This window comes from Tachypleus tridentatus, chromosome 1, assembly GCF_004210375.1.
Source record: "Tachypleus tridentatus isolate NWPU-2018 chromosome 1, ASM421037v1, whole genome shotgun sequence".
NCBI lineage: Eukaryota > Metazoa > Arthropoda > Merostomata > Xiphosura > Limulidae > Tachypleus > Tachypleus tridentatus.
Genome location: NC_134825.1, coordinates 137,393,516 through 137,640,548, shown reverse-complemented (window position 1 = coordinate 137,640,548; position 247,033 = coordinate 137,393,516). Strand labels below are relative to the sequence as shown.

General features: G+C 31.7%; 1 protein-coding gene across 2 annotated transcripts; it reads right to left on the bottom strand.

Moving 5' to 3' along the window:
* Positions 1-3,501: 3,501 nt before the first annotated feature.
* Positions 3,502-243,911, bottom strand: tho2 (THO complex subunit 2-like protein). 2 transcript variants are annotated; one of them, XM_076454283.1, is made up of 40 exons: positions 243,770-243,911; positions 227,092-227,135; positions 208,670-208,761; positions 204,221-204,272; positions 201,431-201,504; positions 195,536-195,657; positions 186,058-186,191; positions 181,413-181,573; positions 178,139-178,234; positions 169,952-170,089; positions 165,956-166,125; positions 165,498-165,687; positions 156,969-157,114; positions 155,760-155,861; positions 155,028-155,112; positions 143,583-143,676; positions 142,132-142,212; positions 133,341-133,437; positions 132,547-132,664; positions 124,638-124,817; positions 119,767-119,931; positions 119,618-119,680; positions 114,311-114,405; positions 110,878-111,004; positions 107,558-107,699; positions 107,189-107,346; positions 105,825-105,953; positions 103,397-103,528; positions 101,631-101,699; positions 76,851-76,966; positions 75,759-75,837; positions 72,271-72,352; positions 68,502-68,607; positions 66,042-66,310; positions 60,310-60,347; positions 24,854-25,030; positions 18,853-18,910; positions 12,822-12,865; positions 7,622-7,689; positions 3,502-3,627 (listed from the first exon to the last, which is right to left on the bottom strand). In XM_076454283.1, the coding sequence occupies exons 1-40, from the start codon at positions 243,835-243,837 to the stop codon at positions 3,588-3,590; spliced, it is 4,401 nt and encodes a 1,466-aa protein (XP_076310398.1). In that variant the 5' UTR covers positions 243,838-243,911; the 3' UTR covers positions 3,502-3,587. The 2 variants fall into 2 exon arrangements, with proteins under 2 accessions (XP_076310398.1, XP_076310399.1); XM_076454284.1 differs by lacking the exons at positions 3,502-3,627; positions 7,622-7,689; positions 12,822-12,865; positions 18,853-18,910; positions 24,854-25,030 and adding an exon at positions 53,881-54,502.
* Positions 243,912-247,033: the final 3,122 nt, after the last annotated feature.

Sequence of the window (247,033 nt, the reverse complement as noted above, 5' to 3'; positions counted from 1 at the left end):
GAATACTTTCAGCCGTGGGTAAACTATAATGTATGGTTAATCCCTCTATTTGTTGTTAAAGAATAGCCTAAGATTTGGCAGTGGTGGTGTTGACAAGCTGCCTGCCCTATAGTAGCTTTAGGCAAAATTCTAAACAGACTAAACCGTTTTTACTAAGTCTATGATTATAATAGTAAAAACAATCTATTTACTTTTTTAATCTCATTTTTAAAACTTAAAATTCTTGGAAGATTTTATTATCTTTTCTTGTTGTTTAGATCTCAAATTTAAGAAAACTGCAGTCTGTTTTCTTCTTTGTACGAGTTATAACGTACAACTACAATTCCTTGGGTTTTTGCAGTTTGTGGTATAAAACAGGTGTACTTATTACAATTGAATTTAATATATCCAAGTCTCTGTTTTACGTTTTTGTGACTCGAGAAATGTTTCCATTGATTTTTCTATATCTGCGAAAACAGTAATATTTTTATCATTTCTATTTGAAGTTAAACACACACACCATACAAAGGGCTGTCGGTACTCTACCTGCCACGGGTATTGAAACCCGGTTTCTAGCGTTGCAAGAACACAGACATGCCGGTGTGCCACTGGAGGGCTGATACTATAACACTATAGCACATAACTCCGTTACCTCTTTAGTTTCCAATTAAAAATATTTTCTCGTCACAGCCGAGATTAATTTCCCTGTATATTCCTCTCGTGCCTTATTTTACCTTTTCTGTGTATTTAGTAGCTACCGTCCACGAAAACGCCAGGAACTTTCTTTTGCTTCTACATACCTTAAAGAAATGGACAATAACAATACTACTCACATTAACCACTCTGTAACCTTTGTTTCACTTTTTAACGTTCCTGGAAGTATTTCATTGCATATGTACATCAAATTTAGTGAAATGCTCGGAACGTTTTTCTTTCTATACATGTTAAACAAGTATAGGTCTCTTTAAGATGCTTAGTATCGTATCCCAAGTTTGCTGAAACACCACCTACTTTTCTTTTGTTTGTCAATTACATTACTTCTCTTTCTTCAAGTTAGTTTCCTATCTTCACTTATTCTAGTAAATAAAACATTTACTTCATTACAATTCAGTTCAATTTTTCGATACATCTTTTACATTTAAAGATTTAGACGCGATTCGTTTGTATTTTTTATTTAAAATTAATCACAAAAACAGCAACAGCATGCAACGTTTTTCATTTTCTTCGTTGTTATAGGTAGCTGATGTCATAACTACTGTTTTTCCACTTTACGTCTTTCGTCATTCTAACATGCAAAACGTTCTGTTGGTAATAACCGAATTTAATATCTGCAGTTTCAGTTTTGACACAAGTCTTGATGATATTTACGTTGCCTTTCTCATGTTATATCTCTGTTATCAGTATAGACGTACTGACTAATGATATATTCAAAATATCTCTATAGTTTTATATCTCAAACCTCTTGTACGTGCTTTTGTCTTTATAAGTCGATTATGACACTACTGTTTGTACTTCACGTTACTTTGGTTTGTTCTGATTTCGTGTAAAGTTATGTTAGGGCTGTCTGCGTCAGCCGTCCCTAATTTACCTGCGAAAGATTAGATGAAAGGCAGCTAGTGACCACCACCCACTATTTTACCAACAAATAGTGGGAATGACTAACATTATATCGCAACTACGACTGAAAGGGTGAGGATGTTTGGTAGGGCGGGAGTTTGAATCCGCGACCTTCAGATTGCGAGTCAAGTGTCCTAACCACCAGGCTATGCCGGACCCACGTTATTGCGATGTCTGGTTTAAAATAACTTGTTTCCTTTTAACCTCTGTATGCGTTTTCTTATAGTAAAGCCACATCAGCTATCTTTTGTGTCTACCAAGGATAATCTAACCGCTGATTTTAGTATTGTAAATAAGAAGGCCTACCACTGTTCCACGAGGGACTAATCTTTGTTTCATTATTCGGTTGTTTTTGTTTTTTTTAAAGTTCATTCACGATATATTTTACACACAACTTTAAAATTATTAGATACAAAATAAATAATATCTGGTAATTTAAACACCTGCAAGGAGAGATCGTAAAAAGTAAGCAAACATATCTGCATAGCCTTAAAAGTTAATAGTAAAAGTTTTAAAGTGTTGTTTCAACTGAATATTTACTGTTAAAGTAATTTTGGCCCGAATTTTTTGTGCAGTTGCTTGTGATTTCTATTATGAACCACAATAGTGATTCATGATTAACAAGTTTTGATGATTAATTTTGTTTAACATTACATTCCAGCTTCTCATTTTAATATTTGTTTCATGGTACGAGAGCAACAAGTATTTTAATTGGCAAGTAGCCGCCAATTCAAAGATTTGAGTAATCCAAATTCTCATCCCAAAAGAAAATTTAATAAATGTGCAGAATGGTCTAGATTTTAAACCAAAAGAACGGTTACCCGTTTTATTTCTATTTAGTAATTAAACTGCTAATAGCCAATGTCATATAACCTGCAAAAATTAAAACTGAAAAGTTAATATCTTAAATAGTGATTAAAATACTAACAGCTAATTGTACATTGTCATAACACTTATCATAGAAAACGTTTTAAATCACACTTAAAAGGTCAACAATTTGGTGTATTAGGATAATAGTTTAATATCTGTAATGGTGGGCTTTGAAGTGGCTGCAAGAAGTGATATGCTGAGAATTTTATCACATATTAATATAAATTGATGTTACTTTTATGTAGCACAAAATATTTATTGTAAAGTTCAGACATGTGGTATACAAAAGTGTTACAAGACAGACAAGTATTTTAACATCAGAATTAAAATGATTACTGGTCTTGCATTTGTATCAATAAACTATGTTTGAAGAAGCCTTTGATAGACTAGCAGAAAACTTAGGGCAATAAGCCACTAAAGTACTAAATTATTCTGAAGACATTTTGGCAAGTCTGGTTGATGAAACTGGAGGGGACAAGTCTTTGTTCTTGAAACAGGGAATATGTATAATGATATCATTACTCCGTTACCTATAAATAATGTTCAAGTATAAAATTTTACAATAAAACATACATGTTGATTTGTATTGTAAGTGTGGTTCAATGATTCAGTTCACTTACATTAAAATTTTAAAGAATATACATGAATTTGGAACTCATTTGTAATACTGTTTTTTTTTTTTTTTTTCTACAATCAAAACTAATTTGGTGCATATGATCTATCTAGTGAAAGGTTAACTATAAAAAGGTGGCAGTTGTTTCACTGGCATTTGTCTACTGGGAGTTGTCCTGCTCCCCAACTTCCCATTTTGAAAAGAAAAGTTCAAGTGCATGTGTGTTAAAGATGTAGAAGTTGAGTAAATGTCACAAAAGTATTCACAAATTTAAATTAATTGTGATTACCATATGGTGAAATAAAACAGAATCAAAACCCCATACATACATCCCAAGGTTTTCTGTTAATTACCTACTTTTTGATAATGAATATAAAGTTTTCATTATATTGTATGTTGAGAATGCAAGAAAAAAACAAATATTATATTGAAAATCTTTACTGATAAAAAAAATGGACAAAGAACATGCTAATTAAAACTTCTGGTGGAAGGATAACATCCCCTATCTTCATGTTCTTTTCTTCTGTGATCCAGAAGAGCTACGATGGGTATTTCATGTTAAGGATTCCATCATAACACAAATAAACATATATAATAATTTTCCTAATCAGAAAGACAGGCTTGGATTCATTTTTAAAAGTAGCAATGTCATTAATTTTTTTCAAATTACAATTATTTATACTTGTTTAAAGAATTCAGTACTGAGCCATGAAATTTTAAACACTGCATTCTCAAAATATAACAGGCCTAATATTGAAGACTCATGATAAGTATAATTAATTATAAACAAGGTTTGCTAGTCTGGAAAAGGTATTCCAACAATAAAAATTGCTAATTTCTTAAATTAACCACTTATAAATATTTTATTGGTGAGGCATATTTTTATGCAAGTTTCTTTTTATCTTACATTATTCTGTCACATCACTTATGTACTTTTCCAAAGTTATTGTTATAGATAGAAAAATGGGAAGAAACTATGAAAACTAGACCGGAAACTATTCTTCTGAAACAATTAAGATAAGTGGTTAAACAGTGAGATAAAGCAATTTCTCTAAAGCAAAACCTGGAAAATCAATATTTAACACAAGCCCAAGTAACTGTAAAAGTAAATATCTGCAAGACAACTAGCTAATATGTTTTCAGTAGTTGTAGGTTGAAGAGGTTATTGTAAGATCTATGGTAATATGATGAAAATGTCTCTGACTGTTGTATTTTGAATCTTCAACACTTCATGTAATGTACTAGTGTCCCATATTTTTTAAAGGGTTGAAGTTATACGAGGAGGACAATGCTGAACTTTTATATTTTAGGTTAAATCAAGTATTCTCTGTCTGATATTATTTTTGTTAAAAGTAGGAAAGGATTTATGAGTTCTGTAGATAAATTCAAAGGAAAAATAAATTGAACAACTAAATTTTCAGGTAGGTAAACAAAAATTAAATCTTTTGATAAAGAGTTTCTTACATCATTCATTTAAGATCACTGAAATGAAAAACAAACTTATCAGGATACACATCACTAGAATTAGTCTGCTAAGCCTGAAAATCTGGTTGTTTTAAATGAGGAAACAGTTTTCAGTAGAAATAGAGATGGTTAAGTCAATCCCTGAAATATATTCTCATGTTAAAGACTGGCTTTAACAAATCATAATCATACCACTGTGACAAATCAGTTGCAAAACTTTTCACTTGGTGGTATGTATATGCTGAGTTGAATTTGTTTTGTACACTTGAAAAGCTTGATTTAATACACAGAAAAGTCTCTACTGACATTCAGATGTTAACAGCACATGAACAACACAAAATTCTCAACTCCAAAAATACACATTACGAATTCTTTACCAAAGAAGCCATTTCCATTTTCAGATATGACCCTAAACTAAATAATGGTATCAACTTTTCCCATTTGTCATCAATGTAGTAAATTCTGGATTCTCAGCATTTTCATTTGATATGTATTATTATTTTAAAGATACAATGTTTATATTTATATTTAAGCCTTTCTTTTATAACAGTCTCTCTCAACAGTGTTATTTATTAAACAAATGTATACCACATGTTTTATCATACATTCCATTATACTGTTACAGTTTAAATCTGTTCTTTCTAAACATCTGACTGAATACAAAAACACATTCCATGTTAATGTTGTTTTCTGTAGTTCAAATATTAAGAATTATTTTTTTTGAGATATTACTACTGATGATGGAATTTAAGGAAATTGTGAAACATCCATACTAAAGATGTTTTTTTTATAAAAATACAAATTATTCCAAACTTCCTTAACTTCCAGATCGCAAACCAAAATATCTAAGTCTTTTCTACTTATCACTATTGTAAAAAAAATCCATACTGGTTAGTAAAAGTGAAAACAAAATATTTTTGCAGAAACAGTTAACAATTAAACATACTATAGCCAGTCTTGAACTTAGAAAAACATTTCATTGATTGAACATCATCGTCTCATCAACCTGAATGCCAATGCCACACTTGGAAATAAGCAGAATGACAAGATCAACAGATCTAGTGACATAAATTGTGATATGGTCATTTTTACTTTAAATGATCTTAAGTTCTGTTAAAAAGGTAAAATCCTTCATCAAAGTAAAGTTTTTCTCTACAAACTCATGAATATAATATCAAGTTACTTTCTTCTTTTGAATGTACTACAAAACTCTTAAACCCCTCTTAGTTTTGACAAAAAAAAGAATCATAAGCTTACTTTTAAAAGCTCCAAACTTCAAGATATTTAAAAATATTAAAGTCATCTCTGACACCACTTTCACAAAATTTCATCTTACAGGTTCCTGCCTCTTGTATAACTTAGCAAAAATGCATAAAAGGAGTTTAACCCTCAAACTATTCTAACTACTCTCAGTTCCCAGACCTATTTAATTTCCTAAATATCTTGTATCTAAAATAAACTATCTTAACTAAGAATGAGTTTAATGTTAAATGACACACTTTCCTTTGCTCAAGAAATGCAAACCAATTTGTTTCAGTTAGCTATCATGTTGTCCTTATTTACTAACATATCATTTGAGGAAACAATTCAAATAATTTGTAAACCAAAAAAGCCCTAGCTCTAACTTAAAAAAAAAAGAAGAGGAACCTTTAAACTTGGCCCTGAAGGACAATCAGTTCATATTTTATGGTCAACTTTATGATTATAGGGTGAAGATCTTATCACTCCTAGTTCAGACTTTGTGCAAATATTTTACTTTGTCATCATGAAGAGCAGTGCCTGAATAAATGTCCTTCTATCACAAATCAGTACTGTATAGACTATGCAATGATGATGATATTCTCTTTTTTCATGACACTGATAATGCCAAAATTTCTAAAATACTTAAACTTGTAATATCCATGTATAAACTTTACATGTGGTATGGAAGAAAACAGAAGTTAGATTACATAGACATCAGTGAAAACAAAATAACCAATCCCTTTACCACATCTTTCTACTGGCTTATGCTCTCATCTTGACAGTTTCATACCATATTATTTAAAGTATACCCTTGTTCTAAATCTCTTAAACAGAAGATATAATAATCATTCTACTTCAAGCTTTACTTTGAAGTTTCCAAATTCATAAAATATGATAAAGTAATGCCTATCATATTAATTTCTTAAACTTTCTAACACAAATATTTTTAATATATAAAACAGAAACTATACACATGAACCAAACTAATCACATGTTCTTATCACTTCTTTGAATAGCAAAGTTTTAAATTCAAATAATAAATTCTGAAAAGAACCAAGTCATATTACCCACAAAGTTAGCTATATTAATATTTAAATTAACAATTATAATTGAAAACATTGTTTGGAACCAAAAACAGTACCCATTCCTATGTGCAGTTCATAAACACACTAATAACAGATGTAAAACAAACCATTAAAATAAATCTATTCTAATCAGCAAATCATAAAACAGAAATTCATTAAACCATAATGATGAATACATAACCATTAAATTAATAATGGAAAAATCAATTTTTTTTTTTACAAACGTGATAAATTTTATCAAAATTTCAAAGCAATATTTTTGAAAAATATAAAATCTAGCCTAAACTAGAACTTAAATAAGAAAAAGCAAGTGCATATATTCTTGAAGAAAAGTTTTATAAAACATTGAAAAAATGACAATAGTGAAAATGTAACATAAAAACAAGGTGAAAGTGTGTACTGAGAACAATTTTAGTTATTTATAACATATATTGCTATGCACAGGTGGAGCTATAAAACCCTACCTAAAATGAAGTCAAATGACCAATATAATAAACACAAAAACAGAATGTTGAAAAGACTATCAGTTGGATGGCATAAATATGAAAAAATAATCAAGACATTCCAAAAAACATACTGATATTTACAGTAAGTGATAATGTAAAGGATATTGTTTCTAAAAAATCAAGACATTTCAAAGACCATACTGATATTTACAGTAAGTGATAATGTAAAGGATATTGTTTCTAAAAAATCAAGACATTTCAAAGAACATACTGATATTTACAGTAAGTGATAATGTAAAGGATATTGTTTCCTTTCTTCTCGTTCCGACTTTCGATCCTTCACTTTTTCATTTGTTGGTTGTGAATTATCATTCTGGAAATTTAATAAACTGTTAGAAATTCATATTAGTTTATCTGTCTCAGTGATACTGATATGTAATAAGATCTTCAAATATTAAACTACTGTCATCATTTGAGTAAACTAAACAAAGTGATAAAATATCTGGTATATTTTCAGGAAACCAGAAAATTATATTTAAAAAAAAATTAATTATGACTGGTTTTAACCCAAAATATAAAATAAAAAGTAAAATATTTGAATGGTTTAATGTACAAGATAAATATAACAATAATATATAATGACCTAATATATATAATCTGGTGATAATGCTAAATGATCTGTTTTCAACTGATAATCACACTTAACTAATTTGTGTAAAACACATATTTAATTGTACGTGCCAAATAAACAGCTCATATAATGCTTAAGTCTTTCTTGAACATACAGAAAAAAAAATTTCAATAAAAGTGATTTTTCTAAAGAATTGTTCTGAACTCCTGAAACCTTCATTGAGAGTCTGGTACAAAAGTGTTTTTAATGCTATGTATAAAGTACTTAACTCCACCTACCAGTTTTTTTCTTTTGCATAACCTCTTAAATGAATATAAAGTGTTTTCAATAAAACTTTATTTTTATCTCTGTACTAGCTGCAGTATTGATCGGGAAGTTCCAAATTACTTGTTTTAACAAGTCATTTGGAACATCTTCTTTTACTTTTATGGTTTTATTGCCACAATTTGTACCAATGAGCAGTAATTTTATGTATTTTTTTAAAAAATCACAGCAGGAGCCCATTACTTGTTTCCTGTTAAACTAAATTAAACAGCATGTTAATGTTATATTTCACACAAGTAAGAGTATCTTCACACATTTTATTGTATTACATTTTGCTACTTCTGTTAAAAAAACAAACTAAAAATTTATATAAAATACAAGAATTTCTAGTGTTCATAGTGTATTTGATCTGTTTGCACTTGACTAAAGATGACTTCCCTCCTGAGCCTCATAAGTTTGGTATCAAAAGATAAAAATAATGCAATTTTTACACATGCATTTCAGAACATAAAATATACATAAAGCATTACAAAACATTTCTGAACATACACTAATTTGTGTGAAATATAACAAGTTAGTGTTATATTTCATACAACTAAGTGTATCTTAAGATATTATACTACTAGGCTACACTAAGAAGTTTATCTTTACATTAAAAAAGCAATAAGTAAAAAATATACATAAAAAACAAGGATTTCTAGTGTTCGCAGAGTGTAGTTGAACTGTTTGCATTTGAGCAAAGATAACTGATTTTCTCTCCTTAGCCTCACACATTTGAGTGTCTAGAGATAATAATGCAATTTCACATATGCTTTTCAGAACACAAAATACACACAAAGCATTATAAAAAATGTCCCAAAACAACTACAGCTGATCCAACTTTCTAAGTAAACTATAAACAGGATAGCAAATTTCATTTCGTTCAAAACACAAAATCTCATGAACATAAACCAGATAGCTTTCTTAAATGAAGAACAATGGCAAGTAGTATTGCAAGATTTATAAGGAGAAGAACCTGCTTTTTATGTTGGTTATATACACATTTATCAACCATATAAAGCTGATTAGCAAATAATCTCAAAAGTCAGAGAGAAGGAGGGAAGGGGTTTTTCTGGTGGGTTTGAGAAATTTATTGATATGTCTGCAAATAAAAAAGGTAGGAGGTTCAAATTTTAGAATCTTCATTATAGTTACGTATCATTGGTGTTACAAACTGGTCCTGAAGTGGAGAAACTGGAGCTAAGACTTCACGTGACACATACATATAAAGGTTGAAGTTTCTTAAAATACTCCCTTTTGTATGTGAAATATTAAAACAAAGATAATATACAAATTTGGATTTGAAACTACCATGTTTTCATGTCAATTTACTGACATACATTTATAATAAAGCAAATTAATTTAATTTTCTTTGCAACACTGTAAAAGGCCATAACGTGCACTCTGACACAGTCATATGGAAAGCATTAACAGGGCTATGTTCAAACAAAACATCTTTCAGCACCTTGTGGCTGAATGTCATGATAAGTTCACACTATTTAATGATAAGTGGTCTGTGAATGCCATGAACCTAGAAGTTATTCTGTTACTGTTTTATGCAAATAAGAAGTACCAGAATTAATGTAACAAAACATACTAACAACTTTTTGGATTTTATTCATTCCAAGTTGAATTATTATCCAACCATTAAGAAAGGAATAAATACTTTAACTATTCTACCAAACAACTGAAAACATTTCCAGAGTAGTCAGAATAAAAGAGACTTGTGACTAGTAGCTAACTTTCCCCACATTCCATATTTACAACCATTTAGACTTTAAAACCTGTCTTTTGCAATTATGGGAATTCATGGTCATTATAATATACAATCCCAGTTATCCAAAATAATAATTTCAAGTTAAAAAAAATACAATAAATTGAAAAGATGTTAGTAGGTTTGAATACTGCTGAAACATTTGTGTAATTAACTTAGTCTAATCTTAAGTATCGATAAAAATAAACATAGCACAAACTACACAAAAATCATAATTAATGTCTGTTTTGACAGATTGACTATGGTAAAACCTGTCTAAGCCAGAAACTGCATTAAGTGGAAACCTGTACAAGCCAAAAATATCAAAATTTTACAGTATTATCTTAAGATTTCTCTCATAAAAGGCCCTCTACATGGTGGAACCTGTGTAATGCAAACAGAAAACTATCTTTCACCTACCTCATCTATCAACAAGTAGGATTAGAACCAGAGTAAGGTGGAGAAAATGTTTTTGATTACATATCACATTCTTATTTAATTAATAATTTCTTGAAAAACTAATAAATTCTTATTCAATTAATAATTTGTTTAAATATATTCTGTTCTTTTTCTGCCGTCATTATTCCAGAGGTCGCTAATCGAAAAAACGATTGACCATACTTTTGGTTGCATTTGCTGATGGAAAACTAGAGAGAATGGGTAATGAGTAAAAGCAAAAATCTGCACTGTTTCAAAATTTAAGGAAGAATCAACTTCCTGTGGAATGAAAAATGAATAATAAAGTGTGAATGACAAGATCTATATTTGAGAAATTTTTAAACAAATTAAACAAAAGAATGGAACGAGAAAATAGGAATATTCTACTTTTCCTGGGTAATGCAGCTTGTCACCCAAAAGTTTAACTTTCAAATGTTTGTTTAGTCTTTCTACCTCCATGAGCAACATCAGTTCTACAGCAACTACATAATGGAATTACAGTGTGTAAAACTGAAATACAGAAAACTGATGCTTCAGCATATTATTGCAAGCATAGACGACTGTAAGAGAGCATCCGAAATGACCATGAAAATTAACATGATGGCCACAATTACACTTTTAAGTCATTCAATCAAATGTGTTAAAGATGAATGCATAATAAAGTGCTTTTAAAACTGTGGATTTATTCTTGATAATGGTGGAGATTATGGAGGAGTTGTTTGTCATGATGATTCTAATGAAATCCAAACTCTGATTGAGAAGATTGGTGTAGATGATTCTGTGATTGTGGAAAGTTTTGTGAACATTGATAAGAATGTTTTAACAGAAACTGATGAAACTGATTTAAAACCTATGATAGAATCACAAGATAGTAACAGTGTGAGAGATTCAGAAAATGAACAAAATGGATAGAATAGTGAGGAAATGGAAATTCGTACTTCATCACAACAATTAAGTTATATTAACACTATCAAATTGTATGCAAAAATAATGGGGTAAAATAAACTTCATGAAAAGGCCATAGAAATGGCATTCTCTTTTAACTGCATGAGAAACCCCCATAAACAAAAACAAAAAACACTTGAAATTGGACACTTTTTTCAAATAAATTTGATTAAGATTTTGTGTAGTTGAGTATATTTTGAATGTCTATTTTTTATTCTAATAAATATAGCATAAACAGCACAATAATTTTATTTGCAAACATCTTACTTCTCTTGAGTCAAGCAAGTATTATGTTCTGCTCAAAAAATGTACATAATTAAAGAAATGCATGTTTACTGTCTAAGCTGAAAAACCAGCTTAAGCTGGAAATTTTACTCTGTGCAATTCTGCCTCAGACAGGTTTTACTGTATTATATAATTATTTCAATACTGATGTTTGTTGCAGTTAAATATATATTTAGAAATGCATGCAACTAAAACTGTTAAGTGGGTACTGCAAAATTCCCATCTATTTACTAAAGTTGTAGAAGATTCTAGAGTATAAAAATTAACAATGTAGAGGTGTATGTAAATACCAGTACTGTTGTTTTAGCTGAAATTTCTAGAATCTAGTCTAATGCTTAAAATATGTAACCACAGCAAGGCACCAAAAAACAGTATGTATTATTGGTTTACTTTAAACCACAGAAGCTATAACCACTTATTAATCAAGAACATTGGTTTTTGACCAGGAATGTTTTATAGATTTTGAACATTACAGATCATTTAACTTCAGCAGGTTACCATCAGATGTTAGCACTTTTATGAAAACATTAATACAATTTCAGAAGTGAAAAACTCACATTTGATAAGCAAAGAGCTAACTAGGCCCCAATTAAGTGAAATGCACCTATATCAACTACTTAATTCATATCATGAATCCTCAATAGGATACTAAGAAAGTTCCAAATTGAATAGAAGACTCAATATTGTTTGCAAGTTTGTAAAACTTCTGTATATAAATCATTATTTATAATAACCATTATTATAAGCTGCATTACTGTTTCCATACTAAAATATACTTGTATTAGAAAGAAAACTGTGTATCAATCAATGTTGGCAAACATCATAAATTTGATACATAATTATTACATAATAAATCAAATACAACATTTAAGTAACTTCTAAAATTTAAATTACAATTTAACTCAGTTTCAGGCTACTTTAAATTATATGTAATATAATAAATTGGAGGCCTGACTCAGATAAATTATAATATGTAACACTGTTTCCAGTTATCTTAGCTATTGGTTACTCTATGTGTTGGTCAAAATTAGGATTTTAACAAATGTACTTTGTGTATACAAAAATATGTTGATTAGAAAAAGCACAAGTAACATAATATTATTTTCAAAATATGAAGGTTAAAATTACTAAAAAAAATCACAGTTGTTACCTTTTTTTGTTTTTCTTTAACTTCAAATTCACCATTTTGTTTTCCTAAAAATAAAAAAAGTAATAACAATCTAAGTCTTAGAATTAGAGTAACATTCTAAGAATATTTTCCTACCAAATAAATGTATTGATGTTAATGTATTCATATGATCTATAAATACGGTGAAATGTAAATTTAATCAAGTAGATACACCAGCATGTAAGAATAATAAACAGCTTATCTTATCTTGTAAGAGATTATTCTGTTCAAAGGAGTACCTCATTTTCAGAGTTGTAGAAAATTATATGAATAAGAATCTCCAATTAAGTAAAGGACACAAATTCACAAACAGTATAAATCTGAATATCCATATACATTGGAGTTCAACACAGCTCTTTCTTACAGATGATTAAAAACAGTACCATAATAAATATAAAAAATTAAAATTATTTGCACAACCTTATACAAACACACACATATTTTCATATAAAAAGTAATATATCATGATTCAGTTTTAAAGAAAAAGAAATCAGTTAAAGGCAATAAATTAAATAAACTTATGGTATTACATGTTAGATGAAATTGCAATAATTTAAATTGTATAAAAGTTTTGTTTATGAAAAAATATTACTTTAAAGAAAGGCACTTTGTAACTAATTCTCCTGTTTCTCTTCTATAAAATGTATTCATTGCTTAAAAACATTTTATATGCTGTTTCACATACTCATTGTCTGGAATTTCTCCACATTTTTTAAACTCATTTTTAAAGGGAAACTTTTTTTTTCAGTTCACTAATTGCTTCTTCTGCATCTTTGGAAATTCAGTTCTTGGTGGTTTGAAATTTTTTTCTGGGTGTTATACTTTTCATGCTTTTATCACTTTGAATTTGCTAAACCTTTGTATCTTATTTTGTAACGAAAAAAACATTTTGTAACTTGTCTCTAGCACTTTCAATGTCTTATGTTTCTCTAGAAATTTTAAAAATGGATTTTTAACTGATAGTAAATCATAGCTGATACTTGTTAGATAAGTTATCTGTCTTGCACTTCTATGTATCTTTGAAAAAGATTTATAGAAAGAAAACATTTTTGTAGGTTTTATCTCTTGATAGATCATTTGTCTTATAGTCTTGTAGTCCCCAAAGGCATAGAATAATCATCACTGCCACTAGCAGCATTCTAACCAAGCAGAGAACAACTGAATGTGGACAGAATCTACTGCAAGTACAAAGAGGGTGGTATGAAGGGGTTAGGACCCTCAAAGGCAAACTATAAATAAGTTTGAAACCAATAATATGGTAGATCAAGAACTGTGCAAAAAATGCTCAAGGCATATAGCTGCATCATACAACCCAAATATGGAAATGTACTGCATACAGTTGGATTCATTAAGCCTACAAGTTTTTTTTAAACGGGAAATAGGATGATACCAATTGATAAAAACAATTACTACAATTGGTACTTCACAGTCTCTACAATCTGTGGCACTCCATTATCTCCAAAACTTCTAACAGCTGGATGATAAAGTATTAAAAAGGAACTACACAAAGTAAGGGAGCATTTTTATTGGGTCTATGATCTGTAAAGAATTAATGTAAATCCTGTCAACTATGCTGTGAGAGTAAATGTCCATGAAAGAAACAGTATGAACAACTACAGCAGTATTGTATTACAGCACTGCTTGAAAGTTGCTTAGTCCTCTACCACAGAGTAACAGTGAAATCACATGCATTATGATTGTAATGGATTATCTGTTTTTATGAAATGGCCAAAGAATATACTCTTCCTTACCAAGAAGAAGAAACACTAGTAAGGTAACTTAATGAATTTGTCTCATGGTCTGATGTGTTTATGGAGCTCCACTCATATCAGATAGAAATGTTATTCAACCTTCTTCGTAGAAATGAGTCAGACCCTTGAAATAATAATAAAAAAAAGACCAAAACAAAAGCTCTTCATCCACCTCCTGACAGTATGGAAGATTGGAAAAATCCTACACTGTTAAGTCAACTAATGACTCATGCACATAAAAAAAAAGTCTGACATCTCTCACTCCTACTTTGGAGTTACTGAGCATGAAGTTACTGCCATCTTTGATGTTCCCAAGTGAACTCTTAGAGTGCCATCAGCTCTTTTATAATGACATTTAAAAGACAGTAATTCAGCAGTCATAAATAAAACAAGTACAGAGATTATGGAACACCATCAATATCATACACAAATTTACCCACAAAAGAATAAAATCAGTTAGTGATATAAAGAAAGGTTGCTATGATGTGAGTGTTAATAAACCTGAATTTCACCAACAAGTAATGGTATAACTGTACCATCCATGCCAAAAGAAATGATAAACCCCTAAAAGCAGGTGTTGGAAAGTGTCATATGTTGTACTAAAATGAACCAATGACACTGTTTACACAACTGTGAGGACAGAAGATCCAAGCCAAAGGTCACCCACTGTAATTGTTTTTGGAAGTAAGGTGGGAATAACAGCCAACAAGGTAATTCAGAGAGGAAATAGTCTGCAAAAAATCAACATACTGTGGAGCCCAGGTTTCATGTTGAGACAACTTTGAGAGATTCAATAAGTATTCAGCCACAAGTGAATCTGCTTGACCACCTGCCCAGGGACAGTTGGTTAAGTGACAGAACAACCAGTGAGAATAACAGACTTAGTGAATAAGACATTTCATACAGTATTTTATTTTTGCATTAGGGCTGCTTAAGAGACTTCCCAATCAAGGAAGGAATCAATGTTGTAAACTATCTTTTCAATGTTTCAGTTGTTTGAAAGAAGTAGTTAGTAATATGATGTAACAATCAAAAAATTTGCAAAATATCTAGAAACAAGGATACAGCTGTAAATGTGAGTAGACATGTAATTGAGTAATAGTGAATGAGGTAACTATATATATGTACAGAGAGTACATATTTCACAATGCACAAATATGCACAAAGTGCATATTTCAAGATTTCATTCAAAATGTAACTAAACTTATTATCAAGGTAAGTCAACATGTCTGACACCAAGTCATATGTAATATTAACATTTTAAATCATTTTAATTTCTTAATATTTAATATTTTAATCAACATTTAATTTTTGATTTTATGTATCACGAGATGTTTCACTCCAAATTGTTCATTTTATACTTTCTTTCTCCCTCTCTATGAACATCTAATATTGGAACAAATTAAACACTTATAACATAAATACTCCTAAGTCATAATGTAAACTTATCACCCCATGCTTCTTGTTTTTTCTGAAATATAAAAAAGTCAATAATTTTCTCTGATATTTGTTGTTGGATTATTTATAGCCAAAAGAAAGAAAATACTCTAATTTAATTAATTCTTTAGGAGGCTAGTTTGTTCATGCAACAGACTTGGAAATACCTTTATTGTTTTTAATTTGTATCAATCAACTAACAGATTTTTTTAAATCCATTAATAACTTAGTTAGAAAGCCAGTTAAATTATAGTAGTTTCAGAATATTATATTTCTGTATGATAATATTTTGATATATGCACATTTAAATTAATAAGTTATATTTTGCAATGCTAAGATTATTAAAAGAAAGTAAACTTGCAGTGTTTCACTCTTTCAACATGGGTTCAACCTATATGTCCAACCACATGACCTTTTTGTATTTGTTTCAATGAAGAAGATATAAGTACATAAAATAAAATATTGATAATTTCTTTATAAAAGTATTAGTTATATAGTATAATATTTTTCATAAATTAACACTTTTCACATTAGCTCAGTCAATTTGACCAATCTTATAATCAGAAAGTAATCATTACAATTTCCATACTACAACTTTTTATACAATAAGTATCTTCAAAAAATTTGGAAACCTTTCAGAGACATTACAAATCTTTTGTGGAAAAAGAATAATAATCTGATATTAAGTATTTTTCTAAAAAAATTGTCCATGAAAATATGGAGTTTTAAAGTGCTGACTGCTTCAAGTACAAAGTGGTTCTTCATGTTAATGTTAAAAATACTTCTCTTTATCTATATCTAAAATATTCAAATTGTATTTGTGTAATCTATAAAAACTCCAAAATATATATCAAACAGTTTTTTCCCCTTAAAGTTTATAGTCTGTTATTTTTCTACCCTGATTCTATATGAACATTGCTGATTTGACCAATCTTGTAACCACAAAAAGAAGATATGAAATAAATTTAAATTATCCTTTTTTTCTTTCTAGGATGATACAGATTGTAACCAAAACTATAAATGTTTATTTCTAAACATCTTAAAGCTCACATCAGTGTACATCAGTTTCTACTTAATTTTATATTTTTTATTGCTCTTTGAACAGTATCTAAGTAATAATCATGCCACATACTTTGTAAATCACTCGATAAATGTGTAGCTCACGTTACCTTATGGAATAATGTAATGCACAAGTTGTGAAGAATTATTACTTTTCATTACTCACCTAATCTAACCTAATAAGGTGCTAATTTTTGTATTTTATAATTATTTTTATGACAATAAGTAAAGAATATACATGAAAAACATGTAGAGATTTTTGTACAGTTATGTGTACTCATCCCTATGATATTTCTGCACTTTTTGGTATTGCCATCCCTACATCATACTTTATTTTTGAAAAACAAATGTATTACTTCATTCCCTTCCTCTTTTTAAAGCAACTTCATTAAAGTAGGTTGATAAGTGAAGGTTCCAATTTTCTATCTAATAACTCTGAAACCAAAGAAAGTTGAGGTCTATAATAAATGCATTTTTTCTGAGCAATGATTTTTATAGTGATTTACATTTAATTTTGTACTTTTGTGATGAGTGGTATATAAGAAAGGGATCATGAAATTCTAAAAAAAAATGTGTCAGTGTGTGTCACACTTGGATAATTCAGATTTTTTAAAAATATTGCCTTGTAGAATTAAAGAATCCACATTTTACAACTTCACTTAAACTCACTGCATTTGTAACAATCAACTCCACCACATGAAGGGTTATATCAATTAATAGAAAAGACATAATACACATCACAACTGCTAGGCTCAGTCCTACTGAGAATATGATGAAAGGAAATCACTATATGATGAATTGTTTTGATAATTAAGAAACTGGTGTTTTTAAATGAATACAATAATAATGTGTACACATCTGTCAAATGCATAAATTATATACTTGATCTCCTTGAATAATAATTTGGATTATTCTTCTATTTTACTGAAATTGTTGTGGAAGATATGTTTCTGCAGGGAAAAGTCACACACAGTTGTTATATAAGAACAATTTGTGCTGCCATCTAGCAATCAGAAATATAGCTGTTATTTATGAAACATGGAAATAGTATATGCTTAACAATTGAACTCACTACTGAGAAGTAGTTTTCCTTTTTATTATTTCCCCAGAAAAATGTGTGGTGGAAAACAGAATAATATTACTGTTGTAAAATTTGTAAGCACTTGATAATGGTAATTAAGTACTTAAATGAGGTTACAATTCAACTTTTAGCAGTTATTTATAAAGATCATAGTGTAATAAAATGAATGTGGTGGCCATTATTTTTTTGCCAATCTCCACATAATAATAATAATAAGTTTTATTCAATTTCATACATCAGTGAAGAATAGTAAATTAATTAGTGAAGGGAGATTGAGGATTGCTTAAAATATTTCCTTTAAGAATACAAAGTTAAAACTTACATAATATTAAAATCTGATTTATAAACTTGACATCAAAATGTAGTTAATTCGCATACATTCGTAATAGTTTAATTAAATTTTTGATATAGCTCTGTAAAATATCATAATGTGCACTCTGATCTAACCATAATTAGAGGAATGAATTTACCGATACATGAAAACTGATAAAACTAAATCTTTGGTCAGAGATGCAAGCAACCATTACTTTTCAAAAGCACATTCTTAGATAACTTTAAATGTTAGACTGCATACTTGAGATACTACTAATACTCAGTTATAATTTGCATAATAAATTTAAATGATGCATAGCTGATTGTAACTTATCACATTAAAAGAACTAAATACAACACATTATAAAATTACCAGAATCATCTTCCTTTCTGCGTTTGAATTCACCTCCCTGATCTTCTGTTTGTTCATGCTGGTTAAGATATATAGAAAGAGAGAGATTAAATCATTAAAATCTTCAGATACTGACTATATTAAGTAAGAGAATAAAATTATCAAGTGTAAAATTAATGGACTGAAAAATATACTTACTCCGTTTACTTGTTTAGGGTAAGAAAAACCACTAACAAATTTATCCACTAGTAATAACCAATAAATGCAAGAGACAAGAAGATGCAACTACTCTACAACACAACCAATTCCACATGCAGAAAGTTTATTAGCTTAAAACTATATCAAAAACTAGACTTCTGACCAAAGAGATTCCTGATAGGTAATAGTAATAAACAGGGGACAAGATCTGTGTTGGGTTAATTCTTATCATCACTAGATTTTATGTACAAGTACAGACATTAAGTAAACAAAAACACAGCCAAAAACTTGTTGTTGCATAATAGTTTTTTAGAATAAATCATGTAACTTAACACAAGTATGCTTGTACCAAGAAGACACTGCAACTAAATCGAAAAGAAATAACATTGTTTAAACTTCAATACAAATACTTACAAAACCATAATCCCCTCCTTATTTAACAAACAGATCAATCAATTTCCATCTTTTTTTTATGCAATTTGTTCTTTTAAGAAGAACGGGCAGTTGAAACATTCATGAATGTTTTTTGTCTGTCCATTATTGGCATCTCAATTGTTGATGGAGATTTTATTTACAATATGAAAAAATAAAAAAAACATTTCATTTAGAAAAAATAATAAACTTCAGATAATTATGAAAAAACTATTTTCTTTTAATCATGTGTGTGTGTGTGTGTGTACACACACACACACATAGTAAAACCTGTCTAAGCCAGAAATTGCATAAGGCAGAAACCTGTACAAGTCAGAAATATCAAAATTTTACAGTATTATCTTAAGATTTCTGTCATAAAAGGCCTCTACATGGTGGAACCAGTGTAATGCAGAGAGAAAACTATCTTTCACCTACCTCATCTATCAACAAGTAGAATTACAACCTGAGTAGGGTGGAAAAAATGTTTTTGATTGCATATTGATTTCTTAATTAATTATTTCTTTAAATATTAATAAATTCTTATTTAATTAATAATTTTTAAAATATTAATAACTTGTCAAACATTTTGTTACAGTACGTATTGGCTAAATATATTCTGTTCTTTTTTCTGCAGTCATTATTTTTACAGTTAAATTAAAGAAAAGAATGGAACAAGAAAATAGGAACATTCTACTTTTCCTAGATAATAAAACTTGTCATCCAAAAGTTCAACTTTCAAATGTTCATTCAGTCTTTCTACCTCCATGTACGTCAGTTCTACAGCCACTAGATAATGGAATTATATAGTGCATAAAATTGAAATACAGAAAACTAATGCTTCAGCATATTATTGCAAACATGGATGACTGTAAGAGAGCATCTGAAATGACCATGAAAATTGACATGTCAGATGCAATTGCATTTTTAAGTCATTCAATGAAATGCGTAAAAGATGAATGCATAATAAAGTGCTTTCGAAACTGTGGATTTATTCTTGATAATGGCGGAGACTGTGGAGAAGTTGTTTGTTATGACAATTATAGTGAAATCAAAACTTTGATTGAGAAGACTTATGCAGATGATTCTGTGAACGTGAAAAGTTTTGTTAACGTTGACAAGAATGTTTTAACAGAAACTGATGAAACTCGTTTAAAATCTGTAATAGAATTGCAAGATGATAAGTGTGAGAAATTCAGAGGATGAGCAAAATATAAAAGATACTTCCTACTTCATTGCAAGTGTTAAGTTATATTAATTCTATCAAATTTGAGCAAAAATGAAGGAGGAAAATGAACTTTTGAACTTCATGAAAAGCCACAGAATTAGCATTCTCTTTTAACCTCATGAGAAAACCCATTAAAAAAATGAAACAGTTGAAATTGGACACTTTCTTCAAATAAATTTGATTAAGATTTTATGTATATGTATATTTGAATGTTTTTTGTTTTCATTCTAAAAAATATAGCATAAACAGCACAATAACTTTATTTGCAAATGTCTTCCCTTGAGTCAAGCAAGTATAACATTTCGCTCAAAAATTATGTATAATTAAGGAATTGCATGTTCACTATGTCTAAGCCAGAAAACCTGGTTAGACTGGACATTTTACTCAGTCCCGTGCAATTCTGCCTTAGATAGGTTTTACTATACATAGGCCTTCTTTACTTCAAGGGCTAATTGATAATAAGCAGAAAGTTTAAGACGAAAAGCTGGTGAAGTGATCACTAGTGACATCCTATTGAAGTTTTCTATACTTCATATAAATACTGTATTTCATGGATTAGTCACCTTGGTGCAGATGCCTTTGCATGGTGAAAGGACCTCCCAGAGAAGTTTATGTCTTTTCAATGAAACTCCTCTAGGATCTGAACATCCACCCATGGGTTTGCTGTGCATGTTGACCTGTAAAGGGGAGAAAAGAATCCTGGTGGTTTGGGAAAGTGGTCAACCTAAACACAACTTTGGCCTTGAATCCCTATAAATAGGTGACCTAAGGGTACTTAAGCCTTCCCATTTTCTCATTTTGACATTCACCTTTCAACATACCCTATGGTCAATGAAGGTGGGTTACTTACTTTCTAAGATTCAGCCTTAAATCCCTGGCCTTCTCTGATGTTTCCAATTCCAGTGGTTTGGTCAGTCTCCATAGATTTTTGTGCTGTGCTCATTGTGGTGGCAAAGACCATGATGGGAGATCTATATGATCAGGAGCCTCACTGAATCAACTGTAATGGCTCCCAACCTTCCTATTCCTATTCTTGTCCCAAGAGGATCAAGAAAAAGAGAGATAAAGTGCTTGAGAACATACCCTATCCTGGAAGCTCTTGACTTCCATGCTGACAAACACATAATGCTGCTACCCTCCACTTAACACACTGATTGGAATGCAGATTGACCTTTCTGTGCCTCCTGAAGTCTTTCTCCTCTTATCTTCAGAGTTTCTTGTCTTCTGTTAAAAAAACAAACAAACAAGTTGATAGGTCCATGTCAAATCCTGACTCTGTCCATACATCTAGTTTATGGTGGCTGCTCAGGTACCTCTCCATTAGCCCCAAGGTGTAAAAATCTTATAAGGTTTCCCCAGCAGTTACTAGACTCACAATTTTCTGACAGAGATCTGCCTATTCAAACTCAGGGCCAATAGACCTCTTTCTTTTAAAGAGAAGCAACATGGCACAAACTGAAGGACTATCCAACCCCCATTTCCTACTACATAACGATGGCCACACTGATACAGTGGAACTGCTGAGGCTTACATTCCAAATTAGATAACATTAAGCCCCTGATTGATTCATACAATCCAGTCTCTCTCTCCTTACAGAAAACTTTTCACCATCTTGCCAAATGCCACCACCCTTCGGCAGTCTTTCCTCTACAAAAAAGACAGGTGGTGTGATGGTTGAACCCATGGTAGTGTGGCTTTGCTGGTTGCCCAGTATATGCTCTCCACATCTATGCTACACACCACTCCACTTGAGGCTGTGACAATTCATCTTTCTTTGGGTTGTACCATCACCATTTGTTCCATTTACTTCAGTTCAGAAGAGGCTCACAATAAGACAAACCCAGATGTTCTTTTAGATGAGATGCCATCTCCCATTCTCCTTTTTGGTGATTTTAACGAACACAGCCCCCTTTGGGACAATGCTGAAATTGATGGAAGGTATTATTCTGTGGAGCACATGCTCTCATATCATAATCTATCTTTATTCAATGATGGCTCTTTTATTTACTTTTATGCACCTAGTCAGTCATTTAATGCTATAAATCTAAATCTGCTCACCTTCCCTCTATTCTCATTTTTCTTCAAGTGTAAAAAGTGACCCACATGGCAGCAATAATTTTTCCATCATCTTGTGGGAAACTGGTCTGTGGTCAATGCCACTGACCCATGTGCCAGGGTAGAAGTTTAACCACTATTGGAATTTGATCCTGCCATCTATTTAGGACTGCATGGAAGCAATGACTGACTGTATAGTCCAGACAGCTGCTCATTCTGTTCCTGTGACCTCAACTCATTTCCCATGGTATCCACATGCATATTGGAGTCCAGCCTGCCCAGAAACCTAGAAGACTAAAAAGAATCCTGAGAGACCTTCCAATGGTTTTCTAACTGCATTGTTTATTAGTGGGCCTGTATCCATGCTCAGCAGGTCAGGTGTCAAAGCCAGAAGGAATCTTCAATTAAGCTCACCTCCAGCACATCTAGTTCCATCAGCTCCAAAGTTGTGTGGGACGAGATTCAGAAGGTCAGTGGATTTTACACATCCCAACCCAATTCAACCTTTCAATCTGCTAATAGCTTTTCATTGATTTGGTAGAAGATCAGACAGACCTAAAAATATTCATTACGAAATGCTATGTCCTTTACCTTCTGGTCCTCTTTCTATCCTTCTGGTTGTTTTTAACTAGATTTGACAGTAGGATGTCTTTCCTGATGCTTGCTAGGCTATTATACTACCCTTTTTTAAGACTAGGAAGGATCCCAAGATTCCAAGAAACTATCAACCATTTTGACAAGCTGTCTGTTTAAAGTCTTGAAGAGGATGGTTAATGCTCATCTCATTTGGTTCTTAGAATCAAACAGCCTCCTCTCACCCACCAAGTATAGGTTCCGACAACACACTACCATTGACCAACTGATTCAACTTGAAACATTGATCAGGGAAGCCTTTCTCAAGTTCCATCTTTTTCAAACTTAAGAAGGCTTATGACACAACATGGAGATGTGGAATTTTATATGACCTCTGCTCATATGGACTGTGCAGCCATTTGACCATTTTTATTCAGAATTTTTTACTCGACAGGCAATTCCACATCTGTGAAGATTCTACGTTTTTTCATTCATTCCCATAGGTGTGCAGAATGCTATTGAAATTCATGGAAATGTCAAAAACCTTTTGGCCAACATTTCTTCAGAGAAAACAAAAAGTGTAACTACTTTTTAAACAGGCCAGCTTACTTCACATCTCTTAAAAATATTCAAATCCTTGATTTGGAAGTTTATTCTTTAAAAATCATAATTAATTTAATTTTCATGTAAGATGTCAATTTACCAAGTTTTGGAATTCTTGTTCTTCACATGTCGTGTTGGAAACCTTTCTATAATCCCAAAACTTTAAATGCACAATTAGTTTCAAAACACAGCTATGTTCAATTAACATTTTTTCTATTTTTAAGATGTGACATTTCTTCAATGGAATGGTCCTTTCAGATTACCTAAACATAAATTCAAGTGCATGGAGAAATAACAAATCAGTTAATTTCTCCCTCAGTATTCATTTGTACTTGTAGGCCTAACTGCACAAAAAATATTTCAACAGTAATTTTGAAACTAAGGCAAGTATGCCTAACTCACAAATAAATTTACAGAATTTCCACCCTAACAGACATGATAAATCTTATTTTTAACACTAATCTGTGAACGTTTCTAACAGGAAACTCATAAACTCATTGAATAACTCACTGAAGTATCATTAGTTTTACTTATTATTTACTCATATAATGTACTCTCATCTCTAAATATTAGACAAAGGTTCTCAATTATTATACCATCTTGGTTAGTAGCCTCCTTTAGAAAACAAGTAACTTATAACATTGAAAATACAGTTTACTACATTGACATAGAAGTGTCTAAATTTCCACTGTCTCCCAAAGATTTCACCTCCCTGCTGATTTTGTTTTGAAATAACATGTAGTTGGTTTCATCATACATTTTTTTTCTCTGCTTAATATTTGTTTTGCAGAATATCTTTCATCTTAAAATGCTCAATAGAATAAATACCTTAAATATTATTTCTTCTTACTAGAAATTATCGAACAAAATACTAATTAACCTATTCAAAACTGTATTATGGTTTCAAATATTCTACGATTAAGTTTGTAACAAAAATACAGTTAATTCACATACTCGTTTCCTATGTCCTTTTTTGTCCTTGCTTTTTGAGTATGGGTTTTCTGGTTGCCAGTCTTCCTGATACTGTGATTTCTCTCCTCCAGATCTTTCCCTGCTACTACTACGGTCTTTCTCACACACATCTGTATCTGATTCACCCTGGTCTCGTAATCTATCATCCAGTTTTGGACTCTACAAGAACAACATATTACAATATCTACTGATATAAAACCGCGCTTAGACTCAAGCGTAGTTTACTGGTCTCTAACAAATTACACTATAAGTTTAAGTACATGATTGTTTCCTATAAAATTAATGTTTCTTACTTACATTTTGATATATGTTCTCATGTCAGTTATTTTTATATTTCTATAAAAATAACAAAGTATCTAATCCTCTATAATGAAGCATACAAAAATAAACATGTAAGAATATGCTTTAATGTCCACTCATGAAACATCTACTTCACATGAACATTTCATGGTATCTCATCTGTTTATGTGAGGCAAACTTATTTCATTACTACCTTACAGCAAAAACAACTGAAGAAATTTTAGAAAAAAATAAATGTTATAATGATTATAAATGTTAGAAGATAAAAAAAATATTTTTTAAAAGCATTTAAACATTTGGATCCATTTTGTATTTTTATAGCTAATTTGTTGTGGCTTCAATAATACCACATATCACAGTGTCTACCATATATTACCTTATGACAAAACAAAACAAAAGACAGTATGCCAAGATACCTAATAACAAACAAACATCTTATAGTGTGTGTATGTATGTGTATATACATACAGGATTGAGCTCTTAGAATCATAGCATTTAAAAGATGTTATGTAAATACACCTTCATATTTTTAAAAGTATGTTTAAAAATATCCCTATCCTGTTATATCAATACCTACAGAATATAATTTAAAAAATATATATTTTAATCACTGCAAAAATGTGTAGACCTTGCAAAATTCAAGTGTATGAACATTTTAAAAATACAAACCATCTACACAAGAGGCAAACCTTCATATTTTCTGCAGATATTTTTTTACTAAAAATATATTCTTTAATTTCTCAGTCTAGAACACTAAGATATTTTATGAATGATGTTACCTTACTTATGGCATCTTATGTTCTTTAACATAATGTTCAGCAATACCACTATTGGTGCTGGGGTTTTGTATGCAATATACATGATCAAATATAGTTTGTACAGGTCAGCACAATTCTCCTATATTCACACAAGATCATCTGTCACAGGACACTTCATAAACAATGTTACTGATCATGTAGATCTGTAAGCTATACATTTATTTTTTTACATGTGCTCTTTTTTTTTCAAATGCTGAGTTTGTTATTATGGGATTTAGGGAGATGTCTGGATTTTACAGTTGTTTAAATGCAAGTCTGAAGTTCTTACTATTCTCATTAGTTTTCTGGCAATATTATTTATATATAGTATCACATAAGTAACTTGTGCTTTAAATTTTTGTTTCTTATTACCATGGTTCAGGAGAACTTGTGCTTCTTCCTATCAAAATCTTTATAATGTTTTGCATAAATTCATGTGGGTAAACAGTTTTTTCATAACAAATCTTTTCTAACCTCCTCACATACTTATCCTTTACAACAAACTTCATAAATCTTACGGTGATAACTAATAACTTCTTTTACAGCATGGTGATGATGCAAGTTAAAATGCAAAAAAAAACCTTTAATAGATGGCTTGCTAAAATTACAAGAAATGATTTTCCCACCCTTAACATGAATGACAGTATTTAAAAATGGTACTTTTGTGGTGGTATGGCATAAATAAGTGTAAATTTTATGAATGAGTGGACTATGTTTACAGATATTAAGTGACACAAAATTACTGTTTTACACCCCAAATTTAGTATCTATGGATATGTATCAGATTCATAGACTAATATTCCCTCTTGTTTCCAAGAAATCAGTGCTTCCAGTTCACATATATGCATAAATACTACAAGCAAGGCCTGCTGATTTTAAATTTTCCTTTAATTTAGTTTATAAATGTCCCCATTAAATCTTTCATATTCATTACTTAATACAAACCTAAGAACTCATTCTAAACAATCAGTTTAAGTATTGAATTTGTAAGTAATCTTTATTTTCTCTCGTCATGGTTATAACACAACCTATAGCTTCTTCAGCTCAAACATTGAAATACAATCAATCTACATTCATCATAAAGAGAGCAGAATTACCACTAGAGATATGAAACTCATTATGTAACTATTCAAGTGATATGTTCTGTTTATATGAGCAGGAACTAAGTCCATTAATAGATGAAACAGTCTAACCAAAACCAATGATATATATAACAGTGAAATACCAAGTTAAAAAAATACACTCCAGAGATAAAACAACACCAGGTGGGATGCTGTGGTAAGGATCGAAGTTTTGAAGTATATAGTAAAGGCAGTTGCAAATGCCAGAGGTGTAGAGGAGACTCCGTGTATAACTTCTGAGCTGGTGAAATGCAGAAAGCCCCGGTGCAGAGCCGAAGTCCCTGATGATGAATGGAGTCCAGCATCTTCAAGGCCAAGGTCCTAGCAGAGCCGTAGACCAGTAATTCAAAGCATAGTTTCAATCAATTAAGAGCATGATATATCTTTAGCATAGAATGTTGATCTGCTCCCCAAGTTGTGAAAAAGAGAATATGGAGAATGTTCAGTGGTCTTGTACAATTCACCTGTAACTGCTTCATGTGTGGTACAAACGTCAGCTTATGGTTAAAGATAAGCCAAGAGAACTTTGTCTCAGGGACCACAGGTAGCACAACTTCACCAATAAGGAGTTCAGGATCAGGGTAAATACCCCATTGAAGGCAAAAGTGCATGCAAACAGTTTTAGAGAGAGAGCAGTTAAAACCATTTGCTGTTGTCCACTTTAGTAAATGATTGAGGGCAGTCTGTAGCTGTAGCTCTGGAGATCCTTCCCAGGCTTAGAGAAAGGCAAGACAATAGCCTGGTGCGAGGCATTAGGAAAAACATTCTCCTGCCAGATTCGGTTAAAAACAATCAGAAGAATAACAAGATACAGATGGAGCAGCATCTCATTGTATACATAATCAGGTCTGACCAGTGTACTGTTACACCAATGAAAGGCCAATCTAAGTTCCACAAGTATAAAGGGGCAATAAAAGTCATAGAGACAATCAGCTTGAAAGGAAAGAGGTGATTGCTCTCCCCGAGTCTTAATAGCTACAAAGGTGGAGGATGAAGCAAAAGCATTAGATACTCGGCAAAAGCTTTCACCTAGAGTATTGGCAATGCTCTGGGTATCAGCTACTTCCCGACCATCAGAGAGCAAAATCGAGAGAAGGACAAAATTATATCGCCTACTGACCTCTCAAATCTTGTCCCATATGACTTTAGAACTGATGATATAAGAGATGCTGGTTGTGAACTTATGGCTTCAAAGTCTTACTAGGTGCATGAAAATAAGTGCAAGGATCAATGTTGAAAAGAGAAAGGTTGTGATCAGAGACCATACGCTCTACAGAGCAACCCCTCCCATCAATATAAGTACCTCCCCAGAGTGGACTATGTCCATTAAAGTCTCCAGGATTAAAAAGGAAGATGGCAACCATTCAATGAGAGCATCAAGGTCTAATTGATCACATGGCTCTTTGGAAGACAGGTAAAGAGAACTAAGAGTGAAGGTAAGACCAAAGAAAATACAAATGGCTCCAGCGTCTAAGGGTGTGTCGAGTGGCAAAGACAGGGTGGGCTCATGCTGATCAACCAACAGTGCCAACCCTCCATGCACTCATCCATCACACAGCCTGTAATTTCTGTACAAAGAAAACTGCTGAAAGATGACTGTATCGGAAGGTTTCAGAAATATTTTCTGTAAGAAAAGGCATACAAGATGGTAGGAAGCAATCAGTGCTTTGATGTCATCCAGATTAGAATGTAAACCTTGTCACCTCCATTTTATCAAAGTGGCCACTTTTATTTATGTGTAGATTGGTTGATTTGGTATTTTATGGCACAAAACAACCAGGATAACTGCACCAAACATTTGGTAGAAAGTTAAAAACATAAAGTTAGTAAAATCAATAAAAGGGAATTAAGGTAAAATAAAAAAAGAAAAAGAGTTTTAAAAAAACAAATACCATTAAAACCAATTTTTACATCTAGTACACAGTAGTAACAGAAAAAAACTACAGTAATACAAGTTGTAAAGGACTTTCTGTAGAATAACTGTAATCATCATAACTTGCCAGGAAGACTAACAGGTAAGCTCAAAAACTGCCATTAGTCACCTAGAGTTGGCCTTTCCAATCATGGTTCTGAGTTATTTGACATTATAGTCATTTTCAGAAAGTAAAATCATAAAAGTTTTAAAAGACTTGTTGCAAAATTTTAATTATTATAACTTCCCAGGATAACTAATGGGTAAGTTCAAACATCAGCATTAGACAACTGAAGTTGGCCTTTCCAATGTTGGTTCTGAGTTATTTCACAGCCATTTCCTAATTTCAAATCTAACTGGATGTACATTGATTCTTAAAAGGGAATTACATTAAAAAACGTTTAGCATATAAATTAAAAAAACAACAACTTAAATAGCATTAAAAATTAATGGCCATTAAAAAACTAAAAACATTTCCAAGGTGGACAGTATCACCCTCACCAAATAACACTGTCTAATGTGACAGATAAACAATGGGACAGAACATGTTTAAAATTGTGCTGTCATTGAGAGTTGTAATGATGACAAGACATTAAAATGTGGCTTATTGTGACCTGAGTGTTACACAGACAACACATTGGTGCATCAGTTCCAGATAAAAGAAAACAATGTGTTAAAGAACTGTGACCAATTTGTAGTCTAGTAAGAGCAACGTCCTCTTTCCGACCCTTACAGTAGCAAGACGTCTAAAGTCCAATAGAGAGTTTTATTTGGAAAAGCTTGTTTTCATGTTGCTCACTCCAATTTGACTGCCAACTGGCACGGAGCTGAGCCTTGAATACAGGACCATAGTCCATGTATGGAACAGGCACAGCAGTGATGATGCTAGAGCAGATAGATTTAGCTGTGGTGTTGGCGAGCTTGTTCCTGCAAATACCAACATGGCCTAGTATCCAGAAAAACTGGATAGAAGTAGGTGTTAAAAAGAAATGGGCTAGTCAATTTTGAATATTGGCGAGAACAGGGTGTGAACTAACATGAAGTGATTCCAGGGCCAGTAGAGACCTAAAAGAGTCAGTATAAATAGTGCAATTTGAGTACTGCTTAGTTTCTATGTGATCCAGGGAAAAAGAATTAGCATACAGTTCAGTAGTGAACACAGAAGCTGTAGAGGGGATTCTGCACACAACCACCAAACTGCAACAAACCATGGCAGAGCTCACATAGTCACCTGATTTCAAACAATCTGAAAAATAGGGATGAAAGCAAGGTCAAAAGATGTTCAGCAAATAATTGACAGAATTTCTAATTGGGAGTGTCTGCTTTTCTTAGATGACTTAAAAATAGGTCACATTTGGGAACTGAAAGAAGCCATGGTAGGATGAGCTACCAGTGGATACAGCAATGTTATCCAAAGACAGACCCAATTCATCCAACTCTGTCTGGATATGAAGGCCAAAAGCTGCAATGGCAGATTGTCTGTTCTGAAAAAGTGTGGCCCACCAAGGAAGGAAAACACAACCTCAGGTGGAATGCTTTAGTAATGAACAAAGTTTCAAAGCATATGTTACAGACAGTTGCAAACAGTGGAGGTGCAAAGAAGATTCATGAGACTCTATGTATAAGTTTTGAGTTAGGGAAGTGTAGAAAGCCCTAGGACAAAGCCAAAGTCCTTGATGATGAATGGGGTCCAGCATCTTTAAGGTTGAGTGATCCATAGTCAAGTTTCGATTGAATTAGAGCATGATATATCTTTAGCATAGAATGTCAATCCCCTCCCAAATGGTGGAAGAAAGGACACAGAGGATGTTCAATGCTCTTGTACATTTGACCAATACCTGCTTGATGTGTGGTATAAAGGTCAACTTACAGTCAAAGATAAGCCTCAAGAACTTTGTCTCAGGGACCACAAAAGCAACACAACTTCACCAATACGGAGTTCAGGATCAGGGTGAATACCTCATTAGAGGCAAAAGTGCATGCACACAGTTTTAGAAAGAGGGCAGTTAAAACTGTTTGCTGTTGTCCACTTCAGTAAATGATTGAGGGCAGTCTGTAGCTGCTGCTCAGTATACCTCATGATTGATGACTGACATGAGATGTAAAAGTCATCAAAATAGAGCCCATTTGCAACAGCAAGAGGGAGTTGTTTAGTGAGGGCACTAATCTTTTTACTGAAAAGTGTGATACTAAAAACGCAACCAAGGGACTCCACGTTTCTGTAGAAGAAAACAGGAAAATGTCAAACCAACAAAAATTTGGAATCACCTAGCTATAAAAAATTTTCAATGAAAATGGGCAAATGGCCACATAACCCAGAAATATGGAGGTCTGGCAAAATTTCATACTTCTATGTTGTATCAAAAGCCTTCTAAATGTCAAAGAATACTGATACAAGATGTTGTCATTTCAGAACGGCTTCTCTGATTGATGTTTCAAGTCAAATCAGTTGGTCACAGTGGAGCGCTGTCATCAGAACCCACACTGGGTATGGGAGAGGAGGTTGTTTGATTTGAGGAACCAAACAAGACAAGCACTAACCATTATATCTAAGGTCTTACGGAGACAGCTCATCAAAGCAATTGGACGGTAGTTTGAAGGACAATAGCCTGGCACCAAACATCAGGAAAAACATTCTCCTACCAGATCCAGTTAAAAACAATTAGAAGAATAGCAAAAGAAGCAAAAGATAGATGAAGCAACATTTCATAATGTATATCATCAGGTCCAACCAATGCACTGCCAGACCAGTGAAAGGCCAGTTTGAGTTCCACCAGTAAGAAGGGATGATTATAGTCATAAAGACAATCAGCTCGAAAGGAAAAAGGTGATCACTCAGGCCAAGTCTTGATAGCTAAGAAGGTGGACAAAGAAGCAGAAGTGCTAGATAACTGGTGAAAGCTTTCACCTAGATTATTGGCAATGCTCAGGGTATCAAATAATTCCTGGCCATCAGGGAGCAAGATCAAGAGAGGTGCAGAATTATATTTCCCACTGATTTTTCAAATCTTGTCCCATATGACTTTGGAACTGGTGGTAGAAGATATGCTAGTCATGAACTTAATCCAAGATTCCTTCTGGCTCTTTGTCTTACCCACTGAGCAAATGCACAGGCCTGTTGGAAAGCAGTGCAGTGCAAAAGTGTGGGATACCTATAAAAAGTATTCCAGGCCCATTTTTGAGCCTTCCATGCCTTGTGGCAGGCAGTATTCCACCATGGATGAGGATATCATGTCAAGGTTTCAGGAATACACTGAACAGCTGCCAGTATAATACAGTCAGTTAGCGCTGCCACACAGTCATCTATTGATGGCTTACAGACGATGGCAGGATCATGTTCTACGAGAGCAGTGAAAGTAAGCCAGTTTGCTTGATCTAGCTTCCAGTTGAATAAGTGGGTCTGGCGGCATCGACCATGGCCAGTTTCTCTCAAAATTATTGGAAAATAATCACTGCCTCCTAGATTATTGTCAATCCTCCATGAAATGTACGAGAATAGTGCAGGGGAGCAAACTGACAGATCAGTAGCAGTAAAGGACTGACTAGGTGCATGAAAATAAGTAGAAGAAATGCTATTGAAAAGAGAAAGGTTGTGATCAGAGAGCATACGCTCTACAAAGCAACCCCTAACATCCATATCAGCACTTCCCAAGTGGGGATGATGTCCATTACAGTCCCCTAGGATTAAAAAGGGACACTGCAACTGTTCAATGAAAGCATCAAGGTCTGACTGATCCTAGGTCTCTCCAGGTGACAGGTAGAGAGAACAAACAGTGATGGAATGACCCAAGGAAACATGGATGGCTAAGGCCTCCAACGGAGTGTCAAGTGGCAAAGACAGGGTAGGTGCATGTTGATCAACTAACAGTGCCACCCTTCCATGCACTTGTCCATCACACAGCCTGTCATATCTATGCAAAGAAAATTGCTGAAAGGTGACTGTATTGGCAGATTTCAGTAATGTTTTCTGAAAGGAAAGACATGCAGGATGGTAGGAAGCAATGTGTTTTGATGTCATCCATATTAGAACATAAACCTCAACATGGATCCTGACCTAGGTTCAATGGGCAGGTCTTTGCTGTTGGAAGAGGATTCCAGCAACTGGACATGAACAAATGATTGTTTTGCATCTTGGGGTGGGAGAAGATAATGTAACTGAGGAAATGACCATAAACAGAACCAAAGGAAGTGGATCTTGGGATTTGCCAGAATGTATGTTAGGGACACAGATGGGTGTTGAAGTTGATTCATCAACATTTTTAACCATAGAGAAAAAAAACACTTTTCATTTGGTTTGAGAATGATTCTTTTGAAAGCACGGAAAGATCTGTTTGCATTCCACTGTAGTAATGGAATGAAGTGCAACAGCATACATCCAAAATGAAGTGGTGGACAGCAACTTTTGAGCCTCGAAGTAAATAATGTTTTGAATCATTTCAAAAGCACCTCTTTTCCTTCCAACTATTTAGGCCAAAACGAAATTAGGATGGGTAAGATCCATTGGAGTTCACACAACAAGGGTTCATTTCACACTTGTAGGCATAATGCTCCTTGCCACCGTAACGAGCACACCTCAAGGAACCATGACAAGACGTCTTTAAGTGAAAGAACTGCTGTCAGTGGAAATATCTGAGGGTTTGGAATGTATGGCCATACCTTGCAATTAAAATAACCTCCCTTGATGGTGACAGGTGGATGCAATGATGTAAATGTTAAAATGAGGGCATTGGTCAGCATCATAATTCCATCTTTCGAGTGGAGATGCGCCTCACTGCCAAAACTCCTTGGGAGAAGAAACCAGTGAGAATCTCTGACTCGGGGATATTCTTCAAATCCCTCTCAACAATAACTCCTCGTGATGAATTCAAAGTAACAGGAGGAATAAGCTCAATGGGTATATCCTCAATTGCCTTTGAATGGAAGAGGAGTTCACCGTGTTTAGATGTGAATGTTTCCACCAATGTATCACCAGAGTGAAGCTTTTTGACTGACTTTGGAGAGTCAGCAAGTCCCTCTCATCCCTTTTGAATAATAAAAAAAAGACATTTGCCCTGAAGGTTTGTCTAAAACAGAATGTAATGTAAGAAAATGAGGTACAGGTGTTACAGATGTTGAAGACTGCTGCTCTAAATCTTCAAGATGTAGTTTTTTACCTATGGAGTATTTTTACACTAGTTTGTTTAATTTTTTATTTGGAGGGTCCATAATAAAAAAAAAGAATGTTTCTGCACCCACTAACCCCATCCCACCATAGAGCACTATGAGGGGATGCACTACAATGTCAAACAAGGATACTACAGCAATGGCAGGGCTTTGTGAGCACTATACCCAAACACCAGCAACAGACACAAAATATCCATAATACCTATTAAGAACATCCAACATTGATACTTGATTGACCCTAGCCCAAGTGGACCACCTGACTGACCCTAGGGGGGCCACCTAATGCCATCCATCTACAGGAATTCAAGGCCAAAATGGTGTGTTAGGATTTGACCCTCAACCACCATGATCCTCTCCTCCCCTTCACGGGTCACATGGCAAAAGCTTGGGTGAATGTTCAGATCCCAGAGGAGGTAAACTAAAAAAACAGAGCCTTTCCTGGGAGGTCCCCTCACCATGTACAGAAATCCATACCAAGGGGTATGATAATGTCTTAAGTCATCTTTATTCAACATAAAACACCATTCAGACCATAATCTGACTTAATATCTTAAGGAATAAAGTGAACACAGCAATTGTTATCAATTACTGGCAGAAATTATGAGATGAATGAACTACTTCAAATATTTTGTATCTTGTAGAACCTATGCCATGCCATATTCAGGCTATCATTTCAATCAAAAGTAGTAAAACCAGTGGCCAGTTAACCTACAGTCAACCTATAGCTACAAATACCAGCTATGGATCATTCTGGTCACATTAAATAAAGAAACAGCATTTGCATGGACCTCTCCCACAATTAATTCCACATATGAAAATACTTGTGGCTGCAACCATATCATAAACCACATAACAGAGCAATGCCATTTTTACCTTTACAACTTATAGAAAAAGCATTGGATTGTAAGGAGAAAAAAGCTTAAGAATGGCATCACTATGAATTAAGGTTACTCCTATAAAATTTTTTTAAAATGGTGAATAATGAGCTATTCATCTTGTTTACAATGTTGATACTCTAACCATAATAAATTTTAGTAACTTACCACTCAAACTGCCTTTCATATTACCGCTAGCTCACTCAGCTGGTTAGAAAAACAGTTAAAAACCAAAAATAATTACACAAAATAGAAAATTAATTTAAACAGCATATGCTTACATACCCTCTAACTCTCAAGAATTGTAAATTTCAAACAGGTTCAAATCTAGACAATGAATGAAACAATCAGAACAGTTGGGGACAAATGCTATTCCTTGGGTAGGATGTTGTATTGTACTTGTAAAGAAAAATTGCAAACTAACTTGTGTCTGCAAGAGGTGAGTAGTATCATACACAGAGATGCATATCCTCAATCACAGATTTACTTTACCTTGTCTAGCTTTGTATATTCTTTTGCCTTTGACCAAAAGATACATTACTTACAAACAATTATAGACAAAGAATGCTTGGTAGAGACAGCCCATAGGAACTCTTCCAATCTTTAGTTTTTCCCATTATGGCTATAAATTAGTTTAAAAACTTTGGGAAGATTTATGTTGGGTAATCTAGATGGAACACAAAAAATAGTGTTTATCTTGATGACATAATATCCCATGCAGTCACCTCCAAAACCAAGAACCACATAGGGGTAGAAATACACCACCTACTAAACCTTACAGGTAACAAAAGCAAAAGTATAACTATCAGAGTGATAGGTGCTCAAGCCCTTGGAACCTACATCCTTAACACCTTTCATTGTCTGTAACCAGCTATTCGAAGGTGACTATTTAATATCTCAAGGTTAACATTCTAGTCACTACAAGAAAAGAGCCATAGCTGTTAAGGTTCAAGAATATACTAGAATACCTACATTAATATTTCAAACGAACATAAACCATCCTTCCACCCCCTATAAAAATCTGTTATAAACTAACAAAATATTTTTAGTTGTGCATATACACCTTTTTTTAATCTTCTTATAAAAACTGTAGATTTATTATACTTTTTGCTGGATTATAATGGAACACTTTCATTAGAATGAGAAAGACCATAAATTTTAAATGAAAAATTCCTTCTGTTATAAAACATATAACCCAAACCATTATCAACTATTTTAAAATCTAAATCAGTTCAAGATATTGTAGTATTATTCATTTGTAAACTTTAAAAGACAATTGTAATCATTAATTTCAGAATTATTTCCACTACTTATATCATTGGTATATTTGTATGTTAAAGCATATAAACCAGGATTGGAGGTGTTTTCTACTAATTTTTTTTTATTTTTATAAAAATAAAGACTGGCAATTCAGGTAGAACATTTTGCATCCAACAGGATACTTACTGTATGTTTATAAACTTGATTCCCAAAGACAATAAAGTCATTGTAAATACAAAAATGTAACAAATATAAATATTTATAATAAATAAATTACAAAAAAGTTCTATTAATAAGTTTAAAACATACACAAATTCAATTAAAGGAATTGTTGTAGACAGAGTAGTAAAAACAAAAGTTTAAACTAGGTTAGCTAACTTATTGAAACATTTAAGTGTATATAAAATAGACAGACTATTCCATATAATTCAGAAAATATATTTATTACTATTATTATTTTTACTTTTACAAAACAAAAGTGTAGGTAATTCATCTAGTATGTTGCTGGTTGTTTAATAACTGTTTTGAAAGAAATAGAAATAAGTGTAAATTGAAAAGTTAATTTTATGAATTGAGGTATAATACATACAAGAAAAACAAAACATAAATGCTATATATGTACATAAAATCAAACATTTCAACTGTTAACTCTTTTACTTTATGGCATAATTTGTGTACAAGCTCATTGATTTCATAATATTTTTCCAGACTTCTGAAAAGCAAAATACTTTTGCCCCCTCTTTTATTTAGGTAAAGATTTGAAGACATTAGTATCAAATATTAATTTAATATTAGTGTAAATGAACAAAGAAAAGAAACTTTTAAAAGTAGGGAATATTCTCTTTATGAAAACAGTGTAAGGTAAATTTCCTGCTCAAATTTCTGAGCCACTGAACATATAGCATAAAAAATTGGAACAATTCTCAAGCTTAATATAAAAAAAGCTTTAAATTATGGTGCCTGAAATATAGTTTATTATTACTGAATGATAGATCTTATTCATATGAAATGAAGAGCAACTTCATATATCAGTCATCATAGAACCTTTAGGTGGTAGTAAATAAAGTTGTGGTTGGTCATCATGATAGAAAAATAGTTTACTAATAATATCTAAACAGTCAAAGCAAATACAAGATAAAATGAACAGCTCACAAGCTTTGTAATATTTTATATGCAAAAACGGCTCGTTTGGGTTGAGAAAATATTTTACGTAGAAGAGCGAACAACGTTTCGACCTTCTTTGGTCATTGTCAGGTTCACAAAGAAAGAAGGTAACCGACTGGAAGCTGACCACATGTTAGGAAGGGATTGTGTAACTGAGTGTTGGAATGTAGAGGGCAGTGTTAGATGTTTGAATATATAATTTTATTTTATTATATTTTTATGACACAAGTCGAAACACAAGCAATTAACACAGCATTACATCCACCACTATACTGGTACAGATATGTAGATGACACGATTGCGGGATTCAGATCTACAGAACACACACTTAATTTTTTCAATCACATTAACTCTATACATTCCAACATTAACTTCACATGTGAACAGGAAGAAAGCAATCAAATATCATTTCTTAACCTCAAAATTACAAGAACTGACACACAATTCAAAACAGAAATCCACCAAAAAATCACCCATACTGGACTATACATTCCTTGAGACTCAGCACATGAAACAAAACAAAAACTCAACATACTAAGAAACCAAAAAAACACAGCCATAAAACTATGCTCACCAGATAAAATTAACGATGAAGTAGACAAAATAAAACAATACTTCATCAGCATCAATAAGTTTCCTCCATAAACCGTAGAAAACATCATATGCACACCCAGACAGAAAGCAAAATCAACCAACAAAAGTAAAGATATCTCATGATTCAAAAAATCACGAAACCATATACTGCTGCATACCATATATTCCCGACATCAGCAAACAAATAATGAACATTTGGCAAAAACTAGTAAAAAATATGACATTCAGTTAATACCAAATTTATTCAAAACCAGGCACAAAACTACAGTCTATACTATGTAAAACTACACTTACAAACACAACACCAACATTATTTATAAAATACAATGTAATAACTGCCACAACTTCTATATTGAGAAACAAGTAGAAAATGAAAACCAGATTCAAAGAACATAAAAGTCACCTTCACACGTTTTGAACACTGCAAGTCAAATAAACACAACATAACAATAGAAAACACTCAAATACTAAATAAAAAAACAAACATAAACAAACGCAAAATTAAAGAAGCCTTACTTATACAACTTAAACCCAAAATAAACCAATATAAAAGAACACCTTTATACCTATATTAAATATAATAAAATAAAATTATATATTCAAACATCTAATACTGCCCTCTACATTCCAACACTCAGTTACACAACCCCTTTCTAAAATGTGGTCAGCTTCTGGTCAGCTACCTTTTTTCTTAGTGAACCTGACGATGACTGAAGGTCAAAACATTGTTCGCTCTTCTACGTAAAATATTTTCTCAACCCAAATGAGTTGTTTTTGCATATATATTTCTCTACAAGTGGGTTTTCTTGACATCACTGATTTGTAATATTTTATAGTCAATTCCTCAAGATTGCAGCAAGGGACAAGTGTCCATGTCTGTTCATAGCTATGAAAATCTTTCAGTATGTTTTCTATATTTTCTGGAGTACAAGTTTTAATTGTCTGTTAAAAATGATTTACAGTAAATGCCACTTAATAGGAATTTCAAATAATATTTGTAAGCCTATAGGGAGGGTGACCACACTTCCAAGTTTAAAAAAAAAACAGATCAGCCAAGCCCTCATACCAAATTTGAAAATAGTGATTATAAATTACAAATAATCTATCTTTTTAAATTTACTTTAAATTTATTGAACTGTTCCACAATATTTTCAACTACATTAAAATTATAATTGCTTTTAAAATAATTTCAAAAAAAATTAAATGTTAGATAAATGGATTTATTTTTTTGAAGAATGAATAGAACACAGTTCTCTTTTTTTCATGAAACAGTCATAAACTTCAATACATGAGTGTGTAAAGTGTGTTTTGGCCATGAGCACTGCTTTGATTGTATCCAGTTTCAGAAAGACAGTGATCTGGGTTTTTTTTCACCACTATCACATAAAAATTTCAAGAGTTTGGCAGCAGGAAGGTATATTTTATGACAATAAGCAGGTAGAGAAGGCCTATTATATTCATGACTTGACATGACTGACAGTTTGATATCTTTAACATTAAACCAAAACATTTTTGGGATAAATTATCAAAAAACAGGAATGCACTGTCAAAACCAGGACATCTGGTCATTCTATTAAATGGTTATCTTGAATTAGTAAAGATGACTGTTTGTAATATATATATGAAATATTTAAAATAAATGTATTGTGTGAAAAAATTCATTATTATTTAACAATCATAACCAGCGGATAGTTCAAAGATAAATACGTTATTGGCATTTTGTGAGTTCATTAACAGAATGAGTCTATCATTTAGCCTACCTATCCTTCTGATCTAAGTTCACATACCAGTGATTAAGATTTGAGAACAAAAACATTTGTGCTCCTCATTTTGTTTCAAGGAATCCAAATGATCATGCTTCTGCATGCTATAACTACTTACAAAACATTTATTCATGTTACTCATATTTTTCTTGAATATTTACATTGATAAACCCATAATAATTTAAAACATTTTTGTCTTAAAACAACTCCAGATTTTCACACAGACTCCTGTGCTGCACAACTTCAGAGAGATTTCCAAGGTAGCCTACCAAAATAAACAAGTATGAAGCTACTAATAAAGCAGGAATCTAGAGAATGACAAATTTGTGATGGAAAACTGATGTCCATGAAGTTAAACACATTTTCATAACAGCAAATGGGCCATTGTATAGACCAACTACGAACTAAACAAAATTAAAGGTGATATATGTCTAGAGAATGTAATGAAAGTATGGTACATGGTATGTTGTAATGCATTTTAATTATACTGAATTACTAAAACTTGGGCAGATGGTTTGTAACAAATCTTAAGTTCCAAACTTCTAAAGTTGGATAAAGTAGAAAGTACAGTCAGCTAGTACTCAACTTAATGACCCCAAATCCCTATCAAACTTCGATTGGGACACAGATGGGATAATAATCTTGTCACCAGAAAACTTGAATATAAGCACTTATTCCAGGTTAGAGGATGTTTAGATAAAACAATTCTCAGTGTGTCATATTAATAATGAACAAAATCATTCAAAAATGTCATTTACCTTAATCATCAAACTTGTGTACCATTTTCTATAACAATATTACAGGATAGCTCATAAATATAATATAATTAAAATCCAAGAACATGCATAATGTTTCTTTAATCATGTGTATCAAATGTAGATAAAATGGACTCCAAAATTCATAGTCAGAACCAGGTAGACATACAGGTGTTAACTGATGGCACCACTTTGTAATAAAATACACTGATGTATGCCTAGAAGAAAGCTTGGTAGCCATTATAGTTTTAAATTCAGAATTTTGCAGCTTAGCATATTATTCTTTGAATCTAGAACCACATAATAACTTCATAATATATTTTAATATTTAAGAATGTTTCCATTTTTACAGAATTTTCCAAAAGTTTCTAACAAAATTTTTATATTGTCAGCAGTCCTTTGGCTTTAAGATTAACACAATATATCTAAACAATGTATTCAGTTTTAAAGTTTCAATACCTTTTAATTTTTAGATCTGATATTTCTTATTCATAAAGAAATAAAGTAAACTTAGTTTTTTATGTATCATTATCTAAATATCTATTTTTAGGCTCACAGAATTGCAGCTAAGTTTGATGTTCATGAAAAAGTTCAACATGAAGATGGTCAATCCTTACATCTGTCAGTTTATTCACTTCTGCATCATCAAGCTGAAAGTTTCTGTGCAAGAATGTTCAAGCCAATCTATCTGTTAGGTTTTGGCAGGCAACCCCTCTTAAGAATTCATATCATCAATGCTCAGAGAATGAATGTCTGTTTTAATGATCATGGATAACTATGGAGAATATACCACTACATAATCTGAAAAATCCTTGAATGAAATGTTTACAAGCACAATCCAAGTTTAAAGATTTAGTCTGCTGCAAGCAATAGGTGGTTTCTGTGGCATGTGATGGAACAGCTGTCAACATAAGTGTTCACAAATGAATTGTTGAGAAAAATGCTAGATGGTGAAGACCCTGGCTTCTAAATATTCATTATATTTTAATAAGGTTTGGGTTGCTTATAAAGAATAGCATTTTGAACAAAAAAAAAATAAATGAGGGCATCAAAACACTTATGGTCACAATGTGCTATAACACTGCACAACAAAGTTTTTGATTCTTAAACACTGTTGGGTGTTCCTTATAGATTTTTGGCTGCTGATCACAAAAATAACATCCAAGTTTGCCCATCATGTACCATTTCATTGAAATCTTAAGTTTCACCAGGACATTGCTACAACGGAAAAACGATATCAGGGCAATTAAAATCCATCAATGCTAACTGACTACTGTTGGACACTGCAATGTGATGCACTGGACATTGAATACAAACAAAAATCAGGAGCAAAACACTTTTAATTATGTCAAACTTAATAGCGTATTAGAAACATAAATGCAATTAAATACGTTATTGCCTGTAAACAGTTAATTGTCTATTTCTCAGAGTCCTATGTGATGAAGCAAAACCAAAACTATATTTGTGCATACCCATCAGGTACTTGTCACAATAAGCAAAATCTTTTCATGAAGCAAAACTTTCAAAAAAATTGTTGTGCAGTGTAATATGAAATTATCAGGAAGGTCTCAGTAACATGAGTGATTACTGGGGTACATATTTATAAATTTCTCAAAGTGCATGGCACTAGGTTTGTAGTTCGCTGCAGGAAGAGATATCTGTGTTGGTACACAACTGGCTTCAAAGAAAACGATCACCACTAGATAGTCGTTCATGACTGCAGTACAACCAGATGCTAATCATTTTTTGCTACTGACACTTCACAAGTTAATTAAGGCTGAGTTAAACAACTGGCTTCAAAGAAAACGATCACCACTAGATAGTCGTTCATGACTGCAGTACAACCAGATGCTAATCATATTTGCTACTGACAATGATAGAGATGATCAAGGCTGAGTTAAACAACTGGCTTCAAAGAAAACGATCACCACTAGATAGTCGTTCATGACTGCAGTACAACCAGATGCTAATCATTTTTTGCTACTGACACTTCACAAGTTAATTAAAAGGAAAAGAAGAGAAAAGTCTTGTGACTAACATTTTACCAAATAACAAGAGCAATGGAATAAATAAGGGAAGAAGCTGTCCCAAGCATTATTAAATGTCTTTATAGCTCTTTCAAATTGTTCAAACAAATATTGTAATACATGCAGTGGATTAAGCCAAGTAGCAAAGCAATGCAACTGATGTCAACAGGGCTGTGTTGCTATGAAGTACTCTGGTACAGCATTTCAACCCTGTGTTGGTAAGTGCTGAGCTTAAAGTAAATTGCATCAAGTATGAATGGAAAGATTTGCAAATTACTCTTAAAACATTTGTAAGAGAGCATTAGGAACAAGGGATATATGGAGAAACCAAAGACAATATGGAAAGAAAGAGTTTATTAACTTCTACATGCTCAAACAACTCACTGTGTTCAGAAAATCACACTGAATACTTGTCAAATTTTGACAATTGAAAGAAAAAGAGATTTGCAATCTGTGTTTTCTTTTGATATGTTTGCACTGTTCCAAAAATATGTCAAAAGTTATAAATAAATTATGCAATGCATTTATTACAATAAAAGCAACAAAACTTTAAAAGGTTTCAAACATTATGTGGGTTTTTATAACCTTTTGTTGCTGTGATAAACCGTTATACATTAAGTTTAACATTTATAACTGCTGTCTCATTTGACAGTTATACCAATATGAAAATACCATAAAATTTAATCAAAAAAATTAATGAAAACTATTAAGCAAGAATTTAGGGAATAAATATATTTACTTAAACTGGAACAATGTTTGGCATTCTTCAGTTTATCATCTACTAGCTGAATTTTAAAATAGTCTACCAGGAGAAGTCAGGAGCTCAACTTACTGCTACTCTGACATGCACATATTTTTTAAAATATGGAATAAGAAGAATACTTAAATTTCTAGAATTTATTGAAGTAAACAAGATTTACAGAAACTTCAAGTGTATATTTACAAGAGTATTTTGGAACCAAAAACTTTTGATTTGCTTTAAATTTTCAACAACAGAACTTCATTCAGACTTTGACTAATAAATAGTTTACAAAGAAGTGGTAAGCCTCTAAATTTATTGCTGATCTATCAGAAAGCTTCTAGCTGTGGGATTGATAAAAAGTCCTTTTTCAGGTTTTAAAAGGTATAAAAAATAATGTAACTGATTGAAATTAAATTTGGATGAGTGGTACTAATAATATTGTATGAACACAATGTGAGAGCATTATTACATAATTATTGCTAAGAAACACAAGATTTATAAATTCTATATTCTATAAAGCTCATATAATGGCATGAAACAGTACAAAAACTAAGCTTTAATATGTATACTGAATAAATATTCTAAACAAATTTATTGTATACATACATATTTATTTATTCTAAATGTACTTGTACATCATTACAAACTTTATACAACATATTGATTCATACCTTGAATTTTCTTACTTAAATATGGTGAAGGACTGACTGTCCATCAATCTCAAATCTAGAGACCAAATAATCACTGTTGTTTTCTACGTTGACATTCCTCTGCAAAAATCCACTCATTTACGAGTGAAGTTAATTTTTCTATCCTCTGATATAGTGAATGTATCTTTTAAGGAAGTTTGTTTTTTGAGCCGTTGTTGTGTTGTTAAATTGCTTTATATACTTGGTGGTTTAATTTATGATCATGTTGATTGATGGTAGTATGGGGTGAAAGTATGTACCTGTTATGTTTATTTTCTTCACAGAACATTTATAGTTAAATTTGGCAAAATGCTTAAGAACTTACAAATATACTGAACTTATTAGAAAAATTATTTCATTTTAATAAGTTTATCCCTAAGAACAGGTGGTTGTTTCTTATACTGAAATTCACATGCCCTAGCTTTGCAAAACAATAAGTAATCTCCACCACTTGTGGTGAATATCTGATTGTATACCAATTTATAACCTAAAGTTGCTATCAAAATAAACTTTTGAGATAAGCAATGGATCTGAGAATGAATAACAATCATGGTTTCAACATTCTTTTTGATAGCTATACAGAAGTTTATTTAAAATCAGCAGAACATGGTGATATTAATTCTCAAACTGTAGCCTATCAAACATTAGATATAAATTGAAGACAAAACAAAATACAGCAACACATTTAGATAAAAAAAATTACAACCTGAATTATTTGCTTCAAAAATGTAACTAAACCATTATAAAAAGTAGAACTCACAATATACCAGACACTTCACCAACTCCCTGAATGAATTAATCATCATACAAATGTGGGAGAAGTGAAATTATAATTACCATAGCTCATAAGAGCTAATGATGATGAAAAAGAAAACTGTGATAGCAAATGGTTAACCATAAGAACTCACACCTCTGAAAAGCAATTAATCAATATCTACCCAATATTTTACATTAAAATGTTATTTTCTAAAATTGCTATACACTGAAAAGATGTTATTTCAGGATTTAAGAATTTAATCTAGTCAAATTATATCTAACACAAGAAAATATTAAACTACTATTCTGCTACAAGCAGAAATTTAAGAGAATGGTAAGACAATGTTGGTCACATCAGTTTAGGTAATGATGAAGTAATCAAGCAATGTCTGTAATAACAAAATAATCTCTTCAATTACAACCTCTAGTTTTGTCACTTTATCTAACTCAGGTTTCAGTGCTTTCAGAAAAGCACTGCTTTTCCAGAATAATAGTTTTATACAAGTTTCATTGTTTCAAACTTCCATATTTTTGTTTGTACTTAATAATTTCTATTTCAATTTTCATCTTTATTTTAATTTCATAAGATAAACAAAGCAATATTTCCTGTTCATAAAATCTTTACACATAAAACCTATACATTATTTTGTGTCAGAAGTGTAAGCTCTTTGAAGATAAATTTAAAATTCAATCACCAATAGAGGATATGCTTGATAATTGTAAAAAGTATTTATTTAGCATTACACACAATGACTGATCCCACAGGAATTACAAAATTACAAAAAAGTTAAACATCATGTTTACAGACTTCACACAATTAATATTTAATATGTTTGACACTGTATTCAGTATTCTATTTTAAAAAATCAATAATACAACTGACTTTAGAAATCTTGATTATCATGAACCACAATAGTGGTTCATAACAGATATCCATGAGATTCTTTATTAATATCTAATATTGTTCCACTAGCCTACAGCAAAAATGGATATGACTATTGTAAAATAACACAAGCAATATTACTAAATGCATCATTGCATATTGTGTAAGGTAGTTTTAAATTTCTTTGATTACCTAGCAAATAGCAGTGGCTGTATAACCCATGATACATGGAGTCTTATAATCTATTATATGCAAATGTACATAGCTATATGCAGGCCATGGATGTAACTTGTTCATATAGTAGGCATGAAACATGTATCACAGAGATTATAAACTTATTGTTGCAATTGTATTGATGTTGCATTTATTTACATATAGGGCTCCTGCCCCTCAAGCAGCCAACAGAATCACTTTTTTTTTTTACCATTACATGATCAGCTTCATAGATGTTGCACAAACATCTACACTGGCTCCCACAATAGAAATATTTATGCCATAATATAAAAGATAGCACCAAGTTCAGTTTCATGCATCACGTTGGCAATAACAGTGATGGCTGATGGTAAACATCAATTATAGCCAACACTACATAATTGAGAATAATAAAGATACTGCAGCCATCCTTGACACTGACTATAAAAGGGGCAAGAATCATGCAAGCAGGAGACTATAAAAATTATGGCAGTTCTAAGCAAAAGTGAGGCAGACATTTTGTAGCTATATATTTTATCTAGAAAATATTTAGTTTTAGATAAAGCATATAACAGAAACAGACAGAGTTTAGGGTCATCACAGTCAAATAGGGCTGTAGAAGTGCCATTACTCAAACTCCAATGGACAGAATAAAAGTGTATTAATATAATCAATTCATAATTTTTAATTAACATATTTTGGACCTTTTAGAGCATGCAGAATGTTACTCTAAGAGACATTCTGGCCAGCTGCAGCAAACTCATGACTGGCCTTACCAGTGGGCCGGCACAGATGAGGAAGAGGAATGGGAAAATATAACTATAAGAAATACTAAAAATGCTTATTTGTATACATATGTTATTATATTATGATTGTTTTATTTGCATTGAATATATATGGATGTATCTAAACTTGAAAAATTCATATGGTTATCCACACACACACACACCTAAAGAAATTAAGAACTATAAAGCATGCATGTCTATAAGAATAAATATAAACACTAGCAAATTTGTGTTGCATGTAGATGGATGTATAAAACTCGTATGGTTACAACATCTAGTCCATGCACCAATTCCAGTATAGTTCAGTAGTCACTCTATATAGCTATGGGGTGTAAATGTAGTAGCTATATGTATTTTAAAGGTATATACATAACATTACATACAATGTTTGATCCCACAGAGATTATACATAAAGTACCAATAACAATGATATAATGAGCAACAGTCATCTAATCAACATGAAGCCAATTCACAGGTTGCCACACTTTCCCAAGAGAGCATGATACAACAGCTATGTATTTCATTAAACTAAACTGTTTACATTAGAACTGTATTGTTATTACAGAGATTTAGATTCATGATGGACATGCAAAACTAAAGAAACAAAACAAAATTATTCACAATTGTTAATTCAAAAAAGGGAAATATAGATCATCAAAAAATACAAAGCAAAACTGGAAGCTTAAAGAAGAAATGCAATAACAAAAAACAAACAAACTTATGGTTGGTGACATTGTGTTTATGTATTTCCTCCAGCCACACATCCTTATTTTGACTCTCCTAAACGATACACAGCTTTTATACATGAAGTCAAAACATGGAGTTTTAAATATATATAATATCAACACTAATTCTCAAACCTTAAGCTTGTTTAATTTTTTGTGATTACCTTTTCACTTTAAGCTACTTATCTTCCTTCTGTAATTTTTGACAATCCCTATTCCCCATTTTTAAATGAACAATTTTTAGAAAACATAAATGAATATCACAATAATGCATGATTATTCAAAATTCAGTGTTAAGTGATTAGAAGATCCATTATGGTACTTCGAAAATGAAATACAAAACATAAAAGGTATATTAAGATTGCTGTAACTGATGTTGGATTACGTTCAAACATAAATTACACTACTTTTAAACTACAAAAAAAGTTTATTATTGTACTAACTAATGTAACTTGAAATGGTTTAAGTAGCCATTTCTGATCAAGTCCATGTCATACATTTCTACAACTGTTGGTGCCCACAAATTTTTTTTCTTATCTTTTGATATATTAATTTATACTTTTTATATAATGACAAGTAGCAGTTAATTATCTCAACAATAGGATTCTTTCAACAATAAGCTGTCCAGCATAGCATGTCAACACATTATAGATTTAATTAAAATAATTTAAATCATTTGAAACTTTATACAGATAGTTATGGTTTGGTTTTACTGAAATGCTCCTGAAGAAGCTATAAAGTAAAATGTTGAGTGTCCAATTAAAGAAAAATATCAAATATCAAAAATATCTGGTTTATTTACGATAATAAAAATGTCTTAATAGGATATACTTAAATTACAATGCTTCTAAGCTCAATCACAGGTTTACTAAAGAATATACATAAAATTATTGCAACTTTTATAAAAGGTCAACTGAATATTACATAACATTATTTTACTTTTTCCTTTGTAAAGATTAACTTAGATCTTCCAAAATATTTTGGTAACCAATAACCTATGTGTGAGGTCAGTTATGAAATACAAAACATTCATAAAATGCCTTCTAACCTGTGTAAAGCAAGAGACCAATTAAAGAGAAAAAAATCAAGAAAAGATGGCACAAGCACTACTGTGCCCCCTACCTCTTTAAGATAATCTTTGAAAAAAAAAATTGAATCATATATAAAGGTTAATCATGTTATGCCAGTACTGATTTTAGCAGTAATACCTACAGTTAATTTTTGCATGAGAAGTTAACAAGAGGATATACAGACACTATGGTATCAAGTCTTCCATAAAAGGTTGAACAGATTGAATACAAACACTACAATACATTCATTTCTATAAGAAATGAACCAACAGGTGCAAAAACATAATTCCTTTACTTATGTGTGAAAAGCCAAGTAAAGAGTGCACAGTTATTATAGAACTTCTGTGCTTTGTCAGAATAAAGATAAAGGGTAAATGAACATTTCATACTTCCAATCTCTAACAGAAGTTATCTATATTTAGGTCTATCTCTCACTTTAAGAAAGGGTAGTCAAAGGGAATAAGAAAGCATATAGCACTTCAAATGTCTTAGAGGTACAAACAGGATGCCAAAGCCTATGAAAGGCAAACTAAAAGGATGAATAATAGATATGGCATCTCTTACATTTCAGAAAAAAGTAAAACTATTATAAGTACATTATTTAAATTTAACAGCATAACAACATTATGGTATCACTAGTATTTGTTTAAGGGTAACTACAAGATGTACAAACATTATACCTTTAACATTTGTCAGAGAAGATTCCAACTAAAGTGTGAATAAATATTACACCTATAACACATAAAAAACAAAATAAAAAAGTGTGTATATGGCAATACTTAAAAAAAAACATTAGCAAAAATGTCACAACTGTACAAACTGAAATGCACTATTCATACTATATCACATGGAGAAGCGTGTGAAAACCGTTGTATTGTTGAAATAATAGTCTTTACTGACGCACAAAGAGCATGCAAAAAATGTCATTAGATAGCTACTTTCACAAAATGTCGTCTTCGAGCAAAGTTTATTAGTTGCTCTTGGTGATACTTTATAATTAACATGACTGAAATTGTTTTTAAACTTATTTTTAGAGTAAATATCCACCACTTCAACCACCATAAAAACACACTATTTCTAATTCTATAAGAAATAAGCTTGATCTTGCAAATCTTGAATATCACATGAACAAAAAAGGGATTTCTTAATGTTTGTTTTCTGTCATAAAGTAAAAATGTACATCTAATACAGGGATTAAACTACAAAATATACCATTAAAGCATCAGCAGGCATATATGTTATACTAGTAATGATTTTAGCAGTAATTCCTACAATTAAATTTTTGCATGATAAGCTGAGCAACTCAGGTCAGGAAAAATCCTATAATGAATCATTTTGATCTTACAAGGCTGCGTTTTAAAAATGATAATGTTCTGAGAGACAGAACCTACTGGTACATTTTAGCTGTTACATACTCTACACTAATGTTTAAAAAAACAACTTAAAGCCAGCCATTATCATTTATATATCTATCAAGCTTTTTCTTAAACTCGTTTAAATTTCCTTCCTCTACAATGTTTGAAAACAACCAATTCCAAAAGCCAACAAACATGCTAGAAAATAAAATTATGTTGGCTGAAGATAACTCCTATCCTGCCAAAATTTATACTTGTGTCCCCTGGTCCAACTGTTCTCACTGTTAAATATGGAAGATGATGATGAATCAACACTACTAATTCTGTTTACAATCTTGTACACCTTAATCAGATCCCTTCTAGCTCTTATTTTTTTATCAAAATAAAACAATTTGTGATACTTCAGCTTCTCATATGACAACCCCTCCATCCCAGGCACCATTCTAGTAACACTTTTCTGAACCATTTCCAACAATTCAATGTATTTCCTAAGATAGGAAGCCCAAATTTTAACACAGTATTTGAAATGTGGCCTAACCAGTGACCTGTACAAAGAAATTATAACCTCTTTAGATCTGTATACAATACATCTGTAGGTACAACCTAAAATCCTATTTGCCATAACAACAGCAACAGCACACTGCTTGGATGGCTTTAAAAACTGGCTGAATATTACACCAAGATCCCTTTCTTTCATGACACTTAAGACTGTTCTCATTTAAATTATACTTACAATTCAAATTATGATAACCTATAAAAATTATCATACATTTATTATTCCTAAAACCCATCTTTTACTGATTTGTACAACTCAATGAATAATCTAAATCCTTTTATAAAACAGCAGCATCTTCTTTACAGCTAGTAATAATGAAGACCTTAATATCTTCTGCAAAGTTTAATCACTTTCCTGGAACAACATTCCAGGTAGATTCAGTGCCGAGTAGATGATAGAGAAGTTTCTCGAACTTAAAAGAATTTTCAAGAACTTTCTGGAATGTTGTAGAACTTACAAGAATTTTCTAGAACTTTCCATAGTGATATATATACAGGGGCTCACCACTCACTACCTGAGTGAACACAGACCTATCTGATTTTATCAGAGATAGCATCAAAAAGCTGCAAGCATTCTCCAGATGCATTCTGCTATGTACGTGGCCAATTTATCTAGACAAAAGTGAATACGTACTCTGTGACAGCATCTGCTAAAATATGTGAAGCCTACAAGAAATATATTTCGGCATGCCTGTCAGGGATCAAGACAAACCCTGGGCACCTCATTTTACCTGTGAGCACTGTAAAAAAACTCTAGAAGGTAAGATGAACAATTTTTGCTTGCTTGAAAGTATGATTTTATATTATACAAATTTTAGACCTTTTAAAATCCAAGTATATTTTTTTTTTTTAATCTCAAATAGTATAGAAAAAATATCACATATAAAATGTTTTGCATGAACCTTTTCCACATTAGTTGTAACTTAAATAAATTTATTCTTCATAATAACAATTTCATTTGTTCTTTTGAAGGATGGTACAGAAGGGAAAAAAGAGCCATGAAGTTTGCTATTTCAAGAATTTGGCATAAACCCACCAACCACTCAAGCAATTGCTACTTTTGCATGGTGGACCCTTCCAAATGTCAGGCTGGCAAGAATGCATCTGTTATCATGTATCCATACCTTCCATCACCCATTGCTCCAGTGCCACACTACCCTGAGCTTTCTGTACCAACTCCACCAGAAAGAAAGCAGCCATCCTCAGAAGAGAGCAACAAATCAGAAGAGGAGGTAGACATTGAAGATCCAGATTACAATTTCAGATGGGCAGCTGGTGAGAGAAACCCAAACTACCCCAACCAAAGAGGCCTCAATGAGTTGATGAAAGATCTTGGTCCAACAAAGTCAAATGCCGAGACTATATTTGGGGGCTGATACGTGAAAGTGATTTACATTACAGTCGCAAATCTAAAAAAACTACTCACTTCTAAACATTTTTGTTCATTTTTGTATAGCTTTAGTATAAATACGTGTAAATCTTGATTTATATGTTGTTTTATTCAGACCTTATGTGAATAAAATTGTGCAAATTTAACCATTTTTACATAAAAAATAGGATAATTTCTAAATTTCATTATCCAGGTCACAAAAGCAAAGTTTGAAGGAAATAATGGCCATTTTCTGTACTTTTACAACATAAGCAATTAAGAAATAACACATGCTATCCAGGAACAAAATTTGTTACATAGTGTAATTGTCTCTCTCTTTTTTTTCAAATTCCATGCAGGCAAATTCAATTATTTTAGAAGACTCTATGAAAAGACAAATTATTCTTTTCTGTTTCTTTTATTACAATACAAGCTGTGATACCTTCACTTTAGAAACTGCCACTGTATGCTTTTTATGGCTAAACTGACAATCATGTAGTCTAATTTCACTTTTACTTTCTTAGCTTGATTACACACACACAGAGCTTAACTAAAGTCTAGAACTCTATATAAACCACAACACATAATAATATAACAATACTCAATTAATGCAACAAGAAAAATTGGGAAGGTTTGAGTAATATGACATTAATTCACAACAGTTGAACTGTGCAATAAATGATTCATAAACAGTTGCATAACACATACACAGAGCTCAACTAAAGTCTAGAACTTTCTATAAACCACAATACATAATAATATAACAATACTCAATTAATGCAACAAGAAAAATTGGGAAGGTTTGAGTAATGACATAAAATCCCCACAACAGTTGAACTATGCAATAAATGATTCATAAACAGTTGTATAACTAAATTAGCAATAATTCTCTTTTTTAAAAGTTACTTACTTTAACATTCCCACAATATCAACTAAATACTCCTATCATAATAAATTTCAATAAAACAGTTATGAATATCTAATAAACCATAACTAGACAAGTCCCTGATTTGTTTTATGTCCAATCTCTGTCACCAAAGTGTCTCTGGTTTGATTTCCATTGTGTGTTAAATACAACGACTGAAAGTTATACAATGAAAAATTCATGCAATGTAATTTCATCAAACATTTTAAAAACAAGGAGATGCAGTTTTTATTATTAACACAAAAATGGATTGTAACAGCATTTTTTATAGATTCTTTAATAGAGGCTTTCACAATTATGTATATAAATATAGCAGCTGAAATGGAAGAAAACTGAATAAGTGTGTAACTATGTTGTGCAAAATTGAAAATTAATTTAAGTTTGATATTAATATATCATAAAATTTTTTACTTTATGACGGATTATGTTTAATCTGTGGTGCTTCAGAGATCAGTTTATAAAAAACAAGATCAGGATATCAATTATTGAAGTAACAACTAGATAAAGAACAATGACAGATAATGTTTTTCTTTCTTCCCAATTTTTTTTGTCATTAATAACCTCATTAGATGCTAATTCAAACTTTGCTCTGATGAAGTTAATAATTGACTCACTTAACTGATTAAGTACTTACGTCTTGAAATTCAGAGCCAAGAGTATATATATGTATATAAAAGTGAGCCTACTTCATTGTTCTTTTCCCCCCCTCTTTCTCATAAAAAAATTTTTAAAACAAAGTAGCCCATACACAACACCAAATCCTTTCCAGTTTAAACACCACAATAACTGAACCAGCTAACTGTGGGTGATGCAAGGAAAAAAATGAATAAAAAAGGGCTCTTTTATCCATCAATCTTTGGCAAAGATCCTAAAAGACAGTACCCCACACACATTGGTAAACAACTTGTAGTTATTATATAAAAATTTTAGTAATCAAGGCTGCTAACTGTGGTTAATTAAAACCAAAAGTCTATGAAATGGATATTTGACTATTTCAGGGAATTTTTTATCCCAATTATTGGGCAAATATTCTAAAACAAAATCCATGTACAATATTTGGCAGTTTCCAGTTAACACACCAAAGATTATAGTAATTGACTGAACTAATTTTGGTGGTGGATGTCAATATACACAAAGATAATGGATCATCTCTGTTGTCAGATATAGCAGTTGAAGTGAAGATACCATGCAACTCTTTACAAATATTGATCAAACAAGTAACATCACTGTGACTCTACACATAGGTTTATTTCATGGTTCACAAAAGTTATTACAGAATGTTACATTCTGGTAACATTATTTCAATCCAGCAAACACAAAACATTCCCATAACATTCTTTAACTATTTTTTTTCAAAACATTTTGGAAATTTGTACAATTTTATTTTAGAATATGTTGTATTATAGTCCAGTTCAAACCATCAATGTTTCTGTGATCATGTCTAGCTAAAGCATTTCAAAAACATATAATGCAAAATATTTTGCTTTTAAACATTTAAGTTAATTTAGCATACTAAAGATACACAAAAGTTCATGGTCATCTGTTTATATATACTTAAGCAAATATGGAAACGCAAAACTTGTAGAAATTCTGTATCAAGCTGATTGTATCTTTATATATAACACATGCTCTGGGAGAATCTAGAATATTAAGTTTCCACAACTCAATACACAAAATATATAGATGACAGATCTTCATCCCCTCAATTTTCCCCCTGCTGACAAGATGTTCTTCCCCTTTCCCCCAGGTCCATGCATCACCAGAAGTCAGCCTAGAATATTTGCAGAGCTGACATCACCCACAGATAGTCAGTATTCAATACACCAGGAAAAGTGTGATGTTCAAATAACAAAGCTGAAATATTATATGCCTGCATTAACCACTGCAATTTCTATGCAGTATATATTTATCATAAAATAACAAGTTAAAAACAGATCCTTAAAGGTATTTGGGATCATGTTTTTTTCATGATATGATATGCCTATTTCAACACATTTTAGGTCATCTCTAATTCCTGTAAGTTCTCTTCTGCTAGTATTATTAGCAGCCCACTACCAGAACATTTATTTCTGGCTGGCACCATTTTATGACCATTTAAATATTGAACTATTCAGCCTAAAATATATGCCAGACATTTTCAAGGTTCAAAATATTCAATTGCTATAAATATGATTGTGTGTGTGTGTGTGTGTGTGTGTGTGTGTGTGTGTACTATTAATCTATATTCCTTTGTTTCTTTTAATAGAAGTTGCTAAGAAAAACCCATGCCACAGCTAACACAAGAGATAGATGCTGCAGATAAGATCCATTAAACACTGAAAATGGTTTCTCACCAAGAGAAGCAGTTAAAGGTAATTTAATTGGCTCATTTTTATTATGAAAGCAATATTAATTAATTTGCAATTATATTCAATAAAATATACTATACATTGATACTGCTGCTTTCTTTTTCAACCTGCCTAATTTGCTATTCTTGTTCAATTTGCAACAAATTGCTGGATGCAAAATATAATGCCAAAGTATTGTAATTTGCTAACACAAATGATAATATATTAAAAATTACTATTTCTGGTAATTATAGATATTGTTTTAATTTGTTGTTGTTGTTTTTTCAGGCACATCTGACTAAAGTTAGGCAGAGAACAACTAGAGAGAATACTGGGGGACATAAACACCAGAAATATAATGAAGGTATTAATTGATGACTGTATTATATGGAATATAAAAAATGAAACTATCACAAAAAACTTGGTATCATTTTTCATGCAAAGTCCCTGGTTATATTTTGGTTAATTCAGTGTAACATAGTGACATTAGTAAATAACTTTTTCTGTTAACCCAAAAAATTTCCAAGTTATGTTACTAGTGGTCACAGGCAATGTTCTTGTCAGGTTAAATTGTTTGTTGGGTATGTAAATGCTTAAGTTTGTGTGAAAATAAACACATTTTTACAAATGTGTTTAATTTGAAGTGACTTAACAGTTACAGAATATAACAAGAAATACTGAGAATGAAACAAATTCCTATGTACTGCTTTCCCAAAGGTTTTATGATCAAAGCCGACATGAAAAGGGTAACAAAATACATTGAAAGGTTAAGAATAAAGTAAAATCTTTAAAACTTTTTACACATTACAGTTTTCTCTATTCAGATTTATACAAAAATTTATGACAGAACTTCATGACTTCACCCAGGCTTTTTAAAGACTACTATTAGTCTTCAAGGCTTTTTCATGTTAACTGTTATCATTAGCATGAAAAGTAACAACTAAATAATGAACTTGAAAATTGAAACAAGCATCAAATAAGAATTAATGTTATAGTAGTTTAAACAAAGGTACTCATAATACTTATTGCAAAACATTTCATCTTACATCAAACACCTTCTGTAGATATTTCCCAAATATGAGTCTTAAAAATAAAATATTCCTATTGCTTCATTTGCTGTTTACTGAATATATTTTGGTTTGCCAAGAAAAAGCAGTGAAATAAATGGGTTACATGGGTTGTGTCAGGTATGTTCAGTATGAAAAACTCTCAGTGAAGAGATGTGAGGAATGAATGTCCTATATTCTCTAGAATATTAAGTAGCTCAAGCTCTTTAGAAATAACAGAATTATTACAGAAAATAAAAGTCATATTCATTAATTCATTTCTACTTAAATATTTAATACAACATGTAAATGATGGTATTATTGAAGGATTTTATTTTTTCATCTCTTATTGAATGACTGATAAACTTTATTATAATCATTAACTATAAAAGATTTATTAATTCTGCCAACCTGTTTGTTTGGTTATAATAAGCCCTTTAGAGTTTGTGATTTTTTTATAACTTTGGTTACACAGTTTAATTCAAGTTTTATAACACTGCTTCATAGTTTAAAAAACCAAAAAAATTAACAAAGCATTGTTTTAGCTATGCCTTACATTTATGTATGAAATTAGGCAACAAATAAGCCTGCTATTACTAACATCCTCACCAGCATTTAAAGAGGTTTAAGTGGTGAATAATTTTTTGTATTTTAACACTATCTATTTGACCTTAAAACATAAAGAAAAATATTTATTACTGCCAAATAAGTTTTATTCTTTATAATAAACAGTCAAAAGAGGGTTTAAAATTTGTGTTGGAATGTCTGCACTTTTTTAATTCCTGACCTAGAATAGAGTGAAAAGGTTCAAGAGTGCTATCTGACTCCCTTTCAGAGTTCTCATGTACTTTTGTTCATGAAAACATTTCATTTTTCTACATAGCTTCTACAAAATATTAAAGAATTGGTTTGAGATTAATGAAATAAGTGAAGAGCATGTGCATTTTGGAGGTACAAATTTGTTTTAGCTAAATTCTATAATTTTTGTTAGTCATTCAACAATGATTTCACATCATTTCTGACATGTTTTTATATTAGTAACATATTTTTTTTACTATGTTCTATTAGTTAATCATATTTTTGCACTTAGCAATAATATGACAGCAGCATATGATGGCAATATCACACAATGCCATGGGTAGGCTAACTATAAATGACTAGAACAGTCATGTGGTAACAATAGCTAATTTCAAATGTTCTATGGCTGCCAACTAGTTGGAAGAATTAGATTGAAAAGTTTACATTACAACACTTGTTATAAAATGAAGACTTTTGTTAAAGATTTTAAAGAAAACTTCAATTTAACATTTTCATGGCTTTTAAATTCAATGTTTTAAGGTTCAGTTCTGTGCAAACCCTGGCAATAAAATAATGAACAGATTATATTCATAAGCAATCTAACAATAAAATATAATGAGAAGTTTATGTTGATCAAAAATTAACTGTAAAATTATGATTATCCATGATAAACTTACAATGGAAATGAAATACTGTTTAAGTACTAACAGTAAAAGATATGGATGCATTCACCTACTTGAAAGGTACAAAGGCTGTTACATGTCTCCAACACATCTACCTCCAACTTAAACTAATTAAAGTCCAAAAGAATGAAGAATCTGGATAACATTGGTGATAAAAAAAACTTTTCCATGAAAATGACTACTGGTCTTGGGATTTCCATAAGGTATATTGGTCAACTATTTCCAATAAATTAACAAACAAAAATTACTAGTTATCTTGTGACATGTTTCACGCTAGCATTGACTCTTTGCTTCTAGTTACGTTTCTATCTTGTGAAGAAACAAGTCATCATGTTATACTTCTATAAGAACTTGTATGTTGTCACCTTCATTCTTTCAGATATTCTCACAAAACATCTCAGCACACTAAAACTCTAGCCTGTAAAGCTTGTCTCCAATAAAATGCTGCAGTCTTATTTTCACTTTTCCAAGATATTCTAATAGTTCTCAATCCACGATAAGTGGGAAAAAAAAAAGTTATACCTTATTCCAACAAAGAATGTATGCCATCATCATTCCACTCAACACTTAACAATTATTGGATCAAGATAAAAAATATATTTCTCATAGGTTACACTTCTATAAAGTCTTGGCACAGTTACCATCACTCGTATATATTAATATTACTGAGAGACATCTTGGTAAGTCAAAACTGTGGTTTTTTGTTTTTCATTTCAATATAAACTGTACATTATCCATGTTCTTCCAGCCATTCTTCGGAGACAACTGAAAAAACTTGAAATTTCATATAAGGTTATAATTCTGTTTACCCTGTTTCTTCTTGCCTTCATTTCTTAAGCCATCTGGATAGACATTTATAGAAATCTGAATTTCTACTAGGTTAATCTCCTACAATGCTATTACACTGCTATCTTCATTTCTACATCTTGATAAAAGTATTGATGAGCATCTGGTAAGTTAAGAATATTGACTGTCTTGTTTTACATCACAAAACACCAAACACTGTCCTTGAAATTTTTAAGGTTAAGCTTCCATACAGACTAAATGTCTTCTTTATTCATACAAATATTCTTATGTACATCTTGATAAGTTACGAAAATGGAGTCTTGTTTTACATCATTAAGCACTGTATGCTGTCCTTCAAATTCTTCCAAAATTGATGTTGTGTCAGGTTATCCTTTCATACAGACTGATGTTATCATCCAGCTTTTCTATTCTTGTGGTTGTATTAGCAAATTGAAAATGTAGACTATCCTTTTTCTTCAATAAACACTGTACTCTGTTATCTTCATTCTTCCATATATTCCTAATGAATATCTTGTTAACTTGAAAATATTAATTTTTAAAATTAACTTCTTTAAAGACTGTAAATTATCTTCACTTTTATTTGTATTCTAGATGATAATTTCGATAAGTTGAAAATTTAATCAATTTGGCTATATTTCAATAAAGGTAAAATATGGTTGGCCAGTACTTCGTAGATTACTTTGGCAGACAAATACATTTCCAAAGTGAAACACAGCTGCTCTGATAATACTAATAAACAGAAGAGTATTTGTATGGTGATTTTTCTTTTTGGTTGCCTGTGCATGATAATTTTAAGCATTCAATTAATTTTTCTGATAAAACTTGTCACCTTGCACCTTGAATTTTATTAACTACTGTTCTAAGGTAGAACTAAATACTTCAGTTCAACAGTAAGCTTTAGAGGTCTAAATAAATGCAGCTTAAATGCTATTGATATAAATAAAACAGAGCCGATTCAATTTGTACTTGCTAAAGATCAATCTTCAATAATTTTCTGTTAACTGCAACTGATGTAGAAACTTGACAACTTAAAACTTGTCCAATGGCTGACACAGATCAAATTTGATCAATTCAACTTACATCTGTAGAAAGTGCTGAATAAATGGAGACAATTATTCTTCAACCTGATGCAGTTGTGAATGACGCTTCAACAAATGAAATGGTGAACACGTTCTGTTGTAAAAATAACTCATTCATCAAGTCTATATCTTCAGATATATTGGTCCTTCCTCTACTTATTTCAAATCTCTGGTTACAGCATGCATGATTGATCACTATCTCTTGGTCTATTGTTCAATCTAACTTCAACAAAAATCATTTTATATTTTAGTATCTGTGAACAAATCTATTGTGACACTAATATATAAACACACGTAATTCCAGTACAAGTTTTTCACATCCTACAGTGTATGCATCAATGCAAGAAGACATTTTCTTTCTCATTTGCAGTTGAACACTATTTTTAAACACCATATGGACTGTTAATAAAACCTCAAGTTTCATTTTTGGACAATGAAGCAACCACCTGAACTTCTGTAATTCAACATAAACCTTATGTAAGTAATCTTCTTATTAAAGCTGATATCAAAATTTATAATTTTCTTTCATTGTTGCTCTAAGTAAAATAAATACTTGAAATTCCAGCTGAAAATGTATAAATACTCTACAGATAATGAAGACTGACCTTTACTACTTGCAGCTCCTAAAGTAGCCAATGTAATTTGAACATTACTTTCCCCAGTGCTCTCATACATCAATAATAGGCCACTTTGATTTTTATTGCATTGAATATGCATATAAAATAGCACATGCATATTTTTGTTCAGCAGCAATGAATGTAGGAAAACTTGATATAAATTATTTTCCACTTGCAGCTGTTTTACATCAATCTTGGAAAGAAAGATGTTACTGAAGACAAATGTAGTCATAAATCCATGAAAGATGATGTCACAGATAGGTCAACATCAAATGGAACAGGATCAGGAGGAACCAATACTAACCTTTGAATGAGAATTGTCCACCCGTCGTCTCTTGTTATCTGTAAAATAAAATCACACATTTTGTTACAATACAACAAATATAAACATAATTACAAGACATAAAATTTGATTATTGTGTTTTGAAAGAAAGAAGAAGAGTATACCACACTAAATGTGAAACTTTAAGTTTTGAAAAAAAAAGAAGAAGATATAAAGGTAAAACTATCTGAAAATAATCACTGTAATGTGTTCAATTCTAAGTATACTTTGTATTCCAAATGAAGCATTTTAAGGCATTTTGGGCATTTCAATTCAAGTATTGAGCAATTATATGTGTTATGTGTGAAGAAAATTCACAGAAATACAAATAAGGGTTACATTATAACAGTGATTGCCTAAAAAAGAGAGATGCATTGAGAAACATTCCTGTTTGTCTGTTTATGCTAACTACAAGCAATGCTATCAAGCTCATGAGAAGAGTAACAAAAGCCTCATTAAAGAGACAGAATTGAGATTGTTCACAACAGACTGATATCATTGCAGCATGGGAGAAACTGCCAAAAAAGGATGCAAATCAGGACTCTGATGTAGGAACAATGTCAAGAATGTGATAATAGATACAAGTGAGAAGGCTACCAATTTACTAGCTTTTACCTGTAACCAATGAAGAAGCAGTTTTGTTTTTATTGTTGATTGATAAACAATCAAGGAAAAGTGACCAATTAAGTGTCAGAACTTATGGGTAGTTGTGTATACTATTTGGAAGATTATAAGAATACCAGAAAGAGTTTGTATAAAAACTCGTGTCTGAAACTCAAAAATCAGTTCTCATGAAGTCAAAGTAAGTTCTTCTTGAGCTCAAAGGAACCTCATCCTGAGCTGAAGTAAATTCTAGCCATCTCCTCCATCTTAATTTTTGAAAAACAGTTGTAACTACCCTAATGATAAGTTTACTACATGTTTCTCGCCTAAACCCTCTAAGTAATTTATTGCCATTATTCCTAAGATTGGATAACATGGTTAACTTACAGTTGAGTTGATGTTATGGAAAGTATTCTTAAATAATGTTTTGCTGGTTTATACTAAAAGGGTTTAGAGTTTTTGTTAGTTTAATTAAAGTATTCAACACATGGTATTTTAAAAGCATATCAAAAGTGCTTATTTGTGTGAATCTTAGCCTCAAAGTTTGATTCTTTACTTTAACTGTAAATACCTCAAGTTAGTGCTTGTGTGTTCTGCTCATACACTGTATTCCCCAATTAATATAAATAAAGGGTGTAACTGGTGGAATTAGTCAAAATTCCAATGACTAAGCCTATCCAACCAGCCCATCTGTTACACAAGAATAAATTAATGCTATACCTTCTACAACTAGACCTACCCACATGGTAATCTTTTGAATTTTGAAAGTCCAATACAAACATTTTAAACAGCCACCAGAATTATGACAAGAAGGTAAGGAACAAATGAAATAGACAAACCCTTTCCTCAACTTGAAGAAGTATGAAAAGCAAAACCCATATTTCAATTGATGAGATTTGGTATGCCATATTTAACTTGAGGAAAAGGAACTTGAATTTCATTAGTTACAACTGTAAAATAAAGTATAATGATGCAAATAATTTATTATTTCATGATGATTTAAGATTTTGGAGGATTTTGAAGAGTCTGGGATTGCTAAGAAAGGAATGCAGTGTGGGATGTAAAGAAACACTGGTCTAAAAGCTCAAATGAATATATATAAAGGTCCTGTAACATCACCTTTATATCTTTTTTCAAGTATCTATAGGTAGTCAATAAGACCACCTTATACAGGGAAATAACAGAAGATGTGAAACCCTTGTCAAAGAGCTGGGTCAAAACCGAGCTATGATTGGCAAGTCTGGATGAAGTAGTTCAATCCCCTCGCAATACCACAATGCACTACTGTTGATATGTATGCCATCTCCATTAATAAATGCCCACAGTGAGATAATGCAGAGACAGGCATGAGGAAACCTTATAAGTTAAACCCTGACATCGTGAGAAGAGCCATATAACTTTCACATATGATGCTTGAGTTTCCAGATAGATGGGTGTAAGATGTAGGATCATAACTGACTCAACAAAGATGGTCAAAATGGAAATGGATGAGGTTGGCACTTCTAAAGGTACCACAAAAGCAGAAACCAAGTATCAGATTAATACTACATCTTCTACAACAAGGTTTACCCACATGGTAATCTATTTGTCAGAATGTGACAAGGGTTAGAATGAGCACTGAAAGGACTCTGGGTAATAGATGAATAAATGGGTAGGCATTCAGTTGCAGTCCAGCCCTGACTGAATGTATCTAGTGCCAATAACCAAGGATGGGGTACCACAGACCAAAATGCTAGTAGTTGAGTGTTCCAATAAGTAGCAAATGCATCAATCATCAGTGTCCTGAACTGAGAGCAAATCCAATAGACCCTCAATTAAATATCCATTCCATTGGAAGAATTTGGTTGGATTGAGACAGTATGCCACTAAATTCATCACTACCAGAACACCACAAGCTAGTAGAATGAAATGATGGAAGAGAGCTGGCTACAAAAACCCAAGGTTCAAAAACAGAACTGAACAGAAAAAGAGAACTGAACCTTGTATTTCTTGACGTGAAATGTAAGACACAACAAAGAAATCATGAGAGAGAAGTGTAATGACTTTGCCCCTGATTAATTTAAAACCTTGAAGCATCACCCTTTGGAAGGAAGCCTTGTCATCCATCCATAGGCCCTGGAAATCCTAACTGCTGAGATATGCATCCCATTCAAAGTAAGGCATCCATGAAAAGGTGAATCTCTGGACGAGTGGAAGCAGAGGAGCATCTATTGTAATACTGTTCCAATCTAACTACCACTTGAGATTGAAGATATTGATTCTAAATAAGGTGACTTTGATATCCAGTGGATTGCATGTACACTCACCCCAAAGAAATAAGGGATATGAGTGATGTCTGCATTCCCAAAAGAGAAAGAACCACCTGCATGGAACAAGGAACTTAAGTATGTGTTGTTGGACTGCTTATTTCATAGCATGGAGCCAGATGGAAATGGGTCAAAACAAACTAAGATAAGCATTTATAGAGACATCCAAGAAGATGATACATTGTGTTGGAGGGAGAACAGATTTCTTGGCTCTGATAAGGAATCCTGACTTGCTTGCCTTAGAAAACAGAAGCTGGGTGTGATTTTCAGTTAACTAACAAGACAAAAAAGACACCCTAACAGTTAAGTAACAGCTGTTGTAAAAGAAATAAACATGTTTTAAAATAAACAATTCACAACTGTGAAGTTATCATTTTAATATGACAATATCTCTTGTGACATTCATAAAGCATGCTGGAGACAGCCAAATCTTGATTCAACTGAAAAAATCAAAGAATCAGTCAACTCAAAAACAGTTTGGCATCTGATGAAAGTTAAGCATGTGTCACCACACATTTTTAAAAACTGAAATATTGATGCTTTTATCCATTGTCTTGCAGATGAACTATGCTAAGAAACAACTTAATCTATTTATTTAAAAAACAACTAATCCTACATTTTTCATTGATATAATAATACTCCTAACAAACTGTATGAAACATTTCAGTTGTTGTTTTACAAATACACATCTTGCAAGTCAAACACAATTTTAAGAAAAAAATAAACTTGATAACCTGCAAATACACAAAATAATTATACCAAGATAATTTTTCAGTGATGTCGAGAAAACCCACTTGTAGAGAAATATATATGCAAAAACGGCTCGTTTGGGTTGAGAAAATATTTTACATGGAAGAACGTCGAAACGTTGTTTGCCCTTCCATGTAAAAGATAATTTTTGTGACATAATAGAATATAAGTAAAATATCAAATGCAATATTTATTTTTAAAATGAGATCAACTGTTCACAGACCTAAATTGATATCATATATTGTAACACTCGATGACAGAAAACATTTGACTAATTACTTAAATTTAAGGGTATGATCAATTAATTTAAAATCAGACAAAAATCTTTAGAAAGTTTCAATAGCTCTTTTTCTCTTTTACATCACTGGTAGTTTGGTATGTAAGTAATTAATTCAACCTGTACAGTCAATACTCTGTATTAAACAATTTATGATTATTGTAATTCTGAATTTACTTGTTGTACCTTCATATCTTTTCTACACTTTTAGGAAACCTGAAAAGTATATTTTTACACAAAATCACATTTCTTTAACGACACATTTAAACAAAAGGTTTTACTATGAACTAACAAAGTCAGTCTGACTCAGAATAGTCTGAGTGCAAAGGATTTAACATTAAGGATAAAATACAGTTTTTATACTTCATTATTTTATTTATAACTTTCTAAATGAATATCAATTTTTTTTGGCAGTAAAACTACACTTCAGTCCTCATTTTATGCACCATAACACAAACTGTAGGTAAATCATCTGCAGCAAAATATCAAATATAATAAAACATATTTTTTTTTCTAGTATGACTGCAGACTGCAATAAAAAATTAAAATTAATATCCTAAGAAGCCTCAGGCTTGTAAGAGTTACATATCCACTTTTATTTTTCTTTTATTGCTTTTTAAGATGTGTATAATTACCAAACTAGCAAAACAAAACAAAAATCACCCAAAGAAAGAAAAGCTCAAGTTATAATAAGACAAACTTATCAAAATGCATAACCCATATGCAGCACACATTATAGCTATAAATCAAAACTATATACTTTTTGTCTTCAAATCTAGATAAAAGTTAACCCTAGATTTTGATAGGGTTGTTGTTAGTATGCATTTTTTATTTCAAATATGTAGTTTATAACACAGTAATTACAATAAGAAAAAGGAATACAATATCCTATAACTGCTATAATTGAAATTTTATGTAATTCAGTTAATTTAATTCTCTTTTTCTTGATGTGTACTGGAAAATAGTACAATGAATAGGTGCACTGAATAATTTAAACATTTTCATCAGAAAGTTAAAGCCTTATACAAAAATCAGTAACTTAAAATCATCTCTTTTTATTGGTTATAAATAACCCAACAATAAATGTCAGAGGTAATTACTGACATTTGTACAAAAACAGAATGTGCTAAGAGGGGTATGGCAGTGGATTTCATTTTCCTGCACATTTCTCATTAACATATAGGTGTGATCTAACCTGTTGGGCAAACTGGGCAATTGTCCAAGACCACACACATGATAAGGCCACTGATGTTATGCTTTTTAATCTACTTCTGAGTTTTCTTATCATTATGGAGCCCCATTCCATGAATTCTGCCTGGGGATGCAGAATGACCAAACCTATCCCTACTCATTCAAACAAGATGATTCGAGGCTACAAATTCATATTTTAGCTCAAGATATTTATAGTGTAATTGTGAGGTTTGTGGGAAACATAAAACTTCATACAAAGCAAAAAGATAATCTAAAACTAATATAATAATAAATGTTTAATTATTAATTATATTTTCATACCACGTTTATTTACTTAAAGTGTTAATAAAGTTCATTAAATGAATGGGACTCTGTAATATGTCATTACTTTTAACTCTAACCTTACAAGTGGAAATAGGATTAATGATTACTTCATTTTCTGGAGTTAATTAGGCTACAGAAAGGAAAAGTTTCTTAATATTTACAAGTAAAGCAAGATATTAAACCTTATTGAAATGTACTAATCAAGAAAAGTAAGACTTCTTTTCATAGAAAACAAATGCAAAAAAATTAGAATATGTACATACCTCTGTCACTCTCAGTAGAATCTACATTTCGACGTGTGGTGTAACTTCCAGGAGAAATTTTTTTATTATCTCTCGGCTGGAATTCACTATCATCCTTCTTGTCTCTCTTACTAACTGACTCTACAGTATCTTCACTCTCAACTTTCCCAATGTTTTTTGAAGAGGTTCTTTTTTCATCCTTTCCTTTTGAAGTCTGGGCATTTAAAAATACTTTTTTCCCTTCTTTCCCTATGCAGACATCTTGATTAGAACCTTCTCTCATCTGGACTCTGTGAGTATAAGAACAATGACTTATTAAACAGTTGGACCAAGATTATTTTCTTACTGAATGCAACAATGTTAAAATATGTAAACTGATAGAACAAGATATGTCACCTCTTTCACAAAACATGTCCTTTTCTGTGCAAGTCCCTATTGTTAAATTCAAAATTTATTTTAATACCTTTATTATCAACCATGTATGTGAATGAAATTCTTTTTCATATTTTTTTAAAAATGGTTATTTCAGATAATGCTTAAGTAAAATGATGTTGAAAAATAAAAATATATCTTCACTCACAGGAAAATACATGTTATACTTTCCAAAAGAACTGGAACTTCGAGTCTGAAAAGAACTTTGTGCAACACCTGGTTTAATAAACAGGCATGTCAGAAACACAAGGATCCATGTATGGTTGCCCTTAATTTAGTATAACTAGCCAGACAGAAGGCAGCTAACCAACATCATCCCCTGCTAAAATATCATCTTCTAGCATTTTGTAGTTAATAACAGAATTGTATATTGAGTCCCATAATTTTCATTGAATGGTCCAACACTTTATTACCCACCAGGCCATGCCAAGCCCAGTTTATTAAAGAATAATCCATTACTTTGCCTAGTAGAGTTGACTAGAAACTAATTTTCTCTAAAGCAAATTTATAAAATTGAAGAAATGCTCTTATCTGTCAACACTTCCATTTCTTGCTGAAGAAATGAATTAGCTTTTTTAGCAAGCAACTAGAATCAAGTTTTATAATGTGCATGTGGCATGCATATATCAAATCTTAAAATATAGTCCAAATATATTAAGAAAAACACAGAAATAAAAATAACTCTCAAAAACCTATTAAGTTATAAGCAGTGTACAAACCACATAACAGAATTTATAAAATTGTGGAAATAGTCCATTTCATGATACACACACACATATATATATATAAAAACAGAGATATGCAATGTTAAAATTATAAAGAATGCTTGAAATAAAAACTGCATTGTACATGAAAAATACATTACCTGCATTAACCTTTTTGTAATGGGCTCAGTATAATTAGCATGTGTTAAGTATTTCTCTGTAACTTTTGATACCATATGTGTATATTCACAAAATTTGGTAGACTTTTAAGTAAAGATTTCAATTTTTTCATTCATAAAAAATCAGATTTATAAATGAAATATTTTTCTAAAGATTTGTTTGTCAACATTGAGTCTGTTTCGTTACTAGTCTGAGTGCAAAGTGATTTTATTTTATGATTAAGGAAACATTTCTTAATCTAAAATACTATTTGGGTAATTTCTAAAACCTCATAAATACATTTCAAACATTTGTTCTCACTAAGACTTTACATTTTATGTTACTTTCTATACCCTAACTATGTGGTGTTTTTTTTAGGATTTATATATACAGTTGGCCAAAAATTAATAAATAACTATAATTTTAGTAAGCTTAGAAACTAAGTTGTATATAGGCTTTAAAAAATACAAAACTTTAAGCAGACTAAAGACACAACCTACTGTACTGAAATCTTGCTTTAAAAAAAAACACAAAACACATGGTAGCCTTTGCACAGATTCAAATGGCTATTCACATTATATATTGAAGTTAGTGTACACAAGGGACAGTTTTCAAAAACAAAGTGGTGAATGGAGCCACTGTGTTTGATTCAGTGTGTAGATCATATTTCAACAACATAAAAAGATAAAGATCTTATTTTAGATTCTAGCTTGTTAATATTGGTAATTTGTATGAAACTACATACTCAGTATTTATCATATTAAACAGTGCTGCATTCAATATACAAAGTGACTCATTATATTTAGGTGTGTTATGCTTATGGTACAGGACTGCAATTTTGCAATCCTAGTTATACAATGTCAAATTTCAAAATTTTTATAGCTTGCACATAATATGACAATACATTGAAATTTTCGTTATAGCTTTTAAGGTTTCTTTTAAATAAAGGAAAATAACTGAGATGATATACAACTCTGAACTATAAGGCATATGATAATTTCCTTAAATAACATTGCTAGTAAAGTGATTTAATTCACTTTTCAATGTAACATAATAACATCCACAGAAAGTTTAAAAAGTGCATCACTGTCAAAAGGGTTAAAAATATGTATAATACGTAGAAGATGAATGTAAGAGTAACACAATCAAAATGATTTTTGAATAAACGACATTTAGAACAAATCACCTTTCTGAATCTTTTTTATTTCCTGTTGGACTACTGGTGGTACTTCTAGATAAAACTTGGGTTTTGGAGAAATCGGACTTCAAAAGATCTTTTTCCTGAGCTCCTTCTATTTCAAATAACGATAAAATGTAGAACTACGCTAAGTGGTCAAAATATTCTATTGAGATTTACAGTTATAAGTAATACCTGAAGAATTACAACATTATATGATAATTTCTATCAGTAAAAAAACAAATAATGAATAATGGTCACAATTAACAGCACAGACAAATCTTAATGTAGTTCAAATGAACTAAATTTCTTGTTAAAATCTATTTTTCATATTATATATTATGTTCATGATTGAGATATGAAATTAAATAATACAATTATCAAATGTGATACACAAATAACTAGAAACAACCTCAGCTAAAAACATGACAAAAAGCCACAATAACTCTAAATTACATAGTGAGTTAGATGAGATTATGAAATAAAGACGACCAAGAAATAACAAAATCCTTAATCAATATGAAAACCAAACTACATATACCATATGTTTCACTTGAAAAGGAGATAATTTATCTGTACTTTCATAATCTAAGGATTAAAATGAAAAACTTAAATCACTTCCACTAAAAATAAAAACATACTTTAGTGTACAAAATACTGACGCATACAAAATACAAAACATTATAAAACTATTATAATTTAATTGGCTTCTTAACTAAGCTATAAATACAATTGGTTTGTTTTGAATTTTGCACAAAGCTACATGAGGGCTACCTGTGCTAACTGTCCCTAAAATAGCAGTTTATGACTAGAGGGAAGGCAGCTAGTCATCACCACCCACCACCAACTCTTGGGCTACTCTTTTACCAATGAATAGTAAAATTAACTGTCATATTATAACACACCCACAAGTGAAATGGTAAGCATGTTTGGTGTGACAGGAATTCAAACCTGCGACCCAAAGATTACAAGTTTAGTACCTTAACCACCTGACCATGCTGGGCCAGCTATAAATACAGTACATTTATTGATACTCCACTGTCATGATATAAAAGTGTGTTTAATGTAGGTAAAATTAATTAATTTTTTTATAAGTTAATATTTAATGATTGTGTAGTTTTCTTATGATAAGAGAGTTGAAAGCAGAGAATTATTGGAATTTTTGTTTATCTTTCATCAGTGATTAGGCTATCTAACACCACTTAAAATTTAATGATGTCAAAAGTACAGATTTCTAGAATGCAAGCAGACAGTTAAGTGATAAATATATAAATAGTATGAAATAAGCAGGAAGAGCAAACAAAGATGTGAAAGTCAGAGGAAGTAGAAATTTAGCCAAAGAAAAGTTAAACATAAAGTTAACTGCTGAAAGAGAAAAGGCCTAGCAATTAATATTTGAGTAAAACTAACAGATAAAAAAAAATGTTCTAAAATAACTGAACCAGCTTGAGTGCACTTCAACAAAAGGAACAAATGATTTCTGAAGTATGAAGATTTGACAAATACTGAATGAGTTGTATACAACTGTGATAACTCATGCTATAATTACAAGTTAATTATACATCATGTACTAATGACATAGAAATAAAGGTAGTTCAACTTTCCAACTGAAATTCTGAAGCAACTGAATAAGCCTAAGTTGACTTTTGGTAAGAAAAGAACTACAGTGTTTATGATATGCCTATGTTCTCTGTAACGTAAAGAATTTTTGTACATACATTTAACTTGTTTTGAATGTATTATCTTAAAACAAGCAGAGTGCATGTTCACTTATTTTTTGAATTTATTATCAACAAGTCACAGACACTTACTACAAAAGAATCATCAACCCAACACCCATATTATTCAATCTACTTACTAAATATTATATATCTATATAATATTTAAAATAATAAAGCCTTCTTCATTTTGACATCCATACACATTATTTTTTAATAAAATTATTTCTAAAGTTTTTCCTCAAGAGTGTGTGTGTTCTAAATTTACTTGTATCTAACTTGACAAGTTAGTGGGTTTGTATTTTATATTCTGAATTGTCAATATTTATAGTTTCAGTTTTTGACTGATCGGCTTCTCTATCAACTTTAGGAAGGGAATAGAGAAAATCAGAATTAAGAGAATCTGACAGAAAAGGCATCATGTAGCACATATTCAAAGATGTTAAAAATCTATTTAAATATTTCCTTTTGAAACTGGGCAGTTAAAACTGATATAATATATAACTTTGAATTAAAAACTATGTTTTCATGCCATGTTTATTTGACATACAGTGATAACAAAGTTGTTTAAACCTATTGATATGGGTAAGTAAAAGTTAATTCAAAAATTTTATTTCTGTGTACAGTTATATTCAAAATTTAAAAACTGCTTCATTGTCACTGTATATCAATAAATTTGGCATCAAACCACAGTTAATAAATCAAAATCTTAATATAAATTTTAGTTTCTTAATTTCAAAATGAAATATTTGAATAAATTATTAATCTCCCTTTGTATGAATAGCATATCTATTTGCTTTGACTTGCCCATTTTCTGTTTTTTTACTATTTCTCTATTATGTCCCAAGTTTATCAGCAATTATTTCTTGTAGTACAGCTATTAGTAATGTTCAGTCTACCTTTTATAACCTTTAATCTTCTTTGTTTATGAAGATATAAACACTTTGATATCACATCTTCTCTTTAACAAATTGCCAATAATTCTCTCTGATATTTACCATTGCATAAATGTATAGCCAACAGAAAGACAGTTTTAGCTTGCTGAATGACATATTACATCCTTGTTCTCAGGAAAGATTTAGTCATTTTGCCTACAAATTCAATGTTGTTATTGCACATTCAAACTGAACAACTAAGGATATTATTAAAGGCATTTATTCCTTTAATACTTAGAAACCCAATTAAATTACAATTATAAAACAGTGTTTGTTTTGTGGAGGTTACTGCTTTGTTATTTGTCATAAATTATGTCATTCAATAGTGTAATTCTACCTATGCATTCACCACGACTTACAACTTGTATCTTGGGATTACTATCTAGATATAGTACGAGACCCAGTAAAACAATACAATTAAATAAAAACAGATCCAATATGTTACTGGTCTTACGCTTTTAGTAATAACTAATTTTAAGTTACAATATGGTTATTTTGTTTGATTTTTTTATGGGGGTTAGAAGTTTGGTCAAGTTGATTGACTCTATACAATTTAGGATAGAGAATAGGTTTTAGAAGTTTGTACAAATAAAATATGAAAACCGTAAGATGAAAAAGCTTTTAATATTAACATGAAAATCATCTTGCACTGGAATTAGTCAGAGTCTAAGTCACACACAAACACATTTTTTACAATAACAGTTAATTCAAAAATTATTTCTGTGTACAAAAGACTTGTAATGTTTGCTAAAAGCATTCAACATTTTATGAAAATGACTTTATGCATTAAAAGTTATATTACAGATACTTTTGTGATTACCTTGTTTTGCATTGTAGTTACAAGATCAGTCATGTTTATTGAGTGCATATCAACAGTGTAAAAGAGTCATTACTATATTGTCTACAAGGATTTATAATTGTGTAAAGTATATATATTCCATTCTATTTACTACAACTGAATTTTTAGACAATTTAAAAAAAACAAAAACAACAAACACTTAAAGCATAACGCCTGATAATTATTAGACTTGCATTTCTGTTATACAAAAGCATTTGCTTTAACAAGAATGACAAATTAAGAACCAAATTAGGTAAATAATGAGAAAAATAAATTAGATTACAAACCAGACTTCAAGAGATCCTTATCCTTTACACAAGTGGGACCAGCTGTTTTCACACCAGTTTCATTTTTAAGTGATGTCCTTCCCTTTGAAGGAAAAACAAACAGAATTTTAATATTTTTTAACAATGAGTATGTTTGTTGGTGAGCAGGGTTCAGCAATTATTATAAAGTGAAACCTCACTAATATTCTGGAAATTTCATTATAAATAACTCTCAATGTATGTATCTAATAACATTTAAAAATTTAAAATATACATGAATCATATGTTTGGTCAAATGTTTAACAAACACTCCATCTATTGAGTTAAATTAAGGTTTCTCTATTTTAGTTTTTTAAACATCAGTGTCATTCATGAAATTGTTCTCAATGAGAAGACATCATATAAGTTAAGATTAGGTAATGAAAACTTGTATAGTTTAGAGACAAGTTAAATGAATAACAAGGAAAAAATTTATTAAAACATTGACATTGTAACAAGTGTATAATATTTGAAGAAGGTTTTTGTCTTCATCAAATTTATGTAGTGTACCTATTCAGAGAAATGTGCATTACAAAGCAAACAAGACTGCTTAAGGCTTAATAAAGGTATTTTCTTTTATGGTTTCTTTTTTTTAATAAACATTCTAAAGCTTTAATGATTTGCAATGTTTGAAAGCATCATATTCTTCATTATGTTTACCAAATAAAACAATATAATCAAACAAGTTTAGTGAGTATGATAAACAATTTAAAAACATTGTCATAACTCAGTTTACAAAAATAAATTTAAACCAGCTACTTGATTATATCTTTTAGAAAAAAATTAGCTCAAATCATGAGAGTTAAACATGCTTTTACTAATCATCACTATTTGATTTACAGAAGATTGGTGTGGAATTACTCCATATTTAAAAAATAAACAGACACTGTCAACAACAGTAATTTATCCATCAAGTAGGAAGTGTATCTAATACCACACAAAGCCTATTTTCTATACAATAAAAGTTAATAGTGTTCATTTATAAAAACTTTGTATATCTCACTGTGAATAATATGTATCAACTTCTTGCTGATAAAGATAGATCACTTATAAATATAAAACTCAGCTTAGTGTAAAATGTGTCTCCATCTTTATTTTTTTAGACATTTTGTTCACCTTATGATGTGCATTTTCCTTGTGACTGTTCATGTGGAGTGTTTCAGACTTTCCAAAGGAATTCACAAATTTTCAAAGTCAAATTCTCTGTATATACCAAAATAATGGCTAATAAGCAAATAGTTTCTTAATTCTTAGGGAAAAAAAAAGAATCATGATGCCAGTGAAATGGAAGATAAATGGGAGAAAAAACATACAAGTTCATCCTTTACAGGGACTTTAAGGTCATATCTTGAAGTTCATCATGTCAAACTATAGAACTTTGCACACCACTGTGAATACAAATTAAATGCAGTTATAAGATACCAGAAAAGGCCCTGATCAGAGGGGACCTTCAACAGGCCTACAACAAACACAATCAAACATGCAGTGCTTTTTGATCATTAATAGAAGAAAAAACAGACCATGATTAAAGAACATATATAATGACAGTATGTTTTGCACTTTTTGCCAAAATTAAACAAGACTGCAATTTAGCAGAGATGTTTAGAATCAAACAGGGGGGTAAGAGGATTCAACTTAAGAGTACTGAAAGTCAAGAAGCCACACTGGAACACAGGATTTAGTAAGTGTAAAGCTATCATCCAAAGTATTTCAGGAAGTTGATGGTTTAATTATGAAACAACAAGAAATAAACAAGGATGCAATGATTAAAGCTTTCTAGTGTCTATATTATTTTTATGCAAGAATATGACTCCTCACATCACAAAGTTTTGAAATGTTACTTGATCTAGGAAAGTGGTTGATCAAGGAAAACATTTGCAAGGAAAATAGTGCAACATACATCACAAGTATCACCAAAGAATTTCTAAAATGCCTGAATGAAGTCACAAAAATGGGCATATTAAATGAAATAAAAGTGTCAGCTTTTTGCTAATGTTTGATGAAACAACTGTTTTGTAACTGAACAAATGGTTATTCCTGTAATATTCATCATAAAGAGAGGAGCATAATGACATCAAGGCAAATGGTTTGTTCATTTTATGAAAAAATTTTAATTTACAGCTTCAATTCTGCTCATCTGCAATGCTCTAGTAACAATCAATAGGCCAAGTGAAACATTTTAGAAATCAGATATTGACTTTATCAATCAAAATTACTCCAACAGCTACATCATTATCTTTAAAGAGAAGAAGAAAATGGACATGACAAGAGCAATAGAGTACTGATCAAATAAAACCAATAGAACCCTGATTAATCACAAAAATCATTTCCAAAAGAATATGGAACAGTTCAGCAAGAACAAAACAATGGCATTCACTGACAAGTTTGTAGAAAACATAGATGTGAAATTCAGTGACTTAGATATTATGGCTGCTTGATTCCATGCTTAATCCTTCAAACTACATAAATTACCCCTATCTATGTACTTCAGTCTACATTGTATGAATTGAACATTTTGCTCTCCCGCAGGAGTAAACCCTTGTGGAATTATAAGTTCTTTTTTGCAATACACCAAAGCAGATGAAACCAGCCACTGTAAACCATAATGGATGTTGAATAATAAGCTCACTGCAAAAACAGGCACATACAGTAACATGCTCTGTCAACTATTAACCTTTGCCAGAATATACAGGTAAAACCAATCTACCCACGCCACAAACAGTGGGTGATTCCTCACATATGCAATTAGAAATGGCATCAGAAACACAATGGAAGAGGGCTAACTTGACTGTCTCATGTGCATTATACTACTAAAACTCCCCAACAGAATCATTCCCATGAACAAAAGCCATGAAGCACTGAATAGAAACAAGAGATAAAATACAAAGTGAAGATGATGTAAAGGTAGGATATTTTGTATTCACATTGTTACAACATACACATTAAAATTATAAAAATGAAAATAATAATCCTTCCTTTTTCCTGGCCAAGCAGTGGAGAACAGTATGATGACAGTAGCTACAAGTGCCATGCATCAATGGGCTTAGGCAACATTTTATTAACAACCACTCAAATCATCTTATCTGCAACCTTGTACTACTGTATGGCATAAAATATGAATATTTTTCTAATAATACCATTTCAATATTAAACACAGTACAATAAAAGGAAAACAGGAAACAAATAGTATAATTCTTACAGTAAATACAGCTATATTATACACTATGTTTGGAAACTGAACCAAAAACAAAAAGAATATCTACATGTAAGTACCTCTGCCTTAAGCTATTTCATTCTATCATTATAATCCAATTGCTTGATGCAAAACAAAAATGTCAAAATATAAGTAAATAAGCCCAATCTGAATTATAAATTATAAACAGCTCATAAAATTAAAAAGTGAATAACTACAAAATGTATGAAATTAATTATAAACAAGTAGTTTCTTAATAATAACATTCATTACCTACCCCATCTTTATGTTCCATAAGGTGAAATTCATGTTCAAGAATTAGACTGTTTTTCTTGGCTTTCATCTGTCCTGAATAACTGTCAAAAATATAAGAGTTGGTTTACTCCTTTTTAATATTTACTAAATTCCAAATCATAACATATCAAAAGAATGAACACAAATAACACAGACATTAAGTATTATGCATTTTGACAAAATATCCTTTTAATTTTTGTACCTAATATCTACATACCTCATAATTGGGTTTTGGACATTCTAAAAATTAATGTTCAGGTTTTTACTTTTAAATATTTCTTTATACCTTAATTGCTACTTTAAATATAAAACTAAGATTTTAAAATGCAAGATCATTGAAAACGCATACACAAATGAAAAATTAATCTATTTACTTTAATAAATACTAAAATAATAAATTATTTCATAAAATAGAACATGTTTTAATAACAAATAACAGACCTCTGGAGATTAAATAACTCAGCTAAAATAATTACATTGCAGATGCTCTTTATGTGCTGTGAGCTTAAAAACTTTATGCAAGCATGAAAATATACAAGCAGTTCACTTTTGCTACATGTGGAAAAGTAATAACTCAATACAAATAATCTAATCATCCAGATACACAATCTAGATAAAAGTAACCATCTGTGCTGTTTAAAAAGTTCAATACCCTAGGTTTAGAAGGTGACTGCTAAACTAGAACCCTAGTGCTGCATTCAATATACCACATGCCTCACTAAAATATTTTATTTAGATGTGTTCTTTTAATATTTACTTTTGAATTAAGAAATTAGCTCATATATAGTATTAAAATGTGAGTTATAATCTACATTTTAATTTCACAGTTAATGACATAAATTCAAAAATAATAGTTCAATAAAATTTTGAATGCAAGCAAACAAATGCAATGACATAGCCTTTGACCCACACAATTAAGAGCTGCAGAGAACATAAATTAATAATTTAATATCACATTATCAAAATTATACTTAACAGATAATACAAGAATAACCTAATGTTCTGGATTTGTTTTGGTTTTTTTTGTACAGCAAATTATTTTTAGTAAAAGTTTTGAATAAAATAATATTCATACCCTGTAGCAATGGCATAGAGATCGGGTCTTTTTTCCTTTTCATCTTCACGGATTTTTTCAATTCTACGTTCTAGAGCTAAACCAAGATTGGTAATGACAGGGAAATATGGCAAGATCTATTTAAAAAGTATAACATATATTTTAATAAGTTTCACTAAAAAATAAAACATCATACTTAACTTTATTGTATATCCTAACAGCATAAATAACCACACTTTGCCTTTTTTTTTCTTCTCCAGATGAAACCTCATATCAGATTTTAACATCTCTACATAAATATTATATACAAGGCTCTCAAGTTTGCAAGTAACAGATAGTAAAAGTACTTTGATATGTGGAAAATAATATAAAGTTAACAAATGCATGCTAGCACACAAAAGACAAAAAATGTAATAATATTAACAGTGTAAATGATACGCCACATCATAGTTGGTAACAATCTAAGACAGCCAAACTCAGACGTTTACTGCCAGATAAACAATGATATCACCAATGATTTTTTAATCATTGTCTATTTAATAGTTAATACAAACACTCAAATTTTTACTGCAAGATGTTGTATGGTATTTTCTTTATAAGGAATTTCAATATACTATTCAAAGACTTCAGTGGAGCAAGTTTATTTTCAAAATGTTGTGTCCCCAGTAGGAATAACTTAGACTTCATAGGGGACTTATCTCTATGTTTTATACAATTATCTGTGTTGTCACAACCATAAAAAAAACATAAAACACACTGAAGCATAATTCTTAATTTAATTTGTAGGAAAGTTTTCACAAGTTACAAGCAAACTTCATCTTAGTCAGTTCTTTGTGTTTATCTCCTTGTGCATGTTTCAAATACTGCTGTTAACCATTATTATTATTATTATAAGCCTCTCTCTTTTGACAAATACCACAGAAACACTAAAGTTAGTCATTTGACAGTGGCTGACATCAAAATGAAAGTTTATGACCATCATGCAGTATTTAAAATTACATTTAGTTTGGTAACTATATATTTGTTACATTCACATCTAATTTAATATATACCTTTTATTGTTGTGAAATTTTTTTATCTTTAGTGTAAGGAAGTATTGTTTCAATTCTATTAAACAGCTTAAAATGGGGAAAAAAATTGTTTTCTAAATACACTGGCAACTATACTAGTTTTACAATTTACATATGTTAATATCATTGTATTATTTCATTTCACATCATTGATACGTAATAAAAAGAAGGTCGTTTGTCTACTGGGCAAACACTTCAGAAAAAATATCACTCAACACAGTGAAATGAAACAATTTTAAATGATCCAAACACATTAAGCAAGTTTGATATAAGAGAATTTACTGAAATTTTATGTTGTAAATTTAAAGAATAATTTGTTAAATAAAGATGAAGGGTTAGCTGGCATTAGAGTTGAAATTATAGCTAGTATGATCATTTTTGTATAAAATCTGCTGTTCAATAGATTTATACTTGTGATGAAGGTAGCAAAAGTTCCTAAAACATGTAGCTCTTTCTAATTTTTTAAATTATATTGTATAATATGAACATTGTTTCCCTATATTTTTAAATAAAGTTTATTTGCATAATATTGCCCTATTTATAACTATGGTGCATGATGGCACAATGATGGTTGTCATAATGTGATAAGCAGCTTTGATTTCAACATCAGTTTTTATTTGTAAAGTATTTTACACAGACAACACTTAATGCACAATTAATTTCCTATGAAAATTAATATTACACTAAAATACAATTTTGGTAGGTTTTCTCAAGTTATCTGGATCTAAAATATGCATCTGCAGTTATTCAGAATCATAAGCTTATCACCTTGTGAAACACATTCAAACATTTCTGCATATTACTTTCATTACAACTTTACACTTACCTTACTTTGCAATAATTTAGCTTTGGTTTGTTTCCCAGACTGCTATGAGCACCTTTTATATAATTTTTCTTTACTACAGGTTTTATTTTTATGTTTCTGAGAGTTTGTTTTTAAATTCACAAAACCTTGTAACACACCAAATATTGACAACTGTTTCATACTTTGTACCTTATTATAGATACCATTATTTTACTATTTTATTATTGTTTACTTTACTTGTAGCTTTATTAAATCAGGTTTTATACATGTAGTTTTATTAAAGTTACATCTGTGTAACTTTGTTTGACTACAAAATTTTCAAGATAGAATAGAGTTTATCAATTAACACAAATGGTATGCACAAAAATGACAATCAGGTAAATTAGAGCAGAGAGCATGAAAACTATCATATGTTTTGCAGGTAACCACTCTTTATTTATTAAAACTATCAGGTTTAGCTATTCAAGGACATGACTGACAGAGATGTGAACATTCTCACATATGAAAATCACACAGCATGCATCTAAAGCTTCTGCAAGTAGTAACCACATCAAGAAGTCTAACTTAGCAAAAGCTGGTGTATATGCTTCCACTTGAGAACTGGAAATGTACTGAGCTAGAAGAACCTTTGATCATCCTTCAGTTATTCTTGATTAGGATGGAAGTTATGTTCTTTCTGAAGTTACTTATCAGAAAGCTGACAACACAATGTGCTCATCTTACAAAATAAAATATTTCTCTGAAGAAACCAAAAAGTTATAACTTATGTAAACCATCATATTCTTAAACATTATGCTATCTTAAGTTAATAATGAGGGCAGTTACGACTATATGCATTTTAACAAAAAGTTTTGTGTTTCATGTTGAGTTAAACCAAAAATAAGGTTAAACAGTAGTAAAAAACTCCCCCCATAAAAAATAAAAGAAACTTAAAAAACCTCAAAAAGGTTGGAAAGTAGCAAACACCAGGAGGTCTGCTTTACCTTTTAAACATTTGACTGTGATAATTTTTCTCAACTAAAGACCAAGAATATTTAAGCACATAATGCTTGAACAATGCTTGGTATGTTTTTTATTGTCCTGTTTCAAATTAGCCATTTAGTTTTTTTTTCTTTCTAGAATCCCCTTTTATTTCATATCTAAGATTCCCTATTTATTTATTCTTTATTGCTGAAATTTTACCTAAGTCTTCTACCAAGTGATAGTTTCTAATCAAGTAATAATTGCATATGAATCATGGTATAAATTATTAACATTCACTTGCTTTAAGTCCTTTGCCTCACATAACCTACTTAAAATTTTATTACATATCCATGGTATTTCAATAGTTGCCTATGATCTTGTGGTCTTCCCACACATATAGATATTCTACAGATTAATAGTATCAGCTCTGACTGACTTGCACAAGCTGAGGAAAAACTAGACAAGTTTTTCTAGTATAACCAAAATTCAAGACAACCACTTCTCTCTAACTGCTGAAAGACCTATGACAGGAAAATTCTGAATAAGAGTAAAACAATCAGTAATACTGTAAATACCAGATAATGTTAACTTTCCCCAGAGTGCAGTTTTCATCCATTACATTTGGTTACTGCATCAGTAAAAATAGGATATTCATTCACATATTTCTAATGTTACTAAAGCATATAAAGGCAAAATTCTAATACATTTTCTGACATCATCTACTGTGAAGAAATTCATACACATTGCAGGTATCACATGTATGGATAGTAATAAATTTTGAAAGTTTTAATGAACAAGAGATTTCCATCTTCCTAAACCAAAAAGAAACACCTGATAACTATTATCCACAATCTTGTATTTCTGGATTTTATCTTAGTTGAACCATACACATCAAAATTTGTTATAGTGATTCTCTCTCCTTTGCCTGATTATAACTAGTTAGTTGATTACATACTAACATTATTACATGATTTCATACCCCTGGGCTTTGCCTGAGACAGATTACTTATTAAGCATTGTGTCATGATACAAAAGACTGTTTAGGATAGATTTTAGTTTATTTTGTGAATGAATATTTTAGTTTTTTTATTATAAGAGAGTTAAAAGCAGATGATTATTGGAAGTTGTCATTGTAATACATTAATGTAGAGAATATAGAGTACAGATGATTTAGTAATAAACATATAAACAGTAGGAAATGAGCAGGAAACAGCACACAAAGACAACAGAAGAGACTAAAGTTACAGGCAAGAAAAAGTTTGAAGGTAACTTTGGTAGAAGTGATAGGCCTAACAGTATAATATGTTTGAGTGAGAATAACAGTAGAAAAGGAGAAAAAGAAAGAAAGAAAAATTTATTCCATTAAAGCATAGTTTTAAAGTAACTGAATCAGCCAGAGTGTGCTTTGACAAAAGGAACAGATATTTTATAAGAAAGATTACAAAACAATTATTGTACAAGCAACATACCATTGCATTAATCCATACCAACTGTAAGTGAATTATACATAGAATATTAATGCAATAAAAAGAGAAAAAGGTAATTCGCTCTGCCAACTGAAATTCTAAAACAATCAAATAAGTCTAAGTAGACTTTTCATACAAAGAGAACTATATAGTGTTTATGATATGCATTTAATATCTGTTGTTGTACACGTGTTTAACTAATTCTGAATAAATACTTTATTTTAAAAACAATCTGAATGAGTACCATTAGTTGACTTTTGAATTTATCACCAACAAATCCTTACTGTAGAATAATCTTGAGCCCACCAATGCAACCTATATTTATATATTTATTTGTACTTACTTTACTACTGCCCAAAAAGTAAGTTCCTCACACAATGAACTTTAATTAAAATCACCTGATTATTCAGGTTTACTCCAAATCATTTACTATTTTATATGACATTGCCAACATATATTGATAGTTTATCCAAAATTTCCTTAAATCAGCTATAAGCTGACCTTTCATAAAAAATGCCTATCTTTCTTTTAAAATTTGGCCTGAAATATTCTATAATATGGTTTTGGCTGCTATAGTGTAACCTATTGTTCTGGCTTTGTTTACAACTAAAATTTTAATGTACATAGACCAAAATTATCTGTCTCTTACTCTCTACCCAAGAGCATCTGCTTGTAGTTTTATCCCGAGAGTACCTGTTTACTTCTTTAGTTGTATAGCTTTACTATATATGATTTAAACACTGACATTTGCTACTAGCTACTGAAATTAATGCTTCTTAGATTTTGCTGAAATTATTCTACCTATCGAATGTGCCAGCAATCATCTGTTTAATCACTTTTGGTTAAGGTCCATGACCCCCTTATTTAATGTTACAGTTTCTTTGTAGTGAAGAACAAATGTACACAGTGAGCTATCTGTGTTGTGAACCATGGGTATCAAAACACTTACTCCTGTACTTTATCTAGCAAATTTAATGTAAGATCATATAAAGTACAAGAAATAACTGAGGAAATGATGACAAAAAGTATAATATGCAAATATTATTGAGAATGCTTACCCTTTATCAATTGAAAATGAACTCTACCAGAATACAGTCATGAGCTGATAGTTTTAAACTGTGGTGGTTATCACACATTGATAAAGTATCACACTAGATTAAAACCTATCAAAACATGAATAATCACACTATGCCCAACAGTAGTATTCTAGATCTAGTGATAACTGCAAGGATTGAAATATCATACGACAACATGTAGAAATCCAAGTTTTAACTGGTCAAGAATGCTTTATGCAAGAAATGCATAAGACTCCAGATGGTCTCAATGGATGAGTAACCACTTGTAAACCACTACTGAAAAGAGATAACCAACACAACGGAATTACATAAGCACTGTCCTACAAATAATGGGATGAACAAAGCTGAAGACATGAGTTCTCTAAAGATAAATCCAAGTTAGAATTATTTAGAAACAATCAATCAATGACAATTATTCTCAGCTGTACAGAAGAAAACAGAATAAAAGTCAACATACAGGATCAGTGCAAGTTTGGGATTGCATTTTCCAGCCAACAGTTTGTGATCCACACAAGGGTGATGGTACAGCATGTAACAACAAGTACAAGTTCGTTCTGATCGATCACACACGTTCTTCAGGAATGTGGTTCATTAGGCGAGAATTCATATACAAGACAATAATCCTAAGTATTTAAAATATGTAGTGGTATATCTTGATGGTACAGAGGCCAATGAAACACACAAAACCACAGGTTTACCTTTAACAAGAACATTTTTGTAGCTATAAAGGTTTGTGTAAAACCTCTCAAAAGAGTACGAGGCAACCAAATAATTTAGTTGAATTATGGAAAGTAATACAGAAATATAAAACAATATTTCACTACTTCTCATTGGTAAACTGTAAGGCAGAAGGAAAACAACACATCTAATGTTGTGTGTAAAGCAGAAAACTCCCATTCAAAAGTATAATAAACTGAATAACTTTCTTTACTATTATAGTTTTTATGAAAATATATTATATTATTAACAAATTCTCCATCTTGCTGCAATTACTAATTGCTTCTGACTTGCATGTGTATTATTTGTATGTTTCCAAACTTATTCCAATTAGCATACACACTTAGTTTTCCTAAATTTTAATACATTTTGGTTTTGCTAAAATTCCTTAGTGTTCTAGATTTACTAGGAGTTAACTAATTTAATGAATCTACCTATCTTCTGCAGATTACATAAGATAACCTTTTTTCTGAGCTTTCAACAAAAATGATCTATCTCCTTGCAGCTATCAAAATTCAGCTTTAGTTGACCTTCGTTGAAAATCCCTTATTTTAAATAAGAATACTCCCTTTTCCTTGAATTTAATTTCACATCACTAATTTTGTAAGTCCTGCTCAACATCCCTTATCTACTGAAATTAATGCTTCTTAGATTTTGCTGAAAATACTTTACCATAGACTAGTAATCTCAATAATTTTGGCTTTACATGTGACAATCTATATATTGAATTCTGCCCGAGTTCAATTTTCTATCGAGCTTTCCTTTATATCTGCTACTTACAAACATGAAATTATACATGCAATAACATATTTCTGTAATCAATTATCTAATGCAACTTACATAAAAACACATACCTTTGTATTATGCTAGAAATTCATCATATACTATGATTTTCATGAATTTTTTTATCTTTTTATTATACTTTACTTGAGTGCTTCAGATCATATAATCATGAATTTATGCTTGAGATCTTACATTTTTTTTTATCATCTGCACAATGCCTCCCATTTTTGGGGCATGGCCAGAGATACCCTCTCTATCAATTTTCCCATGTGATCACTTAATAACTTTTGCATAATCTTCCCTATCTACCAAAATTTGTGATTCACCTAAAATTACTTATTAATATTGCCTTAAGACAGTCTATTTATTGGACTTTACCAGAAATTTAGTATCTAACAGCCATTACCATTTGCATTTTGCCTATGATTCCCTGTACACTGTGGTTTTTGCCTTACAAATCTAGAACTTTTCATTACCAAGTTGTTTTGAAATATTTCAAATATATTTCCAGATAGATACATACATGCTAAAAGAAAGTAAAACCACTACTAACATTCTTTTATAGTTATGACAGAATCAATACAAACATCAGTAAAATAACATTCCTACAAATGTCATCAAAACATATGTCAAAAAACAGTACACCTTTTCACTGAGCAAAGATTAAAGGCAAAAACAATATAAACTTAACAAAATAGAAGAACTGCATACACTAATAAAAAAGAATGCACACACACAAATTGGGAATTAGTTGTAAATCCTTGAATTAAAAATAATTAATATAATTAATTTTAATCAATATATTTGGATATACTGTATGATAAGTGTGAATAATTTATACAAATCTAGTATTTAAAAGCTCCTAAATATTGAATGTTTCTTTTTTCAGTTAAACTTCATACTTTATCTGTTATTTTCTTCACCCCATCTATACATGAACTTGATTGATTTTAACAACCTTGTAATCATTATAAAAAAAATTAATCTGAATTACTCTTTTTACATTCAAAAATGACTGTAACAGTAAACTATATTTATTTATCCTAAATAGCTTAAAGCTTCTAATAGCATACATCTGTTTACACTTTATTTTATTGTTTTATTGCCCTTCGAACTGTATGAACAAATAATTCTGTGTCACAAATTGTAAATCACTTGACAAATGCATAGTTCAAGTTGCCATTTGGAATGATGTAACACCCAAGATAGTTGTAATCATACCTTGGGCAGAATTTTTTTTTCACTATCTTACCTAACACATCACTAATATTGGCATAAAAGACGATTAAAAAATGCATATCAGAAACAACTATAGTACTTGCCTTTGAACTCTTGTTTTGTTGCTGTCTGCTGCTGAAAAATTTAAGCTTACTTTTCCTATAATAATTATATTAATACACTAAATATTATTTACTTGAATAATGAATCTAAGAATACAAAACACAAAAAGTAAGCAATGTCATAACTATCAAAATGTTTGTAGCAATGAGAGCCACTGAAAATTCAACTAAGCTTGTCCATGTATTTCCTACAGGAATAACTTTTGAAGTGAAAATGAAACAATTTTCTGAACAGAAAGTAATGTAATGTAATATGCCATTTGGTAGTTTAAATTTCAGCTTTCTAATGATTATAAGTAATACAGTATTTAATATCAGAAACAAACTATTGGCAATTTGTGAAAGCAAGCATGTAACAAGTTGGCATGGCAAGTGGGCTTGATTATCTCATTCATGACTCTGTAAACAAGCAGAACTTATAAAAATTACGTTTTCCCTGAGTAATGTGTGTAATTCACGTTAAATTCAGTACTTTTTGGAGGGATGATAAACTAGGAGAAGGAAGACCTAGAAAACAAATGCTACAATTTTCATACTACAATAAATTATTCTTTTTAATTTTATAAGGAATTGTTAGGACCTAGAAATTTATATAATATAAAAACTTGATTTATTTACACAGTTTTGATGCCAAGTTTCTTCACATATAATGAAAATAAAATAACTTAATTAGATTTCCAATGAAACTATGTAAAATAATGTAATGTGTGCACTTTTCACAATGGAAAGGGCTGGTTATTAATTACAATAAATAAAGGACATAAAAACATATTAAACTGAGATGTGTGTGTGTGTGTGTGTGTGTGTGAAAACGTTTGGTTTTCTGCTACTTGGTAAGCTACTTTGCTCAATATTTAAGTAATACTAACAAGTTCTCTTTCTTGAATTTAAACATTATTTAGCCAATGTTTACAACCAAGACACCAATTAAACAACAAAACTAAAAGCAAAAATTAATCCTATATAAACTATAACCTTGTTAGTTGACTACTTAGAGCAGGTTAAAACTAAACCTGTCAGAAATATTTTTTCTCTAAAATTTTTCTGCTGGTTAAAAAAACAATCAATGTTATAGTATTTTTAGTAATTTCATAGAATTTTCTTCACATCAATAATAAGACATCAATTTACCAGCAACAAAATGTTTCAGTTCATTACATACTTGATGAAAACAGTATACTCCAAAATTGGTATAACACTGAAAACTAAATATGAAATACTGCATTGCCTATGCTACAAAAAATATCGTAGAAATACAGTATATTTAATACATTCCCAAAATAATATGGTATCTATTTCAGACCAAAGCATTGTTTTGTGTAGAAATTGTCACCATTTAATACGGTAATGGCCATGCTCCTTCACAGATTCAAAGACAGATAAATATGGGTTAAATTCTAAACAATAAAATAATGGAAAAATACAACTACTGCTACAATCCAAGTATCACTTGTTACCGAAGGCAAATTAATTTTCCTTCCTGTAGAAATAAAATTAAGATTAATGGATTTTGGGCATAGTGGACTGTATAATGTATAAAACTGTCACTATGTCATGTTTGCCTATTACAGCAATACTTACAAATAAGCCTAGCAACTATAGTTTCATCATGAAAAAAAATATAAAACAGCAAACTTATGTAATACACCACTTACCAAGGATGGTTGGCCCAGCATGGCCAGGTGGGTTAAGGTATTCGACTCATAATCTGAGGGTCAAGGGTTCAGATCCCTGTCATATCAAACATGCTCGCTCTTTCAGCCGTGGGGGCATTAAAATGTGATAGTCAATCCCACTATTCTTTGGTAAAAAGAGTAGCCCAAGAATTGGTGGTGGGTGATAATGACTAGCTGCCTTCCCTCTAGTTTTACATTGCTAAATTAGGAATGGCTAGTGCCGATAGCACTTGAGTAGTTTTGCACAAAATTCAAAAGACAAACAAACCATTAACGATTATTTGTTTAGTATAAAGATACACACTAGTCTATCTGCATTCTGTTTGCCAGTGGAAAGTGACTACAAAATTTACTCTTTAATCTATTTTAATTCTATCTATGTACCATATAGTTTCACATATAAAGTTTCAATTTGCATGATTATATTAACTGTAAACATAAAACCCCATTACTATATTTGGCTTATTAATACCTGTTATGTTTAATAATGTAATGCAAAAACAATCTTTAGTAATTTTAACTGTTTTACAAAGTACATTATATGTTTGTTAATACACTAGCAGAGTATATACTTGGAATTTCAAAATAATAAACTTTTTAATGAATTGATCAGTGATAAAAAAAAGAGTCTACTTCTTATAAGCTCCACATTTCCCAAAACAATGGATTGTAGCACCAGTATTAGCTTTCTTAAAAATGATTGCTTACCTGTGTTCTTGATTTATTTAAAGTATATATATAGTAAGTTACTGTCCTTTATTTCCTTTGTGTAATAAACATCTGATATATAATACTATTTTATTTCTTTTCAATGGATGTGTCTTATTTTCTCAAAAATGTTGAGTGTAGAGATTCACCCACCTCTCCTAATTTTTTTTAATTTTTCCATTGGTAATATTTACTTCCTGCTTTGAACACCTATATAAAATATATGATGTCATGATCCAATTACTACTACCAAAAGTACCAAAGTTGGTATCAGGAATCAAAAGTAACATTTCTGGAAGGGGCCAGTTTTTCTATCTAACATCACATTTATCTCCCTCCATTATTAAACACCTTGTCTCAGTTGCTTTAATTAAATTCTATTCATAATTCTCACCAACTATCATCCATACTCTTTCAGAATTAGCTTATGAAAATATTAAGCTAAAGTTAAAAGTGTAAAAGAAGCTTATGAACAAACAGCAAAAAAACATTCTACAGAAGAAGTCAGTTATTTCTGAGGTATATACCAGTTAGCATTTAAAACAATGAATCAGATCCATATCTGTGTTCTAAATTTTACAAATGATCTACAATTGTTATGTGTACATGAAATATCATAGGCTGATATCTATTAAGCTTCAGTCAAACTCTGCATTAGCAGAATAAACAAACAGTTAACTCTCCCAACTGAAAGATATCTGACTGAGATTTATCACATTTCTTGAAGTTTAATAAGCACTGAACTCAGCAAATGGTGCTTCAAATCTGAAAGAACCAAACTAAGTCATAATAGATCAATTATATGTACTTCAAACAAATTCATAATAATTACTATTTGCAACAGTACTGATGTGATAATCTAAAATCATATATGCATACAGTCTACAAAAATGAGAAGTCTGTGAATTTAGTATGTTAAAAGACTTTAGCAGTGATTTTTTTTCAAGTGCATTTCACAGAATACAGCAGAGTTGAAGTGTAAAGCAAAATAAATAATTTATCAATCACAGAAAACTTAACAATGGCTTATTGTTAAGATGGACTTTTATGTTGTAAAGTAAGGGGAGGAAAGTATTGTAAGCTGTATTCAAAGGTTTGTTTGTAGTTAAGCACAAAGCTCATATTGGGCTATCTGTGCATGCCCACCACAGATATCAAGGCTTGATTTTTAGAACTGCAAGTCTGCAGACATATCACTGTTTCACTGAGTGGCATATTCAAAGGTAAAGTTGTATGATTAGCAGAGGAGCTGAGGGTAAAAGACCAAGACATGAAAGAAACTTCTAGACTCTTTCAGAAAAGAAATGTTTACTCTGTTCAAAAGTCACAATCATTCTCTCTTGAAAAATAACAAAACTCTGAAGCTGACCAAGCAGAAAAGATCACTCAAATTCAGAAATATTTCTGCTCCATATAATATCCACAAGATAATCAAGCAGAAAAAAAATTACTGAAACATCCCTGCTCCGTGTGACAGCCAAAAGACATCTTCCAAACTCAGGGCCAAGCAGAAAAAATCCAATTATCCCATGAAACAACAGATTAACTTCTTGACTTAAGTTACAAAAAACAAGGTTACAATTTATTATGCAACTTCAACCAAATTTAGAGTTCCAGAATAAGAACTTAGAAAACTGATGAATTTTGCAAAAAAAAAAAAAAAAAGTATATAGTATGGTAGATCAAGATAATGGTATATGCATATTACAGTAATAGATGTAATAAGGGAATTATTTTCCAATAAAGGGTGCACCTAGTTGTCACCTACTTTAACCACAATACAGTATTGTCTTATCTGATAGTCAGTCAGTAGACCCTATAATGGATGTCACATAAGGAGCACTTAACTGCAATTTGTACTACTGTGATGTTAGTAAACTGAATAGATATCATGAATAATGTGAAGAATTATGTACTCTGTATTCTACAACATAGCATGACACATGAACTTCAAAAGCAAGGAATAATCTTTGTTGCTCTTAATTTTGGTTTGATTTACAATTGAAACAGAGCACTTTCAAGGACCCTGTGGAATTACATTTAATTAGAAAGCAGAATTTTACAAAAAATATTACACCTGTAGAAATCAGTCTGTATCAATCTTATACTATGAGGAAGACAGAAAAAAAATATAAAACAATAACTTGAATTTTGTTTACCAACAATTTCATAATTATGCAAAATAAATTACATAGGAAGTAAAACTGTTACTTCCATGTTGCTATGCTAAATGATCACATCACACTGTCACTGTTTTTTTTTGGAAATATGACTCAAAGTGTTTCTGACATATTTATTGGACGATCAAAGTTGATCAATATGTTATTTAATTTTAACATTTGAAAGTTATCAAAAAAATGGATGTCTTATTTATAACACTTTTGGAATGAGCTGAAAAAAGGGGCATACCAGCCTCAAGGAATGCTTCCCTGATAACCAAACTTCATATATCAAGGTTTGTTTTCCCATTTTGGAAATGTCCCCTTCTCCAAACATGTAGATTAACCCTGAACTTGTATGATCTTCTAACCACTGGTTTTATAACTAAAAAATTTATGCAGCTTCCAAAGATGCATTTCAGGACACAAAACATAGCAGTCACTATAACAAAACTACTATATTTAATCCAGCTTTCACAATAAGCTATGAACAACTTAAAACAAATCCTTAAATACTCAAATATAACTAGAATTAGAAACATCTGAAAACAATGACATTTGATGAATCTGTTTTTATGCCAGAAAACAAAAGTTGAAATTATAAGATTTATGTAGAAAATAATCTGCTCTTTCATTTAATTATAAACATGTCCATTAGTCATGTAAGTGACAATATAAATACCTTAAAAGACATCAGGATGCTCATGTTTTTTATTCTTCCTTGTAATTCTGTAGTTTGTGCTTGAACATTGTAGTTGAAGCTGTATTATTCAAGGTTTAAAATAATTCAGAATGCAGATGTAAAGTGACACAGATCAGTAAAGATTGAAATACATTTTTTAAATATTTTCTTTCAAAATTAATAATTCAATACTTATTTAATATGTTTTTGAATGTAATTATATGATAGATAATGACATACACACTTTGACCCAACTGAATGTACAGAATTAACAACAGTGTTTGCATGTCTCAATGCTTGTTGGTAACATAAGTAAGCACAGTAATGCATGGTTATATACTGGTTTGTTTTTTTGTATGAATGTATTCTCCTATGTTGAAATGTATAAGAATTGATTCATTCATAATGAACACCTTTAAGAAAGTGAGTGAATTTTCACAACTGCTTTTTTGGCGTTTTCTTCTGTGTTGTACTTTCCTGTTTTGTTTATTACTTGAAATGTATATAGTAGTCTTGGGACGCTAGCTCTTAAGCCATATCCGGTCTATGAAAACACTGCAATGCTTATCAAATCTCAATGTCAGAAAACAATTCTAAAATCTCAAATCCATAATATTCCAGGTTAGCTAACTGAACAATTTATCCCGACAAGAATTTGAGAACGTCGTTAATTTCCAGCCTCCATAACCCCACAAACAAATGCACGTACTTTTCAAATAAAGGGAGCTACCAATAACAGAATATTACTGGCGAAATGATACTCATAAAATAAACATAAGGCATCGCGATACTGCGTCGCGGCTGTGCCGAATGGTGAAACGGTAATTTTCTGAATGTACACCTACCAGTGTCATTGATTCTATAACAACATTTTAAATAATGTTTCTCTTCGAAAACTCGTTGTATTAAACGTGTATCATTCAGAACTTATTAAAATATAAACAGAAATTTAATGAAACTTAACTGAACAATAAGCTATCACATACTTTTCCATCTGCAAGTGCTTATACAATATCACTATGCTGAAAAACTAACTGCCTGATTTAAAGGTTTCAGAACATTTTAAAGTTTGGGAGAATTAAGTCAAGCTCTTTGTTCAATACATGTAATTTTGAAAGGAATATGCATGTATGTACCAACACTTTTTGTGATAGACATCAAGATAAACCCCAAACAATTACATTATGGAGTGATTTTTAACTCTAAACATTGTTAACTGTGGATTAAAGTAATGACTCAGTAAACCAAATGCTTTTCAAACAAAAATTAAAAACTATGGATATTGTGGTATGAGCATTAGAGAAGCTGGTTTTCCAATATATAATGCAAATATAATTTTAAACTCTACGATTCACAGCATCAATTCCAAAAAATGGAAGCTCAAAACTTTCTGAAAGACTGATATGCAGGCATATTATAATTTTTTTAGTTACTTTTGTGACACAGAAATTCAAAAACAATTTTATTTGGTTAACTTCTGTGCAGCTTTAGAATAAAAATATGATCCAAAAGTTAATGAAATTACATTGTTGTAGTTGCTCTCTTCCTTTATTGGATGATATCTGTTATGCTCAAGAAGATACTGAAATATCATACAGCATCCTGGTTGAAAGGGTTAGTGGTGTAATATCTATTACTGACTATCTGACATTGCCTGAATGACAAAACCAGCCAATGCTGTGAAAACAATAGCCCTAAGGTAATGCTATCGACTGAAAAAAGAAAGTGAATTTATCTAATGAATTCAAATATACTTCCTTTGGTCAGTTCTAGTTGTTTTTCATCATTTCCAGTTTAACAGAGATTCATCTTCAGAGATGGAAATCTGATGAACTGAGTTGTTTATTAATCCAGAAGATCTACTTGTCTGTGTAGGTACACCCACATTTTCTGTTGATGATGTTATGTCTAAATAATGATCACTTTCACTCAAATATATCCAATCTGTACTTCTCACACAATTTGAAAATCAGTCATCTTCAACAAAATACTTCCCTTATTTCTTGGTCAAATCTATTTTATTTCAGTTTGCCAATGCAATATTTGTTGGAAAATTGGTCATACCTTAAAATACCTTAAGTACTAGGAAAAAAAAATGTTGATGACTTTACCAGAATATATTTTTGAGTACAAGTACTCACCATTAAAAAGTGGGAATGTTTAGTGAAGTGAAATGTTGAAATTGATGGAAGCCTGCTGAGACCGAGACCTCTTAGAGAGGTTTTCAAAGGACTGGACATGTCATAGTTGGCTGACTTCCAACACCTAGCACTGTTTTCCACCAGGTGAGACAGGAGGCACTCACAGGCAAAAGCTAAAACAGTCATTAGTTTATGCAACCAACTACTAGAAGGAAGTAGTAATCCTTGGTCTCTGAACTAGCAGCTCATGATGTTCAGTAAAATATATGGATTATGTTTTTTGACAACTCAATCACAAAAGCTAGTATGCTCATTAGGTCAAGCACTTGATGACTGGAAAGAAGTGGTATTTTTTGCTTTCCAAGCATTCAAGTAATGTGCAATACAATATATGTAATACACTGTGTGATTTCTAAGCCAGTAAGTTAATTTTCTGGTTTCAAACAATGCCCAATGTTTCAAAAGATTTTCTCCCATATTCTAGCTGATGGCAAGAACTCTATACAGCATGCTGTCCTGTAACTGCTAGATTTTGTCACCTATTTACCTGAGGCATATGCCAGATCTACAAAAAACAAAGGTATTGTGTTTCCTTTGACAAATTGAAATTTCTAGCAGGCAGTAAATTTTCATGAAAGAAATAAAAGTAATACATACTCAACTATAGCTAGAGAATGAGAGAGAGAACCACTTTTACCTGGGGTTTTTGAGAATAGAGCTTTACATGGTAGTTATAACAACATGATTTTATCTGTTGTTTCTCCTAACATAGAGCTGAAAATATTTCAACTTAACAGAATGGAAATACTCAAACAGGTGAAATTATAAGTAGTAAATTAAATTCACATGTCAACTTGATACAATAGCAAATGTATACATATGGTGCATCCACTATTTATTATTGGGTTGTGACAGACGTATTTTCAACCATGCATAATGAAATACTTTTAATAGGCAAACAATTTTACAGTATATTTTCTTAATGTTATTTCCTTACAAGATGCAGTATTAAGGTATGAAAAGTAAGCTGGGTGGAAGTGGGAAGTAACACAAATCATCTTAACCAACACTCTCCTACTGGAACTAGTTTCTGTCTACATGTTTACACGACAGTAGACTACGGATGAGGCTTGTCAAACAGTTTGCTTTTTTCCAACTTTCTAACTGCACTAACAGGGGCACCACAACCACCAGTTAGCTGACTGAGTTTAAACCCCAGGGAAGACCAGAGAGCAGGAAATCCTCAAATTCTTTGGGCTCATGGTTTTAGGCAAAGATAGGTATGAGTACACATTAAGACTATATAAATATTGCTCACACCTAGTTTATAGGTATAACCATGCATTACAGCCCATTTCAACCTAAAAACTTGGTTGAACTTTTGACCAATGAAATTTGTCTGATCTTACATTGGAATTTGGACCTTTATATAAAGGATAAAATCCTGAATACACCTGACTATCTTGTTTTTGAACCATACAGTAGTGTTTCTATTCCTTGTTATTAACTATTTCTGAAGCCTTTTATCAAACAATGGTATATCTAATTACAACTCTACTGGTGAAACTGTGATTGTGGATAAATTAAGTTTTTATAAAACATGCAGCTGACTGTGTTTTTTTCTTCAATTCTGTATTTATGGAGTTTCATCAAGTACAGATGTTTTTGAATATCAGTTATATAACTGTACCAAATATAAATGCACCAGAATATCTATGTAAACTGAATTAAGTTACAAGTACAGTATAAAAGAATGTATAATGTACAATAAACATATATGTATTTAACACTGTAAACAGTTTTATATATAGTTAAAAAAAATGAATATAACCATTACATTCAACTTGGGATAAGAAATAGAAAAAAACTTAAGTTAGTTTTGGCATTTAGAACTTCTTCTGGATTTGTTTATAGATATCTGTTGATTTCTAAATTTTTCAGGCTATCTATTTTTTTTTTACCTTTAGTCACAGATATGTAAAATTTTACAGTTTTTTCCAGATCAAATTGATGTTTAGTTTCAGTAAGGTAAGATACAAAAGTTGAAATGATTTTTCTTAATTTCCAGCTTCTAGAATGTTCTTTAATTCTGATTTCTGTGAAATGTCCTGTCTGACTGATCTATGTACACATCATTTCAGTCTTGATACAATTGGTAAACAACACTGTTGCTGTACTTTTCAATTTTATCTTTACTGTTGTACAACATCTTACCTAAACTGTTTGTGCACTAAAAAGCCAATCTGTAGATTTATTTGTTCAGTGTGTTATGTATCTTTTTTTTTCAAACCTTGCTGTATAACCATTACTGACAGCAATTCATTTTCTGTTTTTAATTCAGTTTCATGACCTTCAGATAACAAGGATATGGTGATAAGCATGTCAAACAAACTACAGAAGGCAACAAGATTGTGAAATATTAGATGTCTTGAAGTATGTATGTATGTATGCATGCATGCATGTAAGAAGTACAAGTCAGCTTCTAAACATTCTGAAAAAATCTGTGCCTTTACTTTTGTCAATATTTATGTCCAAACAATGAATATTTTCAATTGAATCATATTCCAGAATAAATTTAATAAATTTGTTTTGTAAATTTATAAAAGTTACAAAATTATCAAGTTGAAATTTGAAACTTCTCTAAAAACAAATTACATCACCAAAATACATACATACATACATATATATAAACACCAATATTTAGCATGTTCTGTATTACCTTCACCACTAAATTTCTCCTCTATATTTTCCATGTAAATTTCTGCAAGCAAAGGAGGGAGGAGGTCATGGCTAACTCATTCTTTTTATATGTTAGGTCATTAAATTTGAAACACTTCAGATCTAAGCAAGTAATTATTTTTTCCAGATCCTGGGCTTGTACAGGATTTATTATTTCTTCATCTATTGAATAATAACAATTTGTTTAGATTCATTGACAGGTATACTACACACTGGTGAATAGATTACAAATATCAAGGAAACAATTTTGGCATTGTTCGGTATTGCACCAAAATTCAAGATTTTTGTTTAATATTGCCTTATAAAAGTAAGGACTTAAAACATGGATTATTAGATATATTTTTCTACTATATTTATTCATAGACTATGAAAAAAAAGTAATTTAATTACATTGTGAATATGCCTCACTAAAACCTCACGACAGGCATAAAACAAATACCTCACACAAGAGGATTAAATCTGATATTTCATTACCATTTTTTGTTAGTAGTAAGTTACTTCATCATTTAAATACATTATCCAGATAAGTAATGTGTTCTAAGTTACATTTTCAAGGGTTTTCTAACATTGTAATGCACTATAAATAATAGTTAAAAGGCATTTTCTTTTAATACTGTATTTTTAAACTGCTATAAAAGGATTACTTCACATAAAGTTGTAATTCCATGTTTATTAAAGGATTGTGTTATCCATGTTGCATGTATATGTCATGTTGAATGAAGAAAAGTAAACTGATCCTTGACCAAGCCAGAAGAGCAAAGATGATTGGTATTAAATTAATTTTTAGCTTTCGACCAGCCTGAAACATATAAAGGAGAAAAAGCGTTACATGCAGGCATATCATGTGTTCTTTACCCACTTTAAAGATAGGAATTTCATAAATTGTTTGTTCATTTTACTTTCATACAGTTTTAGCACAAAAATATGATCCAGAAAGTCACAGATATTTTTTGTTCTTTATAGAAAGTAATGTTCATTGTGCCTAAGACATCATTGCAGTAATACATAACATTTAGGTGCAGAGAATTAGCACTTTAATATCCACTGTTGACCAAGTTTGATGTGATAGTAATGAGAAATGTACATGAAATAAAAATATATTCTAAAGACTGTTAATTATAATAAAGTACAAAATAACTTTGACTTCTGTAAGTCATCTTCAGGTTAATGGAGAGCTTGCTACCTTATGAAGGTTAAACTTTGTTCTGTATTTCATTTTAATGAAAGTTTTAATACCCATATCAGCCATCTTTAAGATACAAGTTTGACACTATCTGGACAATTTGGCTGAGTGACTTATGCCATGAGAGAAAAAGAGTCACAATCAACACTGACAACTCAACAAACAAAACAAAATTTACCTGTAAATTTCAAGTGTGCATTCTTGATTTCATATTCTACTTGGTTTTCATTATAACTAGTTTGCCAAAGTTTCATCTCTGTGGATAGAAAGCTGATATGCTATTCACTGAACCAGTAAAAGTGATCATCCATTTGTCCACCCAGGTATGCAAACTTTTTGTTGTTGTGTCTAAATAAGGATTGTATCACTGTTCTCCAAATATGTTCAATCTGTTTACTTCTTATGCAACTTAAAACTCAGTCATCTACTACAGAATATTCCACACATTTCTTGATAAAACCTGGAAATTGTTCACTCACCAACACTAACTGAAGGCTCTCAACTGCATTCAATAACAAGTTTTTATTTTGACAAATGTTCATGAGACACATGTAACTGTTTCAACATGATTTATATTGTAAAGTTGTTGATCACTGCATTAACCCTGTCACAACAGGCTCAGTATAGCATAAACAAATTCGTCTACACATATGCACATGTTAAGTATTTGTGCTATAACCTTTGATACACCATGTGTATCTTCACAAATTTTAGTAGACCTTTAGTAAAGATCACAGGTATTTTGTATACAAAAAATCAGATTTCTTAATGAAATATTTTTAAAGATTTATTTGTGAAAATAGTCTATTTGTTACTAGTCTGAGGTCAGTGATTTCATGTCATGATGAAAAAACTATTCTTCCTCCCAGAAATTTCAAATATTATTTGCGTAGTATTTAAAATCTCCGAAACACATTTCAAATGTTTGTTTTCAGTAAAACTTTATATTATTTTCTATACTCTAACTATGTGAGGTCCCATCACTTAACCAACCTCATCATAATCATCATAAAAAAACTATGAAATAAATATAAATTATGCTTTTTCCCTACTAGAATGACTACATATTATAACAAAACAAAATGTTTGGTCTAGGTAGTTAAGTCTCATAACACCATATATATATATATATATTTTATTATACTAACATCACATAACTTGGATTGAAGATGTGCATGTGCACTCATGTGACATATCCAGTAATAAAAAACAAACCTTAATTCTTCCCTGTCTTGACTTATTTAGTGGACTAGTGTTTAGTGATATAGTCACATTTCAATTATTATAATATTATTACTGTTTAGAAATAAATTATTAAACTATGTGTGTGTGTGTGTGTGTGTGTGTGTGTGTGTGTGTGTGTGTACACATGGTTGAATAACCAAAAAATCATAATTAACAACACTTATACCATAGAATTCCCCTATAATTTATCAAGCTTAGTAACTAAGATTTTTTTTTATATATTATAAAGTAAACTTCAAGCAGATTAAAGACACAACCTACCTTCTGAAGAACTTGAATTGAAAGAACGTGGAATCCTTTTCAAAGATAAAAATGGTTGGGAAAAACCACTCTGGGGACATTCTATTTATTGGTTATTCATATGTCATATACTGTGGTAAAAGTATGTAAGAGACTGTTTCAAAAAATGGAAAGATTTGAATGGGGCCACTGTGTTTGATTCAGTATAAAAGCCATATCTTAGCAAAATAAAAAGATACGAGGTAATTTGAATTACAAATTTGTATGAAATTATATACTTGGTATTTTGACATCACAAACATCTAATATTAGAAGGTGCTGCATTCAACATACAAAGTGACTCACTAAATTCTATATTTAAATTTTTTCTTTCAATATTTCCTTTTAAATTAAGAAATTAACTTCTATATAACATTAAAGTGTGAATTATGATCTACAACTTGATTTATAAAATAGCAGTTCAATATAAAATTCAACAAATAAGATGTAGCCTTTGAACTCTGACCCTTTGCAAAAGGGTTAAAATAATACGTTATACAGATGTGCATAATGGCATTCCTAGTTTTCATGACCTTAAATCTAAATTTTTAGATTTCCTAAAATAAATCAATAACTACTGTCCTAAAAGACAAATATGGCATGCAATTTTTGGATGGCTTTGTAAATTTGAGAAAATGTTTGTTAAGTTGTATAAATAAAGACTCCATCTTCTTTCTTTACTAAAAGAGTGCAAAATGATTGATTAATTCCAAAGTTTCTTAACTTCAAAACTGCTACTGTCACTTTCAAAAAAGTGAAACAATACCAACACACTCAATGCTAGTTTGTAAACCCTGAAATTACCTCAAAATTATGAAAAAAAAATGTTTACAAAGAGACATCTAAGACCTAAAACAAAAAAACAGAAAATATTGTCAGCCAAGTGAATTTCATCCGTTTGAAACATTTTATTGTGTATTTTTTTCACAATAACAAACAAGAAATACTATTTTAATCATATGAAGAAACTGCAACTCTTAGAAATTCTTTTAAAAGACAAAAAATTTTCAGATTTTCTTCAAAAAGTTATTCACAACGTGTCTTACTAAACACCAGTGAAAATAGGAAAAAGTTTTTTGTCTAGATGTTTGAGATATTCTCTAGTACCAGAAAAAATAATGTCATGACAATGTGGCTTCTTTGTGAATTCTTGTTAAGAAAATTCAAAACTTGAGATGTTTAAACATTTTATAACAAAACCTTCAATGTTACAAAACAAAACAATGGTATTACCCTCTCACAATACACTTCTATAATGTTGGCCATACAAAAGTCATAACATTAGAAAAGAAGAAAAGAAAATTCTTCACACACTTAAATTCAATGGTAAAACCATCATTACTAAACCAGTCAAAAGAAACAGTATGATTACTGATTAAAGTAGACTATCCTGACAGAGTAACAGGTAATTAGTAACACTACCAAGTTTTCTAAACTACTGAAAAACCCAACTACATTAAGAGAAACAGATTTAGTTCTCACTAACAATGGATAATAATATTTAAATGGACACTGGACCAATCACTTCCCACACAGGTACACTTTATGGACTACCTAAAATTCATAAGTCTGATTGCCTCATTAGATCTGTTGCTTCCAATATAGGATGTTTTAAATACAAACTATACAAATTATTTTGCTTGCTTTTAACTGAATTTACTTTTAATTGTTGCACGGTGAAAGTCAGATTTGATTTTTCTAATAATGTTATAAACTTGAATTTTGATGAAAATGTTTATTTAGGCAATCTACCTACTGAATCTCTGTTCATTAATTTACCCCAAGATAAGAAAGACTATTAACTGTTATCTTGTTTTCAAAGTCAAAGAATGTATTACTGGATGAAGGTTTGGTTGGTTTTAAATTTTGTGCAAAGCTATGTGAGGGCTATCTGCACTACCTATCTCTAATTTAGCAAGATAAGACTAGAAGGAAGGCAACTAGTCATCACCACCTACCATCAACTCTTGAGCTACTCTTTTCTCAATGAATAGTGGGATTGGCCATAACATTATAACACACCCATGGCTAAAAGGGCAAGCATGGATTTGAACATTGTGACAGGGATTTGAATCTGTGACCCTCAGATTACAAGTCGGGTGCTTTATCCACCTGACCACTGGACTAAGGAGATAACCTTTTAGACATTGATGGAATTTGTCACATAAGACTTCCTTGTTTTATTAATGGTGAAATTTATGAAGAGACAGATGAAATTTGAATGGGGTCAAGCTAATGCCTATAAATGGGTTAATGTTTCATTTGTTTCTGTTATGATATCAATTTTTAATACTCAAAATTGAAGATCAGTTCATGAAACTTGTAGAATATTTGAAGTTAAGATATGTTAACATCAAAGTTCGTTTCTTAATACCAATAGTGCTGTATCATATCGTCTCTTGACACACGTGATCAACAAAAGGACATTTTGATGTCAGTTGTTACCAAAAACCTTCATACACCAGACTATAAACCTGCTTTGAAAATTTTGTTACACTTCATTAAAAAATAAATAAATAAGTAAAATCAGAAAATGTTTCATCTTGTAAGCACACTGAATCACCAGCACCTGCAGACTTCTGTGGCAAGAATTTTGCAGACTAAAATCTGTTTTAAAACTTAACTGCTTCTCCAAAACTTTATAGATCTATCATCAGTAAAACTGCTTAACAACTACATTTATACTAGTCACTGAACTATACTGATCTAAAGCTGCATGTAATGATCTTTATCATATACACTCTCACAATCACAAATCTTGAAGAAGAAACTAAACACCATAATCAATAGTCTATTCATAAGTTTATCTTCAACCTACATTTAGACCTCTACTATGCATTCAAAATATTTTTTCATCTTTTAAGATCTAATCTGACTTTCTCAAAAGTCATACTTATTTATTAATTTTGTTGCCCAAATACAGGGGCACTTACTTTGGGTCAATTGTCAGAAGACTAGAAGATAGTTTAAAATACAACTCTAGTCTTAAGTTCAAAGACAGTTCAAGCATCCTCCATCATACAATAAGTAAAAGTGATGTGGTCTCAAATCCCAATATATTCAAAGTAATTAGTAAAGCTAAAAATGAGGCTTTTCTACAAGTGGAATAGACTCTTCTCAAGCATTCTGTAAAGAACTACTGAATTTTATTTAAACTTTCAGGTTTCACTATGTAAAATTGATAATCTGTCCATGTCTTTAGGAACTAAACAGGTGTTTCAAAATATCAGTTATAAAAAATTTTGAGTTAAGAATTGTTATAAAAAGTTAGAATTATAAATTTTACTTTAATTTTCAAATGTGATATGCAGTTTTAAAACGGACAGGTTGCATTATAGTTAACCATATTTTTAATATAGTTTAATAATACGTAAAACATTAAACTCTATCTCACAATAGATATTATATAAAACTAAGTAAAATAGTTGAAACGAAATTGTTAAATTGTGGCCTTAAATCATATAAAAATACATATAAACATACAAATTTAACTGTTTTGAACTATCAAACTTTAATTTAATTTCACTAAAGGCATTTCCAACTTTATGTCAGGGTATTATTCAGTATTAGATAACTATTCAAACATAATGCAAATAGTTTCATACTAGGTTCAAGTTGAAAACCTTAAATATAAATCTTCACACTCCAACAGCTTTAACATATTCTTATTACAAGAACAAATATGCACTACAAGTATTTCTACTACCATGGATTATCTAATGGTATTATTTAAGTGTTTGTGCAAAAAATGGTTTATCAAAATGCTTACCTTAGTCAATATAATCAAACTATTTCTTATTTGTATATAGTCACCAGACTCCAGACATATCACCAAAGCCTGTAACCATGAAATAAATTCATCATTTAATAAGACAGTCTATTCATTTTTTTCTCTTTTAGTATTACAAATTTTCCATAATATTTTCAACAAGCACACACTTCAAATTGTTAAATGTTTCTGCTACAATTCAGAGATATAAATACATATATTGTTACAAGTTATGAAAACAAACAACTTTGACTGTGGAACTGGTGATGTGATGACCAAACCTTAAACATCGTTCAAAATAATCAAAGTTGTGAAAATATGTTGATGACGCTTGTGTGCCCTCGATACACGGTTTTGAATAAAACAAGAATTTGATCTCACATCTTAATTCCAGAAACAACAAAACAAAACTAATCAGCTACAATATAACCATTCTATCACTTTCTTTGATATCCTGATTGAATAAATAAAAAGATTAAAAGTTGCCTCAAATATCTAAAGATGTCTAACACAGATACATTTCATAACTTTAGTAAAAAAAAACCCTCAAAAGAAGAACGATTCCTGTTTTTATAAAAGAAAAATTAAAACAATTAAAAATTCAAACTGAGACACACAAATGAACTTTTGGAAACAAAGGATGGTGAAACCACAAAATTAGAGAAGCTTACAAAATTGCACAAACTTTCAATACCAACAACAAAAACAAACATCAGCAGAATCACAGTGTAGTTACAATGCTAGTTATTCAAAAAATAACTTAAGATACACAGATTATATGCAAAATATTTTATCTTTAAGTTTGTACTTAAAGATGTAAAGGTTATGAAATATATTAACATGTGCAATCTTTTAATAATGTGAGAACAAAAGCTGTATGTGAAATCTCAAAATGTCCACATAAAGCTTTGTAATAGGACAGTTATGCAAATACCAGTAACAATTTCTCAAAGAAACTATAAAGGTGCTGTCAAACTAATAAAATACAATACAATAGCCACTGTAAAACACAATATTAACACAGTACAATGTGTCAATTGGAATATGACAAGTTTTTATCATTAATATTATAAGGTACCATTCAAAATTATTTTTATAAAAATGTGTTTTAGCATAACACTTTCAATTTATTTAACCATTACAAATTCAACAAAAACACAAACATTTTTAAGATGTTATATCAGATTTGATTTTGACATCTTTCAAGATATTAAAATGCACATCACAAGAATAGTTCACTTTAGATATTATTGTAATTTGTTACAGGTTCATTAAAACTTGCAACTGGAATAATTAACTGCTGTGGGAACTTCTCTGAATTATATTAGGATACAAATAAGCAATATGTATTGAAAACAAGTTTTTCACAGGTCAACAGTCAACGTCATCAGTAGAAAATTCCTCAAAGCAAAAGAGTAATCTCAGCGTTACAATATATTCTCAAATTGTTAAATATCAATAGTATTGAACTGTAAATAATGTACCAAACATTTACTTAGAAGAATCTAGTAATTATGAAAAAAGTTGAAAGAATCTAGTGTGCATAATATGAAAATAATGAATTTAAAAATGATTATCAGATAGTTATTAAAGTTTATTCATATAACCTGTTTTTAGCTCACTTTAGAAACTGTGATAAAATATTCAAATTTGCAATTAAAAATTACATCTAATTTTCAAAATGCAATGAACTAATCAAAAATTAAAGTTAAATCTAAACTTATATTACTCAGCAATATATTATATATAAGATGAAATCCACAAACCTTAGTAATTTTAAAATGCCATTTATGACAAACATGCCTGTAGTTTTCATAATCTACATGGTCTGTGGCAGAGTCTGAAGTTTGTGTAGCCCCACGAAACTTTGTCATGAATCCAGGATAGTTTGTACATTCCTGCAACATTTTCACAATAAGTAATAAAAAAAAATTATAAAGTTTTATTGCATTTCAATTGTGTGTGTATACATATGTTGGAAATAAGTTACCAGAAGTCAACAATCAATTTCGTCAATGGAAAACAATTACTGAAATCAGAAGAGTAACCTTAGCTTCACTATATATTTTCCAGCTGTTAAATATCAATAGTACTAAATCAGTTGTGAATAATGTATCAGACACAATTATCAAGAGAAATCTAGTAAATATGAAACAAAATAAAATCTATAAAATGCATATGAAAATACTGAGTTAAAAAGGTGTAAAAACTACACTTACAAATATAACATTATTTATAAAGTACAATGCAACAACTGCCACAACTTTTATATTTGAGAAACAAGCAGAAAAATGGAAACAAGATTTGAAAAACAAAACAAAAACACCTTCACATATTTTTAACACTGCAAATTATATAAGCACAACATAACCATAGAAAACATCAACATACCAAGTAGGGAAACAAATACAAACAAACAAAAATTACACCAGCATAAAGGAACACCTTTATACCCATATTAATTAATAATCTAACACCTAACTGTAACATCCCCTACAATCTCATACAAATTAACACTATTGTCCCTGAGACAAGTGTCCAGCAATGATCAGTTAACTCTATTAACCTGAAGTAGGTCGGGGCATTGTTCTGTACTTTATTTTGATTGAAGTTAAATACCCATAACATGCATCTCTATAATACAAAGTCATTTCAGTTTTTGCCAGCAAGATGCTATTCTGTGCCTGTATGTTTTAGAATTATACACAAATTCCTTCGTAGACAATTTAAAGTAAAAATATATTATGATTTAGACCACATTTAGATACTTTAGATAGATTAAATTCCTTTGTTTTTTACTTTTGTCAAGTATATTTATGAAGATAAAATTATATTAAACTGTATGGAAACCTTAATTAACTACTTTTTTAAAGTTCTGTTGTGTTCTTGTTCATAAGTATTGGCCTTTTAAGCAAGAAAACAAAACAAAACAAATGAAGGTTTATCAAATCTTCAACACTTTCCTCTCTGGTCACTTTTCATGTTTTTTAATTAAACTGGTATTAGATCTCTCTCTTTTTGTTTGATGCTGTCAATGATCAAAAACTGCTTTCAACCATACCAAACTGGAAGGTAGACATCATTCTTCAATACTTTATTCCATTATTTTTTGCTTTTTTCAGAATTACTTTAGTCTATAACGATCTTCCCAAGGAATGCAAAGAAACATTTGCTATTATTTTCAGGAACAGTACCTTCTTTCTAAGAGGCTTTACAAAAAGTTGTTAGCTGTTATATTTACAGTTAAGTTCTTTTGCTCTATTATAGCAGTGTCTAAATTATTTTTTCTTTATTTCATATTCATCCTAATTATCACTGCTGGATAAAAAGAAGTATGAAATTTCATTTAATCCTTGACATAATGTTGACATTTCTTCCAGTTTTTAAACTTTACTTAATATTGCCTTTAACTTCTTCTTTACTAGTCCTACTTGCACATTTTATTTTCAAAGAATTTTTGGTATGTTTCATAACTGATTTTAACTTAGGAGACAATATTAATCAATTTTTAAAATTAACTTCAAATGTTCTTTTGCTTTTCTTTTTTTTAAACATACACAAATTACTTTGCTATCATAAACAACTTTTAACAAGTATTAAAACATTTGTTACTTCAAAACATTTCAAAGCATGATTTTTCTTTAAACATTGTAAATCATTCTAGCAAATACCATCATGTCCTACTTTTCATTACCTGTTGTCAACATAAATGCAATTCTCCACCACTCCACATAAATAGAAAATTGCAATAAAATTCACTCTTTGGGACAAATAAATTTATATGTATAAATAAACTCACATAATTCATAAGCATATGAAAATAGACAAGAACATCAGTCAAGTAACACTGGAACACACCATAACTATGTATGCTATTAACAACTAAAATAATTTAGTTTTCCTTCTGCTTTTCAATGCTTGATGCTGATATAAAAACTCTTCAGATTCTATGCAAATCTTTTGTATTTGGATACTACTGCTCCAGGGATGATAAATCATTTGCAGTTAAAATATGTTATGTACATTTCAAAGATAATGCTCTACATAATTACATCTTTAGACCTTGTTCAAGAGCAGCTGTTTTTTTTTGTGTTTTTTTGCAAAATATGAAAAAGAGGAAATATTTTTTGTACAAAAGGTATTAAGGTTTCAATATTCACATAATAAAAAAGTAGCTATAAAACACTAGGTTACCTTATCAAATACTGTTTTGTCACTGTGCCATCTCATCACAGTTTCCAACATGGAACACAAAAAGCGGCCATATCTGTTAGCTTCATTTTCAGTGCAGGATGTAACAGTGTATGTGATATCACAAAATATCTGAAAAAATTCACACATTAAAATAGTTAATAAAATCAACATTCATATAAATAAAAAAAAATATCCAGGTTAAACGAACGAGCTTACATCCTGTAACTGCACAAAGGTGAATCAAACCACTTTATGGTACCAATAAAGTGTTTGAGTTAATTTACATGAGTAATGCACCTAATAATTTCATGTTGGATAGATATAACTGCCAGCTTTGTTTCTGCATGTAACAGAGTACAAATGTGTGCATGTGGATGAGCAACATCCACACCACTTGTTACCCCAACATGATTTGTTAACATATATTAAGATTAATCTATTAATCAGTGCTGAAATGAAAACTGCTTCAACTTTTTCTTAAGTGTGCAATTTGTTTTTTCTGAATAATAGAAAACAGTCCATATATATTAATGTATATTTCATCACATTTTCAAAGGCAGACACCACAAAGATAGTATTCCCATTTTGATCTCACATAATTTTATTTATTTAATATTGAACATAATTTATTTTAATGAAATTGCACAACAACCACAGCCTAATTTTCCAGCATATGAAGAGACTGGTAATGAAATATCTTTCATGATAAAACATACAGAACATTTATTAAAAATAACATTTAAAATGATAGCACACAATCTAAAACCTTATATAAGGTTACATGCAATATGAAGCTGTAGCATTTTCCTTTATTTACTGGGTGAACCCAAATTACATTACAAGTCTTACTGAACAATAGCTGTACATAAGCTATGCAAAAAAGTAGGTCAAAATAATAGTTCCTAACAAATATTCCTTCAAAAATGACAAAGTTATTTCATTACACTAAATTCAATTTACTCAAATGGTTCTGCAATAAATAAGCAGTTCAATTAACTGTTTTATCTGTTAACAGTAAGTATAAGTAAAAAGAGCATCACATACCTATCTATAAGGCAGGCAGAAGATGGTTATAACTTTTTCTCAAAACTTTGATGTAATGAAGTCATATTGCTCTGATTCTAATGATTAATCAACACAATAAATGACCAGTTACACAATCCACACAATTCAGTTTGTTGAAACTTTCCAAACAGAAATATGTTACATCAAAGAAAGGAGATCAGGTTTCTTCAACATGTGAATAAAGTGGAAGAAATGAAAAGTATACAGCATCATTTGCATGGAGTTTATAATTTATTTTTAACACAGGCTGTAGTACTCATAACTTATCAAAATATGTTGAAGTAAACTGTAACACTTACTCTATCATAACAAATCAGAGTAGAAAAGTTGGGTGTCTTCAATGTATGGATCAGTTGAACAAATGCAGCACAATATACAGCATCAGTAGCTGTGAAAATACAGCGAGGAAATATACACAGCTGTAAGAACTGAGTGATGGTCTCATTCTTTGCAGATCCTAAAAGAAACAAAATTAATTGTACAACAAACTTGAAATTGTATATCCAATACTAGATCATATGATCACAGTAATTACAACCAGTATGCTACTGAATAATGAAATTTTACTATTTTATGGTTACAAACAACACAAATTAAAACCCAATGAAAAGTCACATTAAATTCATTAGCTAATGCTACTAATATAGAGAGGTTTACAAAACACCTACTTGACTGAAACCACATATCTTTTTCTTTTTTAAGTCGTGCTAAAACTTTCACCGTATGTTCTTGTTGTCGTTTTTCTTCTTCTGTAAGTTTCTCAATCAAAGCTTGGCATCGTTCTTTCTCTTTTTTCTTTTTGCTCTGGACCTAGAAAAAAATTGCTTGAGTGCAGTTATTTTTTTGAGCCAACAGTTACAGAAGTATAGTATATAACAATAAATTACTTCTTTTCTTTGGACCAGCAAAATCAAAAGAATAAAAGAGAAAGGAAAATAAAAATTACATTTGTTTGAACAAATAGATGCACAAGTTAACAAATCATTCAGAACACTATGAGCCAACAAATATAGAAGTATGATACAAGGTGAAGAAAACACCTCTTATATGGACCAGTAAATGAACAAGTACAAGACACATAATGCAAAACATCCTCTTTATAAAGTATTACAGATCCAGAAAACAAAACTGTTTTTTCAGACTTTAAGGTTCAAATTAGTTTTATTACTATGAATTATTAGTATTAGTATACAACATCTGCAGGATTCAAAACTCTCTCATTATTTATAAAGACCCCGGGAAGTATGTCATCACCTTTTATAGACTTGCATCCAAAATTTTATTACATTGCTATTTTATGAATGTATTTCAATAAATATGACATGAAATTGTAATTTATAACACAAATTTTAGTGTTACACATCACTTAATTTAAAATAAAAATAGATATTTAGTTTTTTATTATGTCACATGGTACACAAGTTACACTTTTCTTCAGATTACATTTTATGATGCCTACAGCTTTCACTGATTTAGTAATTCTAATTAGTTTTGACAAGCTAGAATATGAATTAAGAACCTTCTATTTTTTTCTATTTGCTCACATATTATTATATGTAGCAAATCCACCACAGAGGCTGTGCCCACAAGTTCATCTTTCAAAAATACTTGTTTACCCATATCTACTTCTCTTAAGTATATATTTGTGACGAATTGAAAGAACTCATTTTGAATTATACAATACTGTCAGTATTCCTAAAGTATTTTAAGGATTGAAGAGTTTAAAGTGTAATGATCAAAGCAATATTCCTATCATAAATGTTTTTTCAACCAAAAACAGATTAGTTAGGAAGCCTTACAAATTACTAATTTGTTATCAATATAATAAATTATTTTTTTGATATCCCATAATGTATATATAAAATCTACAAAAATTAATTCTCCTATTTCTTCTACATGCAAAATTTGACAAGGCTTAGTAGTAAAATATATGACTACATAAGCCTTTGTAACTTTTTTAGTAGTGCATATCATTGTTTCCTGTACTTCTTTTATTTACTGCTCTATGTTTTAAAAAAACTGAAATTTATAAATATATGTTTAAATAATAATAATTATATGCCATTACAACCTTTTGGATATTTATAATAAACAGTTATGGTTTTCTGTTACAGTTTGAGATCATTCTAGAAAAGAAAAATGATAATTTTGATTATTTCCTAATTTTTATGGTGGTTATTATGCTGATTAAATTGACCAATACAGTACAGAGTTTTACAGTGAAGAAAATAAGAGATAAAATACATTTTTTTTTTTCAGAAAAAAAAAAGTTTGTTATCTATTTAAGGTTTTAAGAGATTACACAAAAGAAATTTGACAATTTTTCAGAGAAAAAAGCATTTTCAACCTTAAAATCAAAATCACCTTGCATGTTGAATAGTCAACATCCCAACAGCAAAAACTGAAGAACAAATCTTCAAAATATTTCATTAGAAAAATCCAATTTTTTTGTGTACAACAAACTTGTAATGTTTAACAATAGTTTGCAAAATTTCATTTACACATATATTATAAATGTTATAGTATGATTAATCTCTCTGGTGGTTATGTAGTAGGTGCAATGTTGTCAAAGAGTTAAGAACTGTGTCATATTTGATCACACCAGCTACTGAGTGGGAGTAGGAACACAATTTCAAAGGCAGAAACCCTGGGATCTGGAAGAGAACCAGGAACATCAAACCTAATGACAAATTTGAATTGAGAGATCCTGAAAACTTACAATGAAATGCCCAACATGAATTGGTGACCTTTTGGACAAGGTTCTACATACTTGCTTTATCAGTCACAACTGTTACACACAGACTTTAGTAGACCAAACTATTATAAAACTTTTACATCCTACAACAGCAAGTAAAAATGACCCCAAGAAATTTATTGTTGTGCACCACATTCCTTCAAATATAAAACAAACTTGTCTTAACACTCCTACGAAAAGTGGGGCCTAATAGGCCCCAGAGCAACTTGAAAGGTTATTAATATTAGGCTAATAATTTTGTATTTAAATGAAATTGCCATTTAAATCCATTAATGAATGGATTAACGAGATTCCCACTGTTCCTATCTACTATCTAGCGAAACCACAGCCAGGGGAACGGGCTTGGAGAAATCAGGACTAGAAACGTTTTTTCGTAGGAGTGTTAACATTGTAAAAATATATTACATAAATCAATGTCAGATTCACTTTCAAACCAAGTAAAATAAACTGCATCTTAACTTTTCTAGAAATATCCAAAATGGCACAACTCAAAGAATGTCAAGACTGTTCCATTTTTTACAATTGAATAAACTGGAAGTAGATATTTGATTAAAAGAACATATTTTACTATTAGTCACATGTTTTAGAACATTCTAACATTACAAAATACATAATTACAAATAAATATCATAGTTTTCATCATACACAAGCAAAAACAAAATAGACCACTAAAGACCATCACCAAATCAAAAACCATTAAAGCCCCCATATTGTGATGTTGTTTTAACAGCAGCACTTAAGTAATTCAGTAGTTCCAACCAAGCATTATTTGATAAAATTATTACATTAACAAGGTGAGTATATGTATGTACATATATATATCAAAAGGAGACTACAGTTACTGAAATTTCTAGCCCAGAAATTTCTTTTCAGGTACAGAACTTACCACTTTTGTTTGTGTGTGTGTTTCCATATACATACACACACACACACGGAAACACACAAACAAAAGTGGTAAGTTCTGTACCTGAAAAGGAATTTTTGAGCTAGAAATTTCAGTAACTGTAGTCTTCTTTTTGATATATATATATGTACGTACACATACTCACCTTGTTAATGTAACAATTTTATCTAATAATGCTCAGTTGTATTTTTATCTATTCTGTTAAATTTCTTGGAAGTTTTAATTTCTCTTTTTCCTGCACATTGTTCCTCAATAACTGTTTTTATTCTCAATCTGACTGCCTTTACTTCAATATAAAGTAGTATTAAACATTATACGTATTATCTCACCAAGTCTTTGTTATCCTCTGCTTGACTTATTTGGTTCTTCAACTTGGAAATTTCACGTTCATAGCTTGTTGTGGGAACATACAGGTCGTACATTGCAAGTGACCAGAAAGTTACAAAAAACTGGGGACTAAAAAAATAAATTGATAAACAAATAATTTGCACTGAGTATGTATTTAAACAGGAAATCAGAAACAATAATTAAAAAAAACAATGAATATGTACTAGTTAATCAATAAAGTCATCATACTTAAGTACATCACTTATTTGCATCAGCAAAACATATCTGAATGTATGGTGCACGTTGTTATTGCTTTGGACTGATAAAACGTAGAAAAATACGTTATATGATAGTATAATCAATAAAACAAGGTTAAGAGCAAGAATCTCCAACTTGAAGTAGTATCATAATCAAAGATAATTTCTTGACCCACATTTTAACCCATTTTGTACATGATCACAAATATTCTGCGATTGTTTTCATTCTTACATTGCAAACATTGAACTTGAACAAAACTTTAAAAAAACATCTGACTAAACAGTATTTGGTTTTAGCTTTAAAAAATTCATGTAACATCTTTTAGATTTCTGATTATATGCAATAGGATTTCCAAAATGTTATCACACAATTTTAAAAGGAACATTAAAACAATTTCTTTTGTTTAGAATTTCAATTCTTTTATTCTTAACCATAAATTTCCATTTTATAGATCCAATAAGATTTAACTCAATTAATAACCATTTGCATATTTATTTGATACTTAATTTTTTTAGTTCCAGTAATCCCCACTTATAAACTTCATAAAACTTACCAGATGTTTTGTCATGGAAAAAATTTCCAAAACTTTCAAACAAATACATTTTAACACAATAATATTTTCTGTAACAGAACCAATATCAAAGTAAATATAAAAACAAATTACAAGGTTTAAGGGTTGTTCCTACAAATACTAAATTTTCTATTATATTCTACTGTTATTCTATACTTAATCCAGGTCATCATATTCCAACAAATTTCTATAAATTACTTCTCACACCACTTTATTCATTCTACATTAACATACAAATAGCTTAGAATCTGTTCTAACCAGTGATATTTAAATTTTGTGAATGGCTTTTTGGAAACAGTTTCATTAATAGTTGTCCAGTCTCCTGCTGCAAGGCCATAAAAGGGTGCACAGTACAGAAAAAGGGAAAGGAGGCAAAATCATGAGGAACAATATAATTATGTTCTCAAAAGATGACAGTTTCTTAGTAAATATAAATTGATGCATTGGAATGGACAGAAAAATTATGAAAAATCAAAAAGCACTTTGTTTACAGTAAACTCCTAGGATCTATGCAGAAATGTAAATTTGATCCTTTTCATTTTCATTACCAAATTCAGCTAAATATTACAAAACATCAATTCCAAGATAAAATTTTGTAAAAATATTCAAATGGTTAAGGTTTTTATTTTTACGCATGTTTTTAAATTTTACATGCTCAGTGTAAGGTCAATGAAAACAGTCATCATTATAACAACTACTACATCAAATATGACAATGAACTGCAAACTGCTTACCTCAGATGCAAACAAGAAAGCACATCATTTCTTGTAACTCAAACTGAGGACAACGAATGGAAGTAAACAATTTACTATGGTAAGTCAGTTTTCATCCCTTTTATATCAAAAATAAACAGTGCTCACCTCAGCATATTTTCATCTACAACTACAGACGTTTGGGCAAAGATTTTAATAGCCAAACCTAGCACCATTCAAACATAGGCAACAGGCATGCAGAAAATATTGACAGTTAAAAAGTATACATCAAAATAATAAATGACTATTTTTTAATGTAAAGTATATCAATTCTAAGTTCATTTCAGTTTTTAAATTCATTGCTCACTTTTACAAATGACAAACAATGTAATCTTATTAATTCCATTAACCAAATCAAATATTTATACAACTATTTGAAGTACATCTTATTAACAGTTAATGTATACTTCACTTCTTTAGAAAATGAAAAGCCAATTGTAATTTGAATTTGAAATAAAATAAAAAATTGTAGTTGTTCTAACATGCTTATTTAAGCTGTACCTTTGTTCAATTTCTTACAAGCCAATTCCATTTCAAAAGATTGCTAACTAATTTTAATAATATAAAGAAAATATCAATAGTTCAACAAAAGGTGCAATAAGTTGTTTTTGATGTTTTTGGAAACTAACTGAACAGTTCATGGAAAAACAAACATGCTACATTGTTTTTATAAAAAAGACAACTTGAATTGGTAAGTTACACTAAATAGCTTGACATTAGAACCTTGTTGGTTGACAGAATAAACAATCAGTAAAATGTTTATATAAAAGAACATAATCATAGTGATTACAATTGTCAAAATAAGCCTTAAACTGCAGTTATTCCAATAATGAGATATAAATAAAGGGAACTAACAGCAATAAAAGTTTAAAGTATGATGGACAGAATTTACAGCAGTTTAATGGTGTCTTGTTGCATTTACAGTGACCAATTTTATTTACAATAAAAACTACAATAACAGCAATGGATAAATAAAATACTGCAATCAAAGTGTCATGTTAGATTTTGTGAATTATAGTTTTGAAAAAATAAACTAACTTTTTATTCTTTTTTTTTTAAAATAACTGCAAATGTTGAGTGGTGAGGTGGGCATTGATAAATATATGTACTTGACCCTTCTTGTGTTATTCCAAAAATTCAAGGTGTTAAACATGGTGTAATGGTGTGTGTGAAAAACATTTTTATGCCAGTTGAAACGTTTGGTTCATTTTGGGAACTGAATTCATTGCTGAACATGAAACTGATGAACAATGGCTCTCCTAAAAAAGTAATGTAATGAGTCACAGCACTCCTATTAGTTGAGACTGGAATGAAATTAATGAAAATTTCTGTCATCATATATAGTACACCATATTTGTTTGCTGCAAAAAAGTTGGAAGCAATTGTAGGCCATACTTCTTGAAACATAAGCTATAATTACACACAGTTCTCAAAACCCAGAAGGGTCTGTCTTGCTAAATTTTGGCTAAAAATTAGAATAATTAAAGAAAATTAACATTAGAAATGATTTTATTCAAATATTAAATAGTACTTAAAGGTTGAAGTAATTTTTTTGAAGACTAATTGAACACATGGTAGAGTGAAGAAACAATGTTATAAAGAAGAGTGAAAAATGAAATATATCCTTCATGAATGTAAAAGTTATATTTTAAATAGTACTGAAGACACACATAATATATCAATATAGAATATTTATCATATGAGTATACTTTATGTCCATAAAATTACAGAGAGATGAATCAAACCATGAAAAAGGATTGACACTGTCATTTATAATGGATATTTTTAGCAAGTTTAGTTTTTCCAATACGTTTTATGTAAAATCCAGTTACCTACAGCAGAACTATCACTGACCTGATGTCATCCCAAGTTTTGCTGGGATACAATGGCCTCACTGACTCAACGGTGGGACATATTACTTCTTCAACAGCTTCTACATATTTCTGAACCTTACAAAGAAATATTCAAAGTTATTTATGTTATAATAAAAAAAGAGATAATTATTTAATAATTATTTGGTCAGTTCAAAACTTGTACATTGTTTTTTCTTCAAAATTTCCAGTTTCCTTGATTTATGTATTTGGTAAGTTTAATTGACCAAGTTGTCACATGGTAATGACATTCATTAAATATCTATATGAACAAAAAACATTAATTAACAGCAGAAAACAAATTATTTTTACCAGTCATAAATGATTGTAAGCAGAGGTATATTTTTTTCTTAATTATAGTATAATATATCTAAAAAATTATTTCTTATATAATTTTTTTCCTAACAAAATAGAAAAAATACAAAGAATCTTTATTAAGTTTGAACTATACAACTGTTGCACAGTACAATTTTTATTTAGATTAATTATACTTTACCAACTTGCCAAACAATAATATTCAATTGATTTTTTTAGTTAAAAAAACTGATACATTTAACTCCAATATCTTTCTACTGTTTGAAGGAGAAAATAACACAATATCATTAGAAGCACTTCTAGCTGCTTACTCAAGAAATTTAAACAAACTGATGCTAATCATACTTTCGCTTATATAATTCACCTAGTGTTGAGTTGACAAATTTCCAGACCACTAAACAGTTTTCCACGATTGGTTACATTTATCAGTAACCAAATATAATTTCAGGCATATTGTCAGTTCTTTTGTTGCGAGTCTATTAAGTTAATAAACATAAAAGACTAAAGCAAATAGTTCACTTTTTATTTGAACTTTAAAATAACTATTTTGATAATACAGTATTTCTTCCAAAGACTGTTTTGCCTCATCCTTTTGTGAGAATACTGTAACTTATATATTAAAAGTACAATGAATTATGCCAATTAATTAACATAATCACTGATAATAGTGTTTATAAAACAAAACACACATTAATACTTTACAAAAACTGCTTTCAGTTTCAAAACTATCATTAATTTCACTAATTCCTGTATACATACACCATGTATAGATGCTAAGAGTTACAAGAGAATTTAAATAATTTCATCTACACATATTTCAAACATATTTTTAAACTCAAAATGAAATATTTGGAACATTGTTTTCCTAGCACAATTTGTCACACAACTAATATACTCTGGCCTGATTTGATCTTAAAAAAGAGGAATGGCATTCAGTATTTTTCCTTTATTTATTTATGAATTTGTTTATTTTAAATTATTAATTGTAAGTAGTCTAAACCAAACAAACTTTTCTTAATTCATTTAATGGTAAACATGTGACTATGTAGTTCACTGCTGAATAACAAAAAGATTCCTGTTTAACATTTGTAGACAACCATTTTAAGCCAGGTCTCATGTAAGAGAAGAAAACTGAAGACATCAAATGTAGAAAAATTCTGTATGATCTCTCTTTCTCCCAAATTACATTGAAAATAAAATTATAACTGAAATGTTGTGATTAAATTTACTATCTACTACTATTCCTAGGTTAACAGAAAGAGAAAGAGAGGTTCCATATGAAAAAAATAACTTTTAATCTTAACATAAATATCACTTCAGACTTAAAGCAGCCACCACTCTTGACTCCACATATTCAGACAAAACTGTAGTAAAAATACTTACTTATTAAAAGTTGAAGTACAAAATCTGTTATTATTACTTTGCAGTTACAAAGTTGGTTATATCAACAGAACCACATTACTTGAAACATAGCATAGTGAATTCATATACACACACACACACATATTTAGAGAAAATTAATACTGATAGAGTTAAGTGAACAAAATCAAAAGGAAGGATTGCATTAAAAACAGAATATCCAAACCTCTGACTAATTATTTTAGGTTACTATAACCAAAAACAAGCTAAAACAAAAATCAAATAAATAAAAAATATAAATTTGCAGTAACTGAAAGGATCCCAGGATTCATACTATAACACAAGACATAAAATGTATCCTAGGCTTGGGAGGTGACTGAAGAAGTAGGACCCACACTGCAGGGGGGGATACACCATCTATCAGGCTTAATCTCCATTTGCTAGTCTCACATAAAGAAAAATAAAGGAATAGCAATAAAAATTAGGAGAGCAAGTTGTGGGCGCTCCAGCCACATCTATATCACCCTTCACTGCCTGCTGACAGTTTTGGGAAGTTAACTGCTTTCCAAAGCAAAGAAGAAAAAAATGAAAAATAAGAATAAGCAAAATAAAGTCTTACCATTTGGAAGTAAATAAGTTAAATAAACTTCTCTTGAAGTTAACATTCCAATTACCATTATGGCAGAAAGGCACTAATTGGTGGTAGCCCAGTAAACAAACTATACTAGTATGAAGGGTCCCATCCAGTTGTCTAAATTAACTGGTATAACTTTCAACCACCACCCATTAAGTACACTATAAGTATCATGCTCTAAACAAGCCATTATATACAGTAAGGTGTACATCTGCATAAAGTAGTGCCAAGTTATTAAATGACTTTATCCATAACTAAAAATAGTTTTAGAAATCTTCAGTAAAATTACTTTAATTTTTAAAGTTATAATGCTTATAACAGAAACACACATACATACATATTTATAATATTGTGCAAAAATGTTAGGACAAAGTCAAAAAGTAGATTTCAAGCTGCTTTAAAAAACAATGGAAGATAAATCACAGGTAAAACATCAAAATTTTATTAACCTTCATATTTAGTACAACAGACACTCAATGGAATACTTGAGTTCAGCAAACAGTTAATATTTTTTGTGTCTCCCTTTTGCTTTAATAACTGCAGACAGTCTTTCAGGCACCATTGGAACATATTGAATCACAGTTTCCTTTGTGATTTTACTCTGTTTCTAATACACTCCCATAAAGTTTCTTTGGAAGTAACTTGTGTTTTTTTTAAGTTTTGGATCTTTCAAATCCCAGATCTGTTCAACTGAGTTGAGATCATAGCTTTGTGGAAGCTATTGCATCATTTAAATAACTCCAGCAGCTTCTTTCTTAGCTAAATAATTTCTGCATAGGTTGGATGAGTATTTGGGGTCATTTTTCTTCACAGTAGAATCCTTTACCAATGATATGTAAACCACTAAGTATACCATGAAAGATCATTAATTAATGGTACTTGTGTTAGTCTATTATTCCATCTATTTTGCAAATATCTCCTGTCACTTCAGCAGAAAATAAGACCCCAAAACCATCATGCATGTTTCATGGTAGGTGGGTTCTCAGACAATTTGCTACCAAACTTTTCGCTATTGGTCGGCTCACTACGTCTTTTCATTACTAGAGTGTTTCACTACCTGTTCCAGCTATGTATAAATGATTCATTATGGTCCAACACTTATTCGAGGCAGTAGCTGTGATACAAGCTTATAACCCAGCAATAAACTCCAGTTTCTTCATGGAATTGTTTTAAGTCTAAATCATTTTTAAAAACTCAGATTGTCCATTATTTTAAATAAAACGTTTCACAACATAAGAGCCCCCCCCCTTTTTTTAAAGAAGTGTTTCTCCAATAAACTAATATTTCACTAACTGAAATGTTTGTCTAACTACTACTGATAAAATATTTTTATTTTTTATGATCTTAAGGGAGATTATAATATGAAATTATGAGATAGCGAAACACCCTAGTGATAAAAAGATCGGCAGCAAAATGTTTGGTTAGTAAACTGTTGAATCACGTGGTAGATCCTATGCATTGAGGCAAGTATCTTTCACCTTTCTTCCATTAAACGTGCAACCTACACTTTGAACCAAATATTTCAAACTTAGACTAATCCATCCATAACTCCCTCTTCCAATCATCAACAGTCCAGTTTTTGTACTTTTTTGTAGCAATTTTCAGTCCCTTGACAATATTTGGAGATCAAAATGAAGAATTTTTAACTACACAACCAAATATTCTATTCTCATTCAGTCTCCTCGATACTGTTAATCTGGACACCTTTATGTCATTTGGTACATGGTCATTTATCTCATGCCTGAGATAAATGGCAGTCTTTCCTTCTGTTCCAAAGGCTGCAAAAATGAAGATTCTTGACATTAACTTTAGGTGTTCTGCCTCTTCCTCGCCAATGTTCAAATTGACCTGTTTCAATCTCACAATATAACGTCTATTTCAGAGTGTTTGTGGAGCATTTCAAACCTGCAGCAATTTATAGAAGAGTCCAGCTAGCATCATGTAGATTTTATGTGAACCCTCTATTGTTCTGACAATTCTTTCTGCTTATTGGGCTGTCATATGACAACAAAATTTAATATTCAGTGTTAAACACTGCTTTTATCAAGGTTTATTTATGGAGTGCTATTAAATTTATTTCTTCTAGCATATACCTGTATCACATGTTAGCTCCTTGATAGCTTCTTTCTATATCATTAAGACACTGCACAGGGTACAATTAAAGTTATTTCACACCCTAAGTTTGATCAGTATATTCATTCAAACAGGTTCCTTATGACACACTCTGTACGAGTATATGGGATTTGTAAAGACTGAGAAGTATTCTCACCCTGGCTCATTCAGTTGTCAACGAAGTTCAGTGAAGCATTACCATAGTGTTGAAATTTACATTCCATATTAGCATGAAAATAATTAACCCCATAAAATGAAAGAAATTGAAAATATTCTCTTCTCCCAACACTTTTCCACAGTACTGTATATATATACATACATGCATACACACAGTGACTGGAGTACCTCTTCCCTGGATGAAAAGATATGTAAATTCCTGATTTATTAAATGTTATCTAAGGACATGAAAAGTTTCTTCCCTCATATATAACTGTAAAAAAATATGAAAATGTCTATAAAAACTTCAAGATACCTGGACCCAGCACACCTTCATACCAAATTTGAAGATCCATCAACAGAAGGTAAAGGAAGGATAAGAAATGCAAAAACACCCATTGAAGAAAAAAAAACAAACAAAAACACATACAATGCAAAACTGAAAAACTTTCTCCCCAAGGACCCAATAAACCACCATACCAACTTTGTTGAAGATCCATCCACACCATACATATAACTAAACTAGACATGAGGAGCTGCAACTATCTGAAGAGTCTGTGAAGTGCCTGTGGAATGAGGAGTTTGTATATTATGGAAACTAGAAATCTGTGTTGATCTAATGTATAAATCTCTGAATTAGATGTTAAATAATTTTCTGTTCAACTTCTTGAAAAAACGTTGTTTTATACCTTAACTCTAGAAAACAAGACTTACTTTTTGGGAAGAAGGTGCATTTTTCAGACTTTTGTCTTGTTTTTTCTTCTCCTCAAACTTTGCCTGTTATAAAGAAATTCAAAATGTTAAGCACTCTTACACTTGAAAAAACAAGATAAACTACAATTCTACATTAATACATAACTTACATTGATTGCATAGTTCAGCATGGGGCGGGCCAAAAAAAACGCTATGTCAGCTTGAATGGAATAATCAGACAATAAGCTTTGAACTGGGGGTAGCCGGCTGGCATAGTCTTCCATGCTCAAACTATTGGCAAGGAACAGTCCAAATTGCACCAGCGTGTCTTGACACTAAAACAGCAAAATCAAATTATTAATTACTAATACAGTTCCTTAACCATTCAACTAAAATAAATAATCATTAATCATCTAAGATTTGTTAAGTAAATTATGTTGTATATTTATTTAAAACATTTTCTTTCCAAAGATGATAATATCTTAACATATAATTCTTAAACAGAGAAACTTGAGTTGGCTCTCTTTATAATTACAGTTGTTGGGCTGCTCATAATACTAATTTCACTACTTAGTGAAGGATATTATTTCTTACTAAAGTCTTGACCACCAGAAGTTTTGAAAACTACAGTTAATTATAGCTAGTGACATAAACCAGAGGTATGTGGCTAAAAAACAAATACAAGAACAATATTATCTGCAAACCAATAGTACACAAAGTTTCATCAGGTCACATTCTCTATCATTGACATAAAGAAGATAATAAGAGTTGGTGATTCTCAAAACTGTAGTTCTTTCATTTATTTTTATTACTTACATGTGAGCTAGTTCAGTTTAATGCAAAAAATGCACACATACTGGTTCTACTTCATGTATTAATTGTGCACCCTCTGGGTCTACAGTATGTATACAAATGAGTAACTATTAATCTTCAGCCAACAGATTATGTCCACACATAACTCACGGTGATCAACCAATCAGGTTCATATCATGAGTTAATTTATTACCTCTACAGAAATACAAGAAAATACACCTTTGATATGACTGAATGAATTTAGTTAAAACTTGTATCACCTTACATATGCACTGTGCTTGAGTCATCCAGCTTTTTGTTTTGTTTAACATGAGTTAAAATGCAAAGGTACTTTGAGTAAATGGTGGTTACCAAAGGACAGAAGAAAATGAAATAAACCACATAGTAAAGTTTACAGAGATCTAGCACATACCACAAACAACAGGCCTAAAGTCTGCAAGGCTTTTTCTAGTGCCAGGCACATTTACAACCCAAAACACACAAACAATATAAATATATGTATAGATGGACTACAGGTTAAAGGCCATGTCATCACATTTGTTGAATCACATTCATAATGTTCACATTCAATTACTATTTTATTAATTTATCTCCAAAAGTTTCTTATCAAACTGTAGCTTATAATAATAAATTTGAAGATATAAATCAGTGCAAGTGTTTATTGAAAAAAAAACAGTTGAACATCAATTTTTGAGTATGATATGGTATCATAAATGCAGCACTGGTTTAAATTAGATGTCTGTGGTGTCAAAAGACAAGGTCTATACTTTTGTATTAATTGGGAACTGAAATTACTGATACTTAAGAGCTAGAATAAAAATAAAAACATCATATCTTTTCTATATGATGAGATACCACTAATGTACTGAATCAAACAGTGGCCCCTTGCTCACCTTCTATATATAACAAGTGAACAACCAATCAAAAGCTCGATATGTCCCTCAAGTGGTCTTCCCTGTTGCTTTCAAATATAACACTTGTTTCTTTTCTTTTTTTTTGAGACAAACTTTTGTGTTGGAAGTCTTTAGCCTGTTCAAAATTTTTTTTTGACCCACATACAACTCCATCACTACACTTGATGCATTATAACAGATTTCTATGGTTTCAGTACAGTAAGTTAATAATTTGTAATTATTTAAATATATACATAAAACCTAAAAAAAATTATTTTGTTTCACATCCTCCACATATGAAATGTCTTAAGAATCAACAACCTACAACAAGCAGCAACCAAGTACAAAGGTGGTAACAATAACAGATATTTGTTTATTTCTTTATTTACTGTTCTATGTTTAAAGAAAAATAAGTTTAAAATCTTATTTGTAAATAGTAATAATGTATCATAACTGAAATGTGATTGTATTTTACAAAATACTACTCCACTAAAACACAGTTAAGACTGGTCACTTTGTAAAGACTAAAGGTCAGTTTTATACTCTTAAATACAGTAACGTAAGTACATATGCACCACATCACTAACTTCTATCTTAGCCAGCAATGGGTGAAAGATCAATATAATAAAAATAATAAATATATATATATATATAACTTTATAATGTTATGACATTTCAGTTATTTAAATTAAATATTTGTGTTTGAGTTAAAATTTGTTGTCACTTTAGAAAGAAAAAGGCATAATTTATACTTATTTTTTTTTTTTTTTTTTTTGAAGGTTGCAGGATTAGTCAAATCTATCAGATATATAAAAATTTTGATTTAATAGTAAAAATAACATAAAATGGAAAATTTCTTCTTAAAACATTTGATAATTATCTGTAGGTTACAAACGTTTCACATGTGAAATTTAAGAATTTTCTTAAGAATAAAATTATTTTAATCTTAAAATGAAAATTACTTTGCATGTTGCCTAACTAAGATTCTGACAGAAAAGATTTATAAGAAAATCTTTAATTAGATACCTTAATACTTAATTTAAAACCTTAACATTTTATGCACAAAAGCCTTGTAATGTTTACTAATAAACTTGCAAAATTTTGTAAACGTGTATATTATCAAAAATCATTGTTTACTCTCATGGACAGCTCTGTGGTCATAAACTGAGTGAATTCCACCCAACCTGTAATTAAAGGGTTACGCTCATTTACATCAGTATAATGCTCGTAATTCAAATTGTGATATCGCAAACCTAGCAATTATTATAATTAAAAGCCACCTGTATTTATCTGCCCAACTTACCAAAATAACCCAAGTTTTTTTAAGGCAGTAGTATCCTCCTTAAAGCCAAGAAATATGATAAATTTCAATTTCTTCAATGTAAATAAGCAAAGACTCTATCTATACATTTTGAGATACCTCACTAGTGACATTAATATACTTTGACTGAACTACATTTATAACAATTTTCTTTCTTCCATCTAGCCAGTTTTCTATACAATGAGCCAATCTACCCCTAAACCTTCAGAGGTAACATATTAACAAGCTTTTTAAGTGGTATTTTGTTCACATACTTTCTTAAAACCCAGATGCACTTTAGCCTTCTTTATATAAGCAGTAATCGCTTTAAAATAACTCCAGAAAAACAACATTTTTTCACTCCAGCAATGTGGCATTCACTGGCCTTGCCTCTGGTATTAAATAAAAACTAATCTTTACCAATGTTCAGTTCTATTTTTAAAAAAGAACAATTAGGTATGAAGTGCAAATACTGCATGTGCTTCAAAATTGCTTCAACCTTGTCCACAACTACAATAACAGCTTTCGTCTTTGACCCTCTCACTGCAGTCCAAGTCAAATTGGTCGAGTTCAAGACCAAAATTTACTTTTATAGTTACCACACTATAGCTTCTAAACTGTTTTGTGTACCTCTATAAAATTCTGCAAGATTTAAGTGATCATTAAGAGTTATCTGTAGTCAAAGAAAATCAGAAATCTATTTTTGCTAAAAACATCTCCATGAACATATGGATTCAAAGTGTTAGCTGCTCCAAGAACAAAGCAATGCTCACGTTAAGGTTAAATATACTTTATTACCTGAAAATTCTCGAATGTCATTTGCACAATCTCTAAAACATCCTAAATAAACTTCAAATGTTTTTTTTTCAATAAAACTTTATATTTTATCTACCTTAACATTTGACTTTGTAACCACCAAAATAAATTTTAAACAAATCTAAATTACCCATTTTTTTCATTCCAGAATCACTTTAAACTGTAACAAACCTATATTTACCCCAAATAGTTTTAAATGCATAACAGTACATATCTGTTTACACTTAAATTTTGTTTTATTGTCCATTGAACTGTGTCAAACAAAAATTTCCCTTACATAAGATATAAATCACTATAAGTGAGTATAGCTCACTTCACCTTATTGACTTGCATAATGCATAATCTACTCATGAACATACCCCTTAAAAACTATAATTATTTGTTTCATTGGATCTTTTCTTTGTTGTCAACTGTGGGTTAAACTTAACCCTACATTTTTTTTGTACCAACAGAAATTCTGTACCAATCTTTTACTTAATTAAATAATGAACCAAAAACACAAAATAATAGCATTTATAAAACAAACAATATCCTATAACCAATGTTTCTGGCTATCTAACTACATGACAAGGTCTCTTAAACATTCACCAAAGATCATTAATGTGTTCCCTGTGGGAATAAATTCTGAACTTTTCAAACTGAAAGCAAAATAGACAATTCTCTGTACAAAAAAAAACAAAAAAACAAGGTAATATAATACATCATTTGATATGTGATAACTGACTTTGTACCTGTTATAAATAATATATTACTAAATTTAAGAGGGAACTACTAACAAATCCTAAACAAGAGGGTGTGACAGGTGTTTGTGACAAGAGGTGTCTGATCTTCTACTTTATGGCTCTGTAACCAAATAAAATTGAAGACTATGAAATTCATGCTTTGTCTGTATGATAACAACATCATAATGAGTAATTTACATTATATTTAGTACTTCTCAGAGTGGTGATATATAAATTACAAAACAGGGATATCTAAGAAAGTAAATGCCACAATTCTCTTACTAGAGAAAGTGAGGGTTTTGTTTTAATATCACCTTATAAAAGTGAGAACTAAAATTTGTATAAAATTTGGATTATTTGCTATATTTTGAGGCCAAGTTTATTTGTATACCAAGATAATAAAGTACTTTAATTAAACGTTGAATATAATTCACTAAAACCCTATCACCTGTACAGAAAAAGACACCTGTAGCAAAAGTATTAATGAAATCACACACCTGGTCATACAACTTTCCTACTAATTTCAGGTGACTGTGGTCCTGTTCATGATAAAGTGTACAGTTCCGCTGCTGAGCCATTAGTAAACACAGAGGGATAGCAAGGTCATGCTCTAACAAAGAATCCTTCAGTCGCTGGGAAGATTTCTTGGTATTGAGCATCTGATTAAAAAATCCTCCCTTAAAAAGTAAATTTAATGCATCTCAGTATCTACTGGATTTACAAAATCTTAAACATTTTTAAACTTAGAAAAAATTATTACATATTTCAACAATATGATACTTATAAATTGAGGAGTTAATTATTAAAATCTTAAGCTTCCAAACATTTCCTGATGAAATTCACATCAAAATATTTACATTAGGTAGGCACTAGTCTAATAATTAATAGAAGAGACATAAGAAATATCAAAACACATTCAATGTTATTGTTCTATGTATTCACAGGATATACGAAATATCAATAGAAGTTTAAGATACAAATTATATTGAGTATAAAAACATTATCAAATATGGCATATGTACAAAGACTTCATAAAATTATGAAAAAACATTTTGAGCATTCATTCTAAGTACAAATATGCAGATAGTTCTAACTAATTCTGCTAAATGAAAAAAATATGAATATAATTAAATCCTATTATGATTGGTGAGCACCTCTTAGATGTCAAGTGATCATATGCAAATAATATCCAAATTTAAGTCAAAGTAACAATTCTTTATTTCAACAAATTTTACCTTAAAATACTTTTGGAATTGATACCTTGTCATTTTGTAACATTTATTCAGTGTAATTGACAAATAAAAATGAAAGAAATGATGAAACTTGCATTTCTGCACAGTTCTGAGGAGTCCTGTCCTTTAATAAAGCACGTAATATTTCTTTTTATTTCTCTGACCATCTCAAGACACAGGTTTATATATCCTTAAAAACATTCAACTCTTGAGAATATCATAGTTCATGTTTTATTGCTTAACTCTATCATGACAGGTCATGGGTCAAAGGACATGTTACCACACTTGTTGACTTCTCAAACTTTTATTATACTACTCTTTTATGAATTTATATCATTAAGTTTGACATTAAACTGTATTATATAATTCAAATTTTTAGATTATGAATAATTAATTTTTAAACTTATAAATATAAATATTTAAAAATGCACCTAAATTCTGATTTTTATGTTTTACATTGTATGCATCACTGGTTCAAATTAGATGGTTATGAAGTTTATGGTTTTAATCGAATTAGGAACTGAAATTACCAATATTTAAAACCTATAATATAAAATAAAAACACCCATCTTTTCTACATGATGAGATATCACTAACATATTGGATCAAACACAGTAGATCACCTCCTTTGATTCTCTTGAAAGTGGTCCCTTACAAACATTTAATTCAATATATAACACATGAATAACTAATCAAAAGCTCAATATGTTGCTCAAGTGGTTTTCCTAGCCATTTTCAAATATAACTGTTGATTCTTTCTTTTGAGACAAACCTATATACTGGTAGGTTAAATCTCTAGCCTGTTCAAAATGTTTTTTTTTTTTTTTTACCTGCATACAGCTCCATCAGTAAACTTGATATATTATAATGGATTTCTATGGTATCAATATAGTAATTTAATAATTTTTGGTTATTCAAATGTACACAGGAAACCTAAGAATTATTTTTTTCACATCTTCCAACATACAAAATTTCTTAAAAATTAACAGCTTACAACAAGAAGCAACTGAATACAAAGGTTAAAGATTGTAACTAGAAGAGATAACTGTTTGCTCTATTTCTTTATTTACTGTTTTATATTTTAAGTAAAATAGCTTTAAAAACTTATTTGTAAATAATTATATTGTAAATACATAGATAATGTATTATAATTGAAATGCGATTGTAACTTACAAAATACTACTCCACTAAAACACAGCTAGTCACTTAAAGACTAAAGATCAGTTTTATACCCATGGATACAGTAACATGACTGCACATGCACCATGTCTTTACAACTTCTACTGTAGCTAGTAAAGGCTCAAAAGTCAATATAATAAAAATAATGTATAATGCTATAACATTTAAGATATTTAGATTAAACATCTGTATTTATAAGTTATATTTTGTAGTCATTCTCGAAAGAAAAAAACATAATTTATGTTTACTTCCTAATTTTTATGATGGTTACAACATCTGTCAAATCTAAAGATTCCAAGTTGATAAATGAAAACAACAGATAAATTTTTTCTCTTCAGAAACATTTGATGATTACCTAGGTTATAAAGGTTTCTCCTGTGAAATTTAAAAATTTTCTTTGCATAAAATTATTTTAATCTCAAAATAAAAACTACTCTGCATATTGCTTGAAAGAAAAAAACTTGCAAGATAATCTTTAATTAAAATATTTTTACTCTTAATTTTAACACCTGACATTTTTTGTATGAAAGCCTTGTAATGTTAACTAATAACCTTCAAAATTTTGTAAACTTATACACACATCATCAAACATTATAGTATAATTACTATCATAGATAGCTTCATGGTCACGAGCTGGGTGGATTCCACCCAACCTGTAATGAAAAGTTTAAGTGACTATTCATTTTTTTTCACTGATTCTATTAGCACAGTCTGCTGTTCCTATCAATTTGACTCCAACTATTAATCAAACTCAGCTTTGAAAATAACTATGACCAAAATTTATCTACTACTAGATACAGCAGATTATGGACTATTTTTAGAGTAATCAGAGAGGATCAAGTGGTGTGACAGGTAACTTATATTCTTGTGCTAAAATGATGAAACTCCTGCAGAAAAGAAAAATAATTAATGAGAAGTTTATGATTTACCAACAAACCAACCACTTGTGAATTTTATACAGTTCTCCCAGATGTTCCTTTTTTCATTTATACCAAAACATGTTGCCATTGTAACTTCTATCCACTTGAAATGTATTACAAGTTTTTCCTGTGGCATAAAATCAGGTAATTTATATTAAGTCTTAAGGGTTTGTTAGCAAAGACAAAACATTTCAGTAACTCAAATTTTTATTTATTGAATTTTATTTGAAAGTTTATACAGATAAAAGAGGATCTTACTATTCATTTAAAAGAAACCATTTATTATATAAAATTGATCTTCACTAAAAATACTGTTAGCATTTTTATCAAAAAAAGTGTTATCTAGTCTAACTTGATGTCACTTTCTTTTAATTTATAGCAGTGTTTATCTAGTGCAGTTGACAAAATAAAGTTTAAAAAATATGATACTAAAAACCAATCAAGTAAAAATTGACTGTATATGATTTAAATTTCTATTCAAGAATAAAAAATGTCAAAATCTGAAGACAAAAAAGGAGTATTCTTCAGGTTTTCCTTAAAAAAAATAAAGAATATTGCTTACATTTGTTTTTGTTAGCAAAACAATATTGCTTTGTTAGTAAATATTGAAAAATGTCGAATTAAATAACCCAGGCACCTCATAATAAACAGATACGAGACTTCTGTATCAACCCCCAAAGTCTGTATTCTCTCACTCTAACATTTTGCATACCCTTAATGTATTATAAAAAAACCCTTACTATTAATTTTTACATTTTCATTTAACCTTTTTCATATAGTTTTTAAATTTTCAAATTTACTGTTTTACCAACTTCTTGATCTCTAGAATTCTTGAAATTTCCCATCACAGCAATCAATTTAAACTTCTTTCATTTATAATGTCTTTCTGTTTTTAATTTTATCTTTTATACCATTTATGAGTCAAATTGTTTTTTATTTGCAGCCAATATTTTTCTACAAGGAACATGTCTATCTTTAGAATAAATTATTTTGAAAATTTTCCAGTTGATCAGTATCTTCAATTAATTCAGTTGCCCAAATGATTATATAACTATTGTCTCAACCTTTCAAAACTATCTTTCTTAAAATTGAGAACAAAAACTCATTTCTTATCTCTATGTGTAGTAAAACATTAAATATAATTAACCAATGATCATTCACCCAGATGTTTCACAATCTACACCCTATCAACCATTTTTATGTTAGAAGTTAACAACAAATCTAAATATCACTGTCTCTACTAGATTCTTTGATTGACTGATGAAGAAAATCACCATGAACATTTAAAAAAATAAAAACTGTCTACCTCAATACAGAAAAAGGGATGATGAAAGGAAGAAGTATTTCTTAATGTAGGGGAAGTTCAGGACTTTTTTAATATTGAATTATCATTCTTATATATTATCAAAATATGGATTATTAGTTATGATTTTATGCTATACTGATTGGCAAAACAAACAAAAATATTTAATTAAATTTTGAATGTAAGTCACTACAAATCTTGGAAGATGCACGGTAAAGGATGCCTGTGTAGAGAGGGTTACTTAAGTTTTTAATATAACTCTTAAACGTCATGATGTATACTCTCACTCACTCATGGCAAAATGGTCAAGTAAATAACATTAAATTCAAATAGTATGCAGAGGATCAATTAACTGATTGGCTAGAAAACACCTTATGCAAGAAAAATTGTTAATCAGTAAACAGTCTTTTTACCTATTGACTAAATAAATATTTTCATTTTGTAACATGCCTAGTGTTCAGTTCGCTTATTTATTTATTTATTTATTTATTTATTTGAGATCAGTATTTAAATGTAGATTTTGTAATTTAATTCATCAATCTTCCCTTTCTCAAACAGATCTGCAGCTTGCAACTGTGATGAAGGGCAGATTATGTAATATTTGTATGCTCATAGATTCAAATCCAATGCACAGCAAAAGACCTCAATGTAGCCAGTGAGCATGCAATAAAATGTACACAGCATTGGATGAAAACCATAGAAAGATAGGTGGACATATCAAGAAAATGAAGCTTAACTTGAGAATACAACTGAGTAGACAAAGATATTCTGATCACATAATCTCATATTTTGCTGGTTTATTTTTTTATTTTTGTTAACATGTATATTGGAAATACTTGAACTTCAGAGTTAATAAGGTTAGAGTAATGCTTTTTATTTAAAAATGAGATTTTCTGCAAGTAGAAATACAATCAAGAAAGAGAATTTGTTGCTGGAGAAAGAAAGTTATATGTTTAGGAGTCCTGTCCCGAACAAAGGCCTTTTACCGATGTTCCAAAGGTCAATAATGTAGATCTTTCTACAACAGCAAAAATGATAAGAAGAGGATCACAAGCAAACCTGATATCCTGCAGAGCTTTAGAATAAAATGCTGAAAGCAACTTAATGCACTGCTGTCCTGGACCAGGTACTTACAACTCTCTCAAGTCCTTGAATACATCTACTTCCAGCTCCCATGACATTGGTGGAATTTCTACTAGGCACTGGCTGAGAATCCAGAAATGACAGGCTTTATCCAGAACCACAGGTATTTGTGAGTGAAGCCAAATTGAGATTAGCACCATTTAATAGGTAGAATTTAAAAATCATGAATATGATACATCTGAGGACTTAGAGGTGCATGCTGGTGAGCTAAATGCTTAAAATGACAACCAGCCAATAAGCTATTCAATTCTATAAAATTGTGAAGGAACTTCCTAGCAAGTTCACACAACACTAGTTTGAGCAATAAAGGTATTATACCTCTGACTGAAATGTGCTCTTGTGAACTAGGAACGAGGTAACAACCTCAATAATGTTACTGGCATGAAAGCAAACTAGAGATATTAATGCAGTGGCTCCACCAAACACTCAGAACTGAATGTGTTAACCTCTACACTACAGGAAATAGTAACAGGCACTGTAAAGTGACTTTGTTTACTCTGAATCTGCTGTTCCAAGTAGGTAATGATACATAAGGAAATATCCTGATCTTCAGAGAATGATACAGAAAAGAGACCTGTTAGAAATGTAAATAGTTTGATAATAGGCAACAAATATCCTATCCCTCTGCCAACATATAAGTCTAAATATCCATCAAAAAGACCAAACAATCATCAACAAAGGAATGAAGACATATTAGTATATAGTTAAACCTCAGATCAAATTTCACAACTACTCAGAGATAACAGCAAACTCTGTTCTTTCCAATGTAGTGGTAGGTTTGATGTTGACAGGACACAGCAAGGTTTTACAATTTAGTTTTTAGCTGATACAACTAGAAATTAACTTGATATCATTGTTTATCATTCACTATCATGTCAACCACCATCCTGGCTAGTAAATACAGATTTTATCCTTCCAACTGATAAGCTGAACTCTATCATTCTTGACACCACCACACTGTCTTGGTTTTAAGTGTGCAGAATGAATGATAACAAGTTCAAAATTTATCCTGAAGAGCAAAAAAAATATATTGTTTCCTAGTATGAAATAATATTAGCTAGTGGATGGAACATGTTTTCTTACACTTATGATAAAATGTACAGTTGGCCACCAATAGCAATCACACAACCTAAATTCAAAGTCTAAGCTCTGATCCCACCTTTTGAACTCTTTTGACACCAGGTTTTCCAATAAAATTATCATTGGCCAATTCTAAACAATCATGGGCAAAGTTTAAAAACTAATAAATAGTGTCTTTTAAATGTGACCACAGAAACGAACTTCTTCATCCATCAACATTATCTTCTCAGTACAAAAATAAGCTTTCTGAAAACTCTTTTAGTGTATTTTAGTTTTGTAACTGAACATTATTACACTTCATTAACTTCAAACTCGAACCTAAAAAGTTGATTTTATGTTTTCTAATATTAAATCCAAAGTAATTTTAATAAAAATATGCAATTATTCTTAACTTATTTATAAAACTTTCTAGTCCAAAAAGTGTTTAGTGTATTATAGATAAAGAATGAATTTATTACACATTATCATCTCCTAACGTTGATTATAACAATGAGCTTTATGACCTTCCTTCAGCAACTACTAATATGAAAGTTGTATGAAAAAAACAGCATAAAGGGGCCCAAGTTAAAAAAACAACAGATGATTGATGTTTTGCAACTTCTGGTTGTTGTGCAATTGGGAACAGTTTATTTATCTTCTATCAGTTTCACAAAATTTAGTTCCACACAGTTCCTCAACTGCCTTTTTACCATAATTTTTAAGTGAGTACAAGCAAAGAAATCTGATAACTCATTTTTGTGTTCTAACTACAGTAATACACCTTGTCATCATTAAAAGTATCTTACATGCCACATTCCTAGCTGCAACCTTCATGATTGATTTCCTCTATTTCTGAACCTTATAATAATTCATTAAAATTCTCTAGTCTAAGCAGTGAATACTACAACATTTAATCTCATAATTCCAAAAATAAAATTTCCTAGTAATTTATTGAGATTCTATGCGGGAATGAATTAATTATTAACTATGTTATGTGACAATTCTTTTAGTTTCTGAAAACTGAGCAACAACTTTATCATATCGCTCTTTATAATGGCTGAGAAAGTTAAAGAGTTTCAAATTCTAAAGCTGAATGACTAAGACTTGAACCTTGAAAATTCTAACAGTACTTTATGAAGTCACTTCTGATTTTAATGGAAGCATAACTGAAACTGCTCTTATAAGTAGTAGTCTATGGTTAAGACACTACATTGGCATAAACAGGTTACTACTTGAGTATTTTATTTTTTCTTTTGCACCAAAGGTCTAACACACACAACCTTTTCTTGATAATCTAGTTCTTGCAAATGAGAAGAAAATAATTTATATAAATATTACATCACTATAAAGCGTAATTCTTTTTTTCTTTAATGTAGTGATATACATTGTTTCTCTGATTTGCAGAGTTAAACTTTACTTGCATCTAAGCTCCTCACCTGACATAAAATTGTAGATGGATATCAAATGCAAAACATTCAGTAGATACAGGTTCTATTTATATATATATATATATATATATATATAATTAAAAATAGTTAAATATTTTATTATTAAGATAACTATTCCTCACCTCTGCTCTTAGCAATTCTCCTCCAGCCATAGATTCTAGTTGCTGTGGTGTTATTTCTTCTGTTGCTTCAATACCTGCCATTTTCTGGACAATCTCTTTCAAAACAAGAAGGTCAACACTGGTAAAAATAGAAACCCAGTTAAACTTGCATTTTTTTTAATGCAATAATATTCTCTCTCAGCTTGTTGGTCTAAAATGTCCTTAATATACAAGAATGTTGTTTAACAAAAAAATTTTTAACAGTCACACAAATGTCACAAAACCCCATATCAAAGACACATACTAAAGACCAATCACTGATGATCAGTCTGTAGCCTAGATATGTTAAAAATCAGGCACTAATTAAATCACCCAAAATGAGCATTTCTCATTTTTACATACAATTATCATGGTATGGCTGATATATATTTATTAAAAAAAAATAAAGTATTAGATAAATCATCAACACAACCTAATTCACAAATGCTGAACATATCTGTCCTTTGTTGCATTTTAAACAAAACCAACAGGTTTTGAGAAACAGCTGATACATCATTTTTCACTCTTCATAATGTATAAAATACATTTTAATAGTAATATATATTTCCTTTAATTTCTGTGGTAGCTTGTTTACAAAATGATATATGTAGCAGAATAATATTAGGGAATCCACTTCCTACGAAAATTTAAATCACTGTGGTAATTTCAAATTACTACTAATGTAATTACAGAACAGTTATTTTGAGTTTATCTTAATATACACGTGTTTTCTTAGTTGATATTTCCAAATATAAAGAAATACTATTAAAAATTACCTTTTCTCAGCTTTGAGCTGATTAGCCACATATTGCAACAACCCTGTCAATTCTACAGGATACTTTTTGAAAATGGCTCCACAAAAACTAGATAAACCTAAAAAATAGGGTGAGAGAGGAAAGAAAAATTCTCATATTTGTAACCACCAAAGATAACATTTAACACATATCTAAAACAGCATAGTTCAATAACCTATGAATATGTTTTTGACTAGCCACATTACGTTTCAATAACCTTTTATTATTCTTTGTTTTTGTGACTTAAATTACATTGTTTGGCCAAGTCACTTCAAAAATTCTTTCCATGCCATATTTGCCCAACCATACATCCCTTACATGAAATGCATTTTTAATGGATTGCATCTGCCTAGGAAGTTGTGAATGGCATTTTGAGCTGCTAGTGCAAATTTTTGTCAGATGTAAGCTACTAATGATACCTTTCAAGTACATTTTCTTCTGTCTAAATTTTCTTTGAAGCAAAAACATAATTTGATTCTATAATTACATTTAATTCAGTAACATTATAAAATGCTTATTTTCACTACACAATAGCACAAAGTTCCAACATCAAATTGAAATAAACTAAACAGACTATGGCCATAAAAATAAAGTTTCCACTTCAACATAAAACCTTTTGCATTTCATTTTGTTCATTAGAGATAGATTACATAGCAATGCAATTTCCTTCATGCTACTATAATGTGTGCAAAAATAACCAATGCTAAATGTGAAGAAAAGAAAAAGAATTCAAGTTTTGAAAAAAACACTATAATGCAGATAAGTACAACAATAAAAAGATAAAGTAAATATAGAAACAGCTACTATCATAAGAACAGTATCAAACACAGAAATCCAACAAAGTATGAACTATATTATCAGTTAACCTTGTTGGCAGGTATATCAGTTTTAGGTTTCACACTGAAGTACATACACATAAACAATTATAACAGACTACAGGAAAGTAACTTTTACTCAAACAGAAAGTTCATTCATAGGGAGAGTAACAAAAACAGAAAGCCAAATTTACATTTAATAATGAAGTACATACACAAAATCAGTTACTTTGCATAGTACATTATAACATACCCAAAACAGGAAGCTACTGTAATGAAAGAGTACTATAACTTTGTGTTTTTTGTTTCAGACATACACACAAAGTAACACATAAGCTATCTGAAATAGTAATCACTAATTCTCAAATAATAGCTTAGAGTTAAGTCAACTAGTGAATAGTGCCCACAGTAAAATCTTGGGTGATCCTAATTAAATAATGAGATTTGATTATCATTTTTATCCTGTAGCAACAGAAAACATGTATAATAAAGTTATGAAGAGAGTAGCAAACAACTGGAAAATAATTTTGTGATACATAATAAAGTGTATACAATAAACAGTTAATACCATAGGAAAACTAGCCAACAAAACTTTGACTTTTTCACTGCCAAGACAATCTACATAATCCATGTGAGTTTTGAATTTTGTACCACCAGGAATAAAATTTAGTTGACCACTTTCACGTTCAGAAAAGTAATGAAACATTAATATATTATTTTAAAATGATAAATGACACAAAGTTAAAATGGGTACAAAATTAAAAACTTTTTAATTTAAAAAAATACTGACTAAGTTTTGACATTATATCACCATTAACAAAAGTTTAATTAAGTGATGTGACTTGTTTACAATCCTACATAACTTTTAGAGAAGGTTACACCACCTTCTACAAATCCTCACTAAACTTCTGTTTCTATTTAATAATTTATCTTTTTTATACTCTTTCAATGATTCAGAAATATTAACAGTTTTAATATAGCATAAAATATTTCTTTTGTAAACACTTTAAATAAAATAGCATTTAAATCTGGATTATACACCAAAATTAAACTCTCCTTTTTAATTTTATCATGGCCAGGTTTTAAAGTAATACCTTGATTCATTGTTACATCAGTTAATTTAGGTGCTCTATCTGAAATATTCAGTTTAAACAGATCCACAGAAAAATATATTGATTCTAGCTATATTTTAAACTAAGATTTGATGTACTTACAACAAAATATTGTAAAATTAATAATAGTTATAGACCATTAGTATTAAGTATAGGTACATGGTCATGTCAATAGCCAAAAATATAGCTCAAAATCATTATTTTTGATGAATAAAAATACAAAATTAAGGTTAAATGTTTGTTTGTTTCTTTGATTTTTGTGCAAAGCTACACAAGGGTTATCTGCATGAAGGTTAAATGAAGGTTTTTAGTAAAATTTGATGTAGTATCATTACTTACACCATTCCAGCAGTAGCTGAAAATAAATTCCATAAGTTGAAGCCACAGATATACCTAGTTTAACAAAAGTATATGAAAAGAATTTGTTGTTTTTTCTTCAAGTTTACAATTTTCATAATCAAAATGAATGGCTAACAATGGGATTTCAACTTTCACCATTGTTGTGTGACATATATGTATATATTTTAAGCAAAACTCATAAATAGTACAAAATACAAACCTGATGTTTGGATAAGAGGTGTGACATTTTTAGAATGTAGGTTTGGCAATTAGGTATTAACACTTTACATGTTTTTTGAATAATGTGAAATTATTCATACAAATTACCTTCAAAATTCGCAAAAATATTAGTTTGCCTTTTCTAGATGTATTGGCAATTGAGAAACATTTTATACTTGTTTATTCACAGAATTTGTTGGATATGTATTAAACAAGTCTTAAAAACAGAAAAAAAGAAGCATTGCTAACTAAATATATGGAAAGAGGATTAAAAATGTATCTCAGAACAGCTGGTATGGGTATTAACACTTTTATTGATAAGGAGAGAACAACGTTCTGACCTTCCTAGGTCACCTGTGTACCTTAATAATAAAAGTGCAAACATTATTTTACAAGGAAATTTTATGTTTGTATTTAGTCTAGAGGAGAAACTACAAATAAAATTGCTTTGTCAAAAAGACAAGGATTTTCAGAAGATGGAACTAGTATGTACAATCAATGCAATTTTAAAGAAGAATTCTTTACAGCAGTTATTTTAACAGTATTATGATGTTATATTATAGATAATTAACCTGAATATGACCTAGGAAGTTTGAAACACTATTCTCTCCTTATCATTAAGTGTTAATACTTATCTCAGCTGTTCTGACATACATTTACTTATTTCAAGTGGGTTTCTCATCATCAAGGAAAGAGAATTAACTCTCTCAGTACAGTGTAAGTACCAGGGACCAACCTTGTAACCATTTTGTGTTTGTTATAGTTTTCATTCTCTTACTTTTAAATTAGTAAGCATATATTCACAGCATCTCACAGATTTTCAGTAAACATTGCAAGGCTTTCATATACAAAATATCTGAGCTTTTATTAATTAAGTGTTAATGTTTGATAAACATGTTCTTCTCGTGCATCTTTTATTTCTGCATGTTGCCTATTCAACATGCAAATTAATTTTCTATCTATGATTTAAACATACTTTTGTGCATCAGAAAATTTTCAAGTTTCACATACAAAATCCTTATTATGTCCAGAAGGTCTTATCAAACATTTAAGAAATGTCTTTACATTTTATATTACTTTTACTAACAAAGCACTGTATGGATTTGTTTGTTTTTTGTTTGTTTTTTAATATCACGCAAAAATTACACGAGGCCTATCTGCACTGCCCATCCCTGATCTAGCAGTATAAATCTACAGCGAAAGCAGCTAGTCATCCACCATCCACCACCAACTCTTGGGCTACTCTTTTACCAACAAATAGTGGGATTGACCTTCACATTATAACACCTCCACGGATGAAAGGGCGAGCATGTTTGGTGTGAAAGGGATTCAAAACCATAACCCTCGAATTACGGGTCGAGTGCCTTAACCACCTGGCCATGCCAGGCCTCACTGTATGGATTAAGTCAATTTGCCCAATCTCTTAATCACCATATAAAATTAGGAAATTAACATATATCAAGCTTTTTTCATTCTAGAATGAGTACAGATTATAAAACAAACAAATGTTTATACTAAAAACCTTACATCTCATAATATTATACATTTTTACAGATTTATTGTTTTTATTGTATTGATCTTTCAACCATGCCTGACTAACAATCAAGAAAGAAAATGGTGCAGTGCATGTGTACTCATGTTACTCCATCTAATAATACAAACTGACCTATCTTGACTTAGTTTTAGTAGACTGGTATTGGGTAAAATAGTCATATTTTAATTATTATAAATTGTTTATGCATATAGATTATTACAAACAAGTACTTAAACTTGTTTTTCCTTGAAACATAGAACAGCAAATAAAGAAATAAAACAAAATTCTCTTCTAATAACAACCTTTGTACTCATTGCCACTTGTCCTAGCTTGCTACAACTTAAGAAATTTTGAAAACAGATGATGTGAAATAATGTTTTTTATGTTTTATATACACACATGAATAACCAAAAAATCATACATTATTTCACTGACACCACAGAATTCCATTATAATTTATAAAGTTTAATAACCAATCTGTATTTTTGTCTAAAGCAATATGAAATCACAAACAGACTAAAGATTCAATTTACCAGCTCAAAGGTTTGTCTCAAAAGCAAGGGCACAGTTATATTTGGAAATGGTTCCTTATATATACCTACTTCTATATATGACACATGAATAAACCAATCAGAAGTTCAGAGTGTTCTCTTAATGATTTTCAAATGTAACTGTGCCCTTGCTTTTTGCAAACAGAAAAGATAAAAGGTTTTTATTTTACATTACAGCTCATTAATAATGGTAATTTGAGTTTCTATACTTATATACTATATATATACTTATTTGTACAAAAATGTAGCCTTTGTAATTTAACATCAGAAATATTTAATTTGAACCACTGCTGCATTCAACATACCACATGACAAAAATAAATTTTTAAGTTTTTGTTCAAAATTTACTTTTAAATTAAAAAAGTAAATGTATAATATGAAAATGTGAACTATAATCTACAATTTGATATCAAACTTATCAACATAAATTCATAACAGTTCAATAACATTTTAAATGCAAGTCAACAAATGCAATGACACGGCTTTTGATCCATAAACCATCTGGAAAAGGTTTACAATTTTAACACTTGTTCATTACTATTTCATGATACTTATATGTAAGGCTCTAGTAGATTTTCTGCCCTTTTCACACAGTCACATACTACAATTTGCCCTTATTTATTTGTTTTACACATAACATCTTTATTATCTTTTAATGATTAAACATTTTTATATCTGTATTTTGTTTCTCCACCACAGGGCTGAGACTCTCAGGTTTTTTGTTGTCAGAACTAACATCTATCACTTTATCTAAATTGATTTCTATATCTGTTAACTCTCTCTTTATGATGCTTTATATTTAACATTAGTCTCTGCTAAAAGTTATGCAAGAATTGTACACCAAAACACAAGTCATATGACCTAGTTATAAAAGTATAAATGTGACTATCAATATCTCATTATTCACTCTTGATGACAGAGTTGTTACATCAAAGTATGCAGGATCAAGGAATTAACTTTTAATTAGAAAAGTTAATTGTATACCCATTTCAATGTTTATATAATTTATTATTTTAACATTGTACGTAAGTGCAAAGACACAATACTTGTGTCTTATTATAGATTATAGATAATCTATGATACTTAAATTTGAATTATTATTTACAGTTTAATACCAAACTTATCTGCATACATTTATAAACTATTAGTTCAATGAACTTTTGAATGCAAGTAAATAAACATAACAGCACGGCTTTTGACACACAACCCATAGCAATAGGATTAATAATAGACTAGTGACAGCAGGAATAAAGTCTTCAAAAATAAAAACTGAAGACAACTGTTCCCTAAGAGCGTCAAGACCTGATTCATCATAAGTCTCTGCTTAAAAAGGTAAGGAGAGCAAATAGTGATAGTACAGCCTACAGAGATATGTATGGGTACAGCCTCCAAAGGTGTATTAAACTGCATAGATAACGTAGATCTGTGTTGACCAATGAGCATTGACACATCTCCATGAATTCAAGCTGTAATTATGGTAAAAATAAAACCATCAAAATGTGACAGTATCAGCAGGTCTTAGGAAAGCTTCTTACAAAGAAAGACACATGAGATGACAAGAATCAATCAAAACCTTTATGTCATCCAAATTATAACAGAAGCCTCAACAATTCCACTGCATCACATTGGCAATTTTCATTTAAGTAGCTGAGAAACCTTCTGTTGTGGCCATGGCATTTTTCTTTAGTAGAAAGAGATCTGTTGATCAACATGGAGCCTGCTCAGGGTCAATTGGGCAAACCATTGTCAGAGGATGGAAACTCCAGAGATGGAGGGCATGACTAAATAATGGTTCTGTGTCTCAGGATTAAAGGAAATAGACCAGAGCAGCCACTGAAAATAATAATGGAGATAGGAGTATTCATACACTTGTCAACTTATACAGCCATGACCGATGAAAGACTCCTCCTGTGGAAGGATTCTGATGGAAACCCCAAAAGATCTGTCTGCACTCCCACTGTAGCAGTGGAATGAAGAAGAGCAGAATATGTCTGAGACTAAATATGGGACAAGATTCCAAGCCTCAAAGTAAGAAATATTGTTTACAGTGTGTAAACATTATACCTCTTTATTCTTCCACCCACTCAAAGCAAGATTTAGAGTAAGATGGGTGGAAACCACTGCAATTTGTTCAGTAAGAATCCAGGCTGAGGTTTGTGAGCTTCCAGGTCTTTGTTACCACAACAAGCATGCATCAAAAAGCCACAACAAGATGTCTTTCCAATATAGGCAAGTTTAGGAATTCAAACATCTGAGAGGGGGTTGGAATATAAGGCTGTACCTTACAGTTCAAATAACTTGCTTTGGCAGAAACAGGTGGAAATGATAATGTAAACATCAAAACCAAACTGTTGGTAGGCAGACTAATTCCTTCTTTATGAGTGAGAAAATGTCACACAGGAGAAACCCCTTGGCTGGAAACACCAGCAAGAGTCTCTGATTTGTGGATGTTTCATAAATCCCTCTTGAAATTCACTCTTCACAGTAAATTCAAAGTATCATGGAAGGTAACCTCAATAGGTATATTCCTAATGGCCCCTTGAATTCAGAAATAGTTCCCTGTGTTTTGATATTGATGTTTCCAACAAAATATCTATACAATACAAGTTCTTAACTGACATTGAAGAGCCAGCAAAATTCTCTGATCCCTTCTGAATGAAAAAGGGAGACAACAGCCCTAATTGGTTTGTGAAATGTTGAAGTGCCACTGATGTAAACTGATCCATCAATGACACTTCACAATCACCAAAATCCTCTCTTCCCCATCATGAGATGCAACATACTCCAAACATTCAAGTGGATGTTCAGATCCCAGAGAAGGTAAACTGAAGATACAGAATCTTCACTGGAAAGTCCCCCTCACCATGTACAGGAATCCACCTTGAAGGGGAAGCTATAATCTTCAGCATACAATGTAGTTCATCATAAATATGTGACAGAGAGCATGGCACAAAAGTCAACTCCACAAAGAAATTAAAACTGTTTACTGCGATCCACTTCAGTAAATAATTGAAGGCAGTTTGTACCTGGCTGCTCAATACATCTCATGTATGACGACTAAGATGAGATGTGAAAGTCCTCGACATTGAGCCCGTTTGGAACAGTAAAAGGGCTGACCCCACCCACCATAGAGCCCTATGAGGAGAAACACAACAATGCCAAGCATAAACACTGCAGCAATACCATGGTTTTATGAGCACTATACCCAAACACCAGCATCAGATACAGTGTCCACAAAACATGTTGAGAACATCAAACACTGGCACTTGGTTGACCCTAACCCAAGTGGACCAGCTGACTAAACCTAGGGGGGCTACCCCAAGGACACCCATCTATAGGAATTCAAGGTCAAAGTGGTGTGTTAGGGTTGGACCCCTCAACCACCAAAATCCTCTCCTCCCCTTCATGGGACACTATGTAGGGCAAAAATATAAATGGATGCTAGACCCCAAAGGGGGTAAACTGAAAAAACAACCTTCCCTGGGAGGTCTCTCACCACATGTTGGAATCCACATGGAGGAGCACATAACTTGACATTTATAGTAATTTGGTGCAACAAGCAGTTTTACCCCACAGTGTCAGCAAAACGTTCCTCCTAGTACAAAATTTGGAATACTCACACATCCTTAAATTTTCTGCCTTAGTACCATGTGTGAGCAACTAGTGGAAATCAATCCACTAAAAATTTACCTATGCATCCAAAGGGTGACAAGAGTTACTCTGGAAATTATTGGTGACCTAGTCTCAACTTCTGTAGTTAGAAAGATTCTACAGTCTGACAAGAGAGGCTTTACAAAGTCATTTAGTCAAATGTACATCAGAAATGCAAGCCAACATAGACATATCAAACAAACTTTTCCCTTATTAACCCTTTATTGAGAATGTTGTTTGTCATAAAAACAATAAAATGTGCATGGATTTCACATATTTAAATTTTCAAATAACTTTTGATAAGATGTCATACAAAAGATAAGAAAATCACATCTCTAAAAGATTAGAAAAAAAAAAGGTTAGATAAATAAGAAGAAGCAAAGATTCAGTCAGAGGCCATGATTTTTTTTATTGTATATTCAGAAGATTATAGGATGAAATAAAACAAATTTAGGTTTTGAAAAGACATTCTAAAGAAACACTTACATCAGCAAAGTTTAATAAAAATATTGATCACCCTTACCTAAAAATAAACTATGCTCAATTACTTACTTTGAAGCCAGAGGGATATGGATGTTCCATCATGTTTCATTTTCTCCTTTTCTGGATTGGATAATGCCTCTATAATACAGTCTGTCAAGACAGTTAAAGATTCCTCCTCCAAGAAATGAAATACTTTTTAGTTCATTTACTTAGATGAAAAAAATTAGCTCCTGAATAAAACATTTTCTCTAACTTCTCTTGAATTTTGAAAAGTAATAAATTTGTAATCAAAGGTTTCTTATGGGCTTCCTCTGGCATGGCATCAGCTGGTCTGCCAATAAAGAACTAACTGCTAGTTTCCATCAAGAAAAAGTATAATTAGTACCTGTTTAATGGTAGCTAGTCTTACCAAAGTCAAATCTATCTAAAGCTGATGGTCACATCAAACATCCAGACAGCTGACAAACCAAGAAAGCATTGACTTAGGTACCATCACTTAGAAATAGGAAATCTGGCTATCTGAAGAAGACCTGGTACATCTTTAAAGACATACAGGAAATAAACATATAAGAGAGGGAGAACAAAGAAGCTGCATGTGAAAGGAAAAATTAGATATTGCTTATCATTTTATGTTCCAAGAGGAACAGGAGGAACTTTCTAACTAAAGGTATGGAAGTACTGATTTCATGATCCCTTTCCCATACATTTTAAAATTAAAACTGTTGTAATATCATTATATGCTTTTACATATAGAAATGTGTAATATTTACCATTCCACATCAACCTATTTTTTGCACAATAATTATAATTTAAAGAAACAACTATACAAATGCATATTTTTGACACGTCTTTATACAATCTATGCTTGACCAAATTGTTTAATGTTGTACTTATGTAATTTTTCAAAAGTGTATTTAAATAAATATTAACATTATCAACTTACAAAAATAATAAATGAATTTAGTTTCAGTACATTGTGTACTATTTTACTTTTTAAAAATTTATTTTGCATCAGCTTCAAGTCCAGGCTGATTAAAATGCATGAATTACAAAAAAAAATTCTTAAAATAAATGAATCCTTGTATACCTGTAAGGTATTCTAGAGAGCATATATTTTAGTTCTTTATTTCTAGCATTCAAAAGAAATGCTTTGCTAATTGCATTACGTCAAGTAACTGTTCTTTTTGTATCATTGTATTTCACATTTTCAGGCAAAATAAACTGAAATTTGTTAACAGAATATACAAAGTTTCATAAAGTTAAACAACTGTTCAAATGTTAAATAACAACAGAAAAGTTGTGAGAGGATGTGACCATCCAAAATCACTTAAAGCTAAAGTTGATATTTTCTACAATTAGCATGTCTGTTTTGCACAAATACATTATGCTGCCATTTAAGATATATAATTGAAAATTTCTAAATGTTGCAAACTCTCAGGGAATTTATTATTATTATTATTATTATTTGGTAATGATTATTGCTTAATTTTATCAAAAGTACTACATCAATCAAAAGATACAAGCCAATACATCATAAGATAAGGATGTTAGGTACTTAAGAGAATCTACAACAGGTAGGATTAAATTATCCCACGTTTGAATCTGGGACAAAACCTGAAAAGAAATATTAAATCATAATTACTAATAAGTGCTTTAATTTAAAAAAAAACAAATTAGATATACATTACAAAACAACAAGTCAAGATACATTTTTTAATTCTAATGAAACAAAATCCAAAATACAGTATCTTCATTTAATTACCTACACATATAATGAAAACACAATGTTCATCTAAACATATCAAACAATCCTATAAAAAACCAACTGTTGATTCTGTCCTTCTCAGGATAAACAAAAACAAGTATCAGGGAATAGTTTAAGTAGTTTTTTTTTGTCACTAAATTTCCACTTACTGAACAAAATTTATACATTTCACATGATACAAATAAATATATATTTACACACAAAACTACACCACCATTTCATTATGAGTAGCTTGAATAAAAAAATCAAAATCTGAAAATGGAGGTCCACCTAACTCCCATTTCAGACAAAAATAGCTATGTCTAAGCTACGCACCCCTCTCAAAGACAGTTGAGACATTTTCTACACCTTTGAATAGTTTTTCATTAAACCTTACCTTCTAATACTCCTCAAAGCACACCAATTCATCATATTTGTTTTTAAAATGATTAGCCCAAAAGTATTTACATTAGCACTCTTATATGGTCTGGCATAAAAGATGCACTACTTTTCTTGAAAAAAATGCTTTGTGTAGAAAACAAACTCAATGTTTTGAAAACCTGCAACTTACTTCTGTACCACTAGCACTCATTGTAATTTCCCTTCTCCAACAAGTCCTAGTTTTTATTTTACTATCTGTATAGTCTTCCAGTGGTTGTTTTCAGCTTATCTTTCATAGACACTACAAACTATAGTTAACAAAATGCTTATATACTAAGGAGATTAGAATTGTTCTTCATTTTCTCTTTAGTGTATTCAAGAACAATTTGAATTTATCAGGGAGCATCATTCTGTTATTTATTGGAGTCAGAATTGAAAACTAAAACTAACTTACAATGAGAACTAACAATGTTTCTTCAATGCATGCATCTTTTACGTTTCCTTTGTTAATACATGGATTTGAATTTTTTTTTTTCACTTAGTCCAATTCTTTGGAATTTTGGGATAAACAAGATGTGATCAAAAAGTTCTTAGGCGTCACTTTTATTCTGAAGAATAATGTACATACACCAGTACAATATGCTATCACCTACAAAGTAATCTCACTCAGCCGATACACTTATTCCAACATTCCTGCCATTTTTAAAAGGAAGCAATGCTGGAAGTCTTCAACTGTTATGTGACTAAGTTCTGTTTTCGCATTATTATGAAAGGCTGGAATGAAATCAATCTCTTTCCTTTCAATTCATTTTGATTTTTGGGAACAGAAAAAGAAATCACATGGGGCTAGGTATCACAGGAATGTTTTCTTTTTCTGCCAAAAATTCTTGAACAGACACAACAGTATGTGAAGGTGCATTGTCAAGAAGAAACCAGTGACCATTTTCTCACAGTTTGCAGCAGTTTAATCTAATTTTCTCCCTCAAGTGAATTAAGACCTCTTTATGAAAAGCCTGGTCAACTGTCTTTCACCTCAGCAACCATTTCATCAGTGGACAATGTTGATGGTTGCCCAAAACATGGGTCATCTTTGACCAATTTCCAGCCATCTTGGAAGCATTTTATCCACTGATGAACGACAGCCTTACTTAATCAGTCATCACCAAAAGCAGTTCTTAAACATTGAGGATTTCTGTTTCTTCTTTACCATTTTTCACACAAAACTTGATGCAAACACATTGCTCTTTTTTTCTGTCAATTTTTATTACGACAGGGGCAAAAAATACGTCTGTCTTTGAGCACGTTTTTCACAGCATGGGTATAAGGTCTGAAGAAATGGCCTGTTCTTGGGGTAGATCACTATTTGCATTTTGTACACACCTACATGAAGCTCACTGCCTCTGTACTGGCACCCGTAACTGAAGAAGTTTTAGAACTTTTTGATCAGACATCATACATGTGGTCCAGAAAAAACACTGAAATAATTTTGCTCCATTTCCCTTTGTGCCTTTCTTGTTCTTAATAGCAGATTAAATAATCATACACAATGTTTGTAACTGAAAGTGTGTACCAGAATGAAAAAAAAAGTTAATTGTATCATGTACTGATATGCATAATTGAATTAATTACTACAAATGGATTACAAAACTGTTAGTGATGATTTAGAAAGGTGTCATGTTTTTGGGTGTTTTTTTTTGCCACAAGTATTATTGGAAATACATTTTCAATTTAGGAAAATGGTACCTTCCAAAACGTTCTTACTTCCACTGCCACTTATAGCTAGAATTTTACAATTAGAAAGTGGAATGGCAAATGAAAGCATAAACCATACAGTCAGCATCTACACAGGTCATATATTTACCAAGATAAAAGTGGCTTCCAAGTGGATATAAACCACATTACATCCAGAACATACATGAGCTTCACCCTAAACTTAGCTTCTGTATTAAATGTGAAACTGTATATGAACAATCATCACTACAGACAAGACCCAACCAGACAGTGAAGATTCCACTACTCAGGATTCTAATTAAGGGTCTTGGCCCCTATATCCCAATGTTCCTAAATTTTTAAAAGCAAACCATCCCTCATTTATTCAGTCTAATAATCAGTAGTGATGGACAAAGTCCCTCTTTGAAGATAATAGGTCATAAGTGGTGGTCCAGAATAGTATGGTAATATAACCTTGTGAGCTCCTAAGTGGTCTCATGGAACACCTCATTTCTACAGAGCCTGTTGCAACTGGTAGTAATTACAGTGAAGCAATAGTTGCCAGTGCAGAATTGGTATGATAAAAACAGATTTATCTGTACAACACTTGTTACAGATTGGGATCCTGTGAAAAAAAAGTAAGTGACCCTGAGAGCAAAAATTAAAATACCCACCCCTGTACAATCTAGCAGAAATAGTGAAGATAGTTACAAAAATGTGGAAATTGGCAAAAACCCTCAGATGCAGAGACTGCCAGATGAGGCAAATAATGCAAGATAAAGAAACTGAAGGAGTTCCATTTACTAGTTTGCACAATAATCTCCAGCAGTCAATCTGACCATAAGAACACAGAAAAGAGAAGTATGGTTAGATGTAAAAATTCCTTAGATGATAGGAAAAAAATGATTTCAAAATCTGCATAGCTTAGTTATGGAAAATCCATTAATAGAACCAAAACAACATTTTATGAAAGTTCAGTTTGTAATCTTGTATTATATATTGCTTCAAACTGCATACATTTTGTGTGTGTCTGCAGTACATACACATAATGTAAATTATTTACCTCGTAAGTACAAAAATATTTCCTCTACCACTGTTTTACAGTTGTGAATAAGTTTAATATAAAGAGTTAACTCTCCTTATTTTAAAAAAGAACTTTCCCCATTGCCAACTAGAAGAAGTAAATTCTTCTTGTTTTAGAAACCTAGCTTTATCTCTGATCATTTGTATCTGACCTTAACAAAAAAATTTTTCACTTAATATCATGAATATCCAGTCACCTTACTTCTCACACACTTTAAAATTCAGTTGGTTTTCAAATTCAGATTACTTTTCAAACTTCCTGCTTAGTTCTTCTGTAAACAGAATCAACCTGATACTTGTATAAAACAAGTTTATCTGAGAATACCACGATAACCATGCATTATTGCAGAAACTGATTTTGTTTGGTTGTTTGGCATTTATTGATTGATGCAAAGCAACTAGACTATCTTTATCAAACAGCCAGTACAGAATATAAAAGTTGAATTATTATAAAAAATAAAAATGAATCAAGTTAAAATACCCAAATTCAGATAAAAGATTTAAATATTTAAAAAAAGTTAAAAACACAAGAAAATTGTGAAATTTTACACAAGTAAAATGTGAATATTGTGAATTAAGTGTCACAAAAGCCACACATTTGTGGAATAGTACCAAATAAAAGAAAACAATGAGTTAAAACTAACTAATTTGTACCCTATCCAGGACAACTTCCTCCTTCCAATCCTTACTGAAACAAAGAACAACAGAAGGTTTGATCTGGAAGAGCTTGTTACAATGTTGCTCACTCCAAATCAACTGCCAAATTGCACAAAACTGAGTTTTCAATACAGGACTGTAGTACATGTACCAGATAAGAACAGCTGCAATAGCACCAGTGCAGACAGGCTTTTCTGTAATGTTAGGTAGCTCATCCACATGAATACCAATGTAACCAGGCATACAAAAAAATGGATATGAATAAAAGATAGAGAAATAAAAAAATGGGCCAATCATTGTTCAGTATCACTGAGAACAGGGTGAGAACTAATACTAAAAGATTCCAGGGCCAGTAGAATGCTAAAAATGTTGGTGTAACTAGTGTGTAGTTTCTACATGATTCATGGCAAGAGAAATGGCATACAACTCCACAGTAAACACAGAAAGTGTACAGGGGATCCTGTGAGCAATCATCAAACTACAGCAAGCCATGGCAGATCCCATAATCACCCAATTTAGAATTATCAGTATAAACATGATTAAATAAATTGTTTGAAAAATGTTCAACAGAGAAGACAGTACTTCCAATCATAAGTATCAGTCTTCCTCAGAAGACTTAAAGGCCACAGGTGGGGATGGTAATAAATCATGGTGGAATGGGCTGATCAGTGGAGACAACAATGTCATTCAATGATACACCCAACTAAACAAGCTGTGCCTAGATACAAAAAACAAAACAAAGAATGACAGACCATCTATTCAAAAAGAGCATAACCCACTGAGGAAGGAAGACAATCCCAGGTGGGAAGGTATTGTTAAAATTGAAGTTTGATGGCATACTCCATGTTGAAAAAATGTTGAAAACAGTAAAAGTGGGGAAGAGGATTACTGAACTCAGCATACAAACTCTGGAGTAAGAAAAGTGCAGAAAGCCCCTGTAAATGGGGTCCAACATCCTCAAGACTGAGATCCTGGTAGAACCACAGGAGAGATCCACAGACCAATTTGGAGTGAATGCAAGCACAACAGATCTTGAGCACCGAGCATCAATCCACTCTACTCCACAAGAGATGTAAGAAAAGACATGGAGAATATTCAGTGCCCTCATACACTCACATATAACTGTTTGATGTGATGAATGAAAAGTAAGCTTACAATCAAAAATAAGTCCCAAGAACTTTGCTCAGGGACCATGGGAAAAATAACATCGCTGAGAAGGAGCTTATAATCAAGGTCTATATCCCATTTTGTGACAAAAGTACATACAAATGGTTTTGGTAAAAAAAGGTAAAAATCATTTACTGCAGTCACTTCACAACAAGCAAATGAGGAGTCTAAAGCTGCCACTCAATATGCTTCAATGAGAATAATGGCAGTCACCTCACAACAAGCAAATGAGGAGTCTAAAGCTGCCACTCAATATGCTTCAATGAGAATAATGGCAGCTTCCTGACCACTAGAAAGCAAGATGGAAAGAAGATAAGGAGGCATACATCCCACTGACCTTCCAAATCTTGTCCCAGGTGATTTCTGAACTGGTAGTAGAAGATATGCTAGTTGTGATTGTAATCTAAAAGTCCTTTCATCTTTGTTGTTTGACCTGCCAAGCCTGATCATGGGCCCACTGGTGAAAGATGTGAGTAAAAACAGAGGAATACCATCAGTAGGTATCCCAGGCCTGTTCTGAACCTTCCTAACTCCACCATGAACAAGAATACCATGGAAAAAGGGCTTAGGAATAGATGGAGCAGCTACCTGGATGATATAATCAATCACTACTTCCACACAGTCATGTATCGATAACAGATAGACAATAGCAGGATCAAGTGCAAGAAAGGAGTGAAAAAGGGCCATTTGACATGATCTAATTTCCACTGAGGCACAAAAGTTGATTGGCATCAACCATGACCAATCTTTTTCAAAATAATAAGAAATTTATCACTGCTGCATGAGCCTTTCTCAACCCTCCAAGAAAAGTAAGATAAAAATAAAGGGGAGCAAACAGAGAGATTGATGGTGGAAACAGGCCAACTAAGTGTATGAAAATAAGAATAAGATCTGCTATTGAAGAGAAAAAGGTTGTGATCCAAAAAACATATGCTCTACGGAATGGCCACTTTCATCAATATCAACACCACCCCAGAAGGGATTGTGTCCATTAAATTCTCCCAAAATCAACTTGGGATATAACTGTTCAATGAAACCCATCAAGATCTGATTGATCATTTCCAAAAGAAAGGTAGGAAGAACAAACCTTGGTGGTATGACCTGAGAAACCACAGATGCTGATGGCTTCTAAGGGTGTATCAAGCTCCAAAGATAAAATGAGCACATGCTGGTTGACCTGCAGTACCACCCCACCCCCCTTCACGTACTCATCCATCATACAACCTGTCATTCTAGTAAAAAGAAAACTGCTGAAAGACAACTGCATTGGCAGGTTTCAGAAATATTTCCTGTAACAAAATACACACAATGATAGGAATCCAAGTCTTAACGTCATTCAGATTAGAGTAAAAACCTCTACAGTTCCACTGTATCATAGTGGTCTTTACACAGATGGAGGAGAATCTGGTGCAGAATCCTTAAGTTTATAACCACATCACTTTTCCTTAATAGAAGGAAATCTGTTTAACTCTATGGATCCAACCCTAGGTTAAGTTGGCAGATACTAATTTCAGCAAATAAGAGTGTGAACAAATAATCCTTCAACACTTTGGAGCCAAATAAGATGGATCTGAGTAGGCACCAGAAGCCAAAGTTGAAGAAATTGGACCAGAGACAGGAGTAAATGTTCACTTGTCAACTTTTCAATCTACAGAGAGAAAAGAATCTTAATATGGTTTGAGAATGACCCTTTTGGAGGCACAGAAATATCTGTCTGCATTCACACTGTAGCAGTGAAATAAGATACAGCAGCGTATGTCCAAGGTGGAGTTGGAATAATAAATTCTGAGCCTTGGGGTAAGAAATGTTGTTAATCATTTTCAAATGCTGTACCTCCTTCTCCTCCACCCACCTAGATGAAGAATAAAAGTATGAGGGATGTGAACACAATTGATAGAATGAGTGTCCAGTTTGCACACTTGCTGGCATCATGGTTTTTGCCATTATAACAAGCACACATCACAGAACTACAACAAGATACCTTTGAATGATCAAACCAACGGCAATGGAAACATCTGGATTGGTTGGGAATATACAGCTATACCTTACAGTTCAGATAACCCACACTGACAGTAGCTGGTGGATGTGGTGTTGTGAATGTCAAAATTAAAAAACAGATATGTCTCACTGCAGAGACTCCTTGGATTGAGAAACCAACAAGGAACACCAACTTGAGGATGTTTTTCAAATCCATCTCCACAATAATTCCTAATAAGGAATTCAAAGTAGTATGAGGAGTAACTTCAATTTGCATATTCCCAGTAGCCTTTAAATTCAAGAGGAATTCATTGTGTTCTGGGATAGATGTTTTCACCAAGATGTTCCAAAAAATAGCTAACTGACTGACTTGGAAAAGCCAGCAAGCTCCTCATACTCATTTCTCAATTAAAAAGGGAGTCATTTGCCTTTTAAATTTTATCAGATAAAGAATGAAGGATCAAAAATCAAGATACAGAATTCAAGAGTTGTGGTGACTGTGAGAGAGAGTCATCCATGCATGGTCGTTTACTTACAAGCTTGTTTTGATCTTTATAACACAAGGACTGGAGTATCCATGATAAACAGAAGAAGATACAGTGCCTACTGACCTTACCCACCATTGAGCCCTTTGAGGGGATGCACTTCAATGCCAAACAAGGACAGTGCAGCAATGTCAGGGTTTTGTGAGCACAATACCCAAACACCAGTATCAAACAGAATGTTCATAACACCAAACACTGCTACTCAGTTGACCCTAGCACAACTGGACCAGTCAAATGACCCTGGGGGAGCCACCTCTACCAGAATGCAAGGTCAAAGTGGTGTACTGGGGTTGGAGCTCTCAATCACCAGGATCATATTTCCAATTTACAGAATGCCATGCATGGGAAACAGATGGGTGGATGTTCAGATCCAAGAGGAGATCAACTGAAATTACAAAACCTTCCCCGGGAGAACCCCTCACCACGTCCAGAAATACATCTCAAGGGGTGCAGAAACTCACTCCAAATAAAAGTTAAGAATGAAAATTTAATACTGTTAATTATCTTAAAAACATAACAGATAAAAAAAGTTCATTTTTAATGATCAAATATAGCAAATAAACCAAATTTACACTGCCTCCCTTTGGTTTCTTTAATTTTTTAAATAATATGTAGCAGAGTATATTTTATTGTAGAACTGTTTCATGTTGTGGTTACAGGTTAAAACACTGCTATTAAAACAAACATTACTTGGATTTCAATATGAATACAGTGCAACTTTAAAGTCTTACTAAAAACAGCATTAAGTAGTTGGGAAAATACTTCTTACATAACAGTAGACTACTACAGTGATTTAAGATATTTTAAAAGTTCTTTTTCTCTCTCTCAGTATGAGTATGTCAAAATGTGCATGTCAAAAACGTTTTGGTTGCATTATAAATTTCATTAAAGAACTATATAATAAATAAAATTGATACAACGATGTAGTTTATAATTCACATTTTGATAAAAGTTGTAATGTATTAATTTAAAAAATATATTTAAATAAATTACAATCTTCATTTTACTTTATCACATTAACACCTTTTAACTCTGAATTGCCCAATTTATATTCTCTTGTCCCCTTTATGAGATATATACTATGTTTTATATATATTATATATAAAACTTCCACTTAATAGTGAGAAATCCTTTAGCTTTATCAAAATATAAAGAAACTGAAGATTGCAAGCTACAACCCTTCCAAGTATATTCTGTTTTCAAAAATATTTATGATTTGTTCTAACATTTGATATTGTATTATTTGTAACTAATACAAACAGAAAATTTCAATTTACTGTGTTGGGTATGGAAAACATATATAATATACAAAATGTAAATGAAAATAACTTTTAATACTAATTGAGAATAAGCTAAAAGTTACACAAATTAAATTTGAAAACTGTAACATAAAAGAAAGTACATTTGCTTTTAGCATGAAAATTATGTTGCAATTAGACACTCAGTAAAGGCTTCATAAATTCTGGGATAAATCTTTCATGTATTGATTAAAAGACCTGATTATTTTGTGCACAACAGTCTTGTATTGCTTACTAAAAGCTTGATGAAATTTGTTGAGATACACTAACTATATGAGCAGTTATGTATAATTTCATGATTACATTCTGAATATAACATCAATTAAACTGTACTGACAGCAATAACAGTTACATCACTTTAAGCATCTTGTTTCTAATACTTTTTACCTTTTCCATGCTCATATCTACTGATCATTTCATTATCAATAAAAATTAAAATGCAACAAAGTTTAATTTTACAGGACTATTAAATGTTAATTTATTTTTCCAGTACTGCAGCAACCAGAATTTGTATGGAACACATTCTCAGGTGATGTATTGATGGGAAACTGAGTTAGAATTACTAACTATTCTGCAACAGTGTGGTGTAGCAGACTGTGAACAAAACTAATGATGTACACAGTTATTCAAGGAAGCTGAAGGAAACAGAAAATATGTGGTACATTAAACATTATTTAATGTTGCAGTGAAAAGAACCCTATATTGTAAATAAGTTATTTAACAAAAGTGCTGAAATAATCATAAATTGTGTGGTAAATTAGTGGTAGTTCTTCCATATAAACAATGTAATAAATAGAAGCTAAGGCACTTATATTTATAATTGTAAATGAAACAAAACACAAGTAGCTATTCTATAGTAGAGTAATTCTGTGTTGCTGCAGAAAACAGATATGTAAGTGGTAATTAACTTTTATTTTTTTATTCTCCTCAGCTGAGAATCAAAGTCAATACTCTTGTGAGTTAAGCAAATACTCTTCCAACTGATCTAAACCCAATAATTTCTGATGATAAACTTTTTTGGAGCATTCAAACTACTACATTCTTAACCCCTCATAAACAAAGCCTATTTCTTAAGAATTCACAAAGGGTCATGAAACATCTACTAAGGGATGACATTAACTCTTCTGGTATCAAATTATTTGCATTCCTGCAAGAAAAGTCAACCCTATGATCTCTCACACATTGCACAAGTACTTTACCAACTAAAACAAATAATTACACCACTAACCACTATAGTAAGGTATTTTTTAACATCTCTCTCTTACATACATTTATTCCTGAAGTATAAATGTTTTAGAATAGACTGGGAAGCAAAAGTATTACCTTAATTTTCCCAAAATACATATATTTAAAAAACAACAACTGATAATTGGGTATGTTTGGTCTCTGTTGAAAGAAATGCAGGACAACCTTTTATCTACATAAAAAAATTGTTAGTTTCACAACAATTCTATTTTACACTTTTATCACAATAACAATTGAAATTCTGTTCAAAATTTCATACTTTTTAACTGATTACTATAATGAACATCAAATATAATATCAGTCTGTTATAAATTACAATAACTTAATACATAACTAGCCTTTGTATAACATTTAAATTACACGTGCTTAAGAAACAGTTTACATCATGACTTTAATGCAATTACTTTCTTTTACTTTCTGAAGGTGGAGATAGTTTCTATAATTATCAGTTGTTTTTCTTAAATATAATTATCCCATTTGCAAGTAATTATTTAATCATAGTGAATACAATGTCCTACTACTACTACTACTTATGCTACTCAAAAATCACAATTTTTGTCTAACCTAATTTTCTTAAGTATTTAAATCATTTTCTGCAACATTTAACATCAAATTTAAATAAAAACATTCATGTAGCAGAGAGCAAACTTTCAGTGTTATAGATATTACCATATCCTAGTAAGCAACTTGCAGATAATTAGTAATATACTAGAAATCTAGAGTGCATTTCACAGTGAGGAAGGTAGGTCTGCTTTTTGAGTAAATATTTTTATTTTAAATTCTTCAACTGTGACTTGTACAACTAAATATTACCACTTGTTTTCAGATATCATGAATTGAGCAAAGTATGATATAATAATGAACTCATAAGATTTTCATAGATACTTATTAATACATTTAAAACAATAATCATTGTTAATATTTCAATACATACAAGTATGCAATTACACATGTTAAATAATAACCATTTTGTAATAACTCGTAATGAATAAAGTTAACCCAAAGTAAGTTCTCTTGAGGTGAAAATTACTGAGAGTTCATCTCTTAGTGATAAAAAAAAAAACTAAATCAATCTGTAATATTCAAATGTAAAAAAGATGTTGTGAAATAATTATTAAATATTATTTCATATTATGTGATTACAAAAATAATACTTGCATATTCAAAGAGAATACAGGGATTACTGTGGCTTAGTTTTCCAAGCTGTCTACCTGAAGGCTTCACATTTTCCTTACTCAAACGTCTATAAATAGAAACACATGCATACACACATTTAAATACATAATTCTAATGATACTATATACATTAACTGTTGTGTCAGTAGGCAATTAAATCAGCACTATGAAACAGTAATGAACTTCACAAAACAAAAACAACATTACAATGAGACTAAACAAGTCAAAATTATTTTTCTATTACCAATCGTTGTTGTCATCTTTAGGAAATAATGGATAATGCTGTGTTCATAGTAGGCAAATGTTTTGAGAAAATTCCATCTATCAGACTAGGTACAGATGCTGATGTCAGACCAGCCAATAACTGAAAAGAATCAGTTAAGGGTTGAGATAACATTATTACAAAATGTCTTAATCACATTCTTAGCATCTTGCTTGTCATTTGGGCCATACTTTTAATACGTCATGAAGGAGAATCAGGTGTTTCTCCATCACTTCAAAGAAGGTTTTGTTGAATATCCAAAATTGACCAACTAGTAAGATATTGTTAAATATCTTACAAATTGTCCAATAAAATAGTCCTTTACAACTTAAGAAACTGCGATGCCAAAAACAAATAATATTGGTAGTTTATCTAAGCTAATTAATAACTCATTAATAAAAAGAGACAGATATTAACACATTCTTTTCAGATACAAAAATTTCAAAAACTTACTTCATAATATATTTGACTTTCTTGAGAGTGTCAGCTTTCCCTCTAATCAATAATGGGTTCCCTTGATGACTATCACTCTTCCACAAACTGTATAATCTAAACCTATAAAAAACACTGCATAACAATTGCTCCAATATAACCTTACAACCTAAATGTACACACCATTAGCCTCTGTACAAAGATAAATATGTTCACCAGTTTAAAAAAAATTATGTGAAAACAAAACAAAACACAAAGATGACAAAAGCATTGCTACATTTTCTTAGCATCTTAACATTTTCCTCATCAATATATTTTCTATTCAAGTTGTATTATACATCACAATAATCACACTTTTTACCTCTTATTTAAAATATATCCCAATCTATTTCACTTTTCTACTTTTGAACAAAAATAAGTAAAATATTTTTATATCTACTGAGTATACCTTAAGTTTTGAGATAACACCCAACATAAATATCTTATCGATACTATAGATTTACATCAGTAAGAGTACCTACATAAATGTAATAGTACTGTCTGTTACACCTCTTCATGTAACTACTTAGCAGTTTTTACTAGTACTTCACCCTTTGGTATGAAGGTTCATCAGGTCTATAGATACATACATACAAATTTCCAGTTTTATATTTTGGGTTTTGCAGTTCTTATGGGAGTTTTTTTTTTAGTTTTTATAATTACATATAATGGAAGAACTTCTCATGTCCTATGATAACCTTTCACAAGTCATGAATTTATATAGTTTCTGTTCAAGGGAATGGGCACTCCATATAGTAAAAATATTTTACCAGTGTTCAGTGAAAACAGTATAATTTATCTTTACTACTTCTTATAAAGCATCTAACAGTATAAGAATTACTGGTCTTTTTCTAACCTTTTTTAACAGTGTAAATTACACAATGTGAAAACATAGAACTGTTACATCACAGTTAAAAATTTTCTAACACCCAGAAAAGCAATTCCCAAACGTTTTTGTTCAAAGAACATAATTTTTTCACATCAATGAACTGCAACAGAATCTATACTCTATGTTCTTGCTTTCTTAAGATAACTGTGAAACCTTTTCTGGAGGAAGTCTGCAGAACAAAAAATGAGAACTGTTGATTCACAATTAGACAAATATATACTTTCATAACTTTATTCTATTACTTTGTATACATACAAAAAATTTCAAAACTGAAAATTACACAATATACAACATATTTTTACCTCTTCTGATATGGATACATCTTCAGCAATCCCCACAGTTCTTCTGACATACAGCAGTTTCCATCCAGTAAGGCAAGAGATGGTAAAAGACATTCATGGATAACATTTAAAACAGCATACTTCAACATACCACTGGTTTCTTCATCCTTTTAAGTGAGCGTGTGGGGAAGGGGAAATCCATTTACAAACATAAATTACCAAATTCTAACAAAGTTCCTTGTATCAATAATGGAAAACTATAAATAATCCTGTAATCCACAGAAAAGATGCACTTGAATTTTCAAGTCTATGCCTATCTACAATAAAATTAATGTAACAAATATGTATGCTTTCTATACAACCACAAGTTAACAATTTCAACCTAAAATGTAACAAGTTGGAATATAACCAACAAAAACATTTCTCCAAAATACAGCCCTTACCACCTGCTCTTTTGTGTATCAAAATTTTAAGACGATGTCAAAGTTAACAGGTAATGAAATATCTTTAATAACAACAAAGCTCATCGAAAACAATTTTTGCTACATCAAATTTGTGTAATTTATAAAAATTTAAATTCTGTTTACAAATAAAAAATGAAGTTTACAATATGCAAATTAGTTTATGAGTCAATTTTATCTTTAAAAAGGTCACATATGGGAGATCAATAGCAAAGTTAATAGTATAACTGTGTTGTCACTTTTTGTGATTCAAAACATCTTGTAGTAGTTTACTTACAAAAATATTGAAGCCAATGAGACAGAAAAATGGTGATGGTTAGTAGACACAAACACAAGTTCGTAAGATCAAGTATGCTTATAACTATACATTATTCAAATTTGTAATTTTTGAAAACATTTATGTAACACTAAATATTAAAAAGCTCTTAAACACTCAATTAAAATGCTAGTAGAAAACTCAGGTTATTAATTAACAAGTGACAGCATTTAAATCATTTTTTACTAAAACTAAAATCTAAAAATTTACAAATTTAAGACATTTTTCAGAAAATAACAATTAATGCAGTTATCTAAGCTAAAATCTAAAAAATATTTGTTTATGGCATCTTAACAATTCACACACACATCAATATTTCTGCCTATCAAGAGTCAAGTCTGACCACACTTATGTACAAACATCAGGTGTGTTTATCTCAAACATGCAGTCCAATAAGTGCATTTCTTTTGGGTCATCTACTAACCATTCTTCCTTCAGCAACTTCAAAGGACCATGTACTGAAAGGCCAAACACCACCTCCAACAGGCTACACCCTACTAATGATTCCTGAACCGACTCACAAGCAGCAAATAATAAATTAATTCCTTCATCTCAATCCTTCTCTTTGTCAAAATAGTAAGACCTCATTACATATTTCAGGGTAGAATGGAATCTCTCAAGAGCACCTTATAATTCTGGATAGCATATTTGAATTGTTTAGCACCGAGCTGATAAACAACTTGTTGAAACAACCCCAAAACAAAATTTGATCCCTGATCAAACTGAATTTCTTTGGGTAAGCCAACCAAAGTAAAGAAATTAATCACAGCCTTAGAAATTTCTTGCTCTAAGATATTTCTCAAAGGAATGACTTCAGAGAATCAAATGGATATGGACATGACAAGCAACAAATAATGTTCCTTGATCAAGTTTCTGGTAAATGTCTAACATGACTGAATAGTTCTTAAAAAGCTGTGATAGGTTTCAAAGGAGCAACAAGAATTTCTGGTTAGGTTTTCTGACCAGTTGAAAGGTGTGACAAGTTTTACAATACTGGAAAACATTTTGTCTAATTTTCTGGCCAAAAGAAGTGTCACAATTTTGTCACACATCTTGTTGACACCTAGATGGCCTCCCATGGGAAGTTCACAAGCAACTTTCAATATTTCAGAACAAAACACTTTTGGAATAACAATTTGAAAACTACAGTCTACTCCTCTGAAGCTGGTACATTTGGTGGTCTCAATTTTCTCATGGGTACATTATTTCTGAAAAAGTAACCACCAGGAACTTTATCCAGTTCTAATTAAATATGTGCTCCCAAAGAATGAAGAGATCTGTGGATCCTTTTGTTACCCAGTGATTAGTTTACTTCTAGCAAATGGAACCAATATATTTTCAGTAAGACAATTATTTGCAAGATCCCTCTCAGAATCAAAAAATGTCTAACACAAATTTACAATATCACCCTCTGAATACATGTCTTACATTTGTTTTTGGCTTAATTGAATAATCTGAGCTCAAATTAAAGTGTACACACAAGGGAAACACATCAGGATTATTCTCAACAACATCATCCTTATATGAAATAAGTTAGACTCACTAACCATTTTGAGTTTGGTAATTTTTTCCCCCCCAACCAAATAATTTCCCAACAATAATGATACATCCTTAATTGGGAAAATAGATCTGACTCCAACCACAATTGGTCCAGATCTGATGCTCCAGAAACTAGATCTGATGCTAATTAAATGTTATGACGAGGAACATTAACAAAGCCTCAATACCCTGAGCAATAACAGACTCACCAGTGACAGAACTCAAATCTAAAGGCAATATACCTTCTAAAAACGACTGGGTCACCTAAATATCCCATAGAACACAAATGGGTATGGGACTGGCAGTGTCATTCATCAAAAAACATAGAATAAACAGCCACAAAAGGTCTTAGTTCCTTTTTAACTATCTTCCTTTATACCAAATCAAGAATATCATCGAACTGTTGAACCTACGTTCACATGTTGCATGAATTCACTGAAACAAAGAAAATCCAAGTTCATTAATGAAGCAGTGGAGTTTCCTGGTCATACAGTAAGTAGAGATGGAGTTTCCATAAACACTACAAAAGTAGCAGTGGCAAGACAATTGCCACAAACTAAGTCCAGGTGAGAAGTCTGCAGTTCACCTTGATTTTGTATCTGGTCATGTTAGCAACAGTTTGAGGCCAACTACACTACTCTATGCTTTCATTAAAACTGATTTATTTTAGATGGAATAAGGAATGTCAAGTATTCCAATATCTTAAACTTGCTTTAGAGGATTTTTCAATGCTGGAATACCATGATAAATTTCTAATGGGCACCAACACTAGCAACAATAGAAATGAAATGGGATTATTGTAGTTGCATTACACAGTTCTGTTCTCAATATAAAAAAAAAAAAAATCACCCCTGCTTGTATGCTAAGACATTTACCATATGAATGGATTATATTTTGCTGAAGTGGTTCATAAAATTTTAAAATCTAAAATGGATGACAGTACACCACACAACAATGTTGCATGAATAAATATAACCATATTACCCAGGCATGCAATGAGAACAAACTGTTGTACCTCAAAGCAAGACCCTGTCTATTCAAAGAATGCTTTGATTCTGATCACACAAAACTTCAATTCACTTTTGCTATAGGAGCTTCAAGATCATACAGGAAGACCTACAACTCATTGGTCCCACACCTGACCAGAATGTTATTTAATTTCAGTACATTTGTACACTGATCTATTAATTGTAATGATATGTGAAATTGTAAAACATTATTCATTTATTATTTAATAAAGAAAAAGATTGCATAATAAGTGTCACAGTTTGTTTAAATGTTATCTTGCAAAAATTCAATATGATAAACCAGACAATTTTTTAATTATTGAAATTTTATCATAACACATACAACAGGCATTTTATTCATTTGGGTCTTACAAGCACATACAAATTAACATTTTAATTTTAAAATAGTTCACAAAAGCAATATAATAGCATAACGACACTATAGATTTTAACATCTGTGATTAGTATATTACAAGTTAATATTCAGAAAGAATAGGTTTACTGTTGTAAAGTGTAATATTATTAAATAGGTATGCTTTTCATTGGTTAAATATTTAAGAAATATTTTCTGATGAGCATGCATGCAGAATGTATCAAACTTTCAACTGATAACTGTACAATGCAGTGGAATATATCCATAAAACAAATACTAACAAAATTATTCATTCATTTACAGACCATATTGTACAATTTTTATACAAACTTCTAAAATTTTATCAAGTCTATCTACATTAAAAGTAAATTCTTTAACTTAACTGTACATTTATCAATCAATAATCATATATATGTTATAAACATCAATTACACACACAGAACACTTCATAGTAGAATTGAATCTGATAAGACATCCATTACATTTATATTCACTTTATAGTCTTACACCATCATCTTGTACAATCATATTAAAGAGACTACAGTAACTATATACACAGGTATGTTTATCACTGACAGTGATACTACATTACAGCATTATAAAATTAATGTTTCAACCTTTTCATTTATTTCTCATATAATAGTGCTTATAATATGGAAATAAGGTTAAAATAAGCATATCAAGACCTTTCACAGAATTATATCCAAAATGTTTTCTAACTACTTTATTATTAACATATACAAATAAGATTGGCTTTCAAATGTAATAAATCAAAGTTAATATTATACACATTTGAATTCCTTAATTTTAAAAGGAAATATTTATATAAATTCTCATCCTTCCTTTGTATGTGTATTGTGACATTTATTTGTTCCACTTACCCACCCTCTCTTTTAAATCAACATCACACCTCTCTGATACCTTGAGTTTAACATAAGTTACTCATTTTAGTACAGATGTTACAAAGGTATAGTCTTAATTTTTATAGCCTTTATCTTTCGTTGTTTATGAAGCTATAAACTAGAAAGCCAAACCCACTTGCAACACCAACATATCACATTCTTTCTTTTACTAATTGCCAATAATTCTCTCCAACATTTACCATTAAATAATTTATGTTTGTGTATTTTTGGATTTCAAGTAAAGCTACATGAGGGCTCTTTGCACCAGCCTTACCTAACTTAGCCAAGTAAGACTAGAGGGAAGACAACTAGTTATCACCACCAACTCTTGGGCTACTCTTTTACCAATGAATAGTTGGATTGACCATCACATTATAACAGCATCATGACTGAAACAGTGAGTATGTTTCTTGTGATGACGACAAACCCACTTGAAGTAAAAATATATCTCACAAAGGCTTGTATGGGTATGAACACTTTTACTAATAAAGCAGAGAACATTTCAACCTAAGAAGGTCAAAACATTGTTCTTTGCTTTATTATTAAAAGCGAGCATGTTTGATATGACTGGGATTTGATCCTGAGGCCCTCAGGTTGCAAGTCAAGCACCCTAACCAACTGGCAATGCTGGGCCACTAAATAATTTGACCAACAGAAAGACAGCATTTCGATATACTGAATAATGTATAAAGCCTCTTGTTGTCAACAGAGACATTTTGCCTACTAGTGCATACCAACTTACAATCTGAAGTTTGTATGCATTTTTTTTTTTCCTAATTGTAATTTTTATTTTTGCCTATCATGCCCTAATGGCATTATTAAACATGAAATTCACAGAATTTTTCCAATTTATATCTGTAACATGAAATTCTCTTGATGTTTTCTTGGTCAGCAATTCAAAAATTAAAATTCACTTTAATCATTTTTCCTTGACTTGTGGGAAACCTTACTAGAATAAACACTTCAAAAGCTCTTGGAAGAACAACCAAAAAACACGTCTTTCTTACAATGCAGAAAAATTAATCCAGACCAGCACAAATGAAGTAACATAGCACAGATACATGAAACCTTATGGCACTTGTATGGCCAGTTGCTGTACACTACTGCTATAAATTAATAACCATGTTTATGAGACCACACTGAACTAGTGGTCTCCAGAGCTATGCAGCAAGTCATTCTCTGGACTTTGCACAACAAAAAAATGGAAACCATCATTTGGAATATTGAAAGAAAATTGAACATAATCAGATAAAGGAGGTTATTTCAAAAGTTAAATGTTCTTCAAGTTGTGTAAAATGTTAGATTTCAAATGGGAATTTGCCTTACCACATACTGTCATTTGATTTAGAAAAACTGGTAGTACAAACTATGAAGTGTATGCTTGCTACATTTGTTAATCCCAGCCAAGTCAATTTGGATGAATACTTGCAGTGTCTTATATGCCATAAAAGATCAGCTGAATAAGGCTCTTTACAACATTAAAGAATGTGCTCATGTTTAGAAGGAAAATGCAACTCACTGTTGCATTAAAAGTATAGTGGATAGGGTTAATATTTGTCAATGTGCACAACTGTGCCCATCAAAACACTGGATATACCACTAGACAAGAAAATTATAAGGACAAGACAGTGAAACAATGGATGTACCAATGTAGATCCTGGATCTGATTATGGTATGTTCCAGCATCAGGGAAGCATCCTGTTTCTGGCTATAGAAGTGCATACAAACTCTGGTAGATCAATTAATTGCTGTACAAGTTACAGCACAAGAAGCATGGTAGGGTATGTCAATATGGTTTAATTTCTCACATACTAGCTTGACTCAAAACTCTAAAGAGAAAAATAATGAGTTGCAGTAGTGCAAGGATGCTGTTTCCCCAGTGAGAAGGAAAGATTAGAATGTACATATGTGACTGTCCACAATAATACAAGTAAGAAAACGTGGAAATTATAGGTGAATGACAGCTATAACTGCCTGACTTGACTGATATGTTTTATTCTTTTTTATTTCTTTTGGTGCATATTTTTTAAAAGGGATGGTTATTCCTACTCTTGAGCTTGTTATCACATGATTCTATCTCCCAGTCTAATATTCCTTTTTCATTTAGTTCTTTCCATTCTATAGTTTTCAAAATAGGTATCTTGTTTCTTACTTACCTTCATTTAAAATTAATTTATTTTTACTTTATAATGCAAGAAAAATGGAGCAAGATCACCTTTTATGTGACTGAAGTAAACTTCAATCTGCTTCATACTTGTTAAACATTTCATAAATTTCTAGTTTGTAATTCATTTTCTATCTATGATAATTTATTTAATGGTCTTTCTTTGGCACCTTTCTATTCACTTCACATTCAAAAGAGGACAGGGTGATTTAATTATGTATCTTTGAAAAGAAACAATCATTTTCATTTATTCTTTTTTTAACTTTTCATTTCACATTTCGTATCTTATTTATTTCTCAACTATTAGCATTCTGAATTATTTCAGTTTACCTGAGATTAGATTGTTTATTCTTTGTTTGATTTTTATTACTTGGTAATTACCTTCACATGAGTGGCTGCACAAATTTAATTTGTAATTTGTTCAGCACAATGAAGTCAAAGACCAGAACCAGGCCCTCTAATACTTTCACATGTGTTCACTCATGTGGAACATAAAGATATGATTATATATGATTTTTACTTTTCACTTCAGTACCTTATTTTTGCCCATTTTTGGAATCTATTTTAACACATTCACTGCCATGTTACCCAACAAGTGGGTCACAACCAAATGTTAGTTATGGAGCATGTGACACATGGTGAATCACAAACTATTAAGTTTAAAAGCCAGCCAAATTTTCTCCTGTGGCATAAAAGTTTGGGACACTGACTGCTCCTTGACACCTCTTGAATTTATATGTTTATTTACATTTATCATGCAGCAGCAAACATGTTAAAATATTCTTACTTCATTCTTTTATGACTGCTAATAACTTGTTTTCACTTACACATGATAATATTAACTTTTCATTTTGTAACAACTGATTCAGTCCAATCTTTTAACTTTACACTTGTTTTTATATCATATGCAGATGATTTATTTTATGATTATGATGGGATTGCTGCTTAATAGTATATAAGATTTACTGCATTTTTTTAACATTCCATATAATAACCTAAAGTAATTTAGATGTGTGAATAATATTATACAGTGAACCAACTGTTTAAGAATTCTATGTACCTGTTACAGACTTTTTTCTTTTTTATCAAAAATAAAATGTAAAATATAATCTGTAACATAGAAGCCTAATACATTCCTTGAATGACTGTACACTCTGCTGTGGACTGCAGTTTTGTCTATTCAAAGCCCATCTTTATATTTTGGGCCAGTAAACCAAAATATACAGTTAAGCTTCTTACAATGTGATGGATATAAAAAAATTATGGAGTTTTTTAATCCTTTCTACTCCACTATATAGTAACCTAAATTAATTTACATATACGAATTATTTTATGGCATTAAATTTACACATAAAAAATGTAATTTCAATTCTATCTTTGCAAAAACAAAGAGAAAAAGAAATCTGTAATATAAATATAAGATTATTAAAAGTTGATATGCTATATAATATTGGATAATAAGTTAGGCACAATTCCATAATATTAACAGACCTACCTAAACCTCTTTGAGGAAATCAGTTTAATTTGAAAACACCACAGCAGAATGCAGAAGCCACATGTCTAAGATGCACTTGAATAGGTGATAGAATTTAGTTTTGATATCCTTCAGGACCCAAAGAATTTTAAAAATACAAAGTTGCACAGATGAGTGTTTCAATGTTTTAAGCTATACACATACCCTGTAATGTTAGTTTTTTTATAGATAGTAAATTGTACCCAGGATACATCTCTCTACTTTGGTCAAAGTATATTTTACCACTCACATTAATGTGTAATTACACTACAAACCTGATTTAAGTAGGCTTTGCAGATCCTAACTATTTTTGCCATCAAAACAGGATCTGTATGCAAATATGGGCCTAAAGACAAAATCATTGGAATAGCATGATCATGAAACTCTACAAAACTGCTCACTGTTTTCACATTCATCCCTTCTGGCTGAGAAACTTGTCCCAAACATGAGGGCAGTCTACATGATCTAAAGAAAAGGATCAAAGACAAAAATTTAAATATACAAAATGTATCTACTTTCAGTGCAGCATGAGGTAAAATTACACAAATGGTAACTTGGAAAAAATTCCATTAGAGAAAACCCTGTACTAAAATAAATAGTTAGAACCACATAACTTTTGTTATTTTACAAAGAAAAGGCCTAAGCATCACATTTACCTTTCTTAAGGTTCATTTGAATAAGGAATCTTTTATTCAGTATCCACAACAAGATCTTCAAAAATCTAAATTATTACCTTCTATAGAGCAATTCCACAACAGCACTGATCAGTTTAGCCAGTCTGCTATGGATGGATGGATGAGAAACTGTAAACAACTCAGGCAATCTTTCCATGATAGCACTGGCATGTTTCCAGTCACCAATATCTAACAGAGAACTGCAAAGTCCTAGCTTTTGGTTATCTTCCTATATGAATGATATAATACAAATTATTAAAGCAACAATTTCATTTTAATCATAGAATCAAACGTTATGGATGCATCCCATATACATTAATGTCCAAAGAGAATTAAAAAAAAAAGACTCCACAATACAAAATTTTTTAATAATTAATAACACATCACTGTACATAACATAACTGCAATTTACTTATTTGTTTGTTTAAGAGCAAAGCCACACTGCACTACTTACTGTGTCCAGCCCAGGAGGAACTGAGTGCCAAATTTTAGTCTGTTAAGACCAAAAACCTTTTGTTTTTAATTTCAATGTAATATGTAATTTTAAAATGCTTACAGATGTATGGAAGAGCATATTCAAGTTCTTTTATTGAACTTACATTTCATCCACAGCTTAGTATGTAAACACTGCTACACTGTATCCAATCTTTTTTTTTTTTCAATTACAGACTCATTTCTTTTCTCAAACGAGGAATTTAGCTTTTTTTTTTCTCAAAAGCACATCTACCATGTGGAAAAGTGTCTGTAGGAAGTGAAATGTTTCACAAAAGTTAATTTTCCTCATGAGAAAGTAACTTTACTGTTCATTTTTACTCACATTTCAATGATTTCCACTAAAACATGATTGCAGGATATCAACTAAGAAAATGAATTCCCTCCCACTATGCAAATTTTCTTCTATAACACTGTAGATCCATTGAATGTAGGGTTTAACATAAAATTGTATATTTAAAATTCAAACAGTTATAAAATTGGGTTGATAAATGCAATATTCCATGAAAATAAATGTTTTTTTCACATATATTAAAACTTTAAACAACACTACATTTTTATTGATACTGCAAGTGTTAAATGGAAGAACTATGGAAATTCACTACTTCTTAATGTTTATCAATATTACAGCTAAAACAGAAAACTAAAATCCACATCACTTCACCACATATAAAAGAATATCGAAACTTACCACTCTGAACTGGTCCCATTTAACTACACATGATTAAATAATTTTTTCTTAATGATTTCTCTAAAATGAAGGTTTCAACTTCATCCTCACCAAGGCTATTTTTTTTTTTACTTTAAGGTCAATATTTCACTTTGAAAACATGAGCATTGACACATCTTTCACAAGCACATCTTTGAACATTTCCTGAACAGAATAAAATGCTCCTGACAAAACAATAAGGAAAAATAATAAAGATTTTAACCAAAACATAAATTGAAGTTTTAACTGTTCTTTTCTACTGGCAAAGGCTCTCCATGAAAATCTAAATTTGTAAGATGAATCCCTGCAGTGTCTGATTTAGTTTTTTTTCTTCCCATTGAACCAATTTAGTATTTTTAGTGTTGCCTTGATCTTATATGGGATGTAGGCCATGATACAAGAAGTTTCTTACAATGACAAGCTAACATATGAGAAAATCAAAAATATCTTTTAATATACACATTGTCAATACTAATTTTAGTAGTGTAAGTTATTTCCTTAATTTAGATGCTTTGCCATAAATTTCTCCATGTTTACTTCTAGTTACTCCAATGATCTGGGCTGTATGTATCACCATTAGTTGCCACATTTTAATCACCATACAAAATGCTCATTCTCAATGACTAATACACATTTCCTGTAGATAAAGTTTGATGTTTAAAGTCTTACAGGTATTTTTCAGTGAAGCTTTCTGTATTGATGAAAATTTGTACATGAACTATAACAAATCAGATATTTGTGGAACCACTCTTGACTTTCTTTGATGCAACTTTCAGTGACAGTTTTAATCTGTGTGTCATACAATTGATACCAACAGATTCTGGCAAAAACTCAAAGAATTTTTGATACACAGCATTTCAAACATAAACATTCACAGCATCTCCATCCACCACAAATAAGAAAAGGTCTTACAAATCATTCACTTGTAAATATTTTTCAAACTGGTGCACAAATGCTCAAAAATTTGGTCTGCATCAGATTTTTTCCCATTACAGTAAACAAAATAAAAATACAGTGCAAGGTACATAAACTTTCAAGTATTGTACATGCACAATTTCCTCTTTCAATGAAAACACATCTGTACCACCATCACATAATACACAAAAAAATATTCTATTTTGAATATTATTTATCACATAAGCATTCAAATCTTTATATATGTAAAAACAACTCGTTTTGGTTGAGAAAATTTTTTACGTTGAGAAGCGAACAACGTTTCGACCTTCTTTGGTCATCGTCATGTTCACTCCTCTACGTAAAAAATTTTCTCAACCCAAACAAGCCGTTTTTACATATATATTTTTCTCTACAAGTGGGTTTTCTTGACATCACTGACATTCAAATCTTTAGCAATTAATTTCACAAACCCTGCACAAGCTTTACCAGATGAATACCATGATGTAACACTGGTACACTGAGGTACACCACACCTTTCTAATACTGAAATATGACATATGTATATATAATAGGTATATCATATTTTATTCTGTTCAGTTTCATGTTATACCTATCTCATAGCTGATCTAAAACTTTTGTTCTAGTTTAATGAGCTCATAATTTATTTGAGTAGCTGATGATGATTCTTTGCTTGGTCCCCCATCTTTGTCACTGCAAAGTTTCTCAAATGTGGGCATGGACTTTGCGTCAGAAATAACCAGTAGTAATGCAGTTAATATTAAGTTCAAAATTTAAATAAATTAGCCTACATATTGCACCAAAGAAAAATTGGCTTATACTATAAATTTATTTTCTTACCAACAACAGAAGATGAAGCTTCTTTAAGATCATACTCTACATTGACACTTGCACTGTCTCTATACTGAAAAATCTTTGCTCACAACTTTCTCACCTATGTTTTATAACAGTTATCCAATGATTGTCTGGCCTTCTTAACTACCACTATCTGAACAAGTGTCAGTTAATTTAGGGGGACTAGAGCTGTCTGCTGCTTTCCTCTCTCTCTCCTTTTTTTTCTCCAAATCTAAAATTCAGAAGACCCATGCTGATAATAACAGAATTAGAATTAGCTCAAATTCACTAGCCCTCACAACTCTGCTTGCCACTTATCTGTCACTTTGTGTGCTATATCATAGTGTAGTAAATACTAAAATTGCAATATAAGAGAAATTTGAAGTGATAGGTCATATAACAAACACTTTAAATATATTATTTTGTTTATTTTAACCAATACTGATACATAAATCTGGTAAAATTATTTATTTATATTTGCCTTGAAGTGAAAAACTTAAAAATCAATCTTGAAATTACCAAGTATTAAAAATGACCACCTATACAACATTTCCATGCTCTACCAAACTGCATATAATTATCTATTCAGAAGTAAAAAAACCTGTAAAATAGGGTCATCATAGTTTGAGTAATTTTCATATAGGTGAAAGATACCGACATTTTGATCTGATTTCCTGTAAATTTGTGGAAAATGAATGATAACTCAGTGCTTTCTTATATGGAATATTTAGACTTTCTGCAAACATTCCTTAATGAAACTTGATTTCCTTGGGAAAGCATATATTTTGATCTCTGGTTTATACTTTATTCCAGAAAAATGTTCCTGATAAAGTAAGACAGTGAATAAATGAAAATTTGTTAAACCTAGTTTTAAAAAAGGTGAAATTATTGTCTTGAAACAACTTTATATGTTACATTATTTTGTTCAAATTAATTCTCTAACTAAAACTTATATGAAAAATTCTTATTTTAATATTATAGTAACATTACTATTTATTCTGACAAGCAAGAAGTATCCATGCTTACATGTTTCGGTTTTTTTAGAACTGAAATACTTATTTATAGCAATGTTATACTTCATAAAAGAAACTATTAATACACTGACCTTAAAAGTTTCTTCTTCCACTTGTTCTTCCTTTGTTTCCAGTGGTATCATGACAAAGTTTGCACGACGAGCATAAATTTTTGCTGCTTGTATATCATTCTTGTAAGATTCTATCATTTTACTGTCCTGTGGCATTAACTGTAATAAAAATGGTTAGTAATATTATTATTATTACTATTACTATTCTAACGTTATTATCAAATGTTTAAAAAATTGTGCACAGCTCAAAATATATAGAAATTAATAGAAAGAGCACTCCATTTGAACATTTACAGTATGTACCAGATGTGATGCAAGAATAATGCTTCTCATATATTTATTTTATATCAGTATTTATATTCTGTTTATAAACTCATGAAACTGTACAAAAAGAAAATACTCGTATAGAGTTTAAGAATATAAACAAGTAAACAAATATTAAAACAAAAAAAAAAAACAATATAATATTTTCCACAATGATACTTTTATAGGCCACAACTGTTTATTTAAGCTTACTGACTACTTGGTTTCTAACAACCAGGAAAGGTAAGATTCCAAGTTTTTCTATATCAAAATTCCCATTTTCCAGATATCATGAATCAATGTGTTTTTTTAATGTTTTGCTGTTGTTTCTTAAAGGTGTGTCAAGGTACATTTAATGTCTGTTTATCAAAATCTGATGAAGTGTAAAATTATTGGTTTCTTTTGACAGCTATTACTTTATAAAATTTAATTATCAGCAATAATAATAATAAGACTATGAATGAGTCTGATTTTACTCACAATAGAATTAGAGGACAAAGAAGCACACCCAGTTCAGTATACTGAACTGAGTGCACTATTCGGTGACAATTTTTGTTACATACTATAGAGGAATACATAAAAGAAAAAAAAAACATTAAATATTTGTTCAAAAGTTAGAATTTTCCTAAATTTAAAATGTATATCTGGTAGTACTTACTTCCACTGACCTGACAATACACCTATCTAACAATTGGTCTCACATGCTTCAGTTTTTATATACCCCACTTAAATGCTTTTGACAATATCTAATTTGAAATTTCTCCACCCTTGTCAATACCTCCTCTATCTCAGAACTGTGTGTAAGCTCTTTACTTAGATGAGGTAATCACTTTTTCGAGAGACCAACTCTTAGTGGTGAGGCAGGGCAGAAGGGTATTAGCAGTGGTAAGTATTATTGGAAATACATTTCCAGTTTAGTAAAATGTTAACTTCCAAAATATACTTACCATCTGCTGACAATATAGCTAGAATCCCACAATGAAAAGGAGGAGGGTCTGGGAAGGCATAATCCATATAGAAAGCATCTGCATAAAACAGTGGTGTAACAAGATAAAAATGTTATAGAAGTGAAGAAGCCACACTACATCCAAAACAGGTATGCTCTTCAGCTGAAACTAAATTCCTGTACATGAGTAATCATAATAAGCCAACCCCAACAACCAGATAGCCAAGATTCCATAATTTGGTGTTGGAATTAAGGGGACTTGGTCCTTATATCTCACATTGGTGGCTAGGGCCATTGGACCACAATGAGATATACTTTTAAATTGGATCCCAATCTGTAGCCACGGTGATGAATTTTGCATACCTGGGATTACAAAGAGAAAGTAGGCAACACCAAAGTGTACACACTTTCTCATCAACCTAATAAAGTCCAAAAGGTAACAACCTCAGTTTCAGAATGGAGGAATTGTAAATGTCGTACTCAACTAAAGAGACAGAACCACAACCAAGTGGACAAGGAATTATGGAGAGAACATGGAACCTGTGCTTAACAAAGGACCTAGAATGGAGCTACTTTACATTCAGAATTGTGATGAAATAGTGGACCTCCTTTCACTTGCAATACACAAAGTCAATATTGATCAAAGAAAAGGGCCATTCACACTCCAACTGGATAGTGTAATGTCAAATCTGAACTGTTTGGAAAGTAGATAAGGTAAGGATTTCCTAGCTCCATTAGTACAAACTGTGTTGTAATGCACGTTGGAGAGTCCTAAGGAACAGAGCTATGGAAACAGTGCAATAGATGAACCAAGTTTCCTAAATTTTTAAAAACAAATTAACCTTGATTTATTCAATCTCATGATTAGCAGCAGCAGTCAGAATATCCTTAAGTTTTACTCATGATAGTCCATGAGTGGTAGTTCATGAGAATACAGTAATACATAATGACTGTTAAGCACCAACATGGTTTTATGGTACACCTCATTTCTACAGAACATGTTGCAACCAGTAGAAACAATAATCAAAGTGGTTGTTAGTGTGGAATTGCTCTGAGAGAAGCATGCCTGTCTGGGAAATACTCACCACAAAGTAGGATGAAGTGAAAGCAAGTGACCAACACTGTGTTGAGAAACAGTGATTACATTATTTAAGTGAAGTGCTGATATAAATTACTGAGATAGTGTGTGCATTTACAGTGATGGAAAAATTTACAAATTAAATATTGTCAATACAGAAAAAAGACTGGGAAAAAGATACACCCTCCTCCTTATAATCCAGCAGATATAGTTAAAACAGCCATGACTTTAGGAAATCTCCCAGAAGAAAGCTGCCCAAGCTTGTGAAAATGAGAAAAGCACTGGGAGAAGTCTGAATACTGGCCCATAAAAAGGCTCCTATTCAATAAACGAAATAACCAGCAAAAAAAAATGTATTGAATCTCATGAGATGCAACTCAGAAGATAATTCACTTGTAAAGACCAAAATGTGCAAAATGGATACTTGGGAATCTACTTCTAAGAAATTGGAAAATTCAAGGGAAACTGAATAATCCAAAAAAAAACACTCAAGACAACCACCACAGAAGGAGGTAAAGTGAGCCATTTAATACTTCCAGGCCTGACATGCCAAAAAAATTATCAGATTACAATTGATTGCAGAGGTGAGAAACATATGTCAAAAGAATTAAAGCGATGGATATATCCCCTTCCCTCACTGCCAGAGGTTTAGAAAGCAAGAACCTATCAAGATACAGCAGGACCTATGGGGATAAAGAAAATCCTAAAAACATGTTGATAGCTCCAATTTATCATGTAAAATATGTCAGCAGCAAAAAATATACTTCCACCAGGAGTGAAAAACCAAGGAACCAAAAAGACAAAAAAGATACAAGGTCTACCAATTCTGTCACAAAACAAAATAGTATATCTCCAAGCTTGAACCAAAAAATCAAAAAGAGGAAAAACTAAGTAGTCTCCCCTCTCCATCAAAAAGATAGCAGCAGACTCAAAGAAAAGGAAAATCCCCATTACCTCACAAATTCAAACGGTTAATAGAAGAAAATGAGTAAGATTGAAATCAGACTCATCAGAAGCATACATAGTTAGGTGTCAGAAAACAGAATCAAAATTCTCCCCAAAAAAAGGTAACTTTAAAAAACCTAGGAGACAACACCCCAAGCAAAATTAATGTGGATAAAAACATGGACAGCTCCATCCACAAGTACTCCATCTACTGTAGAGTACAGGCAGTCAGATTAGCCGCATTGCTGACAACTCTAATAAAGGAACCCACAAATATCACATCTAATTTAGTTTCTTTTTAATGTATACACAAATACATATATATATATAGTCTTTTTGCAAAATTATAACTTTACTGAGATCCACAATGTGATAAAAATTCACAACCCATATCTAAACACCTTTGCTAGATAAAACAGTGGCCAACACTAAATTGAGAAAAAATGATTATATTATCTAAGTGAGGTGCATATATACCAAGATAGAGGGTGTATTGACAAGGGTAAAGAAATTCGTAAATTAGATATCATCTGGGGCATTTAAGCGAGGTATATAAAAGACTGAAGCAGGTAAAACCAGTGCCTTTGTATGCAAAGCCAATGTTGAAAAATAGTTATGTATACAGCAGATAAGTATGTTTTGGAATTTTCTTTATGCCCACCATGGAATGAAACTACATAGCCTCAGCTCATTTAAGAACTACTTTCCACCCACACTCAGGGCATTTTGTTGTGGTGCTCAGAAGTGCACATTATGAAACGTTTTGGAAACAATGTTTATAAGATTGATTATGACTGGATACTAGCTTGTCTATCAACCAAACAAATGTAGCATTATGGAACACGATCAGCAAAGCCATGAAAATGACCGACAGTCAAAAAATAAGAAAAATGATTTGTATGCACAATCCAAATTCACTGACCTATTCCCAATTATTGACAAAATTGTAATAATCCTGATAACTTTCTAACCAAAAGAAAAAAAAAAAAAATGTTATTTTCCCATTTTCTCACATTTCTGGTGGGTGTGGAAATTCTTATTATTGTAAAGTTTAATAAAAGTTTTCTATAACCGTTATCACTAACAAAATTTTGATCAAATCATTTAAATAATGAAAACACTTTTTATTTAATTTAAATTTCAAATACTTCAGTATTCATTTATTTTAGTAATGAAATTTGAAATACTTGTCAGCTTGTCCTTAACTGATGTTAGATTTCCAGTTTACTACTGTAACTGTTGAGCATGGGATTGCAAAAATTACAATACATTTCAGACTCTGTATCACACCTATTCTTTTGACTCAAATACACAAAGTTCCACAAGTAAGCATATATTTGTACCCAACAAGTTAAGTAATAAACATGACTACAATTTATTTCAATGTTCAAAAATCAGAGTAACTAGCACATAATTCTACTATGTCCAAAATAAGGCTAATACAAATTCTAGTGTATCAGCAAGAACTAGGAGAGAACTGGAGACCCAGCCACAGTAAGCTGGGTGGATGACTATTTTTACATTTCTTTGTCTTGTTTAGGGCTTCTATTTTAAGTCTATGCATAAAAGAAAGTAAATGAAGAAAATAACATCTGTAATTTCCAATGCAGAGAAAAAATAAAATACACACAGAATTACTATACATATATACCCTAAGAGAAACTTTGAACTGCTACTTATGTCTTTGACCCTGATATATATCACCCATACGCTTCCAGGTTAAGGAGAGCTAATTTACGACAATTCAAGCAAATCAAAACTTTAAAGGTGTTGTAGAATTCTGAAAATAACTTATCTGATGTAGAAGAAGAAAAACAGTGATAACACAATCCAATTACACCAAATAAACATAACTACACCCTTCATAATACTTTTCAATGTGAAAAATAATATATCTCATGGGCTTATCAAAAAATTTCTTGTTTGCTCCATTAATTTTTTAACAAGGGTACAAAGAGTCCTAAAACTGAAACCTTAGAAAACCACTGGCTAGTATACTTAAAATCTACCATAACAACTATTATTAATTTCATTATTTTTAAAGTAAAATCCTTATTTTTTCATTCACTTATAATATTTAAACTTTAATAGAGGGATAAATTTGCATTATTCAACTGTAACCTCATAATATATCACAGTTTTTCAACACAAAAGTTTGCATTTTCCTACACTGAAAATGCACATTTCTGATAGATACTGATCTTCTCTCACAAAACAGATTTTCTTGACTAGCACTTAAAGCTTAAATAGAATTAAAAAGACCAATGTCCTCTAAAAACAGGAGAACCTTTGGTATAAATATGTTTAAAATGGTGATGTCACTCTCAGTCTCAGTGACCCACAACAGTAAAATGTGGGTTACTGTGACTTGAGTGTCACACAGACCACACATCAGCGCATCAGTACCAGATAAAAGAAATCAATGAGTTAAAAACTGTGACCAATGCCTAGCCTAGCCTATATCAACTTCCTCCTCCTGATCCTTATGGAAGTAAGACAGCCAAAGAGCAACAGAAGGTTTCACCTGGAAAAACTTATCACATTGCTCACTCCAAATTGACTGCCAACTGACATGGAGCAGAGCCTTGAATACAGAACTGTAGTCCATGTATGGGATAGGCATTGCCATGATAGCATCAGAGCAGACAAACTTAGCTGTGATGTCAGCAAGCTCATTCCCACAAATACCAATGTGGCCTGGTATCTAAAAAAACTGGATAGAAGTAGATAAGAGAGAAATGGGCCAGTAAGTTTTGAATATCAATGAGAACAGAGTAAAAGCTAATCCGAAGCAATTCCAGGGCCAATAGAGAACTATGCAAGACAGTATAAATAGTACAGTTTGTGTACTGTATAGATTCTACGTGATCCAGAGCAAGAGAAATGGTGTGCAATTCAGTAGTGAACACAGACACTGTAGAGGGGATTCTCTGTGCAACAACTGAATCACAACAAACCATGGCAGAAACATATCTCAGGATGGCTGGTATGGGTATTAATACTTTTATTAATAAAGCAGAAAACAACGTTTTGACCTTCTTAGGTCATCTTCAGTTCTGATCGAATAAGGGTACAATAGATTTTAGCACAGAACATCGATCTGCTCCTCATGAGGTGGAAGAGTATACAAAGGATGTTCAGTGCCCTTATACACTTGGCATGTGGCTGCTTCATGCATGGAATAAAGGTCAACTTACAATCAAAGTTAAGCCACAAGAACTTTGCCTCAGGAACCAGGGGAAAGCACAACTTCTCTGTGACAGAACTTCAGTCCTGGGTGAATACCCCATTGGCACCAGAAGTGCATGCAAACAGTTTTAGAGCAAAAAAGGTAAAACAGTTTGCTGTGGTCCACTTCAGCAAGTGATTGAGAATAGTCTGTAACTGCTGTCCACTAAACCTCATGCTTAACAATTGTCACATGATATGAAAGTTACCAACAAAACAACCCATATGAGTGGAGGTCTTGCATGATGCCATACCTCCACATTGTATCATAAAATTTTGCAAGGTAAAAAATACAGAAACAAGATATTGTTGCTTGAGAAAGGCTTTCCTGACTGTGAAAAACATGTCAAAATTTTAGGAATACACTAAGCAGCTGCCTGGACATTAAAGTCAGTCACTGCTTCCACACATTGATGGATTACAGACAATGGCAGGATCAAGTTTCAAGAGTCTGGGTCCAGTTTCTATAGAGGTATGCATATGTGCTGATGGAATGAAACAAAATTTCATGATTTCAATTAATTTTCACATAAATAAGTCACCTTTTCAAACAAGATTACAAAAAAAAAAAAATGATGCACTTTATTGCTCTAATTCTTTCTCAGAACCTTTCCAGTGATTCCTTTCTTTTAACAAAACTCATACTAGTACATGTATCAAAATTTACATGTATGAAGATATAATTAGATTTCAGGGTAGGTTGGTAGAGATCGTCATGAGTAATAAAACCAAAACAGGCACAAGAGTACCTCATGCTTGCTATTATTGGTACACCAAATTATAGCTAATAAAAATGAAACAAGTATAACAAAAAAAATAATTTTATAGAGAGAAGTATGGATTGATATACATGTAACCTGGATAACTAGAGTAATATATTAAAGTTATTATATTAATATACAAAATTTAATATACTATAAAACATATTACAACAAGATCAAGTTACAAAAATCAGGTAACTTAAAATTAAGCAACTACATTTTTGAATTCTGACTTTGTTTCAATATTTTGTTGGCACTAAAACTTTTTATATTACTAGAGATATCTAGGTTATGTATACATCTATACTTAGTTGTCTTATAAAATTTTGAAATTTATTTCTAAAAAAAAAACCTGCATTAACTCAAACTTTCTTTTTCAGATCTTAAATTTGTGTTCCCTTGTCTTCAAGATACAGCACTAAAAAACAAGTGGCCTTTATCCTGTCATTATTTAGATGATCTTGTAAAGGTTGATATGATCACCCTTATTTTCTCTTGAGAAAAGAATGACAAGTTAATTTATCTAACTGTGTCCCTACACTTTGGTAAAAGATTTAAAAATTAAAACTGAAAAAACAAATATTATTTCACAAGCTGATTATAAAGTTCAAAATCAAGTAACCAACAATATCAATGATGCAAATTAGAAACAATGTAATTATAAGTAGTCCAATTATAATTTTAACAATACATCCCAGCTCTATTAATTGAAATTATGTAAGTTATAAAAAAATACCCTTCTATGTGAGTGTTTGAAACATAACTATTGATGAGCCATAGTTTAAAGTTGTAGTGTAAAACAAAAATTGTAGCAAAATAGCCTTGAAATTACAAATTTGTTTTATTACTCTTCTTAAGTTTTTGTAATAAATTTAAGAAAAATGATTTATAAATATATTTTTTTAAATATAATAATACTAATAGAATATTAAAATTGTCACACTCACCACCCCATAAATTTCATCCAGATTGATAAGTTCATTCTGTAACAATAAGGCAATGACTTTGTACAATGTTGCAGGAGTTTCAAGACTCAAGTCATTCTGCAAAAAGAAAATGTGTGTGTGTATATATATATATATATATATATATATATATTTATATATTTACACAAACATAATACTGTATAATACTAATATAATACATATACTTTCATCAATCAGTAGGTATCACTTTTTATACAAGGTTTAGTTTCATATACTATTTTTTAATTATACATAGCATGTACTGAAAATACTTATTCTTTATAAAAATTTTGTTTTTCAATATTTGAAGAATTTATACTTTCAGAGTAGGTTTACATTCAGTAGAATGGTAATGTCATTTTACCTTCAAAAAGGTAAGAAGCAAAAAATGTTTTGAATATTTATACAAGTTTACATTTTTACTATCACTTGAAAGGTTAAATTTTGTACAAAAATAATACTTATTTCTAAACATTTATTTTTTTCTGTAAATTAATCTTAACTTTTAAGTGTATGATATGGAAATAAAATAATTCAAAACCAAATGAACATTTACAATTGTAACCTCTATGTGCTTGTAAAGAAAATTTGAATTTTAAACTAACCCACTTGCACATCTTCACATTTAACCTTATTAATCTATATCTCTAAAACATCCTTTCGTCTCCTCAAAGATCTGTACTAGGATTTTTTAGTGAACTCCTTGAGATTTCCATTTCAAATATAGTATTATAGAAGTAAGTTTATTTTTTTTAAAAGGTTACAAGACCCCAAATTGTCAATCATAATTCTAAAAAGTTTAAGATCTTTTTCATTATAATGATGAACATTTAATGGAGTAAAGTATTTTTGGTATTTAATGTCCCAGTTGTAAGTAGTACATACTTTTTCATTTGTAAGAAATTATTAAAAGAAAGTGTTTCAAAAGCACAAGTACTGCTCTGTTTTTATGAAAACAACCACAAAAATAAAATCTACACAGCAAGAAGTTCACATTTTAATGTAGCAACACTAACATCCATGTTACACATCCTTCATGTTTTTGTCAAAAGATACACATTAAGGATACCAACAACTGTTATCATTAACCACACAGATATATTAGTTACTCAACTGGTATACTATATAAATGAAGTTTGTTAGGTAAAAATTAAGCACAAAGCTACACAATGGGCTATCCTGTGATCTGCCCACCATGAGTATCAAAACCCAGTTCATAGCAGTGCAAGTCTGTAAATATACTGCTCTGCTACTAGTTTCAATCTATCACTATAAAACTTGCAAGTCTATCCAAGCACCTTATTAAGTATTTAAATTTCTATACTAGTCAACTTAAGATATATCAAAATAACATTCCATTATCTGTGTGAGCATGTTAAGAATAACAGAAAGCACAAACTAAAAATAACAGAAGTTATGTATACATAAGAAATATTAAATATTACATGAACAATAAGGTACATAAAAATCTTGATACATTCTCTTTAAAATCATGTTTTAAATCCCTTTCATTAGATGTTACTGTAGATTTAAAGGAATTCAAACATCTATAAAAACTATGTAAGTACATGGTGAGAAAACTAGAGTAGTAACTTGTTTACCTGTATTTTAAGCACAAAGCTAAACACCATATGTACTCTGTGCTGTGTCCATCATGAGTATCAACCTGATTTTTAATATTATAAGACTAAAGCTTCCTTCTGGGCCATTAAGGAGGCTTGAGTTATTAAAATAAAGTACCTGTATACTGAAGGGAGTAATATATATGTAATTAAATGTGGTATAAAGAACTAAGTATTTCACATATAAAACTAAACGTAAACAGATGTTTCAAATATGATACAAAGTTCCTTCTTTTGTTTATTTTATTAAGAACCACTCATTTTAATCCTCCTTTTACTCCCCCACATTCAATTTTATAATATCAAACAAATTTAAATTCCCTCAACACTTTTATGTGATGTATCATGTGACCCACATCATTCGTTATAAGAATAGTTGTGAAATTTTTGTATTACGTACACTTAACTTCATCACTGTATTTATTCTTCTTTACAAGTCCTAAGTTTAGAGAGAACCAGAATAACATACAAAATTTACTTGTTTGAATATTTATCTGTTCTAGAATTTTAATTTTAAATACAAAATCTTGCATCTTAAATGTATTTCTGACGATGTATGGAGCAAATGCAAAGTAAACTAATTTCTCATGTTTCCATTAAACAGTGTGAAATCCAAAATTACATATATAATATGGATATTGTGTCAGTTATATTTTAAACTCCCTACAAGAACTTTGTTTCTTGACCAAAACCTTTTGACAAGAAGTTTACAATAAAATGTTTCATTTTTGAATTAATTATTTATAATGAATAAGAAACATTATAAAAAGCAAAAACCTTCAGCAGGATCATAATCAAAAGGGTAAAATAACTAAAAAGCAGTTTAAAACATTCAAGTTTTCTCAAATTATCATAAAGTGTTTTGCATGAGTAATATATATACTACTGAACTCAATAGAAGTTTCTTAATGAGATCTTTTAAGTTAAAAAATATGGAGCCAAACATAAAAATGACAATATTCCACGTGCTTTGTATTTATAGTTCAATGGAATTTAAGTATAGGAAAATATAGGAATAGTAATTGATAAAAATAAGTTATTTATTTGAATAAAAATGTCAAAAGTTCAAAAATTAGAACATATTTACTTTTGCACAGTTGTAAAAAAAACTGAAATTCAAAAATGGAAATAATTAATGTTTATTTCTGTCATAACCTGCTGCAAGACTGAATTTTGTTTTTAATATAAAACATGTATGAGACAATAACTTACATGAAAATACTAAATAAAATATCCTTTTTGTTATATATATACAGTATTTCAAATACTTATAAACAAATATATTCCTTGTATTGTTTACAATTACAATTTCTCCTCTTGCTTTCAAACCTGTCAAATTTTCATGAATTTGGCTTCATACATTTTTTCTTTAATAGAAAAACCTCAACTCAGTTTGTGTTTTTTTCAAAACACAATGTATCTTGCAGTACATACTATAATTTTACCAAATGAGCTATATTATAATAGGTTTTATATGTATAGATAACACATTTAATTCACAGAACTGATTACTTTCTTGAATATGTTTGCTGTAAATGTATTAATATGTGAAATAACATGTAATCAGTATATGAATAATTAGAAATTAACAGTGTTTAGTATTATAATCAAAATTTAAAGCAAAAATTTATTACCTGGTAGAAAGTTAATTTGAACCCCAGAACCTGACTTAAAGTCTTAGGATTACACATGAAAGATTGCAACAAAGGGATGTAAAAATCTGGGAGATGTGAACAGCACTCAAATGATTCAAGAATGACATCCAGAACACGGTTGGGATCCAAATTAAAGCATCCTAGATGAGTATAAAAACATACGTATAATTAAATCTCAATTAAAAAGCATAGACTTTACATTATAAAAAATGTCAAATTCTGAAATTATGACCAAGAACTTGAGAATTAAATTTAAAAATAATAAAGAAACAACTTTTCTTTATATACCTAATAAAATGTCTCACAGGGTTCTTGCACACAAAAGTGGACTAGACTCCATGAATTTCTTTTACCACATTCAATGATTTTTCATGATTTACCAATCCATTTATTAATAACTTTTCAGGATTTTTTATACACCTCAAACATACATATGTAGTAAATATACCCAAAATAGACATGGGCATATACATTTATTCAAGTCAAAATTCTCCATGACAAATTAACACCAATATCAAAGAATTAGAACCTCAAAGTCAATACCTGCTAATTTAAAGCATATCAACTCATTATGTCTTTCTGACATTCTAATAGTAATTGTTATTCAAAACATGAAAACAATAGCAATCAAATTGTATGCAAAAACGGCTCGTTTGGGTTGAGAAAATATTTTACGAAGAAGAGCGAACAATGTTTCGACCTTCTTTGGTCATCGTCAGGTTCCCAAAGAGAGAAAGAGGTAACTGACTGGAAGCTGACCACATGTTTGGAAGGGGTTGTGTAACTTAGTGTCAGAATATAGAGGATGGCGTTAGATGTTTGAATATATAATTTTATTTTATTATATTTAATATAGGTATAAAGGCGTTCCTTTATTTTGGGTTTAAGTTGTTGTATAAGTAAGGCTTCTTTACTTTTGCATTTGTTTATGTTTGTTTCTTCATTTAGTATTTGAGTGTTTTCTATATAAATATATCTCACGAATCAAAATATCACGAAACCATATACTGCTGCATACCATATATTCCTAACATCAGCAAAAAAATAACCAACATTTGGCAAAAACTGGTAACAAAATATGAAATTCCAGTTAATACCAAATTTATTCAAAAACCAGGCACAAAACTGAGGTCTATACTATGTAAAACCTACACTGACAAACACCACATCAACATTATTTATAAAATACAATGTGATAACTGCCAGATAATAGTATGATGAATTGTGATTGGCCAAATGCAATAGGGAAAAACCATTTTACCGAATTTAGGTTTCGGCTTTGTGTGGAGAGATTAGCACTAAATATCATCATGTTTTTAATTATATTTCCTTGCTTCTTTTTTGTTAAAATATGGAAAGTCATTAGATTTTACAATTTAAAACACCCTTTACAAATATCAATTTTTCAGGTTGTCCAAGACCAGGAAGAACCCTATCTTAGCATTCAATTTATTAAGTGAAAGAGATGATTCAATACAATGTTATGTTTTTGTAATATTTATTACTTTTTTTCTGTTGTGAACCCACATCGACACTTATAAGATCTGAAAGTATCCTGAAAGTTGTATGTGTGAATTATGGAATTTTTGGTATGCAGTATTTTAAAATTTAGTCATTTATACATTTTTCTTAATAGCACGTGTAATTAGAATGATTATATACTATACTTTACATTTCAAATTTAAATTAATTAATAAATTAGTGATTAATTTGTATACATTTAATGTTTTTTGTTTTAATGTTTTAAAATATAATTCACACAAAGATTTATCTCACTGAAATAGTGAGTTATATCTCATTTTTGCCACTGGTTATACATTCTTTCTACTTCCCTTTTTACTTTTTACTCTCTCCTTTGTCTGTTATTTGAAATATTTAATCCCACAAAAACTTCATATAATGTGTGATGACATGTTCCATCCCCTCCAATAAAAGAATCTCTAGACTAATCCTTCATTGCCATGTACTTGTTCCTCTGTTTAACATCTGCCTTCCCCTTATCTTTATATGGTCACAATTTCTCACAGATCTATGTTTGAGAGACAACAGTAGGAATAGTTACAGTAGAGTAAACATCTCATGTTATCATAATCTACTACTATGTTGTTTTCAAATATGATACTGTACTCCTGCTACATCCCTTTAGTACAAATTCCAACATTTAAATGGAGGTAAAATGATAGGCATCACACTTGTCACTTTTGGTGAAAAAAAGAAAATGATTCTACAAGTACATTTTTAAAATGTTGCCAAGTCTAACCATAATGAAGCAAATAAAGCTTTGGCAAAAGATATGATCAGTCAAGCTGTCCAAAACAACTCAGTGGCTGTGCACCAAATGATCTAAAGACTTGATGTAAAGACATCTTTAATAATCAGTGATGTCGAGAAAACCCACTTGTAGAGAAAAATATACATGTAAAAATGGCTCATTTGGGTTGAGAAAATATTTTATGTAGAGTAGCAAACAAGGTTTTGACCTTCTTCGGTCATCGTCGGCCTGGAGGACGGGTTGGTGGAGGAGTACAGTTTCATTACGGTGAAGCTCTTGCTCCCTAACATGACTCCTCTCATTCAGCTTATGGACCAGCAGATCATATGGAACTTTAAGAAACTCTACACCAAAGCACTGTTTCAAAGGTGCTTTGAAGTGACCTCTGATACAGTTAACACTCAGAGTTCTGGAAAAAACACTTCAATAACATCCACTGCTTGAGGATCATAGACAAAGCCTGGAAGGAAAGAGTCTTCGAGGACCATGAACTCAGCCTGGAAGAAATTGTGGCCAGATTCAGTAGCAGATAGAGACTTTGAAGGCCTTGAGGCTGAGCCTGTTATCAAGGATACTGTTTCACGAGGCAAGTGTATGGGCTTGAATGTGAGTGATGATGATGTGGAGGAGCTGGTGGAAAATCACAACACTGAACTCACCACAGAAGAACTCCAAGACCTTCAGAAGGAGTAGCAACAGAAGGCAACTGAGGAAGTGTCTTCAGATGAGGAGGAGGAAAGGGAGGATGTTCTTAGTTCACTAATCAAGGAAATGTGTGGAAAATGGGGAGAGTTACAAAATTTTGTGGAAAACTTGCACCCTCACAAAGCTGTAACAAACTGCAGCATAAACCTTTTCAATGACAATACCATGTCTTACTTCAGAAACATTTTAAAATGCAGGCAGAAACAAACCTCATTAGACAAGTTTTTAGAGAGAAATAGGTCCAGTGAGTTTCAAGCAGGTTGTACAGTGCAAAGAGACAGGAAAGAGAAAAAACACAGAAGGAGAGTTACCTGATGTTTTAATGGAAGGTGATGCCCTTTCCAAATAATAATAACCCTCCCACTCACCACATTCCTAACCACCTTTCACTTATGCCATCAGCTCTCCTCAGCACAGTTAAAGTGCAGTTACATTTTTATTTGTTTTTTTTTATTGGGTTTATAGTTTTTGTGGTTGACTTTATGCATGCAAGTATTATTATACAGGTATAAATAAGCAATATGTTTACTTAAAATGCTTCATAATGCATAATTTTTGTAGGCCTGTAACAGATTAATTTAATTTACAGTATTTCTTATGGGAAAAATTGATTCCGTTTTCGAACAGCCTTCTGGAACGGATTAAGTTCGAGAACCGAGGTACCACTGTACAAAATAACCTATATTATAGCCAGTATAGAGGTATGTTGGAGTATATTTCCTAAAGAGAATAATACCATCCTAATAAAGAATCCATGGAAACTAAAACATGGAAGTACAGTAGCTGATCTGATTAATATCAAAAAAGGAGAAACATGCTTAAAACCTTTAAAAAAAAAAGACAAAAACAAAAGTAAAACAAAATAATGAAAAACATTTCCACATTCATAATCATTTTACTTGTTTAAGGTTAAAAGACACATGCTTTACATATTTCAGTGAACAACACTGTCTTTCATCCTCAAAGCATCCTAGATAAATATAAAAACAAACAGATAACAAAATCAAATAAGAGCTGTCAATCCAATATATTACCTAGCAAAAGGGTTACATTCAAAACTGAATTAAACTACTTTATTATCATGGTGTACAAATAAATCTGGTATTAAAATGCACTTAATAAATCAATTTTAATGCTATACAAGTTCACTTCTTAATTTTACAAGGAACTATTTTAAAAATCTTTAATATTCCCAAATATGACAATTGTAACATTTGCTCTCCATGTCTTCCTCTTCTTTAATTTATAGATCACTATTCTAGAGGAAAAGAGCATATTCTAGTGGTTCAAAATTCATTTTGGAACTCTGGATATAAAACTTACAGTCAAGTGTAAAGAATTAGAATGACCCAGTAGTTAAAGTGGTACATAGTGTTTACTAAATGCCTTCTACATCAAAATTATTAACAGCTAGCACATAGACCCATTCAAGTAGCTTTTCACAAAATTCAACATAAAACTACTCCTTTTAGAAATGTATTTAATAACTTAGTGTAAAATATCCATTTTGCAATATGCAACAAGACTAAAAACCAAAAGTTCTCAATTTCTTCAAATGCCTATTGTAAAAAAAAAAAAATTTTGGGAAACCTCCACAATACCACAAAATTTTTCAAAACTAAAATCAAATGAGAAATCACAGCTCACCAATAAGAGACCTGATAACTTCAAGAAGATATGTAGTGTTTACTGTCCCACCAACCTCTTGAATCAGTTCTGTTATTAACTTAGCAAACCCTTCACTTTCTTCTCGAAATAGGTTAAACTTTTGTTGCTTGTAACTGAAAATAAAAACATGTTAAGATGGCATAGATTAAAAAAAAAATCAAATTATTATTATTATCAGTTACCACTACTTCAACTTTTCAAGATGTGGATTTTTAGATTACCAAATTAGTTTGCCTTCTTTATTTTATTTTTGTTGATGCTATTCTGATGTTGAAAACAAAATCATGCTTTAATAAACTTCTTTCACAAGTTTACAGCCAAATTATTATGACAAAAGTTAATTTTTAATATTAATAAAAAATAACTAAATTAAGAACATAAAAATCTAGTTAATAATGCAATATGCAAAATAAACAATGTAATAAATTATAAATAACTATAATAACTGAAAAAGAAGAGGCCACTGTCAAAGAACTGTACACAATTATAATTTTATAAAACCTGAATTTGTTGCTACATCTGCTGGCAGAGCTTTTTTTCTGAAATACAGCTAGTCTTAGTTTCTTCAGCTATCTCTGTTTTCATAATCCTCAGAACATCAAGAAAAAAAACTCAAATTGGTCCATAACTTAAAATAATGTTTTAACTTTACTGGCAACTATAAAGCTTATTTAACATAATTTAAGGACAACAATGCTCCATCTAGGCTGACCCATCGACTCACCTTTCAAATAAAAATAAAGCCACTCTTTATCATTCAAATATGTATCAAGCCTTCCTTCAAAACCATTAAATTTATTGTATTCAAAGCATTTGAAGACGACCTATTCCAAAAGCCAACCATCCAGCTAGAAAAATAAAACTGTCTTGGGTGAAGGTAACAACCTTCCAAAATTTATAGCATCCTCTAGTTCTATAATTCTCACTCTTAAGTACTATCAATATCCTTAACAATCTTAACTACCTCAATAAGATCCCCCCTAACTCTTCTCTTCTTCAAGAGAAAACAATTTCAGAGATCTTACACTTTTCTAATACACCAACCTTTCCATTTCATGTATCATGCTGATAGCCCTCCTCTGAACCTTTTCAAACAATTTAATGTCTTTCCTAAGGTAACAAGCCCAAGAATAAACACAATACTCCAAATGTGGCTTAACCTATGACCTAACTTATTTACACCTGTGCTAAATACCTTTGTAGATAAAATTTTATTTTTCCTGCCACTAGCAACAGCACACTGCAGGAATGGATTGAGATATTAATAACGAGAAAGCTAAGATGCTTTTCTTCCATAACACTGTTAAGATTATTCCCAGTAAAATTGTACTTTTAACTCAAATTATGATATCTCAGTCTACTTCCTTGCATTTATTACAAAAATCAAAAGTTATTTATCATTTGTCCAACTCATCAAATAATCCATATTCTTTTGTAAAATAGCAGTATCTTTCTTGCACCCAGCAACACCCAAAACTAGCAAATCTGTGTAATGTATTGACTTCTTTATCTCTATCATTAAGGTATAAGGTATATCAAAAAGGTTAAAATCTTAACATTGAAGACTGAGATATTCCACTCATGGCATTAATCCAGTTTGACTAAATTACATTTATAATAACCTTTGGGTTTTTTTCTATCCCTCACACCCAATGAAATCATTATTTTAAAGAGCCTTTTATGTGGCCCCTTATCAAACATTTTCAGAAAATCTAAATACACCAAATCTCCATTCATACCCTCATTTATATAAGCAGTAAACTTTAAAAAATCTCTAAAGGTTAAAAAGGCAAGAATTTCTTCAAGTAAGGCTATGTTGATTGACCATCAAAATTTGTTAAATTACTCTGCAAAACATCTTTTATTACACTTTCAAAAAGTTTTCCTGCCACTGATGCAAGACTTACAATTATCAGAGAAATTTGTAAAACCTCTCTTGTAAAAATTTTTTGTCACCTGTCCACTATTTAAAGACTTACAAAAACAAAAAAAAACATAATAATAACAGCAAGTGACTTACATGTCTGACCTTTAACCTCCTTTATATAACTTTGTGAAAAAGTAGAATTTAATAACTCAGCCATCCCATAATCATTAGGCATGGTTCTTTTTGTATTATCTCAAATTTTTTATTCTTAACATAATTTTAAAAAATCCTTATTCATAGATTTTTAACCAATTTATCTTAAAATACCCTTTTCAATTTCTTAACTTCCTGTTTGACAACACATTGATTTTCTGTAATCCTCTAAATTTCCTATTATAGCAATAAATGTAAACCTGAATTTCTTTAATTTTATTACTTTATACACTTTGTAAGCTAATCCATTTATATTTACCAGCAGCCACTTTTTCATGAACATGTTTATCTTGAATACTTAAAAAAAATTTTAAAATGTCCACATTTGATCAGCACCTCCAATTAATTCAGTTGCAAGTCATACTGATCACATCAATCAGTGAAAAAACGTTATTTTGGCTCAACTATGTTACAATAATTAAAATATTAGCGAAACTACAGAAATAATAAAACATGTTTATTACAAGTATTATACTTTAAATGAAGGGTTGGAAAGTCAAAATATTCAATTTAAATTCACTATGTGAACTCAGTAGTCACATGACTAATGACTGCACGTGTGCGTGTGCACACGTGCATGCATGCAAGCATGTGTGTGTGATTTACACAGCTTTTGTTTTCACATGGCTAAAAATGATGTGATTTGATGTCAAAACATGAAGTATGTGATCATTTAGGTATTCCAATTCTCCAACACTTATCCAAATGTCTGGAACTAAAATAATTAATATCACCCACAATTTCAGCTGAATTAACCCTTTATCATCCATGAAAGGTTCTTTTCCATTACTTTAACTGGTGTAAATTAATGGGTGGAAAAGATGTCTAGCATGCATAAATATACGAGTGAAGATAAGAGTTAACAGCTGAATCCTTAATCTCATTGTAATTTCTTTATTAATTTCAATAGTTCTATATGTCTGTATGTAATAGTTTTTGACTAAATGCCTTCTCCCTAAAAAAAAAAACCAAATAAAGTCCACTTTCTAAATGTTACCTTTAATATCCTCAACTTCATTGGGATGCAATTCAAATTTTACATATAAAACCACAACTTCCTCCCTTTTTAGTATTATATTAAATAATCTATAAATCTGTATTTCAAAAACATTTCTGTCATTAATATCATCACAATAAAACTACTTTAGTTTTGTTTACCTATGGATTTGACTCTCGTTTATCTTACCAAAATAATGGTAAAAGTTAACTAGGTATTCCTCTTCCACAATCTTTATTACAATAAAATGTTTTGGCTCTGGTTTAGCTTACCAGAATAGCAGTAAATTAGAAGATTATTTTTTTATTTATTTATTTAAAGAAGGGAATTTCACAACACACTACTTGGTCATAACCCTATAACTCATTTCTGGTTGAGTGGTGACAGTAACTTTGTAGTATATAAAGTTTTTCTTACAGACAAAATCATGACTTGCTGCAGCTGAAGAGGATACATTTCTTTACAAAGTTGATAACTGATATATTTACCCTGTATAGCACTATTTATAGTACCTTTTACCTTATATACTAGTGGTGCCATACATATCACTTTTGTAAGGTCCTATGCACTTAGAAGCAAATTTACCAGTAAACTGACCTGCAGAAGATACAAGATGAGATGTTATCAAATTATATCACTTAGATGAAACACTACTGGATTATTTCTGTAATTGTAGGCCTATCTCTGTCATCTCTGGGATACTTTTACATTATTTCTTATGTTATATACTTAGTATTTCTACAATGCATTTATTCATAGTGATATTTCTTAAAACCTGTTCAGAATTTAAAAATTTCCCAAATACTTAAAAATTAATATTCCCAATGACATGAAACAGTTTTTAGTAATTTAATACTTGATTTTTTCTTAATATCTAACTAATTTGTTCCTTCCTACCACAGTATACATACAGTGATATTTACACCATTAACTTTGCTGCAATGTTTGGCAACTCTATGTCCTTAGTTATTAAATGAAATGCAGAAGATTATTCTAGTGAGTTGTACCATTTCCTGATCACTTACAATTTTTGTCTCAATTTCTTTATTTTTAATACTGTAACTCTTCTGACAATTTAAAAAAATATCTGGATTCAATCCACATATAATACTGAATAATAATATTTTAATTTCCATTCATCTTCCATAGTTTCAGCCCCAGCTTCTAAACTGTTATTAGTTCTATAACATTTATACTGCTTCAATTTTAGACTATCAGCACAGAATTTGAGCAATATAATTCTAAATAGTATCTCAGTGAGACATGATACATTTATAACCATTTATCATTCAAAATCTGTGAACTGTAGCTCATCACTATTTTATTTTCACTTCTCATTAGTAGTGGGATAACTGCACCAACTTGCTTTTGATAATTACATATAGTGGCTTGTTGGAATTTATACTGCATTCAATACTGTTGGTGCATTATTTACATGTTATATGAATGGAGAAGGCATCAGCACAGTTTCTATGACATTTACACAATGGTATTTTGTAAATTAGCAAGTTAATTCAATTGTAGCAATCATCATTATGCTTTACACAAAAAAATAACAGTAAGGTCAGACCAGACATTTCTTAAGCAATCACCTAAATTACAGTCTTACATGGAACAATCACTTCCTTGTAACTAAAGAACAGCTCCTGTTTGGACATGAATGTAACAAGTTCTTTATTTTAAACTATAAATAATCAAAATGTTAATAACATCCTTAAAAACAAAACCAAGTATTTTGTTGAATGTCTTGAGTATATCAAAATATCTCTTAATTCTAAAATGCCAGGCCCAGATATTTGCAAATTGTACAGCTAAATTTCTAATTCAATAACATAATCTTGACACGAGCTCAAAACTTTTAATTCAACAATACAGACTTGACAGAAGTTAAAAAAATGAACAGGAAAAGAAAAGATACAAGTAACATTAAAATGACATATATCTAACCTATAGGAAGTCCTGATAGTACATTACATAAATATTAGTCAGAAATGCTGATTATTTCATCTGCTTTGTTTTCAATTATACTTGTGTACCATACTTCTTCCACAACACATGAAGATCCCTTCTGACAAATGTGAGTGGCTAGTAGCTTTCTATCCTTTTTTTTGATGTTCTTTAAAGAAATATGCCATTTTATTATTTTGGATTAGAAATGAACAAGTTCACTATCACTTACATAAGATGCTCAACATCATTTCTCAGTTATCACTTTTACAAAAGTACATTAAACCTGTATAAAACAATCTAAAAAACTATTCAAAATGGCATAAAGAAACTGTTACTTCTGTAAGAAGTTTCAAGTATTTGAGTAAATTTTTCGTTTCAATTCTTTCACTTCCTTGTCTAGCACTGAAATAATAAGCTACCAATTTATCATGATGAAACTTTGTAGAATGGATGGCAACTGCCTGTTGTGGAGACACAAGTCTACAGAACAACATTTCAAAAGTCTTCTGCCTTTCGTCTTCAAGCCTGAAGACTTTCGAAACATCATCCTCTACACTCGTGTCTCCACAATAGGCAATTGTCATCCATTCTACAAAGTTTCATCATGAATACTTTGCCTAAACAATCTATCAAATAATATCAATTTATCAATTTTATCATTTTGTCACAAGACTGTTGTCAACTGACTTAAAGATACTACACAGCACGCTATTCTGTAGATTAATTATTAATCTTTATAAACATGCCTTTCAAAAAATCCAAAAGCATAAAGAGTAGATCACATTCACAAAGCCATGCTCTTCACCAACTGTCAATTTGTAATTTTTTATTTAAAGAATCTCATTGTTTGTGGTATTGAAAAGAATTGTTGTGTGGTATTAAAACAGGAGAAAAATGTTTGATTATTAAACAAGTATATAAATGATACAAAAGAGCCATGCTCAAGTTCAAAAGGTGATTCTGTAATATGCAATAAAGTATCTGTAATCCTTTTGCAAAAACATGCACATCTCCATTTGTAGTTTCTACTACACTTTTTTAAAATGAGGTACCCAACTGTTCTGCATTTAGTTCCAAGATTCCTAGGACTAGGTCTTCAACTAAAATCTGTGTTAAACATGACCCTAGTAACTCTCTATTCTTGTTAAATGTCAATGTTGAAATAGTCAGTGCCTTTGCATTTAGCTGTTCTGCATGCCCACTTTTTGAAGTCAATCTTGAAGTAGTTTACACAGGGCAGTTCATGTGTGTGAACAGAAATGTTGTTAATATCAATTACAAATCCATCAGTATAATTAAGATAATGGTAGGGGTTATGGTAGGTTTGTGCACTTTGGAATTAAGATATATTTCAAGCACAGCAGTATCTCTGTCATTTTTGCTCTGATGTCACACACGATCAGAAATATTGTGTACAAACTGTAACTTACAGAAATCTGTACCACACCTTTGAAGAAGGTCCCGAATAAAACGTATTCAGATTCCTCAATACAGAATGTTCAGTTTATAATACCTAAATACCATACAGTTTTAGAAAAAGTATCAATTCTTATCATTGCAGCTTCAGTAACTTTTTATTCTTGCTTCTTTGATATTTTCATTTCTTCATTGGTGACTATGAGTGCTGAATTTTTAAAATACAGCAGAAGAGTAAATTTACAGAATCTGTTACTGATCCACTGTATTAACACTTCTTTATCATTCTATCATGTGTTTTGTAGTCCTTGTTTGCCTTAGACTGAAACTATGTTACTTTATATTAGACATCACACTGGATATAAGATTAATATAAAAATGGCACAAGGTATAACAAACTATGATTATAATTTGGAAATAACTTTTATTTGTTTGTTTGTTTGTTTGTTCTTTCTGGTTCAATTATAATGTTTATGACATGAACACACAACAATAACAATCAAATATCATCTATTTGGCAAAAATTGCAAAGTATTGAGTCTTAGATTTAAGAAATAAAAATAATGAGTCAATTAATCAAATTAAGGTCTATGTTACCAAGTTGTTAACCCTCTTGTTATGGGCTTGGCTAAATCATTCAAGATGATGACTCTAAACTGACCTTTGTGGTTTTTATAATTTCTAATATATTCCACTTACTTTCAGAAAAATTTTGTGAGCTTCTAGTAAGTAATAAATCTTTTGTAAACAAAAAAATCAAAATGTTTAATAAAGTATTTTCATAGGTAATTTTAACACAAGTGTATGGAGTCAAAGTGTTTAGTGCTTCAAGTGCAAAGTGATGTTTGTGTTAATATTAAAAATACTTTTACTCATCTCAAAATTTTCTAATTTCATCTGAATAATCTTTAAAGCCTTGTAAATAAATTTCAAACTGTTTTTTCAGTAAAACTTTTTATTTTATCTGTTACTTTCTCTTCCCTAATTATAAATGATGTTGGTCAATTTGATTAACCTCGTAACAACCATAAAAAATTATAAAATAAATTTAAATTACACCTTTTTCCTCCTAGAATGACTTCAAACTGTAACATGAACCCCCCTTATTTATCTAAATAGCTTTAAACTCATAACAGTATCCATTTTTTTAATACTTTCATTGCTCTTTGCACAATGTGTAAATTAATATTCCTACCATAAAATTTGTAAATTAATTGGCAAAGGTGTAGCCCATATTACCCTATCAAATTATACAATGCATAGGTTACTCATGAGCATGTCTCACAAAAGTCTATTATTATTAATCTTAATTTTACCTAATCCAGCCTAAAAAAAAAAGTTTCTCTTTTTACATTTCTGTTAGACTTACACTAATAAATATAGAAAACACATGAAAAACAAGAAATACAGTGCTTACTTGGTTCCTTTGTCAACTGTTGATGAAACTTACTTTTTATACTAATCCTACAACTGCACTGAATAATGTTTGATTAAATTAAATAATATAAAGTAATACAGCAAAAAACACTCAAAAAGCTGACAATGTCCCACTGTTTTTCTGGCTTTCTAATTATGAAACAAGAGCCATTACAAATTCAGTTAAGCTTGTCAATGTACTTCCTGCAGAAGTAAAGTTTGAACTGGAGGTGAATTACAGTTCTCTTTACAGAAAACAATACATTATTTAGTATATTAAAATCTTAGTTTTCTTTCAGGTAGAACTACTGGCAATTTTTGTAAGAGAAAATGTGACAGGTGGGCATGCCAAGATGGCTATGTGACTAAATAAGATTGAAACCTATGAAAATTCTGCTCTACCTGGGCAATGATGACATTATAATGAGTAATTTACATTTAATTTTATACTTTTTAGAGGGATGGTAAATGTCATTAAAGAAGAGAAGATGCTTAGAAAGCAAATATCACAATCCTCACACTAAAGAAAATTCAGGATTTTTTTTACTATTGCCTTGTAAAATTAAGAACTTAAAATACATAGTATTAATATTTGGATTATTAGTTATATGTTTATATCAAGTTAATTCATAAACTATAATTAGAAAGTAATCTAATTAAATTTTGGATGTAACTCAGTAAAACCTTGTAACATGCACAGAAAAAATGTTCATATAGAAAGGGTTAATCTCTTTCCTGAACAGTCTCACACTGAATCCACTTCAAATTTTCTTTTTAAATTAAATCCCTAAATCCTTTTTGAACCCTTGTTATAGTTTGTCTGCTTATTTCTGTGCCTAAAATAAACAACAAGAAAACAGCCTAAGCACTATACTGTTAAAACTTCTTTTAACTCAGCTTACACGATCATGATCCAATACTGAAAAAAAATTACTGAAGTAAATTAACAGAATAACCATGTTGTGTTCCACTGTTAAGACTGTTGTTCAAGTGTCACAGCATCAGTCTTATGGCTGTCAAAAGTCTGCTCAAAATAGTTGTCAAATCAGTAAGAAATGTATACATTGATGACTGTAATATACAAGTTAATGTACTTTCAGGGATTTCTGCTAATGATTCTGCATTCAAATGCTTTAAACATTACATTACAATTACAATGTTTTACAGTAATCCTGCATATGATATAAGGCCATAAAATGGAATTTATTATCTGATATATCTGATGGTACATTTACTGGTTAAACCATGGTCACTAATGAATGAAGTCTTTGTGAAGATACAACTGTCTGTTGTTTACAGTTGGTTTTTTTTTCTCAATTTTGCAATCTATTATTAATAATAAAAAAATTTCAGCAAAAATTACTACTAGTTTAACAACCAGTTTTCATTAAATTGGTATTCAACATAAAAAAAGAGTTCATGTGCAGCTAAGAAATGTCAAAAATATGGAAGTCACTTGACCAAAACCTAAATTCATATGATTTTACTTTTAGGTTTTTGGATATTCATAAACTTTCTGTTCATAAACTGAGAGTAACAAGCACTGATCCTTCAAATGTTGTAAGTGAATGTAATGAATAAAAACTGACAAAACTCACAAAAGTTTGGTCTTGACTTTGATGAACTTAGTTTCAATGTTCCTCTTTACTTTCACAATTCCTGCATCTGCACTAGTTTCAAAATCCAATCGTTCCTTGAGAAGACTTTCAGGAATAACTCGCTGAAAATGTACAGATACTTAAAAAGAGATAAAAGTAGGTAAAAGTTACTTAATACATACTAATTTTGATTTTAATATAACTTTTACGTATACATATATCGTTCCTCCATGAACAAAAATTGAATGTTATAACAGCGAGATTTAACTAACTCTCATAAAACTACATTAAACACACAGCAAAACAACATGTGTGTTTATCAACTTTACACATACTACTTCAACTTATGATAATCTGGTCTTACACATCAAGCTGTATGCTGTTATAATCATATACTTATTGCATCCAATTTTAAAAATAAAAATTCACTTGTTGTGTAGTGCTTTTTATGTACATTTATTACCTTAAACATACAGCTCAGCAGTTGGTGGACTTCAATAATCAATTAATTCTCACATGAGACTTGGTTAGTTTGAATAACTGAAAACAATAATTTCAATTGATGGATTATTTCTATCATTCATGACACTACTTTGTTAAGCTGATGTCAATATTTTAATTACTTGGGTAAACAGATTAACTGAAAAGCATAATAATCAAAAACATTAATTTTGATTAGTTGATCATTTTCATAAATTAATTGAATTATTCAAAATGTTGATTATTTTATGTGATATAAATCAATTCTACTTATGTGTAAATATTGTATTAATAAAATGCTACAAATTGTCAAATCCTAAAAAGTTGTAAACTAAAACATGACCATAACAGAATATAAATAAACTATGGCTTAAACATTAACAAGTAGTGCAAGTGTTGATGCTAAATTGATTGACTGAACAAATTACATATTTCTACTGAACAATAAATGTAGCAAATCTATTTAGGAAACAATCTTAGGGACACATTGTAGAAGTTGAGTTCTCAAAGAGATGAAACCTAAATTATTGCAAAAATACATTGGTTAATAAAAATAATTAAATAAAAGCATCTAATCAAACTACAATCTTTGTAATAAGTAAAAACTTACCCAAATGAATAGTTATTGTCTTTAATCTCAAAGAAAACAATAAATGCAAACAAAGATTATTGTTACAGATACCAATTTTGAAATTATTAAAAAGCATTTTTCTCTGTTTTTAAAATTATGATCTGAGTGCAGATATAAATCATTAAATTTGACAGCTGAAAAAAACACTAGTTCCATCATTTTGTAAGTAGTATAGAATATCTTATTGACACAGCATCTAAGCCCAGTTCTTTTGCATATCTTATCCTTTTACAGAGTTTGAATTGTAATCTACTTAAACATTATCAACATATGATTATGAACTTAAAAAAGAGGTTATAGTGATTCCTTGGCACGGTATACAGATAAGATAGTCTGTGGGTTAAACTAAAGAAGAGAGTTAGGTTATGTATGCTGCTGCATAAGTGGAAAAAATAACAGAGTAAGAGATATAATGAAGAGGACTGGTAATGATGCAGTCTGTGTTGTGCACATAGGGGCTAATGAAATAATGAAGAGTAGGTCAGAGAGGATAATTAATAAGTAAAAAGGGTTGATAAAAGCATTTAATGATAAAAGCCACAATTGTTAGGGATAATGCCAAGAATTAATTGCAAAGTTGAACTTTTGAACATGTCACTAGGACTAAATTCTAGGCTAAAATTAATATTTAAGAATGAGTAGGTTAGCTGGTTGGACTTATTTACAGGAAAGTTTATTGTAGGAAATTAGAATAAAAGAAGTTATAATAATAGATTTAATCATTACTACTGTAATGCTACATGTGTACGAAATAAAACATAATTTCAGAGCACTGGTAGGAATAGAAGATTTTGATATACTAGAAATAATTAAAACATGGTTAAGTGTAGATGACTTTGATTGCAAAAATTTATTTGAAATATACTATTATGATACCCATTAATAGTACTCACTTGTACTTAGATGTTTCTCATTTTCAACCCTCTTAACCATTTCTATATTATAACTCAACAGTAAATTCAGGACCACTGTTCTTTTTTATTTACATTACATAGAGAAAGGAATGTTCAGTAGATTACTTAAATTTGCTGATGATATCAAGGTCTTGGGTGTTGCTGGCTGTGAAGAGGATCCTGCTGCTTTATAAAGGGGATTTAAATCATAATTTAGTGAGTCTGGCATACAAATGGCAGATGGGTTTTAATTATGATAAATCATGGTTATCATAATTTGAATTATAAGTATAATTTGGATGGGAATAACCTCATGAGTATCATAAAAGAAAAGGATCTCAGTGTAAATAGGTGATCAGTCACTTGAGCTATCCATACAGTGTGTTGCTGCTAGTGGTAGGGCAAATAGGATTTTAGGTTCTATCTACAGAAATATTAAATACAATTCTAAAGTGTTTATAATTTAATTGTATTAATCTTTGATTAGACAGCATTTGGAATATTGTGTTCAGTCTTAAGGTCCTTAACCTTAGGGAAGACATTGATTTGTTGGAAAGGGTTAAAAGGAGGGTTACTAAAATGTTACCTGAGGTGAAAGGGTTGTCAACTGAAGAGAGAACGAAGACCTTAAAATTATTTTCTATTGTAAAAAGAAGAGTTAGAGGGGTTCTGATTGAAGTGTTTAAAATTGTAAAAAGAACTGATAATGTTGATGCATCAACATTTTTCATAATTAACAACAATAATGATAGAACTAGTGGACACAAATATAGATTTAGGCAAGGCAGAAGCTGTTTTCAGCTAAAATAGTTTTTTCTAATAGGGTGTTTGGCCATTGGAATAGGGTGGGTTCAGATGTAGTTGAGGCATTAAATTTGAGTGTGTTTAAAAGAAAGCTTGATAGATATGTGAATGGTTAGAGCTGGCTTTTTTTATTGTTAATTTTAAAAAATATATATATATATTAATTTTCCTATGTCACATAACATGTTTGAGTTCCAAACTATCAACTTCAAAATTTTCTAATTTTAATAATATGTTTCTAAAGTTTCCAATTAATTAGAAATACAAACTATACATAATTACAAACAAGAATCTAACACAAGCATCCAACTTCTTAGTTTGCTGAAAAGTTATTACACTTACCCAACCTAACAGTGAAACCTTCCTTGGTCTCTGAAATTTTTTTAGTGAGGTTTAACAAGACTTGCAGAAGAACATATAATTTCTGAGTGAAAATGAGTTCAATATTACTTATTCTTATATGTTTTGAACAATGTAGCTCAAACATAAAAATTGGAAAATCTTCAGTTCAACTAACAAAGTTTCATTAAAATGAAAAATCTAACATCTATGAGCACAAACATATTTGTAGCATGGAAAACAGTTAATAGGTTCATATTGTGGTTTATTCTTTTATTATGACCAACAGTCCAACAGTAGTAATTCCAAATGACAGCAATAAAACCACAAAATTAAAAGAATGCTGATACCCAAGTTAGAAGCTGAGACTGTTAAGATTTTCGTGCTTTTATTTATTATTTTTTTCAGGTTAAGAGTCAGATAGAAAATTATTATTCCTTTTATTTCATGCAGATTAACTTTTCATTTCACTTATGTTGATACTGAGTTAGAGAAATACAACAAAAGATAGTTTTACCACATAAAAATTTTTGCTATCCAGTTAGGATTTGGAGATTATGCAAATGAAAAATTCAAATCTTATGTTAAATTATACATTGTCACATTATAAATTACTGTTAAGGCTGGTTTAGAACTTTACATGTGTATGAAGATTCTACGCAAGATATGATGGAAGACCAATTTTATAAATTTTCCTTCATCTTACATTATGCCAATTATTACTTTGTCTTACAAGTTACTGATGTAAACCTTACATGTACCCACAGTATCTGCAGCTAAGAAAAGATGAAGATGGTGCCATTAAAGGAATCATTTTGAGTTATAAATTTCAATTATTCAAGTGTTGAGTGACTTATGAATGAATTATGCATGTATATTCAAATACACATACATATTTTCTCTTATAATGAAATTACAGTAACCTTTATAATTTTTCATTCAGTTACATTTCTTCTAACTTTTTACGAGTATGTGATAATTGGTTTGAAAATGCTACACTCACATAAATAACATAAGAAACTTTCACTGGAAATTGAATAGGTTCACAAAAATGGTCACTCTCTTGTTATCAACATAGTTATTTGGAAAATGGTCTTGTATGGTCTATTACCACTACTGCAGAAGTATTTCAGGATGTGCAGTAATTATTGCAAGATACAGTTTAATATGGGTAAAAAACAGCCACAGGGAAAAACATCAGTTCTATACAAAATAGCAAGGATCATCACCTGTGACAGATGAAGTCATCAGAATTGGAAGGATTTCATATTACTTAAAAATGGAAAGTCACTTTAAGATACTTGCATATGGGAATTCTAGCCTTTGGAAAACTATCTTGGAATGATGCACTTGAAGAATTATAAAACAAGTTAATAAATGAACCAAGTCACCAAAAGATTACTTTAGTCATTATGCAAAATTTCAAAAGAATTGATGAATGTATGATAATTCTAACTTATCTTTCTGTATAAGAACTATGCAACTGTGACATGTGACAGTAATTGTCAAAAATCAAAATAGCTCAATGCACCTCAAAGGAGTCCATTAAAAGAATCCATTTCTTGGCATACTTCTAAACCTCTCTTAAGTATTTTAGATGTTGTAGACAACTCAGTATGAAAAGCTGACAGATTAATACATTAAGTAATAACTGCAGAAAACAAAAATTACATAATTTGTGAATGTAAAGAGAACAGATTGGAATTTCATTTTAGTTCTCATTGTCCTTACATAATTACAGAAGCAAAAAATTAAAAGCCAATATCATACATATAAACTGAACTGGGTTAAATACAGTGATTATAAAGGAATTTTTTGCAATTCAGTACATTATATCTCAAAAACTATATAACAAAAATGTGAAATTGTACAAGGGTGTTAAGTGTATCCTGAGGTTTAAATATTTGATAAATCATAGCAACTGTTTGAAATGCATCCCTCTAGTTTTCAGAATGCAATGGCACCTATGTAACAATGGATATTATAGCAACAGCCATATGAATTGTTGAGAGCAACAAATATAAACACTGCATGCCAATGTGTACACATGTTGGCTTGTTTTGCTACAGTGTGATTGACCTCAGTCACAGTTATAGTAAACATTAGTGGTCTGCCTGTATCTGTTTCATCAAAATGCAACCCATCTCCTCAAACTTTTGTATGAACTTGGGCACAGTAACACTGGCTCAAGGCCCGCTGCATGTGTTGTGTCCCAATGCCTTGGCATTTGCATCTTTTGTTGTAATTAATTCATTAATTCACCTCTCTTCATACTTGTCAGTTTTATGTTGACTGAACAAACTGCCATGTGAAACATGTGAAAGAAACCACAGTGGCACCCCTTGTAGCAACTTGTTACAACTGTGGCACATGTATCCACATAATACCTTTAACACTACTACATAATTTCCAATACCATACCTTTTTTGAGACATGATACACAAAGCTGTACAATTTTCTTTATAATCACCCTTTACAAATACAAAATTCAATACTACGTGAATTATGCAGCATTTTATGTTTATTTCTTATGTTAAGTCATTATACATGGGTAATATCTATGACATTCAGCTTGTATCATTTTTTTATTCTAAATGAATCTGTTTTAAAATTAAGTTACACTTAACTAACAAAATTTCATTTGATGTTGTAAAAACTATAACATTATTTTTAGCTAAGACTTTGTTCTACTTATCAACATCACAATATTGTATTTAAAACATAGAAACTGTACAACAGTATACTCACCTTACAGCAACCACTTATAAGCCAGAAGAATCTCTCTCTATGTTCAGGTATATCAGAACTTTGTGTTTCCCAGTCTGAAAAATTAACCATAAAAGTAATCAATGTATAAATTTCAACAAAGCAGACATTTATGTATTGCCAGTTTTGCAATATTATGTCTGACATACCAAGTATGAAAATAGAAATAGACAAATGAGACCAGACAGAAAATTTACTTTCTGATAAACATTTCCAAACATGTGTTTAAGAAAAGAGGTAGGTGTGGATATATTATTATAAATCCATTACAAACATATAGAAATACAACTTAAAAAGTATATTTCATATAGTCTACTTTTCATACATAAGACTGTTGAATATAGTTTAGCATCAGTTACATGTCTTTATGATTGCTTTTGCAAATAGTTTGATAGAACTGAATTTCCAAACCTCCTATAACTTTCCTCAAACTAGATTTTTCACTGTTATGTTCCAAAATATCTTCCCATACTGAAATTTAAATACTTTACTACACGTGAAATTTAGTTGAGATATGTTCTTGTTTATTTGAGACAATGTTTTGCTAATAGTAGCAGAGGTTTAACAAAATTCTGAAAATTAAAAACCTTCATTAGTTATAGTGGCCTATAATATATCAAAATAATTTAATGGTTACATTCCTCTCTGTTCATTTAAATGCACTGAGTTGACTGTTGAGATGCTCAAGGAACACTTCTAATTAGTTTACTGAATGTGACCATACTACAAATGTGTCGTCAACAAAATGATGCCAAATTTCAAGATTAAGAGTTCCCTTTTTCAAAAGCCTGTTCTTTTGTAAACTACTAAACATGACTAAGAAAAGTTAATAAATTTAATTTACTTGAGTGACACAAAATGTTTCATTAGAAATTAAATAAGAACAAAAATCTTGTGTGGTTATACACAAGTTCCTTCTTTCTCTTAAATATTTTTAAACATACAAACAAAACCTATGGGTAAGTAGTGAAACTAAAATGCTTATAGTTTAGAATTCTCCAAGATAGAATTAAAACGTTAAGCATCTGTATGAGCAATCTTAAGAACAGATGTTTGCATCACATTTTAACTAGTATCTCTTGATGAAAGATGTTTTACAATTAAGGAATAAAAAAATAATTCATACTAGATACCTCACTGATTTAAAAGTAAATGTTTGTTATGTCAAAATACCAAGTCTATAGTTTTGTATAAATTAGGAACCCAAATTGCAAATATTATGAAAGTAGAATATAAAATTAGAACCTCATACCTTGTTATTTTGCTTAGATATGGCTTATGTACTGAATCATATGCAATAGCCCCATTCAACTCTTTCCATTTTTTTAAAACAGCCTCTTATATACACACTTACTTCAAAAGATAGCATGTAAATGGCAAATCAACAGATTAGAATGTCTTCAGAGTAACTTTATCCACCATTTTGATCTTTAAAAACAATACAATGTTCTTTCAATCAAAGATTTCAATGATGTAGGTTGTCTTTAGTTTGCTCAAAGTTTGATACTTTTTTAAATATAAACAGATCTTAGTTACTAAGGTTAATAAATTATAGTGAAATTCTATGACAGCAGTGTACTCATTTATGATTCTTTGGTTATTCAACTGTATATATATATAAAACCTAAAACAAATTTTGTTTGATATTCTCCTCCATGTATAAAATTTTAAAAGGCTTAGCAACCTATGTCCAGCAACAACCAAGTACAAAAGTGACAGCAAGAAGAGAACTGTTTGCTTTACTTCTTAATGTATTGTTCTATACTTTAAAAAAACAAGTTTTATAACTTATATCCTAATAGTAATAATCTATAAACATATATATATATATTATATACTAATTGAAATATGATGGTATATTATGAAATATTAGTCCACTGAAATACAACCAAGATCAGGAAGATTAAAGGTCAGTTTTATATTATTGGATATATGACCTGACTGCATGTGCACTGTCATTGCAAGTTATCTCATGTTAGCTATGCATAACTGGAAGGTCATTATAATAAATAAATAAAAATAAATATATATGCAAATATATAATGTTATGAGACTTAAGCAACTTACATTAAACATTTGTATTTTCATGTTATAATACATAATCATTACAGCATGAAAAAATATAATTTATATTCAATTCATATTTTTTTATGACGTTTATGAGGTTGGTGATGTGACAGACCCAACATAGTTAGATTACAGAAAATAACAAAATATAAAGTCCTTCTGAAAACAAGTGCTTGAAATGTATTTAGAAAGTTTTAGAGATTACACAAATAATATTTGAGATTTTTTGGGACAAAGAATAGTTTTTAATCATAACACGAATTTACTTTGCACTCAGACTAGTAACAAAACATATTTTCACAAACAAGTCTCCAGTAATATTTCATGAAAAATCAGATTTTTGTTATATGAACATACATAATATTTACTAAGTCTACCAAAATTTGTAAGGATACACTGCTGTATCAAAAGTTGTAGTACAAATGCATAACGTGCAAATGTGTAAACAAACTTGTGCATATTAAACTGAGCTTGTTCTAAAAGAGTTAAATATAATTGGTCAATTATTTGTAACAAGTTAATAAATAATGATCAATTTTCAATAACACTATACACCTACATATCACAAATAACAAAGCAAAAAATTCTTTTACATGTTTGTGTTTATAAACTTTAACTTGTAGACAAAAAAATTATGTTGTATATCAAAAACATAATTTAGTTGTTATAACTGAGAATAATACCATAAATAAATTTAATACTCACCTAAAAGGACTAAAATATCAGTGATAATTGAAGGTACACTTTTCTGTAGATTCTAATAAAATAAAAATATCAGATAAGTGCATGCAAGTCACTAACTCCAAAATAATGTGTACTAAAATATATTGAAAAGATTCTAGGAAGCTTTGTATTAACTCTTTATGCCAAATACACATCACACAACATTTATCAAAACTATTACAACCAACAAATTACCACACCACATGTGAAAACAACTGAAAGAATTATTCCTGGATTATACAGTAAACTGATAGCATTTGAATAAATGAACTCACATTTTACATCTGAGTACTAGCCTGGTCTAACTTCCATCAAGCCACGAGGGTCAAAGAGCATCGACCAAGGCCAGTCTCTTTCAAAATGATAGGAAAATTATCACTGGCCAGTTGGATTACTGTCGACCATCCAAGAAAAGTAAGTGAACAGTGAAGAGGAACAGATAGAAAGATCTATTGCAGTAAAAGACTAACTAGATACATGAAATTAAATATAAGAACCAGCATTGAAGAGAAATAGGTTGTGGTTCAAAAGCATATGCTCTATAGCCCAACCACTCCCATCAATACTAGCACTACCCCAGAGGGAATTATGTCCATTAAAATGCCCCAATAATAAAAAGGGGGATGGTAACTGCTCAATGAGGGCATCATGGTCTGGCTGATTATAGATCTCTTCAGGAGCCAGGTAGAGAGAACAAATAGTGATGGTACGACCCAAGGAAACACAGATGTTTACAGCTTCCAAGGCTCTATCAAGTGGCAAAAACATGGTGAGCATATGCTGATCGACCAGCAATGCCACCCCACCATGCACTGGTCCATCACACAACCTATTATTTCTGTACAAGGAAAACTGCTGAAGGGTGACTGTATCAGTAGGTTTCAGAAATGTTTCCTGTAAGAAGAGACACACACAGGATGGTAAGAATCAGTCAATTCCTTAATGTCATCTAGATTTAGTCGAAAACCTCAACAGTTCAAATGGATTATAGTGACCATTTTTATTTACATGTAGAACGTGGTGATGAAACCTTTTGTTTGCGACCATGGTGTTTTCTTTATTGAACGAAGATTTATCAACCTCCATGGAACTTGCCCTGGATCCAGTAGGCAAGTCTCTGTCAGTGGACAAAGATTCTAATGACTGTGGGCAAGAATGAATGGTCAATTTACTTCTTGGGGCTGCAGAAGAGGATGGACCCAAGGAAACACTTGAACCTGAAAGAAGTGGATCAGGGCAGTGACTGGAAGGAGTTGTAGGGACAGAGATGAAAGTAGACATATATGCATCAACTTTTTTAATTGTGGAAGGCACAAGATTCTTAAAATGTTTTGAAAACAACTTTGTTGGAGGCACGAAAAGACCTACCTGCACTCTTACTGTGACATTGGAATGGAGTGCAGCAGTATATGTCCAAGATGGGGTTGGGACAATAATTTCTGAATCTCTGGCTAGGTGATATTATTAACAGTTCTGAAGTGTTGCACCTCTTTCTCTTCTGCTCATTTAGGGAAAGAAATAGAGTAAGAGGAATGTGGACTACTATAGTCAACACAATGTGGTTCAACATTACACACATAAGCATCATGGTCATCACCACCACCATAAGCACATATCAAAGAACCAAAGGATGTTTTTTTGAGTGACCAAACTGCTGACACTGGAAACATCCATGAGGGTTAGGAATGTAAAGCCATACCTCGCAGTTCAGATAACCTGCTTTGACTGTGGCAGAAGGACATGGTGTTGTAAACATTAATATCAAAACATTGGTAGGGTCCATAATTTCATCTTTATGAGTGAAAATTTGGGGCACTGCAGTAACACCTCAGCTAGAGAAACCAGTGAGGATCTCTGACTCAGAAATGTTCTTTAAATCCCTCTCAACTATAATGCCTGTGGAATAACTCAAAGTTGCATGGGGAGTAACAGAGTCATCCATGGGTGGTCATTTTTTTAATAATCTGTTGTGTTTTTTTTCAACATTTTTCATTTTTACCTACTTTGTCAGAAAGAGGGTTATCATTAATAAAGAAGCTACATTTCAGTGCCCACTGACCCCGCCCTGCCATGAAGCCCTACGAAAGGATACACTAAAGTGCCAAACAAAGACACTGCAGCAAAGCCAGGGATTCATGAGCACTATACCCAAACACCACAATCAGATACAATCTCCACAACACTAACACACCACTTTGGCCTTGAATTCCTGTAGATGGGCAACCTTGGGATACCCTGCTGGGGTAAATAAGCTGATCCTTTTGGGCTAGAGCAACCAAATGCCAGTGTTGGACCCCTCAACCACCAACATTCTCTCCTCCCCTTCATAGGTTAACACAGACAGCAAACACGTAGGTGAATGAAACACGTAGGTGAATGTTTAGATCCCAGAGGAGGTAAACTCAAAGAACAGAACCTTCTCTGGGAGGTCCCTTCACCATATACAAGAATTCACACCGAGGGGTGAAATGATGTAACAGATAGGCATGGCAAGAGGATTCTGATTTTCTATATTATGGCTCCTTGACTAAGTAAGATTGAAGCCTACAAAAATTCTCCTTTGCCAAAGTTATGATGACATTATGATGAATAGTCTACATTAAAATTCACATTTTCAAGTGGGTCAGTAAATAAATTAAAGAAGATGCCTCTTGCTTTATGAAACCAAGAACTAATTATTAAGATCTAGATTATTAGCTACTTGCTTATATCAATTTCACTGATACACCATGATAAGAAAGTGGTTTAATTAAATTTTGAATATAACCCAGTAAAACCTTGTGACATGCACAGAAAAAAATGGTCGTATAAAAATAGTTATTCCCCTTACTGAACAGTCTCTCACTGAATCCACTTCATTTTTTTTTTTTTTGTTTATTAAATCCCTAAATCCATTTTGAAACCCTTGTTATAGTTTGTTGACTGATTCCTGTGCCTGAAATAAATAGCAAGAAAACTGCTTAAGCACTATACTGTTAAAAACTTCTTTTAACTCAGCTTATATGTTCACAATCAAATATTGGAAATATTATTAAAGTATTAATTAAATAGTGTTTTTTAAGTGTTAAAAATGTTAAGGTTTTACAGTATGACTGCTATAACTGTCAAGTTTGCTCGAAACTGTTATCAAATCAATATGAAGTGTATCCCCAAATAACATCCAAAACTTTGTACACTTTCAGGGATTTCCCCTGTTGATTCTGCATTCAAATGTCTCAAACATTATATTATAATAGAAATGTTTTACAACATTCCTCTATATAATGTTGCAAAACTGGCAAAACCATGGTCACTAATAATTAAAGTTTCTGTGAAATTTGGAACTATCTCTGTCCCCTCTCCCCTCAATTCGGTAATAATGAAGTTTCACTACGTACTGACAGCTTCAATTATCAGTTATATAACTTAAGTTTCTGTAAAGTGTACAACTGTTCTTTTTACTCAACTACTGAATTCATTGTTAATGATTCAAAATTTCTTCAATCAGAATTACTAGATGTTTAACAACCAGTTTTCATTAAACTATTGTTCAGCATAAGACAGAGTTCTTGTGCAACAAAGAAATATCATGAAAAAATGGAAGTTACTTGATCAAGAGATGATGTGACTGGTAGGTGTGACAAGGGGATCTGATTTTCTACTTGATGGCTCTGCAACCAAACAAGATCAAAGGATATGAAAACTAAGCTTTGCCTGAGGGATGTCAATATTTAAGTAAATTTATGTTAAATTTCATATTTCTTGGCTGTGTAGTAAATATATTAGAAGGAGTTGCCTAGAGAGAAACTGTAACAATTCTCATACTATGGAAAATTCTGGATTTTTTTATTGCCTTATAAAATAAAGAATACAAACTTATAGTATTAAGATCTGAATTATGACCTATATTTTGAAATCAAATCTGTTTATATACCATGATAAAAAAGTTTAAAGTTTTAATGTAACTCATGACATGCACAGGAAAAAAGATACCCATAGTGAGAAGGTTAATAGGTTAATCATGATTCATAAACCTCTGAATACAATCATTATCCTCCCCCAAAAACTGCAGTTAGAAAATAAATCAATATGTGAATTACCTTGGATCAAGCAATGCTTTCATGGATTTCACACATGTTCCTGTTATAATTGTATTGGTTTGTGAACAAAGGTTTCAATGAATCTGTGCTTAATTAACACCAATTTAGCAATACTGTCCTCAATTACAATTCCTGTAACTACTTTCCTAAGAATGTTCACCTTAACATATTCTATGTTTCTAGCAGCTTCTTGAAATACATAGATACAAAATTCCTTTAAAAATGATACTAACTGTAATGTGAGTATGAAATCTTTCATCAATAAACAAACACTATAATATAATTTTTAACAATCATATATTAACCTTACAAATCACATAAACATGTAATATAAAGCAATATAAACACCTACCTTCACTTCCACTAGTACTGAAAGCACAGGCTCTAGACGTAACGTGCCATGAAGAACATACGTACACAACTCATGAATCAACTGTTTAAATTCTGTGCAAAAAGAAAATTAAGTTATTATCTCTATTGCATAAAAGATGCATAAAATATGATTCAATCACAGATACATGCAATAACATTAACAACTCTGTTTCTTTGATACACCAGACAAAATTAAATTTAAAAATACAAAAGAATAAGAGCCTTTAATTAAAAACAAATATTCAAAAACTCAAACTCTGTATATAATAAAATTTCATTGCAAAAAGTAATTAACTTGTAGTTTGGTCCAGTGCACATACTATTTATCACGAATGTATTACAAATGTGGAAGAAAATGGTATTAAGCTTTATTTAAACATTTGTTCTTCAGGCCTGTTGGTATTCTCATTACACTACACAAGTATTCTGATAAGAAACATGTGTTCACATGTGAAATTTTATTTAAACATTTATTCTTCAGGCCTGTTGGTATTCTCATTACACTACACAAGTATTCTGATAAGAAACATGTGTTCACATGTGAAATTTTATTTAAACATTTGTTCTTCAGGCCTGTTGGTATTCTCATTATACTACACAAGTATTCTGATAAGAAACATGTGTTCACATGTGAAATTTTATTTAAACATTTATTCTTCAGGCCTGTTGGTATTCTCATTACACTACACAAGTATTCTGATAAGAAACGTGTGTTCACATGTGAAATTTTATTTAAACATTTATTCTTCAGGCCTGTTGGTATTCTCATTACACTACACAAGTATTCTGATAAGAAACATGTGTTCACATGTGAAATTTTATTTAAACATTTATTCTTCAGGCCTGTTGGTATTCTCATTACACTACACAAGTATTCTGATAAGAAACATGTGTTCACATGTGAAATTTTATTTAAACATTTATTCTTCAGGCCTGTTGGTATTCTCATTACACTACACAAGTATTCTGTTAAGAAACATGTGTTCACATGTGAAATTTTATTTAAACTTCTCATCTAAAAGGCAAAACACTAAAAATAACATACTTGTCTTTTAAAAGAAGAAATAGAGAAATAAGATACATGCAAGCATTATTAACCACATTAGAATAACATATAAGCATCAATGATCTCAATAAATGTGAAATAAAATAATTAGGTCATTTCAATTATGATAAATTGATTAATCAAAAAAATAATTATCCAATCAACATTAGTAATTCCAATTACTCCAGCTGACCAAATAATCAAAATAATTACCTCATGATCTATCATTACTACTTTAAATCATTGCAACTATCAATATATATTATGTGCAAATAATTAATTAGTAAAATGTAATCAATTAATGAGCCTTGACAATCCATTAGCCAATTTCACCAATCATTCAGCTCTAGCCAATGTCACCTATTCAGTAGAGCTGGGTAAAATAACTAAAAGTACTCAATATAATTGATTCCCTATGACAACCAATCACATTGATTAGTATCATGTAAACTGATCAACTAATCTCAATTAGTTTTCAATGATATAACTACACAGTAGTTAAAATACTGGTGTTATTACTATTATTAATATATTTGATAAAATGAAGGATGTCCATCTTAATTGACCAATAATACAATACAATGAAACAATCAACTAAACATGATTAGAGTTAAAACTTGTTGCTATTTTAGATTATTCCAACTATCAAAATAATCAAAATATTGCCATTAACTTTGTTCAGCTTTACAACAGAACATGGCCTGGTGATTTTTCTGTAAGGGTATGGGAAACTGCTTTCTAACTTGAAACTCTCGAGTTCTTTGTTTACAAGTTATGTTATAGCTATTAAAGCTATTTTCCATCATCCCTATTCCCTAATTTTCAACTAGTGACTAGAGTGAAGACAACTAGCTTGCTGCAACTTCCATCAACATTTCAACTATTTTTATCTTATATAAAGTGAAGATTTACTGTTTTTTTCATATTATGTTAAGTATTCAATTTATAGTTGTATAACAATATTCTTTGAATGTAGAATGCCAAAGTGGGGTCACTATCACACATATAAGTTAAACCCACATACTAAACCAACAATACTGGTATTCTGGGGTCAATATACAATAGTGTAAATTCTGTACATTATTTTACATTTTAATTTAGAATTTGCATAATATTCTCCTTTAATGTTCCACATTGTGTATTTGTAATGATTACGCCACCATACTTCTTATATATCCAAGTGGAAGCTGTGACCAACAACAGCACTTCTGGAACCTCAAATATTATGATCATGAAACATACACTCACAAAATGGCATACTTTACTTACTTAGTCATACTAGCCTCTTAATGCAATAAATTACAAATTTAATAATTGATCTACAATAAAGAATACCAAAAATAATAAATTGATGCTTGCAAGTTTTAATACCATATTACCAATTTTATTAAGGTAACAAAACAAAAACACAACACATAAATTTGCTTCTATATTTTATTTTATATTCCACAGAATATTGTACTAACCCACTTCTATTACCAATTACATATTGATAAGGTGTCATTACAACATAGCCTTAAGAAAACATAGATAAAATAAAAATTGTTTTCGCAGAAACTATTTATCCTGTAAAAAAAAAGCCTCAAGTCTAACAGTTCTATGCCGTTTCTTTCATGTGGTAAAAAAAAAAACTAAATGTACGTGTGTGTGTGTATATTCATATATATCAATCAGTAGCATTCTGAACCCTATTATTTGTGATAGCAATTTTTATACTGAACAAAAATAATTTTGATGAGAACTGATAAATTACATTAGAAAATAGGTTAATGGCAATAATTAACTTATGTTAAAAGATAAGTTATGTTTCTATTCTATCATTATAATGTAAATTTTTCCTTGTAAACCTTAATGATAAATTTATTGTATTTTGTTTCCCAGCACTTTTTTATACATTTAATGTTTTTGCTTCTTAAATATAAAGAATCTGATGAAAGAGTACAAATGAAACCAGCTGGTCCAAATCTGACCATGTAAATCCACTGCTAGGGCATGAGTATGGGAATGAGGAATCAGAAACCAAAACAGAGGCAACTTGATGTTTTATTGTAGTGGAAAAAGCATCCAGATGGGAAGTCACTCACTGAAAATTTGCCCACTTCATTGGATAAATCTGGTCGAATCTTTAAAAACAATTTGTCATAAAGTAAAAAGCAACTGGTATATGACATGCAAGGATACTTTATCCACAACAGACAATACTTTTATTCAACCACAAAGGAAACAGGAATGGGTGATTGAAATAGATAGCAATGGTGGGTTTGTCAGAATGAAGCATGACATGTTGGTAATACAGGAGAAGACAATTAACCAAAGCACTGTTTTTAGCAACAAGATGTTGCAAAAAGGTAAGATATCACAGTCTGTGGCCACTGTCTAAAAGCCTCTTGCTGATGGACCTACACACTTCAACTGTGAAGAGAAATATCTGTGATCCAAGATAAGCCTAGATAAGGCAGAGGAAATGATACTTCCAAGGCTGTGCTGTCCTTGTTCATTCACCAATGTAAATATTTAGTAAGAGAAAGATGAAAGGTAATCCAAGAGTTCAAGGGATCATGAGCAAATTTCCATTGGCTGTACAGAGTCTACTGAAAAGAGCACCTTTGTGCCCAACCCAAAGGAATAAAGACTTCCACAGAATCCCAAGTCATCAAAAATGACAATCTTTCATGTAGAAACTGTAGAAGCATGAAGTGCATAGAAAACTGAAAGTACTAAAACTGAAGAGAAAGTGATTGGGCCCAAATGAGGTGGGTTAAGAATACACCCGAATAGAGAAGTTTGTGGATTGACAAAACAAAAACTTCCCCAACTTCAGAAATTAACCAATACAAACTGCTACTGTCAGCAGTAGATGTGTGTGTTAAAAAGATTCCAGTCTGAAGTTAGCTAAAGTGAGCCAGTCATCAATGAAGTGGTGAAAACTCAACCTTAGAGTAGATAAAAGTTGAGCAAAAGCCTTAACCACCCAATATGGTACATTCAATGCTGAAACAACCATGAAAGTCCAGGCATGAAATTGTTATACAACCCCACAGTAATATAACAAAAAACATCTGGACTAATGAAAAATATAGAGGGGCATTCTATACATCTTCTTTGGCCATCCATAGTCCTGTTGAAAAAAACCTTGGGTGTGATAAAGGACTCCACAGGATATCAAGAAAAATCCAGAAACTGGTTGAGGCAGACAGATGGACCACAAGACAAAACCTTGGAAGTAAATTCCTGAAAATGGTTGGATGGCAAGCTTAACAGCTCTCTGAAAATAGAATGGCCAGCACAACTTCAAAAAGACACAGAATGGTAGCTGGATCCCATGTAAATGGGATAGAGATTGTTACAAAAGACAAATGTTAGTTACTACAATAAATTATGACAAAAAAATAACTACCAAATGACTAAATAAAGTAAATCCCTACTTCCACAAAAATACACGAGTGTAAAATGAAAAATGCACTCAATTACTGCCTCATGAGAAAGTGTTGGTTCAGTAGAATCGAAAAGAGTCACATGGATCAAGAGAGCATCACATTCCTATTAGTGGAGAGCTGTCACAATTTGATTTATATGCAAGATGCAGTTGAAACAAAAGCTTGTAGAATGTGAAAAGACTTTTGCATAATGAGGACAGCACTGAAAAAAAAAACTATACAACGCAGTGGAGGTGATGTAGCTATTATGCTAAGATTAGTTGGTTGGTTGATTTAGTGTTTTATGGTACAAATCAACTAGGCTATCTGTGCCAAACATCTGGTAAAAAGTTAAAATTAAAGTAAATGTAGTAAAATTCATAAAAGGAAATTATGGTAAAACAAAACAAAGTTTAGAAAAAAAACACAAATAGCTTAAAACCAATGTTTATATCTAGTCAAGAGAAAAACTACAGTAATACAAGTTGGACTCTTTCTGTAGTATAACTGTAATTATCATAACTTCCCAGGAAGACTAACAGGTAAATACAAAAACCACAGTCAGTCACCTGAAGTTGGCCTTACCAGTCCTGGTTCCAAGTTTTTGAAGTTATGGCCATTTTCAAAAAGTAAAGTAATAAAAGTTTTAAAAAACTTGTAGCAAAATTTTAATAATATCTCACCAGGATGACTAACTGGTAGTTCAAACAGCAGCGTAAGACACCTGAAGTTTGCCTTTCCAGTCCTGGTTTCGAGTTATTTGAGGTTACAGCCACTTTCTAATTTCAAATCAAACTAGATGGACTTTGATTCTTAAAAGAGAATCACATTAAAAAGGATCTAATGTATAAATTAAAACACTTAAATGGCATTAAAAAGATTAAAGGTCTTCAAAAAACTAAAAACATTACCAAGGTTGACGGTATCACCTTCACCAATAACACTGTCTACCATCATGGACAAACCTCAAGACAGAACATGTTTAAAATGGTGCCTTTTTTATGACTCTCAATGATGACAAAAAAGTAAATTGTGGCTTCTTATGACCTGAGTGTTACTTAGACTACACACTGGTGCATCAGTTCCAGATAAAAGAAAACAAGGAGTTTAAAAACTGTAACCAATGTGTAGTCTACTTAGAACAACTTCCTCTTTCGATCCTTACAGAAGCGAGATGGCCAAGGTCCAATATAGGGTTTTAATTGGAAAAGCTTGTTTTCACGTTGCTCACTCCAAGTCAACTGCCAGCTGATACACAGCCGAGCCTTGAATACAGGACCATAGTCCATGTATGGAATATGGACAGCAGTGATAGTGTCAGAGCAGATAAATTTAGCTACGGTGTCAGAGAGCTCATTCTCGCAAATACCAACGTGGCCCAGTATCCAGAAAAACTGGATAGAAGTAGATGTTAAAGAGAAATGGGCCAGTCAGTTTTGAATATCGGCAAGAACAGCATGTGAACTAACATGAAGCGATTACAGGGCCAGTAGAGAATTGAGTCAGTAACAATAGTGCAGTTTGAGTACTGCTTAGCTTCTATGTGATCCAGGGCAAGAGAAATGGTGTACAGTCCAGCAGTGAACACAGAAGCTATACAGAGGATTCTGCACGCAACCACCACACAACAAGAAACCACAGCACAGCCCACACAGTCATCTCATTTCAAACCATCTGTATAAACAGGAATGGAAGTATGGTTCAAAAGATGTACAGCAAAGAACACAGTATTTCCAATCAGAAGTGTCTGCTTTTTTCACGACTTAATGACAGGTCACATTTGGAGACTGTAAAAAGGCATGGGGGGATGGGCTGACCAGTGGATACAGCAATGCTATCCAAGAACAGACCCAATTCATCCAAATGAGCCTGGATATGAAGGCCAAAAGGAGCAATGGCAGATCATCTCTTCTGAAAAAGTATGGCTCACCGAGGAAGGAAAACAAAGCATTAAAGCATATAGTAAAAACAGTCAAACGACACAGTTGCCAAAAAATGTTCTTGAGAATCTATGTTTAAGCTTTGAACTGGGGAAGTGCAGAGCCAAAGTCCTTGATGATGAATGGGGTCCAGCATCTTCAAGGCCAAAGTCCTGGCAGAGCCACAGACCAATAATCCATAGTCAAGTTTCGATCGAATAAAGACACTATACATCTTTATCATAGAGCATCAAACTGCTCCCCAACTGGTGGAAGAGAGGGCACGAAAGATGCTCGTGTACATTTGACCCAAAGCTGCTTGATGTGTGGTATAAAGGTCAGCTTACAGTGAAAGATAAGCCACAAAAACATTCTCAGAGACCACAGGAAACACAACTTCACCAATTTGGAGTTTAGGATCAGGGTAAATACACTTTTGGCAGCAAAAGTGCATGCAAACAGTTTTAGAGAGAAAGAGGTTAAAGCCATTTATAGCGGTCCACTTTAGTAAACAATTGAGGACAGTCTGTAGCTGCCACTCAATACACCTCATGTTTGATGACATGATACAGAACCCATTTCGACAGAAGGATGCAGTTGTTCAGTGATGGCATTAATCTTTATACTGAAAAGTGTGACACTCAAATCATAGCCCTGTTCTCGTAGAAAAGAAAGGGAAAGTGTTAACCCACAGAAACTTGGAATCTCCTGTCCATTAAAATTTTTTTAATAAAAATAGGCAAATGCCACACCTCCATGTTGTATCATAAGCCTTCTTCATGTCAAATAATGTTGATACAAGATGTCATTTGAGAAAGGCTTCTCTGATTGATGTTTCATGTCAAAGCAGGTTGCTCATGGTACAGCGCTGTTGTCGAAATCCACACTGGGTGGGCGAGAGGAGGCTATTTGATTCAAGCGTCCAAACAATACTAGCATTAACCATCCTCTCTGTCTTACAGAGACAACTCATCAAAGCAAATGCACAGTAGTTTGAAGGAATCTTGGGATCCTTCCCAGGCTTAGAGAAAGGTAGGACAATAGCCTGGTGCCAGGCATCAAGAAAAACATTCTCCTGCCAGATCTGGTTAAAAACAATCAAAAGAATAGCAAAAAAAGCAGGAGATAGTTGGCACAACATTTCACAGTGTACACCATCAGGTCCAACAGATGTACTTCCAGACCAATGAAGGGACAATTATAGGCACAAAGATAATCAGCTAGAAAGGATAGAGGCAATCGCTCTGCCCAAGTCTTGATGGTCAAGAAGGTAGAGGAAGAAGTGCTACATACCAAGCAAAAGCTTTCACCTAGAGTACTGGTGATGCTCTGGATATCAGCTACTTCTTGGCCATCAGAGAGCAAGGTCAAGAGGGGGACAGAATTATATTGCCCACTGAACACAGCAGTGAACACAGAAACTGTAGAAGGGATTCTGTGCACAACCAATGAATCACAACAAACCAGGGCAGAGCCCACTGAGTAACCCGAATCCTAACCATCCATATAACTAGGAATGGATGGTTCAAAAGACGTTCAGCAAATAGCAGACAGTATTTCCAATTGGAAGTGTCTGCTTTTTTTCAGATGATTTAAAGAAAGGTCACATACAGGAACTGTAGTAAGCCATGGTGGGATGGTCTGACCAGTTGATACAGCAGTGTTATCCAATGACAGACCCAATTCATCCAACTATATCTGGATACAAAGGCCAAAAGGAGCAATGGTAAATCATCTATTCTGAAAAAGTATAACCCACCAGGAAAGGAAAACACAATGCCAGGTAGGATGCTGTGAAAAGGATCAAATAAGATCACATATATATCTTGAGCTTAGAATATCAATTTGCTCCACAAGTGGTGGAAGAGTGCATGGAGAATGTTCAGTGCCCATGTGTATTTGACCCATAGCTGCTTGATGTGTGGTATAAAGGTCAGCTTATAATCAAAGATAAGCCCCAAGAACTTCGTCTCAGAGACCACAAGTAGCACAACTTCACCACCAGGGAGTTCAGGATCAGGCTGAATACCCATTGGCAGCAAAAGTACATGCAAATGGTTTTAGAGAGAGAGAAGTTAAAACCATTTGCTGTGATACACTTCAATAAACGAAGAGCAAGAACAAGAGGAGGACAAAATTATATTGCCCACTGACCTTTTGAATCTTATCCCACATGAATTTGGAAATGGTAAGGGAAGATATACTGGTTGTGAACTTAATCCAAGATTCCTTCTGGTTTTGATGTAATATCCATCAAGCATATGAGCATATGCACAAGCCTGCTGGAAAGCAATGCAATTTGAGAGTGTGAGATAACTACGAAAAGTATCCCAGGTCTGTTTCCAAGTCTTCCATGCCATGTGGCAGACAGGATTCCACCACAGAAGAGGATATCATGGAAAACATGTCAAGGTTCTAGGTATACATTGAGCAGCTGCCTGTATAACAGTCAGTTACTGCCACCATACATTCATCTATTAATGGCTTACAGAGGAAGGAAGGATCAAGTTCTGTGAAAGCAGTGAAAGAAGACCAGTTTGCTTGATGCAGCTTCCATTGGGGCATGCAGGTAGGGTGGCATCAACAACAGCCAGTCTCTCTCAAAATTACAGGAAAATGGTCACTGCCTCATGGGTTATTGCTAACCCTTGATCAAAAGTGGGAAAATAATGAAGGGGACCAAACTGAGAGATCAATAGCTGTAAAGGACTGACTAGGTGCATGAAAGTAAGTATAAAAACCACTATATAAAAAGAAAGATTGTGATAAGAGAGCATACTCTCTATGGAGCAACCCTTCCCATCAATATCAGCACTTCACCAGAGGGGATGATGTCCTTTAAGTCCCCTAGGATTAAAAAGGGAAAGAACAACTGTTCAATGAGAGCAACAAGTGCTGATTGATAATAGGTAGAGAGAACAAACAGTAAAGGTACAATCCAAGGAAACATGAATGGCTATGGCCTCAGAAGGTGTGTTGAGAGGCAAAGACAAGGTGTGCACATGCTGATAAACCAACAGTTCCATTCCTCCACGCACTCGTGCATCACACAGCCTGTCATTTCGGTACAAAGAAAACTGCTGAAAGGTGGCTGTATCGGCAGGTTTCAGAAATGTTTCCTGTAAGCAAAGACTACAGGATGGTAAGAAGCAATCAGTGCTTTGATGTCATCCAAATTAAAACATAAACTTCAACACTTCCATTGTATTAAGATGGCCATTTTTATTGATGTGTAAGTGAACTGGATGGAGAACCCTTCTGTTTTTTCTTTACTGTCTTTATTTGAAGCAGATCTATCAACCTACCATGTATCCTACCCTGGGTTGATTGGGCAGGTCTTTGCTGTTGGGAAAGGATTCCAGCAAATTAGGACATGAACAAATGATTATTTTGCATCTTGGGGTGGGAGAAAAAGATGTCCCAACCAAAAACCAAAGGAAATGGATCTTGGAGTTTGCTGTAATCAATGTTAGGGACAGAGAGAAGTGTTGGCATTGCTTCATCAAATTTTTTAACCATGGAGGTTAAAAGTCTTTTCATATGGTTTGAGGCACAGAGGTCCATCTGCACTCTCACTGTAGTAGTGGAATGAAGTGCAGCAGCATACATCCAAGAAGTGGTGATGGACAGCAACTTTTGAGACTCAAGGTAAGTCATGTTTTGAATCATCTTCAACTGCTGCACCTCTCTTTCTTCCAATCATTTAGGGCAAGAATGAAAGTAGGATGGGTGAGAGCCATTGCAAGTGATGCAATGATGGTCTGTTTCACATTCATAGGCATAACGCTCCTAGCCCCCTCTACGAGCACACTTCAAGGAACCATGACATGATATCTTTAAGTGACCAAACTGCAAGCACTGGAAACATCTGAGAGGGTTTGGAATGTATGGCCATACCTTGCAATTAAGATAACCTGTCTTGATGGTGGCAGGTGGATGTGGTGATGTAAATGTTAAAATGAGGGCATTGGTCAGCATCATAATTCCATCTTTCAAGTGGAGATATGCCTCATTGCAGAAACTCCTTGGGTGGAGAAACCAGTGAGAATTTCTGACTTAAGGATGTTCTTCAAATCCCTCTCAACAATAACTCCTTGTGGTGAATTCAAAGTAGCATGAGGTGTAACTTCAATAGGTATATCACCAATCGCCTTTGATGTAAGAGGAGTTCATTGTGTTGAGGTAGGTAGGTAGGTATTCAATGTTTATTAGCATAAAACTACAAGGCTATCTGTGCCAGACAAGATATGGTACAGTATAGATATTGGGCAATTAATGTAAAAAGTGAAATATGTAAACTTAGGAACTGCCAGGAAGACTGAGCAAGAAGTACACCCTTGCTGACAGTCACCTGAAGTTGACCTTTCCAGTCCTGGCTTCAGTTCAAAATAAAAATAAAAACTAAAATGTGTAAAATTAAGACTTACCAGGAAGACTGAAGCAACAAAATCAAAATTGCAGTCAGTCCCCTGAAGTTGGCCTTTCCAGTCCTGGGTTCAGTTCAAAAGAAAAATAAAAACTAAAATGTGTAAAATTAAGACTTGCCAGGAAGACTGAAGCAACAAAATCAAAATTGCAGTCAGTCCCCTGAAGTTGGCCTTTCCAGTCCTGGGTTCAAGTCAAAATAAAAATTGAAATGTGCAAAAAAATCATGCTAAAACACTATATAGTCCAATAAAAAACCTTAAATTAAGTGTAAAAGACCAATGGCTCTTAAAAATGTAAAAACATGAGTGAGATGGGCAGTATCACCTATAACATGGGTCAAAGTCGAGGGCAAACCCACCTTACAAATATCTTCAAAATGATGTCGTTGTTCTAGGTTGTAACGACAGCATGATAACCAAATGTGGATGATTGTGATCTGAATGCCACATAGACCACACAGTGGTGCAGCAGTTCCAGATAAAAGGAAGTGGTGGGTTAAAAAACTGTGACCAATGCATAGCCTTGCCAAAACAACCTTCTCTCTTCGATCCTTACAGAAGCAAGAGTGCCAAAGACAAAGAGAAGCTTTGATTTGAAAATGCTTGTCATTGTGTTCGTCATTCCAGATTGACTGCCATCTGGTGTACAGTCTGCATTTGATAATTGGACCACAGTCCACGAATGGAATGGGTACTGGGATGATAGATCCAGAACAGTCAGACATTGTTGTTCTGTAAGCCAGCTCATTCTCATAAATATCAACATAACCTGGTATCCAAAAGACAGATGGACATAGACAGATGGGCCAGTTTGTTTTCGATATTGATGAGAAGAGGGTGGTGACTATTATAGAATGATTCCAGGGCCAATTGGCAGCTGAGTGAGTCCGTATATATTATACAATTTGTATATTGCATTATTTCAATATGATTTAGGGCAAAAGAGATGGCATACAATTTGGCAGTGAAAACAGAAACAATAGGGGGCAGTCTGTGTGCCACAACTGAACTGTCACAAACCATGGCTGAGTCTAATAAGTCACCTGATTTGGAACCATCTGTACATATTGGAATGGATAGATCATATTAAAGATGTTCAGCAAAGAAAGAGCAATATTTCCAATCGTGTGTATCTGCTTTCCTCAGGAGACTCAATGATAGGTTACAATTGAGGACAGTAATTTGCCCTGATGGAACAAACTGATTTGAAGAAACTGCAATGTTATTCAAGGATAAATCCAAATCTTCTAATTGTGCCTGGATACAGAGACTAAAAGGAACAATGGCAGATTTTCAGTTATTAAAGTGTGGTCCATTGTGGTTGGACCAACCACAAACACAACTCCAGGTAGGATGCTGTGGTGAGGATTGAAGTTTGGAAGCATACATTAGAGACAGTTGCAAATGGCGAATATGTAGAGGGGGTTCATGAGATTCCACATATAGACTTTGCACGGGAGAAATACAAAAAGCTCCAATGCAAAGCCGAAGTCCCTGGTGATGGACAAGATCCAACATTTTTAGTGCTGAGGCTCTGAAAGAACCATAAACCACAGACCCATAGTCAAGTTTGGATCGGACGAGGGCACGATAAATTTTGAGCATGGAGTATCTATCAGCTCCCCAAGAAGTAGAAGAGAGGACATGGAGAATGTTTAATGCTTTTAGACATTTGATATGAAATTGCTTCATGTGCAATATAAAATTTAACTTACAATCAAATATAAGACCTAAGAACTTTGCCTCAGGGACAACAGGAAGTACAACATCATCAAGACGGAGTTCTGAATCTAGGTGGATTCCCCGTTTGCAGCAGAAATGTATACAAGCAGTTTTTGAGAGTGAAAGTTTAAAACCATTTGCCATGGTCCACTTCAGTATCTAAATGATTGCAGTTTGTAGCTGCCGTTCAATAAACCTCATGTTTGATGACTGACATGAGATGTGAAAGTCATCAACAAAAAGACCATTTGCAACTGTAGGGGTAGCTATTCACTGATGGCATTAATCTTTATAATGAAACGTGTGACACTCAGAATACAGCCCTGAGGGACTCCAAGTTCTTGTGGGAAAAAATGACAAAGTGTTGAGCCCACATGGACTTAAAATTGGCACTTCATTAAGAATTGCTGGATGAAAAGGGGTAAGTTTCCATGCAATCCATACAAGTGGAGGATTTGTAAGATTTCATGTCTCCATGTTGTATCGTAAGCTTTTTCTAAATAAAAGAAAACTATAACAAGATGTTGTTGCCTTAAAAAGGCTTCTCTGATTGATGTTTCAAGGTGAATTAAGTGGTCTATCATACTGCGTTGTCTTCGAAACCTACACTGAGTAGGTGTGAGGAGGTTGTTTGATTCAAGAAACCAAAGGAGGTGGGCATTGATTATCCTCTCTAAGATCTCACTGAGACAACTTATCAAAGAAATGGGACATTAATTCAAAAAAATTGTTGTATCTTTCCCAGGTTTCAGAATAAGGAGTATGATAGCGTGTTGCCAAGCATCTGGATAGACATTTTCCTGCCATATCTGATTAAAGACAGCTTAGAAAATAGTAAGAGAATTCTGGGAAAGGTGGCGTAACATCTCATAATGTATATTATCAGGTCCAACAGATGTATTGCCAGACCGATGAATAGCAAGTTTGAGTTCCATCAGTATAAGAGGGCGGCTGTAGTCATAGAAATGATCAGTTGAAAAGAAAAGAGGCAGATGCTCTGCCCATGTTTTAATGACTAAAAAGAAAGGGGATAAATTTGAAGAGCCAGATACACAAGAGAAATCCCCAAGAGTATTGGCAATGCTCTGTGCATCTGCAACTTTATGGCCATCAGATATTAAGATAGAGAGGAGAGCAGATGTATATCTTTCACTCACACTTTGGATCTTATCCCATATAACTTTTGTGCTGGTAGTTGAAGAAATGCTGGAGGTGTATTTAATCCAAGATTCCTTCTGGCTTTGACGTTTAACTTGCTGAGCGTGTGCATGAGCTTGCTGAAATGCAATGCAGTTTGAGAACATGGGGTATCTTCGAAATTTATCCCAAGCACACTTCTGAGTTTCCTGTGTTATAGAACAGGCAGAATTCCACCAAGGGCAGGGATGCCGTAGGGAACATGTCGAGGTTGTAGGGATGCATCAAGTTGCAGCTTGTATAATACTGTTGGTTACTGCTGCTATACAATCATCTATGGATGATTTACATAAGATGACAGGATCAAGTTTCGAGAGAGTAGTGAAAGAAGGCCAGTTGGCCTGTACCAACTTCCATCGAGGTACATGGGTATCACGGCCAATCTCTCGTAAGATGATGGGAAAATGATCACTACCTCATGGATTAATGTCAACCTCCCAGAGAAAGTGAGTGAGTAGTAAAGGGGAAAAAACAGAAAGATCTATAGCTGTAAATGACTGACTAGGTACATGAAAATATGTGTAAGAGCCAGTATTGAATAGAGCCAAGTTGTGATTCGGGAGCATATGCTCTATGGCATACCCTCTCATATCAATACGGGAGCCACCCCAGAGGGGATTATGCCCACTGAAATCTCCCAAGATTAAAAAAGAGATAGCCAGTTGCTTAATGAGGGTAGAAGTCTGATTGATTATAATGCATTTCAAGTGTAAGGTACCGAGAGCAAATGGTGATGGTACAACCCAAGGACATACGGACGGCTACAGCCTCCAAGGGTGTGGTCAATGTCAGGGACTGGGTGGACACATGCTGATCAACCAGCAATGCAACTACACCATGTCCCCGTCCTACACACAGCCTGTCATTCCGGTATAATGAATAGTGGCTGTAACTGTATTTATAGGCTGTAGAAATGTTTCCTGCAAAGAAAGACATATGGGATGATAAAAGTCAATCAGATCTTTGATGTCAGTCACATATGATTGGAAACCCTCGACAGTTCCATTGGATTAGTGTGGCCATGTGTAATTATTTCAGAGAAAAAGGCAGTAGAGAGTTCTTCTGCTTACGACTGCATTTTTTTCTTTATTGAATGTGGGTCTATTGCCCTCTATGGATCCTGCTCTAGCTCAAATGGTCGGGTCTAAATTTATTAGTACACGTAGTAATGATTGAGAGCACAAACGAGTTGTTTAATTTTTGGGGTATCAAGAGAGAGAGTCTCCATGGAAACATCTTGACTTAAAGAAGGTGAAGTTCAGCAATGACTGGAAAGTGTAGTCAGGACAGAAATAGGAGACACTGATTCATGAACTGTGTTGATTTTGGAAAGTGTTTCATTGAGATTTGCTGGTGAAGACTGTGTAGAGGATATGGTAAGATCTGTTTGGACTCCTACTATAGTAGTAGAACAGGTTACAGCAGCATAAGTTCTGGTTGGAATAGGTAATAATAATTTTCGAGCCTCTGTGTAAGTGAGATTGTTAACTGTCTTGAGACGTTGTACTTCTTTTTCTTCTACCCATTTAGGGCAAGAGGTAAAATAAAAAGGATGTTTACCATTACAGTTTATACAATGTGGTTCGAGTTGGCATTCGGTGGCATAATAGTCTTTACCACCACAACTGGTACATGTCAAGGAACCACAGCAAGATTGTTTTGAATGACCAAATAGTTCACAATGGAAACATCGTACAGGATTTGGAATATAAGGTTGCACCTTACAATTTGGATATCCTAATTTTATTGTTGCTGGAGGACGTGGTACAGTAAATGTTAGCATTAGAACATTTATTGGTTCCAGAATTTCATCTTTTCGAGTGAAGATTAGATGTACTGCTGTGACACCTTGGCTGGAAAGACCTGCAAGGATCTCCGATTCAGAGTCAGTCCTTAAATCTCTTTCAACTATGACTCCTCTAAAAGTATTCAAAGCAGAATGAGGAGTAACATCAATGGGCAAGTCCCCCAAGGCCTTTGATGTCAGGAGGAGTTTGGAATGCTGTGATGAAGATGTTTCCACTAAGATGTCTCCCGAATGTAACTTTTTTACCAATTTAGGGGAGCCAGCAAGCCTTTCTGAATAAAAAATGGGGACATCTACCCTGGAGGTTTGCAAAATTAGGAACCGCGGGACAGATTCAGGTGGTGAGTTAGGCTATACAGCTTCATCAATGGGTGGTCGTTTTTCCAGTAGTCGGGTTTTTCTCGATGGTTTCAAGTTGTTTTTTTGTTTTAGGAGTATCTATAATAAATAGAAAATTTTTCAGAGCCCACTGACCCCATCCACCATGGAGCCATACAAGGGATGCACTACAGTACCTTAAGGTCACTGCAGCAACACCAGGGTTTCGTGAGCACTATACCTGAAAACCAGTGTCAGACACAATGTCCACAACACCCATTGTGAACATACTATGGTACTTGGTTGACCATGGCCCAAATGGACTAGCCAACTGATCCTGGGGGGGTGACCCCAAGACTGCCTGTTTACAGGAATTCAAGACCAAAGTGGTGCGTTGGAGTTGGACCTTTCTACCACTAGTATTCTCTCCTCCCCTTCACGGGTCACCACACACGGCAAACTTGCAGGTGGATGTTTAGATCACAGAGGAGGTAAACTGAGAACAGAACCTTCTCTGGGAAGTCCCCTCACCACGTACAGGAATCCACATTGAGGGGTCATTGTGTTGAGATGTGGATGTTTCCACCAATATGTCACCAGAGCAAAGCTTTTTGACTGACTCTGGAGAGCCAGCAAGTCCCTCTAGTCCCTTTTGAATAAAAAAAGGGGACATTTGCCTGAAAGGTTTTTCCAAAAGAGAATGTAATATAAGAAAATGAGGTACGTGTGATACTGATGTTGAAGATTGCTGTTCTGAGTATTCAAGACGTGGTCGCTTACCCATTGACTGTTTTTTTACAATTTTATTTAAATTTTTAGAGGATCCATAGGAAAAGAAAAATTTCGGTACCCACTGACCCCACCCACCATGGAGCCCTACAAGGGGACGCACTACAAAGTCACGCAAGGACAATGCAGCAACGCCAGGGTTTCGTGAGCACTATACCCAAACACCAGCATCAGGCACAATGTCCACAACACCCGTTGAGAACTTCCAACACTGGTACTTGGTTGACTCTAGCCAAAGTGGACCAGCCGATTGACCCAATGGGGAGCCACCCAAAGGCTGCCAGTCTACAGGAATTCAAGGCCAAAAGTGGTGTGTTAGGTTTGGACCCCTCAACCACCAGGATCCTCTCCTCCCCTTCACAGGTCACCATGCACAGCAAACACATGGGTGGATGTTTACATCCCAAAGGATGCAAACTGAAAAAACAGAACCTTCCCTAGGGGATCTCACCACATACTGGATTCCACACCAAGGGGTAGTTTGTGAGAAGAGGTAGGTATTGTATGAGAAGTTAACATTTTTCTACACTGAAAATGTGTTTTCAACAGATTCTTACCACTTCTCATGCTTCCCAGCATTGCAATATTTTTTTCTTTTCTGTAGGTCAATCATAAAGTGAGGTTGGGGTTAGCTGCATACAGGAAGTGAGCTGTACTAGAGATGTACATGTTATCAAGTAGCTGACTCAAATGAAAACATGAGAGAAGATAAAAATATCAAGATTAGTGGGGGGGAGAAAAAGTTTTAACTTGTACAGAAAAGAATAAGTCTACAAGCCAAGAAAAACTGTTCTGTGAAATTAAGATATTGTAGCAGAATTAATATGATAAGCTTGTTCAATCTTGTTTACCTAACAAGCATCTGGGATGAGAAACATTGTTTAAATCCTTTTGAGTAAAAAAAAAACAAAAAAAAACTATCATAATCATCAAATATTAGCTTTTCTGGATAATGCTTCAAAGGTCCTTCTCACATTAGAATATTTTCCTTACCCTTAATGTATTAAAAGAAATACAATTAAGTTTTTAATTTTCAGCCACATTTTTTCATATAATTTTTTATTTCCTAATTTTCCATTTAATCAGCCTTGGCCTTCTATAACATTCTTAATCATCCATCATTACAGTCAATTTAAACTTCTTATATTTATAATGCTTCTCTTTAAGATAATATATCTCTTTTGTATATAAGAAACATATCTTAAATATTAATGTAAGGCATGCAGATAACACAAAAAATATGTTTACTTGAGCTGGTGTAAAACTCGTATCTGCACAAGTTAATTGATAAAATGTCTTAAGAAATTGTCAAACTTTACAACAAAGCTATAAGAAGTTTCTGAAAAATCTGGTGTATGCAAAACAACTTATAAATCTTGAACACTAATCTTTTTCTAATTGTCTGCAAATAATTTTAATTAATAATAAATGAAGCAGAACAAAAGTTTGGCTTCCAATACAGTGGACTAAGATATGTTTCCAATTAGACCTGAATTTAACATTTAACAAAATACCTTCTTCACAATTGTTACTATATTTCCTGCAAAAACATAAAAGAAAAAAAACAAGATAAGTTCAGAAGAAATAGAACTGGTATAATATTCAAAATTAAACCACTCCTTAAGTGTGTTCCATAAACAAATACAAATTCAACCCTAATTTAGCTAGAACTTAGCCCACAAGTAACACATCTTGTTAATTTACACCCTTACCTAAAAATGTTTATTACTGTTTAGCTATATCAATGTTAAAATGAACTCACCATGTACTTGTTTGGAGGTCAATAAACTTGAACAAGTCTTGATGCTGAAAAATGATAATTTTATATGTAGCTAGTTTATTTCTGTATTAAACTGAAACTAATTTTAACCCACTTACAATATGTTCTTAATTTTCTTTTACTGTCCTATTTTCAAAAAGATTTAGTAGTTTCTATTACTGGTGAAAAATATATTCAATATTTAAGTTACAATTAAATAACTCTCATATAAGATCTAAATTCTTCATAAATATTATTTTACACAAGCTTAAAAGTGTGCATTTATTTAGACTAAAACACTAAGTTCAAAGCTGAAGCGATAAAATATAAAACTTTTACCATCGTTCTGAAGTCATTTATAAAACATTTTAACCCTTTCTGAGCCGGATAGATTTCACTAGTATTACCTTATTGATTTCTTTTACAATGGAAATACTTAACCAAACTGCATGAAACTTGTCACAAGCTTAACAGATGTCTAGTTTCAGTTGGGTTTTTTTTAAATTAATGTACTTGTTTTTCTGCAATTTTTAGTTCATGAAATTTCTAAAATTTTATGATACTGTTTTTGAAAAATATTAAAATACTTAACTTTCTTAGAATTTCATTTTGTTTTTATTGTTAATCAGAAAATTTCATTAGCATTTCTTTTTATACTTTACCAACAAATTCAACTAATAGTCATTAAAATTACAGCAAATACCAAATAAGATTTAATGGTGACCTATAAACCAACATATCAAAATAAGAGTACCATTATCTTTGTCAGGTGAGGTAACAATATTCTTTCTACAATTAAAAGAAATATAATATTAAAATCATAACACAATAAATAGTTACTAAAAATGCTGCATTCAAAATTACGAAACAATAGACTCTCTACAATGAACAACATACTGAACCAATACTCACAAAAAAAGAAGGGCTATACTCAACTAATCTACACAGCTGAGTACCAAATATGAATCTGTATTACAAGTGGGCTTCCATGTAGACTAGTGCCTCTCCCACTGACATCTCAGAAAAAAAAAAAAATCCAGGATGTAGGTAACAGTAACCCTAATTTCACCCTCTTCTTCAGGGGTGAAAGAATTCACTTAAACACTCTTGAAGAGGTGCTTTTATCCACCATCCCAGTGACTGGAAATTGGGTGTGGTAAGGACTCCCTATCTCCACAAGTAGAATCTGGAGGTTATACATGTTGGAGTCCTCTGGAACACTGCAATAGGTGAACCAAGTTCCCTAAATTTTTAAAAGTAAACTGACCATATTTATTCAATCCAATGATCAGTACGGATGGACAGGATCTCTTTATGCTTTATTCATGATAGTTCATTAATGGTTTTCCAATATAGTAAAGTAATATCATCCACTCAGCCTCTAAGTGGTCTGATGAAACACTTCATTTCTAGTCTGTTGCAATATGTATGAAGTATATTCAATAAAGTGGTTGCTGGTGCATAAATAGTTTGATAAAGCACACCTGCCAGGCAAGACTTGCCACAGAGTGGGATCCTATAAAAACAAGGTAAGGGACCCTAAAAAGTAGCAATGAAAATATTCATCCCTTTGAAAATCTAGCAAAAGTGGTTAAGATAGCTATAATGGGTTGGCAAACACCATCAGATAATGATACCATCAGATCATGCAAATAATGTGATATTAGAGTATTGAGGAAGATCTGCATACCAGTCCACACAATGTCTCCAAGCAGGCAATTCACTCGGGCTGCTAAAGATGTAGAAATGTGACAAATCTGACTAGATGTAACTCACGAAAGATTCCTCTCCAAAGACAGCCCTAAATGAAGAGTCATCATCGAAAGGCATTAATGTGGATAAAAAAACCTTCAAGACCCTCATTGTACATGGCAATGATCAAAATCTGATTGGTTGCAGAAGTGAGAAATAGTGATTAGATAAATCAGTAAAAAGGATTTATCCCCCTCCCTATTTGATAGTGTCTTGGATAAAAAAAAAAAAAAAAAAAAAAGAATAAGAAATCAGTCTATGAACAAACAGCTCAAGCCATTCTTGACTGGCACTGTCTGTAGGTAAGCAGGAAAAAATAAATAAAACTTTATGTAAAAATGATACATAAGAAAATAAGAAACAAATCAGAAGCAGGTGTTGAGAAAGGGCAAGTAATGTAACCTTAATATATCAATTAGGGACAAAAAAATCCAAAAAAACTTAAGGAATTTGTAGAGTATTGGGGACTCAAATAAAATTTGTTGCAAGTATCAAAAAGTAGTTATGGCCTCTTTATACATGGTGATTGTGTAAGACAAAAATCCTCGCCAAAGAACTAGGCCAAAAAACAACTTATGGTTAGCACCAGTGATCAATGTGGGTTCAACCTCCTCTCAATACATGATTGTTGATATTTCTGTTAATAAATGTTCATTGCAGAATGAAGCAAACACTAAGACAGATACATGGAACCTTCAAAATTAGACCCCAGTACCATGTAAAAGACTGCTGGTTGGTTGATTGATTTAGTGTTTTATGGCACAAAGCAGCTAGGCTATCTGCACTAAACATCCAGTAAAAAGGTAAAAATAAATTAAATATAGTAAAATATATAAAAGGAAATGAAGGTAAAACAAAACAGCATTGAAAAACATAAAATGGCATAAAACCAATGTTGACATTCAGTCTACAAAGTTGTAAAGGACTTTCTTTAGCATAATGGTAATGATCGTAACCTGCCAGGAAGACTAACAGGCAAGTACAAGAACCACCGTCAGTCACCTGAAGTTGGCCTTTCCAGTCCTGGTTCCGGGTTATGTGTCATAACAGCCATTATCAAAAGGTAAAGTAATAAAAGTTTTAAAAGGCATGTAGCAAAATCATAATAATTAGCCAAATGTCTGGTAAAAAGGTAAAAGTAAAGAAATGTAGTAAAATTCATAAAAGGAAATGAAGGTAAAAACAAAACAGCAATTAAAAACATAAAATGGCATAAAACCAATGTTGACATTCAGTCTACAAAGTTGTAAAGGACTTTCTTTAGCATAATGGTAATGATCATAACCCACCAGGAAGACTAACAGGTAAGTACAAGAACCACCATCAGTCACTTGAAGTTGGCCTTTCCAGTCCTGGTTCCTGATTATGTGTCATTATGGCCAGTGCCAAAAAGTAAAGTAATAAAAGTGTTAAAAGACATTCAGAAACATTGTAATAACAACTCCCCAGAAAGACTAACAGGTAGTTCAAACAGCAGCATTAGTCACCTGAAGTTGGCCTTTCCAGTCCTGGTGTTGAGTTATTTAATGTAATGGACATTTTCTAATTTCAAATTTCTGCTTTCACCTTGAGTATTGGCAATGCTCCAGACATGAGCTACCTCTTGGCCATCTGAGAGTAAGATCGAGAGGAGGACAGAATTGTAGTGCCCACTGACCTTTCGAATCCTGTCCCATATGACCTTGGAACTTGTGGTAGAAGATATGCTAGTTGTGAACTTCATCCAAGATTCCTTCTGGCTTTCATGTCTTACCCACCGAGCATGTGCATGGGCCCGTTGGAAAGTGATGCGGTATGAAAGTGTGGGATATCTACAGAAAGTATTCCAGGCCCGTTTTTAAGCCTTCCGTGCCATGTGGCAGGCAGGATTCCACCAAGGATGAGGATATCGTTATCGTGTCGAGGTTTTAGGAATACACTGAGCAAGTGCTTGAATAATACAGTCAGTTAACACAGCCACACAGTCATCTATTGATGGCTGATTCACAATGGCAGGATCAAGTTCTGCGAGAGCAGTGAAAGTGGATCAGTCTACCTGATCCAGCTTCCACCAGGGCACATGGGTAGAGTGGCATCTTCCACAGCCAGTCTCTCTCAAAAGTATAGGAAAATGGTCACTGCCTAGTAGATTTTTGTCAACCCTCCATGAAAAATGGAAAAATAATGAAGGGGAGCAAACTGAGAGATCAATAGCAGTAAAGGACTGACTAGGTGTGTGAAAATAAGTGGAAGAACCAGTACTGAAAAGAGAAAGATTGTGATCAGAGAGGATATGCTCAACAGAGCAACCCCTCCTATCAATAACAGCACTTCCCCAGAGGAGATGATGTCCATTAAAGTCCCCCAGGATTAGAAAGGGAGATGGCAACTGTTCAACGAGAGCATCAAGGTCTGATTAATCATATGTCTCTCCAGGGGACAGGTAGAGAGAACAAACAGTGATGGTATGACCCAAGGAAACACGGATGGCTATGGCCTTAAAGGTTGTGTTGAGTGACAAAGACAAGGTGGGCACATGCTGATCAACCAATGGTGCCACCCCTCCATGAACTCGTCTATCACACAGCCTGTCATTTCTGTACAGAGAAAACTGCCAAAAGGTGACTGTATCAGCAGGTTTCAGAAATGTTTCTTGTAAGGAAAGACATACAGGATGATAGGAAGCAATTAGTGTTTTGATATCATCCAGATTAGAACGTAAACCTCGACAGTTCCATTGTATCAAGGTGGCCATTTTTAATGATGGGTAGGCAAAGTGGCTTTTTTCCTTACTGTCCTTATTTGGAGGAGGTCTATCGACCTCCATGGATCCTGCCCTGGGTCAATTGGGCAGGTCTTTGTTGTTGGAAGGGGATTCCAGTGACTGAGGATGCAAACAAATGATTGTTTTGCATCATGAAGCGAGAGAAAAAGATGTATTAGAAGAAATGCCTGTATTTAAAACTGAGGGATGTGAATCTTGAAGTTTGTTGGAATGTATGGGAGGAACACAGATAGGTGTAGAAGTCGATTCATCAACCTTTATACTATGGAGGTCAAAAGGCTTTTCATTTGTTTTGAAAATGGTTCTCTTGGAGGCACAGAGAGATCTATCTGCACTCCCACTGTAGTTGTGGAACAAAGTGCAGCAGCATATGTCTGAGATGGAGTGGTGGACAGCAATTTCCGAGCCTCAGGATAACTAATATTATGAGTCGTTTTCAAACACTGCACCTCTTTTTCCTGCAACCATTTTGGACAAGAACAAAAGTAGGAAAGGTCGAAACCATTGCAGTTGACACAATATGGGTCTGTGTGACATTCATAGGCATTGTGGTCCTTGCCACCACAACAAGCACATGTCAGGGAACCACAACAGGACGTCTTTGAGTGGCCGAACCTCTGACATTGGAAACATCGGAGATGGTTTGGAATGTATGACCGTACCCTGCAAATTAGATAACCTGCCTTGATGGTGGCAGGTGCATGTAGTGATATAAATGTCAAAACGAGGATATTTGTCAGCAGTGTAACTCCATCTCTACAAGTGGAGATGGACCTCACTGCAGAAACTCCTTGATTGGAGAGACCAGCTAGAATCTCTGACTCAGGAACGTTCTTCAAATCCCTCTCAACAATAACTCCTCGTGATGAATTTAAGGTAACATGAGGAGTAACCTCGATAGGTACATCACCAATTGCCTTTGAATTCAAGAGAAGTTCACTGTGTTGGGATGTGGATGTTTCAACCAATGTCTCTAGATCAAAGCTTCTTTACTGACTTTGGAAAGCCAGCAAGTCCCTCTAGTCCCTTCTGAATACAAAAGGGGGACATTTGCCCGAAAGGTAATATAAGAAAATGGGGTACAGGTGTTACAGATGATGAAGATTGCTACTCAGAGTCTTCAAGATGTGGTCATTTACCTATTGACTGTTTTTTCACTATTTTATTTAAATATTTTGTTGGAGAATCCATAGGAAAAGAGGAAATTTTCGGTACCCACTGACCCCACCCACCATGGAGCTCTATGAGGGGATGCACTACAATGTCATGCAAGGACATTGCAGCAATGCCAGGGTTTCATGAGCACTATACCCAAACACCAGCATCATACACAATGTCCACAACACCCGTTGAGAACTTCCAACACTGGTACTTGGTTGACTCTTGCCCAAGTGGACCAGCCGATTGACCCAAGGGGGCCACCCAAAGGCCGCCCGTCTACAGGAATTCAAGGCCAAAGTGGTGTGTTCGGGTTTGACCCTTCAACCACCATGATCCTCTCCTCCCCTTCACGGGTCACCATGCACAGCAAACACGTGGGTGGATATTTAGATCCCAGAGGAGGTAAACTGAAAGAACAGAACCTTCACTGGTAGGTCCCCTCACCACGTATAGGAATCCACACCAAGGGGATAGAAGACTGCATTATCAATATGTTTGAAGCTCGATCTACTAGATAGCTAGTGTACCAAGGTAGATTAGGGCTGCCTCCACAGCAATAACCTAAAAAGTGAAAGAGGTGGACACTCCTGAAGGTACCATAGAAACAGATACCAAATTGTAGCTACCAAACCTGTGCTATCAACAAGATCTGATAATGGGTTGAAACAAATCATATTTGTTTCCAAGGATAACATATACACTGGAGGAAAAAAAAAGTTGTAACCCTGTCCCGTCCCGACAAAATGTATCCATTACCAAAACCCAAAGGTAATGTTGTGGAGATCAAATTGCCAGTAGTTGGTTGTTCCAATGTGAGGCCAACTCATCAATTCAATAGAACCTTGTGATGCAGAATCTATTCTGTTAGGAGAATCTGTTTGGGTTGAGACAACCAATATGCCACTGTAGTCATCACCTGTAAAACATGGCAAGCTAGTTGGGTGATAGGACAAGAGTAGTCTCAAGAAATGAGGTCCAATATATATAAAAAAAGTGACTTGGACCAAATGCCTCCTCAATGAGAAACATAAGACACCACAACACAATTATCAGAATGAAACCTGACAATGTTCTTTTCAACAGTGCAGGTCATGAGGCACTACATTTTGAGAAGCAAGGACTAAAATATTGTGTAGGGAAGCCTCATCTTCAGTGTGTAGACCCTGGAATTTCTAACTGTTGATACATGCACACCCATCTCTAAAGCAAGACATGCATGAAGAAATGAACATCTAGATAAAATGACAGTACAGGAACCCATATATTAGTATTGTTCTGACTTAACAACCCCCTCAAGATTGAAGAAAGATCATAACTAAGGAAACTGTCAAATCTTATAAATCATTGTGTGTGATCCCTAAGCCACATAAAAACCATTAAAAAGATCTCTTGTGCTATTGTTCCAAAGGCAAAATAGATTCAAGTAATGTTTACATTTCCAGATGAATAAGAACCATCCTTTAGTGGGAGAAGAAGAAATGAGCAAAAATCAGGCTTCTTATTCCAGATGAGAGCCCGATAAGCTCGACTGAGAAACATGAAGAAAAATTAAAATTACCCAGACTGATGACATACTGAATTGGAGCAACAATGGTTTAACCCTTGAGAATGAAGATCATCTTGGTTCTTTCTGAAAGTACAACCAAGATGTGATGTTCTGACAACTGATGAGATGGTTCTAGCAATAACCAGTCATCTGCAAAGTGGTTTCTACACAGTAATATGGAATAAAGATGATGAGAAAAAACTCATTTGACTGAGAAGAACCCATATGAAACCAATGCTAGTCTGAAGGAAAAAACCCAGGTCAGTAGTACCTGCACCTTTCACACAAAAAATACCAATACTGGTGGGATCCCACTACTGTTGTAATGTACAGATAGAAGCTGACTACAATGAACTTGGAATCCAAAATCCTACAAAGAAATGTTAACTCAAATTCAGGAATGAATAGATTCTGAACTATAGAGAATTTAAGCATTGATATAGATGAAAAAGACTGATGGATAAAAACCAATCTCCTGCCTTCTTAGGCACAACATCTGACAGGAATAACTAGCATGGCTCTAACAACCTCTAGACTAACCAAACTCTGACAGCCTAAAATAAAGTTCTAAATACCAAGGTTCTGTGGAAATGGGAAACCCTCCAGGTTGGGTGTATAAATCTTGACTCAAGGACCTGTGGTGCTCCTGGTTAAGGTTACCACACATTATGAATTACTGGAGCTGAGTCTGAAGGCATGCAGCTATAACTGATACCATCGGGAGTGATCCAAACCCTTAGATATAAGATAAAATCTATTCTGTATTCCAAGGTACTGAGGGGCTGATGTTGAGGTTCCAGGACTCACAAATAGGAACACAACCATGACACCCTGTAAGAGTTAACTAACTCTGAGAGGCCAATGACAAGAGATGAATGTGAAAGCTGATAATTCAACCAATTTTCATGATAACAATGATTCCAGCTCATCATCACTGAAGTTGGTGATCCTGAGAGTTTTTTAACAAAGTTAAATGAAAGGAAAACAAAATGTTATATTTTATAAATGCAAGTTCATAGACTTTCCTGGTCTCATCAGGAGCCACTGATATATTCAGGTTAACAACAAATTTTGGCTTAGAACCCCAAAATTTCATATTATTTAAGTGTTGGAAAATGCTTCCACCTGGTGATGGTAGATTAAATCACTAAGCTTCAACAACCATGTTGGATAAGGTATAACTGATCCTACATGTAACAGATAAACCTCCCTAGATAAACAACATCTGTGGGTAAACAGAAAACTAAATATTCTCTCCCATACCCTTCAGCCATCAATTAAGGTGCAGGCTCAAAAGCAACTAGATAAAAACCCAAATTATCACTCTCTCAATGAACCAATTGAAGAAAACAAAGATAGTTGGTCCCACAGTGTCTTTCTTTTGTGTCATTATCACTGTTTGGTACAACATTTGGTTAGGTAAGTTTATTATAACAAAGCAATGAGAAGTTATCTATTGTATCCACTACTGAGGATCAAACGTTTGATTCCAGTTTTTAAGCCTATAAACTTACCACTATCTCAGAGGGGGACTGAAAAGCCAAAAGCCTAAAAGATGTGAGGAAAAAGCAAATCTGAAGTATCTTCAGAATGCTAATTATTGCCCTCAACTGCAACCTCAGAGTGCCCACCCCCAAAGAAACATCACAAAACAGTCTTCATCTCACTATGAATAAAATAACTCATAGTGTCAACCAAGAATACCTGCCCTAGACAGTAATAATATATATATATATAATGCATTATAATTGAAATATTATGACTATGTTATAAATTACTTGTACACTAAAACCCAGCCAACACAGGGAAGACTAAAAGTCAGTTTTATATTATATATTGGATATGTAACATAATGCACCACATTGATGCAAGTTGTTTAACGTTAGACATTACTGTAAGGACAATAAAATAAAAAATAAATATATATACATATAAATATAATTATTAAACTTCAGCTACTTAGACAAAATATATTTTTTTTTTGTGTTATAGTATGTAGTCATTTTAGCATGAAATACACAACTTATATTTATTTCCTAATTACTTTATGATTATGAGGTTGTCAAATGACAGATCCCACAGTTAGTGTATGGAAAATAACAAAATAGTCTTACTGAAAACAAGTATTTGAAATGTATTTAGAAGGTTTCAGAGTTATGCAAATAATGTTCAAGATATTTGGGATGAAGAATTGCCTATTTAATCATAATATAAAACCATTGTGCATTCAGACAAATAAGGAAACAAATCTTTAGTAAACATATTTCATTAAACAATCTGATTTTTTGAGAGAAGAAAGCTGTAATCTTTACTAAAATTCTACCAAATTTTGTGAAGATACATACACTGTATCAAAACTTAGTGTGCAAGCATGTACACATACATATATTATACGACCCCACTGTGAAATGGTTAATTTATTTTAAATTTTACCTGTTTTGTCAACTTAATCTTGTCTATAACATGAGATGTTTCCACCAAATGTTGTGCTAATACCAATTCATTTATTTACTTGGTATTTTTCTACTACATTTTTGTTTCTTGATTCTACATTTTGCCAATATAAACTCAACCAAAAATACAAATAATTTTGTAAATCCTACCTTTATCAATTTATTCTGTCTCTTGTACTTATAAGAATATTTAATTTACAAAAAGAGAACATTATACTACATTTGGTATTCTTTCATATTACCTATTCTTGTAAACAAGTCCTGAACAAATGATGAACACATTCTCATGTCATCTACTTGAGAGAGAAAACGTAGTTTTTAATAAATATGTATTGTGTAATTATTTTAGTGTTGTATTTTGTTTAATTGTAAATAGATATTTTAAGCAAGTGTTATTTTAAGTCATCTTACCAATATTCTTGGTCAAGATCAACTTGTATCTCATCAAGAGTGAAGCAATATTAAAAAAAATAATAGCTCTGGATATCATAAAACATTAATTGTATTATCATGCTGTCAATTCCAATATTGTCAACATCTAAATTTCTAATTCTTCTAACTTACTCCATATGAAAAAAGAACAAGTTATGTTAACACCAAACTATTCCAAGTAACTAGTGTCACATTAACTAAAAGACTATTGAAATTTGCAGGATTATATTGTATTTGTTTTAAAATGTACAAATTTTGAAATTGCAGAGAAGATTAACTTGGTGTTGTTGTATTGTATAATTCAGATTATAGCATGCAGGTAAACTCAAAATACCCTCCAGTGTTCATTAATTCATTTTTTGTTTTCCAGTGGTTCTTCCAAATTACATTTAACTGCACAACACACTTCATCATATGAAAAGTTGTTTCTGTCTCATGTCTATAGCAACTATGACAAGAGGTGAATAAGAAGTTTATTGATTTTTTTTAAGACTGAGCTACTCTTCATGTGATGGGTGCACAGCAACTGATAATGGTTTTACTACATTTATTCATGATGATGAGAAACATACATGAAGTAAAAATGTATTCTAAAGACAGCAAATTCTTTATTAACCTGAAAATGACATTGTTCTGTACTTTATTTCAATTAAAGTTTTAATACCCATACCAACCGTCTTTAGAATACATTTTCACTGCATTTATGTTGTCATTATTCAGTTGAAATAACACATCAACAATACTTGAAGACATCGTATACAGGGCTTGACACTTAACTTTTCTGACCACTTGTCCTGAAGGTAATCTTTGTGAAATATTTGCCTGCCCACACTAAGGAGTCACAATCCCAAATAAAAACCAAATTATTTGGTAAAACCACATATTAACTACAGACAACAAGAACGGCTGTTCCCTTTATTAGACGCATAGACTTACTGAGCTATGTAAATCATATGGAGAGAGCCAGATATGAGATAGGGTGCCTATTTACACAAATAGCTAGCCCCAAAACCCCATGACCCACAGGTAATGACATGGGCACACAAAAACTACGGAACTAGACTATTCAATTTAATTCACATATGAACCTTGTAATTTATATGTTATATGTATCACTGGTGCAGCAGGGGGAGGATGTCTAATAAAAGAAATTGTGGCTTGTTTGCCCGACTTTCAGTTTCATTACAGGCTGTTATCACCCATTATCAGCAAAGAATCCATTAAAAATAACCAATAGAACAATTATTTATGCATAAAATATCACTTACCAGCTCAGGAAATAGACATAGCAAGGATTGATGCCCGCAGGTAACATTTACATGCCCAGGGATGTCGGGCAGTCGTTAATTTCGAGCCTTGATATATTACCAATGCTGTAATTAGACTTTACTACAAACCACTTTCAGGCTGTCTATAGAATTCCAAAAAAAAATTTGTTTCCTCCACTATTTATTAACAACTCTAACATGCAAACACATTTTAGTTCAGTAACAGTTCAGTCTGACAGAACAACCCTTATATGCCAACTATTGTTGCATCAGTTAAGCAAATTTCTTACATAAGATGAGCTTATGCTATAGAAGGGCCAACCTATGATGCTATGTTGAAAATGTGAAACAACCTTGCTGCACACCCAATAACTTTATCAATGCTAGAAATGGCAATCTATCCTTGACAGAAATCTGTAATGTGTGTGGAAAGTAACTCATGGATGTCCAATCACAAATGACATTGGTGTTCACAATATTAGCAGCATTCTCAAATTATCCACTGTGTATCACTCCTCCATATAGTAAGAATAAGAACATAGATTTCATCACTCAACCTTTCAAAAATAATGACATTACAGTTATATAGGATTCAGCATTAATCAAAGTAGGTAGCTTTCAAAATTTTTCTCTTGGCTGACACAGCTTAGTCAGTATACAATTTCTCTATTCATGCAGTATTTGTTAGTTAACATGGCACTCTGTAATCTAGCTCAAAGAATTACAAGAGCTTATTAAAATTAATATCCTCCATCTTCACAATTAAAACTGGCTGCAAGTCACTTGCAACCATCTGATCAGTTAATTTTCTTATATTTACAGCATGAGTTTTATCACATTTTTTATAAACATGAACTTAAATAGTTGTATATCTGGTCTACAAATCCTCCTAAATCAAGCATCAGTAACAGAAGACTATACATTCATGATTCTACAAGTTCATATGTTTCAGCATCCAGTCCATAGGTCTGGAAAATAGGATTTGAGCTCACACCTCAGAGTGAAGGAGTGCCTTCACAAGCAAATTGTTTCAAAGACCCACAACAACTAGACTGCTGAAAAGGTAGATTCAGAAAGTAACAAGAAGTGAAAGAGTAGAAGGAACAACCCCTTTTGGCTTTCAAACACAAAAAATCTAAAATAGCCATCCTTAATTTAGCAGTACAAGATTAGAGAGAAGGCAGCTAGTCATCACCACATACTGCCAAATCTTGGGCTACTCTTTTACAAATGAACAATGGAACTGATTGTCACATATAACACCCCCATAGCTGAAAGGGCAAGTATGTTTGGTGTGATAAGGATTCAAATCCGTGACCATCATATTACAAATCCAGCATGCCAGGCTTGATTGATAAGGAACAATAGATTTTTCAAACTGAAAGTAAAGGTTCAAGTGCTTCAGACTCAATCAACAACACAGCCCAAGAGTCAACAATGAGCTGAAGAAAGAGAAGTGTTATAATCAAAGCAGCAAAGATGAAGATGAAATTACTTGATCCTCATTATTGAGAGAACCAGAAACAAAAGTAGATGGTGGAAATTGTTAAATGTATTTATATATGGAGCAGACACAGTTAAACTAACAGAATGTAACAAACCACCTAGTGCACAATGGAAAAAATATTACTGACTTTCAAAGCACTTCAAATCATCATTGTACTGGAAGACTCCAGAAGTTGAGTGCAAGGAGCTCAGGAGGTTTCAAACATGTATGAATTAATTATACTTGAAAACAATGGTTTCTTTTCTTGTGTGTTAAGAATTACAGAATCACATCAAAGAAGAAAGTCAAATAAAAATAATGTGAATCAAAGTTTTAAATTTCAAATCTGATATTCCCATAACTAGAAAAATAAATGGAAAGACCACGGGAAGGCAGATGGGGCTGATGCCCATGGCACTCCAAGGCAAATGGAAGCCCCAGAACTTTGACTTGGATGGTGCAGGTATATATACAGTTTTTTAAAAGGAAGAATTATTACAAAGGAAATGATTTTTAAAAAATGTTACTTTTAAATTGAAAGTGCTATTTTCAATTATAGATATGAATAATTTTTATCATGATTTATGTTGCTGAAATAAGATTAATAGTTAAAATGCACATACACATAAAAAATGAAATTTAATTATAAATATACAAATGTCTTCAGACCAAGGTGTATATTTAACCATTAAGTAGCACTTGTCTCGTATAAAAAAATAACAAAAATGAGAAAGTCTTACATTACTGTTCTGGTGACCTGAGATGTTTTAATCCACCACTGATCATATGGTTTATAACACAAAATTTAGGTCATCCCTATTTTGATAAAAAATTTTCCACTCTATCCTGATACTGTATATAAACACCTCACCTAATGTAACCACTTTTTCTTGACTTGTACCTGCTCTTAATGGAGAGGTAGAGCAGAAGTGTCAGTACAGTACTACCATAATTTTTAAAGTTGATTTCTCTATAAAAAATCCAATTTCTTTATTACCAACACATTTTTCTACTTGCATTATGTGTGTGTGTCACACTTATTTAATATAATATCAAAACTACCACCATTCATACCATGTTTACCATATCACACATATCCAACAATAACACACAGCAGACTGTTGCCAAGCCAAAGTATTCTTTGTTTATGCCAGATATGACAAAGCAAACTCTTGCCAAGCCAATGTACATTGTTTTCAATACCCATCCATAATTTCTTGACATTCTTCAGTTAAATTATGACAGACATTTATATAACAGTTTGTGCATTATATAATATACATCATAAAATTTAGTGCATGGCTTTGCTTCTACAAATTCAATGGTTAAAAAGAAATATAAATGGTTTTAAACTTTTGTTTGTATGTTTTCAAACAGAAAAAGGTTCTGGATCCAAAAACTGCCCAGACATAGAACATGAAGAACTATCATTTATATATCATTGATCCTTGGTACAGTCAATCTGACGACACCATGGTCACTGCCAAATGGAGGAGAAAAGGTTTACTGATCATCATGATTTTCTTAGTCAATTTACAACTACTGAGATAACAGCTACCTTGGAATAAATCATGCATACTCAGTATGTAACAGTACTGTAGTTATTGTTCATTAGTTGTTTGGTGTACAATAATTAGTTAGTATTGTGTTTATGGGAGATTTACACATTCTCAAGTGCAGCTTCACATCCATATACTTCTATGGCCAAAGCCCCAGTCTGATCCCCATCCCCTAGTAACAACTAGGTCAAAACCTTTTCTTTCTCAGTTCTACTTGGATTTTGTACAGCTCAGTTAAAAATTAGATTATCACTATTTTTAATGATAGAAGGGTGGCAATAAAAGCCACTAACTTACTATTTCAATCCACTGGTGACAGTCACTGATACAGAAAAGTTATCAACACAAACATCAACAGTTTAACTCACCTAGCTAACCCTAACAGTCCATGTGATTTATCACAAAATGAATGACATTAGTGACCAAAACCAACTGATTCTAGTAGCAGTAACAAGGAAGAATACTGACAGATACTTGTTGGGACAGACTGTTTTTTTAAACTAACCTAAATCACCTTTAAAAAAGAATATCTCACTCATTTCATGTTTTTAACAACCAGAGTGAAGAAGGCTATAAAAAAGGTACATCATAAAATAACATGTAATAAGTACTCAAATCAATAAATTTGGCACAGTTTGAATAGATATACTACAGTGTGGGTTCTGTATGCTATGGTTGTAGATGTACTAATTGACAGCAAGCAGTTGTAGTAATTGTAAGTAAGTAGATGTGGTAAAATGTTTTTATGACAAAGTATTTTGGACTTTCCAGCCTTTTATTTACTGTTGTCTATTTCAACAGTGTTATCAGTTTTAATTCTTGAGGTCAGACATCCAGGAACTGTGCTCTCTCATAACACAGTGTCTGCACAGTAACAAGGCAGAAAAGCAAACAACTAATATGACTAAGGAGAAAGTTCATTCATTCTGTACACTTGCCCAATGTCTAGACTCGTACTTGTAATAAAAATTTGTTTGTGATGAGCTTTTGTTGTTCCAAACATGCAAATATGATGAACACTTATTGTGTATTTAACTGCATCAACAGTAAGTCAGAAAGACCTGATACTTTCTTACTATTTGAAATCCAGTTCTTTAGCTCATCTTAATAATAAGCATAAAGCAAACATTTGTGGGATTCTATGCCTAGCTTAGAATAGTCTAAATAAAATTTGTCAATAACTATTTTAAAAAACTAGTTTGATCTGGTAGTTTACTTTTTACTGCATATTTTCCACAAAAATGAGCTACTGAAAAGAAGTGTGTTGTGGCTGAAAGCTATCAATCACAGAACACAGGAGAAAAGCTGTGGTAGCCAAAGTGTGACAGTGATAGTGTGTGTTCAGCTCATTTTATATTATGTAAGTGTTGCCTTCCAATTTTTTTGTAACACTAGGTAATTATATGCATCTGTATACTGCACACTGGGCCATTCTATTGGGTCACTGATCCACAAGTTGGCAATGTGCTGGTGTGAACAAGAATCAAGCCCAATTAATTGTAGTTTTACTTAACTTGCTAAGGCCTAAGCTGACAACTCTCTGCAAATTTATAAACACATGGCTATTGATACTATCAAAAAATAACATACAAATGAAAATTGAAGAATCTGCAGCATCAACAATAACACCTGTACACAGTAAACCTATATAACTTGTGCACATGCAGCTTTGCACTCTTCTCTACTGCCCCATTATCAAGATATCACTCACGTTACCAGTCAAAAATCACGACTGTGACGTCACACAAACCTAAAAAATTTCTAATCTTCCAAGCATCAATGGACACCTTGTAAGACATTCATCTTGTATGGAAAGTTGAGAATCTAATCACTTATCTAGTAGTAATAAGGACAGTCATTCATTTGTCTACCCAAATACGCATATTGTTTTTGTGCCACTCATTCATAGACACACAACTTTTAACTTTCCATCAAACGAGTCTAGTTTAATTATACCCGAAATAACTTAAAACTGATTCAAGTTTTAAAATTCAGATCACTTTTTATATTTTCTTGTTCACTTTTCCCATCATTAAATGGACTTATCTAATACTAATGTTTAACTAAATATATGTTATAATATCGAAGATCTTTCTCGTTAGGCTTAATAATAACAGTATTATTACTAATAGTAGTCAGTACTAAAAGTTAGAAAACTAGTATTACGTAAAAGATATAAGAATAAAAATTCACCCAATAAATGTTGAGAAAATATTTTTGTTATAATAACCACTTAAAAATTTCACATTAAAATACATACAATTCCAACTTTCCGTTCTTTTCCCAATTCCGTTTTAAATCAATCTGACCTAACACTGAAACAGCCATACCAATTACTGGTTACACACCGGCATAGATAACGAAAACGACATCAAAAGTTCGTGTGCGAGCGCTCCCTACAAGGCAAAATAATATGTTGTTGTATTTAACTTGGATTGTTTTCAGAATATATCAGTTTTTCTAAAAATTAGGAAATAAACATAATTCATGAGCAAAGATTAACTTTATATAATAAAAATAAGATAAATAATTTATACCTAAAAGTACCCTTAATCGCAAATTATCATTGTTGTCTATCTGAAAGTTTTAAAATATATAAACAAATAATGTCACGAGCTCTCAAATAATTCGAATTCATAAATATGAGAAAGGGCTCATTTAACTGCACATATAACAAACCCCCACTTTTACATATTTGACATATATAGCAACTGTAAACTTACAACGCTAGAATCCAGGTTTTGAAACACGTTGTGGGCAGAGCACAGATAGCCCATTGCATAGTTTTACACTTAACTTGAAAACAACAATAGCAACTATCAATTATATCATATTGATTTTTCTGAGGGGCACAGACTGAGCTTCTAAAAGCAGCTTCTTTTTGTCTGTAATAAAGCACAAAGCTACACAATGTACTATAAGTTCTCTGCCCATCACGGATATCGAAACTCGGTTTCTAGTGTTGTAAGTCCGCAATCATACCACTGTGCCACTAGTTTCAATTTCTAACTATAAAACCAGCAAGTCAATTCAAACACACAAATTTGCAACTCCTTCCTACACCACTTATTACAACAGTAAAAGTCAAATCCTACTATTCGGTCAGAAATAAGTAAGCCAAAATATGACAGTAGGTCTTGGTGATTAATTGCCTTCTTTCTATACTATTAATTTTAAATTAAATACAGCTAAGCGCCGATAGCCCTTTGATAACTTTGTATGATATTACAAAATAAACACATTTTACAGTTACTCTGTTTACATAGCGTAAATAAATGGTGCCAAGTCCATGCTTCATAACTCATTGGCAAAATGAAACGTGGAACAATTTGTTATAACAATAAAAGGATATGTCTGTAGATCTATGTGTGTATGTGACCGTTATATCTCCAAAAGGAAAAAACCTAGAAACCTGTAGTTTTTCACTCAAACTGAAAGTGCTCACCTGGATATTACTTATCTCATCTAGTTTCGTGTGCACATGATTTGGATAAGGTAAGCTAGCGAAAATCCATATAAAAAAGAAATGTGTCCGCCATAGTTCCAGAGGATAAAAACCTAGACACCTGAAATATAGCACCCATACTAAGTGGGCCATGATGGTGTGCACTTGTATATTACTTCCACTCAATGGCCACTTTATTAGGTACACCTTCTCTTTAACCCAAATAGCCAAACAGCGAATCATATGGCTGCAACTCAATGTATATAAAGCATGCAGACATGGTTAAGAGCTTCAGTTGTTGTTCAACCAAACTTTAAAATGAGGAAGATGCGTGATATAAGCGACTTTGACCATGGATTGATTTTTGATGCCTGACGCGGTGATTCCAGCATCTCCGAAACTGCTGACCCCTGGAATTTCCACGCACTACAATATTTAGAGTTTACAGAGAATGGTGCAAAAAACAAAAACCATCCAATGAGTGGCAGTTCTGTTGGCAAAAACACCTTGTTAATGATAGAGTACAGAGGAGAATGACCAGACTCATTCAAGCTGCCAGGAATGCCACAAATGCTCAAATAACCACTCTTTACAACAGTGTTGTGCAGAAGGATATATCTGAATGCACAATACATCAAACCGAAACTTGAAGTAGGTAGACTACAGCAGCAGAAGACCACGTTGGGTTCCACTCCTATCAACTAAGAACAGGAAGATGAGGCAACAGTGGGCACAGGATTACCAAATGTTAACGATTGAAGATTGGAAAAATTTCACCTGGTCAGACAAATCTCGATTTCTCCTGCGACATGCAGATAGTATGGTCAGAATTTGGCGTAAACAACACGAATACGTGATCCATTCTGCCTTGTGTCAACAGTACAGGCCGCTGGCGATGATCTAATGGTGTGTGGAATGTTTTATTAATATACATTAGGCCCATTAGTACCAAATAAGCACCATTTGAATGCCACAGCGTACCTAAACATTGTTGCTGACCATGTACATCTCTTTATGGCCACAGTCTACCTGCTTTCCATAATGCGCCATGTCACAAAACACGTATAATCTCAAGTTGGATCACGAACATGACAGTGACATCAATGTACTTTAATGTCCTGCACAGTTCCCAGATCTCAATCCAACAGAGCACCTTTGAGATAAGGTGAACAAATCTGCGGAAACTGTATGATGCTATTGAGTTAGCATGGACCAAAATCCCTAAGGAATGTTTCCATCACCTTGTAAAATCTATGCTACGAAGAATTCAGGCTGTTCTGGAAGCAAAATAGGGTCCTACTAGATAGGTATACCTAATGAAATAACCACTGAGTGTAGAAAAACTGTGGTGTGAATATTGTTTCCAAGGTTTTGATATACAATAAAATTTTCTTAGGTAGTATCAAGTAAAGAATAATCAACAACATTAGTAAAAACTTTTCTGTGTATCAAACGTATCGAAGTTGCCAGGTCAGTGAATATTATATCTCTTAACAATGACGGAATCGATTTTTTATGTATCAGTTGCAGTTTTCATTTTGTTTTTTTTTTCCCAAACAGTGATTATACTGTTCCTTTTAGCAATATCAGTTTGTGGTGACATTTTCTTAACTATAAGATAATGACTAGAGATTTTCTTAGTAACATTTAGTTAGTTAGTTAGTTGTCACCATTAGATTCCATCAAGGAACATAGGGCCGCAATCGCTTGCGGATACTTCAATAGGTATTTAAGAGAGTAGGTTGTTAGCCTGCACCGAGCCGTCCCTAATTTAGTAGTGTAAGACTAGAGGGAAGGCAGCTAGTCATCACCACTCACCGCCAACTCTTGGGCTACTCTTTTGCCAACGAATAGTGGGATTGACCGTAACATTATAACGGTCCCCACGGCTGGGAGGGCGAGCATGTTTGGCGCGAAGCCGCGACCCTCGAATTACGAGTCACACGCCTTACGCGCTTGGCCATGCCAGGCCAGTAACATTTAGTATGAGTTTTTAATATATCAGTAGCATTTTAGTTTTGGTTATCAAATCAGTGAACACTGTTTTGTTCTCAAAATCGCGATGGGGTGAATAAGATG

Bases quoted from the DNA above. Each gene is read 5' to 3' on its own strand.
- tho2 (XM_076454283.1), bottom strand. From the start codon at position 243,837: ATGGCTGTTTCAGTGTTAGGTCAGATTGATTTAAAACGGAATTGGGAA. The intron at 157,115-165,497 runs GTTTGTAGTGTA...CTCACTTAAAAG, and splicing joins GCAAAGCCTACTTAAATCAG to GATGAAGAAACCAGTGGTAT. The intron at 101,700-103,396 runs GTTTGTGGATTT...TCATGGTTACAG, and splicing joins GGCATTTTAAAATTACTAAG to GCTTTGGTGATATGTCTGGA.